General features: G+C 44.4%; 4 protein-coding genes, 2 long non-coding RNA genes, 1 other non-coding gene and 1 pseudogene across 10 annotated transcripts in view; 5 read left to right on the top strand and 3 right to left on the bottom strand.

Annotated features, from left to right (window-relative positions):
* Positions 1 to 21,287: 21,287 nt before the first annotated feature.
* On the bottom strand, positions 21,288 to 54,962 carry LOC126933065 (cytochrome P450 27C1). 2 transcript variants are annotated; one of them, XM_050752557.1, is made up of 9 exons: positions 54,681 to 54,962; positions 42,021 to 42,211; positions 39,177 to 39,376; positions 36,946 to 37,155; positions 34,855 to 35,018; positions 30,781 to 30,947; positions 29,242 to 29,320; positions 28,547 to 28,750; positions 22,109 to 22,265 (listed from the first exon to the last, which is right to left on the bottom strand). In XM_050752557.1, exons 1-9 carry the CDS (start codon positions 54,960 to 54,962, stop codon positions 22,149 to 22,151), a joined length of 1,614 nt encoding a protein of 537 aa, XP_050608514.1. In that variant the 3' UTR covers positions 22,109 to 22,148. The 2 variants fall into 2 exon arrangements, with proteins under 2 accessions (XP_050608515.1, XP_050608514.1); XM_050752558.1 differs by lacking the exon at positions 42,021 to 42,211 and having other exon boundaries at positions 21,288 to 22,265; positions 54,681 to 54,764.
* Positions 54,963 to 63,635: 8,673 nt separating this feature from the next.
* LOC126932409 (WW domain-binding protein 11-like) lies at positions 63,636 to 86,459 on the top strand (annotated as a pseudogene).
* Positions 86,460 to 93,337: 6,878 nt separating this feature from the next.
* ERCC3 (ERCC excision repair 3, TFIIH core complex helicase subunit) lies at positions 93,338 to 238,661 on the bottom strand. 2 transcript variants are annotated; one of them, XM_050752530.1, is made up of 16 exons: positions 238,658 to 238,661; positions 130,426 to 130,528; positions 129,882 to 130,087; positions 128,994 to 129,230; positions 126,742 to 126,791; positions 126,180 to 126,315; positions 125,829 to 125,993; positions 125,183 to 125,387; positions 123,232 to 123,546; positions 117,115 to 117,299; positions 115,525 to 115,727; positions 108,832 to 108,928; positions 107,219 to 107,336; positions 97,390 to 97,508; positions 95,345 to 95,497; positions 93,338 to 93,791 (listed from the first exon to the last, which is right to left on the bottom strand). In XM_050752530.1, the coding sequence occupies exons 2-16, from the start codon at positions 130,451 to 130,453 to the stop codon at positions 93,660 to 93,662; spliced, it is 2,349 nt and encodes a 782-aa protein (XP_050608487.1). In that variant the 5' UTR covers positions 130,454 to 130,528; positions 238,658 to 238,661; the 3' UTR covers positions 93,338 to 93,659. The 2 variants fall into 2 exon arrangements, 1 of the variants encoding a protein (XP_050608487.1); XR_007718410.1 differs by lacking the exons at positions 93,338 to 93,791; positions 95,345 to 95,497; positions 238,658 to 238,661 and adding an exon at positions 104,754 to 104,855 and having other exon boundaries at positions 97,422 to 97,508; positions 130,426 to 130,512.
* Positions 134,822 to 223,937, bottom strand: MAP3K2 (mitogen-activated protein kinase kinase kinase 2). Of its 2 annotated transcripts, XM_050752532.1 has the most exons (17): positions 223,413 to 223,937; positions 178,896 to 178,957; positions 175,298 to 175,416; positions 174,093 to 174,133; positions 172,228 to 172,327; positions 166,712 to 166,825; positions 166,241 to 166,328; positions 163,088 to 163,218; positions 162,097 to 162,176; positions 160,560 to 160,627; positions 160,289 to 160,381; positions 158,232 to 158,438; positions 154,352 to 154,500; positions 153,819 to 153,950; positions 150,934 to 151,063; positions 144,661 to 144,838; positions 134,822 to 143,877 (listed from the first exon to the last, which is right to left on the bottom strand). In XM_050752532.1, exons 2-17 carry the CDS (start codon positions 178,900 to 178,902, stop codon positions 143,652 to 143,654), a joined length of 1,863 nt encoding a protein of 620 aa, XP_050608489.1. In that variant the 5' UTR covers positions 178,903 to 178,957; positions 223,413 to 223,937; the 3' UTR covers positions 134,822 to 143,651. The 2 variants fall into 2 exon arrangements, with proteins under 2 accessions (XP_050608489.1, XP_050608488.1); XM_050752531.1 differs by lacking the exon at positions 223,413 to 223,937 and having other exon boundaries at positions 178,896 to 181,747.
* Positions 153,071 to 153,176, top strand: LOC126933355 (U6 spliceosomal RNA). Its single transcript, XR_007718577.1, has one exon. It is a non-coding gene; the product is annotated as a U6 spliceosomal RNA (small nuclear RNA).
* Positions 228,886 to 230,280, top strand: LOC126933080 (uncharacterized). Its single transcript, XR_007718417.1, has 3 exons — positions 228,886 to 229,018; positions 229,104 to 229,183; positions 229,667 to 230,280. It is a non-coding gene; the product is annotated as an uncharacterized LOC126933080 (long non-coding RNA).
* A 17,651-nt stretch (positions 238,662 to 256,312) lies between the features above and the next one.
* Positions 256,313 to 266,937, top strand: PROC (protein C, inactivator of coagulation factors Va and VIIIa). Its single transcript, XM_050752559.1, is given in 9 exon segments — positions 256,313 to 256,398; positions 257,806 to 257,892; positions 259,151 to 259,317; positions 260,754 to 260,778; positions 260,871 to 261,024; positions 261,026 to 261,243; positions 264,196 to 264,341; positions 265,215 to 265,332; positions 266,279 to 266,937. Coding segments are annotated over 9 exon segments (1,551 nt in total). The 5' UTR covers positions 256,313 to 256,352; the 3' UTR covers positions 266,869 to 266,937.
* Positions 266,938 to 288,299: 21,362 nt separating this feature from the next.
* The window catches only part of LOC126933079 (uncharacterized), a 404-nt gene continuing 345 nt past the window's right edge, over positions 288,300 to 288,358 (top strand). Inside the window, exon 1 of the long non-coding RNA XR_007718416.1 lies at positions 288,300 to 288,358. This exon is cut by the window's right edge and continues 15 nt beyond it. This is a non-coding gene — a long non-coding RNA (uncharacterized LOC126933079).

The following is a 288,358-nucleotide window of genomic DNA, read 5'->3' on the forward strand; positions in this document are numbered from 1 at the left end:
AAACCCTTAGTGGAGCCCTCCAGGATGGTCTCACACCCTTTGCATGCACACCACGGAGGGGCTGAGTCAGGAGTGTTCTGCGGCCTTTGTGGGCAGGAGGAGGCCTCCGGGGGGCCACAGAAGGAGAGCTGAGGCCAAAGAAGAAAGATCATCACCGGTGTTGACGGCCTACCAATTCTCCTCAGAGGAGCTTCCCAACCTGTGACCCTTCAATGGGTTGGGGCTATGAAAATGCATTGATTCTCTCATTTCTCACGGCAACCGGCCAGGAACCCTAGGCCGTCATCTCAGCCTGCAGCAGCCTGACTGTGTCCCTGGGGTTGTGGGAGGAGGGATTTATTTCTTATCAGAGTCTGTGTTGTCGGATGGAGAGCAAGGTTGGGAAGCACGTTTCACACACTCCCACCTCGATGAGATCTGGCTTGGTTCCAAGTGGAATGTTCCCGTGTTCTCGGCAGTCTGTGGACAGAAGGGTCCTGGCTGCCTGAGGATTATAGCCATGGACTGTGGGCTATGGAGGGGTCATTGACAGCAAGAGGCTCTCAAGGTACTGGTCCTGGAGGGGCTGTACCAGCAGAAGCAGCTTTTCTGGGGACCCTGCGCCAGACCCAGACCCCGTAGACCGCCTTGAGAGACAGTGAAAAAAGGAACTAGTAATCCGGACCATGAGCCCTGCCCCATCCCTGCCCCACCCCTCTCCTCCCTCAGGTCAAATCCTGAATTTCAAAACCACTGCTTTACAATATATAGTCAGAAATGAGATTGCCAAGTTGTGCAGTATTCACTTAGCCAGTCACTCTGTGTATAGAACGGTCAGTGTTTTTGTACCTGCCTTATTCTTAGTGAGGCTGAGTACCTTCTGTTTAGCAGCCACTACAAATCGACTGTTCATCCTAAAAATTATTCTACCTCTTCTACCTTCTGTGTGACATTATTTTGCAAAAAAATTCATACTGCTGTATAGTCATCATTGTTTTTCCCAACTTTGGATTTTGAAAATGTTCAAATCTACAGAGAAGGTAAAGTGACAGCCTGATGAATGTCCATGCACCTGTCACCTGGTGTCACCCACTGTTAATATCCAGACACATGAGCTTCACCTCGGCCCCTATCTACACACACAGACACACACATTGTTTTCTGAGCCATTCGAGTGTGTCGCCATAGTACTTCATCCTTAAGTACTTCAAGATGCAGCTCTTAAAAACAAGAGTGTTTTCCTACCTAATCACAATGCTGCTCTCACACCTAGAAAAATAACAGTAATTCCACAATATATGATATACCACCCATGTTCTAGTTTTCTCCCCCCAAAAAAATGTCTTACAGGTGTTTTTTCCTACAGATAAGGTAGAGGAAAAAGGAAGGACTCAGTTATGTGGCTGAAGTCTAATGGGCCATTATGTAACATAGTTTTGAGCAAGAGTGACATGTCACACTAACTGAGGTTCAAGGGAGCTACTCTAGGAGACATAAGTGGACAGGAAGGTTAGAGACTGTGTCACTACATAGAGCTTAATCTGATATCCTCGAAATGCTTTCACCCTTTAGGTTTTACAGGGAGGATGGGAGGTAGGAAGCTACTTATTTAATCTAGAACAGTCTTTGCCTTTTGTTTTTCATGACATTGTTTTGTTTTGTTTTGTTTTGTTTTTAATGGAGTCTCACTTTGTCACCAGGCTGGAGTGCAGTGGTGCGATCTCGGCTCACTGCAACCTCTGCTTCCCGGATTCAAGTGATTCTCCTACCTCGGCTTACCGAGTAGCTGGGACTACAGGCATGCGCCACCACGCCCAGTTAATTTTTGTATTTTTAGTAGAGACGGGGTTTCACCATATTGGCCGGGCTGGTCTTGAACTCCTGACCTTGTGATCCACCCACCTCAGCCTCCCAAAGTGCTGGGATGACAGGCGTGAGCCACCGCACCCAGCCTAATATGTTTTTAAAAGACAGGGTCTCCCTCCATTGCCCAGGCTGCAGTGCAATGGTGTGATCCTAGCTCACTGCAGTCTCAAACTCCTGGACCCAGCAATCCTCCTGCCTCAGCCTCCTCAGTAGCCGGGACCCAGTCATGCACCACCACACCCAGCTACAGGCAGTTTAATTGTTACCAGAATGAATGGCTGGGCATGGTGGCTCACGCCCGTAATCCCAGTACTGTGGGAGGCTGAGGCGGGTGGATCACAAAGTCGGGAGTTCGAGACCAGCCTGACCAACATAGTGAAACCCCGTTTCTACTAGCAATACAAAAAACTAGACAGGCATGGTGGCAGGTGTAGCTACTCGGGAGGCTGAGTAGCCTTGAACCTGGGAGGTGGAGGTTGCAGTGAGCTGAGACCAGGCCACTGCACTCCAGCCTGGGCAACAGAGCAAGACTCCTTCTCAAAAAAAAATAAATACATAAAAAATTTTTTTAAAAAAATGTTACCAGAATGCTTCTGTTGTGGACAACCAACCTGAGACCCAGAGGTGGGTGTGTCCAACCTGCTGATTAGTGACACAGCCGGTACTAGGCTCCCACCCTGTTAAGCCACACGGCTTTTAGGTGGTTTATTTTCTCCAGTCACATCACCAATTTTGATCCATAGCCAAAACTATGTTGTCTAATGCAAGGTTAGAAAACCTTTCTGGGCCAGACGTGGTGGCTCACGCCTGTAATCCCTGCACTTTGGGAGGCCGAGGCAGGCGGATCACGTGATCAGGAGATTGAGACCATCCTGGCTAACACGGTGAAACCCCGTCCCTACTAAAAATACAAAAAATTAGCCGGGCATGGTGGCGGGTGCTCATAGTCCCAGCTACTGGGGAGGCTGAGGCAGGAGATTGGCATGAACCCGAGAGGCGGAACTTGCAGTGAGCTGAGATCCGGCCACTGCACTCCAGCCTGGGGGACAGAGCGAGACTCCGTCTCAAAAAAGAAAGAAAGAAAGAAAGAAAACCTTTCTGGTTATTACCACCAATCACTGGTAACATTTATGGAGTACGGGATACACATCATGTTGAGCTTTTGTGCACAATCTCATATCTTCGCAGCAACCCTATGAGGGTGGTTATCATCCCCATTTTACAGAATGGAAAACTGAGGCTCATGATGCGTAAGTGTTACTTACTCTTACTTATCAGAGTCAGGATCCAAACCTGAGTCTTTGAACTCCAAAACCCACATACTTGTTACTAAGATAGGTGAGAAACCCCACTTTGTGCTAGGGTGCCGAGTGGAGAGTTCCGGATGTGCATTTCAAAGAGTGCTGGCCGGGTCCCTGTGCCTCCTGCTGGGAAGGTGGGAAGGTCGCGTCAGAGCATGAGAATGAGCAGTGTTTCATGGATTTGCCTGGAGATACTGAGGATTTGTTTTTGTTTCATCTCAGTTCTCACATATAAACAATACGGGCATATTATCTTCGTCCTTCACGGAGCATTATACTATCTCTGGAGTATTATGAATAATACAGCTGTCAGTGAAATCAAATAAGTGGATAATGGGTAAAGAACTGGGCACTATCCAAGCCTGTAATCCCAGCACTTTGGGAGGCCGAGACGGGCGGATCACGAGGTCAGGAGATCGAGACCATCCTGGCTAACACAGTGAAACCCCGTCTCTACTAAAAAATACAAAAAACTAGCTGGGCGAGGTGGCAGGTGCCTGTAGTCCCAGCTACTCGGGAGGCTGAGGCAGGAGAATGGCGTGAACCCAGGAGGCGGAGCTTGCAGTGAGCTGAGATCCGGCCACTGCACTCCAGCCTGGGCGACAGCGCGAGACTCCCTCTCAAAAAAAAAAAAAAGAACTGGGCACTATCATATATCCTCTCTACGATGGGGTGTTGCCGTTCAATCAATCCCAGCCGTAGTCACCACGTATTGATTACATTTAACCAAAATTCCAGGAATATGTGAACTTCAACTGCATGTTCAAATTAAGATATTTTCTTTTCCCATAGCAGGCTCTGGGCTATAAGATTTTGGAACTGGAATGACAAGGTGACATAATGTCATTTGATAATTAGGCTAACGATACTCTCTATTTAAAAACATACATAATTTAAATGAACGGCATTTAGGACTCTGATGATTGGTCTATTTCTCGTGGATTTTCTGTTGCAGACTGCAACTCACAAAGCCTAAGCATTTGTGGAGTTTGAGTCTGAGGCTGTTTCCAGGATAGTTGCTGAAACAACGAACAACCGCCTTTGTGGTGAGAGACTCCTGGAGTGTAAGTGCTCCTGTCTTACTGCAGGGTTGCCTGGGTGCCTGCTGCTGGGGGGTGACTGTGGTGGGAAGGGCGGCGTGCCCAGCTGCTTGGACATGCCACGTCATCTCTGGGATGACTCTTACAGAACGGTGCAAGGACTTCCGTGTATGTTGCAGGCAGATTCTAATTGGAATTTTAAAATCTCCCAGCCTGAGAGCTGTTTTTACCCTCAATGGAACCGAACAAGTTACCTTGGGGACACACGGGAGGAGCAGCTAATCCATCCTTATGGGCTGTGAAAGGCTTCTCTGAGGAAGTAGCATTGACATTGAAAACTGAAGACTAAACAGGAGCGAGCCAGATGAAGGGGACAGGAGTGAAGACAGACTATTCCTGGCTGAGGAACAGTGAATGCCAAACCAAAGGTGCCTAACCATTCAGCTGTGAGAGAATGTGAGGAAAAGTAGCAAGAGAGGAGGGAGCAGGAAGAGGCTTCAGGTCAGGTTACCGAGGGCCTTCTAAGTCAGCAAGTTCAGAATTTACCGTGAGGGCAGTGGGGATAGCATCAAAGGTCAGGGATCGCATTGCAGAATCCATCTAAATGGCAATGGCTGCAGTGCTTCCATGTGAGAGAAGCCAGAGGGAGTGGAGGAGTGATAGCACCAGATGAGTAGTTCGTCCTGCAGAAAGTAGCCAGCGCAGTTTCCTTCTGCAGAAAGGAGCCAGCACAGCCCCTACTCTGCAGTCCATATGGGGCAGAGAGCATCCCTGTCCAGATCTTGCTGCCCTTGGGAGGCAGAGCGAAGTGTCTGGCCTCCCTGTGCCCATGGTGGCCTGCAGCCATCTCAGGTACCCAAGTTCACAGGCATCTGCCCAAACAGCTGGCAAGGCTGCCCAGGTGGCATCTCTCTTCCCATAGCTGTGCGATAAGCTGATCACCTAGCCGTGAGGTCATGGGTTCATCCTCACATTAAAAGCATGGCTCTTGCCAGGAGGAAATGAGCTGGGTAGGTACCCTGAAAGTTGTCGGCCGCACGTGCCAGGTCGGTGCTATGCTGTGTTGGACTCGTGAAAAATAGCAGAAAGGGCTCTGAATGTAGAGTTGGGGATTGTTGCTCCCGTCTAACAGCACTGATGAACTCCACTCGGGCAGAACCAGCTCACTGAATAAGGGAGGACACCACCCCTCCTATTGTCTTATGCCCAATTTCTGCCTCCAAAGAAAAAAGAAGTAAAAACTAAAAGGCAGAAATGAAATCCACAGGCAGACAGCCCTGCGCCACACCCTGGGCCTGGCAGTTAAAGATCGACAGATCTAATCAGTTACTAATCAGTTACGTTATCTATAGATGACAGACATTGTATGGAAAAGCACTGTGAAAATCCCTGTCCTGTTCTGTTCCATTCTTTCCCGGTCACGTACTCCCTGCTTGCTTAATTGATCACGACCTTCTCACACGGACTCCCTTAGAGTTGTGAACCCTTAAGAGGGATAGGAATTGCTCACTCGGGGAGTTCAGTTTTTTGAGACGTGAGTCTTGCCGATGCTCCTGGCCGAATAAAGCCCTTCCTTCTTTAACTCAGTGTCTGAGGGGTTTTGTCTGTGGCTCGTCCTGCTACACTATCCTCTGACGTGAGATCAACTGTGGCATCTTGATGATGCTGTGGGGAATGGCACCAAGAGATTCTAAAGTGAACGTTAAAATCCCTCTCCTACCACTTGGTTGAAACCCTTTTTTTTTTTTTTTTTTTTTTGAAATGGAGTTTTGCTCTTGCAGCCCAGGCTAGAGCGCAATGGCACGATCTCGGCTCACTGCAATCTCCGCCTCCCGGGTTCAAGCGATTCTCCTGCCTCAGCCTCCCTAGTAGCTGGGATTATAAGCATAGGCCACCATGCCCGGCTAATTTTTGTATTTTTAGTAGAGATGGGGTTTCTCCATATTGGTCAGGCTGGCCTCGAACTCCCGACCTCAGGTCATCCACCTGCCTCAGCCTCCCAAAGTGCTGGGATTACAGGCATAAGCCACCATGCCTGGCCTCAAAACTTTTTTTTTTTTTTTTTTTTTTTTTTGAGATGGAGTCTGGCTCTGTCGCCCAGGCTGGAGTGCAGTGGCCGGATCTCAGCTCACTGCAAGTTCCGCCGCCCGGGTTTACACCATTCTCCTGCCTCAGCCTCCCGAGTAGCTGGGACTACAGGCGCCCGCCACCTCGCCTGGCTAGTTTTTTGTATTTTTTTTTAGTAGAGACGGGGTTTCAACGTGTTAGCCAGGATGGTCTCGATCTCCCGACCTCGTGATCTGCCCATCTCGACCTCCCAAAAAACTTTTTATCTTTTCAAAATAGAGGTCAGTTTCTGCCATACGAAAAAGCACATGATGAAGTTTTTAAAAGCTGGAATGTTCCATTTTCAGGGACACCTCCATATCCAGCAGTAGAAAGACATAACAAAAAAATATGTATACAAAAGTAAGAGTGAAGAACCAATTGCTTAAAAAAAAATTACAGCCCAGCATGGTGGTTCATGTCTGTAATCCCAGCACTTTAGGAGGCCAAGCGGGGAAGATAGCTTCAGTCTAGAAGGTCAAGGCTAGCCTGGGCAATATAGTGAGACCTCGTCTCTAGAAAAAAATAGAAAAAGTGAGCCAGGCATGGTGGCGCACACCTGGGGTCCCAATTACTCGGAGTCTGAGGTGAGAGGATGGCTTGAGCCTGGGAAGTTGAGGCTGCAGTGAGCCAAGATCATGCCACTGCACTCCAGCCTGGATGTCAGAGCCAGACTCTGTCTCAAAAAAAATAAATAAATAAATAAAAAATTATTCAGAAGGAAAATAGCTTTAAAAAAGGAACATATTGCAGTTTTCCGTCTTTAGTATCCATTGCTTCATCAACTCTTCGTTGTTGTTTGGAGGGATGATGGAGTGTTGTAGCTCACTGGTTTCAACGTAGTTTTGGAGGTCCCAGGGCACGCTTTGGAATTGTTCTCGAAAACTAGTATGACCTAAACGTGCACTCCTGTGCACGAAGGGTGCCCACGGGGCTTGCTGTTCCTTTCAAAGGACCAAGCCTCACCATCCACCAAACACGCACTGTGGACACTAACGTGGGGACACTTACTAATGTGGCCCTAAGCTATCTCTTCACCGGTAAGAATTTGCATTTTTTTGGATGACCAGCAAGATGTAACCACACGGTATGCAGTGACTGCCTGTCTGAGAAGAATGAGACTTCCTCAATGTCTATGCTTGTTCAAAACTTGACAGTGAAGTAAAAAGAGGAAAAAAAAGAACAAAAGACAAATGACTGAGTTTCTCACTGGTTCACTGGAATTAGAGTCCCTGAGAGATGGTCCTCCACATCCAGATGAAATCATGCCTGCCCATGTGAATCACCTGGAAAGCACAGCAAAGTAAAGCTCAAGTCATGATGTGAATACAAGCTCGGCCTCGGATTTCCCTCAAAGCAAGGGAAGGAGACTCTCCCACCTGGCTGCCTCATGTTCTCACTCTTGGCAGCCAGGCCTCACTGGGGATTTGTCACGTTCCTAAGCCAAGTACATTTTCCCTTCCATTCTTTTCTTAAAAGAATAATAGCACCAAGAGCAGCACTGAGGTTATGTCAGAGAATGTGCCTGTGTTTAGGAGATGCTGCTGGAGTGTTCAGGGGGAAGTGACACGCTGTCTGCCACTGATTTTCCAACGACTCACACGTGCACACATGCACACACATGCACAAGCACACAGTGTGAGAAAGAAACCAAGCAGAATTGACCAAAAAAATTTCTTTTTGAGACAGATTTTCACTCTCATTGCCCAAGTTGGAGTGCAATGGCATAATCTCAGCTCACCACAACCTCTCCCTCCCGGGTTCAAGTGATTCTCCTTCCTCAGCCTCCCAAGTAACTGCGATTACAGGCATGCGCCACCACACTTGGCTAATTTTGTATTTTTAGTAGAGACGGGGTTTCTCCGTGTTGGTCAGGCTGGTCTCGAACTCCTGACCTCAGGTGATCCTCCCTCCTCGGCCTCCCAAAGTGCCGAGATTGCATGCGTGAGCCACTGCGCCGGGCCGAAGTGACCAAATACTAACAAGTAGTGGCTCCAGGTGAGAGAGAAACAGGTGTTCATTGTACCTATTCTTTCAACTTTTCTGTAGGCTTGCAATTTTTCAAAATTAAGTTTGCAGGGAGAAAACTAGTATGTACAGCTATTACGTATCCACAAAATTTAAAAATTTTAGACTTAAAAAAATGTTAACTAAATATGAACCCCACAGTTCCAGGCATGTCTCCATTCATAGAAGCTGCCTCTGGGGTCCATCCTCCTGTGTCTTCCTGGGCCATCAACCTTCCAGAATCTTCCACAGCTGCAACTTCTGAGAAATCAAAATGTAGGTCATGAGTCAGGGGGTGTCCAAGTCCCCCCTGGCTCCAGCCCCCTCCACATCCCAGCACTATGTGGGAACCTCTCTAGGTAGCTTCCTGGTCACTCTCGAGGGCTCTCTGGACATGGCTGGACATCCCTGGGCTTGGAGAAGGGCTCACAAAGTGTGAATGGACAGTTTGACCCAGCACTGCCTGGGACATCCAGCCAAGCAGTCCCATCTAGTGGGGAGACAGGAGCAGCGAGCACCCCCCGCTCCGTGCCCCCACCAGGGCCCCGGCACCCACCCACTCCCTCCCTTTCCCACCTGGCACTCCCACCAGTCCTGGGTCCTCAGCAGCATGAGAGGCGGCAGGTGGTGTAGAAGACACGCGAGCTCCAGAGGCAGACAGCACACAGTAGGTGTTCCGTAAACACCTGCTGAATGTGTGGACAGCTGGGGTGCAAACCTAGACCTGCGACGACGTATGCTCACGATGGTTTTGAATGAGCTTTTACTATCTCCAAGCCCCTGTTTTCTTATCTAAAAATGGAGGGTAATAACAGCATTTCAGGGAGCTGTGGTGAAGACTGAGAGACAGGAAGAAGGAAAATGTCCCTGGGACATGGCACTCCTCAGCTGTGGTTGTCCGAAACTACAGGCGGTGGGCAAAGGCAGCCGGAGAAGTCCCCAGAGAAGGCTCTTGAGGAAAAGTGTGTGCAAGTCCCTGGGGCAGAGGTGGGGAGGAGGGAAGGTGCGTGCACCCTCTTTTCAAGGACGTGGGGTGAGGAGACAAGATGAACTCAGGGTGGGAAAGAGGAGCCTCCTTTTCGCTTCTGCGCCAAACCCAGGAGAGCTCCACCGAGCTCCCTCTAAGGCAGAGACAACGGGTCTCACTATGCAAGGCGGGGATCCCCCAGGCTGTGGGAGTTGCCAGCGGGTGGGGCCTGCACACGTGGTCTGGGAGCGGTAACCCTGGAGATGTCCTCTAGGCACGTGTGAGGCCTGGCAGGCTCGGCAGGGAGGAGGGCTCAGAGCAGTGAAGTGTAGGGACAATATATTACCAGCAGGCCCAAACCCGTGTCCAGAGGCTGGGAGGGCCGCAGCAATCAGTTACAGAGGGTCTTGCCAACGACTTGCATAAACATGGGAACTGCAGTTGCCAAAACTGTGAACAGCACGATGCAGTCAATCCACGTCTGAGTTAACGAAACCAGGATATTAAAATGATCCAACAGGCGGAAGAACAGGCTAAAACCAGCAAAGATAACATTTGGCAGGGACGAATAGAAAGCCAGAGATTCAGGTCACTAAATGTGGGGTAGGGGAGCAGAAGAGAAGAGCAGGTTCCACGGGAGGAAAGGCAAAGGGTGAATTTTTCTCCAGCAGCTTGGGCTGGGTGGCACCTGGCCAGAGGCTTGTTAGAGTTGGTGATGCTGCCTGTTAGGAAAAGATGAGTCTGGCCTGTCCGAGGCCTGCTCTCGGAGACAGGAATGGGAACACGGGGAGGCAGAGGCTGGGGGAGGGGCAGTGGACGCTGGTTTGTCGCTGTGCAATTGACAGTTTGGCTGGTCCTTGTCCCTAGGTCCTGGGAGGTCGCCTCTAAACCCTAATTATTCATGGTGGATCCTTGAGCCACAGCCCATGGTTTTTGCTAGCAAGGTGACTCAGGATGGGGGCCATCAGGCCAGAAAGACCAATCGTGCGAGGAGAGGGTTGGGGCTTTGAGATGTCAGCCTGACCCGGAGTAAGGGAGAGGGGCTCGAGATGGAGGCCGGTGAGCAGTGACCTAATTAACCACACCTACGTAATGAAACCTGGTGAGAACTCCAGATGTCACAGCTTGGGTGAGTTTCCCCGGGTGACAGCACTCTGCGGACCGTCACCCACGATATGCCGGGAAGACAGTCGTGTCTGGGAAGGACGGAAGCTTCCTGTTTGGGACACTCCCAGGCTTCACTCAGGCATCTCTCCCTTCGGCTGGTTCTGATTTGTATCTTTGTGTTTATAATAAAACTGTAATCCTAAGCATCGTGCTTTCTTGAGTTCCGTGAGTCATTCCAGTAAATTATTCAGTAAATTATCACACCCGGATTCCTCAATATGTAACCACCCAAGGGTGACCTGGGACCAAACTTGTGGCTGGGGTCTGTGGGAAGGCAGTCTTACGGGGCATGTGTCCTTAACCTGTGAGGCGTGGCCCAGATGTCACCGAAACAGTGCTTGCTGATTTCCATCGTGTAAACACTCCTGCCACGACTGTTTCAATGCTCGCTTAAAACAGAATGATCAGCTCCCCCAAGCCAGCGTGGCATGAACCAGCGCCAGCACACGGCCGGGTGGGGGCAGAGCTGAGCGGCTCCAACACAGCTGAAAGGAGGCGGGGACAGAAGCCCCGGGAAGCAGTCAGGAGCATAAGGGAAGAAGCACGGAAAGAAAGGAGCTGCGTCGGAGGAGGCTCAGTCAGCAGAGGCTCTGAGATAGAGACAAGATGTGTAGATGGGAGTGGGGAGGGAAGCCAGCTCAGAGATTAGTGGTGCAAACAGGCCCAACATTCTTCCCATGGGCCAGGCACCACCCCAGGACAACTCCAAGAGGTCAGCATAGTCATCAGCTGGAGAGCCTGGGGCACCGAGGTCCAGCTGCTGGACAAAGTCCTGCTGCTTGTCAGCGAGGAAGCCAGCATTTACACCCAAGCCTGCACACCATGCCACATGTTTCCCCACTGCGACCTGGACTTCATTTCCGCTTCTGTTGCATTTTCCCCAATCTGCGCTCCCTTCTGTAACGGTGCAATCCCTGTTATTAACCCTCATGGGGCACACGATTCCAGTCCTCGCTTCCCTGATGACTTCCTGGCACCACACTAAACTGGGGCTCAGAACTGAAGCCATTTCCCCACCCTTGGATTGAATGCACTGCAATAGGGCTGGGCAGCCACTTTGTGGCAAGCTGCTTCATCCACAGTGTGGGGCAGACACACGAGAAGCACCCTTTACAGAGGCCCAGCCGTGTGCCAGAGGCCGTGTGTCCATGAGCACATCCAATCCTTTTCAAGCAGGATGGCTGTGGCTATCCCTGGTCTTTGAGGGAAGACCTCAGGGCCCTCAAGTGCTTGCCAAAGCCAAGCGCTGGACAGCATGGAGGACTGGACGGACCCAGGCACTGTCTGCCTGCATCGGAAGCCCAGAGGACCCCACGTGTCCTGCTATTCATTTTGGGAGCTTCAGGCAGGGTGAAGGAATGAAGTGTTTGGGGATGCACAGTCCAGCAGCGATATTCAGGACAATAACAAGGGGAGATCGGGGCCTCTGGTTCCAGCAGCCTCCTGTGCCCACAGTGCAGATGCTTGGATGGTGTTCCCGGTGCCCTCTGCATGGCCTCTGGAGGCAGAGCGGCTGGGTGTTGCCTCCTCGGGGAACCCACCCCGTGTGCCTCTGGAATCATCTGTTGATGGAAATGGCTTCCACACCCTGACAGGGTGTTACTTCTCCTCCTGTCTATGTCTGCTAAAAGCCCACACACTTTGTTGCTGTTGCTCTCTTTTTAAAAGCTTGGCTACAAACGAAATACGTTCTGGCCACATTTCCTCTCACTCAGAAGGCAATTTCAGGCTTCCTTGAGGGTCCGTGGAGGGTGCCCACTTGCCATGGCTGCTCCAATCCCACGTATGCCATTCGTGACTCAGACTTGAGGGGACCAGGAGACACTCTGGAAGCGACATGGTGATCCTAGGCTTTCACGAAGGCTGTAATTTAGAAATCCACGTGTGGTGATATGAACACGATTGCCTACCACGTAGCTGACATTTAAAATCCCACGCCGGGTCCCTGGGCTATGGCAGTGGTGTTGCTGCACCGCCCTGAGGCCGACAGGGCTCTCTGGATGGTGTAGCCCTCTCTGCAGAGCCTCCCGATCCACTGTCCACATCCACGCGTTGGCCACAGCAGATCTGGGTCCTTGGCAGAGAGTCTGAGATGAAACAGGCCAGTGAGGTTCTAAGTATAGTTCTATTGGAAAGTGTTTATTATATAAGAGCTAAATTATAAATCAGAGCCTGTATATAAAACAAAGCATTTGGCAGGGACTAAAATGCCTCCTCCTCTGCTGTGTTTCATCCCAAGAGACACACAGTGTGGTGCTTCGGGGCAGGGTCCTCGTGGGCTGCACGGATCCCGGGACCCATCAAGATCACGCCTTTATTTTTTTATTTATTTTTAAATTTTTTTTGAGACAGAGTCTCACAGTGTTGCTCAGGCTGGAGTGCAATGGTGCAGTCTCAGCTCACTGCAATCTCTGCCTCTCAGGTTCAAGCGGTTCTGCTTCAGCTTCCTGAGTAGCTGGGACTACAGGCGCATGCCACCACACCGGGCTAATTTTTATATTTTTAGTAGAGATGGAGTTTCGCCATGTTGGGCAAGATGGTCTTGAACTCCTGACCTCAGATGATCCACCCACCTCGGCCTCCCAAAGTGCTGGGATTACAGGCATGAGCCACCACCCCTGGCCCATCAAGATCATTCCTATCCAAGCTTCATTGCCTAAATCTGTGTTTGTCCCAAAAGGTGTCTCGTGTGAGACACTGGGGTCCCTCTTCCCCTCATTCTTTATACTTCATGATGAAAACTATTAGTGGATTGAGAAAGAGAAACACAGCAGAAGGACCCAAACAAATAAAAAGCCTGAGAATGAAAGATACTAGGAATATTTCTAAACTTAAGGCACAGCTTATGTTTGCAGCTATATGGTAGAAATTTCCCAGTACAAAATTTCCCAGTACAAAACACCTAGACATGCTGGATAAAATCTGTGTCCCTTTAAATGCATATATGAGTCCATTAGAAAAGTAAAAAGACTGAAGGCCAAATATGTTAGAGAGATTGTTATTTTTCTACACTGCCATTTAAAAATCACCATAGTCTTAGTGGCTTAAGATAATGCAAATTTAGTATCTTACAGCTCTGGAGGTCAGACATCTGACGCTGGTCTCACTGGCCTGTATTCCCTAAGGGAAAATCCATTTTCATAGCTTTTTCCACTTCTAGGGGCCACCAACATTCTTTGGCTTGTGGCCCCTTCTTCCATCTTCAGAGTCTGCAGCAGTGCATCTCTGGCCATTCTTCTGTAATCAGATCTCCTCTGACTCTTTTTTTTTTTTTTTGAGACGGAGTCTCGCTCTGTCGCCCCAGGCTGGAGTGCAGTGGTGTGATCTCAGCTCACTGCAAGCTCCGCCTCCTGGGTTTACGCCATTCTCCTGCCTCAGCCTCCTGAGTAGCTGGGACTACAGGCGCCCGCCACCACGCCCGGCTAATTTTTTGTATTTTTAGTAGAGACAGGGTTTCACTGTGTTAGCCAGGATGGTCTCGATCTCCTGACCTCATGATCCACCCACCTCTGCCTCCCAAAGTGCTGGGATTACAGGCATGAGCCACCATGCCCGGCCTCCTCTGACTCTCTTGTGCCTCTTTCTTTCACTTGTATGAACCTTTGTGATGACACTGGGCCCACTCTGATAATCCAGGGCAATCATTCCATCTTAAATAATTACCAATGGTAATTTTATCTGCAATTTACCTGCCATCTAGCATATTCTCAGGTTCTGGAGACTAGGATGTGGGCATCTTTGGGGCAGGGGGCATTACTCTACCTACCACTGAGAAAAAACTGAAAATCATAAAAGTAAGTGGGGCTGACACTTCGGCTGCCTTGGACGGGGAGGCTAGCAGTTTCCAAAGGGCTTGTTTCACTAACCATGAAGGCAAGCAATGTGGCCCAGAGGAGGGGAGTTAGAAACAAGGCCACCCCACAAAGAGGATCATCCAAGGGCTACACTTTCGGAGAATAAATAGAAATCTGTTCATTGGCCAAAAGTGGCCACAAAAGACGGTGTCTGTCTCAGATTGTCTCAAAATGTTCCCATGAGAATGTGCAGCCTCGGGCCTGCCTGAAAGCATTGTCAAGGAATCCCACTGTTGAGAAATAATAAGAAAATAACAGTTCCAAGCTGTTAACACCCCTGGGGTGTCTGGCAAGAGCAAATCCAAAGATCCTTTGAGGAACATACCCCCAGTCTGGGCTGCACATGTTCTACAAGTAAAGTTCCACCAACAGGGACACACGCCCCAAAACCACAAAGCAAATGAGAAACAAGCCATGGGTAGCAACAGTGCAAGCAACAGTGAGCCAAAGAACTCAACTCCTGAGAACTCCAAACAACAGAACACACAGAGGTAGATTATAAAATAAGCATGCTTATAATCATTCAATAAAAGGAGTCAAGGGATGATACAGGAGCAAGACATTGTTAAGATAAGGACCAGGCTTGTTTGAAAATGAACCAAATGGTGTTTATAGAATGGAAAACAACAATTATTGAAATGATGGACATGTTTAGTAGCAGATTAAATATAGCTGAAAAGAACAATAGTGAACTGGAAACTAGATTGAAGAAATTTCCCAGAATGCCACTCAAGAGACACAAATAGGTGAAAAGTTTGAAAGAAAAGATAAGAATCATAGAATGAAGAAAGAAGATCCAGTTTCAGTTCACTAGAAACTCCTGAATGAGTAAATGAAGACAACGGAAAAAAGCAATACTCAAGGAAATAATGGCTGAGAATTTTCCAGAATTGATGAAGGGCATGCATCTTCTAATTCAGGGAGGTTTTTTTATGAGCTGTAAGTAAAATAAATAAAAGTAATGAAATAACAGAACTTCAAGACCAAGAGCAAGGGCAGCAAGAAGGAAATGGTAAATTGCCTACAGAGTGAGAATAGAATGACCTCAGGCTTCTCAATAGCAATAACCAAAGTCTAAAGACAACAGAATAATATCTTCAAAGTGCTGTGAGAAAATAACCACTAACATAGAGTTCTATACTCAACTAAATTATTTTAGAATGAGGGTAACCTCTGACCTCTAGATCTAACTACAAATATGCAGGGAAAACAGGGGATAGAAGAACATGCTAAATGACACCATAGGAACGAGATCAGCAACATTCAGATTCTGGGAAATTCTGCAGGATAAACAATTCAGTTTCTTCAAGAAATAAACTGCAAGAAAAAATTTTAATAGAGACACAGGAAGAGAGAGAGGGAGGGAGAACCTTAAAAGATATTTAAGAGACAAATCAGTCCATCTCAAGGAATAAACATTATTTGAATAGATTCAAACTACTTAAAAATTTATATTTATGAGACTATGAAAATTTGAATGCTGATTGGATATTTGATAATTATAATGCACAGTTGATAAATTTTTAGCTATTTTTATGGTATTATGGGGTTTTTTTTAAAGAATCCATATGTTTTAGAGGTATATATTGAACTCTTAATAAATGTCATGTTGTGTTTTGTGGTGTTTGCTTCAAAATAAACTAGTAGATGGAGATATCAATGAAACTAGATTGGCAATGAGGTGTTAAACATTTTTGAGGTTGGATACATGGTGATTCATTATTCTATTTTTGTGGTTGTTTGAAGTTTTCCTCTGTATCAGTATAATAAAAATAATAGTAGTTATAATAAAAGAAAGTGTTAGTTAGAAAGACTTCTTCCAAGAATATGGGTAAGTAAATGGTGCTATATCAATATCAAGAAATATTGTGAAGAGTTAAAATTAAAGAAGCAGATTCACTTGTAGCAACATGAATAAATCACTTAAAACAATGATGGGGGAGCAACTTTTGGAATGATACAGCATGACACTATTTATATTGCAAAAAAAAATAAAAGTTCAGAACCCTCGGAGAAGTCAAGCCCCGAGACTGAGTCACACTGCCTGTTTGCAATTCTGCTGCTTATAGTATCACTCTCTCTTCATTGTTCTTGTTCTGTAAATGACTAGGAAAAGCCAGTGACCAGACCTCCCATTTCCAGTCACTGATCTTTGGTGGGGAGAGGGTGGGACACAAGGGAGTTGGTGGGAGGGTTTTAGGTTCTGCCCCGGAGGAGCACTTGGAGGGGCCTAGCTCCCAGGCAGAAGTGGCCCCTGGATGCCCAAGGCTGACGGGCAGTCATAAGCTGCCTGGAGAAGAGGCACTGCCTGTTTCTTGGTAAGTCTGGTTGGAGGCTCCTTGTTTAGGAAAACCCCTGAGAAAGAACCCCCAGAAGGGAGGGTCTGTTTTGCATCAGTGTCTGCCCAGGCTGAAGAGGCTCAGGCCAGGTCTCCGAGGCATCAGTCAAGCGGCTCCTGTCCCACCCCAACTCTTCTTCCACCCCCAGCTCCAAACCAGAGGAGCCTGAGAGCCTAGGGTGAGAGTGGGGTAGGGCAAGCCAGGAAACAGAGAGGTCAACAGCACCCAGCCCTGCCGGCATCCAGCCTCTGCCGCCCTGAGCTGAGGGAGGAGAGATGCTCAGCTTTAAGCGAAGATTTTTACACTGGACTGGATGTTTTCGTTATTAAATGAGAGTGTGGCAGTGGCTAAAAGTCACTGGAGAAGTTTTTCTTTCCAGGAAGTGACCTAAGATGTATTGAGGCTGGGCATGGTGGCTCACGCATGTAATCCCAGCACTTTGGGAGGCAAAGGTGGGCGGACTACATGAGATCAGGAGTTCGAGACCAGCCTGGCCAACATGGTAAAAACCCTGTCTCTACTAAAAATACAAAAATTTAGCTGGGCTTGGTGGCACACACCTTTAATTCCAGCTATGTGGGGAGGCTAAGGCAGGAGAATCACTGGAACCCGGGAGACAGAGGCTGCAGTGAGCCAAGATGGTGCTGCTGTGTTCCACCCTGGGCCACAGAATGAGACTCTGTCTCAAAAAAAGAAAAAAAAAAAAAATATTGTAAATGGCCGAAGTCTTCATCGGAGGTGGAGGAGGGAGGGGCTGGAAATGACACACAAGTGTGCAGGGACCCCAAGGGAAAGAGGACACACAGGACAGAGGATGCGCGGCCCAGTGACTGGCGATGCTGGACACACAGGACAGAGGACGTGCAGCCCAGCGACTGGCGATGCTGGCCAGTGGATGCCTGGGGCTGCCAGCTCAGCAGTCCCCATGCTTTTGTCAGAGCACCTGTCCATCCCAGGCCAAGCCCCTCAGGAGAGCCGCAGAAACGTGAGCCAGGAGCTGAGGAGGCCCCAGGTCCTCAGGCAAGGTTCCTGGATGGCCCTGGCTGATGCTTAGCTGGTCTGCTGGTCCTTCTGTTTGACAAATGCCCAGTGTCCCTCTGATTAGTTCCTTTTTACTTTTACCTAAATGGCTCTGCTGTTTCTGTGCTAGTCCCCCACCTTTCTGATGGGCATGCCTGCCTCATCCAGGAAGGGGCTGTGGAGCCGCCTCACGCTGGCATTTGCTTGTGCTGGGCCCTATGGCTCACTCATGACCCCTGGCCAGCTTCCGAGACCTGGCCAGCAGCTGAGCCCTTTCATTTGCCCAGCATTCTTTAAAATGGAGGTTGAAAACCTTCAGGCAGGGAGTGCCCCCATGGGCCCCACCACCGCCCGCTGTCACACCCTGTGGTCTGACCCACTTAAGCCCCTGCTGGGACCACAGGGTCCTGCTTCTCCTTTCCTTCCTGCTGTCTGACTTGTCCTGTCTTTCCTTCTCAGCTGCAAAGGCTACCTGAGCCCCAGCAGGTCCCCCAAACCCTAGCACAACCCATGTACTATTGCAGTGTGTTAAGTCGATCTTTTTTTTTTTTTCTTTGTATTTTTAGCAGAGACGAGGTTTCGCCTCTTTAGCCAGGATGGTCTTGACCTCCTGACCTCGTGATCCACCTGCCTCAGCCACCCAAAGTGCTGGGATTACAGGCGTGAGCCACTGCGCCCAGCCTAAGTCAATCATTTCTAACACTTTTTTTTTTTTTTTTAAGAGATGGGGGTCTCACTTTGTCACCCAGGCTGGAGTACTATGCTGTGATCACGGCTCTCTGCAGCCTCAAGCAACTCTCCCACCTCAACCTCCTCAGTAGCTGGGACTACAGGCATGCATCACATCTGGCTAATTTTTAAATTTTTTTTGTAGAAACAGAGACTCACCTTGTTGCCCAGGGTGCTCTCAAACTCCTAACCTCCAACGATCTTCCCACCTCCACCTCCCCAAGTGGCTCATACCTCCCCACATGGCTCATACCTCCCCAAGTGGCTCATACCACACCCAGCCTCCAACACTATTGAAAGGGAAGGTAGAGCTCTCCGCAGAGCCTAATTTACAATCAGTTGTGCTGGTAATAGTGAATAGTAATGAAAAAGGAATGCATGATGATATTATTGATCAGTCTTTTGTTTCTGAAGGCATCTTTTATTATGGAAATGGTCACACGTACACAAAGTAGAGAGCACAGTGCCATGAGCCTCGCTCACCACCCTGCTCCCACAGTTAGCAGCATCTGCCTAACCTTGGGTCATTTCTTCCTCCCGCAGCCTCCCCACCTCCCCCCACACACATTACCCACCCCCTGCAGCAAGCTGGGTTATTTTAAAGCAAATCCAAGATGCTATAACATTTCAGCCATAAACATTTATATCTTTAAGAGATATCTCCAAGAGATAAGATCTCTTTTTTTAAACGTAACTACCATTATCACACCAAAAAAAATTAACAGTAATTCCCAAATATCATCAAATACACACAGTCAGCGTTCACATTTCCCCAAATTGCTCTCTCTTTTTTCATGGATTGGAAGAATCGATATTTTTGGTTTTTATTTGATTTTTAAAAATTATCTCGTAAATGTCTTTTTAACAAGTGGTTTATTTGAATCTGATTCAAACGAAGTCCAGCATTGTACTTGCTTAATATGTCTCCTATATTGCTTCATCTGTAACAGTTCTTCCCTCCCCTTGGTTTTTTTGTTTTTTGTTTTAGATATGGAGTTTCGCTCTTGTTACCCAGGCTGGAGTGCAGTGGTGTGATCTAAGCTCATCGCAACCTCCGCCACCCAGGTTCAAATGATTCTCCTGCCTCAGCCTCCCAAGTAGCTGGAATTACAGGAGCCTGCCACCATGCCTGGCTAATTTCTGTATTTTTAGTAAAGATGGGGTTTCACCATGTTGGCCAGGCTGGTCTCAAACCCCTGACCTCAGGTTATCCGCCCGCTTTGGCCTCCCAAAGTGCTAGGATTACAGGCATGAGCCACCTCGCTCGGCCCCTCCTCTTGTTTTTTGCCTGTCACATATTTGTTTTGTTGGAAACCCGAGACATTGGTCCTATAAAACTCACTTTATTCTGGATTTTGCTGACTGCATCCCCATGGGGTTTGCTTATTTGTTTGTTTGAGATGGAGTCTTGCTCTGTCACCCAGGCTGGAGTGTAGTGGCGGGTCACGGCTCACTGCAGGCTCAACCTCCCAGACTTAAGCAATCCTCCAGCCTCAGCCTCCCAAATAGCTAGGACTACAGGCATGCACCACCACACGCAGCTAAGTTTTTTGATTTTTAGTAGACAAGATCTCACTATGTTGCCCAAGCTTGTCTCAAACTCCTGGCCTCAAGCAATCCTCCCACCTCAACCTCTCCAAAGTGCTGGAATTACAGGTGTGAGCCACCACGCCCAGCCCCCTATGGAGTTTTGACATCTCCTTGTATACCACGTCTCCTATAAACCAGTAGTGAACCTAGAAACTTGTCCAGCTAAATCTCCATTTCCTTGGCACGGATGCTTCCTGGGTGGCACCCTGCACTTCCTGCTACATCACACCAGGAGGCCCCCATGTCTGGCTCTGGCTGCTTCCCTTCCTGTTCAGTGAGACTGAGCAGCGGGTGCAGGTGCTACCCCCAGCCCACACTTTGCTATTCACCCTGTGCTGATCCCCAGGCAGAGACACTTCACTAGAGGGTCACACTGTGTATATATCCGGGGAATAAGAGGTCACTTCAAATCGCTTATTCTCAATATTTTAAATTTCAGTCTCAAACAGAATGCAATTTCGTCTAGTTTATAAAACTTAATATACATATACTGCCACCTCAAAGTAATCAATCCAACACTTGGCCAGTTAATATGACCTAATTTCACATTTACCTGTACACTTACAGTATCCATACTAGAGTGATTCTGCTATCATGCAGATTTCAACTTTATTATATACTTTAACAAAAATGGTATGTGAAATGGATATTATGTCTATTTACTTAAGGGTTATTTTGGAATGACTTACTAAATGGTAAAAGAAAACCTACATGGCCTATATTAGTAGGAAAGTCATTTTTGGAGAAGGATTATGTAAAAGGACTTACGGAATTGGGAATGAGCTGTTTCAGGCATGACGACAAGGCAAGAGCATCAGGAAATTACGGTGTTTCCTCTTAGCAACCACTGAGCAGCAGGAAAGGCAACAGAACTCAGCAGGACCCAGCACTCCTGGAGCCACGGCTTCCCTGAGAGCCTGGCACAGGCCCACAGCTGGGTCAGGGTTCTCGTGTGGATATTTAAAACAACAGCGTCAAGATAAAACTATTGTCGTATCTGTAGCGTCTCTATTTGTGTATTTATTTTTCCTTGAAATAAAAATGTTCTAAAGTTACATTGTTTTCCATGCTGCCTGTTGTATTACCTCTCACAACTTACGCAACAAAATTTTACGTAGTCATATTTCCAGTTCTTATACGTCTGCTCTACTCCGTATTTCGATTTGGTTAGAAAATCTGATTATTCTTGATTTCACCAGGAGCTTTCTTTTTTATTTCTTCCAAATAAAAACTAATAGTCAACTTCATCAGGCATTATGACTGGAAAATTAAGCACTCGCGGAGAGAAAAGTAAGAATACAGTCATTTTATTTTATTATTTTATTTTTGAGAGAGGGTCTCACTCTCTGCCCGGGCTGAAGTGCAGTGGTGCCATCATAGATAGCTCACTGCAGACTCAACCTCCTGAGCTCAAACGATCCTCCTGCCTCAGTCTCCCGAGTAACTAGGACCATAGGTGTGCACCACCATGCCTGGCTAATTTTTGTATTTTTGGTAGAGACAGGGTTTCACCATGTTGCCCAGGCTGGTCTCGAACTTCTGGCTCACACAATCCTCCCACCTTGACCTCCCAACGTGCTGGGATTACAGGCATGAGCCACCGCACCCAGCCAGCCCTTTTAAGTTTGAGCCCTTTAACAGGATCTAAATCTGGTGCTTAGGATAAAATGTTGCCTCTGGTGCTTTCTTCCCAAAATTACAGTATTACGGAGGCATTCTTAATGTTCCCTCTTCAAATCAGAAACAGTAAGTTGAAATTGCCTTCAACTTACTGTTGATGGCAATTCGAGCCCAGATGCCAGTATTAGAGAACATATATTGAAGAACTGAATATATAAGTAAACCACCATTTCCCTATACAAGTAAATGCATAGGATACTGCCAGTCATTAAATATTGAGTCTAGCACAATGTATGAAGCATAAAAATTCAGTGCCACTGGTTTTTAAACAGCTGTTTCCCCGAGAGAAAGGGCAACTTCTGGCCTGCACCAGTAAAATAGCAACCTTTTTTCATTACTTTGCATAAAGATTTGTAAGTGTCCCAGGACCTGGGAAGCCAGTCTATAACCAGACGGCCCCCAGCGACTTCGCTTTCCTTCTCCACGGTGATCAGCCACACACAGACAGCCACTGTGTGTCGGCGAGCTGGTCTGCTACGTCAGCCCAGGTTTAAAATCCAGGCTTACTTTCGGTTAACGAATCGTACATGGATGGGCCCCCCTGGCGTCAGGAGCCCGTGGGTTTTTGCGTGAACGGCTTTAGTCTGAGAAGATGTTTTGATCTCAAAATGTTGAAGCAACTAAGAAGAGAAAGAGAGAGAAGGGGTCAGAATTGGAACAGCAGAAAATTCTCAGTGCTCCCTGAATGCTTTTACTCTTCCTGTGGCGGCACCGGGCTGCAGAGAGCCCAGGCAAGGAGCACCCACATCCAGCTTTTGGAGGCTACAGAACCTCTGGGTGAGCGGGAAGCCCGCTGTTTGGAAACAGAATTCATGTCCACTGAGCAGCTGTGCAGCCATGGGACAGAGATACAGGCAGATGCTCAGATGACTTAAGTTTCATTTGCCATTTCAAATTCGAACTCTGTTGCTTCCACTGCAGGTCTAGATGAAGAAGGCGTCAAAGGAGCAGGGGGAAATGCAGAACAAAGAGAAATTCCCGGTTTCCTGCTGGTTCTGAATCTGCAGCCACTTCAGACCCGGCCAGAAACAGAGGCGGAGAGAGCTGAATCCTCCAAAAGACTTCATCGTGCTAACATCCTGAATTTAAATATTCTTGGTTCGTACCTTTGATTCCATTTCTCATTTCTACAGTTCAAAAGCAGAACCAGCCCTGCCTCCCAGGATAAAACTGGAACGTACCTACATGGTGAGTTTGAAAGAACACCAAAGTATCCATCACCCTAAAGCGATTATCTCCCCCACCGGCCGGGCAGGGCTTGATGTTCAAAGTCAGCCCTGGGCTTAGGAATACAGGTAACCTGCTCTAAAGACTTCTGTCCACAGACAGGCTCCTGGGGGGAGGGGGCCTTGCTTTCAGCCCATTTGGACAGGGCAGGGGGCAGATGAGCTGGTGACACCATAGTCTCCTACTCCTACTTAAGACCCAGGCAGTCCCCACCCTGCCCTTCCTCTCTCTCCAGTTTTGTCTCCCAGGCAAAGAAGCTGCAGCCAGGATGGGCTAGGGCTCCAGGCTGGAGTACCATGGTGTGATCACGGCTCTCTGCAGCCTCAGCCTCCTGGGCTCAAGTGATCCTCCCACCTTAGCCTCCTCAGTAGCTGGGACTACAGGCATGCATCACATCTGGCTAATTTTTTTACTTTTTTGTAGAAACAGAGACTCGTTTTGTTGCCCAGGTTGCTCCCGAACTCCTAACCTCCAACGATCTTCCCACCTCCGCCTCCCCAAGGGCTGGGATTATAGGTGTGAGCCACCACGCCCGGCCTCTAACACTATTAGAAGGGGACGACGTAGAGCTCTCCGCAGAGCCTAATTTACAATCAGTTGTGCTGGTAATAGTGAATAGTGATGAAAAAGGAAAGAATGATGAGATTGTTGATCTTGGTTCGTACCTTTGATTCCATTTCTCATTTCTATAGTTCAAAAGCAGAAGCAGACCTGCCTCCCAGGGTAAAACTGGAATGTACCTGCACGGTGAGTTTGAAAGAATACCAAAGTATCCATCGCCCTAAAGCGACCATCTCTTTAAGATAATCTCTTTAAGATATCTCTTTTAAGATAATTAAGAGTCAGGCAGGGCACCAGGGCTCAAGGGTCAAGGCTTGCAATGGGGACACAGGCGTAACTCACGCCTTCGTCACTATTAAAGAAATGAGCTGAACAGCATGTCTTCAGGCAGCTCCATCACGTGCTGGCATCTGGGTGAATCAGCCTAAACACCAACCTCTGACCCCTCGCGCTGACCTCTCAGAAACGCCTGCTCATTCCCGTGTGGTAGAGGGAAGACTCACATGTGGGTCTCCTAACATCAAGGCCAACGTGCCACACAGTATTTTTTCTTTTCTGAGTGGTTTGTTTGTTGAAAAAATTAAAACTATGCAGGAGACAAAAGACAAAAAACACTGCTCCCCCTGACCCGCCCCCACCACATCCAGTTTCCAGTTCCGAGGGAGTTGGGGTGGATCTTCCAAACATGCTCCTGTTCCATCAAGTATCTTCCTCCTCATTTTAAGGGAACATATGAATATCACACCATGAAAGCTGTCCCCTTCCTTCCCAGTAGCCTTCAGGCATGTTCCCTGTACTGTTGAGGCGGACGCCATTTATTTGGTTAAGAAAGGCCCCCCTGTTGGGAATTGAACAATGAGAACACATGGACACAGAGAGGGGAACATCACACACCGGGGCCTGTCAGGGGGTGGAGGGAAGAGGAGGGAGAGCATTAGCACAAATACCTAATGCATCGGGGGCTTAAAACCTAGAGGACAGGTTGATGGGTGCAGCAAACCACCATGGCACATGCATACCTATGTAACAAACCTGCACGTTCTGCACATGTATCCCAGAACTTAAAGAAAAATTTTTAAAAAAAGAAAAGAAAAGAAAAGAAAAGAAAGGCCCCACTGTTGCTCCTGTGCTAAGAGACTTTCTTCATTAATTGGGGTTGAGTTTTATCCATTATCTTTTGGGACGCTCGTGTAATTTTTCTCCTTATTGTGGTGAATTCTACTGACAGATTTTCTCTAGGCAGACCATCCTTGCATTCCTGAATACACCTGATGGGTGAAGATGCCTTTCTATTTTATACATTCAGCCTGCCAACTGTTCATTTTGCATATTTTTCATCTTCAATGATTAATCAGTCAGGCTGGCCTGTAGTTTTTATCTTCCATATCATCCTTTCCAGGTTTGAATGTCAAGGTTATGCAAGTCTCACAAAACGAGACTTCCTTTTTCTATTCTCTACTTATATAAGACGATGATTACCTGTTCCCTGAAGTTCTGATAAAACTTGTCAATAATCCTGTCTAGGTTCAGGACATTTTAGGGGTAAATCTTTTTACCACTGACTCATTTCTTTGATCTGTTCTCACTGATTGGATATCTTAGGTCTGTTCTCTTTCATTTGAGTCCATTTGGATGACTTATATTTTTTCTAGCAAATAGTATGCTTTATCTAAGTCTTCAAATTCATTGGCAAAAAACTGTTAGAGGTATTTTCTTGATTAAAAAAAAAATCATCTCCTGCCTATACGGTTGTGCCTCCCTGCTCATTCCTCGCACTATTTGTGCCTTCTCTTTTTTAATCCTTTTTCTTTTTCTTTTTTATTTTCGAGACAGAGTCTTACTCTGTCACCCAGGCTGGAGTGCAGTGGCGTGATCTCGGCTCACTGCAACCTCCGCCTTCTGGGTTCAAGCAATTCTCCTGCCTCAGCCTCCCAAGTAGCTGTGATTACAGGCACCCTCCCCCGGGCCCGGCTAATGTTTGTATTTTTAGTAGAGATGGGATTTCACCATATTGGTCAGGCTGGTCTCGAACTCCTGACCTCATGATCTGCCCACCTCGGCCTCCCAAACTGCTGGGATTACAGGCGTGAGCCATGTGCCTGGCTTTTTTCTTAACAATTAAAAAATCATGGACCAGGCATGCTGGCTCACACCTGTAATCCCAGCACTTTGGGAGGCTGAGGCGGTGGATCACTTGAGGTCAGGAGTTTGAGACCAGCCTGGCCAACATGGTGAAACTCCGTCTCTACTAAAGATATAAAAAATTAGCTGGGCATGGTGGCAGGTGCCTGTAATCCCAGCTACTCCAGAGGCTGAGGCAGGAGAATCGCTTGAACCCAGGAGGCAGAGTTGCAGTGACCCAAGATTGTGCTACTGCACTCCAGCCTGGGCGACAGGGCGAGACTCTGTCAAAAAAAAAAAAAAAATCATGGGCCAGGCACGGTGGCTAACACCTGTAATCCCAGCACCTTGGGAGGCTGAGATGGTGGATCACTGGAGGTCAGGAGTTTGAGACCAGCCTGGCCAACATGGTGAATCCCCATCTCTACTAAAAATACAAAAATTAGCTGGGCATGGTGGCAGGCACCTGTAACCCCAGCTACTCCAGAGGCTGAGGCAGGAGAATCGTTTGAACCCAGGAGGCAGAGTTGCAGTGACCCAAGATTGCGCTACTGCACTCCAGCCTGGGCGACAGGGCGAGACTCCGTCAAAAAAAAAAAAAATCATGGAGTTTGAGACCAGCCTGGCCAACATGGTGAGTCCCCATCTCTACTAAAAATACAAAAATTAGCTGGGCATGGTGATGGGCACCTATAATCTCAGCTACTCCAGAGGCTGAGGCAGGAGAATTGCATGAACCCAGGAGGTGGAGGTTGCGGTGAGCCGATTGCGCCACTGCACTCCAGCCTGATGACAGAGCAATACTCAAAAAAACAAACAAACAAACAAACAAAAAACCCATGATGCTCCCTTTCTATACTTGCCCAGGTAGAAATGAGGGCTTTTTAAGCAAAAGCTTTAGCAGGTATATCCATATGTTAACAGCAGCAAACAAGACCCCATCACGAGCTCCAAACACCATTTCACCGCTGGCCTCTTGCTCAGGTGTCTACCCTGGTTCTTCAGGCAGCCAGAGCTTGGAGGTAACAAGCCTTCCCTCCCAACTCACCGATGCCCTTTTGGAGGGCGCAGTGGCTGCAGGAGGCACAGCAGCATTTTAGGGAGCCGAGACCTTCCTGAAAACACTCCCCACAGCAGACTTAGTGCGGGGCTCAGAGGATGAGAATAGCTTCCACTTCTTGGGCACAGACTCTGTGCGTGGACTGTTTTTCCTCCTCACACACCTATCAGGCAGGGGTTTGGCCCCTTTTGTAAATGAACTGTGACAGGCTCAGTTCAGGTGGCTGAGAAAACTGCCAAGGTCCCGGAGCCAGCAAGTGGCAGAACTGAGGGTGAAGCCGGTTTGCCCTGAGCTCCCCTATACACCGAGCTGCCGCTCACATGCTTCCAGGGACAGGGGCAGGGGCCACATCCACAGCAAGGTGGGATGGCCACTTGGTCCCCCCAGCCCCACCCCAGCAGAGCCTTGTGAGCCACCTGTGCCTCCAGAACCAGCTCTGAGCCAGTGGGGGTTCTCCCCACACCTCGTTCTGTGCCTCCTCTCTGGGCAGTAGACCCTTACCTTCTCCAGCTCCGGTGCCCACCCTAAGCCTGACCATCGAGAATCCCTCTCCCCCTCCTCCAGTCAACCAGGCTTCCCTGGTCCCTTACTGTCCCTTCTGCCCAACTCTGGGCTCCCAGTGAGCCGGGAGGAGGCACCTGTATGACTTGTAGGGAAAAAGTCGAGACACCTGGATCCCACCCTGCACCTGCCACTGTGGGACTTGGCAACTGGCTGTTGCTCTCTAAGCCTCGGTTTCCTCATCAGTAAAATGGGGAGATGAGGTCACCAGGCACTCCCCACGTTCTCCCAATGCTCAGGCAACGATGGAGCCCCCAAACCTCGGGCCAGGGTTTCCCGTCGCTGAAAACAGTCTTCTCCAACTTGCAGCAGAGGCTAACGGGTGGAATTTTCTCCGCCATTGACTTTTCTTTTATAAAATCTCCTTCAGGTGTTACTTAGTTCCTGCTACAGCCTGAACCCAGATACGGTGAAAACCCAGAATTACGTATCTTCACGTGTGAGGTGTTCTCTAACGACACCCAGGGCTTCTGATGTTTCGCAACCTAAGAAGCTCGAGAACCAGTGCTCCGTGTAAATGGTTGGCTCGGTTAAACAAAGGAGACCAGCAAGAGGGCCACTGTGCCTTTCCCGGGGGGCCTGCTGCTGAGGGTGCCTGAGACGCCAGCTCCTAACTGCAGACCCGGCCACTAGAGGTGGAGGTGGGGTCCCCAAACCCCATAGGGCCTCGCGTAGACCTCCAGCGTTTCTCAGATTGTAGCCATGCACCACACCACCGTCATCGGCGGCAGCAGTGGATGCCCCACCCCTAACCCACCAAACCCGCGACTCTGCAGGCGGGGCTAGGAGTCTGCCTTGTAAGGCCCTCCCTGCTGGCTTTATGCTCCCTAGCGTTTGAAGACCACTCATTTGACCCCCGCTCCCCTCTCTCCCAACCTGCTGTGTGATGGCAGGAGAGCTGGGCTCTGGGCCCCCGACACCCCCAGTGACACACACCCCATCCAAATCTTCAGGCTGTGGCCTGTCGTCCACCCACACGATTCCAAGGAAGGAGTGAAGCAAGGCAGGAGGCCATGGGGTTGAAGTGGCTGCCATGGTTGGGGGGCAGGGTGGGCACGGGAGATGGGGAGTCATTTTCAAGGGATTTCATGCAGAGCTCTTGTTTTTGGATAGGGTCTCACTCTGTCGCCCACGCTGGAGTGCTGTGGTGTGATCAAGGGTCACTGCAGCCTTGAACTCCTAGGTTCAAGTGAGCCTCCCGCCTCAGCCTCCTGAGTAGCTGGGACCACAGGCGTGAGCCACAATGCCTGACAGCTCTTGCTCTTAAGTTTCCAAAACCGTGTTTTCTTTTTAACCTGGAAGTCTTTATCCAGTTGAGCCCAGTAGAAAGAGGCCGAACCCAAAGGCCAACGTTTGGCCTCCACGCCCTACCTGGATCACGACGAGGTGAATCTCCAGTTCTGCGATCCTCCGCCCTATGCAGCTGCGAACCCCATGACCAAAGGGGATGGATCCAAAATTGTCAACTCTGTCTAAGTCTCCTTTCCGCAGCCAGCGCTCAGGCCGGAACTCCTTGGCCCGAGGGAAGTTCTCATCCTGGTACGATGTGGCATAGTGGCAAAGGGCCAGCTGGGTCTGAGGAAATCAGGGATGACACAGAAAGGATAAGGAGCAGAATCACACGAGAGCAGGGCAGGGCCCAGAGCCCTAGCAGGACAGTCTCCCGGGATGCTCCCTCCCGGGGGCCGCCTGGGTCCACTCACACCCAGGATGGCAGCAGCTCCCTCCCTTCCCTCTCCACAGTGCACACCAAATGTCACTGCAACCACTGACAAGAACATCAAGCCCTGCAGACTCTCCGCAGTGACTGGCTACTTCCACACGGCCCGGGGAGCAGGCCAAGGAGCATGGGCGGCCTTGCTGGTAAGCAGTAAGTTTCCAGAACTTTGAGATCACATCATTCCCCTCCTTTCTCCCAACACCCCATCTTCATCTTAAAATACATGCAAAAGAAAAGGAAACCTATTGATCTCTGCTTAGGGACAAAGACTCTCTGAAGGTAGAGGCAGATTCCAATTCAGCCCCAACCCGCAAGGCCTGGCCAACCCCTATGTCCCCAAACTCACGCCTTTCGGAATCAGATACCCGCCAATAACCAGGTCTTCCTGGGTGACCCGGCCGTTCCCTGGCAGCACTGGAAACAGCCTGCAGAAGAGCCAGCGGGGACAGGAACGATGTGGTGACTTTCACAATATTTTATTGAACATTCAGAACCTCAGATATATTCCCATTTCCATTAAAAATTCTTAAAAAGTAACACATGATACTTTTTCAACTGAAACATTTTGCAAGGACCTTCGCGGCTTCTTTGCTGTCTTGCTTTGCCAGCAAGTATTCTGAGGAATGTGGAAAAGATTCCCAAAGCAAAACGTTTGCAAAACACAAAGCCAAGTCTTTCACATGCCATTGTGTTCCCAGAAGGGAAAATTCCAGGTTTCTAATATTTTATGTGACCATGGGACCACTTTATCAAGGAATAGTTCATAGGACTTAAGGCCCCATGAAATGCATTTGGAGAAACGGCATTTCAGCCATCAGGTTATCTCAGAAAACACTGAATAAAACTTTAATTAATAAATACCAAAAACCCCACAGCCAGCTCCTGTTTTGTTTTGTTTTTTTTAATTTTGAGATTGAACAGCATGCTCTATAGGTTGAGGGTCATTATCAAGTCAGCTTTGAAAGAATTCTTTAGTACATACTGCAGAAAACAAGCTTTGCTCTTTGTCACAGCACTTCCTCACAGAGGATGCTGTGTTTTGGGGAAGGGATGTCATCTGTCCCTAATCCCACCTCCTACCCAAACCATCCCCTCAACCCAGGACAGCCCACATCCCTCCGGCTTTCCCCTTTGTCAGGAAAGCCCTGTCTGGGAGCAAATGAGCCTCAGTGGGTGGCTTCTCAACCCAGATGAGGACATTCGCATAAGAACCATGAGGTTTGTACCCAGGTCTGGAAATCAGCAGAACGCCCAAACTGTTTTCCTGACATATCGATCTTGTTTAGTGTTATCTTCAGAGGAACAAAGTCAAAGGCCGTTGACCCAGGCATATGTTGGGAAACCCCCGATAAGCCAATTGGCTAAAGCAGTGACAATATTCAATGACTGCTCCAAAAATCTTTTTTTTTTTAAACAGTCTCGCTCTGTTGCCCAGGCTAGAGTGCAGTGGTGCAATCTCGGCTCTATCACCTGGCTTCAAGTGATTCTCTTGCCCCAGCCTCCCAAGTAGCTGAGACTACAGGCACCCACCCCCACACCTGGCTAATTTTTGTATTTTTAGTAGAGACGCAGTTTCACCATGTTGGCCAGGCTGCTCTTGAACTCCTGACCTCAGGTGATCTGCCTTGGCCTCCCAAAGTGCTGGGATTACAGGTGTGAGCCACTGTGCCCAGCCCAAAGATATTTACAGAGAACAAGGATGATGTCGACCCATAAAACAGAATGGTCTTTCTGCTATTCTGACAAGAGCAGAGGAAAAATAACAGTCACGAACATCCTCATCCTAAACAAGTCAGTCATGGAAGGCAGCTGGAGAACTTGTTATGATAGAGAACCAGGGACGTAAGGGACACAGTTTGTTGATAGATTCTGGCGAGCCTTTTACCTCAGGGTTTCCTTAAGGAGAGCTCTGACCAGCGGGACCTTGGGGACATCAGCTGCAGTTGGAACATGCCTTTCCCCTAAATTCTTGACGATCTCCCGGTACACCGTCTGCTGCACCTCTGGGTGCCTTGCCAGGAGGTACACCGTCCAGGACAAGGTGAAGGACGTCTAAGGAGAGAAAGCGGCAGACACAGGCAGGCAGTGAGTAACACCAGGACCGAAACAGACGCACTGGCAGGTATGAAGTCCCCTGGGAATACACACAGCTGCAAAGTCAAACTCATCCAGTTCCATATAGCACTTAATGTCTTACTGAAATGAAAGACTGTTTCCTTAATTCATGGCAAAAATAATAATAATAATAACCGAACATATTTGGCAAGTGACATGGACTCTATGATTCGTATGCTCCTGTCATGAAAAACCACAGGAAACATGATCCTGGAGCTTTTTTAATCACTGAAGAGCAGTATGTCAGGGACACTGTGGAGCCTGGAGGATCTGCTGGGACTTCGTGTGACCTTCTTTGCAGGGCTTACTCGCTGTGTGCCAGAAAGGGCCTCAGGCTGCCCCCCAGCATCCCCAGGCCCAGGAAGCTGGGCCCAGCCCACTCTGGCTGCCCTAATCTAGATATTGGAGTGCACAGGGGATCACTAGTTAGCCATCGTGTCCTGCCTTCATCAAGGAAGGTCCACACAGAGCAAGTCAATAGCTTGTCTATACAAAGCAGTGTGTCTTTTTTTTTTTTTTTTCAGAGTCTCGCTCTGTTGCTCAGGTTGGAGTGCAGTGGTGCGATCTGGGCTCACTGCAAGCTCCGCCTCCTGGGTTCCCACCATTCTCTTGCCTCAGCCTCCTGAGTAGCTGGGACTACAGGCGCCCGCCACCACGCCCACCCAGCTAATTTTGTATTTTTTAGTAGAGATGCGGTTTCACCGTGTTGGTCAGGCTGGTCTCAGACTCCTGACCTTGTGATCTGCCCACCTCAGCCTCTCAAAGTGCTGGGACTACAGGCGTGAGCCATGGCGCCTGGCCAGCCATGTCATTTTTTATACCTCTCCTCAAACCTTTCTACTTATTGAAAATCATTGTTTTATTCTCGTAGGTCCCAAGATTTTCACTAAAATCAATAGTATCATCTATGGGGCTACATTTCACTCTCTTGTAAACAAGGAAATGCCACAGTATAAAGGCCTTTCTCTTTCACCAAAAAAAAAAAAAAAAAAAAAAAAAAAACCTAATTTAAGCAGGCAATATTGATATCATTTTCTTGTAGAAGATATCACGTGTTTTGGAGGGCAGGCCACTTGTATATATAATAGAATGTGCAAGCTCTTATAAATTATAAAAGATTAGTTAGATGCTTCCTATCAAGGGAATAGAAAATTTCTATTAAAATCACATTTTTACGGAAAAAATGTGGTATATCCATACAATGGAATACTACTCGGTAATAAAAAAGAATGAGTTACTGTTATATGCCACTACATGGATGAATCTGAGTCATTCTTCTGAGTTCAGGAAGCCAGATGCAAAAGACAGCATACCATATGACTCCATTTTCATCAATGTTTAGAAAAATGTGGCAGTGGTTTCATAAATGATTCCATCTGTCAACAATCTGTATTGCATTAGGCAGTTTAAATGGAGTTGACTGTGCATAAATTATGCTGCAATAAAATCATACTAATTTTTAAAAATCAGTATGAAGTTGTAAGAATTTGTCCCCTGGCTTCTATTGCAGGATGCTAAACGGAACAGCTTCCTTCTGAATGCCACCTCATTGTGATGTTCTTAGTTACCACCAGGGGGCAGGAGGCACAAGCTCAGCGACCAGGCCATTCATTCATTTCTTCACCTTTCAAGCGGTGTCTCAATTTGAGCAAATCCACACCATCACATTCACATATTTAATTAGAATCTTCATTGATTGTATCATTTAGTTTGCATTGAATTCATATACTTTTTGTTTTATTGTTGCACAAGATCCAAAAGAATAAGGAGTTTATGCTGTGTGTGTGTTTTTGTTTTGTTTCGTTTTTTGCTTTTACATGCTTAAGTGACATCATAATAATAAGAAGAAAGCTTTAAGGCTTCTTCGTCCCTTTAAGATGGAGGTCTGTGCAGGGAGTGCCTTATTCAAGGCCGGGAAGCACCTGCGCAAAGGAAAAGCTTTCAGATGATGAGCTTGGTTGTTTAGTTTTGCCACCTGTTAATGAAGTCAACGACTCCTACCTTAGAGGAAGCTGTGAGACAGGCAGGGTGTGCATGGAATGCTTTGGAAACAGCGAAGCGTCACACAATCTAAATTCTCACTTTCCACCCGGCCACCAGAAGCACCCCAGCCCGCAGCTTCCCCAGTTTCCGGCCAGAAATTTCATTATCTTCCACCTACTGAAAGCATCAGCCTAGCTCCTCCCCGTTTTGCCACTTCCTTTTACCAAATTTTACAACTGCTCTGCACCTGTACCTACATGGGGATCATTTTCACACATATCCTATTAATTGTATCATATACATGTGTTTTTGAAAGGAACTTGGCTCCTTATCCCCCCTGGACCATGCCACTCCCATCCAGCCAAGAAACCCATGTTAACTACCTAGTGTGTTCCCTCCACGCCCTGCTCTGTGTTCACGCAGCCACGGACAGATGTGCACATGCACACAGCTGGGAGGGGGCGGTGCCGCTGCGTCTTACTCACAGGACACGGTATACCCGCTGGTCTGCCTCTTCCTTTCCCATGGGATAGCCTGTGGGATGCCCCCAGGTTAATGGGCAGTGCTCTGTTCTCATTCTGATATGGACCCTCCCTGGTTCCAGTGTATCATTGATCTGCCACACTACTGGGCTGCATTCACAGGGAATTTGTTGATACACACACACACACACACACACACACACACACACACTCTCTCTCTCTCTCTCTCTCTCTCATCAACCAAACTGCTTAAGTTTACTTTCTTCACACTCTCTTTAGCAGGTTTTGGTTTTGAAGTTATGTTGGCTTTATATAACAAATTGAGGGGTGAATGAAATGAATTCTTGGCTTTATGAAATAAATTCCACGGCCTGGAATATTTCAAATGATAACTAATAAGGTTTTTAATGTCCATACCCTCTTCATTTGTGAAATTATGAAACAATGACAAAATGTTAGGAATGACTTGTAAACTGTAAACATTTATTATAATTTTGTGTGTGTGATGTGGCATTTTGGTTACGCTTTTCACAGAAATCATTATGCACCTTACATTTAATATATAATCATGCATCGTATAGGGATGTTTTGGTCAATGATGGACCCAATATACAACGGTGGTCCCATAAGATTATAATCCCACATTTGTACTGTAGCTTGCCAGTGTTTGAGTATGTTTGGATACACACATACTTACCACTGTGTTCCAGCTGCCCACAGTATTCAGTGCAGTAACATGCTGTACAGTTGTGTAGCCTAGGAGAAATAGGCTCGACCATGCAGCCTAGGTGTCTGGTAGGCTACCATCTAGGTTTGTGTAAATACACTCTAAGATGTTCACGCACTGACAGGACCACCCAACAACGCATTTCTCAGAACAAATCTGCATCATTAAGTGATGCGTGACTACTGACGCAGAGTTTTCTCCTCCTGGAGCCCCTCAGCAGTGCAGCAGGCCTAGTACAAACATGAACAGTGTGCTAAACAAATCTGCCTTAAAAGCAGACAACAGCCAGTCACAGTGGCTCATGCCTGTAATCCCAGCACTTTGGGAGGCCGAGGCAGGTGGGTCACCTGAGGCCAGGCGTTCGAGACAGCCTGGCCAACATGGTGAAACCCCCATTGCTACTAAAAATACAAAAAATTAACTGGGGATGGTGGCAGGCACCTGTAATCCGAGTTACTCTGGAGGCTGAGGCAGGAGAATCACTTGAACCTGAGAGACCGAGTTTGCAGTGAGCCGAGACCGTGCCATTGCACTCCAGCCTGGATACAGTAAAACTCCATCCTCCCCCGCAAAAAAAGTAGACAACGTCTGCGAGATGGTGAGGAAGGGGTTATCGTGTGTTGCTTGCTGAGAACCAGGACCCCAGACTCACCGTGTCGACGCCGGCCAGCAGCATCTCAGTCACGTTGGCATAGATCTCCTGTAGCGTCAGCGCCTGGCTAAGGAAGAGGTATGTGAGGAGTCCCCCGCTCGCCCTCCGGCCTCGGTCCGTGTGGTACTGTATGTCCCTCAACTTGTTGTCAACATGAATTTGGCCTGTTTGAAAACAGTATTTCTTTTGAAAGGAGTTTGGGTTGACAATCATCTTTTCAGTCTCAATGCCCTCTGTCCTCCCAGTAGCTTAACTAAACCAGGGGCAGATGACAGAGGGTGAGGAAACCCAACTTATCTAATGTCAACCTGGGAGTTTCACTCATACACTTGCTTATGTAAATGAATGAAAAGTTAAAAGACAAGCTAAACATATCTTTCTTTTTAAAAATAAGCTGTAGGCCGGGCGCGGTGGCTCAAGCCTGTAATCCCAGCACTTTGGGAGGCCGAGGCAGGCGGATCACAAGGTCAGGAGATCGAGACCACAGTGAAACCCCGTCTCTACTAAAAATACAAAAAAATTAGCCGGGTGCGGTGGCGGGCGCCTGTAGTCCCAGCTACTCAGGAGGCTGAGGCAGGAGAATGGCGGGAACCCAGGAGGCGGAGCTTGCAGTGAGCCGAGATCGCGCCACTGCACTCCAGCCTGGGCAACAGCGTGAGACTCCGTCTCAAAAAAAAAAAATAAATAAAATAAAAAAAAAATAAAAATAAAAATAAAAATAAGCTGTAAGATATTTGCAAATGTTTGCTTTACTAATCCAATAGCCAAATATATTATTTATATAATATAAGTAACAAAAACGCAAACTCTTTTATTTTTATCTACCACATTTTCAGAAGAGAAAATGAATGGAGGGGAAAAGGCCATGCATTATTATCTGGGATGTTACCGTGCAGCACAGACTTCAGGGCTTATATATTCAAATAAATGTTGTTGTTGTTTTTTCCTTAAGACAGAGTCTTGCTCTGTGGCCCAGGCTGGAGTGCAGTGGCATGATCTTGGCTCTCTGCAACCTCTGCCTCCCAGGTTCAAGCAATTCTCCTGCCTCAGCCTCCTGAGTAGCTGGGATTACAGGCACACACCACCACGCCCAGTTAATTTTTGTATTTTTAGTAGAGATGCAGTTTCGCCATGTTGTCCAGGCTGGTCTTGAATTACTAACCTCAGGTGATCCTCCTGCCTCAGCCTCCCAAACTGCTGGGATTACAGGCATGAGCCACTGTGCCCAGCCTAAATATTGATCTTGAAAAGACACCATGAAACACTTTCTTCAGTGTTAGCATTGCTCTAGAACATTGTTCTAAGCATTTTGAAAATAATTTCTTGCTTTCTGGAAATGCTTTTATAGTAAAAATTTTAGTCACATAAGAAAACAAATCTCTTTGTAATCTCACCTTGGATTGGAACAAAAATTGTAACGTTCAAATAAATGTGCATGGGCCTGAAACTCTACAGTTTAAGCACTGACCAATTTACTTGGAGTAAAGACATCATCTTGCATGGACATTTACTTGTACATGTCCCTGCTAGCATGCCTGTTAAAATAAAAATTATTTTAAAATGAAAAACCTGATCAAGTGGCCTGTAGTCACAACCCACATGCTTTTTACTTCTTTGAAAAACAAATCCGTGGCCAGGCACAGTGGCTCACTTGTAATCCCAGCACTTTGGGAGGTCAAGGTGGGTGATCACCTGAGGTCAGGAATTCAAGACCAGCCTGGCCAACATGGTAAAACTCCGGTTCTACTAAAAACACAAAATAATTAGCCAGGCACGGTGGTGGGCGCCTGTAATCCCAGCTACTCGGGAGGCCGAGGTATGATAATCGCTTGAACCTAGGAGGCGGAGGTTGCAGTGAGCCGAGATCACACCACTGCACTCCAGCATGGGCGACAGAGCAAGACTCCATCTCAAAACAAAACAAAACAAAACAAAACAAAAACAAATCCAAAAGTTATGGGTCCAAAAACCAACACATGACTACATCTAGGCATCCCCTGCTATGGTCACCCGTTGTCTGGATGAGAGTTAGACACACGACACGGCAGGTCAACCTGCTTCTGCAAAAGGTGCTCTCAATTCTTCTCTTACTGAATTTGAAGAGTCCATCCCAGGACCTGCAGAATTCCCGCCAGGGCTTTGGGATGAAGGGGCGAAGCCATCTGGGGATGGCGCCTGCATACATGGAGGTCTTGAACATGCTAAACATGAGCTCCAGGGCCTCGATGTATTCCACAGTCAGCTGTGGTATGCTGTTTTCCAGGCAGCCCAAACGACTCTCATAAAGGATGGTGGCCACTCCTAGACAGGAAAGAGAATGTGAAAACCCTCTTCTAGATTATTTACCATACCAACAGGCAATGTTGGGCCATAAATGCAACAACTTTCAAACGTGGTCCAAATGTCCCACATGAGACGTCGTCACTCTGAGGATTCCTCTGCGTCCTGAGCTGCAGGGTGCTGGCATTTAGGGCTGACAGGTGGCGCTGTTGCTGCTTCGTCTAAGGAGCCCCACAGCCCTGGGAGGCACAGGTGAAGCCCTCTGTCCGGCTCCGGAGGAAACTCAAAGACTCCCAGAGTTTCAGCAGCTTGGCTAAGGCTGCAGAGGAGGATCCTGGGACAGACCAGGGGCATGGTCTGAAATGATGAGCCCTAGGGAAGGGACAATCACTGAGCATGTCACTGCTCTCCCCTAACACCCTCCCCTCAGGAAGGAGGTGGCAAACCCCACAGGGCCTCTTCCTGCCCCACATGGCCACTGGGGATCGCCTTCCAGCCACCTGCCCAACTCGAGGAATTGAGAAGTGACTCCTCCTGGCCAAAACAGGAAGCCCAGGCCCGGAGAGCTAAACGCACAGTAGAAGTGGCCTGGATGAATCCGTGTTGGGCAGAGCTGTGAACCGTGTTTACCAATCACTTCTGGGACGATTTTATTATTAATTTTAGAGAAAATTAATATCAGAACTCTGCAAAGCTAACCTGAGTGAAGCTTGAAGTGAGGTAAGCTTTTTTAAAAAAAAGATGAGAAAGCTGATAGAAAGCCCTCCAAGATGCATTCTTTTTTTTTTTTACACAGAAATCACCATGTTAGACCAAGATGCTTTTTTTTTTTTTTTTTTTTTTGAGATGGAGTTTCACTCCTGTCACCCACACTGGAGTACAATTGGACGGTCTCGGCTCACTGCAACCTCTGCCTCTCAGGTTCAAGCAATTCTCCTGCCTCAGCCTCCCAAGTCCCTGGGATTACAGGTGCCCACCACAATGGCCCAGTTAATTTTTGTATTTTTAGTAGAGACAGGGTTTCACCATGTTGGCCAGGCTGGTCTCGAACTCCTGATCTCAGGTGATCCACCCGCCTCAGCCTCCCAAAGTGCTGGGATTACAGGTGTGAGCCACCATGCCCAGCCCCAAGATGCATTCTTAAGTAAAGAGAAAGCATGGTGCAGAACAGTATGTTTGGTGTACAACCATTTATTGTTTAAAAATAGAATATTCACACGCATTTTTCTGTATGTGCATAAACCATCTCTTGACACATACATGAGAGACTAGTGACCTTGCTGCCTTCAGGAAAGAGGGAGACTTTCACTGACCCCCTTTTGGTATTGCTATTTGAACAGGAATGTACCACCCATTCAATATGACTAAAAGCTAGAACGAGTTTGAAGTAGATGCCCTCTCAACTTTACTTCTTTTTAATAGGCTCAAACAAAATGTGTAGTAATTAGGAACATGGCTTCTTGAGTTTAAAAGACCTGAATTTGAAACTAACTTTCTGCCTCTAAAAAGAGGGATGGGGGTGTGGCATTGGGCAAGTTCTTTTTTAAGTCTCAGTTTCAGCTGGGCACGGTGGCTCACGCCTGTAATCCCAGCACTTTGGGAAGCCAAAGCGAGTGAATCACAAGGTCAGGAGTTCGAGAACAGCCTGGCCAACAAGGTGAAACACTGTCTCTACTAAAAATACAAAACATTAGCCAGGCGTGGTGGCAGGTGCCTGTAATCCCAGCTACTCAGGAGGCTAAGGCAAGAGAATCGCTTGAACCCAGGAGGCAGAGGTTGCAGTGAACCAAGACCATGCCATAGCACTCCAGCCCAGGCAACAGAGCAAGACTTTGTCTCAGGAAAAAAAAAAAAAAAAAAAATCTCAGTTTCCTCATTGGTCAACAGTGGTTCACACCAGGTTCACGTAGCACCGTGCAGGTGATACGCATGTATGTCCCAGACTTAGCACACTGCCTGGGACCTAGGTACCAAGATGACATCTGCGGGTTTGGGGCAAGCATCCACTCTTCCTTCCTTCCCACCTGCTGATTCCACCTCACCTTCCATTGAATATTTGAAGAAAAGGTCATTGACATTGGTCACGGTTTCTCCATCTTCTGCCTGGCTCCTGAGGAGGTAGATTCTTTTAATTAAGTCAGCAATAACTTGGTTGACTTCTCCAGAATAAATGGCCACATCTTTCGGTTTCAGAATTCTTTGTCTCAATACGCTTCTCATCTTGAGCCACTGTTCACCTTCCCTAGAAGAATCAAGTGAGTTTCAAATCATCTTACTTACACTGACATTCTGGGAAAGAATTCAAGGAACCTCTAGAAAAATTTTCAGCCATAAAGAATCAACAAGAGCTGCCAAACTGGAATTAAGACAGGAAAAACTTTTTGCTGGGGAGAGAGGAGTTAATAACTGCAGCCCTGGAGCCTGTTAGAGCTTCTTACACTCTTGCCTTTGAAGCAAACTTTAAGGAAAAAACTACCAGTGGTAAGTAATCATCTTTAGTAAAAGTAATACCACTTCCTTTAAAAAATCTTGAAATAGTATTGTAATAAGCAAATGAGACTGCTAATTAGCAAAAGAGAAAAATGGTATATATATATGTATGCATACATATGTATATATAAATGAAGTAAGTATTGATATTAAAAAAGAAAAAGAGGGCCAGGCATGGTGGCTCATGCCTGTAATCCCAGCACTTTGGGAGGCCGAGGTGGGCGGATCACCTGAGGTCAGGGAATCAAGACCAGCCTGGCCAACATGATGAAACCCCATCTCTACTAAAAATACAAAAATTTAGCTGGATGTGGTGGCGGACACCTGTAATCCCAGCTACTTGGGAGGCTGAGGCAGAAGAATCACTTGAACCCGGGAGGCAGAGGTCACGGCGAGCCGAGATCATGCCGTTGCACTCCAGCCTAGGCGACAGAGTGAGACTCCGTCTCAAAAATGAAAGAAAGAAAAGAGAGAGAGAGAGAGAGAAGAAAGAAAGAAAGAAAGAAAGAAAGAAAGAAAGAAAGAAAGAAAGAAAGAAAGAAAGAAAGAAAGAAAAGAAAGAAAGAAAGAGAAAGAAGGGAGGGAGGAAGGGAGGGAGGGAGGGAGGAAGGGAGGGAGGAAGGAAGGAAGGAAGGAAAGGAAGGAAGGAAGGAAGGAGGGAGGGAAGGAAAAAGGAAAGGAAGAGGAGAAGGACAGAAGGAAGGAAAGAGAGAGAAGAAAGAAAGAAAGAAAGAAAGAAAGAAAGAAAGAAAGAAAGAAAGAAAGAAAGAAAGAAAGAGGAAGGAAGAGAAGAAGGAGGAGAAGGGGAAGGAGAAGGAGAGAAGAAAGGAAGGAGAAAGAGAGAGAGAAAGGAAGGAAGGAGGGAAGGAGGGAGGGAGGAAGGAAGGAAAGAGAAAGAAAGAAAGAAAGAAAGAAAGAAAGAAAGAAAGAAAGAAAGAAAGAAAGAAAGAAAGAAAGAAAGAAAGAAAGAAAGAAAGAAAGAAAGAAAGAAAGAAAGAAAGAAAGAAAGAAAGAAAGAAAGAAAGAAAGAAAGAAAGAAAGAAAGAAAGAAAGAAAGAAAGAGAAAGAAAGGAAGGAAGGAAGGAAGGAAGGAAGGAAAGAAAAGAAAGAGAGAAAGAAAGAAAGGGGGAAAGATAGGAAGGAAGGAAGGAAGGAAGGAAAAGAGAGACTGCAGCTTGTTACCAGGGTGTGGGGCCTTGGGGCTCCTGGCTGCACTCGGAGGGCACTCAGGTAGTGGGCCCAGCACAGCCCTCCCAGTGAAGGCAGGACGCTGAAGGAATCCCTGGAGGTCTCAGGAGGGTTCTGCAGTTTCTCAGAGGGTGGTGACAGAACTGAGCCTCAAGTACCCACAAGCGTCACCCACACCTCCACACCTCTGCATGGCTTCCCTCCCACCCGTGCCCTGCTTCCCATTCCCAAGGAGACCGCTTGCACTCAAAGCCTGGCCTCCAGATGGGCTTTGGGGGACCCAAGCTAAGCCAGCCAGGCTCCTGGGCCTGGGCACTGCCCTTCCTTTGCTGTCCACCGTGCTGAGGTCACCAGCACCGCCTCACTCCATCTCAGCCGAAGAGGGGTCCGGGCACCCACACAGGCTCCTGAGCCCGCAGCTAACGGGGCAGACAGCAGAGAGATTCTGCCTCAGCCTTCGGGCCCCTCCCTCTAGGCCTGAACATCCAGGAGGAGCTGTTTAATTATCCCCTCAGGATGGAAATTGAGGGACCCTGGTGACATCCGGTCACGATTCTTACTTATCTTACTTGAGAAATTGGGGGCTGTATTTCTCCCCAATTTGTGTATAAGGACATAGATATGAAAAGAGCTGCAAACGGGAGCCCCACTCCACGGGGATTTGGACCGGGGCATCTGCACCTGGGCCTCCCTGCCTGGCCGCGGGCCATGATCTCTGGGAAGGCACAGAGGTGTTAGTGACGCTGGTTCAAAACGAATAATCACAGTCTGCTGAGCGACAGGAAAATCACCACGTGGCGACCAAGTCTGGAGGTTCTGAGCTCCCCGTCAAAGGGATTTTCCTGAAATAGTGGCTGACCACCTCCTTCCCCAGTGCACAGACAAGGGCGCTGTGAGCTTTGTCTGCCTGGGTTATCACCGAACGGACACCACAAAGCACTGCCTCCGAAGAGCTCTGCCCACCACCGAGCCAGCTTTTCCCCTCCTGGCTCCTGACGGGACAACTTGGCACGGAGGAGGAGCGAGAAAACCCAGCAGGGCTGCTGTGTCTGCGAGATCACACAAGCAGGCTGTCAGATATCAACCCATGGTAGGGGGTGGTTCTGGGCTTTTCTAAGAGCTGGATTTTAGGAACCAGCTTTGGAAGAGGGGGCCTCCCCCTGAGCTCTCCCTCCAGCCCCTGGCTCAGCCCGGGCGCACATACTCACGCCGAGATGAGCCCGGTGGCTCTGCCCCGCAAGTCTCGGTACTCCCGCCAGGATTCCATGTTGGCTCTCTGGGGCGCAGCGCCCTCCGCCCGGAGCACCTGAGCCACCATATCGCGGTCTGCAATAGATACTACAAACTGAGGACCAAAGTGAGACTTGAAGATTTTTCCATATTCCTGTGTGTGCTTCTGCTGCAATACCATGGAGAAATCGAAAAAGGAAAAAATACATAGGTATGACATACCTTTAACAGAAACATCCTTGTGTGCTACAGGAGCAGAAAATTGGGGCAGAGGGAAGTGCTGTCTAATACAGAACTGAATCAGAGCAGTAACTTACATATTGCTGAGATAAACATGTTTTCACACAACCATCTCTTTTTTGTTGTTTTTGTTTGTTTTGTTTGTTTTTAGAGACATGGTCTTGCTCTGTTGCCCAGGCTGGAGTGCAGTGGCATGAACATAGCTCACTGCAGCCTCCAACTCCTGGGCCCTGGCGATCCTCCCACCTTGGCCTCCCAAGTAGCTAGGACTGCAGGTGCACACCTCCACGCCCAGCTAATTTTTTATTTTTTGTAGAGACAGGGATCTCTCAATGTTGCCAGGCTGGTCTCGAACTCTTGGCCTCAAGTGATCCTCCTACCTCAGCCTCCCAAAGTCCTGGGATTACAGGCATGATCATGGAAGTTTTCTTATTCTTTAGAGAAATGTTTTTAAAACTACCTTAGCTGTGTGAAGCAACGAGACAGAAATGTCATTATAAAAGATAAATGTCCAGAGCAAACAGGGCCCTGTCTGCCAGCACCTTCCCATGGGCCCAACAGCTCTACCTAAGCAGTACCAAGCCAACTGTGCAGAGGAAGCCCTCTGTGGACAATCTCTAACGAGCCTCTAAACCGACTCCCAGCAAGAAAATGAAGGGAAAGTCACCTGGATTGGAAAGGAAGAACTCGGGCTATCTCTATTGGCAGAAGACATGATCTCACATATAGAAAATCCTAAGGAACCTACTAAAAAACTACTAGAACTAATAAACAAGTTCAATAGGACACAAAATCAATATACAAAAATCAATTGCATTTCTGTGCACTAGCAGTGAACAATCCAAAATGAAATTTAAAAAGCAATTCAATTTACAATAGCATCAGAAAGAATAAAGTACTTGACCAGCTGCAGTGGCTCATGCCTGTCTGTAATCCCAGCACTTTTGGGAGGCTTAGGTGGGTGGATTGCTTGAGCATAGGAGTTCGAGATCAGGTTGGGCAACATGGCAAAATTCTGTCTGTAAAAAAAATACATGGCTGGGTGCGGAGGCTCATGCCTGTACTCTCAGCACTTTGGGAGGCCAAGACCAGTGGATCACCTGAGGTCAAGAGTTTGAGACCAGCTTAGCTAACATGGTGAAACCCCATCTCTACAAAAAATACGAAAATTAGCCAGGCATCGTGGTGTGTGCCTGTAATCCCAGCTACTCGGGAGGCTGAGGCAGTAGAATCACTTGAACCCAGGAGGCAGAGGTTGCAGTGAGCCACAAGACCACACCATTGCACTCCACCCTGGGTGACAAGAGCAAAACTCTATCTCAAAAAAAAACATATATATACAAAAATTAGTGAGACAGCAGTGTGAGCCTGTAGTCCCAACTGCTCAGGAGGCTGAGGTGGGAGGATCATGTGAGCTCGGGAGGTGGAGGTTGCAGTGAGTGAAGATTGTACCACCGCACTAGGGCCTGGGTGACAGAGCAAGACTGTCACAATAAATAAATAAATAAATAAAATTCTTAGAAATAAATTTAACAGAAGTGTAAAACCTATACTCTGAAAACTACAAAACACTATCTAAAGAAATCTACAAAACATTATTTAAAGAAATCTACACATTATTTAAAGAAATCTACAAAACATTGTTTAAAGAAGTCTGAAAGAAATGGCAAGACATGAAACAAATGGCAAGACATGAAACAAATGGCAAGACATCCCATGTTCATGGATTGGAAGACTTAATACTGTTGAAATAAAAATACACCTCAAAGTGTACATAGATTCAGAGCAATCCCTGTCATAATTCCAGTGCAAAATTTATTTGTAGAAACTGATAAGCTGATTCTGAAATTCATATGAAAATGCAACAGACCCAGAATAGCCTAAACAATCTTGAAAAAAGAAAAAAGCTGGTGGACCCCCATTTTCCTGTTTCAAGACTTAGTACTATGGGAGAGGGGCCAAGATGGCCAACTAGAAGCAGTGATGCTCAGAGGCTCCCAAAAAAAAACCTTAATAAGCATGTGAATCCTTCACTGGTAGCCAGGGTATCCAAGCTCTCTCATCAAAATTGACTAGAAGGCTGGCATAATCCACGGAGAGAAGGAAGAACAGTAGTGCGGTGGCCCACCTGAGATCCACACGGGAAGGGAACCCCCTCCCCACAGCCAAGGGAAGTGGTGAGTGACCAGGCTACCCAGCTGGGGAAACTGTGCTTTTTCCACAGACCTGTGCAACCCACAGATCTGAAGATCCCACTCTCGAACCCATGCCACCGGGGCCAAGTGTCCCAACCCTGGTATGCACAGATTCCTACAGCCTCTCAGCTGGAATCCACTTAAGCCTACTGAACTCCCGAGGGGAGGGGCGACCAGCACTAGCTGCAGCTGCCTGCTGTCTAAGCCATTTGAGCTCCTTGGGGGAGGGGCAGCAGCCTGCACTGGGACTCACAACTGCCTAACAGCCTAAGTTCCCTGGGTTGGGGAAGGGTGGTGCCTATTTCTATAGCTCCAGGCTGCACTTTTCCTTTGCTGGAGCCAGGGAGGTTGAATGGCTTGGTCCCAAGACTTATCCCCACAGCTCAACACACCAGCTGTGGCAGTCGGCAGCTAGAGTGCCTCTTCAAGTCTAACCCTGATCCATCCTTCTCCTCAGTGGTGGGGAATTCCCAACAGGATCTCCAACAATTCCAGCCAAAGGCTCAGGGACAGAACCCTGATCTCCCTGGGCCTGAGCCCCTGGGGGAAGGGGTGGCCACAGTCTCTGTGGACCAGCAGCTTTATCCTCTTCTCCAGGTAGTTCTGAGGAATCCAGGCAGCCCAGACTAGTGGGTTTCCCCCAGCAAAACACACCCTCTCCACTAAGGGGCAAAGTGCTTCATTAAATGGGTCCTGCTCCCCATGCCATCCAGCTAGGTGAGAACCTCCAATAGGGATTGTCAGACACCCTATACAGGAGCAATCCTACTGGCATCAGGTTGGTACCCCTTGAGGTCAGAGGTCCCAGAAGAAGGAACAGACACCCATCATTGCTGCACTCCAGCCTCCTTGAGTGATATCTCCAGGCACAGGAGCGAATCAGATGAATAGGGCCTGAAGCGAACCCCCTGCAAACTGCAGCCTCCCTACAGAAGAGGGACCTGACTATTGAAAGAAAAACAAACAGAAAGCGACAACAACAGCATCGATAACAACAACAACAAAAAGGCCCCCACAAAACCCCCATCCAAGGGTCAGCAGCCTCAAGACTGAAACTAGACAAACTCACGGAGATAAGAAAGAATCAACAAAAAAATGCTGAAAACCCAAAAGACCTCAGTGCCTCTTCTCCTCCAAATAATCACAATGTCTCTCCATCAAGAGCATAGAACTAGATGGAGGATCAGATGGACGAATTGACAGAAGTACGCTTCAGAAGATGGGTACCACATAAACTCCTCAGCAAGTGCAAAAGAACTGAAATCATAACACTCTGACCACAATGCAATGAAATTCGATCTCAGGATTAAGAAACTCACTCAAAAGCACACGATTTCATGGAAATTGAACAACCTGCTCCTGAATGACTCCTAAGTAAATAATGAAATTAAGGCAGAATCAAGAAGCTCTTTGAAACCAATGAGAACAAAGAGACAACGTACCAGAATACCTGGGACACAGCTAAAGCAGTGTTAAGAGGGAAATTTATAGCACTAAATGCCCAAATCAAAAAGCTAGAAAGACCTCAAATTGACACCCTAACATCACAATTAAAAGAGCTAAAGAGGCGAGAGCTAACTAATCCAAAAGCTAGCAGAAGACAAGAAATAACTAAGATCAGAGAAAAATTGAAGGACATAGAGACATGAACTACCCTCCAAAAAAATCAATGAATCTAGGAACCGGTTTTTGGAAAAAATTAACAAAATAGACTACTAGCTAGACTAATAAAGAAGGAAAGAGAGAAGAATCAAATAGACACAATAAAAAAATGATAAAGGGGGTATCACCACTGACCCCACAGAAACACAAACTACCATCAGAGAATACTATAAACACCTCTATGCAAATAAACTAGAAAATCTAGAAGAAATGGTAAGTTCCTGGATGCATACACCCTACCAAGACTAAACCAGGAAGAAATTTAATACCTGAATAGACCAATAGCAAGCTCTGACATTGAGGCATTAATTAATAGTCTACCAACCAAAAAAAGCCCAGGACTAGATGGATTCACAGCTAAATTCTACCAGAAATACAAAGATGAGCTGGTACCGTTCCTTCTGAAACTATTCCAAACAATTGAAAAGGAGGGACTCCTCCCTAACTCATTTTATGAAGCCAGAATCATCTTGATACCAAAACCAGGAAGAGACACAGCAAAAAAAGAAAACTTCAGGCCAATATCCCTGATGAACATCGACGCAAAAGTCTTCAGTAAAATACTGGCAAACCGAATTCAGCAGCACATCAAAAATCTTATCCACCACGATCAAGTCAGCTTCATCCCTGGGATGCAAGGCTGGTTCAACATACACAAATCAATAAACATAATCCATCACGTAAACAGAACCAAGGACAAAAATTACATAATTATCTCAATAGATGCGGAAAAGGCCTTTGATAAAATTCAACATCCCTTCACATTAAAAAATCTCAATAAACTAGGTACTGATGGAACATATCTCAATATAATAAGAGCTACTTATGATAAACCCACAGACAACATCATATTGAATGGACAAAAGCTGGAAGCATTCCCTCTGAAAACTGGTTCAAGACAAGGATGCCCTTTCTTACCACTCCTATTCAACATAGTATTGGAAGTTCTGACCAGGGCAATCAGACAAGAGAAAGAAATAAAGCGTATTCAAATAGGAAGAGAGGAAATCAAGTTATCTCTGTTTGCACATGACATTATTGTATATTTAGAAAACCCCATCATCTCAGCCCAAAAACTTCTTGAGCTGATAAGCAACTTCAGCAAAGTCTCAGTATATAAAATCAATGTGCAAAAATCACAAGCATTCCTTTACACCAACAATAGGCAAGCAGAGAGCCAAATCATGAATGAACTCCCATTCACAATCACTACAAAGAGAATAAAATATCCAGGTATACAACTAACAAGGAATGTGAAGGACTTCTTCAGGGAGAACCACAAATCACTGCTCAAGAAAATAAGAGAGGGCTGGGCGCGGTGGCTCAAGCCTGTAATCCCAGCACTTTGGGAGGCCGAGACAGGCGGATCACGAGGTCAGGAGATCGAGACCATCCTGGCGAACACGGTGAAACCCCGTCTCTACTAAAAAGTACAAAAAACTAGCCGGGCGAGGTGGCGGGCGCCTGTGGTCCCAGCTACTCGGGAGGCTGAGGCAGGAGAATGGCGTAAGCCCTGGAGGCGGAGCTTGCAGTGAGCCGAGATCGCACCACTGCACTCCAGCCCGGGCGACAGAGCGAGACTCCGTCTCAAAAAAAAAAAAAAAAAAAAGAAAAAGAAAATAAGAGAGGACACAAACAAATGGAAAAACATTCTATCCTTATGGAGAGGAAGAATCCATATCGTGAAAATGGCCATACTGCCTAAAGTAATTTATAGATTCAATGCTATTCCCATCAAACCACCACTGACATTCTTCACAGAATTAGAAAAAAATTATTTAAATTTCACAGAATTAGAAAAAAATTCTTTAAATTTCATATGGAATCGAAGACCCCATATAGCCAAGACAATCCTAAGCAAAAAGAACAAAGCTGGAAGCATCATGATACCTGACTTTAAACTATACTACAAGGCTACAGTAACCAAAACAGCATAGTACTGGCACCAAAACAGACATATAGACCAATGGAGCAGAACAGAGACCTCAGAAATAACACCACACGTCTACAACCATCTGCTCTTTGACAAACCTGATGAAAACAAGCAATGGGAAAAGGAACTCCTATTTAGTATATGGTGCTGGGAAAACCGGCTAACCATATGCACAAAACTGAAACTGGACCCCTTCCCTATACCTTATACAAAAATTAACTCAAGATGAATTAAAGACTCAAGTATAAAACACCAAACCATAAAAACCCTAGAAGAAAACCTAGGCAATACCATTCACACATAGGCATCGGCAAAGATTTCATGACAAATACACCAAAAGCAATTGCAACAAAAGCCAAAATGACAACTGGAATCTAATTAAAGAGCTCCTGCACAAAAAAAAAAAAAAAAACTATCATCAGAGTGAACAGGCAACCTACAGAATGGGAGAAGATTTTTGCAATCTACCCATCTGACAAAGGTCTAATAGCTGGAATTTACAAGGAAATTGAACAAATTTACAGGAAGGAAACAAACAGTCCCATCGAAAAGTGGGCAAAGGATATGAACAAACACTACTCAAAAGAAGACGTTTATGTACCCAACAAACATATGAAAAAAAGCTCAACATCACTGATCATCAGAGAAATGCAAATCAAAACCACAATGAGATACCATCTCACACCAGTCAGAATGGTGATTATTAAAAAGTCAGGAAGAGATGCTGGCAAGGCTGTGGAGAAACTGAAACACTTTTACACTGTTGTTGGGAATGTAAATTAGTTCAACCATTGTGGAAGACAGTATGGCAATTCCTCAAGGATCTAGAACCAGAAACACCATTTGACCCAGCAATCCCATTACTGGATATATACCCAAAGGAATATAAATCATTCTACTATAAAAACACATGCACACATATTTTTACAGCAGCACTATTTACAATAGCAAAGATATGGAACCAACCCAAATGCCCATCAATGACAGACTGGATAAAGAAAATGTGGTACCTATACACCATGGAAAGCTATGTAGCCATAAAAAAGAATGAGGTCATGTCCTTTGCAGGGACATGGATGAAGCTGGAAGCCATCATCCTCAGCAAACTAACACAGGAACAGAAAACCAAACACTGCATGTTCTTACTCATAAGAGGGAGTGAATATTGAGAACACAAGAATACAGAGAGGGGAATAACACACAACAGGGCCTGTTGGGGTGGGGGTTGAGGGGAGGAAACTTAGATGGGTCAATAGGTGCAGCAAACCACCATGGTGCGTGTACACCTATGTAACAAACCTGCACTTTCTGCACATGTATCCTTTGTTTCGTTTTGGTTTTTTTTTAGAGGAAATAAAGAAAAAAAAGACTTAGTACAAAGCTACAGTAACCAAGACAGTGCAGTAATGGCATAATCATTGGCTTAGAATTAAGACCCAAATACCTATGGTCAACTGATTTTCATCAAAAGTACCAAGATAATTCAATAGGAAAAGGATTTAATAGTCTCTTAAACAAATGGCACAGGGACAACTGAATAGCCACAAGCAAAGAATCAATTTATACCTTTTTCTCATACCATAGAAAAAATTATCTCAAAGATCTAAATGTAAATGCTAAAACTATAGACTCTTAGAAGAAAACATAAGGGTAAATCTTCATGACCTTGGGTTTGGCATAATGTCTTAAGATATGATCCCTAAAGTACAAGTAACAAAAGAAAAAAATTGATAACTGGACTTCATCAAAATTTAAAACTTTTATGCTTCAAAGAACACTATTAAGAAAGTGAAAACAAGGCCAGGCACGATGGCTCATGCATGTAATCCTAGCACTCTAGGAGGCCAAGGCAGGTGGATTGCTTGAGCCCAGCCTGTGCCACATAGCAAGACCCTGTCTCATTAAAAACTAAAAATAAAATTTTAAAAAAGAAAGCAAAAACAAGCCTTCGGATGGAGAAAATATTTGCAGAGCACATATCTGATAAGCGACTTGTACCTAGAATATATAAAAACTTACAAACCAGTAGAGGAAGGAAGGAAGGGAGGGAGGAAAGAAGGAAGGAAGGAGAGAGAAAAGAATGCAATTAAAAACTGGGCAAAGGATTTCAATGGACATATCTCCAAAGAAGATATACAAATGGTAAATAAGCACATGAAAATATGCTCAACATCATTAGTCATCAGGGAGAGATAGCACTTCACACACACTAGAATGGCCGTAATCAAAAGGACAAGTAATAACAAATATTGACAGGGATGTAGAAAAATCAGAATCCTCTTACAATACTGGTGGGGATGTAAAATGGTGCAGACACTCTGGAAAACAGTCTGGCAGTTCTTCAAAAGGTTAAATGTAGAATTACTATTTGACCCAACAGTTCCACTCCTAGATACATATCCAAGAGAAATGAAAACACATGTCTACACAAAACCTTACACACAAGAGTTCATAGCAGCATTATTCATTATGGCTAAAAGGTGGAAACAATCCAAATGTCTATGAACTGATGAATGGATAAGTAAAATGTGGTATAGTCATACACTGCAAAATTATTTGTCCATAAAAAGAATGAGGTACTGATACATGCTACAACATGGGTTAACCTTAAAAACATTATACTGAAATGTTTAAAGTGAAAGAAACCACCCATAAAATATCACATATTACATGATTCCATTTATATGACATGTCCAGAATAAACCACTCTATAGATACAGAAAGTAGCTTGATGGTTGCCTAAAGCAGGGAGAATAGGAGAGTTGGGGGTGATAGCTGATGGATATGGGATTTCTTTTTGAGGTCGTGAAAATGTTCTACAAGTTGACTGTGGTGATTTTTGCACACTTTAAATGAATGAATTATATGATATGTTAATTATATCTTAAGAAAGCTCTTACCCCCTCCATAAAAAGAAATCACAATAAATGTAAATGGACTAAATTATTCAATTAAAACACAAAGCAATGAGCCTCTAACATGGCTCAGCATAACACAGACAGGGCTGGGCTGGGGAAAGTTACTAAGACTCTCTTGGCCATCAGCCCAGTTTTCTTTTCTTTTCTTTTTTTTTTTTTTTTGAGACGGAGTCTCGCTCTGTCGCCCAGGCTGGAGTGCATGGCCGGATCTCAGCTCACTGCAAGCTCCGCCTCCCAGGTTCACGCCATTCTCCTGCCTCCGCCTCCCAAGTAGCTGGGACTACAGGCGCCTGCCACCTTGCCCGGCTAGTTTTTTGTATTTTTTTTCTTACCACTCCAACTCTCAATCTCAGAAACAGCAGGCCAGGAGCACTGTCATTTCTCTACTCTTTTACTCACTCCTTCTGCAGACCTGAAAATGAAGACACTCAGACTAAACTGGAATGAGTCCATCTTCAAGGGGTCACTTCTGCCTAATAAATAAGTGACCCCCAAAGAGTTCAGGTCTCTAAAGGGGCCCACTGAAGGAATGACTGGTAACAAGAACTACTGGGAAATGGGCCACACCTCAAGCAAATCCAGCTACTGAATTGGGTACAATCAGCACAAGCGAACTGGAGGTAGAAATGATACAGTTTTCATCACTTTCTGGTGGTGGGTCATGGTACTAGTACTGGTGGGCACAGTACTTAGAGTTTGCTTGGATGTTAAGAGCACAGATTCTGGAGTTTGAATCTGGGCTCACAGTTTACTACCTGAATAACCTTTAGAAGTTAGGTCCTACCATGCCTCAGTTTCTTCACCCAAAAAATGGAGAAATAAGTTTCATGTAAGACTTGAAACTGTGCCTGGCACATGAAAAGAATTCTAGAAATACTGATGGTTATTACGTGTTATTATTACAGTTTCATAACACTAAGCTTATTTGACCTTATCATAACCCACGAGAGGAATGGGGATTGCTAATCTCCTTTACAGATGAGAAAACTGAGGTGCAGAGAGAATAAGTGACTAGCCCAAGGCTCCACAGGTGGCTGCAGAGGGCCAGTATTGGAGGGCAGCACTCCTGGTATCAGCCATCCTGCCGTTCTACCACACCCTAAACAGCATCTAGTGACCCAGATTATGATTTCTACTCTGCCAATCACCAGCTGCCTGACCTTAGGCAAGTCGCTTAGGTAACCACCCAGCTTTTTCCGTCTGTAAAATGAGAGGTGAGCTATATAGGTGAATTCTAAGAGCCCTTGTTTAGCTAACATTCTATGATTGCAAGGGGAGCGCAAGTGAACTGGATGTGATGGGTCACAGAACAATGAGCAATCTGGAGAGCGGGAAGAGAGGGTTTTTCTAGAACCATGTGTTCGACATTGGGATTCCTCAGAGGGGCGGCCAGAAGGTGAGAGTTCCCACAAGTACCCTATTTGAGGGTTGGGGTAGTGCCACTTGGAGAGTAAAGGAAAAGAACTTTTCCTTTATTTCCTTTAATCTCCAGGTCCTGTCTGCGAGTGGTGAGAAGGCACCAAGTGAGTCAGTTGTGACTCTCTGCTCTGTGCCCCAGGGCCCTGGGTGTGGTGAAGGAAGCTGTCTGAGCAGCGGGCAGGAGGGGCTGAGCTCAGGGTGAGGGCTGGCGGCAGGGCGGGTGAATGGAAAATACCCATCTGAACTGCCACACATCCTGACTGGGTACAGGCTTTAACAGGGTCCCTCTCAAAGAAACCTGTGCCCATCGAACAAACTCTGGGTGAGGTGTGAGGATAAAAGCAGATGGCAGTAAGGGTGGATAAAAGAAAAATTAAATTACACTTCAGAAAGTAGGTTGTACTGAACCCATCAACAGCAAATAAGAAAACACTTTTGGCCGGGCGCGGTGGCTCAAGCCTGTAATCCCAGCACTTTGGGAGGCCGAGGCGGGTGGATCACGAGGTCAGGAGATCGAGACTATCCTGGCTAACATGGTGAAACCCCGTCTCTACTAAAAATACAAAAAACTAGCCGGGCGTGGTGGCGGGCGCCTGTAGTCTCAGCTACTTGGGAGGCTGAGGCGGGAGAATGGCGTGAACCCGGGAGGCGGAGCTTGCAGTGAGCCGAGATCACGTCACTGCACTCCAGCCTGGGAGACACAGCGAGACTCCGTCTCAAAAAAAAAAAAAAGAAAACACTTTTTACTGTATTTGAAAGTTGCCATCCTGATATCTTATCAGATTCTACATAGAAGATCATTTTTGAGCCCTCTAAGCATTGGGGTGGGGGCGGGGGTTTGGAATTGTGTAGGGTTGGTGTGGCGGACTTGAGGAGGGACGATTGGGACTTCCCGGCATTAAAATTAAATTAAATTTTAATTCCTGGCAGAACTAAAATTGCTCCACGCGCGTCGGTTTTTCCGTTAATGAGGTGTGGGGCCTCTCCGTCACGTTCATTGACTGAATGGCTGATGGAACGAAGGAATGACTGAAACGAACTCTGGACAGAAGGACAGGGCTGGGTGGGAGCAGAAGGGGGCGTTCTCGGAAGACGCCAAAAGCCCCCATCCCAGAAATAACAGCGAGTGCTGGGCCGGGCACCCGGGGAGGCGGGTGATGGGCAAAGGCATCGGAAGGCGCCGCCGCGACTCGGGTTCCCTGCCCCCGCCACGAAGGGCGCCACGGAGGTGGGCGTGGGAAGGGCAGCACTCAGGCTCCGGGTGGGAAGCGCGCGGAATTCGCCGGCCCGAACGCCCGGGCGGGTGGCTGGGACCCCTGGGTTCTTCCCGCGTCCCTGCCTCCCGTCCCGGCGCGAACTCCAGGTGTCGACCCCAACTCCGGCTTAGAGTCTACGGAACCCCGAGCTCCGTCCCCTCTCCCCCCGCCTTTACAAAACACAAAAAGGACTAGAAATGAATACAACACAGTCTCGGCTACCGAAGGACACCGAGCTCCGCAGAGCCCAGCGCTCCCCGCGGGCCGGCCCCGGGCCGCAGCCTCCTCCGCCCCGGCTCCGGGGGTCCCGCCCGCGCTCCACTCCCCGGCCCCGGCGGCGTCCAACAGGCGCCCGCTGCCCCTCCCCAAGTCTCCCGCTCCGGGTCCTCAGCTCTGGTGCCCTCCCCGCAGTCCCATTCCTGGTTTCCCTCCGCGGCGCCCCCTCCCCAGGTTCCCCAACCAGGCAACCCCGGCCTGGGTCCCTCCCCGGGACCCGTCCCTGGAGACACTGCCCGCCGCCTCTCGGGCTACCACTCGCCGAAACCCCATCCCTGACTCCCCTCCCCGCAACCTCCTCCCTAGGGATCCCTGCTGGGGCCCCTCCAGGGGACCCCTCCCGGCCGCCACCTCCCGAGACACCCATTCCCCCTGCCTCTTCCCAGCCGTTCCTTTCTGGCCCCGTTCCTGAGCTCCCTCTGCCTGCTGCCCCTCTCCGGGGTCCCCGTCTCGGAGACCCCTCCCCAACGCCCCCGCCCCGCTCCCGGTTCCTGCCTCCTCCACCCCGGATCGCCTTCCCGGCGTCCTCTCCTCAGCGCCCCTTCCTGCGAGCCTTAACCGGACAACCCCAGTCCAGTTCCCCCCACCCACCGCGGCGCCCCGTGCCCGGGGAGCCCTGCCCGCCGCCCCTCCCTGGGACTCCCTCACCCGGCTCCCCTCCCTGGCGCCCTCCCGCCCGCGCCGTCAGCCCTCTGGGCAGCAGCCCCGGCTGGCTCCCTCCCGGCTCGGCGAGCGCTACCTGGATCTCGTGGATGCGGCTGAAGCCGTCCCTGTAGAAGAACTCCGCCAGGTTGGCGAGGGTCCGCGGCCCCGGCATGGCGGCGAGGCTCCGGGGACCCTCGGCCCGGCCCCCAGCCGGTGGCGCCCCCGGCCGCCCCGCGCCTTTGTCCTCGGCCCGCGCCCCAGCCGGGAGCCGTGCGCCTGCGGGTTGGGGCCGCCGCGGGGCCGCGCCACCCAGGAGCCCACCCCGCTCGGGCGCCGGCCGCAGCCCGGCTCTCAGGATCCGCGCCAGCAGGGCCATGGCGCTCGTCTGCATCGGCTTGTTTGAGCAACTCTGTTTCGGGGGCTGCCCTTTGGGTTGCTGTTTCCTGCGTCTTAACTTGTCGGAGCAATGCTTCTCCGCACTCCTGCTGCCTGGGCATCAGTTTACACAGACCCTTATTAAAGGCTCCGTCCCCTGGGGCTGGGGAAAAGGCTGTGATTAGACTGCAAGAGAATGAGGCTATTATTTATTATTTCTTCACATCATATTAATTCACACTTCAGCGTTGCTTGAAACCACCAAGTTTTAAGGTCAACCCCACTTCCAACCATGGCCAAAGAAAGAAAAGCCTACCGGGGTTTTTTAAATTATGACCGTCCTTCGAAATGACTACTGAAGGTATACTAAATAAATCTTTGGTCTTTTTGGCATTTTAGAAGCAGTTCTTTATGGTTTCAACTTAAATCATTGTAACTCAGCGTTCAAAGGGGGGAACAAACGTGAGACGATTTTGCACGTAGTTCCTACCGTTGTAAAATGACCACATTATTATCTTGCCACAAGCTTTCATAAAGACAATCACGGTCGTTTACGATGGCTCTCCCTGGGCTCATCGCTTTTATTCCGCACACCATGGGAAGCAGTGAGGACTAGGTGAGGGTGAGCGACTTTGAGCATGGGGCGTTTGTCTGGTCCCTCACAAGGACGGGTCCTGTTGCACAAGGCTTGGAGAAGAGAAGCCACCTCCATGCCGAGGAGAGGAGAGGAGTCCGTCATCCTAGATTCAGAGCCCAGTGCCTCGGTGCACAAAGCGGCCCGCACAGGGAGGGACAGAGCATGGGAAAGGCCAGAGGGGTGCCATGTGGTTTCAAGGAAGGGAACTTTTTCCTAGTCAGTAAACTGCTCACTGAGTTAACATTATTTGAAGATTTCATACAGTTTGTACTCATGTATCTAAACTTAAAAAATAAGATTTTTTTTAAGTTTAAGTTTACAAAGTATTGTTACTAAGCTTTTTTTTTTTTTTTTTTTTTTTTTTTTTTTTTTTTTTTTTTTTTTTTTTTGAGACAGAGTCTCACTCTGTCGCCCATGGCGCGATCTCGGCTCAGCAACCTCCGCCCCCAGGGTTCTAGTGATTCTCTTACCTCAGCCTCCCGAGTAGCTGGGATTACAGACGCCAGGCCAGCATTTTTTTTTTTTTTTTTTTTTTTTTAAAGAGCAAAGAGGGAGACCGGGGCGGTGGCTCACGCCTGTAATCCCAGACTTTGAGAAGCCTCGGTGGGCGGATCACCTGAGGTCCGGAGTTCGAGACCAGCCTGGCCAAGATGGTGAAACCCCATCTCTACTAAAAATATAAAAAATTAGCCAGGCATGGGGGCACGCGCCTGTAATCCCAGCTATTCGTGAGGCTGAGGTAGGAGAATCGTTTGAACCACAGGAAGTGGAGGTTGCAGTGAGCTGATCTCGCCATTGCACTCCAGCCTGGGTGACAGCAAGACTCTGTCTCAACACCACCACCACCACCAAAAAAATAAAAATAAAAAAGAGCAGAGAGGGGTCTGGCTGTGCTGCCCAGGCTGGAGTGCAGTGGCTATACACAGGCACTATCACTGGGCACTACACCTTCCAATTCCTGGGGTCAAGCCGTCTCCAACCTCAGCCTCCCAAGGAGCTGGGAGTACCGACACGTGCCACCATGCTCAGATAAAAAATATTTTATTTTATTTTTTTAGACACTGGGGCTCACTATGTTGCCCAGGCTGCCCTTGAACTCCTGGGCTCAAGCGATCTTCCCCCTAAGGAAATGGCATTACAGGCGCAGGCCACCGCACTCAGCCAAATATTTTATTTTTAATGAGTAGTTTATACCTTTACAACTCTGTAAAATCTACATTGCATTTGAATAATTGAAGTATCATGTAAGTGAAGCAAAGAAGGCTATAGTTACTCAACTTACAGAATTTGATTAATAACACCAGGTGCTGTGGCTCATGCCTGTAATCCCAACAATTTTGGAGGCCACAGCAGGAGGATTGCTTCAGCCCAGGAGTTCAAGACCAGCCTGGGCAACATAGCAAGACCTGGATACTACAAAAAAAAAAAAAAAAAATTAGCTGGGTGTGGTGGTGTGTGCCTATAGTCCCAGCTACTCAGGAGGCTGAGGCAGGAGGATTGCTTGAGCCCAGAAAGTCAAGACTTCAGTGAGCCATTATCATGCCACTGCACTCCAGCCTGGGCAACAGAGCAAGACCCTGTCTCTAAAAAAAAGAAAATAATTTGATTAATAAGTACTCAGCAATTCTTATTTATTTATTTATTTATTTTGAGATGGAGTCTGGCTCTGTTGCTCAGGCGGGAGTACAGCGGAGCAATCTTGGCTCACTGCAAGCTCCGCCTCCTGGGTTCAGGCCATTCTCCTGCCTCAGCCTCCTGAGTAGCTGGGACTACAGGCGCCGCCACCAGGTCCGGCTAATTTTTTGTATTTTTAGTAGAGACGGGGTTTTACCGTGTTAGCCAGGATGCTCTCGATCTCCTGACCTCATGATCTGCCTGCCTCGACCTCTCAAAGTGTTGGGACTACAGCGGTGAGCCACCGCGCCGGGCCCTAGCAACTCTTACTTATAAGGCATGATAGCTGCAAAGTACTCAGAGTAAGACCTTGAACCCGCCTTTAGGAGGCCATAACCTATTTGAAGAATAAAACAGGTACACAAATACAAGCCAGATTACTCTAAGTGTCACAAAACAAGTACTGAATATGATTGGAATTTGTGACAAGAAGCGATCCCATCTACTTATGGAGTAGGATGGAGCAGTGCAAAAGAAAGGCCTCCTGAAGGAAGTAGCATTCAGGCAGGGATTGAGAAAGGGCCCGTTTAGAAGGCAGAAGTGGGTGGCCAGGCGGCTAGCCAGCAGAGGCTGAAGACGGGCACAGTCGCCTTGCTCTAGGAGAGTCTTTTAAAGTTTTGCAGAGGGCTACTGGTCCTTAAGAAATCATTAAAGGACCACGTATGTAGAAGTCAATTCAGTCCATTCTGGACGTGAAACTATTCAATATAGATAAACAATGATTTTAGGTTGTTAAACAATCATATATTAAGCTGTTCAATATAGATAAATATAGATTTTAAAGGCAGCTGGCTCTCTATGAAGGCTAATTAAGGAAAAGACTGCAGTAAAGAAAGGAAGGAAGAAGAGAAGGAAGAATACAGAGAAAGACAGGGTGAAGATTTAAACACACATGGAGACAGGCTTCTCTGGAGCTCCCTGCAGCTCCCCCACTCCCCTGTGTCTTAGGATATCATCTCTGCTGATATCTAAAGCTAGTTTCCATAATTAAATAAATAAACAAATATATCAGTTCTTGAAATTTGCCTCGAGCTCTAATGATATTAAGCGAAAATCTTTTTTTTTTTTTAATTATACTTTAAGTTCCGGGATACATGTGCAGAATGTGCAGGTTTATTACGTAGGTATACATGTGCCATGGTTGTTTGCCGCACCCATCAACCCATCATCTAGGTTTTAAGCCTCCAATGCATTAGGTATTTGTCCTAATGCTCTCACTCCACTTGCCCCCCAACTCCCAACAGGCCCCGGTGTGTGATGCTCCCCTTCCTGTGTCCATGTGTTCTCATTGTTTAACTCCCACTTATGAGTGAGAACATGCAGTGTTTAGTTTTCTGTTCCTGTGTTAGTTTGCTGAGAATGATGGTGTCCAGCATTATCCATGTCCCTGCAAAGGACATGAACTCATTCTTTTTTATGGCTGCATTGTATTCCATGATGTGTAAGTGTCACATTTTCTTTATCCACCACGTCTATCATTGATGGGTATTTGGGTTGGTTCCAAGTCTTTGCTATTGTAAATAGTACTGCAATAAATATATGTGCGCATGTGTCTTTATGGTAGAAGGGTTTATAATCCTTTAAGCCAAAGGCTATTTTGGAGTCTCAGTGCATTGGTATAAGTGATCAGTCTGAAACTCGGCAATAGAGCAGTATGCTGCTTTCTTATTACTGTTTTGTAGGTAATTATTATTAGTGGAAAACATATATGAACGTAGAAATAGAATAAATAATCCTGATTGGAAGAATTTCTTTCACTCTAATATGTATACATAATATTACGCTGGTTTCTGAGTTTTCTATAAAAATATTGCCTTTATAATAAAAATAAATAATAATAAAAGTAATAATAAAAAAATAATAAAATAAACAATAAAAGTAAATGATTGTCATAGTTGTGAGGGATTCAATATGGGGGGAATGAAGGATCGAATGTTTTAAGAAATCTTAAATATAAGTCAAAAATAACTGAAAAACTACTTTTCCAAAATAGGAAAACACTGTCCATTTATTTGTTCCTTTCCCTTCCGGTGAGCAAGAAAAACAGAAGTGAGATTCTGACCAGAGGGCACCACTTGTCCCTGTCTGACCTTCAACCGGGAGATTTGTACAGGTGTGTTCCTGCAAGAAAACCAGCTTGTTAGCAGTAATAGAGAAGCAACGAGCTTCTCCCAACCACAGCCAACAATAGCCAACGACAACAGCAAAATAGGAAAATGGGTTGCCCTCGAAAAGGTAAATAAACTCCATACACAATAAATGACCGTCTGTGGAAGTAAAACGGAGAGACGTCTGTAACGCCTCCCAGAACTCCAATCCAGATGACCACGGATAACTCTCTAGCATGCGGAACAGAGATGTCAGGGCTGTTAGGTAAGCAGAGAGTAATGCAGAGTATATATTCCTGGAAGAGAACAGGGATAGTCAAACTGGATCTCAGAAAAGGGAGCTGCTGTACAAGACGTTCTAGGAAGCAAGCCTCTGAATTCTGAAACCCAGACCTGCTGGTCACAGTGGGACAGGGATGATCTTCCCAGCTTCCCTGCGGTCTGCATGAAATTCTCTCACCCACACCAGCTTCCTGTGCTCCAATTCCATGCCGCTGACTGGCTTCCACTTAAGAATTAATGGGTAAAAAGGAAAAAGACTTAGTAGTATGATCTTGTTGCTTCCCCAGAGTCATCAATAAAAAGGCAGAACGGAAAGAAAACAAAACAAAGTTATACCAGGAGACAGAACCGGGAGATCTCAGATCATCTTCTCTGTGACTCGGGTGTTGCTTCTGAAGCCATGATAATCCTGGTCACTGGAGGCAGAAAATTAACATTTCTTCCTACAAAGGCTGTGGGCATTTTCCAGTGGGATTTGTCAGCCAGCAAAGACTTAGCAGTTTTTTCACTGCCAAAAAGCGCTAACTTTTCATGATGAAAAACTATCATTGTCATTGACCAGCTTTATGAAATGTTGGTTTACATTTTAATCATCTGTTGAGTATCAGGCACTATCCTGGGCATCTGGGAATCCATTTGGTCCTCACAGCTACCCTATGACCTGGGCACATTATCCTCCTTCACCAATGAAGAAGCAAGTTAAAGAGACGTTCCCAAAAGAGTTAAGTTAGGAGCAAAGTTAATACTTGAACCCAAATCTGCTTCCAGGGTTTTTATGCCTTTCACTATACCTGCTTTGCATGTAAGTGAGGAGAATTTGGAGTGGGCGCTGAGTAGGGGCGGTGCTGCACGGCACTCACTGTTTCTGAGATGCTATGATGGGACAGATAACTGAGAATGAGACACTGGTGAATTCTGAAAGGAAGGTGTGCATCAGCAAAGGCCGCAGGGGAAGAGTGGAGGTTTGCTCACTCACCTTTATTTGGAAAGCCTTCCTCCCACATTCCCTAGCAATGCTAGGCAGTCCCAGGGGTTTGGATGGGGCTGGCTGCCCGTGGCCCCTGACCCAGGGGTTGGGGACATTGTTGGGAGCAGAGTCCTCCATGGGACTTCTGCTAGAGCAATCAGTGCAGACATGCTCTTGTTTGTGGAGTGCAATCTGAAGGCCCCTGGAAGCTTGGGACTGCAGGCAGCTATCTGTCCAGAGACCACCTGATCGAGAAACCTCTGACACCCTCATGGGAGACGCCTGCCATCCAGCTGTGCCTGGAGGAGATCTACCACCCGCTCTGTAACTTTCAGTTTTGTGAATCAGCACATTCATTCTCTGTCTCTCTCTCTCCAAAGTGGCATTTAGCTTGATGGCTCAGGGCGTGGTCCTCAATCTTGCAGATTCAGATTCAGTTCTGGGACAGCCTCACTAAATTGCCCTTTTCCAGCCTATTTCCTCCCTGTTGACATTGGCAGGGTGCCTGGCAAGCCCAGCCCAGGCTCTTGTCTGTGATAGGTCTGTCACCCTTTAACTCTTTCCCAGGCTTCCCTTGTTTACATAACATGTTTCCAGCCAGAGGGGACAGCCGTAAACATCTTGAGGGCTGGGGTGGCGTCTGACTCATGGCTGGATTCCCCAAGCCAATGCAGAGCAGGAACCTAGTGACACTCAAACACGTTTAAGAGTAAATTTCTGTTTGAGTCACCAAAATAAAGAAATCCAGTCCCCAGTACCAAGAGAAATAAACCACAAAACACTTTGCCGAATGGAAACTTGTTCTGCAATGGTAAAGCATGACTTTAACTTTAGCCAAATTACTTCCCAGGGGTTAAACTGATTCATGATCTCACTGTCCACTGAAAAAAAACTCTTCTTAGTCTGTCTGAGCCGTTGTAATATAGACTAGGTGACTTGTACACAGCAGACATCTATTTATCCCGGGTCTGGAGGCTGCGCATCTGAGAACGGTACCGACATGGTTGCGTTCTGGTGCGTGCTCCCTTCCAGGCTGCAGACAGCTGTCTTCTCACTGTGTCCTCACATGGTGGGAGGGCAAGTGAGCTTTCTGAGCCTTTTTAATAAGGGCACTAATCCTACTCATGAGGGCACCACCCTCATGACCTAATCACCTCCTAAAGGACCCACCTCCTCATACCATCATCTTGGGAGTTAGGATTTTAACCAATTACATTTGGGGGACACAAACATTCAGACCACAGCAGTTGTGGTGCAGACTTTTCCAAGGCCTAGTGCCTCCTTCTGTCATCGTGCAGGTGCAGCCCGGAGCGGCAGGAGCTGTGGCCTGGCCCCTGTCCTGAGGAGCTCCCACTGGCTAGCCCCCCATTCCAGGTGGACCCTGATGCTTCACACAAGGTGCACGCACAGGACACGGGCACTTCATGGAGCAACGGACTTTTGTGTTAAAAAAAAATGAATTCCCTTGTAACAAATAGTGCACAGAGGCTTTTGTAGATTAAATAATTTGTAGTTTTCTTATAATTATGGCTTCTAAATTACCTAAAATCATTCATTCAAGGCTTGATTTTAATTCTGTCTTGAGAGTGTCAACTCTTTGACTTGAGACGCTGTAGGATGGGGTTTCATCTTGGGATTCTTTTCTTGGATATGTCATTTAAATTCTGATACTTATATTCCCTATTTGAAAACACATGATCAATGGCAATACCAATACCTGATTTGTGTGCAATACTTATAATTTACAACATGCATTATTTTAACGTACATTCTTTTCATGTAACCCTCTCAGCAACCCTTTGACGAGGCAAGTCAGAGACTAATTACTAGAGATTATTCAAGCGACTTGCTCCAAGTCATACAGTAGGCAGGCAGCCAAGATGACGAGTTTTCCCAACTCCTAGTCCCACGCTCTTTCCTCTCCCCTTACGTGTTCTGATAGAAATCAAACTTAGATTTGAAAATATCTTATTGATGTATTTCAACACCCCAGAATTTGTTGAGACTGGAATCAATTTGCTGTGATCTGTGATTGTTGAGTTCTTTGTATGTGGAGGATACCAAGGTAAATTGACTAGAATGTGAGCTTGCCCACCCAGACACCAGTTCCCATATCCTTTGTCTAGTGGTATAATTTCAAGTTCACTCTTTTTGGCGTACAGTTTTATGAGTTGTGAAAAACATATTCAGTTGTGTATCCACCACTACAGCCAAGATATAGAACAGTTCCATTACCTCAAAAAATTTTTTCAGGCCAGGCGAGGTGGCTCACGCCTGTAATCCCAGCACTTTAGGAGACCAAGCTGGGCAGATCACAAGGTCAGGAGATCGAGACCATCCTGGCTAACACGGTGAAACCATGTCTCTACTAAAAATACAAAAAATTAGCCAGGCGTGGTGGCAGGTGCCTGTGGTCCCAGCTACTTGGGAGGCTGAGGCAGGAGAATGGTGTGAACCCGGGAGGCGGAGCTTGCAGTGAGCTGAGATGGCGCCACTGCACTCCAACCTGGGTGACAGAGCGAGACTCCATCTCAAAAAAAAAAAAATTTCATACTTTTTTGTCGTCAACCCCAGCTAGGCCCCTATAGTTTTGCCTTTCCCAAAGTATCTTATGCATGGAATCATCAGGAGACAACCTCCTGAATCAGGCTTCTGGCTCTTAGCATAATGCATTTGGGATTTACCATGTTATTTCATTTATCAGGATCTTGTCCCTTTTCATTGCTGAGTAGTATTTCATTATAGGAATGTACTCTCATTTGTGGATCATTCTGATCAACTCAGGACACTTGGATTGCTTCCAGTCTTGGCAACGATGAATAAAGTCCCTCTAAGTATTTATGTACAGGTTTTTGCATCACTAAAATACCTAGGAGTGAGAATGCTGGACTCATAGTACATTTTTATTCCCTCAACGCTTTCCTGCCCCGTTTAGGACTGATTTCATCATGTTTTGATCCCATCTTAGTCAACTAACGTGTCAGCCTTCAGCCCACAAGAGGCTACATGGCTTCCTGGCAAGGCGAGAGAAGACTGATTTCAGAACAGGGCGTGCACATTCCGGCTTCTAAGCCCTGCAGTCCCGTTCCTCGTTACTCAAGTAATGTCTGGTGTCTTCTCTGCCTGTTTAATGACTCCCATTACTGGGGCAGGTCAAGCTCCACTCCTTCAGGGAAGCTCCTCCTGGCCACCTCACAGCACCGCACATGCCCTCTCTTTCCAAATCACTTTGCGTCAGTCTTCTGCCATCCCACCTTGTGACATCTTTGAGACTGGTGTCTGTGTTTTTCTGCATTCAACCTTGAGGGTTTTGTAGGTACAGGGTTGGGATCCCCGTTGCATAGATGTGAAAATTGAGTCCAGAGAAGCTAAGTGACTAAGAGAAGGTAGCATTTGCTGATCACCCACTACCATATGCCATCAGGCCTCCCATTAACAGTCCATAGTCCCCTCTTCTTTAGATGCGAACACTGATTCTCAGAGAGGTGTAGTTATTTGCCCAAGTCACACAGCTGGGCACTGAAAGCTGATTTTATTTGGCTTCAAAGTTAGATCTGTCTGTGGCATATCTGGACTTCAAACACCCTGTAGCATGAGGCTGTAGTGCACTCGGCTTTAGAACAGAGAGGGGCCTGTCCTCCCACACGCTCCAGGCTGCACCACCTTTTGGTTTTTAGGCTAACTCCTGACCTGGGCCCTCCCCACCTTCCAGGGCAGAGAGCGTACCAGGCTGACTGACGGTCTAGGCAAGAACATGGGGTGCCCAGGGATGACCATTGTGCTGGATATGGGAGCCAGGGTTCTGCCATCCCTGACTGCTATGGTCTGAATATATCCCTCCAAATTCATGCATTGGAAACTTAATCCCCAGTGCAGCAGTATTGGGAGGTGGGGCTTAATGGGAGGTGTTTAGATCATGAGGCTTCAGCCTCATGAATGAATTAATACTGCTATGAAAAAAGGGTTTGTAGGCCAGGTGCAGTGGCTTACGCCAGTAATTCCAGCACTTTGGCAGGCCAAAGCAGAAGGGTGTCTTGATGCCAGGAATTCTAGACCATCCTGGGCAACACAGTGAGACCTCATTAAAAAAAAATTAGCCCAGCATGGTGGCACATGCCTGTAGTCCCAGCTACTCGGGAGGCTGAGGCAGGAGGATTGCTTCAGCCCAGGAGTTTGAGGCTGCAGTGAACCGTGATTGTGCCATTACACTTCAGCCTGGGCAACAGAGCAAGACCCCGTCTCTAAAAGTAAAAATAAAGTTTGAAAAATAATTTGTGGGAGTGGTTTCACCTCTTCTGCCTTCCACCCTGTGAGGACGCAGAAAGAAGGCCCTCCTCTGAGGCTGGTGCCTTAATCTCGGACTTCCCAGCCTCTAGAACTGTGAGAAGGTAAATTTCTGTTCCTTAAAAAAATGACTCAGTCTGGCCTGGGGCGATGGCTCACGCCTGTAATCCCAGCACTTTGGGAGGCTGAGGCGGGTGGATCACGAGGTCAGGAGATCAAGACTGTCCTGACTATCATGGTGAAACCCCGTCTCTACTAAAAATACAAAAAAAAAAAAATTAGCCGGGCTTGGTGGCGGGCGCCTGTAGTTCCAGCTACTCGGGAGGCTGAGGCAGGAGAATGACGTGAACCCGGGAGGCGGAGCTTGCAGTGAGCGGAGATCGCGCCACTGCACTCCAGCCTGGGCGACAGAGCGAGACTCCGTCTCAAAAAAAAAATGACTCAGTCTTTGATGTCCTGTTATAGCAGCACAAACAGACTAAGCTAGTGCCCTTTCCCTTCCCAAGTGCCCAGGGACAGGCTTCCAGAGGAGCCTAGCAGCAACCTGGGAGCCCCGGGGTTTGCAGTGTTGGGTGCTCCCAGGACAGCTGTGTCTGCAGGAAATTGGAGGAGGATAAAATATTCTGGCTTACTTTCTATTCAGTCACCTTCTACGGCTCAGGCCTTTTATATCTACCATTGCATTCTTTTACCTATAATCTTTGTAAAGACCACAGTCCCCCACCTAGAAGTGAGACTCAAAATCAATATCTCTCCATAAAATCACCTTGACTCTACAGCAGCCTGACATCTTTGTTAGGCCAGTGGGAAAAGCTACATAGGTTTCCACCATCCACGAAAGTCTTCTCAGCCTTAGGCTGGGCCCTGAAGATAGGGAGTTAGGTGCTGAAATGTGCATAGATGAAGGTAAGCCACCAGCAGGGTGAGCCAGATCCACTAACAACTCAACTGGCCTCCTTTGAACTATGAAACGAAAAGTGTTATAATAATAACTATCATTTATTGTGCATTTACGATATACCAGGCATTATGCAAAACACTACAGTTTGTCAATTAATTCTCATAAAAGTCCTATGAGGCAAACGTTCCTATTTTATGTTTTGTAGATGGAGAAAAATAACACAGAGGCTCATTAGCCTGACCATGGCCCCGGTCAATAAGCAGTACAGTCAAACTTCAAACCCAGGTCTCGGGCTCCAAGCCTAGACATTTAGCAAACACTGTGTACTCACAGCTAAGCTTTCATACCAGAGCACTGGGGGCAATGTATGGGGAATAAATGGTCTCTTCAAAAATACCCTAGCATTCTGTGATGCAATATAGTGTGACTGAAAAAAACAGTAGTGTAGGAATTGGAAGACTGGATCTTAGTTTGTGGCAGGGCTGTACCTTACTATATGACCTTGGGGAAATCACCCAAACTCCTTTTGCCTCCATTTCCTATTTGATTTCTCCATTATAAGGTCAGAGCACAAGGAAGATCCGAAGAACATACCTAAATTCCAAAATGAAATCTGAACATCTCTCTGAGAAAACCTTCTTTTTTTTTTTTTTTTTTTGAGTCGGAGTCTCACTCTGTCACCCAGGCTGGAGTGCAGTGGCATGAACTCAGCTCACTGCAAGCTCCGCCTCCCGGGTTCAAGCGATTCTCCTGCCTCAGCCTCCCGAGTAGCTGGGACTACAGGCGTGTGCCACCTCGCCCGGCTAATTTTTGTATTTTTAGTAGGACGGGGTTTCACCATATTGGCCAGGCTGGTCTCGAACTCCTGACCTCATGATCCGCCCACCTCAGCCTCCCAAAGTGGTGGGATTACAGGTGTGAGCCACCGTGCCCAGCTGAAAACCTTCTTTAAGATGAGAAACTTGTGAGGCAGTAGAACATCTCATCATTAATAAAGATTGACTGTGGAAATATTTTAAGAAAAAAAAAATTCCAGATAAGAAACTGGAAGGAGTAAAAGATCATTTGTTTACACCCAACACATGACTTTCCTAGCAAGTACTCCTACCCGGGACAACCCCACACTCCGTGGAAGAGGCAGAAACACAGACAAGAGTGTGCCTCAAATGGCTCCGAATGCTGCCGGCATCCGGCAAGTGCTGCTGCTGACAAAAGAGCAAAGAGATGGGCTACAGGGTAGGCCAACCACTGTCTTGGAGCAGGGGTCCTGGTGGGAGGTGGGCACATTACTGGGATGGATGACTTCCAACAGCACCTGTAATACGGAGAAGCTCTGCCCTTTCAGCACTGAGCCCTCACTGTTCCCCATTTCTTCCTGGGCTCTCTCCTTGCTGGCCACTTCCAGGCAGAGGGGGAAAGCACCAAGAGCTTTTGAAAACCACACAATAGGTTCAAACCCTGAGCTTCTCAGTTACCAGCTATTGGGCTGGATACTTTAGTCGACCTCTCTGAGCCGCAGTCTCCTTGTGTGGCCCATGGAGATGGTAACAATTGAATGCTGGTAGAGGGCGCCCATAGACCCACAGAGTCATATTTCATGATGAAGGACTGAAGGCTTCCCCCAAGGCCAGGTGCAAGACAGGCACCTCTGCTGTTGCCATTTCTATGCAACATTGTACTGGGATCCTAGCCAGGGCGAGTACAACAGCAAAAGAAATAAAAGAAATTAGTGTTGAAAAGGAAGAATTAAAACTTCAGTTTTGCAAACAACGTCATCTTGTATGTATAAAATTGTAAGAACCACCCACAAACACACATAAAATGCTGTTAGAGCCAATAAACAAGTTCAGCAAAGCTGCAGGACACACGGTCGGTAAACAATGTTGGTTGTATTTCCACACACTAACAATGAACAATCTGCAAATGAAATGAAGAAAATAACTTCACTTACAATAGCATCAAAAAATAAATAAAACACTTAAGAATAAATTTAACAAAAGAAGTACAAGACTTAGGCTTTGAAAGCCATGAAACATTGCTGAAAGAAATATTTTAAGACCTGCATTAATGGAAAGATATCTCATTTAATACATGAATTGGGAGACCTAATCTTATTAATCTTACTAATGCTCCTCAAATTGATATACTCATTCAATGTAATCCCTATCACAATTCCAGCTGCCCTTTTTGCAGTAATTGGCAATTTGATTCTAAAATATGTGTGGCAATCTAAGGGACCCAGAATAGCCAAAAACATCCTTGAAAAGGAAGAACAAAGTTGAAGGACTCATACGTCCTCATTTCAAAATTTTGCATCATAGCTACAATTCTCCAGATGATGTGGTACTGGCATACAGATAGACATCTACATCAGAGAAATAGAATTGAGAGTCCAGAATAACCCCATAGATCTATGATCAATTTCATTTATTTATTTATTTACTTTTTAGAGATGAGGTCTTGCTATGTTGACGAGGGTCATCTCGAACTCCTAGCCTCAAGCGATCCTCCCATCTTGGCCTCCCAAAGTGCTGGGATTACAGGTGTAAGCCATAACACCTGGCCCAATTTCATTTTTGACAAAGATGCCAACATAGTTAAATGGAGAAAGAATAGTCTTTTCAACAAATGGTACTGGGACGACTGGATATCCACACGCAAAAGAATGAGGTTGGGCTTCTACCTCATACTATATATAAAAATTAACTCAAAATAGACCAAAGGCCTAAATGTAAGAGACAAAACTATAAAATCCTTAGAAGAAAATGTAAGACTAAATGTTTGTGACCTTGGCTTACACAATGGTTTCTTACAAAACACTTAATGCACATACAAGAAAAGAAAGGCTAGGTAGGCGCAGTGGCTCACGCCTGTCATCCCAACAATTTGGGAGACCAAGGCGAGTGGATCACTTGAGGTCAGGAGTTCGAGACCAGTCTGGCCAACATGGCGAAACGCTGTCTCTACTAAAAATACAAAAATTAGCCAGGTGTGGTGGCGGGTGCCTGTAATCCCAGCTACTGGAGAGGCTGAGGCACGAGAATTGCTTGAACCCAGGTGGCAGATGTTGCAGTGAGCTGAGATCGCACCACTGCACTCCAGCCTGGAAGACAGAGCAAGACTGTCTCAAAAAAAAAAAAAAAAAAAAAAAAAAAAAAAAAAAGGAAAGAAAGAAAAGAAAAAGTAGATAAATTGGAGCTCACTACAATTTAAAACTTTTGTGCTTCTGGGCCGGGTGCCGTGCTTCATGCCTGTAATCCCAGCACTTTGGGAGGCCGAGGCTGGTGGATCACGAGGTCGGGAGTTCAAGACCAAATTGGCCAACATAGTGAAACCTTGTCTCCACTAAAAAAATACGAAAAATTAGCAGGGCATGGTGGCGCGTGTCTGTAATCCCAACTACTCAGGAGGCTGAGGCAGGAGAATCATTTGAACACGGGAGGTGGAGGTTGCAGTAAGCAGAGATCGTGCCATGGCACTCCAGCCAGGGTGACAGTGCGAGACTCTGTCTAAGAAAGAAAGAGAAAAAGAGAGAGGGAGATAGGAAGGAAGGAAGACAGGAAGGAAGGAAGGAAGGAAGGAAGGAAGGAAGGAAGGAAGGAAGGAAGGAAGGAAGGAAGGAAGGAAGGAAGGAAGGAAGGAAGGAAGGAAGGAAGGAAGGAAGGAGAGAGAGAGAGAAAGAAAGAAAGAAGAATGAAAGAAAGAGAAAGAAGGAAAAAGAAAGAAAGAAAGAAAGAAAGAAAGAAAGAAAGAAAGAGAGAGAGAGAGAGAGAGAGAGAAAGAAAGAAAGAAAGAAAGAAAGAAAGAAAGAAAGAAAGAAAGAAAGAAAGAAAGAAAGAAAGAAAGAAAGAAAGAAAGAAAGAAAGAAAGAAAGAAAGAAAAGAAAGAAAGAAAAAAAGCCAACCAGACTTCCAGTTTTCAGTCTGGCGTGTAAAAAGTTCGGGATTCATCATTCCTACCCTAACAACAAGAAAGAAGCTTGACAAGCTGAAAATCAACCGCTCTTCTTCGATAGGTCATAGGGTAAATTACTGTCTTATAAATTGGAGAGACAGTGGCAGATACAGAGAATCATGACTTGATTCACTACTTGAGTGGAAGCTCAAGAGCAGAAACCTTTATGGGAACCGTACCAGGGTAGGAAAACTGAAAGTGCAATGGCTGAATTGCTGGAGGCTCTGTTTGGACTGCTTGAGAGTTAAAAACTCCAGGGAGTCCAGTCTTAGGAGGGCCCCAACACTTTTCTGAGTTTTATCTCCAGAAGACTTACCAGGTCATCAAGGTGAAGAGAAAAATCCCCTCATATTTCTGTCAGTGGGGAAGGTGAAATAAGCCAGGGGATTCTATTCTTAATAAGGCCTGCCCTCTAGAGAAATTATTTTACCAGAACTTAACTGAGGTTTTACTAATGCTAATTGTCCTGGGGAAAGGGAAATATCCTAGTCTAGTCCTTTCTAGCTATCCTGTCCCAACAAAGGGGGAGAAATGAGAAGTACTTGTGAAGGTCACAGCACAGGAACACAGGCTCATTAAAAGACTGAGACTTAATCAAAGAACTAGAGAAGGTTTCCTCTGCCCCCACATCTTACCAGCACATCAACAGGGCTTCTGTGCAACAGAGGAGACAAAACTAACATTAGAGGAACATTTAATACCTCTGATACAGCTACATCAAATAGTCAAAACAGCTTAACTCTTTGTCAAATACACATAAAGCATCCTACCAAAGGCCTATTTACCTAGGTTCTTTTTCTTAGTACCTAATGTCTGGCTTCCAACAAAAAATTACAAAGCATCTTCTAAGACAAAAAATGTTTTAAAGAAACAAGGTAAGCATCAAAACAAGATTCAGATATGGCAAAGATGTTGGGATTATCAGACTGTGAATTTAAAAGCACTATAATTAATATGCTAAGAGCTCTAATAGAAAAAATGAACCATACTCAATAAGAGATGGATACTGCAAGCATAGCAATGAAAACAATAAGGAAGAATCAAAAGGAAAGAAATGCTAGAAATAAAGAACACTGTAATGGAAATAATGCCTTTGATGGGCTTTTAAATAGACTGGACACATGGCAGGGTGCAGTGGCTCATGCCAGTAATCCCAGCACTTTGGGAGGCTGTGGAAGCCAGATTACCGGAGGTCAGGATTTTGATACCAGCCTGGCCAACATGCTGAAACCCCGCCTCTACCAAAAATACAAATATAAGCTGGACATGGTGGCACATGCCTGTAATCCCAGCTACTCAGTAAGCTGAGGCAGGAGAATCGCTTGAACCTGGGAGGCAGAGGTTGCAGTGAACCGAGATCACGTTATTGCACTCCAGCCTGGGTGACAGAGCAAGATTCCATCTCAAAATAAATAAATAAATAAATAAATAAATAAATAAATAAATAAAACTGGACACAGCCAAAGAAAGAATCAGTGAGCTTGAAGATATGTCAATAGAAACTTCTAAAACTAAATGGTAAGAGAAAAAATAATTTTAAAAAGTAGAACAGAGCATCCAATAACTGTGGGACAATTTTAAACTGTGTAACATATGCATAATGAATATGAAAACAATAAAAAAGGAACAGAAAAAATATTTGAAGTAATAATGACTGAGAATTTTCCAAAACGAATGACAGACACCAAACCCCAGATTCAGGAAGCTCAGGAAATCAAACAGGATAAATACCAAAAAAGTTTACTCCTAGATATAGCATATTCAAACCACAGAAAATCAAAGACAAAGAGACAATTTTTAATTAAGTCAAAGAGAAAAAAACACTGTACCTATGAAGGAGCAAGTATAATAATTAATCATACTTCTCTTCATAGGCCATTCAAGTAAGAAGAGCTTGGAGCAAAATATTTTAAGTGTTGACAGAAACAACAACAACCACTGCCACCAGAATTCTCTACCCAGAAATATTATCCTTGAAAAGTAAAAGAGAAATAAAGACTTTCACAGGCAAACAAAATTGAGAAACTTGTCACCAATTGACATACCTTGCAAGAAATGTTGAAACTCTTTAGAAAGAAAGAAAATACTATACATCAGTGATATGGTTAGGCTTTGTGTCCCCACCCAAATCTTATCTTGAATTGTAAGCCCCATTATCTCCACATGTCAAGGGAGAGACCAGGTGGAGATAAATGAATCATGGGGGCAGTTTCCCCCATGCTATTCTCATGATACTTAGTGAATTCTCATGAGATCTGATAGTTTTATAAGGGGTTCTTCCCTCTTTGCTCGGCACTTCTCCTTCCTACCTCCTTGTGAAGAAGGCACCTTGCTTCGCCTTTGCCTTCTGCCACGACTGTAAGTTTCCTGAAGCCTCCCCAACCGTGCTGAACTGTGGGTCAATTAAACCTCTTTCCTTTATAAATTACCCAGTCTTAGGCAGTTCTTTACAGCAGTATAAAAGCAGACTAATACAGTAAATTGTTACCAGAAGTGGGGTGCTACTATAAAGATACCAAAAATATGGAAGCAACTTTGGAATTGGGTAACAGGCAGAGGTTGGAACAGTTAAGAGGGCTCAGAAGATGACAAGAGGATGTGGGAAACTTTAAAACTTCCTAGAGACTTACTAAATAGCTTTGACTAAAATGCTGATAGTGATATGGACAATGAAGTCCAGCCTGAGGTGGTCTCAGATGGAGATAAGGAACTTGTTGGGAACTAAAATAGAGGTGACTCTTGCTATGCTTTCGTGAAGAGACTGGTGGCATTTTGCCCCTGGCCTAGAGATCTGTGGAATTTTGAACTTGAGAGGGATGATTTAAGGTGTCCAATGGAAGAAATTTCTAAGCAGCAAAGCATTCAAGAGGTAACCTGGGTGCTTTTAAAAGTGTTTGGTTTTATGCATTCCCAAAGAGATGGTTTGGAATTGGAACTTAATGTTTAAAAGGGAAGCAGAGCGTAAACGTTTGGACAATTTGCAGACTGATGATGCAATAGAAAAGAAAAGCCCATTTTCTGAAGAGAAATTCAAACCGGCTTCAGAAGTATGCATAAGTGACAAGGAGCCAAATGTTAATCGCCAAGACAGTGGGGAAAATGTCTCCAGGACATGTCAGAGGTCTTCACAGCAGACCCTCCCATCACAGGCCTAGAGGCCTAGGAGGAAAAAATGGTTTCATGGGCTGGGCCCAGAGCCTTGCTGCTTTATGCACCCCTGGGACTTTGTGCCCTGCATCCCAGCTGTGGCTAAAAGGGGCCAAGGCACAGCTTGGGCCATGGCTTCAGAGGATGCAAGCCCTAGGCCTTGGTGGCTTACATGTGTTGTTGGGCCTGCAGGTGCACAGAAGTCAAGAACTGAGGTTTGGGGCCAGGCACAGTGGTTTATTCCTATAATCCCAGCACTTTGGGAGGCCAAGGGGGGTGGATCACATGAGGTCAAAAGTTCGAGACCAACCTGGCAAACACAGTGATACCCCATCTCTACTAAAAATACAAAAATTAGCTGGGTGTGGTGGTGTGTGCCTGTAGTCCCAGCTACTTTGTGGGCTGAGATGGGAGAATCACTTGAACCTGGGAAGTGGAGGTTGCAGTGAGCCAAGATTGCACCACTGCACTCCAGCCTGGGCAACAGAGTGAGACTCTGTCTCAAAAACAAAAACAAAATTGAGGTTTGGAAGCCTCTACCTAAATTTTAGAGGATGTATTGAAATGCCTGGATGACCAGGTAGAAGTTTGCTGCAGGGGCAAGGCCTTCATAGAGAACCTCTGCTAGGGTAGTGCAAAAGGGAAATATAGGGTCAGACCCCTGACAGATTCCCCACTGGGGCACTGCCTAATGGAGCTGTGAGAAGAGGGCCACCATCCTCCAGACCCCAGAATGGTAGGTGCACTGACAGCTTGCACCACGTACCCAGAAAAGCCACAGACACTCCATGCCAGCCCAAGAAAGCAGCTGGGAAGAGGCCTGTTGCATCAGCATGACCTGGATGTGAGACATGGAGTCAAAGGAGGACATTTCAGAGCCTTAAGGTTTGACTGCCCTGCTGGATTTCAGACCCGCATGGGGCCTATAGTCCCTTTGTGTTGGTCAAAAGGAAAGTATAATGGGTATACTTACCCAATGCCTGTACCCACATTATGTCTATGAAGTACCTAATTTGCTTTTGACTTTACAGGCTCATAAGCAGAAGGGACTTCCCTTGTCTCAGATGAGACTTTGAAGTTGGACTTTTGGGTTAATCCTAGAATGAATGAAGACTTTGGAGGACTGTTTGGAAGGCATGATTGGCTTTGAAATGTGAAAGGGACATGAGATTTGGGAGGGGCCAGGGGTTTTTGCCCCTCCTGATATGATTAAGCTTTCTGTCCCCTCCACTCAAATCTCATAGTGAATTGTAATCCCCATAATCCCTACATGTCAAAGGAGAGACCAGGTGGAGATAATTGAATCATGGGAGCTGTTTCCCCCATGTCGTTCTCAAGATAACGAGTGAGCTCTCATGAGATCTGATGGTTTTATAATGGGTTCTTCCCCCTTTGCTTGGCACTTCTACTTCCTGCCGCCTTGTGAAGAAGTTGCCTTGCTTCCCTCTTTGCCATCTGCCATGATTATAAGTTTCCTGATGCCTACCCAGCCGTGCTGAACTGTGAGTCAATTAAACCTCTTTCCTTTATAAATTACCCAGTGTTTGGCACTTCTTTATAGCAGTATGAAAATGGACTAATACAATCAGATACTCAGATCTACATAAATAATGAGTATTACAGAAGGAACATATGAAGATAAGGTAAAATCTCTTATATTTCTTATTCTTAATTGATCTAACATAACAGTTTGCTCAAAACAAAAAGCAACAGAGTAGCCAATGATTGTAGCTTATGGATAAGTGAAATTAATGACAGCAATGTCATAAGATATGAAAGAAAAGAATTATGAATATTCAGTGGTTAGGTACTTGCACTACCTGTGAAGGGGTAGAGTATTATTTGAAAGACGATTTGGATTCATTGTAAATGTGTGTTGCAATCTCAAGGGCAGCCACTAAAAAGGCAAACAAAAAAACATAATTTGGCCAGGTGTGGTGGCTTATGCTTGCAATTCCAGCATTTTGGGAGGCCAAGGTAGGCAGATCACTTGAGGTCAGGAGTTCGAGACCAGCCTGACCATCGTGGTGAAACCCTGTCTCTACTAAAAATGCAAAAATTAGCCAGGCATGGTGCAGCACCTGTAATCGCAGCTACTTGGCAGGCTGAGGCAGGAGAATTGCTTGAGCCCAGGAAGGAGAGGTTGTAGTGAGACAAGATTGTGCCGCTACAGCCTAGATGATAGAGCAAGACTCTGTCTCAAAAAGGAAAGTATAATTTATATGCTAAGAGAGGAGAGAAAATGGAATTATATAATACTCAATTAAAACCAGAGAAGGAGCTGGGGGTGGTAGCAACACCTGTAATCCCAGCACTTTGGGAGAACAAGGCAGGAGGATCACTTGAGGCCAAGAGTTTGAGACCAGCCTGAGCTCATTCAACAAAGTGAGACCCTATCTCTACAAAAAATTAAAAAGCCACACATGCACACACATACAAACACACACACACACACACACACAGCAGAGAGAGAGAGAGAGAGAGAGAGAGAAGTCAGGAAAAGAGTGGAACAACAACAAAAAGAAAGAACAGGGCCAACAAATAGAAAATAGTAACAAATTATATTAGTCTGTTCTCCTGCTGCTATAGGACATATCCAGAACTGGTTAATTTATGAAGGAAAGAGGCTTAATTGGCTCATAGTTCTGCAGGGCTGGGGAGGCCTCAGGAAACTTACAATCATGGCAGAAGGGAAAGCAAACACATCCTTCTTCACATGGCAGGAGGAAGGAGAAGTGCAGAGCAAAGTGGGGGAAGTCCCTTATAAAATCATCAGATCTCATGAGAACTCACTCACTATCACAGGACCAGCATGGAGGTAACTTCCCCATGATTCAATTACCTCCCACTGGGTCCCTCCCATGACACATGGGGTTATGGGAGCTAGAGTTCAAGATGAGATTTGGGTGGGGACACAGCCAAATCATATCATTCTGTCCCTGGCTCTTCCCAAATCCCATGTCCTCACATTTCAAAACACAATAATGCCCGCCCAACTGTCCCCTTAAGTCTTAGCTCATCCCAGCATTAACCCAAAAGTCCAAGTCCAAAGTCTCATCTGAGACAAGACAAATCCCTTCTGCTTCTGAGCCTAAATTGAAAGCAAGTTAGTTGCTTCCTAGGTACAATGGGGATACAGGCAATGGGTAAATACACTTGTACCAAATGGGAGAAATTGGCCAATACATAGGGGCCACAGGCCCCATGCAAATCCGAAATCCAATAGGGCTGTCATTAAACCTTAAAGTTCCAAAATGATCTTCTTTGACTCCAAGTTTCACATCCAGCTCATGCTGATGCAAGTGGTGGGCTCCTGTCTCCTTGGGCAACTCTGTCCCCAGGATTTTGCAGGGTGCAGTCTCCCTTCCAGCTGCCTTCAGGGGCTGGTGTTGAGTGTCTGCAGCTTTTCCAAACACAGAGTGCAAGCTGTCAGTGGATCTACCATTCTGGGTTCTGGAGTATGGTAGCACTCTTCTCACAGTTCGACTAGGCAGTGCCCCAGTGGGGACTCTGTGTGGGGGCTCTGACCCCACATTTCCCTTCCACACTCTCCTAGCAGAGGTTCTCCATGAGGGCTCTGCCCTGCAGCAAACTTCTGACTGGACATCCAGGTGTTTCCATACATTCTCACAAATCTAGGCAGAGGTTCCTGTATTAGTCTGTTTTTATGCTGCTGATAAAGACATACCACAGACTGGGTAATTTATAGAGAAAAAAGGTTTAATGGACTCACAGTTCCACGTGGCTGGGGCGGCCTCACAATAGTGGCAGAAGGCAAAAGGCACCGCCTTACATGGTGGTGGCAAGGGAGAAGATGACAGCCAAGAGAAAAGGGAAACTCTTTATGAAACCATCAGATCTAGTGAGACTTATTCACTAACACGAGAACATTATGGGGGAAACTGCCCCCATGATTCAATTATCTCCCTCTGGGTACCTCCCATAACATGTGGAAATTATGAGAGCTACATTTCAAGATGAGATTTGGGTGGGAACACAGCCAAACTATATCAGTTCCCAAACCTCAATTCTTGACTTCTGTGTACCCACAGGCTCATCACCATGTGGAAGCTGCCAAGGCTTGCGGTTTGCACCCTTTGAAGCCACAGACCAAGCTGTACCTTCCCCCCTTTTAGCCATGGGGATGCAGGGCACCAAGTCCCAAGACTGCACAAAGCAGCAAGACCTTGGGCCCGGCCCATGAAACCATTTTTTTTCCTCCTTGATCTCCAGGTCTGATGGAAGGGGCTGCTATGAATACCTCTGACATGCCCTTGAGACATTTTCCCCATTGTCTTGGTGATTAACATTTGACTCGTTGTTATTTATGCAAATATCTGCAGCCAGCTTGAATTTCTCCCCAGAAAATGCATTTTTCTTTTCTATTGCATCATTGGATAGCAAATTTTCCAATCTTTTATGTTCTGTTTCCTGTTGAATGCTTTGCTGCTTAGAAATTTATTCTGCCAGATACTCTAAATCATTTCTCTCAAGTTCAAAGTTCCACAGATCTCTAGGGCAGGGCCAAAATGCTGCCAGTCTCTTTGCATAGCAAGATTGACCTTTACTCCAGTTCCCAACAAGTTTTTCATCTCCATCTGAGATCACCTCAGCCTGAACTTCATTGTCCATATCATTATCAGCATTTTAGTCAAAGCCATTCAACAAGTGTCTAAGGAGTTCCAAACTTTCCCACATTTTTCTGTCTTCTTCTGAGCCCTCCAAACTGTTCCAATCTCTGCCTGTTACCCAGTTCCAAAGTTTCCACATTTTCAGGTATCTTTATAGCAGCATCCCACTCCTGGTACAAATTTATTGTATTAGTTTGTTCTCATGCTGCTATAAGGACATACCTGAGACTAAGTAATTTCTGAAGGAGAGAGATTTAATTGACTGATAGTTCCACAGGGTTGGGGAGGCCTCAGGAAACTTACAATCATGGTGGAAGGGGAAGCAATCATGTCCTTCTTCACATGGCAGCAGGAAGGAGAAGTGTAGAGTGAAGGCGGGGAAGCCCCTTTTAACACCATCATATCTTGCGAGAACTCACTCACAATGACAAGGACAACATGGAGGTAACCGCCACCATGATTCAATTACCTCCCACCAGATCCCTCACACAACATATGGAGATTATGGCAACTACAGCTCAATATGAGATCTGGAAGGGGACACAAAGCCAAACCATATCACAAAGGTAGTAAGATATTAATAGAACCATGTAAGTAATCATAGTAGGCCAGGCATGGTGGCTCATGCCTGAAAACCAGCACTTTGAGAGACCAAGGCAGGTGGATTGTTCGAGCTCAGGAGTTTGAGACCAGCCTGGGCAACAGGGTGTCTCTACAAAAAATACAAAAAAACTAGCTGGTGTTAGTTTGCATGGTGGTGCATGCCTGTAGTCCCAGCTACTTCAGAGGCTGAGGTAGGAGGATTGCTTGAGCCCGGGAGATTGAGGCTGCAGTGAGCCGAGACTGTGCCACTACACTCCAGCCTGGGTGATAGAGTGAGACCTTGTCTCAAAAAATCATCATCATCATCATCATGTTCAACATTAATAATAAGTAATGAAAGCAGAAATTAATGAGATAAAGAATTTTAAAATAATAGATCCAATTAAAATCTATAATTTGGGGGGAAAATAACAAAATAGACAAATTACGACCTATATTTACTCAAGAAAAAGTACAAATGCACAAAATAAGAAATATCAAATGGGGAAATAACCATTGAAACAGAAGATATTTTTCGGCCGGGCGCAGTGGCTCAAGCCTGTAATCCCAGCACTTTGGGAGGCCGAGACGGGTGGATCACGAAGTCAGGAGATCGAGACCATCCTGGCGAACACAGTGAAACCCCGTCTCTACTAAAACTACAAAAAACTAGCCGGGCGGGGTGGCGGCGCCTGTAGTCCCAGCTACTCGGGAGGCTGAGGCAGGAGAATGGCGTAAACCCGGGAGGCAGAGCTTGCAGTGAGCTGAGATTCGGCCACTGCACTCCAGCCTGGGCGACAGAGCGAGACTCCGTCTCAAAAAAAAAAAAAAAAAAAAAAGAAACAGAAGATATTTTTCAAAACCTAAGGGACTACTTTTCAGACCTCTGTGAAAAATACTGACGATCTATATGAGGTGGATAACCTTAAGGGAAATAGAATGTATTAAAACAGAATGACCCCATTTAGAGACAGTTTAAACAGACTAATTGACTTGGAAGAAACAGAGATAATTATCAAGGTACTTCCACATTAAAAAAAAAAAAAAGAAAGAAACCCTCTTGGTTTCACAAGTTTATTCTGCCAAACCTTCAAAGACCAGGCAGTTACAGTACTTCCCAAGTTTTTCCAGATCACTGGGAATGAAGGAACATTCCTGAACTGTTTTTATAAAATAAGTATAGCATTAACACCTAAACTTGACAAAAACAGCAAAAAAAGAAATCTACAGATACCACTTATGAATATTGATGCAAAAGTTCTAAATAAAACACTACTTAACAGAATACAACACCACACTATGAAAATGATACAACGTAATGAAGTGGGATTTATTCCTGGAATACACACTGACTTGACTAAATATTAATAAGTGAACTAACACACTGTATTTACAGATCTAAGGAGAAAGATCTTATGTTTATTTCCACAGATGCTTTTAAAAAGCCTTTTCAAATTCCTTACCTACTCCCGTTTAAAAAAACTCAAGAGTGTGTAATTTTTTGTTTTTTAGTAGAGAGAGGGTTTCACCTTGTTGCCCAGGCTGGTCTGGACCTACTGGACTCAAGTGATCCACCTGCCTCAGCCTCCCAAAATCCTGGTGTTACAGGTGTGAGCCACACCCCCTCTCTACTAAAAAAAATATATAAATAAAAAATAAAAATTAGCCAGGACTACAGAAGGTGTGCACCTATAGTCCCAGCTACTCAGGAGGTGGAGGCTGCAGTGAGCCATGACTGTGCCAATCACTCTAGCCTGGGTGACAGAGTGAGATCTTGTCTCAAGAAAATGAAAAAGAAAATAAAATTTTAAAACTCAAGAAATGGCTGGGAATGGTGGCTCATGCCTGTAATCCCAGCACTTTGAGAGGCCAAGGCGGGTGGATCACTTGAGGTCAGGAGGTCAAAACCAGCCTGGCCAACATGGCGAAACCCAGTCTCTACTAAAAATATAAAAATTAGTCAGGTGTGGTGGAGCGCACCTGTGGTCCCAGCTACTCTGGAGGCTGAGGCAGGAGAAGAGCTCGAACCTGGGAGGCGGAGGTTGTAGTGAGCCAAGATGGCACCACTGCACTCCAGCCTGGGTGACAGAGTGAGACTGTCTCAAAAAAATAAAAATAAAAATAAAACCCTCAAGAAAATAGGAAGTTATATTAGAATATTTTTAGAGACAGGGTCTCACTCCGTTGCCGAGGCTGGAGTGCAGTGCTGTCAGCATAGCTCACCGAAATCTCCAGATCCTGGGTTTAAGCAATCCTCCCACTTAGGCCTCTCGAGTAAATGGGACTACAGACACACACCACCACACTCAGTAATTTTATTTTTAATGTTTTTGTAGAGACAGGGTCTCACTATGTGGCCCAGGCTACTCTTAAAATTCTGGCATCAAGCGATCTTTCCACCATGACCTCCAAAAGTGCTGGTATTACAGGCATGAGCCACCGCACTTGACCTATCCTTTATTAACATGTAAATACACATATGTGCGCTTTCATACACACACATTCCCACCCCCACACATACACTTTTAGTGAAAAAGCCACCAACGCTTTAATGGGGAAGCCCCAGAAACTTTCCACTAAGATCGAGAACAAGATGAATTCTCCCACCATCTCCACTACTAATCAACATTACACTAGAGATATAAGCTCCATGCAATTAGACAAGAAGAATCAGTAAGATGCATGAGATTTGAAAAAGTAAAACTATATCTAGCAGAGGATATGAGTGTACTTACAAAACAAAACCCTAGAATATCAATAAAACTAACAATTTAATAAGGTAAAATTATCATATAGAACTTGATAGCCTTCATATACACAAATGAAAACCAGTTAGAGTATATAATGGCACAGAAAATGCCATTTATATGGCGACAAAGAAGATAAAGTATTTAGGAATAAGTACTAATAGGAAATGTACACAGTCCACATGAAGAAAACCTTAAAAACATGAAAATGTTCTTGAACAAATTGAAAGACATTTGTTGTTCTTAGAATGACTCAACGTAACAAAAACGTCAGGTCTCCCTAAGTTAACTTATAACTTTAATGTAATCCCAATAAAAAACACCAACAAGCTTTTTGAAAAAATGGAACTAGACAAGTTGATACTAAACTTCATGTGGAAAAATAAACATGTAATTTAAGAATAGCCAGGAAATCACTAAAAAGGAAAAGCAAGGAAGGTGACTAGCCCAATCAGACGCTGGAGCATACTATAAAACCTCTATAATTAAAACAATGTAGTACTAGCACTTGAACAGGTACGCAAGCCTATTATAGTTTGCCAAGTCTGTCGCAGAAAAACCAGAAATAATTTAAAATACATGTGGAACTTTAGTGTATGATAAAGGTAGCAACTCAAATCACTAGGGCAAAAATGCACTTTCAAATAAATGATGCTGGGACAATTGGTTTGCCATTTGGGGGAAAAGATGAAATTGAGCTCCACTTCATCACAGCTATTGAAAAATAAACTCCAGATGATCAGGGATCTAAATGGAAAATACATCCCCACACGTATTAGGAGAAAACGAGGTGAATTTCTCTTTAAGAGGGAAATTCATATAGGAAAAGACATTCTAATTATGACTCAAAATCCAGATTCACTAAATGCACTAAAAACATTGATAAAACTGATTAAATTAAAACAAAAAACAAGGGTTTTTGGCAGAGCAAATATCACCATAAGCAAAGTAAAAAGACAGCCAGCACACTGGGAGAAAATATTTACAATATATATTACCCCTGAAAGCCAATGGAGAGGCTGGGTACTGTGGCTCACACCTGTAGTACTCAGCACTCTGGGAGGCTGAGGCAGGTGGATCTCTTGAGCCCAGGAGTTCAAGATCAGCCTGGGCAACGTGATGAGAACTTGTCTCTACAAAAAATATATATATATAAAAATAATTAGCCAGGCATGGTGGCACACATCTGTGGTTCAAGCTACGTGGGAGGCTGCTGTGGGAGGATCGCCTGAGCCCAGGAGGTGGAGGCTGCAGTGAGCTGTGATAGCGCCACTGCACTCCAGTCTTGGTGACAGAGTGAGACCCTGTCTCAAAATAAACACATAAATGAATAAAGGTTTATTTTTAAACATTTTTATTTACTTATATTTTGTTTTTCATTTTTAGAGATGAGGGTCTTGCTATGTTGCCCAGGCTGGAGTCCTATGGCTATTCACAGGTGCCATCTCACCATCTTTGAGCACTACAGCCTCAAACTCCTGACCCAGGCAATCCTCCCATCTCCCAGGTAGCTGAGACCACAGACATGTGCCACTGCGCTCAGCTTAGAATTTTTTAACCAGATAGAAAAAAATGGCAAAAGATAAGAATGGGGAATTTATACACACACACACACACATACACACACGTATGAAAGATTTCTCAATCTAATTCATAAAAGAAATGTTGGCTGGGGGCGGTGTCTCAAGCCTGTAATCCCAGCACTTTGGGAGACCGAGACGGACGGATCACGAGGTCAGGAGATCGAGACCATCCTGGCTAACCCGGTGAAACCCCGTCTCTACTAAAAAATACAAAAAACTAGCCGGGCGAGGTGGCGGCGCCTGTAGTCCCAGCTACTCGGGAGGCTGAGGCAGGAGAATGGCGTGAACCCGGGAGGCGGAGCTTGCAGTGAGCTGAGATCGCGCCACTGCACTCCAGCCTGGGCGACAGAGCGAGACTCCGTCTCAAAAAAAAAAAAAGAAAAAAAGAAATGTCAATTAAAACTACACTAAAATACCATTTCTCATCTATCATATTTTTCTTTTATTTTGTTTTTTAAGACAGAGACTCACTCTGTCACCCAGGCCAGAGTACAGCGGTGCGATCATGGTTGTGCCACAACACCCTGCTAACGTTTTGTATTTTGTAGAGATGAGGTTTAACTATGTTGCCCAGGCTGGTCTGGAATTCCTCAAGTGATCCACTCGCCTTAGCTGCACAGTGCTAGGATTGTAGGCTTGAGCCACCACACCCAACCAATATCTTCAGAATTTAAAAAATATAACAATACATTCTGATGGTAATGCAGTGGATAGACAAGCCTCTCATGCATGGCTAGGGGACATGTGAATAAGTACAACCCTGTAAAGAGTAATGTGGCAGCATTTCACAAAATCGCATATGCGGGAAAGGGGCGAGGTTTCAAGATGGCAGTGGCTGAGGAGTTGGTTGACCAAGAGGCCCTTACAAAGTGAAAGTTCAGGAGGCCGGGCGCGGTGGCTCAAGCCTGTAATCCCAGCACTTTGGGAGGCCGAGACGGGCGGATCACGAGGTCAGGAGATCGAGACCATCCTGGCTAACACGGTGAAACCCCGTCTCTACTAAAAAATACAAAAAACTAGCCGGGCGAGGTGGCGGGCGCCTGTAGTCCCAGCTACTCGGGAGGCTGAGGCAGGAGAATGGCGTGAACCCGGGAGGCGGAGCTTGCAGTGAGCTGAGATCTGGTCACTGCGCTCCAGCCTGGGCGAGAGAGTAAGACTCCGTCTCAAAAAAAAAAAAAAAAACAATGTGAAAGTTCAAGGCCAGGAGTCGCCACCTCCCACTTCTCGCAGTCCTGGGAGCGTAGCAGAAGTCTGTCTTTTCTTTCTTTTCTTTCTTTCTTTCTTTCTCTCTCGCTGGCTTGCTTGCTTGCTTGCTTGCTTGCTTGCTTGCTTGCTTTCCTTCCTTCCTTCCTTCTTTCTTCCTTCTTTCCTTCCCTTCCTTCCTTCTTTCCTTTCTTTCTTTCCTTCTTTCTTTCTTTCCTTCTTTCTTTCTTTCTTTCTTCTTTCTTTCTTTTCTTTCTTTTTTTAAAAAATGAACAGTAAACCATACAAATTGCCCACATAGGATGGAGACCTACATCATCCACCAAGAGTGGAAAATATATGAACCCCACAGACCGAGTCCAAAAGGAATCCCAGAAGAAAATTAAAGAACAAAAAACAGCACATGATGGTTCGAGCTGCAGTGCTTGTTGTTGTTGTTGTTGTTTGGTTTGGTTTTGGTAATTTTGAGATGGAGTTTTTTGCTCTTGTCACCCAGGCTGGAGTGCAGTGGCTCACTGCAACGTCCACCTCCAGTAGCTGGGATTACAGGCATGCACCACCACACCTGGTTAATTTTTGTATTTTTAGTAGAGATGAGGTTTCACCATGTTGGCCAGGCTGGTCTCGAACTCCTGACCTCATGTGATCTGCCCACTTTGGCCTCCCAAAGTGCTGGGATTATAGGCGTGAGCCACCGTGCCCGGCCAGAGCTGCGGTTTTTAAAATGAAGGATCCCAAACGGATTATCTGGGGCATGGATAAATTGGATGAAATGGAGTTGAACCGGCTGCAACAGCCACAATTAAATGAGCAAGTACTGAAAAACAAGCTTAAAAAACTGTGTGAAACCTTTGAACATATTTTCCAACTCTATGAAAAAGAAAATCCAGGTATTTGCAAGGACTTGAGAAAGCTAGAAGTAGAGTATGAACAGAAGAGGGCTCAACTTAGCCAACATGTTGATGCCGTCGAGAATGCTCAGCATGTAGAAGTGGAGAGCGTTCCTTTGAAAGATACGCCGCATGCTCCTTCCAACATTTCGATCCAGGACATTCCACTCCCTGGTCCCAGCCACTCTCCATCCTTAAGAGAACTGCAGCCTGTGGACCTCCATATCCTGGGTCCAACTCGGGCAGTTTCTATCCTTCCTCTTCTTGGGCATAACGTTTCACGTTTGCCCCTTGGCAGAAAGCCGCCTGGCCCTCCCCCAGCCCACCTCCTCCTCAAGTCGTGCACATGTATAGCCGTAAAGTGGGTTTGCCCTGGATCTTCCCCCTCGTAGGTGAGATGAAGAAGACGTGTTATATAGTCCTGAACTTGCCCGGCAAGGTCATGATGATGCTGTTTCTAGCACCAGTGAAGATGATGGCCCTTCTGAGGACAAGGACCAACATAAGCATGGTAACAATACTGATGATGGTGACACCAACAGATCAGATGGAGAAAGTGGGGGGATGAATTGTGCACCGTGATGATGGTGAGAGAGACAGCAGTGAAGAAAAGAACTCAGGTCTGAGTATACAGTTCGCAGATATGCCTGGAAATGCAAGAAAAAGAAGAACGTGAAGGAGTTAACTCTTCTTCAAGCCATGATGCTTCCTATGGCAGGTCAAGAAATTCCTGAGGAGGGACCAGAAGTAGAGGAATTTTCAGTGGACGATGACGGAGATGATTCTGATAACTCTGAATCAGAAAAACAATCACGAGAACAGCATAAAGAAGAATGTCACTCTGATGGCACATCCACTGCTTCTTCACAGCGGCAGGCTCCGCCCCAGTCTGTTCCTCCGTCTCAGATACAAATACATCCCATGCCAGGACCACCATCTCTTGGACACCACCTGCTCCACCATTACGGCCTCCTGGGCCACCTCCTCCATTCCTGAGATCACCTGGAATGCCAGGATTCCGAGGGCCTTTACCCAGCTTTTACCTCCAGGACCAACACTAGCCCAACCCTCTGGCCCTCCCCCAGGTCCACCTCCAGGTCTGCCTCCTGGTCCCCCTCCTAGGGGACTCCCACCAAAAGTACCTCCCCCCGCACCTCTGGGTGTTCCTCCACCTCGTCCTGGCATGATGCGCCCACCTTTGGTGCCTCGGCTTGGACCTGCCCCCTCTGGGCTTTTCCCACCAGCTCCCTGGCCAAACCCTGGGGTTTCAAGTGCTCCACCCAACTTGATTCAGCGGCCCAAGACAGATGATATGAGTGCAGCCACCATTGAGAAGAAGCCACAGCAGCCATCAGTGTCAAGCCACAGATCACTAATCCCAAGGCAGAGATTACTCAATTTGTGCCCACTGCACTGAGAGTACGTCGGGAGAATAAAGGGGCTACTGCTGCCCTCCAGAGAAAGTCAGAGGGGCCAGGTGTGGTGGCTCATGCCTGGAATCTCAACACTTTGGGAGGCCAAGGTGGGGGGATCACTTGAGGTCAGGAGTTTGAGATCAATCTGGCCAACATGGCAAAACCCCGTCTCTACTAAAAGTACAAAAATTAGCCAGGCATGGTGATGCACACCTGTAATCCCAGCTACTCAGGAGGCTGAGGCAGGAGAATGGCTTGAACCCAGAAGGTGGAGGTTGCAGTGAGCCAAGATTGCAACACTGCACTGCAGCCTGGGCAACAGAGTGAGACTTTGTCTCAAAAAAAAAAAAAAAAAAAAAGGAAGTGAGAGGATGATTCTGCTGTACCTCTTTCCAAAACAGCACCCAAATCTGGTCCTTCGGTTCCTGTCTCAGTACAAACTAAGGATGATGTCTGAGAGGCTTTCATGAAAGAGATGCAAGGGCTACTGTGACAGCTTCTGATGCCCGAACAGGCTTCTGTTCACAACAGTGGCCCGTGGAGAAAGAGGCTCCTATTAACCTTAGATGAAAGAACTGCTTCCATTGTCAGGGTGTTTTCTAATTTCAGTTCAAGGAATATCCTAAAATGCAGCCTTGTTCAGAATTCACTGCACAGAAAAGGGTATTTCATTCAGAATAGATCGGTTGTTGAAGCCATGCTGCTAAGATCCATTCCCTTTCACACCACGATTTTCACCGTTTCTTTCCCTCTCCAGTTCTTTGGACATTTGTGATCTGGGGATCTTTGTTACTTAATTGTTTTGACTCTCTTCTTGTGTGCTATGGGCATTGGAGTAGAGATTTCTGAAAAACCAGTTTACTTCATCTTGCCTTTTGTGTTTCAGTTATTTTTAATATTTTCCTGTAAGTATTTTGTAATATTTTACTTAGAGTGAAATAGATCCCAATGTAATTTCCTAATACAAAGCAGGATATGTGGGAAGAAAATGTACAATTCTTTGATTAAAATTATTTCCCACTGAACTAAACTTTGATTCATGTGAAAAATAAATAAATGTTCTACACCAAGAAAAAAAAAAGCTACATATGCATTCACCATTTTTGTTTTGTTTATTTTGTTTTTTTGTTTTGAGACGGAGTTTTGTTCTTGTTGCCCAGGCTGGAGTGCAGTGGCATGATCTGAGCTCACTGCAACCTCTGCCTCCCAGGTTCAAGTGATTCTCCTGCCTCAGCCTCCTGAGTAGCTGGGATTACAGGCACCCGCCACCATGCCTGGCTAATTTTTTGTATTTTTAGTAGAGACGGGGTTTCACTATGTTGGCCAGGCTGGTCTCGAACTCCTGATCTCAGGTGATCCACCTGCCTCGGCCTCCCAAGTGCTGAGATTACAGGCGTGAGGCACTACATCTGGACTGCTGGGGTTTTTTTTTGTTTATTTGTTTGTTTTATTTTGTTTTAAGATGGAGTCTTGCTCTGTTGTCCAGGATGGAGTGCAATGGCAAGATCTTGGCTCACTGCAACCTCTGCCTCCTGGGCTCAAGGGATTCTCCTGCCTCAGCCTCCCAAGTAGCTGGGACTACAGGCATGTGCTTGGCTAAGTTTTGTATTTTTAGTAGAGATGGGGTTTCACCATGTTGGCCAGGCTGGTTTGGAACTCCTGACCTCAAGTGATCCTCCTGCCTCGGTCTCCCAAAGTGCTGGGATTATAGGCATGAGCCACTGAGCCTGTCCCTGCATTTACCTTTGAATCAGCAATCCTACTTTTAGGAATTCACCCTGAAGATATACTTCCAACAATAAGAAAACCCATTTGCACAAGGTTTATTATTGAAGCATTGTTTGCAATTGCAGAATAATTTAAACAACTTAAATGCCACACATCTAACAGTGCTTAAATGAACTATGGTACATTCGCACAATGGACTACTATGAGGTTGTAAAGAATGAGGAAGACCTCAATGAATTGATACAATTTCCAGAATTTATTAAGTTAAAGAAAGACAAAGTGCAAAAGATTATCTACAGTATAATATCTATTGTGTAAGAAAGAAGAAAAAATAAGAAAGAAGGAAAAATAAGAAAATACGCATATATCTGCTCATTTCAGCTAAAAAGAAACACAGGCAAGATAAACCAGAAACTGAAATTAGATACCTACAGGGAATGTCAAGAAAGGGATGAAAACCACAAAGGAAACAGGGATAAGAGAAAGGCACTTTCCTAAATATAACTTTTTGTGTAGTCTAGACTTTGGAATCATGTTAGTGTTTTACATGCTCAAAACAGAAAAATAAATAAAATCGGCCTGGCGCGGTGGCTCACACCTGTAATCCCAGCACTTTGGGAGGCCGAGGTGGGAGGATCACGAGGTCAGGAGATAGAGACCAGCCTGGCCAACGTGGTGAATTCCCGTCTCTACTAAAAATACAAAAATTAGCTGGGCATGGTGGTGCATGCCTGTAATCCCTTCTACTTGGGAAGCTGAGGTAGGAGAATTGCTTGAACCTGGGAGTCGGAGGTTGCAGTGAGCTGAGATTGCACCACTACACGCCAGCCTGGTGAGAGAGCAAGACTCCATCTCAAATAAATAAATAAATAATCAACAAGGATAAGGACAATCTTATATAAATGAAAGTTTGATACAAAAAGCTGCCAAATGAATGAAACTGATCATGAAATGAATGACATAACCACACTGAAGGACGGTTGGGGAAAAACACAAGCAACACAAGATTAAGACCCTGTGCCCTCAGGTTACAAACCCAAACGTCCCTAACAAACAATTAACTCGAATTAAAATTAGAGTTAAATGAAAATTAGAGTCATCTAATCAGAACTCGAATTAAAATTAAAATCTAATTTTCACAGAGGCATAAATTAACAGGTCTGAAATGACTTTCGTACATTCTGCAAGGGAGCAAGTAAGAAAATATTTAATATATTGTGTAAAATGGGAGTCAGTTTTCTCATTGTCAAAGACGGAAGTTGTGAACATAAAATACAGGATAAAATAAACCCTGTGGGCTGGACACAGTGGCTCACGTCTGTAATCCCAGCACTTTGGGAGGACAAGGCGGGTGGATCACTTGAGCTCAGGAGTTCGAGATCAGCCTGGCCAACACAGTGAAACCCCCACCTCTACTCAAAGTACAAAAAATTAGCTGGTCGTGGTGGTGGGCACCTGTAATCCCAGCTACTCAGGAGGCTGAGGCAGGAGAATCACTTGAACCCGGGAGGCAGAGGTTGCAGTGAGCTGAGATTACACCATTGCACTCCAGCCTGGGCAACAAGAGCGAAACTCCATCTCAAAATAAATAAACAAACCCTGTGTAGAAATTTTAGTGTGAACTCCTGGGGGTAGATAGAAAGATACTGTTGGAATGGATATAGCTGAAGGAGGATGTGTAGGTGTGTGTATACAAACTTATATAATGCTACTGCTATCACAGATCAAGTTCTCAATAATATTTTTCTAGGCTCTGTATTCCATTCCACTGGTATATTTTTCTGTGCCTACTGCACTGTCCTTATAAATTCTCTTTGATATTTTTATTTCTTTATTCTTTGACATTTATTTTACCATTAGTCTGTAAGTTTTCATGACAAATCTGGTTAAGGATTTGATTTAAAATTTGTTAAACTGGCCAGGTGCTGTGGCTCATGTTTGTAATCCCAGCACTTTGGGAAGCCAAGGCAGGAGGATCACTTGAGCCCAACCCATCAGGGTTACATGACAGGCGAGTCCGTGGGCTCAAGCGTGCACCTCAGACGGGGCTGCTCATGCTGTGCAACGTAGTAAGACCCTGTCTCTACAAAAAATTAAAAAAAAAATTAGCTGGGTATGATGGCACATGCCTGTAGTCCCAGCTACTGGGTTGGACTGGGGTGCTGAGGCAGGAGACTCGCTTGAGCCCAGGAGGCCAAAGCTGAAGTGAGCTTTGATTGTGCCACTGAACTCTGGCCTGCGTGACAGAGTGAGACCCTGTTTCAAAAAAAGATTACATTAATAGGCTAATACAGGCAGAATTGACATATTTCATAAGATAATCCCTAAGCATTGCATATTTTTTATGCTATTGGAAATAGTATTTTTTGTTTCAACTTCCAAATGTTTATCGCTGAGTATACAAATAGATTTCTTTTTTTTTTTTTTTTTTTGAGACGGAGTTTTGCTCTTGTCGCCCAGGCTGGAGTGCAGTAGTGCAATCTCAGTTTACTGCAACCTCCACCTCCTGGGTTCAAGAGATTCTTCCACATTAGCCTCCTGAGTAGCTGGGATTACAGGGGCTCACCACCACACCCAGCGATTTTTTTTGTATTTTTAGTAGAGATGAGGTTTCACCACGTTGGCCAAGCTGGTCTCAAACTCCTGACCTTAGGTGATCTACCTGCCTCGGCCTCTCAAAGTGCTGGGATTACAGGCGTGGTGAGCCACCACGCCCGGCCAATTGCATTTTTTAATATACCAATATTGTATTCTGCAGTTTGTATTCACCCTTCCTCCACCCTTTTGCTCTATCTGGTGGTCCCTTGATGGATATATGAGGCCCACCCACGTTGGTGGGGGTGGATCTGCTTTACTCAATCTACAGCTTCAAATGCTCCTCGTTCCTGGAAACACCCCTACAGACACACCCAAAAATGCTTAACCAGTGAGAGGTCATCCCTTAACTCAGCTGACACCTAAAATTAACCACTACCTTTTCCAAATATTTGAGGGTTTCCCACTCTTTTTCTATTGATTTTTAACTTAATCGCACTGTGGGCACAGATTACGGCTTGTATGGCTTAAATACTTTCCAATATATTAGGACTTGTAGGACCTGACATGGATTCTATCTTGGCAAGTGATGTGTGTATTTGAAAAGAATGCTTACACTGCTGTTACTCGGCAGAATATTCTGTAAACGTCAATTAGGTCAAGTTGGTTAATAGTATTGTTCAAGTCTTCTGTATCTTCACTGATTTTAGCTGAATTATTCTAGAAATTTACAGAAAAATTTCCTAGAACTGAGTTTAGCATGACTGCATGACTGAGAAACGATATATAAAAACTGATATATAAAAATGAATTGTATTTTTGTGTATTACCAATGACATTTGGACATTTAGATAAAAACTTGTTACATGACGTCAAATAAAAAATCTGGAGCTTAAGTTCACAGAACAGACAATGTCAAGAAAAATAAGAAGAAAAAATCTGGACTTGGTAAAGGGAGACTATTTGAAAGGATGGTTGCAAAGTGGTGGGGAGGGGCGTACTACTGCAGCAGGGAGAATGCACTGAACATAAGATCTGTTTGTCTCAGGGTTAGGCAAAGGGGTTTTCTTTTATAGGGAGGGAAAGTAAGTAAAAGAAGTGGGATGAAGGGGAGTGGCATGGTGGGACAGCAGATCCAATCAGTGACTTACCCTGAGTCCAGTCTATTCTCTCCAGGGGTGGAAGGGAGGGTGAGCCAAAGTTCAGGGGTCCGGGGGTAGAAGAGAATCTAAACCAAAGTCTGGTTCACAAGCATTTTGTTCCCATTGATCACTGGGGACAAGCAGTTTAGCTAATTTATGAGGCAAAGAATGGGAATTTGGAAGGCCTGTGTCTGGCCTCGACTGGGGTCTTCAAGGGTAGCATTCATGAGTCATACCGGGAAGGATGGTTCTCTGCAGTAAACTATTTTCCAGAACACCAAGGACAAGGGACTCCTTTAAATGTGTCTGTTTCCTAGGATCACAGGGTTCAGGTAAAATTCAACATTGTCAATAGACAAGAAAACGGGGGCCAGAAATGTGAAAATACAGGAAGTGCTCAGTATTGAGGATCTCAAGTGTAAAGGTATGACAGGAGGCGAGACTGAAAAGAGTAATGGTTACAGCCAGGTTTGAACATTTGAGTGCCAACCCATCAGGGTTACATGACAGGCGAGTCTGTGGGCTCAAGCGTGCACCTCAGACGGGGCTGCTCAGGCCCTCTCCTCCTAGTGAGGGCCCTGGTACTGGTTCCTGGGGTTTGCCCTGATAAGAGTGGCTAGATGCCTGGCAGCACCAGCTGCTGACTAGACTATGAGAGTGTTTGTCACCAAAAGGTCAGCTCAGAGAGGCAGAATGTGGGGCGGGTGGCTCTTGCTTCAAAGCCCCCTGATGAAAGAGGTATTAGGTTGGTGCAAAGGTAATTCTGTTTCTGCCATTAAAAGTAATGGTGGCCGGATGCAGTGGCTCACGCCTGTAATCCCAGCATTTTGGGAGTCCGAGGCAGGCGGATCACAAGGTCAGGAGTTTGAGACCAGCCTGGCCAATATGGTGAAATGCTGTCTCTACTAAAAACACAAAAAGTTAGCTGGGTATGGTGGCGGGTGCCTGTGGTCCCAGCTGCTTGGGAGGCTGAGGCAGGAGAATCGCTTGAACCTGGGAGGCAGAGGTTGCAGTGAGCCGAAATCGCACCACTGCACTCCAGCCTGGGCAACAAAGCGAGACTCTGTCTCAAAAAAAAAAAAAAAAAAAAGTAATGGCAAAAGCCGCAGTTACCTTTGCACCAACCTAATACTTTCTTCTCCTCAGACAGTCTGTGGCTGCATCACAGACAGCAGCCCAGCTGTGCTGGAGCTGAGTACAGGAAGCTGCTGCCGAGCTGTGGGGATGGGCAGGGACTCCACTCGGAAGCCTTATGTAGCCAGGGTTTCAACACTCCCTCCCCAAGTGTGAGCGCTGATTCCTGTTCGAGGGAGTGAGCCTCCTCCTCAGAATCACAAGTCTTTCTGCAAGGCAGATATGCCTCATGGGTGTCTACCTTTCAAGGAGCAATCCTGCCTGGACTGTCTTTTCCTCAACACCTTTGCTTTCATACCAGGAACAGAAGACAAAAGCCCAAAGCCATTAAAAACAAAGTAGCAATTAAAACACCCAAGGGCACTAAACTATTAGAAGAGGAATCTAGCCCCTCAGCAATATCTAAAAACGTACTTTGAGGGAGAAACAAGTCACTCTTTCAGAGAAGATGAGCCACCAGGAGCCAATCTGGAAGGCCTTCATGATGTAGGTGTCTACCTTGGACAAGGTTGCAGGAACAGCTGTAACGACCACAACAGCAGGAAGCTGTGCGGTTGCAGCCCCAGTCTGAATCCACCAGGCTAAGCTGTGCACAGGGACCACAGTCAACTGCCCAGGCTCTTTCCTCCAGCTGGATCACCCTCCCCGTTCCCCAGGTATTTCCTGCTGACGCTTCTTCTATCTCAAGGTACATCTCCCTGGTAGCTCCCTGGGGAGGGGCTCCATCTTACTCATCTGTGCTGGCTACAAAGTAGGGGCCTTGATGGAGGCTGGTCATCCAGACATAACCCATGCCCAGGACGAAGCATAAAAATACTTGTACAATGAAGAGTGGTTCAATGGTCCATTCTGTTTATTCAGAACAGTAAGATAAATACACCTTAAATATTAAAATTTTTTATATACAGAAATGACCCCACTCCCCAAAAAGTTTGAAAAAATATTGTCTCCTCCTAGATGATAAAGGCAAGAGGAGACAATAAACCCTAGATGACCCATGAAGGCAGAGCCAAGCCCTTGAGGCAGTTTCCTCAGCACAGTTTGGCCAACGCTGGAGGGAAGGTCAAGGAGGTCGAAGGAAAACGTTACGCTGAAAATCCCTTTCCAACGAGGGTGCCAAGCGCCGGTCTTGAACGAAGTACCCCGCCTCAGCATCATTTCCTGAAGCGCTTGAAGAGAGGGTGCACATGTTTGCTGGGCGCCTTGCTCCGTGATGAGTGGTACTCCATGTACACAGTGTCGTCGGCCCCGGACATAGAGCTCATGGTGCCAAAGCGCCGAGATGCCTGCCGGGAACAGCCCATGTTAGTCTCCAGGAGAAAAGACACTCCTTTTATAATATTTATGATCACAGCAAATTTTATAAGATGTACATAAATTTAATACATCATTTTAAATAATGTTTACAGATCGCTCGCTTACTGTGTCTCAGGCATTGTTCTAAGCATTTGACATGCATTATCTCCTCTAATCCTCAAAACTATTATAATCCACACCTTAAAGAAGAGGAAACTGAGACACAGAGAGATTAAGTAACCTCGCCAAGATCACACCGCTCTTAAGGAGATGGGGCTTGAACCCAGGTAGCCGGGCTTCAGACTGTTCTTAACCATAAGGCACACTGCCTCACTTAACAACAGCTTCTGAACAATTTTTTTTTTTTAAGAGAGAAACAGGGTCTCCATATGTTGACCATGTTGGTCTCAAACTCCTGGACTCAACTGATCCTCCCGCCTCGGCCTCCCAAAGTGCTGGGATTACAGACATGAGCCACTGTGCCTGTTCTGAACAGAATTTTTTAACAGTTAGGGCAGAAGTCCCTTAAAATCTCCTGAGACACCACCATGAGGCTTTGAATCAAGTGGAAGGACAGAAAGCTCTGGGCTTGACTCTTGGCTGCACCTGTCCCTGAGTAACCCTGGGGCAAGGAATTCGTGTCTGCACCTCACCTCAATGACCTCACCTGTAAAATGGGGATAACCATATCCATCCTGACATTTCTATCCTGTGAGGAGAAAGAACCAGGCACCTCCTCACAACCAGTGAGAGCAGTGAGAGCACGCTCCTGGGTTCCCATGGAGAGAGCTCCCTAGTCGGGGAGAAAAGCCTTAGGCTCAAGGGAGGACGGCCCCTCCGCAGGGACAGCTGCTTCCTCGGTCCAGCAGTTGCTCACCTTCCGGCTCTAATGGCAACTGAATTTCAAACGCACCTGACTGAAGTGCACTTCTCCCCTTGGAGCCTGATAATTCTCCATAATGCTCTCACTAATTAGACCATATATTTGCTTGTTCTACAGCAGGCAAATTTGTAGAATAAATGAAAGGTTGAGTATTTTCACAGAACTCTACATTTTTCAAAGTTAAGTATTGAAGCTACCAGAAGAGTTGACCTCAGAGCTGTCTTAGGGGCTAGAGGGCTCAGCTTTACCACTGAGGAGGACCCAGAGGAGAACTGTGTGCCCACGACCAGGAATGGCAGCCCTGGGTGGGGAACTACATGCCCTGGCCTATCACGCTCCCTCCAGTCGCCACCAAGGTGAGCTGGGGTCACCTGCTTGCCATCCTGGGCTTCAACATCAAGATCTAACGAATACTCGTGTGAGTAAAGCAGGAGACCAGTCACAGCCACTGCGAGCTCAGCTGTATGCAACAGGACCAGGGGCACACACCAAAAGGGCAACAAGGGTTGTTTCTATTCATCTCTTCCGTGTTTTCCAACATTTCCAAAGAAATCCCATGGGCCCATCCAGGGGCCCACAGACTACATGTCTGTGTCTGTGTCTACAAACGCTGCCCTGTGGGAGCACTGACACCTGGACCCTCCTCACCCATTTACTCACCTGGCTGGATCTGGAGCCAAACTCCCCAGCCACCACCTCCTCCTCGGCATCCAGGTCAGTGGCTGCCAGGACCTTCTGTAAGAGCTGCTGCTGCTCTTCTTTTGTCGAAAACGCCAAGTCTTCCTCCTCCATGCCAGCAAGCTTCGTGATCACCTGCAAAGCCCAAGCCAGCAGACATGCTCCCTTCTGCTCTCTCTCCCCAACCCTCCTCTGTCTTCTCCTGGGTCCACCTGCTCTGTTCACTTCCCTCCCCAAGCCCAGCCACCGTGGTGGCCAACAATGGAGAGCTTCTCCCTAGAATTCCAGAGACCAGCATCAGGAGCCGCTTTTAACACGGAGCTTGACTAATGATCTCAAGACCAGAGGGACATAGGAATTTCAGAGAAATCTGCCCCCAACACATAGCATCTAAATGATCATGTATGGAAGATCAACAGGAAGAATCTTAGTGACTTTAAAAGGCTCCTTCGGGCAGCCTTCACATCTTGGAGCAGGCAAAGGAGGAAGGGACAAGAGACTGGAAGGCACATGCTGTGGCCCTTTAAGAAGGTCCCTGGCATCTGCTGTGCCCAGCAACTGGGGCTTCCAGCAGGAATGAGCACATGAAAATGAAAACGATAGGATATCAGGAAGATATTTACAGGACTTCTCTGAAACAGTAAGAACAGCACGGTGGAGACTGGGTTTCATTTCTCTGGGGATAACTTACTACAAGGGCTCCCTATCCCCGCAGAAAACTGGGTTGATTCTGTAAAGGGAACTCTCCTTCCCTCCAATTCTCATAACGTTAATTAAAGGAAAATTCCTAGAAGTAAGGATCTGAGTCCTTCTGGGCAGGGATCCAGAGTATAGACGATGTGCACGTCTGCCCAGGGCCCAACCCCTCCAGGTCATGACTCGGGGAACTCCAACGACTGCTCCTCAACAGGCAGCACCGAAGACACAGCTCCAACCAACACAAACTACTAAGGTACGGTATTGTGCCTTTTTGTCGAGGTCACCTTTCAAAGAATTCAGAGCAGCTCCTTCTGACTTGGTGCTCCTCTGACCCTCACAGCTCGGCAGGAATCAGGAGGTAGGAATGCTATTACCAGCAGGGATTTTCAGGGATGGATAAAACGGTCACAATGCAAATCCTCCAAAAAACTGGGCTCAAAACCCGAGCATCTTGTCCTTTAGGCCAGCATGAGGTCTGAAAAGTGTCCCTGCCTCTAGCTAAAAGAGGGGAGGCGAGACAACCCCGTCCTCCTAAGGCCAATAATGGGAATTCTCACCAATGCATAAAGAGACACATTAAAAATGTATCTAAAAGGCAGCCTGGATTGCAGTCTTTTGCAATCAAGAACCTGGGAGTCTGATGTTCTAGGGATGTACTTTTAGTGGACCATAGGGGTAATTTAATTCCCCTACTTCTAGAACCCTCCATCTATCCCCAAAATATAAAGCCCTTCTGGACACCAAATACTGACATAAAAATAATATTTGTGTAACAGGAAAGAAAGCAAATGCCTCAGCCAATGAAAGTCAGCCAAAGCTTTAGAATTTCCCAATTATTAAAATACCTGATTCGTAGTACAGGGATGGCTCTGGTGTCTGGGAGGCAAACTGAGGCACACTAAGGCCTGGAGCTTACCAGCTGATGAAAGGAAGGGCTCTCCTAGCTACCTGGATTGGCATCCCTGAGAAAGCAACCCTGCGGGGCTCAGACTCACACAGTGCTGGCCATAGTGCCGTGGCTCAGACTCACACAGTGCTGGCCATAGTGCCGTGGCTCAGACTCACACAGTGCTGGCCATAGTGCCGTGGCTCAGACTCACACAGTGCTGGCCACAGTGCCGTGGCACCTCAGTCCTGCCAGGACGGCACGCTTCCCGCCAACAGCTGCCCTCAGTGATTCATGCAGAGATAAAGGGAGTTTGAGGCAAGGCCTCTAATCCCCGAATGCTTGGTGCCTGCCTGCTGACAGTGGTCCTCACTTCTCCTGGAGGCCAGGGTACCAAGAAGGCCTTGGTCCTAGTCTAACCAGAGGCCAAATGGATATGTACCTTGAAGCTATAACCTTGATCTACCAAGAATCTCTGCCGCTTGGTTGAGTAAGCCATTTCCTGTGTGTCCTGGGATACCAGTGAGTAGAAAAAGGCATTGTACTCCTCTGCAACCATCCCTGCGGGAAAAAATGAGAAAAGGAAAGAAAGAAGACAACGTTAGCCATTAGAATGCCAAGAGCTCAGGGTCCCAGGTTCAAAAGCAAGCACTGCAGTGGAAAAGCCCCGCACTTGGGGTTACCACCTGAACTTGGCATGGGATTGCATCAAAATTTAGAAGTCTTTTATGCTTCCAAGGACACCATCAAGAAAGTGAAAAAACAATCCACAGAACAAAAAAATATGTGGAAAGCATGTATCTGATAAGGGATTTGTATCTAGGTTATATAAAAAGCTATTGAAACTCAACAAAACAAATTAATTATAAAATGGGCAAAGAATATGAACAGATTATTTCTCCAAAAACAATATAACAATAGCCAATAAGCACAGGAAAAGATGCTCCACACCATCAATCACCACGGAAATGCAACTCAAAACCAAAACGAGATTATCACCTCACCCCTACGAGGGTGGCTAGAATCAAAAAAGCAGATAACGGCCACTGTTGTCAAGGATGTGGAAAAACTAGGACCCTCATGCATTGCTGCTGAGAACGCAAATGATGCTTTGGAAAACAGTCTGGCAGTTCATCAAAATGTTAAACACAATGTTATAACCACGTGACCTGGCAATTCCACTTCCAGGCATAAATCCAAGAGAAATGAAACTAGATCCACACAAACATTTGTACATGAATTTCACAGCAGAATTCTTCTAAGAGCCAAAAAGTGGAAACAGTGCAAAAGGCCATCAACAGATGTGTGGATAAATAAAATGTGGTATGTCCATGGAATCGAATATTATTTAGCAATAAAAAAGAATGAAATACTGACAGATGCTACAATATGGATAATTTTTTGAAAACATTATGCTGCCGGGTGTGGTGGCTCAGACGTGTAATCCTAGCACGTTGGGAGGCCGAGGTGGGCGTGGATCACTCGAGATCAGGAGTTTGAGACCAGCCTGGCCAACATGGTGAAACTGTCTCTACTAAAAATATAAAAATCAGCCAGGCATGGTGGCTCATGCCTATAATTCCAGCTACGTGGGAGGCTGAGGCAGGAGAATCCCTTGAACCTGTGAGGCAGTGGTTGCAGTGAGCCAAGTACTCCAGCCTGGGCAACAGAGCGAGATTCCATCTCAAAAAAAAAAAAAAAGAAAGAAAGAAAGAAAGGAAGGAAAAAAAAAGAAAACATTATGCTAAGTGAAAAGAAACCAGTCACAGAAGGCCCCAAATGGTTTGATTCCATTTACATGAAATGTCCAGAAAAGGCCTACAGACATGAAAGTAGATTAGGGGCTGCCTAGGGCTGGGGGTAGGGAACAAGAGGAAATTAGGAGTGGCTGTACATGGATGAGGGTTTCTTTTGGGAGCTCATGAGAATATTCTAAACATGAATTGTGGTGATAGTTGCACAACTTTGTGAACATGGTATTTCCTAGGTTTTCTTCGAGGATCCTTACAGTTTGAGGTCTTACATTTACGTCTTTAATCCATTATGAGTTGATTTTTGTATGTGGTGATAGGCAGGGGTCCAGTTTCATCCTTTTGCATACAGTTAGTCAGTTTCCCCAGCACCATTTATTGAATAAGGAGAACCTTCCCCACTGCATATTTTTGCCAAGTTTGTTGAATTGGCAAAAATATGCAGTGGGGAGGGTACTCCTTATACTTAGTTGGCTGCAAGTACATGACATTATTTCTGGGCTCTCTATTCTGTTCCATTGGTCTATGTGTCTGTTCTGTACCAGGACCATGCTGTTTTGGTTACTGCAAGCCCTATAGCATAGTTTGAAGCTGGATACTGTGAGGCCTTTGGCTTTGTTCCTTTTGCTTAGGCTTGCTTTGGCTATTCAGGTGCTTTTGTGGTTCCAAATGAATTTTATAAGTTTTTTTCTAATTCTGTGAAAAATGATGTTGGCAATTTGATAGAATAGTGTTGAATCTGTAGATTGTATTGGGCAGCTTGGCAATTTTAATGACATTGTTTCTTCTAATCCTCGAGCATAGAATGTTTTTCCATTTGTTTCTGTCACCTATGAGTTATTTCAGGAGTGTTCTGTAGTTATTCCTAGGTTTTGTCTTTTGTTTTTACAGCTATTATAAATTGGATTGTGTTCTTGATTTAGCTCTCAGCTTGAATGTTACTGGTGTATAGAAATGCTACTGATTTTTGTACACTGATTTTGAATTCTAAAACCTTACTCAGTTGCCTATCAGGTCTAGGAGCCTTTTGGTGGAGTCTTTAGGGTTTTCTAGGTATAGAATCATCTCATTAGGAAGACAGATAATTTAACTTCCTTTTTTCCTATCTGGATGCCTTTTATTTCTTTATCTTGCTAGAGTGGTCTGGGTAGAATTTTTAGTACTATGTTGAATAGGAGTGGTGAGGGCGGGCTCTGTCTTGTTCCAGTTCTTTTTTTTGGGGGGGACGGAGTCTCGCTCTATCGCCCAGACTGGAGTGCAGTGGCGTGATCTTGGCTCACTGCAAGCTCTGCCTCCCGGGTTCATGCCATTCTCCTGCCTCAGCCTCCCGAGTAGCTGGGACTACAGGCACCCACCACCATGCCCAGCTAATTCTTTGTATTTTTAGTAGGGATGGGGTTTCACCATGTTAGCCAGGATGGTCTCGATCTCATGACCTCGTGATCCACCCGCCTCGGCCTCCCACAGTGCTCGGCTGTCTTGTTCCAGTTCTTTTTTTTTTTTTTTTTTTTTTTTTTTTTTTTTTGAGACGGAGTCTCGCTCTGTCACCCAGGCTGGAGTGCAGTGGCCGGATCTCAGCTCACTGCAAGCTCCGCCTCCCGGGTTCACGCCATTCTCATGCCTCAGCCTCCCGAGTAGCTGGGACTACAGGCGCCTGCCACCTCGCCGGCTAAGTTTTTGTATTTTTAGTAGAGACGGGGTTTCACTGTGTTACCCAGGATGGTCTCGATCTCCTGACCTCGTGATCCACCCGTCTCGGCCTCCCAAAGTGCTGGGATTACAGGCTTGAGCCACCGCGCCCGGCCTTGTTCCAGTTCTTAAAGGGAAAGCTTCCAGCTTTTGTTTGTTTAGTATGATGTTGGCTGTAAGTTTGTCATAGATGGCTTTTATTATTGTGAGATATGTTCCTTCAATGCCATTTGTTGAGGGTTTTTATCATGAAGGAATATTGAATTTTATCAAAAGCTTTTTCTAGGCCAGGCACGGTGGCTCACGCCTTTAATCCCAGCACTTTGGGAGGCTGAGGTGGGTGGATCACCTGAGGTCAGGCCTTCTAAACCAGCACTGCCAACATCGCAAAACCCTGTCTCTACTAAAAATACAAAACTAGCTGGGCATGGTGGTGCATGCCTGTAGTCCCAGCTACTTGGAAGGCTGAGGCAGGAGAATAGTTTCAATCTGGGAGGTGGAGGTTGCAGTGAGCCAAGATTGCACCATTGCACCACTCCAGCCTGGGCAACAAGAGCGAGACACCGCCTCAAAAAAAACAAAACAAAACAAAACAAAAAACCCCCCAAAAAAACCACCTTTTCCTGTGTCTATTAGGATGATTATATGCTTTTCATTTTTAATTGTTTATGTATGTGGTGAATCACATTTATTGATTTCCACATGTTGAACCAACCTTGCATTCCAGAAATAAAGCCTATTTGTGGTGAATTAACTTTTTGATATGCCACTGGATTTGCTTTGTCAGCATTCTGTTACAGATTTTTGCACCTATGTTCATCAGGAATACTGGCCTGTAGTTTTATTTGTTCATTGTGTCTTTGCCAGATTTTGGTACCAGGATGATACTGGTTTCATAGTATGAGTTAGGGAGAAGTCCTTCAATTTTTTTGAATAGTTTCAGTAGAACTGCATACATCTGGTTCAGGACTTTTTTAGTTGGTAGATTTTTTTTTTTTTTTTTTGAGGTGGAGTCTCACTCTGTTGCCCAGGCTGGAGTGCAGTGGCACCATCTCAGATCACTGCAACCTCTACTTCCTGGGTTTAAGCAATTCTCCTGCCTCAGCCTCCCACGTGGCTGGGATTACAGGCACACACCACCAAACCCAGCTAGTTTTGTATTTTCAGTAGAGACGAGGTTTCACTATGTTGGTCAGGCTGGTCTGGAACTCCTGACCTCAGGTGATCCACTCGCCTCAGTCTCCCAAAGTGCTGGGATTACAGGCGTGAGTTGCTGCACCTGGCCTTATTTATCTTTTCAAAGAATCAGCTTTTTGTTTCACTGACCCTTTGTATTGTTTTTGGGTCTGAATTTGATTTAGTTCTGCTCTTAGTTATTTCTTTTCTTCGGCTAGTTTGGGGGGTTAGCTTTTTTAAAGTTTTTCTAGTTCCTTCAGGTGAAATGTCAAATTAATTTGAGATCTTTCTATCTTCTCGATGTAGGTGTTCATTGCTATAAACTTTCCTAACATTACCTTTGCTGTACCCCAGATATTTGGTATGTTGTATCTGTTTTCATTTGTTTCAAATAATTTTTGATTCCTGCCTTAATTTGTTTATCCAAAAGTCATTCAGGAGCAAGTTGTTTAGTTTCCATGTAATTGTGTGGGTTTTTTTTTTTTTCTTTTTTCTTTTTAGAGATGGGGTCTCTCTATGTTGCCCAGAATGGTCTTGAACTCCTGAGTTCAAATCATCCTCCCACTTTGGCCTCCCAAAGTGCTGGGATTACAGGCATGCACCACTGTGCCTGGCCAATTGTGTGGTTTTGAGAGTTCCTCCTGGTACTGATTTCTACTTTTATTCCACTGTGATCCAAGAATATGCTTGGTATGATTTTGACTTTTTTGAATTTATTGAGACTTTAATAAAGTCGAGCCTAAAGTCTCACATTGCTTTGTGGCCAAACACATGATCAACCTTTTTTTTTGTTTGTTTGTTTTTAAATTGTGACAGAGTCCTGCTCTGTTGCCCAGGCTGGAGTGCAGTGGCATGATGTCAGTTCACTGCAACCTCTGCCTCCCGGCTTCAAGCCAGTTCTCCTGCCTCAGCCTCCTGAGTAGCTGGGACTACAGGCGCACGCTGCCACACCTGGCTAATTTTTGTATTTTAGTAGAGATGGAGTTTCACCGTGCTGCCCAGGCTGGTTGCAAACTCCTGAGCTCAAGCAATCTGCCGGCCTCAGCCTCCCAAAGTGCTGGGATTACAGGTGTGAGCCACTGCACCCGGCCCATGTGATCAATCTTAAGAGTATATTCTGGGGACAGATGAGAATATATATTCTGGGGTTGTTGGGTAGAGTATTATGTAGATGCCTATTAGATCCAATTGTTCAAGTCCAGAATTTGTCAGTTTTCTGCCTCTATAATCTGTCTAATGCTGTCAGTGGGGTGTCAAAATCTCCTACCACTATTGCGTGGCTGTCTAAGCCTTTTCCTAGCTCTAGAAGTACTTGTTTTATGAATCTGGGTGCTCCAATGTTGGGTGCATATATATTCAGGACAGTTAAGTCTTCTTGTTGAATTGAACCATTTATCATCGTGTAATAACCTTTTTGTCCTTTTTTAATGTGGTTGGTTTAAAGTCTGTTTTATCTGATGTGAGAATAGTGACCCCCTGCCCCACTCTTTTTTTTCATTTGTGTGACAGATTTTTCTCTATCCCTTTACTTTGAGCCTATGGGTCTTGTTACATGTGAGACAGGTATCTTGAAGACAGCAGAAGGCTGGGTCTTGTTTTTTTTTTTTTTTTGAGACAGAGTCTTGCTCTGTCGCCCAGGCTGGAGCGCAGTGGCCGGATCTCGGCTCACTGCAAGCTCCGCCTCCCGGGTTTTTACGCCATTCTCCTGCCTCAGCCTCCCGAGTAGCTGGGACTACAGGCGCCGCCACCTCGCCCGGCTAGTTTTTTGTATTTTTTAGTAGAGACGGGGTTTCACTGTGTTAGCCAGGATGGTCTCGATCTCCTGACCTCGTGATCCGCCCGTCTCGGCCTCCCAAAGTGCTGGGATTACAGGCTTGAGCCACCGCGCCCGGCACTGGGTCTTGTTTTTAATCCAATCTGCCACTCCATGTCTTTTAGGTAGGGTGTTTAGGTTGTTTACATTCAAGATTAATATTGATACATGAGGCTTTATTCCTATCATGGTGTCATTAGCTGGTTGCTCTGTAGTTTTGATTGTGTAGTTGCTTTACAGGGTCTGTGGGCTATGTGCTTACGTGTATTTCTGTGGTAGCAGGTGTCACCAGTCTTTCATTTCCATGTTTAAAACTCTCAAGCATCTCTTGTAGGGCCAGTCTGGTGGTAACAAATTCTTTTAGCAATTGCTTGTCTGGGAAAGATTTTATTTCTTCTTTGCTTATGAAGCTTAGTTTGGCAGGATATGAAATTCCTGGTTAGGATTTCTTTTCCTTTTTTATTTTTTTCTTAAAGAGACTGGGTCTCATTATGGTTTTTCGGTTTTTGTTTTTTTGTTTTGAGATAGAGTCTTGCTGTTGTTGCCGAGGCTGGAGTGCAATGGCACGATCTCAGCTCACTGAAACCTTTGCCTCTTGGGTTCCAGCAATTCTCCTGCCTCATCCTCCTGAGTAGCTGAGATTATAGGCGCCCGCCACCATGCCTGGCTAATTTTTGCATTTTTAATGGAGACAGGGTTTCACCATGTTGGCCAGGCTGGTCTCGAACTCCTGACCTCAGGTGATCCACCTGCCTCAGCTTCCCAAAGTGCTGGGATTACAGGTGTGAGCCACTGCACCTGGCCTGCTTTTTTTTTTCTTTTAAACAGGGTCTTGTTCTGTTGCCTAAGCTGGAGTGCTGTGGTGGGATATCAGATCACTGCAACCTCTGCCTCCCAGACTAAAGCGATTCTCTTGCCTCAGCCTCCCGAGTGGCTGGGACTACAGGCACACACCACCACACCTGACTAATTGTATTTTTTGTAGAAACAGGGTTTCGTCATGTTGCCCAGACTGGTCTCGAACTCCTGAGTTCAAGCAATCTGCCTACCCTGGCCTCACAAAGTGCTGGAATTACAGGTGTCACCTGCCGTGCCTGGCCAGGATTTCTTTTCGTTTCTTTAAGAATGCTAAAAACAGTCCCCCAGTCTCTTCTGACTTGTAAAGTTTCTGCTGAGAAGTCTGCTGTTAGCATGATGAGTTATATGACCCTTTTCTCTAGCTGTCTTTAAGATTCTTTCTTTTGTATTGACCTTGGAAAGTCTGACAGCTATGTGCTCTGGGGATGATCATCTTGTACAGTAAGAAGATTCATTCTCACCATAGACCTTAGCAACCTTAGCATAAGATTTTTATTCCCTTTCTTAAATAATTTTTACCTTTTCACTTTAAGAAAGCACTTTACAGCTTCTCTTTGGCATATCGGAATTGTTAGCATCATTACACTTGTGCTTTGGGGCCATTAGTAAGATAAGGGTTACCTGAAAACAAGCATTGAGACACAGTGACAGTCCATGACAACTGAGATGGCTACTAAGTGACAAATGGGTGGGGAGAATTTAAGCATGAATATGCTGCACAAAGCAAGAATTCACATCCTGGATGCTACTCAGAATAGGGTGTAATTTAAAGCTTATGAACTGTTTATTTCTGGAATTTTCCGTTTAATATTTTTAGACTACAGTTGACCACGGGTAATTGAATGTGGAAAGGAAAACTGCAGATATGGGGGGACTACTGTTTGAAGAAATTAGGACAGAAAATTTTGTGGCCTGAAAGACTTGATCCTTCAGGAAAATCTGAACATTTCTGCTTTGTAGTTCAAATGTCAGTAGGTTAAGCATACTGCCCTTGAATATAATTGTTTCTCAGTCTTAGAAGAGCTCAGACATGCAAAGACAGGAGCCAAGTGTCTTATGTTAAAGAGTGTTTTGAGTAAGAAAACAATTCTATTCATTTTTTTTTTTTTTTTTTTTTTTTTGAGATAGTCTCGCTCTGTTGCCCAGGTTGGAGTGCAGTGATGTGATCTCGGCTCACTGCAAGCCCCACCTCCCGGGTTCATGCCATTCTCCTGCCTCAGCCTCCCGAGTAGCTGGGACCACAGGCGTCCGCCACCACGCCCGGCTAGTTTTTTGTATTTTTAGTAGAGACGGGGTTTCACCATGTTAGCCAGGATGGTCCCGATCTCCTGACCTCGTGATCCGCCTGCCTCAGCCTCCAAGGATTACAGGCGTGAGCCACCGTGCCCGGCCTTCTATTCACATTTAAAGGAGTTTTTAAGGCTGGGCACAGTGGCTCACACCTGTAATCCTGGCACTTTGGGAGGCCAAGGTGGGTGGATCACTAGAGACAAGCCTGGCCAAAATGGTGAAACCCCACCTTTACTAAAAATACAAAAAAATTAGCTGGACATGGTGGTACATGCCTGTAGTCCCAGCTATTCAGGAGGCTGAGGCAGGTGAATCACACTTGAACCCAGTAGATAGAGGTTGCAGTGAGTCAAGACTGTGCCACTGCACTCCAGCCTGGGTGACAGAATGAGACTGTCTCAATCAATCAATCAATCAATCAAGGAGTTTTCAAATTAGAGTAAGGAATAAGTAATGAATTACGTTCACATTTACTAGCAGATCATATTCCTGTCAGTTTATAAAAGCTACTGTCTCAGCCTCCCAAGTAGCTGGAACCACAGGCACACACCACCACACTCAGCTAGTTTTATTTTTTGTAGAGATGGGGTCCCACTACATTGCCCAAGATGGTCTCAAACTCCTGGGCTCAAGCTGTCCTCCTGCCTTGGCCTCCCAAAGTGCTGGGATTATAGGTGTGAGCCACTGTGTCCAGCCAGTCCACTACATTTTATGATTTATAAGCTCAATCCTCACAGCAGTCTTGGCAAGATAGGATTGTCACCCCCACTTTGGATGGGAAAACCAAGGCTCAGAGGAGCAAATAATTTGCCCAAGGTGACACAGCTGGTCTGGTGCCCGAGTCCATGCTATTTCTAGTCCATGCTATCTGCCTCATCTCCATTTTAAATACAAGCTACTAGATGCTTCTTAAACACATTTGAATGCAGTACAATTCCAACATATGCCCACTAATCTTGTCATTTTCAAACATCCCAGCAGTCCAGATGCCTCCTTGAATAAGCAAATTCCTTGAGGACAGGGACTGTGTCCTTGTCTCAGGATGTGCCCTGGTCCCAGTAAGACAGATATGGCCACCTCTTAGCAAGAGCGTCAGTCCCTGCCATGCCCACAATGACGGTCTGGGCCCTTTTACTGCAGGAAGCAAGCACGGGGGTGCCACACCTCCTTAGGAATGTGGATTTGCACCTCCTCACTCACTGTGCTTGCCCTGCCCCTGCTACAAGCTGCCACCAGGGCAGCACTCTGCACAGGTTTTGAATGATGTGTCCATTGTGTGTCTGCCCAAGCTGCTCCTAGCAAACCTTTCCCTGCCTCCTGTTCAAGTTCCAGAAGCAGCTTCCAGCTCCTCCACTTATACTGCTGGCCCAGCTCTGTTTTCTCCCTTCCACATCTAGCCCATAAGCACTGCCTTGCCCTGGCTCCCTCTTACCATCCACCAACACAGCTGCACAGTGTACAGAGCACATCTGTGTGGATTCCATGCTGCTGTCATGGAAAACACCTGCATATTCACCCCCAAGGCATGAAAAATAATGATGGGCATAAGGAGCTAGGTCTTTGCTTTGGGATCCCCTCCCTCCAGAGTCTATTTAGCCCCAGGGCACATGGCAGCTCTCACCCCTATTGTCTTCCTAACTAAAGTGGTTTAGGAGGAGTGACCTCCTGCAACAGAAGATGAAAGGCCACTTTACCTTTTTTAGCTCGAAGCACCCGCCCTAGCCTTTGGGCTTCCTGACGCCTGGAGCCACCATGGGATGAGATCTGAATGAGGACATTTGCTTCTGGCAGATCAAATGAGGTGTCACCTACCTACAGAAACAAATCAGAAGATTTTTATACATGAGGAAAAAAAAATCAACTCAAACCATCCCTGACCTAGGCCTGCGCAAGTCGGTGCTGACACCCACCCCCATCATCAAGGGACACCAGGAACCAGGACAAAGGCTGCTGCGACACACAGGATCCAAAATTTAAATAAGTTCTGTAGATAATTTTGAAACATAATCACTCTTTTATCCTCTTTGTACCAGGGTCTATCTGATACAGGCAGAGAGGTGAAGCAATAAACCTCAGAAAGGCATCTCAGGGTCTCTAGGACCTTGTATGAGTTCTCCTAAGAGTCATCCCAAACAATTAATCCCAGGCATCAGTGACATTCAGAGTGCTGGGTGCCAGGAGCCCAGAGATGAGAGGGCCCTTCAACAGAGACTGACTTTGAGTCATTCTTTTTTTTGGCTACAGAAATATGTCTCCACAAAACCATCCATACTCTTACCTGGTGGCCACTGACACCAGCAGCACACATGGGATGTGACCTGGGAGGAACAACTGCCCCATATGGGATTCTAACTGTAGGTGGATTCCTCAGCTCTGGGGCTGCAAACATCGAGGTTCCCAGCCACAGACATGAAGGTTTGGTGCTTATGTGCCCAGCCACAATCACGTAAAATCTCATTTCTTTCTTTTTTTTTTTTTTTGAGACGGAGTCTCGCTCTTGTTGCCTAGGCTGGAGTGCAATGGCACAATCTCGGCTCCACTGCAACCTCCACCTCCCGGGTTCAAGCGACTGAACCCTCCTGCCTCAGCCTCCTGAGTAGCTGGGATTACAGGTATCTGCCATCACACCCAGCTAAGTTTTGTATTTTTAGTAGAGACGGGGTTTCTCCATGTTGGCCAGGCTGGTCTCGAACTCCTGACCTCAGGTGATCCACCTGCCTCAGCCTCCCAAAGTGCTGGGATTACACCCATGAGCCACCCCGCCCAGTTGTAAAATCTCATTTATTTTGGGCTTCGGGTCTGTCTTAATCTGAGTGACTATTGTAAACTGTGGGGCTACAGCTTCTGATTTCAGAGTAAACCATCCCTGAGCTGGGCCTGCACAAGTCTGTGCTGACATCCACCACCCATCAAGGAACACCAGGAACCAGCGCAAAGGCTGCCGCGACACACAGGACCTCCAACTTGTAAAGAGAACTTCATCTGAATGCCTACTTTTGCCAGAGTGGGAAATGAAATTTTTTTCCTTTTATAAACAAGGAAATACAACTTAAAACTCCTACATCCCAAAAAGAATTGGAAAAAAACTCAAAGAGCCTTTATAGATTACCCATGATGCATGCAAACCCTCGATCTGCTCCTTCCACTAATGCCAGGCAGTATCCCCTATCCCTGGACACGGTGGAAATGAAAACATACATGAGAAGTTCCTTCAGCAGACGTGAATTCGCTGTCCAGGAATCATAGTGTACCCCCCAGGTCCCCAGAGTGCTAGGGGCCTCACCTCCCCCCCATATGCCACACAAACCTTGGATATGAAGATGGTGTTAATTTTGGGGTTGTGCTTGAAATTCTGGAGAATTTGCATCCTTTCCCCCTGAGACGTAGGTCCATAGATATAGGGTCTAAAGAAGAACAAAGCTGTGTTAGACCAAGAGTCACGCCTCAGTTGTCTTGAAAACACATCAGAGGGAAAAAGGAGCTCAGGCAAGCTATTCTCAAGTAGAAAGCCCTCTGTCATGCAGGAATATCGTTACACCCACAAAAGCGACTGGTCACAGACGCACCCCCGAGCCTTCCCCACTGACTCTAGGTGTAGGCCCACCATTCTCTTCGGGATTCCCTCCTTTCCGTTTTTCATTTTCCTTTTGGACTATGCTTTTTCCTGCTTCAGCATCTCTCACTCTCAGCACAGATTCTATACAAGGAGAATCTCCAGATTTCATGAATCCCAAAGAGAGTGACGAAGAAAGCACTGCTATTTCCAAAAAAAGGCTAGAAGCAACTGTCTGCCAAGACACAAGCATGCTCCAAGAGATGAGCAGAAAGGAGAAAAGTGCCCTTCAGCCATCTTTGTGCTGATTTCCCATAACACTGAGTTTTAAAAACTTCTCTTTAATTTCCAGCCCCCTGCCAGGCGCGGTGGTTCACGCCTGTAATCCCAGCACTTTGGGAAGCCAAGGCGGGTGGATCACCTGAGGTTGGGAGTTCGTGACCAGCCTGACCAACATGGAGAAACACCGTCTCTACTAAAAATACAAAACTAGCTGGGCATGGTGGTGCACGCCTGTAATCCCAGCTACTCGGGAGGCTGAGGCAGGAGAATCACTTGAACCCGGGAGGTGGAGGTTGTGGTGAGCCGAGATCACGCCATTGCACTTCAGCCTGGGCAACAAGAGTGAAAACTCTGTCTCAAAAAAAAAAAAAAGAAAAGAAATTTTCCAGCTCCCTGCCAAAGGGCACAACTCTATCAATGAACTCAATGGTTATCATCCCATAGCGTTGGGAATGTCACACTCCTTCCTTCTGTCTTGGAATGTGACGGTGGACAGTTTTTGTAGCTTCCCAAGAATCATAACAACAGTGATGGTGATGATGACAACAACAAAGACAATGAGGACAAAGTACAGGTAGGCAGGACCTACCAATACCAGGCACCAAGCTGAGTACTACATTTAAGAAAAAAAAAAAAAATCCAGCCAGGCGCAGTGGCTCACACCTGTAATTCCAGCACTTTGGGAGGCCGAGGTGGGTGGATCACCTGAGGTCAGGAGTTCGAGGCCAGCCTGGCCAACATGGTGAGACCCCATCTCTACTAAAAATAAAAAAAACTAGCTGGGTGTGGTGGCATGCACCTATAATCCCAGCTACTCGGGAAGCTGAGGCAGGAGAATCACTTGAACCTGGGAGATGGAGGTTGCAGTGAGCCGAGATCGCACCACTGTACTCCAGCCTGGGCAACACAGTGAGACTACATCTCAAAAAAAAGAAAAGAGAAGAGAAAAGAAAAAATCCAGCCAGTCCTGCCGAGACTCCTAGGCACTGTAAAAGACAGGCTTCATGTTCCCCAGTTTACATGTGGGAAACCAAGGGTGAGGAGCCTGAGCAGGTGGAACCTGGGAGTGGCTGCTCCACTGCCCAGGTCCATTAGCACCCAGAGCAGTGCCTGTTAACGGGTGTGCCTCAGAGAGCAAACCCCTCGCCTGTGGGGAAGCTGGACAGGGTCTGGGGCAGCTGCATACCCAGGCTGATGGCCTCTGGTTAGCCCAGTCACAAGCTGCCCTGCCTGGAGTGTCCCGGCCACCACAGATTTTTATCATTTTCTGTGCATGTCATGAGGTGAAAAAGGTTAGAAGTCCCACTCATCAGAACAGCCTGACTCTTGATACCCAGGGTTTTAGGTGGTTTTCTCCTCCCCCATCACCAGGAAAAACTACTTGCACAGTGGGGAGCCTTCGGTTTCTGAAGGTTCCCCCATACAGATGAAATAGAAGGATAAGCATCCTCCAAGTGGAGAACTTCACATTTACTGAACACTTACAAGCTGCCAGGGACAAGAATCCACTCCCCACCATCAAGGGACACCAGGACCCAGGACACACTGGGTGGCAGTAGCTCCATGTGACCGAAGTACAAAAGGAGTTCAGAGGTAAACAACTTCCCCACATCCAGTCTGTCTGATCCCCAAAACGATGCTCTGCCCATGGCCCCACACTGCCACATAACCCCTAAGTCTCTCTTGCAAAGTGCTTTGGTGATAGCAATGCCTTTCTTATGAAGGCTGGGAGGAGCCAAAAGCTTGAAGAATCCCCACCACAAATGACCTAAGAATGGAGCAATGCCCAGGAGTCACAGGATCACTTTTTTTTTTTTTTTAAAGGATGGGGTCTCACTCTATTGCCCAGGTTGGTCTTGAACTCCTGGGCTCAAGTGACCTTTCCACCTTGGCCCCCAAAGTGCTGGGATTATAGGCGTGGGGCACTGCGCCCAGCCCACAGGATCATTTTATTTTATTTTATTTTATTTTTGAGACAGAGTCTCGCTCTGTCACCCAGGCTGGAGTGCAATGGCACGATATCGGTTCACTGCAAGCTCCGCCTCCCGGGTTCAGGCCATTCTCCTGCCTCAGCCTCCCGAGTAGCTGGGACTACAGGCGCCGCCACCTCGCCTGGCTAATTTTTTGTATTTTTAGTAGACGGGGGTTTCACCATGTTGGCCAGGATGGTCTCGATCTCCTGACCTCGTGATCTGCCCGCCTCGGCCTCCTAAAGTGCTGGGATTACAGGTGTGAGCCACTGCACACAGGATTATTTTAGAAGCGAGAAAACCAAGAAGAAAAAAAACTACTTCATACATTTAAAGGCCAGAGGCACAAAAAAAGGTAAGAAGTACACATTGTAATGATCATTCCAGTACACAGGAGACAGCCACAATCTGCTGCCCTTTGCTGTGCCAGACTGGTTCAGAGTCGACAGTGCCAGGCAAATTCACGTCCCTGCCCAAGCAGATGCTCGGGAGGCTACGGCTAAGGCACCAGCCGCAGGAGTGCTGCAAATGTAGGTGGGGGAGGCCCCTGGAGTGAGGCTCCAGAAGACTCTGGAGGAGCATTGCTGTGGGAGGAAGGATGGGGAGGGAAGATAGTTCTTAAATACGGCACAGTAAATATAGGAACTGTCTCATTGCCCTGCTTAAATTGGCACTAATGTGACAGTACACAAACCCACAAAGAAAACAGAAGAAGAAATAACAGCAGATGAGAGAAGTGGGTAACATTTCAGAAGCTGAAAAGCAGACAGATGCAGGCACAGTACCTGAGCTAACAGACTAGAGAAAGCAGAAGCTGGAGCCGGCAGGAGGGAAGACCGATACAAAACCCGCCACCTCTGTGTCCTCTGCGGCATGCAGGAGGGCTGAGAAACTAGTCACCAGTTGCCTGAGAAGGTGGGGAGGTACACAGGAGGACTGGCAGCATGTGAGTGTGAGGAGCAGTTGGGTCTGGCCAGCAGCAGGGAGGCCACCTCCACTGGTGGGACACTAGAGACTTACCCTCCAGGGATGCCTGGCAGAGCTGAGGGCAAAGGCGAGACTGAATTTAAAGATTCCGCAAGCCCTCCTCTTCCCCTAACACACGGTGGTGCCCGGGAGACTGGAAAATTCCTCACTGAAGAAACCGTCTAGCCCAGGAGAAAAGTCCTAGAGATACTGGCATTGGGCAATCTCCTGAAGAAATAGCCAGGCCCTGCCCAGCCACTCTGGTGAAGTCCACAAGCTGGCAAACCCACTAAGCCATACAGAAAGGCCTGCCAGCTTTTCAGTGACTGACTTTAAACAAGAAAATACAGTCAAGGATTACCAAAACTCAGAACGACTCAAAAGACAGGTAAAAACAAGACAAAAAAATGAAGAAAAGAGACATGGCAGGAAACAGAAGGAAGCTTCAAAAGCTTTCACAGCCTCTGAGAAGACACTATTCACAAACAAAACAAGAACAGTTATCAGGAAAGAACTCTCGGAAATTTAACAAGTCTCAATAGAAGGGTTAGAAGACAAAGGGATAAAGAAGTGGAAAAAAGACACACAGACTGCAGAAGCTCTTCAGAGGATCTAACAGCTGACGAGTCAAGACTCCAAGAAGGGAATACACAGAGAAGGTGATCAACAACAAAAAATAGAAATTCTCAGAACCGAAGGACATGAGTTTCCAGACGGAAAGGATACACTGAGTGCCACAATGAAAGAAAAACATTAAGAATATCACTTTGAAATTTCCAAAAAGGGAGAAGATCCTACCAGTTTTCAAGGGAAGGAAAACACAGCCACCACAGCGACAACACACTGAGGGGCAGCAAAGGGCATCAGACTGCTGAGCGGCTGCACTGGAAGCTCCGAAGTTAGTTCTAGGACCCGGCCAAACTACTGATCGAGTGTAAAGTCAAATAAAGACATCTGCAAACACGTGAAGTCTCCAAAGCTTCCCCTCCTACAGCCCTTCTCTCAGGAACCTACTGGAACATGTGCTCCATCAAAATGAGTCACCAAGAGGGTGGAGACTTGAGGGTGGGAAACGCAACAAAGAGGCCCAGGAAATTCATGGGGTGGTGCAAGGGAAACCCCATGAGAACAGCTGGTGGCATCGCTAGTCCCAGACAGCAAGCAGGTCAGAACAGAGTAGGGGGATGGAGTGCTGGTGGGCATCCCACTGGGGAAACAGAAAAACAGAACTGAGAAATTACCTGACCCTACTGAGTTTATGGTTATGTGAAGAGTTTGGAGAGGAATAATTAAATGTACAGAAAACCAAGCAAAAACAATGACAAGGCAATTATTAACTCCAAGGCAAACAAATATTCACAAAAAAGAAAATGTAGGGCCAGGCATGGTGGCTCATGCCTGTAATCCCAGCACTTTGGAAGGCTGAGGCATACAGATCACGAGGTCAAGAGATCGAGACCATCCTGGCCAATATGGTGAAACCCCGTCTCTACTAAAAATACAAAAATTATCCAGGCCGTGGTGGCGGGTGCCTGTAGTCCCAGCTACTCGGGAAGCTGAGGCAGGAGAATCACTTGAACCCAGGAGGTGGAGGTTGCAGTGAGCCGAGATAGCACCACTGCACTTCAGCCTGGAGAAAGAGCAAGACTCCGTCTCAAAAAAAAAAAAAAAAAAGTAATAGTACTCTACACCTCCGCCTGAACAATGACACTATATGGCTCTCTCTAAACATACTTACACAGTCAAAACAATGTAACAGTGAATATTAACGTAACTCCCAACTTGTGCTATTCCCATATTGGGAGAATGGTAGGAGAGAAAACAGGAGTGGGGAGAGTGGTGTACGTGAGAAAGCTAAACCCTCAACTCCTACAGTAGGAAGTTAATGGGCAATTTCTATAACTGATCATCAAGAAATTACTACATAAGCTATTGCTTAGAAAGATGAAGGTAGGCCAGGTGTGGTGGCTCATGACTGTAATCCCAGCATTTTGGGAGGCCAAGGCAGGAGGACTGCTTGAGCTCAGGAGTTTCAGACCAGCCTGGGCAACATAGCAAAACCCCATCTCTACAAAATATATAAAAATTAGTTGGGTGTGGTGGTACATGCCTGTAGACCCAGCTACTCTGGAGGCTGAGGTAGAAGGACTGATTGAGCCCAGGAGGTCAAGGCTGCCGTGAGCTGTGATTATGCCACTGCACTACAGCCTGGGTGACACAGTGAGACCCTAACTCCAAGAAAAAAAACAAAAAGAAAGAAAGAGAGAAAGAGAGAAAGAAAGAAAGAGCGAAAGAAAAAGAAAGAAAGAAAGAAAGATGAAGGTAAACAACAAAAAAGAGTGGAAAGTGGCTGTCTTCAAGGAATAGAATTGTGGGTGGGAAAACAGAAGCAGGGAATTGCTGTTTTTCATAATAATCTAAATGTTGACTTGGATTAAAAAGTCTTTCTAAATTAAATAAAGGTATAATTTTAGAAACCTGAGAAGCTTAATCTTTCTATGCCTTTGTTTTCCCTTCTATAAAATGGGAACAACATCTTCTATGGCTGAAGTGAGGACTAAGTAAAACATATGTATGGTACACGTAGCACACAGCTTGACCAGTCTCCACAGAGGGCCTGGCCTTCTGCAACACTTACCGCACCTGAAGTCCTGTATCATTGTGGGAGCAAGTGCAGGCCTCTTCCTCCTTACCTGGCAGAGCTTTACAAGAGCCGGGTTTTAAGCAGATATTTGGCTGGAGCTATGGGTTGATGAGGATACTGCATGGGCATTTCTAAGAAGCTCCTTCCAGATGCCAGTCTGTACGTGGGATGCCAGCCCAGCCCGTCTTGCCCTCCCAGCCCCTAGGCCATCCAGTCTGGCATCCTCTCCACCCACAGAGCTCCCACAGTCCAAAGCTCCAAATGCCAACTCCCACCCACATTTGGAGCCCAGATCTTCCAGGGGGCCCCACCCAGCTCAGTCCAAGTCTCTGCTCCCTGTTCTTTGGGCTCCAGTGACCAGCCCCCTTTTCTCTATGCTCTAACCTCTGACTCCAACCACCTACTTCTAAGTCTTCCTTGGTTTACTGAGACCAGGGCCACAGAACAAGATCTTTGGATCCCAAGAGGTTCCTGAGAGGAAAAACAAAAAAACAAAAACAAAAAAACAAAACAACAGCCACCTTCTGCACTCTCAATGGGGAAGAGAAACTGGCCTGGAGGAAGCTCCAAGTTTTCAGTTCTTACTTGTTCAGTCGAATGGCATATTCCTTCAGGGCAAACACATTGTCAGCAAAGACAATAATCTTGTCATTCCTCCTTTCATGAAACTTGATCAGAAACTGGCAAGCTCTAAATTTGTTGGGGTTCATGGTGTACAGCAAGATTCGTTTCTTGGTTTTGATTGCTACATATTCCCGGTAAAATTCAGGAGACATAGGGCACCAAACCTGTGATGCAGTAAGAACCAGGGGTCATTTTACAAGTTTAAACATCACATAATTAAAAACTTTTGAAGACCTTTCTATAGCAGAATTAGCTTTAAAACAAAACCACACCGGGCGCGGTGGCTCAAGCCTCTAATCCCAGCACTTTGGGAGGCCGAGACGGGCGGATCACGAGGTCAGGAGATCGAGACCATCCTGGCTAACACGGTGAAACCCTGTCTCTACTAAAAAATACAAAAAAACTAGCCGGGCGAGGTGGCGGGCGCCTGTAGTCCCAGCTACTCGGGAGGCTGAGGCATGAGAATGGCGTAAACCCGGGAGGCGGAGCTTGCAGTGAGCTGAGGTCCGGCCACGGCACTCCAGCCTGGGCGACAGAGTGAGACTCCATCTCAAAAAAAAAAAAAAACACAAAACCAGTCAAGTGCAGTGGCTCATGCCTATAATGCCAGCACTTTGGGAGGCTGAGGCAGGCAGATCACTTGAGACCAGGAGTTCGAGACCAGCCTGGCCAACATGGAGAAACCCAGTCTCTAGTAAAAATACAAAAATTAGTTGGGTGTGGTGGTGCACATCTGTAATTCCAGCTATGCGGGAGGCTAAGGCAGGAGAACCACTTGCTCAGGAGGCGGAGGCTGCAGTGAGCCAAGATCACACCACTGCACTCCAGCCTGGGTGACAGAGACCCTGTTTAAAAAAAAACAACAACAAACAAACAAAAAAACCAAAACCAATGGTATGTGAATTAGAAATCAATACAACTGAAAATAAACACATGCACAAAACTAAACCCAACCTAATACCTCCTGTTGAACTGGATGCTTTCACATGTCAACCACTTAGAAGATGTGTAAATGCAATCATATCCCAGGAGTTATTTTCACACCAGCTGCGAGTGAGTGAAACCAGCGTCTTAGCCGGTAGCACCAGCAATTCCTCCACACACACAAGTCAGCACTGCTGCTGAGTACTGCCACCTATTTACACACCTCCTAGCAGGGCCAGGAGCATGTCAGTTAGGCCCTTGGGCCCATCAGAGCAAAACCCTTTGCTGCCAGGCTCCCAGGCAGCACTGTGGTATTGGGGGCCTTCATTATTCCCTGTGCCCTGAACGCTAATCCTCACCCACAGAAATCCATGACTGGTAAACCCCGTGGTTAGGAAAAAGAATCATCACAAATTCAGGGGTATGTGAGATATGTGACAAGGCAGAATACATGCAGCAAGTGGGTCTAGTACCACCCACTCACAGGGTGACTGAGGATCCTGCCTGAGGTGGTAGCAGGTAAGCCTAAGTCCTGACCTGTGTCTGCCCACGAGGAATCGATCTGATCACTCCCCAGCCCACGGGAGGAGGCCCTATCCCAGACACCCCCAGCCCAGGCCCAGCTACCTCAGCACACTGGACTTTGGCGATGTAACCATTATTCTGCAGCTCCATCCAGTTGGCTTCGTAGAGCTTAGGCCCAATCAGAAAATTTAAGTCCACAATCTTGTCATCTTCCCGGACGAGGGTTGCAGTCAAACCCAGCTTACAGTGGGCCTGCACGATGGTGAGCACCCTTCGAAACATCTTGGCTGAGGAAACAATGGGAGCGTTCACACGGTCACTTTTCTTTCTTATTTTTTATTTTTTAATATTTTTTGTAGAGATGGGGTTTCATTATGTTGCCCACACTGGTCTTGAACTCCTGGCCTCAAGCAATCCTCCTGGTCTCAAGCAATCCCCCTGCCTTGGCCTCCCAAAGTGCTGGGATTGCAGGCGTGAGCCACTGCACCCAGCCCACACTGTCACTTTTTCAAATGCTCATAGCTGTGCAACTTAACACTGGCTTATGACACCACCTGAGCTAACCCTCGGGTTTCAGGACCACAGAAGCTGGTTCTAGACAAGAATGACTAGGCAAACGCTTCACCATCACTTTTAGATCTGTACAAAAGAAAATGAAAAGGAGAATAAGAGGGTGAAATGAGCTTAAGGAATCTCCAAATTAATGGGCCCAGCATTCCCCTCACAACAGTTATCAGTAGAAGTGCAAATGGCAATTTGAAATACAACCTGCAATACTTACTATGAATACCATTAAGCTCTAAATTATGCAAGGAATTTTTCCCTAAAACTTGTACCCAGGTTACTGAAAAGGCAGTTGGTGATCTAGCGGGAGGAAGAAATGAAAGAAGCCAGCTCTGCTCAGCTTCCCACCGTTTTCCCAGAAACCGGGAAGAAAGGCAAGCCCACGGGAGGGATGAAACTCCAGGCACCGTTCGCCCAAGCACTCCTGCCTGCCTTAGGAAACTCCCCTCTCCAAACTTCACCAGTTCAATCACTTTGGTCAACCAGCAACTTCCTTTTCCTTCCTTTCTTTTGAACATTATAATTCTCTCTGGTTTATCAAATAAAACAAACACGTAAATGGGTATGAGATATTCTTTTTTAAAAAACCTAATTTATGGATTTCCACGGGCTCGCCTTTTAAAAATTCTAATGCTCTGAAGGAAGGTTAAAATGTTGGAATCATGCTTATCTTACAATATAATTGAAAGAGGGCTAATATTTCATTAAAAAATGGACACAAAAATCTAAGGAAAAAGGGGCCTGAATGCACCAAAACACAAAGACGTTCACAGTGAAATAACAGAGGGTTGCCTAACTCTAAGTAAACGTTTAGTTTTTACATCTACATGGTTTGTACACAACACCACATGCAAACACAAACACACAAACACTACACAGAAAACAAAATCAGCTCATGCTTATCTCTAAGGAAAGACTGTGCTGGCTCCAAAATACAGTAGCCAAGAACCGCAGACCAAGCCCCCCATGTTACAGGGAAATGGTAGTCAAGGCAATGGCAACACCAACCCAGTGTGGGCCCCAGGGAGATGACACTAGGAGACATATTGACCCAAGGCAAGGACAAGGCAGGCAGGACTCTGCCTGGACACCCATGACCCCATCACACCCCTCTATTACACTCTCCTACAGCCCTGACAGCTGTCACAGGTGAATACCTCGCAGCGTAATACTCAATACATTTTTACAGACACGCAGCTGTGGAACCACCTAGATCAGGATATGGAGCATCAGGCACCCAGAGGTCTCTCCTCTGACCCCCCCTGTCAATAACTAGCACTCTCCCTCGAGGGAACCACTCCTCTGACTTCTGAGAGGGCTCTGCCTTCTTTCTGAACTTTGCACGAATGAAATCATAGTATGCACTTTTGTGTGTGGCTTGTGTCACTCAACATTATGTCAGGGTTGTCATTTGGCATTTATTTGTGTGGTTACTTGGCTGTCCCTTCCACTTTGTCTCCAGTGCCAAGTACAGTGCCTGAACTTAGTAGGTTCTCAATAAATACCTGGAGAAATAATGAAACAGGCACAGTACCTAGCACACAGGAAGCACTTAATATACACAAGTACCATAATATGAATCTCACATTAATAAAAAGACATAAAAGAGCTCCTTTTGAAAAATCTGTAAAACAGCACAGCAATCTTTATCCTTTGAGATAAATCTCAAAAGACTGATCACTCCACCTAACCCAACACAGCAGACACTGGACAGTCAGGAGACTTATTCTGATTTCCCAGCATTCCCTTATTTAACATTTGCTCTCTGGGACAATGAGCATGGCCGGGCCACTGGGCTTATGGGGCCTATACTCAAAAATCCCTTAGAGCTCGTTGGTTTCACTCCACAACTCGACCAAAGTCTAATTGATCCAGTGAACTAGACGAGAGAGACAAACTCACAGACATACATGAGTGTGAGGTGCACCTTTTTGTACTTGTTCATCAGATAACCCATCCCAAACCTGTGCTGGTGCCCCCTGGAACCTGGGACCCGGGGCTTGGGTTAAAGAAAAACATGAACGTGTACCAAACATACAGTCAGACAGAATGCCTCAAGCCCTGAACACAGCTTCCAACCAAACTGCTACAGACCAATTCCAAACTCCTTTGTGGGTAGTGATTCTCTGTATCATCCATTTTCAATCCTAACAGACCCAATACCTACCCTTCCACCTTTTTTCTTCTGAGTGTTTAAATTCTCACAGTAAAACTGACTTGGGGTGGGGCAGGGGGGCAGTTCTATGCATTTTAACACATTTACGTTTTTATAACCAGCACCACAATCAGGGTACAGATAAAGATAGCACTCCCCAAAATTCCCCTGTGCTCTCCTTTAGAGTCATCCATCTCTGACCCCCCACCTCTGGCAACCACTGATCTGCTGGCCACCACTATACTGTGATTGTTGTATACATGAAATCACACACTATGGAAGCTTTTGAGGCTGACTTCTTTCACTCAGCACCATGCTTTTGAGATTCATCCAGGTTGCAACATGCAGCAAGTTTGTTCTTTTTCACTACTGAGTAGTGTTCCCATGTATGGATGTACCACAGCTTGTTTATCCAGACACACACTGATGAGCACTTGGGTTTGGATATTATGAGTGGAGCTGCCATAAACATTGGTGTACGGATTTTGTGTAAACCTATTTTCATGTATCTAGGATACCCAGGAATGGGACCGATGGGTCATGTGGTAGTTTTATAATACACGGACAAGCTGTTTTCCACAGTGACCACAGACTTCGCAATCCATCCCGCCAGGAATGTGTGACAGTTCAGTTGCTGTGACCTCATCAGCACTGGCACATCAGTATTTTTTATTTTGGCCACTCTAACTGGCATATGGGAGCATCTGTGGTGGGTTTAATCTGCAGTTCCCTGATGACTAATGAGGTTGAAGCTTTTTTCAAATGCTTCTTTGCCATATGTATATCCTTTTTTGGTGAAATGTCTATCAATTTCTTTGGCCCATTTCTTAACCTTTTTGCCACTGACCGAATGCCTAACAGGAAACTCAAATTCGCACATCTAAAGCCCAACTCCCGATAGTCACCTTCCAGACCAGCTCCTTTGATAGCGTTCCCCATCTCAATTAATGCCCACTCTATCCTCCCTTCGTTCAAGTCAAAAATCTTAGTGTCATTCTTGATTTCTCCCTCTGATCCCACATTTGACCTGTCAGTTAAAGCTTCACAACATATCCAGAGTCGGATCACACCTTCGTCCTTACTGGTTCACACTTTTTGTTGGGATTCCACAAACTCAACTCACCGCTTCTGTCTTGCTTCCTTCAGCAGCCAGGGCGATATTTTTACAGTGTAAAGTCAGCTCATGTCATGCTCTGCTCAAATCCCTCGGACGGCTTCACACTAAGAGTACAAGCCAAAGTTCTTGCCGGGACCTACAAGGTCCTGCAAGAGCTGCCCCAATACCGCTATCCTTCCTCAGCCTTGACTACCGTTCCTATGCTCTCCTCTGGCCGCATGGCCATCGTGTGCTGTCTCACGATGCCGAGTGCTTCCCCACAGCAGGACCCACGCCCCGGGCTTCCATCAGAAAGACCGCCGACCCCTCCCTGGCCAGCTGTGAACATCTCCAGGTATCTCCAGAAACCCATCAGGACTGCAGAGCTCTCATTGCACAGAAAGAACCAGATGCTGGGGCCATTTTGACAACCTTTTGAACACTACCTGTGAAAATGCCTCAGATTTCATTTTGTTCATAGTAACCTCTACTTTAGACTTCTTAATCTACCCTAATCTGTTCATCTTTTTTTTTTTTTTTTGAGACAGGGTCTCACACTCTGTCACCCATGCTGGAGTACAGTTGCACAATCATGGTTCACTGCAGCCTCAACCTCCCAGGTTCAAGTGATCCTTCCACCTCAGCCTCCTCAGCAGCTGAGACCACAGGTGCACGTCACCACACTTGGCTAATTAAAAAAGTTTTTTTGTAGAGACATGTCGCACTATGTTACCCAGGCTAATCTTAAACTCCTGGGTTCAAGCAATCCTCCTGCCTTGGCCTACCAAAGTGCTAGACTACAGGTGTCAGCCACCATGACCACCCCAATCTGTTAATCTTAATCTGTTTTTATCAAAACAGATTTGGCCAAAAAACTATACAGCAATAAAAGGAACAAATTACTGATAAATGCTAGGGCACAGATTAACCATTATGTGAAGTGAAGGAAGCCAGACATAAGAAAATATATATTGTATGATTGTGTTTGTATAAATTTTCCATAAAAAGCAAATCTATAGTGACGGAAAGCAGTTCAGTGGTCGTCTGAAGCTAGACAGAGAAACAAAGATTGACTGCAAATGAGTACAAAGGAAATCTAAAACTGGATCAATGGTGGCTGAATGCAATGGCTCACGTCTATAATCCCAGTACTTTGGGAGGCCCAGGCAGGCAGATCACTTGAGGTCTAGAGTTCAATACCAGCCTGGCCAACATGGAGAAACCCTGTCTCTACTGAAAATATAAAATTAGCCGGGTGTGGTGGCGCATGCCTGTAATCCTAGCTACTCGGGAGGCTGAGGCAGGAGAATTGCCTGAACCCGGGAGGCAGAGGTTGCAGTGAGCCGAGTTTGCGGTCCTGCACTCTAGCCTGGCCAACAAGAGCGAAACTCTGTCTCAAATTAAAAAAATTAGCCGGGTGTGGTGGCACACACCTGTAGTCCCAGCTACTTGGGAGGTTGAGGCAGGAGAATTGCTTGAACCCAAGAGGTGGAGGTTGCAGTGAGCCAAGATCACACCACTGCACTCTAGCTTGGAAAACAAAGGGAGACGCCATCTTTAAAAAAAAAAAAAAAAAGAAAAGAAAACTTGGATCATGGTCATGGTTGCACCAGCCCACAAATTTACTAAAACTCATTGGATTATATATTTACAAGGGGTGATTTTATGGTATAAAAATTAAATCAATAGAGCAGCTTTAAAAAAAGGTTTGCCCATGATACTGGGAGAAGTAGGGCTTCTATTACATATTGACTAAGGATCAATATTCCGGGCTTCGAATAAAACACATCGCCCCCATCGCGAGAAGGGTTTTTCAGTGCCCCTAACCCAGGTCTTAGAGGGCCATTAAGACACGGATTAAGCTGAGCAGCACAGGAAAGAGGGAGGGAAGAAAATATCATTTTCTAAATGACTATTGAGCCAGTGATGAAGCAAGCTATGAATGTGAACACTCCTGTCTGCATCCCACTTAAGAATTATTGGCCGGGCGCAGCAGCTCACACCTGTAATCCCAGCACTTTGGGAGGCCGAGGTGGGTGGATCACAAGGTCAGCAGTTCAAGACCAGCCTGGCCAAGATGGTGAAACCCTGTCTCTACAAAAAGTACAAAAATTAGCCTGGAGTGGTGGCAGGCGCCTGTAATCCCCCCTACTTAGGAGGCTGAGGCAGAGAACTGCTTGAACCCAGGAGGTGGAGGTTGCAGTGAGCTGAGATCACGCCACTGCACTCCAGCCTGGGTGACAGAGTGAGACTCTCTCTAAAAAAAAATAATAATTATTATTAAAAGCTTTACCCAGCAAGGTAGCCAGTTGGGGGGGCTACACAGTAGTCCCTCTCCCAACCTAACAACTGGAAATTGGTTTGTCTGTTCAGCACGCGGACAGCTCAGCTCCAGCCTACCTACCTGGTATGGTGTGCACTTCGTCCAGGATCATGAGGCCCCACTCCTGGGTCTTGAGCCACTCCATGACTCGCTCGGCCTCCCAGGACCGTTTGGTGGTGTGGCCCAGCATGGAGTAGGTGCTAATGGCAACGGAGCAGCCGATGGGCTTGTCCTTGGCATCAGAGGTGAACCGGCAGATCTGGCTGTCGTCAATGGTGGACCACATCTTGAACTGGGCTTTCCACTGCTCCACCGAAACGGCCGAGTTGCCCAGCACCAGACAGCGTTTTCTGACAGTGCATGCAGCAGTCACACCAACCAGGGACTTCCCAGCACCTACAAGAAACAAGAGTGCACCCAAGGACAGGTTGAAATGAAGGACAGGGACAGGCAGAATGACTCACAAGTACGGCAATCTAGGAAAATGCCTTGCAATAGTCCACACAGCCGACATCTGTGTGACACACCCTGCTCCAGCCTGTTTTCTTCTTTATAATGAGACATGCTCACTTCACACACACATGTGAGAATTAGCAGGTGCTGGGGCCTACTGTAGCACTTTACATGCATCTCATTTAAATGTTAAAATCTCAAAACAAACTGGTGAAAAGAGAAATGCCTGTTATTGTCATTTTAAAGATAGAAAAACCTGGCTGAGCCACCTTGGCACGGTGGCTCACACCTGTAATCCCAGCACTTTGGGAGGCTGAGGTGGGTGGGTCACTTGAGGTCAGGAATTCAAGACCAGCCTGGCCAACATGGTGAAACCCTATCTTTACTAAAGATACAAAAAATTAGCCAGGCGTGGTGGCGGGCGCCTATAATCCCGGTTACTTGGGAGGCTGAAGCAGGAAAATAGCTTGAACCCAGTAGGCAGAGGTTGTAGTGAGCCGAGATGGCGCCACTGCACTCCAGCCTGGGTGACAGAGCAAGACTCTATATCAAAAAGAAAAAAGACAGACTGAAAAACTAAAGCAGAGGAGTACTTTGCCTTGCCCACAGTCACGGGACAGTGACACTGCTGGGGCCCAGCATGCCTGGCCCACAGAAGGAGGGACTTGGCAAAAGAGCACTATTATTATTACACAGCGAACGGGGCTGAGACTTCAGGGATGCGCTACGTGTGTACAGAGAAGATGAAATTCCAGGAGCTTCTGAGTTTACCACCATCCACCATTTAAAGATCAAGAGAAAAATCAAGCTTTTCCATTAAACAGAGATCCTTCCTTTATTATAAAAATACATTCTGTTGAGTTACCAGGAGTAAATGCAAATAAAAAAAATTGCAAAGTGAAATAAAAAAGAAAAACACCATCAAAAAACCCTTGGAGTTTTGGAAAAAAAAGAACCTCCCCTTCCCTGAAGACCTTGCCTCTGTAAGTCCTCAGTGGGGTCCCAAGGTGAGTCTGCTGTGGCCTCTGGCCAAGAAGCTAGGCTAGGATCTGACATTACTGAGGATAAGTGGTCAAACAGGTGCCCAGGGGGCCACTCCTGCCTTTCCCTGGACTTGCACACCATCCTAGTCATCCAGGAACACCAACGTTTCTGTGCTAGGGCGTCTCCAAATACACAACCCCTAAGGCTGATTCAAGAACAAGAACCTAACGCCACTATGTGCAACAGCCCCTTGCCATTATTACAATCTCACCCCTTATCTGCTCTCATTTTTCTTCACTGCCTCTAGCACCACCCAAGATTGTACACATCTGCTTACCATCTGTCTCTTCCCCAGAAGAATGAGCTCCATGAGGTCAGAAGTGTTGTTCTAGCCACCATAATACTCCCAGTGTCCAGGCCAAGGCCCATGCACAGCAAGCACTCGAATACTTGTCAAGTCATGAATCAGGGAGTCACCTGATCTTGGCTTTTTAGCAAAGTGTGATTTAGTGACATGCGCAGAGAGAAAGCAAGAGGCAGCTGGCAGATCCAGACACAGCAGCCTGGCCACCTTCTTAACTCCAGAACCACCTACCGCAGGGAAGAACAATGACCCCCGAACGTGCACGCCCGTTTCCAAACATCTTTCTCAAGCTCTTCTCCTGATAGGGTCTGAGGACAGCTGTGGGCTTTAGGTCAATGTTGATATCAGGGTTGACAGAATCATTCCGGAAGTCGTATTCTGCCAAGAGAGGGTACTCCAGGTGGATGCAACGTTTCTGGAGTTCCTCAATCATTTCCTGGAAAGTAGGCACAAAAAAGGTTTTAAAATCTTAACTCCAAAGTGTGCTCAAAAACATCACATCTTGTAACAGGTCTAATGGTCAAACAAGTGGCATTCTGTCTAAACTTCTACAGTTTTAGATCTTGCTCAGTTAACAACTGGGATAAAGCACAGAAAAGCAACCCAAACTAATAACACTTTCAGGCACTGTTTCTCACATCTCCTCAGCAACTTGTGAAGACCAGCCTACCAGCCTGAAAAAGAGGACACTGGGACTTTAAATCCATCAAGAGGAATGACGCCATGGCCCACAGATAATGAAAAGTAGAAAGCAATGCAGGGACCAACAGGGATTCCTTTCTTTCACACAGACTACAGGCAGAGTTGACACAGGGCTGGACTAACTTCTAACAGCAACTCAGTGAGGGAACCAGGAGGAAGGTCCATTCACACTAACCTGCTTGACTTCAAAAGATACCGTCTGTGTCTCTTCTTCTTCTTCCTCATCCTTGTCCATTTGCTCATAGAAGTCAAACAGGTCCATGGGGATGTCAGATTTACCCTGTGGATCTGTCACTCGGGAAGTGGAGGGCCCACCACTGCCTTCAGCAGTCTTAGAAATCTGTGAGAGAGGTAGGTGCTGAATGTGCACACATCATTTAATTCTGCTGGTATCAAACAAAGGGTGAAGTTGTAAAGGGTAGAAACCAGCAGGGCTGCCAGGTTGTAAATGCTGGGTAAAAGTCACCTGAGAACTGAAACCCTAAATGCCTGCCCCCACCCAAGGGTAGCCCAGGAGTCCACGTACGGCAGATTTGCTTGTGAAAGTCTCTGTGATGAGCTCAGTGGCCTCCCCTTCAGAGTTCCTTAAGCGGCATTCTCGGATCACCGGGTCCTGGAGAAGATGCTGGATTACATCAGGGTGGGAGCTTTCAACGAAGTATCTGCAAGCAGGAGAGGAAGAAGCAGTCTGCTGACCAGCAGGTACCTCCTCATTCCACTGCTCATTCAATCAGACGGTCTGGAAATACAAGCCTCAAGACTCTCCCCGCAACCCTTCGCCCAATCTGTACTATGAGCTGCTGGCCATGATTTAACATATGAGGGTTGTGGGCAAAGCCCCACTTTGAGGTCAAGTAAGCGGGGGCCTGAGCCCAGCTCCATTGCTAGAGGAAATACAGTGGCCAGTGGACGAGTTTCCAGTCTGGGCCACACCTCTTGTTCCTCTTCTCTTATCTGTGCTTCAGAGGAGTGTGGTATTGGCACAGAGCAGACAGCATAAACATCAGGTCCTTCCCATATCCCTTTATTCCTGCTGGTGCGCAGAGAGTGACCATGACTCGGGACAGGCCTGTCACGGAATCTCTTACCTGTTGTGCTTCAAGACCAGCTTGACTTTTCCATAGCTGACAGTACACAACTGCAAATAGAGATAACACCCAATAGGTAAATGTGCAGCTAACTCAGAACACATTCACTACTGGTCACATCTTACCCCAACCAACCAAGTGAAAAATTCATTTTACTTTAGGACAATCCTAACGGGTTCAGATCTGCCTAAACTGAGCTTTTCCCATTGGCCTCTGCTTTCTGAGAACAAAATCTTCCTCTTGCCTGGCTAATTCTGATGCACATCCATTCAGTTATAAAACGCTGCTTAAAATCTCCTTGCATTCTGCCTTTCCTCTCTATTCCCACAGCCCCCACCCTAGCGTGAAGACCATACCAGTATTACAAAAACTCTTTGCACAGAGTATGTGCACAGTAATTGCTGCTTAAACAAAACGCAAAGCCTCTTCACCAATGCTCCTATTTCCCCAAATAGAATGTAAGCATCTTGATGGCAGAGAATACAGCTTAAATCCTCCCAGGTTCCCAACCACCTTTAGGAAGGAATACAGTAGAGGCTGTGTGGCAACAATAAAAATTTGCCACTGAGGCCAGGCGTAGTGGCTCACGCCTGTAATCCCAGCACTTTGGGAGGCCGAGGCAGGTGGATCACCTGAGGTCAGGAGTTCGAGACCAGCCTGGCCAACATGGTGAAACCCCGTCTCTACCAAAAATATAAAAATTAGCTGGGTGTAGTGGCGGGCGCCTGTAATCCCAGCTACTTGGGAGGCTGAGGCAGGAGAATCGCCTGAGCCCGGGAGGCAGAGGTTGCAGTGAGCCAAGATTGTGCCACTGCTATCCAGCCTGGGCGACAGAGCAAGACTCCGTCTCAAAAAAAAAGAAAAAAAAAATTTGCCAGACTTTAAGTGGCTGCCTGTTCCCGCTGTTGTCCCTGATCCACCAGTGCAGTGTGCCAACACCTACATCCCTGCAGGCAATTCGCAGCCAAGACTGAGCATAGCCACAATGTTGGTACAAGGTCCTCTCCTTGGGCACACTTTCTTTTTTGTTGTTGTTTTGAGGTGGAGTCTTGCTCTGTTGCCCAGGCTGGAGTGCAATGGTGAGATCTCAGCTCACTTCAACCTCTGCCGCCCGGGTTCAAGTGATTGTCTTGCCTCAACCTCCTGAGTAGCTGGGATTACAGGCGCCCACCACCATGCCCAGCTAATTTTTGTTATTTTTAGTAGAGACGGGAATTTCGCCATGTTGGCCAGGCTGGTCTTGAACTCCTGACCTCAGGTGATCCACCTGCCTCGGCCTCCCAAAGTGCTGGAGTTACAGGAGTGAGCCACTGCGCCTGGCCGGGCATACTTTCACATCACAGGAAAAGAGAGCTCTCTCGATGACTCCTGCAGCTTCTCTGGGACTGCTTGCAGTGCCATACTGAATTCCTGCGGTACTCTTCTGCCACTCCAGATCTCAAGGTCTGAATCTGACTCCCTTTGGATCAGCCAAAGGCAATGAAAGCCACTGTCCATCTCTTTTAAATGGCATTCACCCATCTCTCAGAAGAAACCCAGCATGTTCAACTATTAATCACATGGAACCCTCTTTGTTCTGTCAAAAACAACATCTGAAGTTGTTTTTGACTTTCCCTCATGGAACTTGTTGACTGTTGGTCTCTTGCAGATACTTAGCTTTAGACAGACTTTACCACCTGTGTTAGTCAGCTTGGGTTGCCATAACAAAATTCCACAGACTGGGTGGCTTCAATGTTAGAACTGTATCAAGGTACCAGCCGATTCAGTTTCTGGTGATGGCTCTTGTCCATGGACCACCTTCCCATTGTGTACTCACATGACAAGGAGGGCAGGTGAGAGAAAGCATGCTCCAGTGTCTCTTCTTACAAGGACGCTAATCATATCGGACGACCTCATTTAGTCTTAACTACTTTCTTACTCCAATTACATTACCATTGGATATTAGGTTTTGAAGACAGAATCTGAGGGGAACACACCCAATTCCCAAATCTTCCCTGGTTACACTGGGCCTGAATTAGTAGCCCCTCTGTGTTAATACGCATGGCTGGGAGCAGCTCATGAGAAGCGTGGCCTCACCCAGAACACAATGCTGGATCCAGAGTGTAGCGGCTGGGGTAATCGGTCGTTGTGCTCCCCACAGGAAATCTGAATGGCATATTCTCATGGCTGCCACAGGCTGACAATATGGAACAACTATGCCCATTGTTACATTAGCAGGGCAGGTGGAATTGCTGACCTCAGCTGCCACTTGCCTTAATAAACTGCATAATTCCATCAGGGACTCCAGTCTTGCTGAGCTTCCTGAGGTACTCGGTGATGTCACTGGTTTGCAGCCCAACGCTGACGGCTGCATACAAGGAGTAGGCAGTTAGTTTGTACTCATGCACATGGGTTGGTCGGCACACTGGCTCTGCGATAGCCACCAAGAAGTCTTGGGCGTATTTGTAAACTGGAGAGAAGGCTTCCAAGAAGATATGGCCATCAGGAGCCTGAGAGACACCAAAAGGACAAAATGGACAAGGAAACATGAGTTGCAGAGACGACTGGACTCTTGCCCGTATCATTATCAAGAAAGAATAAGCTGCCCAATACCACAGATATTCTTGCAAGCACTCCTTCAGACAACCGTGGGGCCTGTTACTTTAATCAGATACAGAAGAGCAAAGAAAAATAGAAGAAAATGTTTCCAAAGTCAACAGCTGTTTCCCACTATTCTGCACACAGAAAGCCCATCTTACTGGCTATCCTCAAGTTACCTTTCGGCTAAATTTCAACTAAATGTAGAACATTAATTATTTTAAGTAGAGCAAAAGCGTGCTACCGAACATGTCTTCCATTATTTGGGGAAACAAACTGTTACATGATAAATGCTATTGATTCGGCAGATGAAAGGATTTACTGCATGGGGTAGGGCGGGGAAGCAGTGAGAGTAAACCGAGGGGTTAGAGCCGGAGGAAGCCCAGGCCTGGCCGGCACACGTGTGCGCAACTGCTGGGCCGTTCCACCGAGTGGATGAAAGCTCTCTCCCGGCCGATTCTAGGGGCGGTAGCCTGAATGTCAGTTTTGACTCTGAGAATGCCCAAGATTTAGCCGCCGCTCCGCACACTCCCGGGCCCTGCCCAAGCTAAGGGCATGCTTACCACCCAGAGGGGCCTGGAGGTGTGGTCGTCCTTCAGCGGCATCTGCAGCCTGTAGTCCTTGGCTCCATATTCATCCACTTTGGTGCCGGACTCATCCACCTGCTTCCCCGCCGCCGAGGGAACCGCTTCCTGAGGGTCGTTCCCAGGGGCGTCCTCTTCATCATCCTCTTCATCCTCATAGTGCCGCTTCCTGGATTTCTTCTTGTCTGCAAGATACCAACATACAAATAAGCCCAGCAGGAGTCTCGGGTTCCCTCCGCACCGCTGGGCAGCATTTCACCTGTGCCGCCGCCGCAAACTCCTAGCTAAGAGCCACCAGCATCCCACGGGCGTTGCGCCCCTCACCCGCCTCCCCCAGGCCGAGTTCGCTGGGCTGCGCCCAGGTCCAGCATCTCTCCCGCCCAAAGGCCTGTCCCGACGGGGTGCGCGCGGGAGGGCCGGCAGGGTCGGCCGGCGCGGAGAAGCCGAGAGCAGCTCCGAGGCAGAGCGCAGGGCAGGGCCGGCGAGCGCAGTCGTGGCTGAGCGTGCCCGCGCCACGTCTCACCGCGGTCCGCCCGGTCTCTTTTGCCCATGGCAGCTACAGCAGCAGAGAAGGCCCAAGCTCCCGCAGCAACGCCGCGGCATCCACTGTCGGGGACTTCCGGCTCAATCCGGAAGCTCCTTGTAGTCCACACAGGACGTCCCGCCTCTGGGCGCCGTGATGGCGGGGGCTGGAAGAGCGGGGAGCTGGCGGCCACAGGCGTCGCTCGTTTCTTTACAACTGAAGGAAAATACTGTGTGTTGAGCACCTGCGTAGTGCGCGAATGAAAGGCCTTATCCTCCCGGAACTTAAATTTTAATGAAGCGATGTGGGCAATAAAGAAATTTGATAGAGACAGAAAGAGAGAGAAAGAGAATATGACCTAAGTCCATGGGTAAGGAAGAATTTTTTTTTTTTTTTAATTAAAAAAAATTTTGGCTGAGTACGGTGGCTCATTCCTGTAATTCCAGCACTTTGGGAGGGTGAAGTGGGTGGCTCACTTGAGATCAGGAGTTCAAGGCCAGCCTGGCCAACATGGTGAAACCCCATCTCTACGAAAAAAAAAAAAAAAAAAGTAGCCAGGCATGTGGCACACGCCTGTAGTCTAAGCTACTTGGGAGGCTGAGGTGGGAGAATCACTTGAACCCAGGAGTTAAAGGCTGCCTTGAGCTGAGATTGCACCACTGCACTCCAGCCTGGGCAACATTTTTTTTTTTTTTTTTTTTTTTTTTTTTTTGAGACGGAGTCTCGCTCTATTGCCCAGGCTGGAGTGCAGTGGCACGATCTCGGCTCACTGCAAGCTCTGCCTCCCGGGTTCATGCCATTCTCCTGGCTCAGCCTAAATAGAGCAGGTTACCCTCAATAATGCGGGTTGGCCTCATCCAAATCAGTTGAAGGCCTTAAGAGCAAAGACAGGTTTCTCAAGGAAAAAGGAATTTTGCCTCCAGACTGCAACATAGAAAGTTCTGAGTTTCCAGCCTTTGGACTCAAGACTACAACATCAACTCTTCCTGAATTCCCAACTTGCCAGCCCCCACAATTGCGATTCTTTAAAAATAAATGTCTCTCGCTCATTTGCTCAGTGGGCCTCTTGGTTCTGTTTCTCTGGAGAACGTAACACAGATTTTTGGTATGGAAAATATGGTACTGCTGTAACAAATACCTAACAATGGGAAAGTGGTTTTCGAATTGGGTAATTGATAGAGGCTGAAAGAATTTTGAGGCGCATGATAGAAAAGCCTCTATTGTCTTGATGAGCCTTGGTAGAAATACGGACATTAAAGGTGATTCTGGTGATGGCTCGATGGAAAGGAGAAATACGTTATTGAAACTGGAAGCAAGTGATAGAGAACTTGCCTGAATTGTATTCTGTTGGGTGGAAAGTAGAGCTTGTAAGTGATAAGCTAGGACATTTTAACCATTTTCTACGTAATGGTTAAAAGTGAGGCCTGGGCCGGGCGCGGTGGCTCATTCCTGTAATCCCAGCACTTTGGGAGTCCGAGGTGGAGGATCATGAGGTTAGGAGTTCAATACCAGCCTGGCCAATATGATGAATCCCCGTCTCTACTAAAAATACAAAAATTAGCTGGGCATGATGTCGCGCACGCCTGTAGTCTCAGCTGCTCAGGGGGCCAAGGCAGGAGAATCTCTTGAACCCAGGAGGCAGAGGTGGCACTGAGCAGAGATCATGCCACTGCACTCCAGCCTGGGCAACAGAGTAAGACTCCATCTCAAAAAAAAAAAAAAGGCCTGCTTTCTCTTTACTGCTTATAATGAAATGTGAGAAGAGATACACTGAAGGTGGAATTGTTCAACAAAAGAAACCAGAACTTGAAGATTTGGATCATTCTTAGCGTACTCACATTGTTTAAAAAAAAGAGAGAGAGAGAAAGTATGCTCTGGAGAAACACTAAGGATGTGGACAACCATTTATTTGCAAGAGATTAGGTGCGTGGCTTATAGACCCAATCACCCATCTCCACAGAAACCTGGACAGTTTTGACTGGGGTACATAGATGGGATGAAATGAAGGAAGGCTGTTGGACTTCCAGGATTCCACAGGTAGGAAAAGGATTGGCAGGGGCAGTTCAGAGGCCAGTGAGCCTGCTTCCGCCACCATGCGACTGAAGGGGACAGGCTTGGGTTTGAACCCACTGCCACCACCTCCTCAGTTCTGAGGGTGTAGGACTGCAGCCCCAGTGGGTCCTGAGGAACAGAGCATCAAGCCATTGAGGATTATTCTCAAGCCTTAAAATCCTATAACTTACTGCTGTCATGGGTTCATAGATAGAAAGGAAATTTGCCCCACCGGGAAACCTTACCCAGCCTCAATTGATTTGGATGATTTCAGTGATAAGATTTGAACTGGTATTTAGATGATATTGGACTTGGAGTTGATGCTGGAATGGCTGACTCTTGTTGACGTCGAGATGGGGTGAATATACTTTGCATGTGGGAAGGATATGAAGTTTTAGGGGCCAGAGGACAGACTATGGGTTGAATTGTGTCCCCCACCCCTCAAAAAGTTATTTTTTGTTTTTGAGACAAGGTCTTGCTGTTGCCCAGACTGGAGTGCAGTGGTGCAATCTGGGCTCACTGCAGCCTCGACCTCCTGGGCTCAAGTGATCCTCCCTCCTAGCCTCCCAAGTAGCTGGGACTACAGGCATGCCACCATGCCTGGCTCTTTGTATTTTTTTTTTGTACAGATGGGGTTTCGCCATGTTGCCCAGGCTGGTCTTGAACTGCTGGACTTAAGCTGTCCATTGCCTTGGCCCCCCAAGTGCTGATATTAGAGGCGTGAGCCACTGCACCTGACCCAAAAAGGTATTTTGAAGTCCTAACCCCTACTACCTCTTAATATGGCCTTATTTGGAAACAGGGTCTTTATAGAGGTAATCAAGTTAAAAATCAGGTCATTAGGGTGGGCCTTAATCCAGTAACTGGTCCCCTTATAAAAAGGGGAGCACACACATTTGTGTCGATAGACACACAAAGAGCACCACGTGCTGATGGAAGCAGAGATTGGAGTTATGCTGCCACAGACCAAGGGATGCTATCAGAAGTCGGAAGAGGCAGCTGGACGACACAACGCCGTGGAGCACATGTAGTCCAAGCTACTCGGGAGGCTGAGGTGGGAGCCCAGAAGTTTGAAGCCAGCCTGCGCAACATAGTGAGACCCAATTTCTAAACTATAAAAAATAAGTTGGAAGAGGCAAGGAAGGACTCCTTTATGGGTTTCAGGAGCATGGTCCTACTCACACCTTGATTTCAGACTTCTAGCCTCCATAACTGTGAGACAATAAATGTTTTATTACAAGCCACCCAATTTGTGGTACTTTGTTACAATAGCCCCTATTGTTGGACATTTAGAGTTTCAAGTTTGGAATTTATAGATGCAACTTACAACCTTCACAGTCTATTTCCAAAGGTTAATTCCTAGATATTAATTGCTGGATCAGAGGATATACAAGATTCTGAAGTTTAAGACAGGGTCTGGTTCTGTCATGAAGACTGCAGCACAGTGGTGCGATCTCAGCTCACTGCAACCTCTCCCCCAGGCTGAAGCGACCTGCCCACCTCAGCCTCCTGGGTAGCTGGGACCACAGGCATGCACCACCACACCTGGATGATCTTTGTAGTATTTGTAGAAACGGGGTTTTACCATGTTGCCCGGGCTGGTCTCAAATTCCTGAGCTCAAGCGGTCCGCCTACCTCGGCCTCCCAAAGTGCTGGGATCACCATACCCGGTCTATTCTGAGGTTTCTGATTCTGATTTTGAGATTTCAATTCTGAGGTTGTGTTAAATTGCCCTCTATAGCAAAGTGTTAAATTATCTCCACCGGGCGCGGTGGCTCACGCCTGTAATCCCAGCACTTTGGGAGGCCCAGGCAGACGGATCACGAGGTCAGGAGATGGAGACCATCCTAGCTAATATGGTGAAACCCCGTGCCTACTAAACATACAAAAACTTAGCTGGACGTGGTGGCGGGCACCTGTAGTCCCAGCTACTCGGGAGGCTGAGGCAGGAGAATGGCGGGAACCTGGGAGGCAGAGCTTGCAGTGAGCTGAGATGGCGCGACTGCACTCCAGCCTGGGCAACAGAGCAATACTCTGTCTCAAATAAATAAATAAATAAATAATCTCCAACACCATGTGAGAGACCGTTCCTTAAACTCAGTAGGTTTGATAGTAGGGTTTGTGTTTGTTTTTAATCATCATTAGTTCTGATTTAGGAAATCAAGATGTCCAGCCAAAGATATACTACAAGTTGGGTAGAACATTATAGACTTAGATACTGGAAAGATTTAGTTTCATTGTTTTTAGATTTGTCTGTGCTTGGTCTCCTAGAGGGTGCTCAACTCAAGCAAGGAGGGAATAACTGTAAATAAAATGTGTCCAAGAATAGATCTGGAAAAACCAATCACAGTGGAAATAAATATTAGCTTTATTAACACTCAAAGTGCCATTCATTTATATTCATTCCGTAAGTCCAGAAGGTTACTTAGAGTAAGCCTTTGCACCACAATCTTTCAAAAAAATGAACATGTAAGAAAAAGCAATTTTCATTGTGCTAATTATTGCAGGCCTTCATGCATGTAAACCTAAACAAAATGTGTGCCAACGATATACAAATTTCCATATAAACAAAGTCATTGATCACTAACAAAATATAAACATGGTTTCTTTTATATTAGATTTTTTAAAAAAAGCTATTTACCAGCAAGAAAAAACAAGTACCTAGAAATTATAAAACTCAGAAATAGTATACATTTTTACAAGCACAATTTTGAATGACAACACAAAATCAAAATGTGCATGAAATGTGGCACGTACCACACTATATCTGGCTTCTGCTAGGTTTTCCTAATCACACCGGTTCCTTTTAACATCATAAACTTAGTGACATTCGACTTCAACAGTGGACTTTATTCCTAACATGAGTAATTTTACATGGTACCGCATATTTAAAACAAAGTTTTCTTTAATACAACATTGTCTGATTGGAAATTTCATTTCCAATTCTTTTTCTGCCGGTTACTTAAAACACACAGTACAATATAAAGACACAACGAATGTTTGGACATTTCAAAACCAATTTATAGTCAATTACAAAGAATCACAATATGCCAATATACTGTTTTATAAACCCAGTCTGACCTTGCCCAGTGATAGAAAAACTAAAAGTTGAAATATTTTGGGGTAGAATACAGGAAATATTCAAAGACAACAGTAGGACAGGCCAACAGCAACTGGAGATAGAAAAATCTTGACATCTCGAGACAATTTAGTTTCTCACATTTTTCCATAGCTCTGAGAATTCAAAGGCCATTTTTAGCGGTGTGTTTTTGCTACTGCTTAAAACCTATTTTTCCCTTAATTTGCATTTCACAGAATTCTCTTAAAGAGAATTTAATGCTTTTTCTTGCAAGAGTATTTTAATTGGGCTCTAAGTATGATTTGCATTCAATTCTGAAAATACAAATACATTTTGAATGGTTAAAAACAAAATTTTAAAAATACTTTTGATCAGCCAGCTGAAAATATATTCATATAGTAAATAATCTCTCAGAAAGCTTTTATATATATTTAATTATCACAACTAAATAGTACCCTTATAAAACAAGTTCATAAAAATGTAGAAATGAAATGAAAGTAAGAACTTACTGGGATATATACATGTGCCTACAGACAGAAAAAAAATCTCCACACAAACATACATCCCCTGCTACACAGAGCATACTTTCAACTTAGTAATGGATTATAATACATTATAAAATTTTCTAATTTCTATTAATGTTGAACTCCTGAGTTCTTCAACAAAGAACCATAGATAAGTATAGTCTGTAAAAGCAAAAAGGTCCATTTAAGTCAGTAATAGCAGTGCAGTAACTGATGGCTACATCTTGAAAGAAGTTAAAACATAAAGACACAGACAGTAGTTCAATGCACGCATTCATGATGCTCATACACTCATCAACAATTATTGGTCAGAGTAGTAAATCAGTGTATAAATTAAACATTTCCAAAAATGTGCAAAAATGTCAATCTTAATAGGAAAAAAACCCTTTGTACATAATTATAAACTGCCCAGCATTCAACTGAGATTAGAAACATTTACAGAGAGAAACCAATAGGTTAAATATAGAGATTTTAATGGCTACATTTAAAAATGTACATTATTATGTCAAAGGGTAAATTTACAAATTGATAATCATAGTTTGCAACAACTCAAAGTTTATTCTCAAATTTATCCAAGTTTACTTTTATTTACAATGAATAAAAAGAACCATGTGAAATGTAAGAGATGTCAGACATTAAAAGTATTTTTGGTATTAACTCTTATAATATTTCAGAATTCAGGGTAGCAAAATTTTAAAACCAATAACAATAGAAAAAATGTAAACCATTTACTAATTAAGATTGCATTAAAACAACTGTTGGTTTTTAAAGAAGTATTTTTATCCTTAGACACTGTACTTTCAATTGAATAGCGTGTATTGCAAGAGTTTGGCACACTTCCTTTTGCCCATAAGCCTCTCCAGCTCAGATGTTTCAACTAATCCTCTCTTCTTATTCCAGATGGAAAAAATTCTTTGGAAAAGTAAGAATACATCAAATCCATTTTGTATCTATCTAATAGAGTTTCAGATGTAATTTTGTTACTTCTCTCCTCCAAGTAAAGCTAATGCTAAAATCATCACTAGTTACATATGCTTTCAAAAAATAAATTCTAAAAGAATATTTAAAAATAAGTGAACTTAAAAGTGCTTTTTGGTATGGTCATGAATTTTACTGTTCTCAACTGCATTAAGGGATTCAGAAATTATTTGGGGACAAGTCCTGCACATATAGTAGAAGCAGACACTTCCTTCTGTTCCAAAATGTCTATGGCACAAAGCAGACATCAGTCCGGAACTTACTTTTCCTCACAGCTTTGCTGAAATGCCCCTCAAGTCAAACCCAAGTTCATAAATGTCAAGACTCTAGGAAGAAAGTACGCCACCAACCTGAGGCATCAGACGTTAATGTCTGTCTATGTGCACTGGTGGTCAAGTGACATTAACAAGACTGGCACATGTACAAGCTTAAATTCATGTCTACATAGTTCCTCAAAAGTGGAAGTAACTTCTGCATGTCTAAATGCAAACACTGATCACCTGTCCTTTTCCTTGAAGGATATACCAGAATACAAACTCTACTAGTATCTGCTTTATAATTTTTACACTATTAGCTTACAAGTGGACAGAAGTAACAGTGCTAATTATTTTGGCTATGTGTACAGGGAATATAAAAGCTTTGGTTTAAAGTGATTCTGATAATACAGATTGTGTTACAAACAAGAAGTCATCAGGCAGAAGGAACAATGGTACCGATTTAATGCCTTTGCTGTTATTAACAAAAATACCATATGACTGTCAATTAAAATGCACAATTATAAAAAATATGAAGAATTCTATGAGACTGTATACAGGCAACAGATAAAATGTGTTCTTTTCTTTACTGTAGCTATGACTCCTCCCTCATCTTTCTGAAGCTCAACCTTGAATGCTTACATGACCATTGAAAAAAGAATCTCTAGGCTCCCCCAAGAGCTCATGTCCATCAACAGCTCTGGAAGGTGAGTATGGGGAGATGGGAGGCCAGTACTTCCCACACCTACCATGGGATCCCGTCCAAACCATGGCAGAAGTCAAAGCCAAGCCAAAGACAACTATGAAGCAGGAACAACTGCTTCATAGCATGCTTCCCCTAGCCAACCAAAAAGAGGTATAAGAGAATTTCCTTGTGAATACTTGGTAAGCTAAGGAAGCTTATTTTGATAATATTTGGCAGAATTTCAGCTCCAAAAAGTTCAGGAAGAACTATGTAAAATCAATTACTTTCTATTTAAGAATTATATATAAGATTATTATACATATACACAAATTGAGTTTTAATCTACTTTTAGCAACCAAGAGTATGGCAATTTATAATCAATATCATTATTATACAATCATTTATACTAGCTACTTGTGGAAAATGTACTGGTGTTCCTACCCAAGGATGACTACACTCACTGTATGTCATCAGTAGGTCATACATTTGAGTTGTTCTTCCAAAACCAGAAACTGAGCTAAATCAAACACTCATACCTTTCCCCTTCTTCCTTCCTACCCCTGCCTCCAACTCACCACCATACACACACACACACACACACACACACACACACAGGCGCACATGCACACACTTCACAGAAAAGTAACTTAGACTATTAGCGAAAATGTTAGCTAAGCATTAAGGACTAGAATCTGCTATCCCTGGATTTCCTACTCACTGTCCTGTCTCATTGCCTTAACATTTGTAAACCATGTGAATGACTTCCTTAGGGCAAAAACAAGTACTGTAACTCTACCATGAAAATCATAACTGAACAATAATAATACACCAAGAACTTGGACAGTGCCAATGTGACTGAAAATCAAGTATTCAACCCAGAAAACATTTACATGTCTCTTTAGAACGAGAATACCTCTTTCTACGCTTATTGGGAATTCATGTCTAGTGGAAGCTGCACCGTGTCTATCACAGACAAATCCTAATGTTTCTCTCCTAACATTTATTATTTATTTAAAAAAAAGGAGGTAGAAAAGGGTAGGAGGAGGCAGGCATTAAGAAACATTTAAGGACCAATACACAGTCTAAGGCCAAATGAACTTGTGAAGCCTACTGATTTTGGAAAAAATCTTCATTTTGGTGGGTAACTTGAATTATTAATATAAAATAAAATTAAGGCATACAGAGAAAAGGCACTACTAAAAATTAACAATTGGATTGCTTTTCATTAACATTTAACCAATCTTAAAATTCAAATAAATATGAACATTACATTTGTAAAACAAAGGCCAAACTTAGTAATAAAACAATATGATCTCAAGAAACTGTCCTGATCTTAGTATAAATAACACTGTTGACAGAGTTCGATTTCTATCAAATGTTTTGGGTATTTTCACAATTTAGACCAAAATAAAGTATGTTTTCTTTAAAAGAGACACTGGGAGAAAAAAACGAACAAAAAAACACTATTATGGAATAAATGCTCCCCATCACCGGAACTGTTGAGTAGAGGCTGGGTTTTGCAGTAAGAGGGGGTCCTGAGAGAGATGCTATGTGACCTGGTTGGGGAGGTGATCCCTCCAGTTTGGGGACACTTTTACTCTAATCCCTGTTGTCAATGACATTTCAGTTTATAACAGCCAATGATTACCTAAAATTGCTTTTCCCTTACTTAATAAAAAATAACATTTTAAAACATCACTGCTGAACTTTCAGAGTTAGCGTATGCCATAAAGTAAGTAACTGCTTGCCCATGTTCCTCCTAGATTGTGACCTCCTTAATAAGGATGTTAATTTAGTACCTGACATAGTAAGTTACAATTATTGAATAAACAAATGAAGAAGATTCGTTCTATTAAAAAAGACAGATTTGTATATTTAATTGACACCAGGTGATTTTATATCAAGCTATCAGTTCCCAGACTCCAAATAAAATCACTGGCACAGAACCTTGCCATAGACCAAGGAGTCTACATCTAGCTTGGTCATCCTGCTAAACTATTCACATCTGATTTTATTTTCTAAGTGATTTCACATATCTTGTAACAGCTCCATCAGAAATACTACAGAGCAGATCTGACATATATAAGAACTGGAGTAGCAGAAACTTAATGGAAAGAAATAGTTTCATCTTTTTAATGCAGTTTCTATTGGGAATAAGGTAAAGACTCTCAAGTGAAAGCCAATTCAATTTACTCTGAAATTAAGGTTTAAAATTTTCTTTTATAGTTCAGCAAATGCATTAATATTTTAATTCCTTATATATATTATGTAAGGGTAACTGTGCCTTTTAAAACTTTCTAAGGCAATAGTAATTTTTTTAAGTTAGAAAGATGTTTTGTAAACAAGGAAAAGTGCTGAAAATTTTCAAGATATTCATACTGAAATTTTCAGTCTGTATAATTTTAAATACATTTTAAATAATTACCAACCCATCAAAATTTCCTAGTCATTATAATAGTTTTTAACCCTTTTATTCAATACAACACTTTGCAATGTAAAAGATCTTATATTTGGTCCAAGCCTAAGTTATGCCACTTTGAATCTCTCAAGGCCTTAAGTAGAAAGATATTTCCTGAAAAGCACATATAAGACTGCTAGTGAATCTTCTCCAGCACCAAAAAGTCTGCCACTGTCAAAGCAGAATGCATTTTAAAGGCACAAAGTCAGCAGTCTGACCATTTTCCAGCGTCAGCAAAGAAGCATTACAGTATAGAAGAATCAATTGTGCATTTAAGAAACAAAACACATGTAGAGTTATCTTAAAAAGTTCAAATTGCATTTGTTGATCCATACCATTATTAGAAAGAAGGAAAAAAAAAAAACGGAGTGTTATATTTAACTTCCCCAATGAAGCTGTTTCCTTTCAAAACTTTCTTTCTTAAATTTACTTTTGGTCTTCCATACCCTCCGCCCCCACACCTTCAAGCTTTTTTGTTCTAGTAGTTTTTATATATATTAACTTTTATTGTGGTTTTTGGTACCTTCACAACTTGTTTGAAATAAATTCACATCATATTTTATATAATAACTCTGTAAACTACTTGTCTATTTTTAAGTCTTTACATAAAGAACATTACTTTCCCATAGCTAATAATATTTGTTTTATACAGCAAAGGCCTTCCGCAGCAGTGTTAAAGTAGTAGTTTCTTTTCAGGTGCCTTTATTTTCTATAGCATTTAGAAAAGAAAACAGAGACTGAGAAAAAACAGTTTTGCTCTGGGTTCTACAGTCTCACTGGATTTCTCGCTAAAGAGCATGTCTTATATTCTGCACTGCTGGTTACCCTGACAGACCAAAAATGAGCCAAAGGAAAAGCACAACTACACAAGACAGATATGAAGGAAAAGCCCACTGGTCCAGAGACCATGATCTTGCTCAAGTAGAAAAGATGCCCTCATTCATAAAAGATAAAGAAATTATAATAGATCCACACACTTGGGGATTGTTTCTAGAACAAGATTTGGCAGTTGCTTTACCAAGGCAGGGGCACCTCATTCTTGTTCTTCCCTGCAAACTGCTTCAATTTTAAGAGTATGAGAGAAGCATTGACAACTAATTTTGTGCTTTGACTTCTTAGACTAGCTAGTGGAATTTCAAATATTCCTACAGGGAATGCTAGGTAGGACCTTGGCACAGTAAACCAAGACCTACCTAACTTCAGAAACAAAGTATCTTAAAAGAGTCCCTAAATAAGCACACCTTTTGGCAGAAAATAAGAATACCTGAGTCCCTTATGAATCCCATGAAAGGGATTTTGGGGCCTCCAGGAAGACTATTGTTTTCTAGACCTTTAAAAATAAAGTACTTAGCACTTGCTTTAACATGCTGAAAAAAACTGCAAGTGGCCAAATTACTGATATCTTCATGTTTTATAGTAGCACAATTCTATTAAGAGATAGTGGGGCCTTTCCCAGCTGTCTTGTTCCATTTAATAATGTCCTTGCTCTTAGTACATACATTGTACTAGAAATACCTGGCAGCTTTTTAACCTTCCCATTAGTAGTTAAAACTTTGTTTTGATAAGTTGTTTTTTTTTTTGCCCAAAATTATGAATTTTAAGGAAAGAATATATAGAGATGGCTAAGTTCAAAAGGCTCGGTGTTCCAATTCAGTTTGTTCCTAAAAGGAAGAGTTACCTAGGTGGGTGCAATATGCAGCTGGTAAAGTGATTGCTATTTGCTGCTTGTTGAGATCATTCGCCCTTGACTTAAGCAGCAGTAGCTGATCTTGTAAAATCCTCAATTTGCATTACATCACTTTCTCTTTGAAATTTCCTTTCCTTTCTTGCATTTACTGCTTTGTAAATAGCTGTTTTCAGTTTGTAACTGGGACTGATCTTTACATCAGGGTTTCTCAACCTCAGCACTTCTGACATTTTGGGCAGGGTAATTCTTTGAGGGGTGAGGTTGCTTTCCTTGTGTATTACAGTCTATTTAGCAGCATCCCTGGCCTCTCCCAATTCATGCCACTAGTATCCTTCCAGTTGTGACAACCAAAAATGTCTCTAAGAATTGCCAAATGCCTAGTGAAATTATCCTCGCTCCACTTTTGGCAACCACTGTTTCACATGATACCTGTTTTTTTGGAGGTGCTTTAGTATTCTGTGATCCTAAGAACAAAGGTTTCATCTCCCGACATAACACATAAATATTACTAATTGAACTCTTCATTCCTAAGGAATGTTATCTATGGGGAATCAGGAGCTAGAAACAGAAGATGGTATACATGATTTTGATTATTTCTCCATTCCTTTAATTTTGGGACGTCCCCCTCAAGTAAAACAAGTTTAAAATACACTAAACACCGAATTTTTTTCATTATTTCTACTGACTGGCAAATGTGGTCTCTTCTACTGCTCACACATTTGATAAGAGCGATCTCCTTTTGTCTTTTATTTCGATTTGCTCACGACTTGACTTTAAAATAAAAGGTTTTCCGTGTGTGTGTGTGTGTCTGTGTGTTTAAGCAGAAAGCTATCCCTCAAGTTTACAGATTCCAGTAACATGGATCTATTATAGTGTATTTGCTTATTATACTGGTTAGGATTAACAAATAAACATACCTCTCAGAGATGCGTATCTTCTATCAAGACTCCTACTGAGCAAAAAGGTTGGTAGACAGAGGTTAGGATCTAAAGAATACAGATATAAGAAGAAACCTATATTCTTTAAGTTGAGTACCTACCCTAAAGTTTAGGGCTCAACCCCACAAATGAGGATATATTTTAAATACTATCACTAAAAACTACAAATTATACATTATTTTCTTCTCCTTGTTTTCCATGTCTTCCCATCGCCACTGATATGTCAGTGATAGAGGGAATGACTCTACAATCTTTAGGTATTCCAAATGATTTGTTTGTACTAAAAAGAGTGACTATGTACTAAAGTGCTTTATCTCTCTGAACCACATCAGTACATTATAAAAATTAAAAAAAAAAGTTTCAAGTTCTTGTAAGGGAAAAAAAGATTAAATATAAAAAATTTAGGTTATTATTATTAAACAAATTTAACCAAGAATCAAGAGAAATACTTTCCCTCTTGTCTTTTTTTCTCCCCCATCTCTCTTTTTTTATAAAAAAGAAAAGTGCAGTCAGAGAGAAGGTGAATGAATAGATGGGAGCTAGGTAGAGGCACAGGAGAGGTTACTGGCTGCTAGTGATAATGCACAAACATGTGCCTTAAGAGTTCATCAGCTGAAGGTCTCAGTTTGGCCTCTACAAAAATCCGTTTGAGGAAATCTCGAGTATAGTCTGAGACATGAGGTGGCAGCTTTGGGTTTGTTGGCTGAGTGGCAATTTTAAAGATGGCAGCCATTGCTTCAAATTCAGCCCAAGGCGGCTTTTCAGTTAGCATTTCTACCACAGTACATGCAACGCTCCTGAAAAGAAACAAAAAGAAATACATTACACAAACAATAACATGAAAGAAAGCCAGTTAGCTAGAAAATGAGAAACAGGCATTAAGTCCATGTATATTTAAATATGACTTAACTTCAAATTCAAAGCTTCATTAAAAAGTTCTAATTTTGTAAAACTGTAATTTAAACATAAAAATCAATTTAAAACAACAATTTAATGACTATCACTTAATTCAAATGGTTGGGCAAAGAACATTATTCATCTTATTTTTGTTTTACGTAATTTCTAACCTGACATTAAAAATAATTTTTGTCTTTATCTTACAAAGAATATAAGCATTGGAAATCAATGGCCTTCCGGTGCCTAAAATGAACGTCTGTTAAAGTCTTTTCTGGGTGGGAAGCAGAAAATGGTCATTTCATGGTCTAACTTAAAATTATAAAAGAATTAAAGATTAAATGAATTATAAGACACTGACAACAAAGATGAAGTACTTTTAAAGGTCTTTAGACAAACAAACTAACTATTTATTTACTTCTGTAATAGCAAAAAGCTTTTTAATGCTGAGGTTTGCTCACGACAAAATCCTTCCTAAAGAATGGAGGACAGGTTCAAGGATTCTAAATATTTAATCAATTATAAGCCTCAATAAGGCATAATTAATACAGTGTTAATCTTTGCAATTCTTACATCCTATTTTGGAAGTACAAAAGATCATTTACATGTGCCTCAGTAATTCAATCCCAGGTGGAAATACATAAGGCGGCAGATGGTTTTCAAGCAAACTTCACATCAAAACCTACCAGATGTCCGCTTTTCTTCCATAGCCTTCTCCACTGATGACTTCAGGGCTCATCCAGTATGGTGTGCCCGTGACAGACTTCATTCCTGTCCCTGAGAGACAGATGGTCTGAAGCCGTTTGCTGGCCCCAAAATCTCCTAGTTTGACATTGCCTGTTGAATCTCTCAGGATATTTGCCCCTAAAAACAAGAAATTGCCTCATTTCATTAATTTATTGGCCATCTGGAATACAGTATAAAAGAACAATGGCACAGAATTACTTCATAGACTCTTCTATTTGTCCCCAAAGTTAGGCTGCTTTTCATCTTCTGGCAGTAGCTGGCATAATGCTAGTCACATAGGTGGTGCTCATTAAGGATTTGCTGCAAGAACACTACATTTTTAGGTCAGCTGTGTGTTTAGGACCTAGGACATTTCTACTGAAAAGGACTGGTGCAGGTTGGAGGTGAGGGTGAGGAGGAGGAGAAAGGCGAAAAGGGCTAAGAATGAAGCTCAGTGAAGGACCAAGAACGCCCCCAGTTTCTCTGTCATAAAGCAGGAAGCCCATGGCTGAAACTTATTTCCCTGAGAAGCCAGCCTTTTCTCAGAAACTTCCTTAGGGTGCTTCATAATCAAAAGCATTTTCCCCCTCTATTACTTAAATTTAGTTACCTTGTATTTTAGAGTTTTCTTAATATTGAATCTTGCTTTATATTAATTTTACATCTCAATTTTTAATATTTTAAATGTCTGATAGGCAAGCTTTGAGCTTTTCATTTAAAATTTCATTAGCTTTTATAATAAACTTTTTAGATAGCTTCAGATTTACAGAATTATTACAAAGATAGTATAGAGAGTTCCCATATAACCCCACACCCAGTTTCTCTATTACTAATAGTATGGTACATTTGCCACAATTAATAAACCAATACTGAAATATTATTAACCAAGTTCATACTTTGCTTAGATTTCCTCAGTTTTTCCCTAATACCCTTTTTCTGGATCCAGGATCCTAACCAGGATCCCACGCCATACTTAGTCATCATGTCCCCTCAGGCTCCTCTTAGGGGGGATACTTTCTCAAATTTTCCTTGTTTTTGATGACACGTGTTTTTCTGAGGTGTACTGGGGTCAGGTTTTCCCTAATTGAGGGACCAGTAGAATGTCCCTCAATTAGGATTTGTCCCATGTTCTCATAATGGGGGCTGTAAGTTTTTTGGGGGAAGACCACAGGTAAACTGCCATTCTCATCATACGATATTAAAGGCACATACTGTCAACACCATTGTTGATGCTGACCTTGATCACCTGGCTTGAGATAGTGTTTGTCAGGTTCTCCACTGTGAAGTCATTGTCCCCCACCCTTTCCATACTTTGGAAGAAATTTGCCACACACAGCCCACAGTTAAGGAGTAAAGAGTTATGCTCCAGGCTGAGTAGCTACATAAATTTGGAGTTATGCTGCAGAAGAGATTTGTCTCCCCTCTCCCACATATTTATTAAATCATTCATTTACATCACTATGAACATGGATATTTGTTTTATACACTGGGTTATAATCCAGTAATGCTTTATTCTCCTGCTATTTATCAGTTTCAGCCACTGGAGCTTCTTTCCACTGGCTCTGTGTCCCTTTGCCATACCCCCATCATTGTATTCTTGCTTTTGTTTTTGAGCACTTTCTTGCTTTCTGGCACTGGAAGATGCTCCAGGCTCATCTTGTATATTTCCTGCACCAGTCCTAAAATCAGCCATTTCTCAAGGAGGCCTAGTTCCTTTCAGTGGAGAATAGTATTAAAAAACAAGATCATCGGCCAGGTGCAGTGGCACACACATGTAATCCTAGCACTTTGGGAGGCAAAGGCGGGTGGATCGCATGAGCTCAGGAATTCGAGGTCAGCCTAAGCAACGTGGTGAAACCCCATCTCTACAAAAAATACAAAAAAATTAGCTGGGCATGGTAGTGTGAGCCTGTAGTCCCAGCTACTTGGGGGCTGAGGCTGAAGGATCACTTGAGCCCAGAGAGCTGAGGCTGCAGTGAACTGAGTTCATGCCACTGCACTCCCGCCTGGGTGATAAAGTGAGACTCTGTCTCAAAAAAAACAAAAACAAAAAACCAGAACAAAACAAAACAAAAAACCAAGCTATGGACACTAGGCTAATTTGTTTTTTATTCTCTATTTTCACTCTTACCATTTTAAAAACTCTATTTTTTCTGGGATTATAAATCTAGTTTCTGTCTTTTATAAATCATTTCGCTTCTCATTTTTCTCCACATAACCTTCATTACTTTGGACCTTCTCATTTTTAACTTTTTCTTTACCTATTCTTAAATAAGCCATTTATTTTATTATCTAATTTTAATTATTTTAATTTTAAAATTTTACTTCATTTCTTATTTTTAAGTCTTCCATAACCTTAATCATATTTTATATTACAAAGATATTCATTTTCTTGGTTCTCTTACCCTTTTCTGAAAAAATGATCTCTAAGGAGGAGAGTGAATAGTGGAGAAAAGCTACTTTACAGACTGGAGAGGATAAAGAGACCCCACCCCTATCATGGGGCTTCCGTACCTGTCTTTCTGTTCTCCCAGCAAATTCCCCAGTCTAGTCAATGATGGTTCCCTAAAGCCTCTCTCCAGAGGATAGTCCAGAGTTCATTCTCTGCACACCTTAAGTGTAAACATGCCATGACATTAGTGATCTTCTAAAAGAGCACTGTCTAACATTTCCTACCATCCAATACTTTAAGAAAGACTGTCAAAAAAGCCACCATCTCTAGAATACTTAACCAGTGGAAGGACAACAAAGCCCATTTTTTACTGGCTACAAGCAGGGCTCTGATTGGGGAAGGAACAGTCCAAGGCAGGTCACAGACAGGGGAAGCTGTCTCTGGGGAGGAATCACCAATGTTGAACCAATGCTTACCCAGAAGAAGGGCTAAAGAGAAAATGGGTAGCCAGGCTCCAGCATAAGTTTCTAAAAACTTATTTTGGATGTGTCAAAAGTAAGTTATTAAGGAGACTTTTCAGACATACACAAAGGTAGAGCAGCATGCTCAGCCACCACCCAGCCTCAACATCCATCTGGATGACCCTGCCCCAGCCATACTGCCAACCACTCCTCCTCCCCTCTCTAGGATTTGAAGCACATTCAAGATGTCATGATAAACAAATGGTTCAGTACATATCTTTCAAAGATAAGGACTCTTATCACACCCAAGAGGATGAACAATAACTTCTTAATATTATCAAATATATAGTCGGTATTTAATTTGTTACATTAAAAAAACTAGAATCCAAATGAAGTCCATATATTGAGAGTCACTGATAAATCTTCTAAGTCTTTCCTAAAGTTCCCTCCAATCTCCTTTTCTTTTTTCTTTGCAACTTATGAAGAAACTAAGTTGTCTGCCTATAGCTTTCTCATGGTCTAGATTTTGCTGACTGCATCCCAAAGAATCATTTTAACACGCTCATCTGTCCTATATGTATATTACATAATTCCGTAACCGAATTTGGAGGCTTGATCAGATTCAGGTTCAATTTCTGGGGAACTGAGGAACAAAACTAGATAGATAATGTTGTATTCTAGACAATCTCTATTTAAGTGATATCAGCAGCCATTAATGTTTAATGCCAATATCTGTTCATTATTCTTTCTTCGCTTCTTAGCCAAAATACTTCTATGAAGATAAATTTCCTTTCATCCATTATTTGGTCTTCAGTGGTCTAGTTTGTAATACAAATACAACAAAAACAAAGGCAGAAGAGAGCAACTAGTTTTTGAAATAGTGAGTTGGTTCCCTAGCAACATAATCAATTCATTTTCATCCTAGGTTTCATTATGACTTCATGGGTCTAAACTGAAAACCAATCATCTTCCTTTTCTGTTACGATTTAAAAGTTGCTCATGGAAATTTGAGAAATACAGAAAAAGTATATAGGAGCCTGGCAACATAGCAATACCCTATCTCTACAAAAAAAAAAAAAGAAAAAATTTTTATTAACTGGGCATGGTGGTGTGTGCCTGTAGTCTCAGCTACTCGGGAGGCTGAGGTGAGAGGATTGGCTTGAACTCAACAGGTTGAAGCTTCAGTGAGCCATGATAGCACCACTTCACTCTAACCTGGGTGGCAGAGGGAGACCCTGACTCAAAAAAACCAAACAAACAAAGGCAGGGCGCGGTGGCTCACACCTGTAATCCCAGCACTTTGGAAGGCCAAGGCGGGCGGATCACCTGAGGTCGTGAGTTTGAGACCAGCCTGACCAACATGGAGAAACCCCATCTCTACTAAAAATACAAAATGAGCCGGGTGTGATGGCACATGCCAGTAATCCCAGCTACTAGCGAGGCTGAGGCAAGAGAATCGCTTGAACCCGGGGTGAGGGCGGAGGTTGCAGTGAGCCGAGATTGCACCACTGCACTCCAGCCCTGGGCAACGAGAGCGAAACTCCATCTAATTAAAAAAAAAAAAAAAGACCATCACTCATCCTGCCACTTGATGATAACCACCATCAATCATATGGAAATCTTCCTTCTAGGTCATACTTGAATTTTACAAACTTAAGATCATATTGCACACATCCAATTTTATATTTTATTTATTCTCTTATCAATACATTTGCCCTGTGCTTTAAAATCAGCTTACTTCCAACCTCCTCATTTGACCAGGATGGCTCCTCACTTCTGGCAAAGTTTGAAGAAGATCCACTCAGTGGGTAGCTCCGTCAGCTCCTTTGCCTTGCCTCATTGTGAGGGCTAACGAGAAGCTGGCTTGAATGGACATTATTCATAACTGAATAACCTCTCTATGAGGTTCTTTAAGCTATCAGGTTTCATACTTAACGACTGAGGTCTGCCTAAGATGTGTAGATCATGAGCAATGTACCCATCTTTTCAGACTTACTCTAAGTCCCATTCTAGCATATGTGATCTGGCTTAGGCATTCTGCATTCGACTCCATCACCAGAACTGGTTAGGAATGTTCTCGTTGCTCTGAATATGGCCATAATTAGGATGTGCCACACCTCAAAGGGGAAGTGAAAGCCTGGGAGCTCATCAGAGTCCCCAGCAAGATCAATGAATAGTATCTTTATACACGCAAATACAAATGTGTACACATACATATTTACAGTAATGCATTGCTTAATGATAGGGATGCATTCCGAAAAATGCATTGTTAGGCAATTTTGTCATTATGCAAACATCATAGAGTGTTTTTACACAAACCTAAATGGTATAGCCTACTACACACCTAGTCTATATGGTATAGCCACTGTTGTATATCTGGTCCATAATGACGTGGAAACATCATTATGTGGCACATTACTTTTTATTAACAAATGGGATCTCACTACATTAGGCTGGACTTGAACTCCTGGGTTCAAGCGATCCTCTTGCCTCAGCCTCCCAGGTAGCTGGGACTACAGTCATGCACCATCATGCCGCTATTCATTATTTTTGATCGATTTATAAAGTGATGTCTAAATTTGGGGCTACCACCTACCTTTACAGGACCAAACTTCCAGGTGTGTTTTGTAGTATAGATTTTGAAGCATTCTTAAATTGTACTTATCCCCACCACTTGCTTTTGTGTGACTTCACGCATCTACCTACATCCTTTATCCCTGAAAACGGTTGAGTTTTTGAGTTTTAATGTCAGTTTGACATAGTTGGAGTTCATCAGAGCTCAGTTTGGGGTTCTTTTCTCCCCCTCTTCCTTCTTTCCCAAGCTAGTGACATCCATTCCTCCTAGCTCAAATTTGATCTCAAGATAAAGTATGTCATCATAGCTAACTTTTAAGAGCTTTTTAGGTATCAGGCACTACTTTAAGCATATTGCATGCATTAACTCATTTACTCCTTTAGAGAATCCTATGAGCTGGATACTGTTATCTCCATCATTTAAGAAAGAGGAACTGAGAGACTGAGTAACTTGTCCAAGGTCACACAGTGTGGATAAAGCCCGAATCTGAATCAGGCCACCTGGCAGCAGGGCTCCTACTCTTGGCCAGCCTGTCCTAATGCCTATGTAATATGTATGAAACATGATCTCACTTGTATGGTCTCTTAAACTTTACTGATTCTGTGAGCCCCCACAGTAGAGCTACCCATTTGGGGAGACAGGACTGGTGTGATAAAACACTGATGCAGTTCACAAGAAAGCAAGAGAACTGTTTCCCTGTTTCAGAGATAGATGAATTAATGTTAAATGTCTTATCCACATCACTTGTTTCATTCACATTCACAAAGAACTGTCTATTTAAAATAGAAAATACCTCATTACTTACCTTTGATATCTCTATGGACAATCATATTACTATGCAAATAATGGACACCCTCCAGAATCTGACGGGTGTATTTCCTAGTCACATTCTCAGTAAGAGCGCCATATGCTTTTAATTGGTCCTTAATTGAACCCTAGGAGAAAACAACAACAACAACTACTGTATATGGTTTGAAATGAAAACTGCTATTAAATCTTTATTGGTAAAGAGGCCAGGAATTCTCATCTCACTTGTCTAAGCATGTCCTACTTGAATTTTATTTATTTTGTTCTTATTCTGTTTTTAAAGTATTTTATTGACATCTGCTGATTTTCTCAGGAAAAGGAATGGGTATAACTAGAAAGAACATATATGACATTTTAAAGTTTTTTCTTTATATAAGAAAAAACTCAACACTCAAGTTCGAAACATGAGAACATACACAAAAGGAGAACTTCAGATTTTCTCAAGTGTTTTTTAGGGCAGGATAAGGTGCCATCTCTGAGAAAGCTGAATCAGTCTGAAGTGAGGCATAGGTATTTGAATTTTGAAAAAGCTTCCCTAGTGATTCCAATGTACAAGTTTGATTAATCATCCCTTTAAAAGACAGAAATAAAATGCTTCCTGAGGGACAAATCTCTTTTTTGACAGGAAAATACATCCGAATGTTTCTGCCTTTCCTTGAATTTTGGTAAACGGTGTACTCTGTCACATGAAAGTAAATCCTTGGATTTTACAGATTTAACCATTTGTCCTTTCCACTGTTTATGAGCCATCCTTGGAGGGAGAGCATTTTGCAATTCTGTGGACCCAAACTTGTAAATCACACATATGGAAAGGAGCAAGGGTGCCCAGTCAACTACTGACACCTACAGTTCAGCACAGCTTGTTTGTTCAGTCTACTGTGTCTCTACCTGTAGGATTATACAGAAGAGGCCAGGCACAGTAGTTTATGCCTGTAATCCCAGCACTTTGGGAGGCTGAGGAAGGCAGATCACCTGAGGTCAGGAGTTCAAGACCAGCCTGGCCAACAGGGTGAAACCCCATGTCTATTAAAAATACAAAAATTACACAGGTATCGGCCGGGCATGGTGACTCATGCTTGTAATCCCATCACTTTGGGAGGCTGAGGCGGGTGGATCACCTGAGGTCAGGAGTTCAAGACCAGCCTGGCCAACACGGTGAAACCCCGTCTCTACTAAAAATACAAAAAATTAGCTGGGCGTGGTGGCGGATGCCTGTAACCCAGCTACTCAGGAGGCTGAGGCAGGAGAAATGATTTAATTCGGGAGGCAGAGGTTAAAGTGAGCCGAGATCGCACCACTACACTCCAGCCTAGGCAACAAAGCGAGACTCCATCTCAAAAAATAAAAATTATGGCCGGGAGCAGTGGCTCATGCCTGTAATCCCAGCACTTTGGGAGGCTGAAGCGGGTGCATCACCTGAGGTCAGCAGTTTGAGACCAGCCTGGCCAACACAGTGAAACCCCGTCTCTACTAAAAATACAAAAATTAGCTGGGTGTGCTGGTGTGCACCTGTAATCCCAGCTACACGGGAGGCTGAGGCAGGAGAATTACTTGAACCGGGAGGCAGAGGTTGCAGTGAGCTGAGAGCATGCCATTGCCCAGCCTGGGCAACAAGAGCGAAACTCCATCTCAAAAATAAATAAATAAAATAAAAATTATGGAAATACATGTATTTTTAAATGAGTAAACATATCAATCACCACCTTGAAAATCATTAATACTAGATGTACTCTATTAAAAAATAAAATATACATAATGACAGATGTCACAAATCACATTTTATAACTCCTAATGAAATTATAGACTCTAGTGATGACTATCAGTGCTAAAAACAGTAGGTGGATAGTTGAAAAGGAACGGGCTATTCATATGTGCCACTGCTATATCTCTTATTACTTTCTGGTCTGCAGGAAAAAACAAAACTTTACAGTGCAGGAATCAATATGTCAATCACCCTCATCTAATGATTGGTCTTTGCATTGCTACAGTGGAATAACCAGAATAACCAGAAACTGGCTCCTGATAGGATGCATAGCTTCATCTATGATGTATCAAATTTGAATGTGAATCTAATTTAGACCTTAGATCTAACTTGATAATAAATAAAGGGATAAAAGAACAAATTAAAATCCACATGCTGATTTCGGCAGCACATACACTAAAATTAGAATGATACAGAGAAGATTAGCACAGCCCCTGCGCAAGGATGACATGGAAATTTGTGAAGCATTCCATATAACTAAAAATATAAAAAATTTAAAACAAAAAAACAAAATCCACAAGAATGCAATTAGAGAAATCCATGAGAGTTTTTTGGGTTTTTTTTTTTGCAAATTCTTCCAGATCCTGAGAGTGAAGACTCTTAACAGGCTATCTTCCTCTCTTTGTCAAATCTGTATCATGTACAAACTGACTGCTCTAGATAGTAATCCTAGCACTTTGGGAGGCCAAGGCAGAAGAATCACTGAGTTTGAAACCAGCCTAGGTAGCAGAGTGAGACCTTGCCTCTCTTTCTAAGAATTATAAAAAATTGTTTAAAAAGAGATAATTAAGGAGCATAACAATTAAATGTAATGTATCATCCTAGACTGGAACTTGGTGTGAATATATCAGCTATAATGGGCATTTTAGGGCATTTAAGGAAATCTCAAGATAGACTGCTAAGATGTCTGTAACCTACTTTAGAATACTTTAGCATTAATGAGTTAAAAAATACAAAGACAGATGAAGAGGACAGAAAATATAACCCAGCTCTAATTTAAAACTCTTTCAAAATGTCTTTAACTAGGGTTAACATTTTATAATCTACGGTTTTTTTGTCTTTCTTTTATTAACTGTAATTTTAAATGGAATGTGCATTTTCAAAAAGATGTACTAACTTACCCCTGGCATATATTCCATAAATATGGAAAGTGTTTTTTCCTGGGGATCCCTCAAACAGCCATAATACTGAACAATTCGCTCATGCAGCAAGTTTTTCAGCAACTGAATTTCACATTCAAGTGCGTTTACTTCCTGAAAGAGAGAATTCATTGTTAAGTCTTCAACAATGTCAGTAAAAGCAAAAAATTCTAACTTCATGGACCATCAAGGTGATTTCATTCTGAAAATTTTAGTTCCCAGTAACAAATATCTGAAAGTCTCTAACCGATAACTTTTTAAACAGTCCTTGATGATATGCCAAAGCAACACTGAATCAGATTAATATTATAACTGAAGTACTAAAAAAGAAAAATACATATTGAAAAGTAGATAAATATATCTAATCTGTTTTACAAATAATTTATACTAAAGAAAACTGTACTTTTTAGTAAAAATGCTTCTTATTTAGAATGTAAGGGGCTTAATGTTAAAAGAATAATAATAAATAAAATTTCTTATAATGTGACAAAGTAAATGTGTGCAGTGATTTTTACCTTGCTGGTCTCAGGACTATCAGGATCAAACTGAACTTGCTTAACAGCCAATTCTCTTCCTGTATCAACATCATAACAGAGGTAGACCCTTCCAAAGGCTCCTTGGCCAAGCAGTTTGCCCAATCTCCAGTTGGTTGGAGCCCGAGGTGCTGAAAAAGAACACGTTCTTAAAGTGAAATATCAAACAGCACACAAATGGTTAATAACTAAATGAACATACTGCATTAGTGACATCCTCCATTGAATGTGCTTGGATATAAGGGAAAATTATGATTATCCAAATTCACATAGGTACCGCCTTTCAAAATTTTCTCTTTCATCCGTTTTCTACAAATCCTAAACCAAAAAAAGATTCATATCCCAAGAGTCATTTTGTTCTGAAATTGTTTTCCTAATTACACGTGACAGCATCTTTCTTTCACTCAATCTAAGATGCCAAAGACTGTAAGATGCACCATTTCTAATCTTCACTGCAGTAATATTTGTACTTAGTTTTTCAGCCTCCACCTACAATGTAGAAAGCTGGAAAAAGTATCAATCCCATACAAACAAGAGAAATCTGGGTAATCTACAAAATTTAACTTTTATTGAACACATATCAAAAAGCTAAGATTGCAGGGCAACCAACTAACCTGAAATCGAAGGAAAAAGTGGCATCTCCAAGGAGAGACAGAACAGAAGCACTGACTCACTTATGGCAAAGCACAGAGAAAGACCCACACCAGCAGGGAATAATTCACCTCCATTTTAAACAAATGTGGGCTGGCATGAGAGTATTGAACCCTTGGGAGATCCAGACACAGGTGAGCTCACACCTGCTCAAAGTCTTTTCTGTGGACCTCTACCATGCACTCACAGGGGCAGGAGACACCAGGGAAAGCCTCCCTTGGTAGTCAAGGCCTGGAGAAGGGGAATGGCCCACTGTTGTGGGAAATGCAGAAAGCCCTTCCACACCCCTCTCCCCTAAGAAACAAGAGCCTTCAGCTGCTGGAGAAAGCAGAAAACCCTGCCACCCCTGCGTTACAGGGAAAGACCTCCTGAGACTAGGGGAGTGAGAAAGAAAGAAAACAAACAAACAAACTCTACCCCTGACAGAGAAGCTGGAAACCTTCTGTGACCCTGACCATTAGAGCACTCCTACTCCTGGAAGATGGGTAAGCCCATCTCTGAGAACGGAGGAGATAAAGCCTGCCTAAGACTGAAGCTGGATAGGACAACACAGAACCTTCTATTCTGCCTCCCCATCCTAGGCTTGCAAGTAGCAGCAATCCACTACTGAGAGCACAAGGCCATAGAGAGATCCTCCCTCTCTGAGAAGTAGGCACAAAAGGAAGGTCAAGGCCGGGTGCAGTGACCCACACCTGTAATCCCAGCACTTTGGGAGGCCAAGGCAGGTGGATTACCTGAGGTCAGGAGTTCAAGACCAGCCTGGCCAATGTGGCAAAACCCCATTTCTACTAAAAAAAAAAAAAAAAAAAAAAAAAAAAAAAAAAAAAAAAAAAAAGCCAGGTGTGGTGGCGGACACCTGTAATTGCAGCTACTTGGGAGGCTGATGCAGGAGAATCGCTTGAACCCAGGAGGGGGAGGTTGCAGTGAGCCAGTATCGCGCCCCTGCACTCCAACCTGGGCAACTCCATCTCAAAAACAAACAAACAAACAAACAAACAAACAAACAACGCTGATGGAGCAGGACGGCTGAGAAAATCCCTTTAGGAAACCAGTACAAAGTAATTCAAAGAATTTAAAGTCAGTGGTGCATAGGGACCACGGCAACAACAAAATCCAAACCCAGCTCAACTCCTGACTAGACTGACTCAGCTTCTCATAGTTATGGCCTAGCAGAAGAAGAGCTATGCCTATTTCCAGGCATACATTCTATTCACCTCCTCCTTTATCCTATACATGATATCTGGCATTCACTGTAAAATGATGGCATAAAAAAGCAACCCTTCCAAAGAAAATCAAGAGAGAAAGCAATTAATACAACCAGACTCAGAAGGTTCAGACGGGAAATTTAAAATAACTTGACTAACATGTTAAAGGTTCTAATGGAAAAGGTAGACAACATGCATGAACAGATGGTGAACAGAGCAATGGAAACTACAGGAATGAGTCACATGAAAATGCATGAAATAAAGAACAATGACAGAAATTAAGAATTCCTTCAACAGGATCATAAATAGATGCAACAAGGCTGAGGAAAGAATCAGTGAACCTGAAAATAGATCAATGGGGCCAGAGAGAGGGGGCGGGGAGGGAGAGATAGAGAGTGTGTGTGTGTGGGAGAGGGAGAAAAAACAGAGGTATGAGACAGTATCAAATAGTCTAGTGTACAGGTAATAGGAATCCCAAAAGAAAAAGGAAGAATGAGACAGAAAAAATACTTGGAGAGGTAACAACTGAGAACTTTTCACAAACTATAAATATAATAAACTGAAAGAACACCAGCTGGGAACCCTACACAAATATACCTAGACACATCTTATTCACACTGTAGAAAATCAAAGACAAAATCTTGAAAGCAGCTGGGACAGCTGCGGGGGAAGAAAGCATATTACATATGGAGGAACAAAGATAAGAATTATAGCAGATTTCTCTTCAGGAAGTATATACGCCAGAAGACAATGGGACAATAGCTTTAAAGTGCTAGAAAGGCCAGGTGCAGTGGCTCACACTGTAATTCCAGCACTTTGGGAGGTTGTGGCAGGTGGATCAGCTTAAGCCCAAGAGTTCAAGACCAGCCTGGGCAACACAGCAAAACCCTGTCTCCACAAAAAATACAAAAATTATCTGGGCATGGTGGTGCATGCCTGTAATGCCAGATACTTGAGAGTCTGAGGTGGGAGAATTGCTTGAGCCCAGGAGGCAGAGGTTGCAATGAGTTGAGATTGCACCACGGCCTGAGTGACAGAGTGAGATCCTGTCACAAAAATGAAGGAGAAATACAGACTTTTTTCAAACAAACAAAAGCTGAATGAACTTACTACCAGCAAGTCTATTTTACAAGAAAGGTTAAAATGCAGTTTTTCAGGCAGAAGGAATTTGATACCCAACAGATCTTGGATCTGTCTTTGTTTATATAGATTTTGGATCTATACAAAGATCTATAAAAATGAATATACTGAAAATATATATAAAAGACATTTTTCTCTTATTTTTAATCACTTCAAAAGATAGCTGTCTAAAGCAAAAATAACAGCAATATAGCATGGGGTCAATATGGATAGAAAAGTAAACTATGATACACTAGCACAAAAAAGGAATTCAGAGTATGTAAATAGTGCTGTAACAAACATCTTCGAGCATGAATCTTTGTATACACTGATTACATAATAAGGTCTAAATGCTTTGCAATCCGGCCTGAGTTACCACTGTAGGCCTATTCCCACTATTTCAAGTAAGATACCCCCACATCAGCCAAAAATTGAACTATTCACCATTTTTAGATGATGTTATGGCCTCTTGCACATTATCTCCTCAGCTGGTGATTTCTACTCACATTTAAATGCTATACAATTATTTCTCCATATATCAGCTACCCCATTAGATTATGTCTTAAGAGATTATGTTTGAAATCTCAGTGGTAGGCATTCAACCTCAGTGGCAGGCATTCAACAAGGATATGTGAAATGAATGGATAAAAAATGACTAGTTGGTAATAGTTTTCCTAATACAAGTGAAGAACAGAATTATCTAAGGTAATTAACAGTGATACCATGCTTATACCTGACATTCCAACTACCTTTAGAAACACCATTATTACCTTTTTTGAGTAGTTCATCTGACCCCAAAAACTCACTTAGGATTTATTCCTTTTAATACTATAAAATTCTGCAAAGGTTCTGCTCTACATTTCACTATGCCAAGTTCTATTACTTACAACGGCTGGGTGGGCTGATGTCCATTACGGTCAAAGTAGGATTGTCTATGTCACTTCCCCTTCTTCTTATTCGACTATCATCATACTCTGGGGTAAAGATACTGCTTCCACTACTGGTGCTTAAGGAGTGATCAGTAGGACTGAAACTCACAGGAGACCGGAAGCTGGTCCCCTGGGTCCTTCTAGCTCTTGGAAAAGTTTTACGACCTACAAAATGAAAAGAGAATGACCTTATACCTTTTATTAATATGCTGTACTTTTAAAGTATTTAAAATTTGTACCGTAGAGAATAGAAATTTGTCCTGTGACTAGGCTAAGAAACTGAAATAGCAATGATTGGGTGGGAAAAAATAAACAGAACCTGAATATGAATTCAAATAATCTCTTATGATAAAACATGTATGAGTGTGCTCACACACACATACACACACAAATCATAAAAAGGAACCTCCTCGCTTCTGGAGAAAAAGGAGAAAAAAAATTTACTCTCATTTCCAATAATGATTTTAAGATCTAAAACAAAGATTCAAAAGTTCATAGGTAGTAATTTCTTTCTTTTCTTTTTGAGACGGAGTTTCACTCTTGTTGCCCAGGCTGGAATGCAGTGGTACAATCTTGGCTCACTGCAACCTCCACCTCCCAGGTTCAAGTGATTCTCCTGTCTCAGCCTCCCAAGTAGCTGGGATTACAGGCGCCCACCACCATGCCCAGCTAATTTTTCATATTTTCAGTAGAGACAGGGTTTCATCATGTTGGCCAGGCCGGTCTCGAACTCCTGACCTCAGGTGATCCACCCACCTCGGCCTCCCAAAGTGCTGGGATTACAGGCATGAGCCACCGCACCTGGCAAGTAATTTTTTTTCTTAAAGGGATGATGTAAGTATCAATCTCATCATCAAGGAGTAATTTTCTAATATCATTTAAAAATTACTTCTTTTGGATGGGTGCAGTGGCTCATGCCTGTAATTCCAGCAATTTGGGAGGCAAAGGCAGGCAGATCACCTGAGCCCAGGAGTTTGAGACCAGTCTGGGCAACATGGCGAAACCCCATCTCTACTAAAAATATAAAAATTAGGCTGGGCACAGTGGCTCACGCCTGTAATCCTAGCACTCTGGGAGGCCGAGGCGGGTGAATCACTGAAGATCAGGAGTTTTGAGACCAGCCTGGCCAACATGGCAAAACCCCGTCTAGATTAAAAATACAAAAATTAGCCAGGTGTGGTGGCGGGCACCTGTAATCCCAGCTACTTGGGAGGCTGAGGCAAGAGAATCCCTTCAACCCAGGAGGCAGAGGCTGCAGTGAGCTGAGATCGTACCACTGCACTCTGGCCTGGGAGAAAGAGCAAGACTCCACCTCAAAAAAAAAAAAAAAATTAGCCAGGCATGGTGGCATGCACCTATAATCCCAGCTACTTGGGAGGCTGAGGCAGGAGAATCGCTTGAACCCAGGAGGTGGAGGGTGCAGTGAGCAGAGATCATGCCACTGCACTCCAGCCTGGGTGACAGAGTGAGACTCTGTCTAGGGGGAAAAAAAAAAAAAAGAAAATTACTCCATTTTGGCCAGGTGCAGTGGCTCACACCTGTAATCCCAGCACTTTGGGAGGCTGAGGCAGGAGGACTGCTTGAGCCCAAGACTTTAAGACCAGCCTGGGCAACATGGTGGGACACTCTCTGCACAAAAAAAAATTTTTAATTAGCTGGGTGTGATGGCAAATGCCTGTAATGGCACACATCTGAACTCAGGAAGCCAAGGCAGGAAGACCACTTGAGCCCAGGAATTTGAAGTTACAGTGAGCTAAGATCATGCCGCAGCACTCCTGCCTGGGCAGCAAAACTTTGGCTCTTAAAACAAAAAAGTATTCCTTTTCTTTAAGGTACAGCCAAGTCTTATAAGTTGACATAAAGCCAAAATGCCCATTATATTTTTGTTATAACACAATTTCCTCATATTTTTCTAATGGTATTACACAAATATGAGGTTTAAAAAAATTTTTTTTTATTTATTTTCGTTGTTGAGAGTTTTAACTGTTCTTGTGGTCTAATTGCCAGAAACTTACCATCATTATACTCTTGATGATGATATGAAACATGATACCTTCTTGGATATGTTCCTCCTTTTCCAAATTTCTCAAAGATAGGGTTATCATAGTCTGTTAAGACATATGAGATGGTTATCTTTTATTTTAAAAAATAGTTAAATATTTCTAATGATGAAAAGCACATTTATACATTTTTATTTGACTTTTCAAAAATCTCCCCTCTCCTTCCCAGCCAAAACATTATCCAATGACATAAACATTTAAACATTTAGAATTTATAAAGTCTAACCTGAAAATTCCTGATGATTATCTGGGTAGCTCTGTGCCCTAGGCATTCGTGATTTTGGATAGCTCTCTCTATAAAGAAAAAAATGTCACATTAAGTTTACAGTAAGTACGTAAGACATTAAAAAAAATCTTTAAGCAATATCTATATCTGTACCTCTCTGTATGGGTGTGTGTAAAGGAGCTCACTTTGAAAGGTTACCGTAACTAAAAAAGAAAAACTACACTAACTTGGTACATGTAGGCAAAGAGCCTGGCTTTAAAAATTAACCTTACAGTACAGTGGAAGAATGATGTATTTTGGAATCATAGGTGTTTCTAAGCACTGTGTTTCAATCCAAGCTCTGCCACTTAACTATGTAACCTTGGCAAATCACCCTTCTGCATCAACAAAAAAGATAATTTCCAACTAATCAAGTGTATACAAGTAAGGTGTCCAGGATAGTTTTTTGCAAATGATGAGTACTCAAATATATAGCTTTCTCATTACTACTTCCGTGAATTTCTTAAATGTCTACCTTGAGGTAGACATTGACACATACAGAAATTTCATATACATGGACAAAAGAAACTTAAATGTGCATTCCCATACAATATTAGTTATTTTTTCAGAATTTGCTTTCATAAAGCAATTCCAGAGAGGATTACCAAGAATACTGTCCTACTGAGACCAGAAGGGGGAGCACTTGTAACAAAAAATTCACATTTTGCAACTTCATCCTTCTCATATTCCTGAACAGCTTTTTCACAAAAGTACTTAAATGTTTGCCTACACGTACCAACATGGCACAGTGGGCTACAATTACCAATAATTTAAATTATTTCTAATCTGGTGCCAGAATGAACATAATCCTGAACAGGTGAAATAACTTAGGAAATCTCCAAAAACAAACATATTAATGTAAAAGTTGATAGCATTTTCACACACACAGTTTTAAAAGTAAATGTACATAAATTCTAAATTTGATTTGCCTTCAAACACACAATTTTGACATGCAGGAATATTCAAACTATTATAATCAGGTATCATTTTTAATAACAAAGATACTGAATTCCATGAGGTAAAGGGATTTATACACACTGCAAAAATTAATCTGCCATCAGTATATACAAGTACCAATTATATTCCTCTGAATGTAGCACAAAAAAGTTACTGATAATTCAACATGCTATGAATATTTACCCATATCTATTAAAAAAGAAAAACTACTATAAACTGAGCATGGTGGTTCATGTGTGTAATCCCAGCGCTTTAGGAGGCCAAGGCAGGAGGTTTGCTTGAGCCCAGGAGTTCGAGATCAGCCTGGGTAACAAAGTGAAACCCCCATCTCTACAAATAATACAAACAACTTAGCCAGATGTGGTATTAATAGCAAATGCCTTTGGTCCTAGCTCCTCAGGGGTCGGAGGTGGGAGGACTGATAGAGCCCAGGAGGTCAAGGCTGCAGTAAGCTGCATTCAAGCCACTGCACTCCAGCCTGGGTGACAGCAAAACTCTGTCTCAAATAAACAAACCATCCCAAAACTACGATAAATATTACCCATCCAAAGGACTATCAAGTGATGGACAACTTCCTGAGCCAGAATTTTCAGGGCTGCTTAAAGATAACGGATCCAGCATCTAGGAAAAAAAAGCAGTTCCACCATGATTCAATTAGATATAACCAAAAGTTGCTTATTAAAAAAAACCTTCCTTAATGAGACATACTTCATGTAACATAAAATTCACCCATTTAAAGTATACAAGTCAAGGCTTTTAGAATACTGAGAGCTGTGCAACCCTCACTCACCACAATTTTAGAATAATTCCATACTCAATAGTGGTCACTCTCCAGAGTTACTCATTTTCAAATGTCCCTTGTAAGCAAGCCACGACTTCAAAATTTCCTAAGAGAAAAATATTCTTTCTCTATAGACTATTGACTAAATAATTAAAAGCTACAACATTTCACACTATTTTGCTTACTGAAAACTGAACAATGGCCCCACCGAAACTGAGACTAATGACACTATGACTGTTACATTATTAGAAAATGTGAACTACTATAATAGTGTGAACATATAATGCAATGCAATGTTAAGGGAATAATAGCAACTCCATGAAAACATTTTAATACTATAAAACTGAAGTATTTTTTAAATGTTTCCGAAAGTTTACAAACCTCAGTTTCGTGAAGTTAAATATTTGTAGTTTCATTCGATCTTTCAAATGTTTAAAAAAAAAACAATCTGGCTATTAATTCCAGGATTACAAAGCAAATGCATTATCATTCACTCACTCTCATTCATTCACTTACTGAGCAATAAAAAACCAGCTGTATTCCAGCTTTCTTTACACAGGCACAAGTACATTAACGGGCATTTTCCTATATTTTTTCTATTTTGTTCAGTTAAGAAGATATGTAATTAGAGAAGAGATAACACACACACACACACACACACACACACACACACCCCCAGTTACCTGCCAGATCACACTGACCCTGACAACATCTCTTTAAATTAAATTTAAAAACTCAAACTTTTGCTTACTTGGTCCATGCTCTCTGGAATGAATTCTCCTTCACTGTTGATACTAGTGAATGACCCATTTCGGGCAACCTGGTGTAATTCATCTGGAATGTATCCTGGGGGAGGAGAACTTCTATCTCTACTAGTAGGACCTCAAGGAAGAAAAATAATGTAATTTATAATTATAGGCAAGGGAATCAAGTTTTGTTTTAAATAGGCTATATTTCTGAATTATATCAATAATACTTTCAGCAAAAGAAAATTCAGTTTTTATTAAAACTTGTCAGAACATTCATTTGTAAAACTTCAAATGGTTTTATAACCTTTGTAAATTCCCACCCTATCATAATTATTAACCTCACCATAATATTACATTTATACTCACTAGGTAGTATCGTATTCTGACTGCTAATGGAATGATAATACAATATAGATTTCCGGCATTAAGACAGTTTAAGTAATCACATTTCTTATGAGACAATAACCCACTTTATTTTACTTGGTTCTGTGGAAATGATGCTATATTTATTAGTACAGTGTCTCACCTTTCCTCATAGTTTTTTGAAATTAAACTATAAGACAGATATGGGGAAGTTATGTGAGCATTTAAGTTCTGGTCCAATTTAAAGCAAAAAAGGTTTCAGCTTCATGTAAAGGAGTCATTGTGAGTATATGCAAGCATTTGTTAGTGAGACAGGGAGAAAGAAGAGAGCAAAATGATTACCAAGACATGTGCATAAAAGAGAATACTGTCTACACTTGTCTGTAAAATGATTAGGAGCTCAATTTGAGTCAGGATTGATTTAGGCATCATAACAACCGTAGCCACAATAATATTGGTCCCTAATATTTTTATTCCTTCCATATCCCCGTGCTTACAAAAGAAGATCAATATAGTCAATTACCAAAAGGAGATAGAACTAAAAAAAAAAAAAAAAAAAAAAGGCTATGAAAATTTTGTCTCCCTATTTGACAACCCATTTTTCACAGTAATGCATATGCCAATGCACTCTTGGTTGAGACCTGTTTATCAGCAAACACTCCTAACCTAAAGGAGTTTTTCCTCTATCTCCCTTTTATAAAAACAATTAAAGAAAACAACTGCCAACATATAAGAAAAATAATGGTCATATCTAGCAAAGCCATTCAAAGTTTAAAGCAGTGCCAATAAAAGACCACTAATTCTATACTTCACGATTTCCAGTTTCTTCTTATGCTGGCACTGACGTCAAGAATATTTATTAGAATAAGATTGAGGTATTCAGTGTAATTTTAATTCAAAATATATTTAAAATGTCAATTTAATTAGTGCATTTAGCTTGCTCTGTCTAATGCAACTAAAGTGAATTAGAGCTGGGCACTGTGGCTCACGCCTGTAATCCCAGCACTTTGGGAGGCCGAGGTGGACAGATCACATGAGCTCAGGAGTTCGAGACTAGCCTGGCCAACATGCTGAAACTCCATCTCTACTAAAAATATAAAAATGAGCCAGGCATGGTGGCAGGTGCCTGTAATCTTAGTTATAAAGTGAATTAGCAATTTTTTAATAAAATGACAAGTACCATAATGTGATAAGAAATGGAGATAAAGAAAGAAATGTACAATGAACATCTGAGCTTTGTACAATGTACAAATGTACAATGAGCTTTCTAGTTTGAAAAGTAAAATGTACAAGTGTTCTCTCAATTTAATGCTACAACAATCCCATGACTTAAAGAAGAAGACACATTTACTGGTCTCAGGTTCATCAGAGAGCTGGAATTTGAATTTGGCTATTTCAAATGTTCTTTCACCAAATTTTAAAACTGTATCAAAATACATCTGAACGAAAAGGACAAGCCATTTGTATTTTGCTTGTGTATCACCTCTGCTGCTCGCATTTCTGCATTCCTGAAACCCAAAGTAGGACTTATGTAAGACAGACACTTAGAAGAAAATGGTCATAAAATAGCTTCTTCTGGGGACCAAAAGAGAACACGAATAATGTCTATTTTTTCGGTGGTTCACAGGCCAATTCAATTTTTTCTTTGATTATCAACAATCCTCTTCTGTTACCAATCTCTTTCAGATTCCCAACCACATTTATTTTGACCCACTCTCCTGCGTCCTCCTATTCATCTGTTTTTCCTCCTCTTTAACTTTTCTCTTTTAAATCCGCCCCTCATACGTGTTTTCATGCCATCTTTAATGGCCATACTCACTGCCCTATCTGTAAGAACATTTATACCAATGGTTTTTTGAAACAATGTAATGCTTTTATCAAATAAAAATGTAGATTATCAATGTTTTATACGAATTGAAGAACAGAAAGAATGGGGAGTTCAGAGTATCTATGTCCAACTCATGTTGCAAAAATAAAGCCGCCTTAAAAACACAGCATGCAAAATCTTTATTTCTTTATATCATAATCTTAACAATAAATGGCAAATGAAAACAAATAATAATAAAGTAATAATAAAGCATAATATAAAAATTCTTAGTATCTTTATTTTGACAGCATTCTTGGCAATCACTAAAACCTTAGAGAAAGGCTTGTGAATTTACAGTCTATTAATTTTAATATATTATAATTACTTCCTTTAATTTTTTTCCTCCATTCTATTTGTATGATTAAAATTTTTTTTTTTTTGAGATGGCGTCTCGCTTTGTCACCACGCTGGAGTGCAATGGCACAATCTCAGTTCACTGCAACCTCCACCTCCTGGGTTCAAGCAATCCTCTTGCCTCAGCCTCCTGAGTAGCTGGGACTACAGGCATGTGCCACCATGCCCAGCTAATTTTTGTAATTTTAGTAGAGATGGGGTTTCACCATGTTGGCCAGGATGGTCTTGATCTCTTGACCTTGTGATCTGCCCGCCTTGGCCTCCCAAAGTGCTGGGATTACAGGCATGAGCTACCGCACCCAGCCTAAAACCTCTTTAAAGTTTTATTTGAATTTGTTGACATTAAAATACCCTGAATATATAAACAAAGAATTTAAATTGGAGATAACTAATCCTGTAAACTTGAATTTCCAAGGGACATCAAATAAATAATGTATTTAACTTAAATTACAGGAAGTACAGAAACAGGATATTAGTTATCAGGAATATGTTTAGGTGCTGCACTACATTAAAGGATGGAGAAGAAATTGAGAAATCATTCATTTCGTAATTCAGACACCAGCTTTCTTACCTATTATAGAAAGCCGTTTTTTCCTCTCTGCTCCAAATACTGTATTATCCAAATCTTCTAGTGATGGCAATGGTTCTAAATTAGTAGCCTACAAAGGAGGAAAGACAGTTAATGCTATTCTTCCTCCTTGGGGCTTTAAACAGAATCCTCTCCCCTACCAAGTACAAACCATTTTATATAGTTTGTGAGCCTTAATCAAATCTTCTCTTTGAAATTTTAATTCTAACATAATTCTTTCTAAGTTGTCAGTTTCTATTAGCTTCATATGTACAACATATTATAGTTATGTATAACTATGACTGTGGTTTTGAGGAGCAAGGATATTAATGTATAGTAATTAAAGGATGTAAGTTTACATTTGATCATAATGAAAATATTGCAATGATTATAGAATATAATTATGTTTCATATATTAACTTTTACAAGCCTAAGTCCTATAATTCTTACTGAAAAAAATATCCCAAGTCATACCTGTGTACTTCCATTTATTACAAGTAATATCTTGAGGCTCTTCATATGAATACTACGATCCAGCAGTTCCACAGCTTTGTCCAAGTCATCTTGAGTAGTTAATGGAATTACCAACTAAAAACAAACATAAGGAATCATGCAGCTATCTCACCAGGTCAAGTCTTCCACGAGCATCTCCACTACTAAGGAATTACAAATGTCCAAATGCCTTGCTCTGTGATTTGTTCCTATGATGAAAGTCTGAATGTGTACGTGTTGATTGTTTTGCCCTCCTCATTCTACCACCACTAAAATCTTAGAATGAACATAGATGTTTTTAAATTTGTCTTTATTAATCATTACATTATTTTAGAAAATAACATTTAAAGATTAATTTTCTAGGATATTTCCATAATGTTGCTAAATTTAAGTTATAGTATGTTTGCCCCCAAAAAGCATGAAGGAGTACAGACAAAGACCATATGAAATAAAGGTACTACTTTTCTTCTGTATAGATGAAACTCAGTTCTTTTTTCAATAGTAACCACAAATTTGTACTCTCAGCTGGTGTGCTCTTCAACATACCAACATCCTGAGTACCTGCCATGGAGGACAGCTGCCATGGAGGGGTACTGCTAGTAACATATCTGCAATCTACGGCCCACCTAGAGTTCTTCTCTCTGAGCCTGGTGACCTGACCACTATGCACTAAAACAAATAAGCTAATGAGTTAACTATTCCATAGTAAACCCTCAATGTGGAATCTGCTTTCATTAGTCTTCTCATGCAGCAGATGTTATAGAGGACAAAAGCACCTAAGAGGTCTATGAGAAAAAGCATAATTCATACAATTTAAGAAAATAAAAATACCTTTTTTTTTTAAAAAAAAGTCAATTTAGTAACTTAAGAAGACTGTCAAGAACGTCAAAGTATACTCCATTTCATTGAAAGAGGAACAGAATAAAAACAAGTGAACATATTCTGCACTAGTTAACCTGCTCTACTTAGCACAATACACGAGCCATTCAAATGCAAGGCTGAGTTAATTTGGAGTCTCTAAAGTACAAATTCTTTGAGGACAAGGACCCCCATACCAGCAGTGAGCAAAGAGCAGACAACCTGGTAAATGCTGTTTAATAAATATCACAGTGGTAAAAGCTCAATCTGAATCCAACCCACTAGCTGGTATGGTGTGTGTTCATTCTGCAGACTTCTTTATGAAAAAAGTCCTTGAGGTTTTTGATTTTTTGTTTTGAGATGGAGTCTCACTGTCACTCAGGCTGGAGTACAGTGGCAATCTCAGCTCACTGCAACCTGACTCCTGGGTTCAAGTGATTCTCCAGCCTCAGCCTCCCCAGTAGCTGGGTTTACAGGCATGCACCACCACGTGTGGCTAATTTTTGTATTTTTAGTGGAGACAGGGTTTCACCATGTTGGCCAGGCTGGTCTCAAACTCCTGACCTCAAATGATCTGCCCACCTGGGCCTTCTCAAGTGCTGGGATTACAGGCGTGAGCCACCGTGCCCAGCCAAAAAAGTCCTTGTTATAAGAAACGCTGCCAGACACAAAAATAAAGAAGGATTCATGTGAATTCCCTCAGACAATCTGCTTGCACTTACTTACTCTGTTCTTAAAATATAATCCCAATTTCTGTTTGTAGCTAATTTTGTATTACTGTAAGTGACCAACTAACTGGGCTCTTTTTGCTCTATGAGAATTTTTTTCTAATAAAATACAATTATCAACTGTTTGGTATCATAGAACAAGCTTGATCTACTGATCTACTTAAATACATTTCTATTTCCCACCAATTATGAAACATATTGGTATATCTTGCTTCTATCTTCAATAGTCTATTACTTTTTAAGCACTGGAAAACATTTTAAAGCAATAATAATGACTGTTCTGCCGAGTTTTCATTTGAGGGGAAAATCTGAATACTTACTTTTACTATACATTTATAACTGGATTGTTTACTTCTCCAAGATACTGCTACTTTTGGGGGAAAAAAACACTAAATCAAATGACAGAAAAAAAAAAATGAACATAAATGATTCTGCTCTTCTTCAGTCTGCTGCTGTAAAATGTGAACATTCTGGAGGAGTGCCTGGTGCAGCAGCTTAGGCACTGCCTACAGACCTAATGTGATCCTGCCTGTGTTCTAAGGTTACCTATTACAAACTGTAAAATGAGGATTAAGAGTCAAGAACACAAGTCCCAGGTTATCTACACTATACTAAATAAATCAGAGAATGTTTTCTTGCTTGGTGAATTCATTTCAGTCTCATTCATGAAATCTAACACCCTCTGGTCTATTTTTGATAAATCAGTTGTTTGTTGACATAAATCCTTTCTAGAAAGGAAACTTAAAATTGAGTTTGAGAACCATTAAATAGAACTGAAATCTGAAAGAACTGAATTATCTTCCTGACTTTACACAGTGAAGTATCAAGATAGCCATTAAAAGGTTCTCTAGGCTGGATGCAGTGGCTCACACCTGTAATCGCAGCACTTTAGGAGGCTGAGGTATGCGGATTGCTTGAGCCCAGGAGTTTGAGACCAGCCTGGGCAACATGGTGAAACCACATCTCAACAAAATATACAAAAATTAACAAGGTATTGTAGTGCATGCCTGTAATCTCAGCTACTTAGGAGGCTGAGGGGGGAGGACTGATTGAGCTGGGGAGGTCAAGGCTGCAGTGAGCCATGACTGTGCCACCGTACTCCAGCCTGGGTGACGGGGAGATGCTGTCTCAAAAAACAAAAACAAAAAAATTTTTTTTCCTGCTCTACTCATCTAAAATGGAAGTGATCTTAGAAAATCCTTACTTGGCTAGAACACCTCCACATTCAACCCCCATGACACTGACACACACACACACACACCCCCTGAACACCTCCACACCCAACCCTCATAACACACACACACGCACCCCCACACACACCTTATTAAAGAGAAGCCAAACTAACAAATCCAAACAACCCCAGCTTATATTTCTGCTTAAATTTCCTTAAAGTTTCAATTCTAGCCAACTGGAAGTTTATAGAGTAATAGTTCATTCTGAACAGAGAAATTAATATTACACTAGAAAAAAATATTTATAGAAGTGGAATGACACGCAGTATAAATGAATTTTTTGCTTGTCCAAATGTCCACAAAACTAGTAAGATCTTCCTACCCCCAGTGTCCAAGATGATGCATTTGGCTTGGGACAATATGTCAAGATATGAGACAGGACACGGCTCACTCACAGAATCTCAGGGTTGCAAAAAATCTTAAATGTAATCTTATCCTAATGCCACCTCTACCACATTCCTGCCAAGAGGCCACCAAAATATAATGGTAGAACCACTCACAGAAATCCTTCAGAAAGCATGAGAAAAATAAACTAAAAATGGAGCAATTTTCCAACTTTTAGAAAATGGGAAAGGGTTCTTAAAAATACAGATCAGGCCAGGCACAGCGGCTCACGCCTGTAATCCCAGCACTTTGGGAGGCCCAGGCAGGTGGATCGCTTGAGCTCAGGAGTTTGAGACCAGCCTGGGCAACATGGTGAAACCCTGTCTCTACCAAAATACAAAAATTATCCGGGCGCAGTGGTGCCCACCTGTGGTCCCAGCTACTCAGGAGGCTGAGGTAGGAGTATCGCTTGAGCCCTGGGAGGCAAAGGTTGCAGTGAGGTGATATCGGGCCACCGCACTCCAACCTGGGTGACAGAGTGAAACCTTGTCTCAAAAAAAAAAAAAAAAAATAATAATAATAATAATAATAATAGTAAGTTAGCTTGATGTCAATCCTCAAGAAAACCCCAGAAAAAATTACATAGCAAACTGGGAAAAGTCATTAAAAAAAAAACAAAAACAAAAACAGCAGTTCTTACAAGCTGGCACAGGTATAATATGGACAAATCATTTCATGCTAACCTCATTGTTCTTGATAGACCTACTAGGCTAGTAGATAAAGACAATACTGTAGTCTTAATGTATCTTGGCATTTGAAAGTTTTCCATAATACAATTTTAGAAAAAAGAAAAAAAGATATGTCTAGGTTCCCCTGTAATCATCCTATGGGATAATGACACAAGTTCAAGACATTTTTTAAAAAATTATTCTTTTTTGTTCAGACAACTCTGTCACACAGGCTGGAGTGCAGTGGCGCAACTCTAGCTCACTGTACCCTCAAATTCCTGGGCTCAAGCTATCCTTCCACCTCAGATCCCCCTGCCTCAGCCTCCCGAACAGCTGGGACTACAGGTGTATGCCATCACACTCAGATAATTTTACTATTTTGTAGAGATGGGGTCTTGCGATGTTGCCCAGGTTAGTCTTGAACTCCTGGCCTCAGGTGATCCTCCTGCCTTGGCCTCCCCAAGTGCTGGGATTATAGGCATGAACCTCTGTGCTCTGCCCTTTATTCTTCATCACAATACTTTATGCATTTCTTTTTTTTTTTTTTTTTTTGAGACAGAGTCTTGCTCTGTCACCAGGCTGGAGTGCAGTGACGCGATCTCAGCTCACTGCAACCTCTGCCTCCCGGGTTCAAGCAATTCTCCTGCCTTAGTCTCCCAAAGAGCTGGGATTACAGGCGTGCGTCACCATGCCTGGCTAATTTTTGTATTTTTAGTAGAGATGGGGTTTTACCATGTTGGCCAGGATGGTCTCGATCTCTTGACCTCGTGATCCGCCCGCCTCGGCCTCCCGAAGTACTGGGATTACAGGTGTGAGCAACCATGCCTGGCCTACTTTATGCATTTCTTTCAAAGAACTTCATGTATTGAAATAGCTCATTTATTAATGGCTTGCTTGTACCACAAGTCTATAAGGTCTACTCCATCAGGCGCTGCAACTTATAAATTATAGCATGATGCCTGAAAAATTAATAAATGCTTTCTGAATATAAAAACCAAATTCACCTAATTACTAACCATAATACAATTATTAACTAAATTGTCCTATAAATTTTAAGATCACAAGATCCTGATATCTCACAGAATCCTAAGAACTAAAAGAAACTTCAAAGATCATTGAATCCAATCCTAAGGGGATTAAAAAGGGGCATCTCCACAACACAGAGCTCCTCATTGCTAAAGCAAGCCCCTTAAGATCATATGTACTGATTCCGAAACATAATAATCTAATTGAGCCCTGAGCAACACTAAAACAATCCTTTAACTCAATTGTTTAACTACCAAAGCTCTGTCATCTGTAGCCAAGTAGAGTATGACAGGAAAACACAGTTCATCAATAAAGTACATAGAATAAAAACAAAACCATAAATAAGCAGCAAAATTCCAATACATGTATTTTCCCCTATAATATGCCCTCATTCAATTATTTTGCATAGTAGCACCCTCTATTATTTTCCACAATGAAAAAAATCCATTTTAGTCAGTTAAAATTTACTTAGGTTTTATTCTTCTGACATACCATATATTTATCAATCCCTAAATAAAAACACAAGTCTTAAAAGCGGTCTCTTAAACGAACACATTACTTTTCAAGATAAGATCTACTAAAGTTAAACTGTATGTGTTTACCTCATTATTGGTATAATGTAGATCCATAGACTGTCCAAAGGCAATTTTAGCTTTAGATCTCAGATCTTCCAGTTTAACTGGTCTGGGGAACTGAAGGATTCTATATAAACACAATTTTAAGATTTTATTTTCTTAGGCAACGTTAAATAATAAACTTGCAACAGTTATCTCCTTTTAGAGAGATACAAAATTAACTTAAAATTATGTAAATATTCACTTTAAACACTACAACAGCACATTTTTTATCACAGGCACAAATTTTCAACCCAAAATTCAAAAACTCTGAAGTCTGTTTTATCCTAATACAAATTTTAAAAAAGAAATTCTCAAATTTTCTGCAGTTTTTAATTTGCACTGAAACTACCATATGAATGTTAAACAGCAATGCAAAATGTTTATTGAGGAAAGTGATTAAACTTAACTATGTGACATCTTTATGACAGAATGAAATGAAACTGTTAAAAAGAATAAAGTTGTTCTCCAGGGATTCAAATTTTGATTTCTGTATCCTTATCAACTCATTATTTTGGGGTACATGTATCATGTAGGCATACTTCCAAAATAAATATTTTAAAAAGATTAAAATTCTAGTGTTTTCTTTCTATTTCCCAAAGGATTGGCCTGTGCTGCCCCTTGAGAGCATGCACCTAAAGCTTGAAGACCACCAATACCACACTATAAGACCCGTAAGGAAAGAGGCTATGTCTGCTTTGCTCCCTTTATTCCTCTAGGGCCTAGCATATATATACTAAGTACTCAACAAATAATGCTGAATGAATGAAAAAATTGGGAAAATATCCATAAATAGGAAAATAGATTGGAGAGTTCCATGGTTTATCTGATATATTCCAGTTTTAAACATTTCTATGTAAAATATGCTTATATGATTTGTGAGCCACTTTAAAATCCTTAAAACTGTTAGGCTTTTCACTACATTATTTCATGAGACACTACTAGCAGATATGAAATTCCATCGTCAGGCCAGGCACAGTGGCTCATGCCTGCAATCCCAGCACTTTGGGAGGCCGAGGCAGGGGGATCATCTGAGGTTGGGAGTTCAAGACCAGCCTGGCCAATATGGTGAAACCCCATCTCGACTAAAAAATACAAAAATTAGTCGGGCATAGTGGCAGTCGCCTGTAATCCCAGTTACTCGGGAGGCTGAGGCAGGAGAATCGCTTGAACCCAGGAGGTGGAGGTTGCAGTGAGCCAAAATCACGCCATTGCGCTCCAGCCTGGGCAACAGAGTAAGACCCCATCTCAAAAAAAAAAAAAAAAAAAATTCCATCAGCCTTAACTCCTATTAGGTCTTGTCAGCAATTTTGTTGCCAACTACCATCCTATAATTTGTGCACTGAGATACGGATACCAAGTAGAAGGCTAGGTTTACATCTCTGCTAAATAATTTACAGCCACTAGTCCAATTCACTTTCCTCAACATCGCTAATGACATACATGTCATAGCACTGAGGTCTCTTGAGAATAATCAGAATTGTGAGTGTTAAGCTCACATATATAAATGCTATATAGTATCTGCGGGATGAAACAATTACAAGGAAAAATATACTTAATTTCCCTCAAGTAAAAATAAAAGGAAATGACAATATTTAAAGTCTGTATTAAGCAGTGATCTTACTTATCTCTGAAAATTGCAAACACATTAATCATTTCTAATGTTTGGCCTGAATTTTGACATATGTTATCTATCTTAAGTCTAAACACATTACACATTCCCAAGGAGTACTCTATTCTCAATTTGTAAACCATGAAACTTCATTCAAATCTGAAAAGAACCTTTCAACAGCTTAATTAGAATACACATTTGATTAAATCAATTAATTAACATGTAATGTTTCTTTCCTTACCTTTTTTCTCCCCTATGTTCAAATTTGACTCGGACATCATTCTGTAATGAAATGACAATTGAGTCTTTCAGAGATCAGACAAATCATTCAGAGATTAGATAAAACTCCTACAATTTCTAAATCATATTGTTTTTTAGCCATTCATTTAAAATAGACCAGACGAGGAAGGAAGTTTGAATTTCTGTACCAGCTCCAAACAATTGATAGTGTCTGCTAAAAAGTTGAGAATTATGTTGCTGAATCTGGGCTCAACAGGAAAGAACACCAAGATCTACTAGTGAAGGTACAAGGAGTATGAGACATTTGCTGATCCTGTTATGGGAAATACAGAATATTATATTTTTGTATGTCATGCTGAGTATCCCAAACTAATCTGATTTATCAAAATCAAAATCATCCTCATTTCTAAAAATCCAGAGTAGACTATTTGAAGAACAAAACAAAACAAAAAACAATTTGCTTAAGTGTTTGAAAAATGGATGAAATGTCAGCTTTGGAAAACAGTTACCACATTAAATGAAATGCTACCTTATTTTTTCTGGGAAGGGGTCAACCTTGGCTGCAGAATGCTACCATTCTTTATGAACGCATACTTTACAAAATTTTTTTTTAACTTTTAAGTTCAGGGGTACATGAGCACATTTCTTATACAGGTAAACTCATGTCATGGGGGGTTGTTTGTACACATTAGTCACCCAGGTATTAAGCCTAGTACCCATTAGTTATTGTTCCTGATCCTCCCCCTCCTCCCGCCCTCCACCCTCCAGTAGGACCCAGTGTCTACTGCTCCCCTCTATGTCTCCATGTGTTCTCATTATTTACCTTCCACTTATAAGTGAGAATATGTGGTATTTGGTTTTCTGTTCCTGCATTAGTTTGCTAAGGATAATTGCCTCCAGTTCCATCCATGTTCCCGAAAGGACATGATCTCGTTCTTTTTTATGGCCACATAGAATTCCATGGTGTATATGTACCACATTTCCTCTATCCAGTTTACCACTGATGGGCATTGAGATTGATTGCATGTCTTTGCTATTGTTAACAGATGAACACACACTCTTATGGGAAAATGTATAACAAACACTAACAAAATACTTGATTCGAAAGTGTAAAAGCTAAACACATTAAACAAGTCCTCCATAAGATTAGTGTATTAAAGGAAAGTAATTCATATAAAAACAAAATATACTTATTAAAATAAACACCTGTTTTTTTGGTGATGAAGATTTTGCTTTCCTGGTTTCCTGCAAGGATAATGCTGGTCGACTGGCCTTATGAAGGACAGCCAAATCTTGCATGATTGAGTTCAAAGCTTGCTGATCATCTAGGTAATTTTGAAATAAAACACATATATAGAATTGTAATTGTGACATATATATCAACATGTATAGACATCACACAAAATTTATAATAAAATTTAAAGTAGAGAATGTATTAATTTCATACAAAAATTCATCTAAAACATTTTTAATGCCTATCCTTTTGGTAAAATAAAATTGCAATAGACTCAAGCTCTACCATTAGTCCACACATGTGACACTAATAGACAAGATGAAGTCATTCTGATTCTTCCACTGATTTAATATCCTAGAATAAGGTCAAAACTGCTCTGTTAAAACGAATTCTTTTCTATGTCTCCTAAACAAAACATCAAGATATCTAAAATCTTTTAAAAAGTAGAGGAAAAAAAATAAACAACTTTGTATAAATATCATTACTTAGCACTTATGTTCAAAGTACAGACTTAATTTTGGAAGGTGTTTTTTTTTTTTTCTTTCTTTCATCAATACTTAAGAGTCAGCAACAAAGAAAAGCTTCACCTGTGAATACTGGCCTACTGTATTTGGAAATGCTCTTTCAAACTTCTTCACCATAAGGTTTGACAAGACTAAAAACAGACTATCTAAAGATCATGGTCAGTAACAATGTTAAGAAAATTCCTTTCTTTAGAAAAAGTACCAAGTCCATAAAACTGAGAGAAAGGATCATGAACATGAACATGAACTTTTAGACTCTTCTAAATATACCAATTGTTTCTTTCTGAGACTAAAAGCACGTGCCTGCCAGTAATGCCAATTATAAGCTCTCTGGAAGACGTCAGGGACAACTTAATTTATTTTCACTAGTAAATCAATTCTACTAACGATAATCACAAATGGTAAATAAAGGAATCAAGAGACTTTACAGTTTATATTTTAAAATGTAACCATTTTGGTGAGCAGTAACTTATGTTCTTGGAGTAGTAAAAAAACATGCCATATCCTACAAAGGGAATCACTAAAAATATTCTGACAATTCAATAGCCCTAATAGTCTCTCAAACACACAAATAGCTGACTTCTGTAATTTACTAATTTTTAGTAACATTTCATATATTCTATTTTGTAGTGAAATTATTTGCATATTAAAATTTAAAAGTAATAGTTATAAGGTTTTATTATTGGTTTAATTTATTAATTTTCCAGGTTAAGAGAAAATTTTATAATTCTTCACCAAGTATTTTTTATAAAATAAAGTTTTATCATAATGTTAGTTTAGCCAAATAGGTAACCAAGCCACAGACAGGTACAATATAATCACAATAGATGCACCCATCAATAAGCTCAGAACGATCTCAACTGGAATAAAAGCATTTGATGTGACCTTCTTTAAGAAGGTTAAATCCTTGGCCAGGCGCAATGGCTCACGCCTGTAATCCCAGCACTTTGGGAGGCCGAGGGGGGCAGATCACAAGGTCAGGAGTTCAAGACCAGCCTGGCCGATATGGTGAAATCCTACTTTTAGTCTCTACTAAAAATACAAAAATTAGCCGGGCATGGTGGCGGGCACCTGTAGTGTTCAAGTTCAAGTTCAATCACTTGAACCCAGAAGGCGGAGGTTGCAGTGAGCTGAGATCATGCCACTGCACTCCACCCTGGGCAACAGAGTGAGAATCCGTCCCAAAAAAAAAAAAAAAAAAAAAAAAAAAAGTAAATCCTTAATTCTACACTAGGGACAGAAGAACTCTAATTCTTTTTTTATTTTTTTTTTGTAGAGATGGAGTCTCACTATATTGCCCAGGCTGGTCTTGAACTCCTGGGCTCAAGTGATCCTCCCACCTTGGCCTCCCAAAGTGGTAACTCTAATTCTTTATCTATGTTGTTCTAATTTTTATTAGAAGAAACCTAAACATTTGAATTTAAACAATTTTATATGCTTAATATTACAATGTCAAAAGCCTTGGGGAGGGCCTTTGGCTAAAATTGATTATCACATTTATATATACTTATTTCTTTTTTCTTTTTCTTTTTTTTTTTTTTTTTTTGAGACGGAGTCTCACTCTGTCGCCCAGGCTGGGGTGCAGTGGCGTGATCTCGGCTCACTGCAAGCTCCGCCTCCTAGGTTCATGCCATTCTCCTGCCTCAGCCTCCCGAGTAGCTGGGACTCCAGGCGCCCACCACCATGCCCAGCTAATTTTTTGTATTTTTAGTAGAGACGCGGTTTCACTTATGTACTTATGGGTAAGTACAATGGGTTTCTGACACATGTTGGAAGGACATTCAATTGAGCATAAAACCAAAAAATATTTGGAAAATAATTTTTTCAAAAATCTTTTATCAGAAATGTTGAATTAAATACCTTATATGCTTATTCATGATATTTGAAAAATAAGTAACAGAAGAACATCCTCAATCAAAAATTCAAACATCTGTCATGGTGTTCTGTGACTACCTTTATACATGTTTTTAAGCAATGATTGTTGCTCTTCTATAGAGCAGTATTATTTGAGGCTGACAAAAATAAATTTGATCGATACACAGAGTACAAGTGACAGCAGCCAAAATGAAAAGTTGAGAAAGGAGTTCAGTAAAAGTACATCCAATTTGGAGCTGAAAGTAAGGCTAACTAGAGTAGAGAATTTGGGCTCCAAGAGGGCGCTGATACTCATGACTACAGAAGAGGAAGTGGAAGGAAAAATTTTAAAGTAGGAAGGTGAAGTCTAAGCTTACAAACTTGCTACAATGACACACAGTGAAAGTGTCCTAGCCCCCACTTTCATCACATGGGCAAATATAAGTTCTTCATGGGGGGGTGTGTGTGTGTGTGTGTGTGTGTGTGTGTGTATTTGTTTTGTTAAGCAAGAAGTAGAAAATGTGTGATAAAGGCAAACTCTGGCAAGTAAATGTCAGAATTAAATCCCAGGATCAGTCTAAGTTTCAAAATTCAGCATCCAACTACTCAGTCCCATTTTTCTTGATTTAGGATAGGGTAGGCCATTCATGACTCCATCTCCTTCTAGTGCCTTCCTGTCTAATCCCTGCCTCATGCTGGAACCCTTAACACAAAAGAGAAAAGGAAAAAACAAAAAGGAGGTAAAGAGGAAAACAAAATGATACGTAAACTGAACATACACAATCCATTCCCATACTTTAGTCTCTTTAAACTAATATTATACCACAATATACGACCAAGAGTTGTATAACATATCATCCCTGAGCACCAATGATTTGCTGCTCTATGAATCATAAAATAAAATCTTATGATTCCTCTCTTGCCATCAGACTTTAAGCAAATCACAACACATCTTAACAGTTTATTTTGAATGTCCCTACTGTGTTATGCATAAAATGATCACTCTAAAACTATAGCAACACAAAAAGTACTTTAATTAAGTCTATTAAGTAAATATAAAACATTTCATAAATCTGCTATATCATAAAATTTATTTATAAAAAGGTTTATAATAGCACATAAGAGAGACAGTTTTTTCACTTCCATTCTATCCTTTAATTATAGCTGAAATATGCTTTTAGTTTGAACTCACCCATCATGGCAAACAGCTCAACAATTTGAAAATCAGGAAAATGGTTCTCCCATCAGCATTGCCTTAGAAGATAAAACAGATTAACATATTAATAAAAAGAAACAGAAAATGAGCCACGAAAAGAAAAAAAAAAGTATAAATAATACTAATGAGAAATATACAATATGAATACTTTACACATTTTGCTGGGGGGAGGTGTTTTATATTGAAGGTTGATCACGTAGGCACCCCCTTGCCTAACACATAGCAAAATTCCAGACTCCCAGAAGAAAAGCAGGTATTCAGCATAAACCATAGTGTCTGTACAAACCATTATCAGTTAGAGGCAGGAACCCTCCTGAAATCCAAGTTCTCAGGTGTCAGCCAAAGACTGACTCCTAAGCAGGCCTTCTAAAAATAAGCAATCAGGCCCGCTACATTAACTCTTTTTCTATATAAGCAGCAATAGGAAACTAATATATTGGTTTAAAAAGAAAAAACCTACATAAAGCAATCACTATAACTGTGTTGCTGGGTATACAATACATAATAATATAATTCATATAATATTAACAGTACACAGGAAAGGGAAAGGATAGAGTTACATAAAAGAAAGGTGTTTATGGCCAGGCGCAGTGGCTCACACCCCCAGCACTTTGGGAGGCCTAGGCAGGCGGACTGCTTGAGCCCAGGAGTTCGAGACCAGCCTGTCCAACACGGCGAAAACCCACCTTTACAAAAAATAAAAAAATTAGCCAGGTGCAGTAGTGCATGCCTGCAGTCCTAGCTACTTGGGAGGCTGAGGTGGGAGGATCACTTGGGCCTGGGAGGTTGAGGTTGCAGTGAGCTGTGGCACTCTAGTCTGGGCAATACAGTCAGACTGCCTAAAAAAAAAAAAAAAAAATTCTTAAAAAAAAAAAAAACTGTTTGTATACCATTGCAATTAAGTTGATATTAACTCAAACTATGTTATTACAAGATGTTAACTGTAATTCCCAGGTCAACTAGAAAATAAGATGAAAAATATACGATGAGTGCCAACATGATACTATGAATGGAAAATTCCACAAACCTGACCTCATGTGGTATGTCACAGTCAAAAGGCAGACGCACAACTCACAGTTTATTCAGCATCCCCCAGGAGAAAAAAGACCTTCCCAGCCCCTTCCATTGCAATATTATCTTTTCCATGCATGCCCAAATTCCCCCATGCAAGAGGCCTACAAGGGTAATAAAATAGAAACTTTGTTTCAGACACAAAATTACTTAAGATATTGTTGGCTAGTGCAGTGGCTCACACTTATAATACTAGCAATTTGGGGGAGCCAAGGTGGGAGGATCACGTGAGCCCAGGAGTTTGAGACCAGCTTGGGCAACACAGGGAGACTCCCATTTCTACAAAAAAAAAAAAAAAAAAAGAATTAGAAAAAAAAGCCAGGTGTGGTGGTGCATGCCTATAGTTCCCGGTAATTGGAAGGCTAAAAGTGGGAGGACTGCTTGAGCCAGGGAGGTCAAGGCTGCAGTGAACTATGACTGTACCACTGCACTCCAGCCTGTGTGACACAGCGAGACCCTGTCTCAAAAACAATTTAAAAATTACATAAAATTACCTTTAGCTATATGAGTAAGATATATATGAAACACAAGAATTTCATGTTTAGACTTGGGTCCCAATCCCAAGATACCTCACTATGTATATGCAAATATTACAAAATATGAAAAAATCCAAAAAACTTCTGGTCCCAAACATTTTGACCCAAATATGTTGCCAACAACAGACACGCTTTTCTTTCTCTCTCTCTCTCTCTTTCTTTCTCTCTCTTTCTCTCTTTCTTCTTTTGGCAGGGTCTTGCTCTCTTTCCCAGGCTGAGGTGCACTGGCATGATCACAGCTCACTGCAGCCTTGATCTGCCAGGTTCCAGCAATCCTCCCACCTCAGCACCCCCGATTACATAGGACCACAGGTGCACACTATCACACCCAGCTGATTTTTTTAAAAAGATTTGTACAGATTACCTAGGCTGGTCTCGAGCTCGTGGGCTAAACTGATCCTCCCAGTTTGGCCTCCCTAAGTGCTGAGACTATGAACCACAATGCCTGGTCCACACTTTAAATCCAAAGACAAAATAGGTTGACAGTAAAAGGATAGAAAAAGATATACTATGCAAACAGTAGTCAAAACAGACCTGCAGTGGCTATACCACTATCAGGCAAAACAGATTATGACACAAAAATTGTTGTGACAAAGGGCATTTTATAATAAAAGATAGCCAATACATCAAAAAGATATAGCAATTATAAACTTATATGCACCTAACAACAGAGTCGCAAAATACACAAAACAAAAAAGTATAAAATTCAAGGAAGAAACACACAATTCAAAAATAAAAGTTGGAGATTTCAATGCCCTGCTATTCAATAACGGATAAAATAAGTAGACAGAAAATCAATGAGGAAATACAAGACTTGTACAACACTATAAAACTACTAGGCTTAACAGACACCTACAGAAAAATCAACCTCAAAACAGCAGAATATACATTCTTCTCAAATACATATCGAACATTTCTAAGACAGACCAAATAATAGGTAATAAAACAAATCTCAGTAACTATATGGACTGAAATCACAAAGTGTGTTTCCTGACAACAATGCAATGAAATCAGAAATTGGTAACATAAGGAAATCTGGAAAATTCACAAATATGTGAAAATTAAAAAATATACTCAAAAATAATCAGTGGGTCAACAGAAGGCATAAGGAAAATTAGAAAATACTTTGAGATAAATGAAAATGAAAACACAACAAACCAAAACTTACTGGATGCATCGAAAGATAAAATTTATAACTGTAAATATTTATATTGACAAACCAGAAAGATGTCAAATCAATAACCTAACCTTTGACCTTAAAACACTAGAAGATGATGAACAATTTAAATCTGAAACAAGCTAAAGGAATAGGGAGTAGAAAATAAAAACACCATTGAAATTTAAAAAAATCAATAAAACAAAAATTGGCCCTTTGGAAAGATCAACAAAACTAATAAACTTTTAGCTAATCAAAAGCAGCAGCAGCAAAACACAAATAATCAAATTCAAGAATTAAAAAGGGAGCATTACACCAACCTTTCAGAAATAAAAAGGATAAGGGAATACTATTAACAATTGTACATCAACAAATTAGATGACTTAGATGACACAGACAAATTCCTAAAAAGAAACTACCAAAACTGACTCATCAAGAAGAAATTAAGAATTTGAACAGACCTATAAAAAGACTAAACGAGAAATGAAAAATTTCTCACAAATAAAAGCCCTGGACCAGATCGCTTCAAACATTTACAGAATTTACAAAAACGGTTCCAAAAAAAAAAAAAGGAACACTTTCCAATTCATTGTAAAGCCAGTATTACTCCAATACCAAAACCAGACAAAGCTATCACAAGATGAGAAAACTAAAGATCAGTATCTCACAAATAGATGCAAAAATCTCAATAAAATACTAGCAAACCTAACCGAGAACATTAAAAAACAAATTATATAACATGCACATTTGGGATATATCCAACAAAATCAAGGTTGGTTCAGCATCTAAAATCCATCTCACTGTGTTTGCCCAGGCTGGTTTCAAACTCCTGGGCTCAAGCAATCCTCCCGCCTCGGCCTCTCAAAGTGTTGGGATTACACGTGTGAGCCACCCAGCCTGGCCTCGAGAAAGTGCTCCATTCCTCATGCCAATCAGTCCCATTTCAAGGGCAAGCACTATATTACCTCAGTTTTTAGGACTTTTAATCAAGACAAATATAAGACTAAATTTTAAACAGCTGAGAAGAAAACATCTAGTCTAAATATCTTATTTTAAAATCTGAGGGCCAAAAAGATAATATAACTTATAAAGTTGGACAAAGCTAAGACTTGAATACCTGTTTCTTATTTCTTACTCAGGTAAACTTTCCATAATACCGTATTACTCCAATTTACCTTTTGAGGAAACAGTGAGCTGGAATAGGAAATTCTCTGACCATACATATGCACATAGAGAAAGTCACAAACTGGTTGCGGAAGTTTTATCTAGTATATTCTCTTTCAATAAAAATTTAAATTCTCAACCAAATTTTTCAGGTGATTTTGTTTTGTTTTTTGAGACACGGTCTTGCACTGTCACCCAGGCTGATGTGCAGTGGTACTATCACGGCTCACTGCAGCCTCAACCTCCCGGGCTTAAGCAATTCTTCCACCTCAGCCTATAGTGTTTGCTACCATGCCCAGCTAATTTCTGTAGAGATGGAGTTTTGCCTTGCTGCCCAGATGTCTGTAAGTACCAATCCCCAATGGATGGCAGAAGAACCAGAATATGGCTGAGATATAGCTGATTTAGAGGAGGTAATTGCAAAATGAGCCTAAAACATCTCACTGAACCAGAAAGAAAGTACATAAAGACTATGGGGACATGTCAAAAGGCCACAGGCACAGCTTGAAAGGGATTCCACTAACCAAATATGGGACAATTTGAACATCAAAATAAAAATGTTGGATTACGGGCCCACTGAATTAAAAAAAAATGTAACAGTGAAGTTGGGCACAATAGCTGTAATCTCAGCTACTTAGGAGACTGAGGCAAGAGGATCACTTCAGCCCTGGAGTTTGTAGCCCACCAGGACAACATAGCAAGATCCCATCTCCTGAAACAACCAAAAAAAAAAAAAAAAAAAAAAAGAAAACCGTGAGTCCATAAAAACAAAGATAAACAAATAAATCAACAATGGGAGGAAGAGAAAGCTTTTTCTTATGGTAGAATGTCAACTAATGAATGTAATAAAATTAGAAAGACCACCATTCAGCAATCAATAGAAATAATCAAGTAATAATTCAACCAAGAAAAATCAACGAATGCTAAAACTAGTGGATGAAAAGTGTGATGAGGAATGAGTTACTTAGTTTTAACATACCTCCAAAAAATAATCATTTCCACACATTTTTCAAAGGAAAAAAAAAGAGTACCTTTTTTAGTGTAGAAACCCAGCAGACAAAAAAAGCAAAAAAAAAAAGCTTAGTCAAGTGATCCACGTTAAGATCATCAGTAACAAGGCCGGGCGCGGTGGCTCAAGCCTGTAATCCCAGCACTTTGGGAGGCCGAGACGGGTGGATCACAAGGTCAGGAGATCGAGACCACAGTGAAACCCCGTCTCTACTAAAAATACAAAAAATTAGCCGGGCGCGGTGGCGGGCGCCTGTAGTCCCAGCTACTCAGGAGGCTGAGGCAGGAGAATGGCGGGAACCCGGGAGGCGGAGCTTGCAGTGAGCCGAGATCGCGCCACTGCACTCCAGCCTGGGCAACAGCGTGAGACTCCGTCTCAAAAAAAAAAAAAAAAAAAAAAAAAAAAGATCATCAGTAACAGGCAAATTAAAATCATGTACCTAACTGGCCTGACTTCCTCAATTTTTAAAAATTAAAAAAAAGTGCCACCTGGTAAGATACACTGAGAATACCACATCACCTCTGTGATATTGCTGCCAAAAACTGATAACCTGAATTGATTCATAGGGAAGCATTAGACAAATACCAATTGAGGAACAGTCTAAGAATTAACTGCTCTGTAAACCTCAAAACTGTCGAGATCATGAACGTCAAGGAAACGTTACGGCTGTTCTGGATTGAAATGCATCAAAAAGACACAACAACTAAATGCAAATTATAATCCTGATTGAATTATTTTCCTAAAATGAGCATTATTGGGACTACTGGCAAAACTTGAATGGTTTCTGTGGATTAGATGATACAATTCTATCAGGGTTAACCTCCTGATTTTGACAGTTGGATTCTGGATATGTAGGAAAATGTCCTTATTGATAGCAATTACAAACTAAAATGTTCAGGGGTGATGGAGTCTCATGTTAGCAAGTTACTCTGAAATAATCAAAACAAATTTCTTTATACTTGTTTTGCAACTTCTGGAACTTAAAATTATTTCAGAAGAAAAAAATTTAAAAAACAATATATTTTTAAAAATTCTATTCTTCTCTAGTCTTCTCTATCAAGAAGCATCTCTATTTTTCCAATTGCTCAAAACAAAAATTTTGGGATAGCTTGGATTCCTCCCATGCTCTCACCTTATATTCCAATCCACCAGCAAATCCCATTAGCTTTTCCTTAAAATATGTATCACTACTCCAAGCCATAATCATCTCTTGCATGGATTACTGAAATAGTTTCATATCTGATCAACTTGATTTTACTCCAAACTCTAATATAACTCATTTTCCATACAGCAATAAGGATTATCCTTTTAAAAAGTAAGAGAATGTTAATGCTCTGTGTCAGAAAGTACTGGTAGTTTCTTGCAACACTTTGAATAAATTCCAAAGTCCCTGCCATGGCTTACTTCATATAATTTTGACTTCCCTACTTCTTGTTTTTTTATTTTCTTTTTTGAGACAGGGTCTTGCTTTGTCACCCAGGCTGGAATGCAGTGGCACAATCACGGCTCACTGCAGCCTTGACCTCCTGGGCTCAAGTGATACTCCCACCTCAGCCTCCCAAGTGCTGGTACTATAGTTACCCACCACCATAGACAGCTCATTTTTGTATTTTCTGTAGAGACAGGGTTTTGCTATGTTGCCCAGGCTGGTCTTGAACTTTTGGGCTCAAGCAATCCACCTGCCTTGGCCTCCTAAAGTGCTGGGATTACAGGCGTGAGCCACCATGCCCAGCCAACTTCCCTACTTCTTGATGTTATATTCTACTACAGTAAAGGTTATACTACAGAACACTGCTGCTTCCACCAAGACTAACACAATGGATGATGCCATCCCCACCACTGCAAAAAACAACCAACAACAACAGCAAAAAAGAAGGCTGTTTAAATACTGGTAGGCTAAAAACATAAATATCCATTACAGCTTCCATGGCAATGCACTCTCACGATTCTCCATTCTCCACCCCACTCCCCACATCTCACCTGAGTGGGCTTCAGAATCTCTTTTTCCTTGCCTGGCTAGTAAATGCTTGGGCCATTTGAAGTTTCATTCTTGCACTACTGCTCTTTTCATTCTATTGAGTCTGTTGAAGAAACATCACCTATAAACTAACCCTCAAATCTGTATCTCCAATCTAGACAGAGCTAAGCTTCAAATTCCCAATTACATAAAACTATTTGTTAGATATTTTAATCCTTGGCCACATGCTTAGGATGGCAAAGCAGTAAGTTAAAATAGAGTACATGATGACTACCTCAAGTCTTCAGAATGATTATAAGATAAAAGCAAATCCCTCATTTGGTAACCCCTTGGATTTATTACACATAGCCAAATATACTTCCTGATTTAGTGAGATAATTGAGGTAAGGATCTGGCAAGGACTCTCTGATTTTGTCTCTTTCACATACAAATTTCATTATGATTGTCAGACTGTCAGACTGGAAAACCTCAAAATTCACAGGACACTGGGTAGTGTACTCACAAAGGTGTGGTCTCAAAAGTAGAAAAAATTTATGCTAAACTAAATGCTGCTCTGGTTCTACCTAATGAAACTTAAGAGCAAGATGCAAAGGATCTGTTTCCAAGTAATTCAGCTGCCTCCCAAAACATGTAAGAATGCAAAAATGTTCAGTGCCCAACAAGGTAGAATTCATAATACATGGTATTGAATCAAAAAGTACCACATATGAAGAGAGGCAGGAAAATGTGAGCCAGTCAACTAATAATAACAGACCCAGATAAGACACAAATGAGAGAATCAGTACAACTGTCACAGCTATATTCCATATGTTCAGGCAGATAGACAGAAGATGTTAAGTACAGGCATGAAAGATGTTTTTTAAATGAAATTTTTACAGATAAAAAAATACAATGCCTAAGATGAAAATTACACTGAATGAAATAAACAACAGTAAATCAGATATTGGAGAACAAAGATTAGTAAACACAATAATAAAAATGACAAAAAATCAAACAAATAAACAACTACAAAAAAATGAACAGAGCCTAAGTGGGCATTAAGACAAGCTGAAAGGAGCCCAATATACATTCAGCTGAAGTCCCCAAATGACAGCAGGGTAAGATAGAATATATACTTGAAGAAATGCCATAACTGTTTGAAATTTGACAGAAACTATAAACTCAAAGATCCAAAACTCTCTATGAACCCAAGGCACAAAAAACTTGAAACACACTTTACCAAGGTGCATCACAAACTGCTGAAAAGACAATAGCAACAGGATGACAGCAGACTTTCTCATCAGGAGTAATGCAAGCCAGAAGACAGAAAACATCATCATTAAAGGTATACCTCAGAGATACTGCAGGTTCAGTTACAGATGATGGCAATAAGCAAACATCATGATAAAGTGAATTTTTTTGTTTCCCAATGCGTATAAAAGTTATGTTTACAATAATGTGCAGTCTATTAAGTGTGCAATGGCATTATGTCTAAAAAAACCAATGTACATACCTTAATTAAAAATTACTTATTGCTAAAAGAATGCTAAAGAACATCTGAGCCTTCAGAGTTGTAATCTTTCTGCCACTGGAGGGCCTCCATGTTGATGGCTCCTGACTGATAAGGGTAGTGGTGGTTGCTGAAGGTTGGGGTGACTAAGGCAATTTCTTAAAATAAGACAACAGTGAAGTTTGCTGTGTTAATTGACTCTTCTTTTCATGAAAGATTTTGTTCTAGCATTCGATGCTGTTTGACAACATTTTACCCACCACAGAACTTTTTTCAAAATTGGAATCAATCCTCCCAAACCCTTTATCAACTGAGTTGCTTATTGCTGCTTTACCAACTAAGTTTATGTAACATTCTAAATCTTTTGTTGTCATTTCAACAATGTTCACAGCATCTTCACCAGGAGTAGATTCCACCTCAAGAAGTCACTTTGTTTGCTTACCCATAAGTAGCAACTTCGCATGCACTCCAGTTTTATGAGATTGCAGCAATTCAGTCACATCTTCAGGCTCCACTTGTAATTCTAGCTCTTTTTCTGTTTCTGCCAAATCTGTAGCTCCTCCCTCCACTGAGGTCTTGAACCCCTTCAAAGTTGTCCATGAGGGCTGAAATGAGCTTCTTTCAAACTCCTGTTAATGATAATTTTTTGACCTCCTCCCATGAATCACCAATGTTCTTAATGGCACCTAGAATGATGAATCCTTTCCAGAAGGTTTCTGTTGCAGGAAGTCGGTCCTGAACAGAGGGACCGGCTGAAGTCGCGGCAGAAGAACATAAATTGTGAAGATTTCATGGACATTTATTAGTTCTCCAAATTAATACTTATATAATTTCTTACGCCTGTCTTTACCGTAATCTCTGAACATAAATTGTGAAGATTTCATGGACACTTATCACTTCCCCAATCAATACCCCTGTGATTTCCTATGCCTGTCTTTAATCTCTTAACCCCGTCATCTTCTTCGTAAGCTGAGGAGGATATATGTCGCCTCAGGACCCTGTGATGATTGTGTCAACTGCACAAATCATTTGTAGAGCATGTGTGTTTGAACAATATGAAATCTGGACATCTTGAAAAACCAGGATAACAGCAATGTTCAGGGAACACCAGAGATAAGACTTCTGGCCACCGGTGAGCCGGACGGAACAGAGCCATATTTCTCCTCTTTCAAAAGCAAATAGGAGAAATATCGCTGAATTCTTTTTCTCTGCAAGAAACATCCCTGAGAAAGAAAATGAGCCCTGAGGGTAGGCCTATAAACGGCCCCTTTAGAAGCATGCATCTTTTATGGTCCAAGCCAAAGGGATGAAATAAGCCCTGGTCTCCTGTAGGCTCCTGGGTGTTATTAGGATGAGGAAATTCCCACCTAATAAATTTTGGTCAGACAGGTTATCTGCTCTCAAACCCTGTTTCCTGATAAGATGTTATCAACAACAATGCATGCCCGAAACTTCATTAGCAATTTTTAATTTCGCCTCATCCAGTGGTCCTGTGATCTCACCCTGCCTCCATTTATTTGGTTTGTGATATTTTATTGATTTGTGAAGTATGTGATCTCTGTGATCAACACCCTTTTGAAAATCGCTAATAAAAACTTGCTGGTTTTACGGCTCGAGGAACATCACGGATCCTGCCGACATGTGATGTCTCCCCCGACACCTAGCTTTAAATTTCTCTGTCTTGTGCTCTTTCCCTTTATTTCTCAAACCAGCCGAGACACTTAGCAAATAGAAAGAACCCACAGAACCACTGGGATCGGGTTCTCCTGATAGGTTTTCAGTTTACTTTTTTCCGATAGATCAGAAGAATCTGATCACTGTCTAGGGCAGCTATAGCCTTACAAAATGCATTTCTTTTTCTTTTTTTAGTTTCGCAGTGCATATAAAGTTATGTTTACAATATACTGTAGTCTATTAAGTGTGCAATGGCATTATGTCTAAAAAATGTATAAACCTTAATTTTAAAATTATTTATTGCTAAAAAAAAATGCTACAGAACATGTGAGCCTGGCTGAGGCTAATTTTTTATTAGTCTAACTTTTTATTTTTAGTTTTAAAGACAGCATATCACTGTTGCTCAGGCTGGTTGCAAACTCTTGGCCTCAGGTGATCCTCCCACTTTGGCCTCTCAAAGTGTTGGGATTACAGGCGTGTCATTTTTCAATCATGGTGTTGGGAAAATTGGACTATCACGTGCAGAAGAATGAAACTGAGTCATTATGTCTCACCGTATACAAAACTTAACTCCAGATGGATTAAGAACCTAAATGTGGCCGGGCACGGTGGCTCACGCCTGTAATCCCAGCACTCTGGGAGGCCCAGGCGGGTGGATCATGAGGTCAGGAGATCGAGACCATCCTGGTGAACACGGTGAAACCCCCGTCTCTACTAAAAATACAAAAAAAATTTGCCGGGCGTGCTGGCGGGCGCCTGTAGTCCCAGTTTCTCAGGAGCCTGAGGCAGGAGAATGGCATGAACACGGGAGGCAGCGGAGCTTGCAGTGAGCTGAGATCGCGCCACCGCACTCCAGCCTGGGCGACAGAGTGAGACTCCATCTCGGGGGGAAAAAAGAAAAAGAACCTAAATGTAAGATGTGAAATTATCAAATTACTAAAAGAAAACCTAGGGAAAATTCTTTTGGACATTGGTCTAGGCAAATAATTTGTGACTAAAACCTCAAAAGCACAGGCAACAAAAACAAAAATAGACGAATGGGACTCAGTTGAACTAAAAAGCTTCTACACAAAAGAAATAATCGACATAGTAAATAGACAATGTACAGAGTGGGGAAAAATATTTGCAAACTACACATCCAATGGGGACTAATATCCAGAATCCACAAGGAATTCAGAAAACTTCACACACACACAAATAATAATCCCATTAAAACATGGGCAAAGGACATGAACAGACATTTTTCAAAAGAAGTCTGACAAAAGAATGGCAAGATCTTTAACTAAAAGACTAGAAAAGAATGCTAAGAGAAATCAAAGACCTATAAATTGAACAAAATGCCATGTTCATGGATCAGAAGACTCAGTGTTGTTACAATGGTAATTCACTCCATATTGATAAACAGATTCAATGAAATCTCAAATAATCCTGGCAGGCAATACTGTGAAAACTGAAAAGCTGATTGTAAAATTTACATTGACAGTCTGGGCAACATAGCAAGAACCCCTATCGACAAAAAAATTAAAATTAAAAAATATACTGATATTGAAATCAATATTTTGTACATGACAACATAGTGGCATGTTCCTGTAGTCCCAACTACTCAGGAAGCTGAAGCAGGAGGATCCCTGAGCCCAGGAGTTCGAGGCTGCAGTGAGCAAAGATCGCGCCACTGCACTCCAGGGTGGGTGAGGGAGGGAGACCCTCTTGAATATAGAAGAATAGAACAGGACAGAATAAGAAATGTGAAGGACCTAGAAATTCTAAAACAAGTTTGAAAAAGAAGAAAGATAACTTAAATTATGTAACTTCAAGACTTGTTATAAAGCTATAAAAATCAAGACAGTGTGTTATTGGTATACAGGTAGATAAATGGTTAATGAAACAGATTATCTAGAAACAGACCCATATATATATGGCCAGTTAATTTTTTTAAAGGACTAAGGCTATTCAATGGGGAAAGGATCTTTTCTATACATTGTGGTACAACAGCTCAATAACTCAGCTCTTACCTCATCACATACAAAAACTAACTCAGAATAGATCATGAACCTACATATAAGGGCTAAAACTATAAAACTTGTAGAAAAAAATATGATGACCTTGACTTTGGCAAAGATTTCTTTGCATTTTTTAATGGTGTCTTTCGAAGAGCAAAAAGTACAGTACTTATCTTAAAAGAATAAAATGCATTGAACTTCAAAAATTAAAAATGTTTACCCTTCAAAAAATACCATTAAAAAAATAAAAACATAAGCCACAGACTAGGAGAAAATATGTACTAAACACACACCTGACAAAATATTTGTATCTAGAATGTGTAAAGTACTCTTACAACCCAACAAAAAAAGACAAACAAACAAACATAACAGTAGGACACACACTTCACCAAAAAGACATAAGGATGGCAAATGAAGCCATGCTCAGTAAGATAAGATGCTCAATATCATAAGTCATCATGAAAATGCAAATCAAAACCACAAGATTACAAAAGACTAGCCATCCAAAGTGTTGGCAGTGATACCGTGCAACTAAAATGCTCAGGCACTACTGTTGAGAATGTCAAATGGTACAACCGCTTTGGAAAACAGTTTGGCAGTTTCTTACAAAACTAAACGTACTCTTACCATATGAACTAGTAATCATGCTTGATATTTACCAAAATGAGTAAAAAACTTGTATGTACACAAAAACCTGTGCATGAGTTTTATTAGCAGCTTTATTCATAATTGCCAAAACTTGGAAACAAGATGTCCTTAAGAAAGTGAGCAGATAAAGTGTGGTATATCCATATGACAGAATATTAAGAACTATCAAGTCACAGAAAAGACATAAAGGAATCTTTAATGCTTATTACTAAGTGAAAGAATCCAATCTGAGGCTGGGCACAGTAGCTTACACCTGTAATCCCAGCATTTTGGGAGGCCAAGGCAGGCAGATCACCAGCCTGGCCAATACGGCAAAACCTGTCTTTACTAAAAATACAAAAATTAGTTGGGCATGGTGGTGCATGCTTGTAGTTCCAGCTACTTGGGTGGCTGAGGCAGGAGAATCACCTGAACCTGGGAAGCAGAGGTTGCAGTGAGCCAAGATTCCACCACTGCACTCCAGCCTGTCTTTAAAAAAAAAAAAAAAGAAAAAAAAGAAAGTCTACGTACTATTGATTCCAACTATGTAACACTTCAGAAAAGGCAAAACTATGGAGACAGTAAAAAGATCAGTGGCTGCCAGGCATTCAGGAGGAGGGGAGCAGGGATGAACAGGTGGACCACAGAGGATTTTTTAGGGCAGTGAAATCCTTCTGTATGATATTGTAATAGCAGATATACATCATTATACTTCATCTGTCAAAACCCACAGAAGGTACAACAGAGTTAATTATAATGTAAGCTATGGACTTTAGTTTACAATAATGCCTCATTATTGGCTCATCACCAATTAACAAATGTATGACACTCATGCAAGATGTTAATAACAGGGGAAACTAGGAGGGGAGTTACAAGGATGACAGTATATATGGGAACTCCCTACTTTCCACTCAATTTTTCTATAAACCTAAAACTGCTCAAAAAAATAAACTTCCCTTCTTTTCACTTTCAAAAAGAGAAAGAAACAAAACTAGACTTGAAAAGACTGGTCATCTGAAGTGTTGGCAAGGATGTTGTACAACTAAAACATCATACACTGCTTGGTGAGAGTGTCAAGTGGTACAATCACTTTAGAAATGTTTGGCAATTTTTTTACAAAGGTAAACATACACCTACTGACATGGTTTAAATCTGTGTCTCCACCGAAATCTCATGTTGAAATGTAAGCCCCAATATGCTGCAGCCTGGTGAGAGGTGGTTTCTAATGGTTTAGCACCATCCCTTCTAGTGCTGTTCTCCTGAGAGTGTTCTTGAGATCTGGGTAAGTAAGGGGCACCACCTCGCCTCTCGCTTCCTCCCGCTCTGGCCATGTGACGTGCTGGCTCCCCCTTCACCTTCCACCATGATTTTGGTTTCCTGAGGCCTCCTCAGAAGCTGAGCAGATGCCAAAATCATGCTTCCTATAAAGCCTGCAGAAACTGTGAGCCAATTAAACCTCTTTTCTTTACAAATTATCTAGTCGCAGGTATTTCTTTACAGCAGTGTGAAAATGGACTGATACACCTACCATATGACTCACCCATTCAATGCCTAGGTATTTACTCAAGAAAAATGAAAGCGTACGTCCACATGAATATACTAGTACACAAATATTCTTAGCAGATTTATTTGTAATAGCACAAAAGTGGAAAGCCAAATGTCCATCACCAGGTAAATGGTTAAAGAAATTGTGGTACAGCCATAAGTGGAATAAATAATATTCAGTAATAAACAGAAATAAACTATTGATACACGCAATAATATGGATGAATCTCAAAAATAATTATGCTGAAAGAAGCCAGACTCTTCCCCACTTCAAAAACAGTACACATATACACTGCATGACCCCATTTATATACAATTCTAGAAAAGACAAACTAATTTATGGTGACAGAAAGCAGACCACTGATGTAAAAAAAAAAAAAAAAAATAGATCATTGGTTATCTAGGAACAATGGATAGAGGCAACATAGTGATTAATTACAAAACAGACTGAACAAACTTTCAGAGATGATGAATATGTTCACTATCTTAACTACCAAAACTAGAGGTGACAGTTTGACAGTTATATACACATGTCAAAATTTACTATAATTATATACTTCAGATGTGCAGTTTATTGTATGTTAATTATCTCAATCAAGTTATTTTTTAAAATGATTCTTTAATGCTACTACCTCTGCAACTCTGATCATTGATTTTAGGCCAATTTATGAATCATACCACAAATCTCATTACCCTGCAGACATCTTTGCTTTTGATTTTTAAAAACAGTATTACTTAAACTGGTGATTCCTTTATTTTCCAGACTGTAAATGAACTGACTTTTAAAAAAATGAAGTCAAATCTGTCATCATTGGTTACATATATCCTAATTGCAAGTATTCAAAAGTTCTGAAGATAATTTCAAAGAAGTATTTCCCACATAACACTGGTCACCTCTGAGAAACACTGGGTGGCTGCAGGTAAAAGGAAGAAAGGAGAGGGTTCTGAGACCTTTCACTGTGTATCTTTTCAAACATTTTGAACTTTGTACCTTATTATTTACTCAAAACCTTATAAAATTCAAATCTAGGCCGGGCGCAGTGGCTCAAGCCTGTAATCCCAGCACTCTGGGAGGCCAAGGTGGGCGGATCACAAGGTCAGGAGATCGAGACCATCCTGGCTAACATGGTAAAACCCCATCTCTACTAAAAATACAAAAAATTAGCTGGGCAAGGTGGCAGGCACCTGTAGTCCCAGCTACTCAGGAGGCTGAGGCAGGAGAATCTCTTGAACCCGGGAGGCAGAGGTTGGGAGATTGCACCACTGCACTCCAGCCTGGGCGACAGACAGAGCGAGACTCCGTCTCAAAAAAAACCCAAAAATCAAATTTAAAGGGAATTTTAAAAGTGTTCTCCCAACATTTTAAAGTAATATAAGAGCCACAATATAGAGCCTCCTAGAATGAATAAAGGAAATAATACTTCCATAGATGCAATAAATTTGGTTAAGTTTTAATAACTTAATAGCCATACCACATATGTAATCTCAAATTGGTTGAATGATCACACTCCACATAAAGTGGCAGTCATTTGTAAACAGGCCTGCACATCCTCAGAAAGGCAGAGAAAAATCTAATTTTCATCTAGTGGTCCCTGTGGTCCTAGTAATTATCACATTTGGGATGTATTTGCTTCCTTTCTCTTATCAAGTTTTAAAAGGTTTTTTAGTTGATAAAATGTTTTATCATTTCTTGCATATTTCAAAAGACTGTGTAGTTTATCTGGCAAATAAATTTGAGTTTTTAATATTTCCTTAGGACACAAAGTATTGTTGCAGAATGTTTTAGAGTCACACAGGGACCTGGGTTCAAAACTGAGTGGTAGTTACAGGTGACTCTCAGCTATTACAAACCCATGTCCTTGTTTGTGAAATGAAGATAGAAGAGACTATCTGACAGGTTTGCTTTAAGTGCTGAATAAGATAATATCTAACACCTAACACAAACACCTGACATCTTATTTAACAGATGTCAGCTTTCTTCTCTTCCTCCAAACAGTCGGTGTTAAAGGCAATATTCAACTCTAAGCAGCAGACTGATTTTTCTCCTTTTTAAGGTATTACACAGACAACATATTTGTAATTTTTAACAGATCCCTTCTTACTCATCCATACTTTCTCTCTCAGTGGGTCACGTTACCTACAAAAATAAAGACAGCAAGGAGAGCTCAGACGTTGGAACCAAACTGCTTGGGACTGAAATCAGCATTTGCCACTTACCAGGTGTGTGACCTCAGGCAAATGACTTAATCTTTCTTTGCCTTGATTTCCTTACTTGTAATACAGAGATTTATGGCATAACAGCATCTCAAGATTGCTATGGAAGTTAAACGTTTAAGTTAATGTAAAGTGCTTAGAAAGAGGCCGGCATATAGTAGTAATTATGCAAATGTTTGTTAAACAAAATTGAGTTGATACACACTTAGGGGTTTCTGCCACCCCACTTAGTTCCCAATACTGAGAATGCAGGGGAATTTGTTTTAAATGCTTACAAATGTTCACACATCTTAATGTTTTCTATATTAGATTATTTTAAAGAGGAAAGAAGGTAGCTCTTAGAACAAATTCAGACTTAAAAAAAATTCTCAAATCTGTACCCTAACTGTTGTCCCTGATACTGTTATCAGGCACTAGAAAAAAAGCAACAACCCATAATTGGTTTACCAAAACATCACTCAACTGTTTATGGACGGTAATTAGCAATAAGGCTCTCAGTACCACATTTCCGCTGTAAAAACTGAGACAACTGTATCTACTTTATCTGATTGTTACAAACATTGAATATTATTTGTAAAGCAATTAGAACAATACCAGAGCAGGGTGAACATTTAAAAAACAGCTAACATTCATTAAGTTCACGAGTTAAGCCCAATTCTGGGCAGAATCCACTTCTACACACTATAGTTGGCCCTTCGTATCTGTACATTCCGCATGTGTGGATTCAACCAACTGGAGATCGAAAACAAATTTAATTTAAAATAATGCAACAATAAAAAAACAAAAAGTGCAGTGTAACAATCATTTACACAGCACTTACACTGTGTTACGTATTACAAGTAATCAAGAGACAATTTAAAATATACAGAAGGATGTGTGTAGACTGCATTCAAATACTACTCCATTTTATATGAGAGATGTTGAGCATCTGGGGATTCTGGTATCTGTGGGAGTCGAGGTTCTGGAACCAATCCCCCACAGATACCAAGGGACAACTGTATTACACTGCCTCTCATTGTTTGTTTATTTTTTTCAATCAACATTTAACATATGCTTACTGTGTGCCAATATGCTTTCCTCACCAATCTTGATTCTAAAAATGACAAAATGCTAATAACATCCTCTAAAAATTAGAAACCCTTCCAAAGCAAGCAGAATTTGCACCTTAATATTGTATTAATATAATAAAACCATGACCAAGGCTTCAGTCAAAATCAGTTCATATTGAACAAAATATTCATATTTTGCTGATGGGAGTTTAACACTTTCTATTGCAAAATTCCCCAATGATATCAAACATAGTACTCCTCAGTCAGAATTCTGAAGTCAGCACATGTTGCCCGAACCTCAAACTCCAACACAAAAACCCAAGACTAGCCAATTCTCTTCAAATCAATTCCTGTAATCCCCTTCATTCTATGCTTTGTAAAAACATTACTTGTGTAGCTGGCTGTCTCCTTATACAGGACGATCCTTAAGGACAGGAAACATTACCTTTTAAAAATGTATTTACTTACTTATTTTAGAGACACAGTCTCTGTCACCTAACCTGGCTCAAGCAATCCTCCTACCTCAGCCTCCTGAGTAGCTAGGACCACAGGCACATGCCACCATGCCTGGCTAATTTTTCAATTTTTAGTAGAGATGGGGTCTGGCTGTTTCTCAGGCTGGTCTTGAGCCCCTGGCCTCAAGTGATCCTCCTGCCTCAGTCTCCAAGGTACTGGGATTATATGCATGAGCCACCGAGCCCAGTCGGAAACATTATTTAGGTATCTTTCTATCTCCCACAGCACCTAACAGTACTTTGCACATAGTTAGCCTATTACCAAACATCTTAAATAAATCGCAAATTTGACTATCCTTACAACCATAACATAACATAGCACACATATGTTTCAGTCAATCTAACCTACCTGCTTTTCTCAAACGACTTGCTATTAATAGACCCCCTTCCTGGTCCTCGATTTCTGCTCATCCGTTGAATACCTATCTCCCCCTCCTCTTTAGTAAATCTTACTACTAATTTGCATCTCAAAACAATTTACCCAGGAAACCATTCGGATAACCAAAAGCAGCAAATAGACAATCAAAAAAAGCAAAGAGTAGGAGTCAATAGGTTCTGAGCTATACTAGGAAGTGTTCCATGGGCCTTATTGATAGCTACTTTTTGTCTCTGGGCTGTCTGAAATGCTTCCTTCTTTTCTACTTGTCCAAACCATCTTTTAAGGGCCCAGCTTAAGCCCTCCCTGTCCTCTTCACCTGGTCATCTTTCCATGTATAAATGACAATGGAAAAGAATTATCATCCGTGGACCGTCTGTCGATGTGCTAGGCATTTCGTATACATTACCACCTGGCTACACTGGAATGACAGCACTTGCCATCTCTCCACTCATCACACAGTCACCTTTCTGAAAGGATATTACCTCACAGAAGAGTTTCCTAACTATTCCATACTTTTACATGTGCTCTCTGCCACTAGACTACAATAACCTCAAATACAGGAACTATGTCTTCTACTTTATTCTGCTCTCCTCTTCTCTTTTCCCTCCATCTTTCCCTCATCTTTAAAAATATACCCTTCATATTTCTTAATCTCTTCTCATTACCACTGCAATGACTACTAATAAAAGCTACTATTGACCAGGCACAGTGGCTCAGGCCTGTAATCCCAGCACTTTGGGAGGCCAAGGCGGGTGGATCACCTGACGTCAGGAGTTTGAGACCAGCCTGGCCAACATGGCGAAACCCTGTCTCTACTAAAAATATAAAAAAAATTAGCCAGGCTTGGTGGCACGTGTCTGTAATCGCTGCTACTTGGGAGGCTGAGGCTTGAGCCCAGGAGGCAGAGGTTGCAGTGAGCTGAGATCGTGCCATTGCACTCCAGCCTGGATGACAAAGTGAGACTCCACCTCAAAAAAAAAAAAAAAAAAAAAGCTACTAATTTATAATGACTTGCACTGAGCAGACACTTTAAGTGTTTTACAAACATTTCATTTAATCCTTACAACAATCCCATAAGGTAGCTATGATTTCCCTGTTTCACAGAGGAGGAAGCGGGCTTAGGGAGCTTAAGCAACTTGCTCTCTCGCATTTCTATGAGCCTTGATCTATAAAACATCACTGTGGACTTTCACAACTTTAACATCCCCCCTGTGGTTTTTTTCATCCTTAACTGCTGTGACAGTTTATACTGTGTCAACCTGGTTACGTCCAACTACGTTTCCCAGAATCCTCTTTCCATAGGGTAGGTGGCCCAAACAGCAAAAGACTTTCTGAAGAGTATGGTTAGAGCTGCAGTTGCCAGCAGACTGTGCCATGTCTCAGCTATCCTCTGCTCTGTATACAGCTCCTCTTCTTGAGTGCCAACCCTGCTGACCAAACAGCAACCCCCAGGTTCACCACCAGAAGCTTGACTGAGGACCACAAAAGAGGCAGCTATGCAGAGGTGACAACTCTCCACAGATTTTTCACCAGCTCCACTGTGTGGTCCCACTCCAGCAGCGGGGCATACCTGGCTTCTCAGAGTCACCTGTAAACGCTGAGTTGACCACTGCACAACTGCTTCAGAGAGGCTGAATAGTAGCTATTCTCTGACCCTCCCTACAGACTCTGACTTCTGGAGTTTCTCCCACAGCTGTATGAAGTCCTATTCCTTTCCTAAATCCCTTATTCCATAATATCATAGTAGCTCTGCTTTCTTGATTGAGTCCTTAAATGATGCAAGTAATCAAGCTTCCTCCCAATCTACTGACCAAGAAATCTCTGCAGCTTTCCCTCTGAGATCTTCCTGCATACATAACAAAATCTACATCACTTGGTCTCCAATTTGATTGCTTCCAAAAAAACCTTATTTTTATCAGTTCTGCACTCTTCTTCTTTGCTTCCAAGGAACAAGTAACCCTCATTCCAAAAAAGCTGTATCTCACTACTTGATCCTCACATTTGGAAAGAGCGCGATTTAATGGAGAGAATACTAGAGTGGGTATCAGATTAACAAACGTCAATACCAATTTTTAACTAAGAACAAGATTAGCTAAAAACACTCCAGGGTTAGCCAGGTGTGGTCGTGTATGCCTGCAGCCCCAGCTACTCAGGAGGCTGAGGTGGGAGGATCCCTTGAGCCCTGGAGTTTGAGTCCAGCCTGGGCAACATAAAAAGACCCCATCTCTGAAAAAAAAACCAACAAAACAAAACAAAAAGAATACTCAGAGGATATGTGTATGCCTTAGTTAGAGATGTGAAGATGGAGAAAGGAGGAAAAAGAAATAAAAAATTCTGAGAAGAAAAACATTTGCTGATGAAAAATATAGTTCGTCCCAAATGTGTTTTCCCCCCATTGGAAGTAAGGAAGCTGCACTTTTTTATGTAATCATTTTGGGCTTATCCAAATGTCTCCTTGAATTATTTTTCAGTTGCTACTGGGCATAAAGGAAGACCGTACGTACAATTTTTCCAATACTTCTTTTTCTTCTCCAAAAAGATCTTCACCCCACTCCCTACCTTTGTAGCTAAAGTATTTCCAAAAATGTATTTTCTTAGTCTTGGTTCTCCATTCGTAACATGAGAGTAATTCTGTTCTCTGTTATTTTCTAGGGCTCGATGCTTACTGTTCTGGAGTTCACGACGAAGCTGTCCCACAGGTGATTCTGATTTCTATCTTATTCACTCTTTCAACAAGTATTTACTGAGAGCCTACTATAAATCAAGCACAGGTCAGTGCAAACCATCTGGCTATAAAATACCTTTAAGTAAGAGATCTCATTCGGATCAACTAATCACATTGAACAGAGCTACTTAATTAACTTCCTTCCAAATGCTGTCCTGTAACAAATGTTCTCCAGACTGCCATGTTAACAACCTTCTAAGCAAGAAAACGTTTAAGTCTCTTCTGCCTCTTTACCATTTTCTGGTAAGTTGTGAACCTCACAGAATCACAGGCTAGACAGGTCCTTAAGAGGCAACAAATCCGAGGGTAGCGTCACTTTTAAGATATTACTAACTTTGCAAAGGAGTTAACAGGTTACTTTAAAATGCCTAAACTAATCAGAATATACATTAAAACCATCATATGAAACATAATATTGATCTATCTCTCCTTAAACTGAATCAGGAAACATTCGGTCTCATTTCCTTATCACATTAAAAAAGAAAAACAAAATACTTTGGATTAAAACTCCAGGCGGAGTACTGGGGCTCACACCCATAATCCCAGCACTCTGGGAGGCTGAAGCAGGCATATTACCTGAGGTCAGGAGTTTGAGACCAGCCTGGCCAACACGGTGAAACCCCATCTCCACTAAAAATGCAAAAATTAGCCAGGCGTGGTGGCACATGCCTGTAATCCCAGCTACTTGGGAGGTTGAGGCACGAGAATGGCTTGAACACAGGAGGCAGAGGTTGTGGTGAGCCAAGATCACACCACTGCACTCCAGCTGGGTGACAGAGTGAGACTCTGTCCCAAAACAAAACAAAACTTCCATGATACCATTAAAATGTAACAAAGCCAGTCAAACTTACAGTGATTAGAAACTCTCAAATAATGATAATGAAACACGTCTAAACACGTCTAAGTCACAAATCTAAAATAAAATATGACTTAGGAGCATCCAACTACAGTCATCCCTCAGTATCCACAGGGGACTTGTCCCAGGACCCCAAAGATATCAAAATCTGCAAATGCTCAAGTCCCTCATATAAAATGGCAAGTACTGGCCAGGCATGATGGTTCACGCCTGTAATCCCAGCACTTTGGGAGGCCAAGGCCAGTGGATCACTTGAGGTCAGGAGTTTGAGGCCAGCCTGGCCAACATGGTGAAGCCCTGTCTCTACTACAAATAGGAAAATTAACCTGGTGTGATAGTGTGTACCTGTAGTCCCAGCTACTTGGGAGGCTGAGGCACAAGAATCACTTGAACCCAGGAGGCAGAGGTTGCAGTGAGCCAAGATCACACCACTGCACTCCAGCCTGAGTGACAGAACAAGACCCTGTCTCAAAAAAATAAAAATAAAAAGGCAGCCGGGCGTGGTGGCTCACGTCTGTAATCCCAGCACTTTGGGAGGCTGAAGCGGGTGGATCACGAGGTCTGGAGTTTGAGAGCATCCTGGCCAACATGGTGAAACCCCGTCTCTAGTAAAAATACAAAAAATTAGCTGGACATAGTGGTGGGCGCCTGTAAGCCCCAGATACTCAGGAGGCTGAGGCAGGAGAATCACTTGAACCAAGGAGGCGGAGGTTGCAGCAAGCCCAGATCGCACCACTACACTCCAGCCTGGCGACAGAGTGAGACTCCATCTCAAAAAGAAAAATAAATGAATAAATAAATATAAATAAAAAGGCAAAGTATTTACATATAAACTATGCACATCCTCTCATATACTTTAAATCATCTCTAGATTATTTTTAATACCTAATACAATATAACTGCTACGTAAATAGTTGTTATAAGGTATTTTTTAAATTTTTTTTTTTTTTTTTTAAATTTTTGAGACGGGGTCTTGCGATGTTGCCCAGGTTGGCCTCGACCTCCTGGGCTTAAACAAACCTCCCACCGCAGCCTCCAAAGTAGCTGGCACTACAGGCGTTTGCCACTGCACCTGGTTTGTTGAATTATGACTAGTATTATTATTCTCAAATATTTTATTTATTTTTTTTTTTATTTTTTGGGGACAGAGTCTCGCTCTGTCACCCAGGTTGGAGTGCAGTGGTGGGATCTCGGCTCACTGCAACCTCCAACTCCCTGGTTCATGCGATTCTCCTGCCTCAGCCTCCCGAGCAACTGGGATTACAGGCACACACCACCACGCTCAGCTGATTTTTTTGTATTTTTAGTAGAGACAGGGTTTCACCATCTTGGCCAGGCTGGTCTTGAACTCCTGACCTTGTGATCCACCCACCTTGGCCTCCCAAAGTGCTGGGACTACAGGTGTGAGCCACCACACCCAGCCATTCTCAAATATTTTCTATCTGTGGTTGGTTGAATCCACACATGCAGCACTTGCAGATACAGAGGACTGACTGTATTATTACAAAATAGCAAAGAAACAAGTAAAAACTGACTTCATCTTAGATTGGAGATCTCTTCCGAAAAACTAACAAGAAATAGTACTGACTCACATTTTTCCCACTGGCTTCCACTTAATGATTTTCAAAATAAATTTTCAAAAACTTTTTCGGCCAGGCGCGGTGGCTCACGCCTGTAATCCCAGCACTCTGGGAGGCCGAGGCGGGCGAATCACGAGGTCAGGAGATCGAGACCATCCTGGCTAACACGGTGAAACCCCGTCTTTACTAAAAAAATACAAAAAATTAGCCAGGCGTGGTGGTGGGCGCCTGTAGTCCCAGCTACTCGGGAGGCTGAGGCAGGAGAATGGCGAGAACCCGGGAGGCGGTGCTTGCAGTGAGCCAAGATCGTGCCACTGCACTCCAGCCTGGGCAACAGATCAAGACTGTCTCAAAAAAACAAAACAAAACAAAATAAACTTTTCCACAAAAAACACTGTCTCCGTGGGAAGGCTGTTCAAAAATACTTGTTTTTATCCTTCTGGGCATATGGAAAGATTGAATTTCCCCATCCTGTTTATATCCCAAGTACAGTCAAGAGTCTTCCTTTGGCCAGAGCTGGTGGGTGGAAGTGGTGAATGTTTCTAGGTAAAAGCTTTAAAAGCCAGAGTGTAGTCTGATATGGTCTCTTTGCCCTCGGAACTAATTTAATACCAGTAATGTTCGGTATAGGAGATCAGTCAGGGTGGTGGGAAAAATTGTAGAAAGATGCAAACCTTCTTAGAAGGCACCTTCCAAAAAGATTCGCCTGAAGGCAGCCAGATTCTCTTACCCGGTGCCCGAAAGTTTAGGTTAGATAACAAGGGGATGTAAAGAAACCGATCTAGATAAGTTAGTTTACTTAGACTGAGGAACCTGGCCTTTAATCATCTGCATGCAGACTACTGGAGGGGTGGGGGGGCGGCCTGACCATGTGAATTCCCCACAAGTGTGTTGACACAAGACCTTTGTCATTACATCTACACTGAATAAATGCCCACAGCACCGGCTTGTCAGGGCCTCAGTCGCTGACTCTTTATAGCACCTCCTCAGTGTCTGTGGGTGGCCCAGTCCCTTAGCCCGCTCTTTCACTGGATTCCTGTGTCTGAGTGCATTTGTTCATCCATCATTCAGCGAGGGTCTGCGGGTCGGACCCGGCAGGTGGCGCCGTGTGAGGAATGCTGCAACAGATCACAACAGAACCCTTGTAAAGGGAGGTGAAAAAACTACACAGTCAGTAAGTCATTGTTGCCTGCTCGGAATTTCCAAGTTCGAGGGAATTGTTCAGGCTAGGGTTTCATCAAGGGACAACAGTTACCAGCTCAACAGAAACAGTATATAAAAGTAGTGAAACAGCTGCTTAAGGCTAGTGGAGCCTGGGTTTCACAGGCTCAATTAAGGGACCTAATGCAAACTGTTGTGCCCCATAACCCATGGTTCCTGGAAGAAGGTATGATAGCCGTAGAGTTCTAGGAACAAGTGGGGAGAAATTTCTGAACATCATGCACAAGGACAACAGGTCCCAGTAACACTATGGGCTTTAGTTAGGGCAGCTCTGGCCCCGTTATATACTGACGAGCCTAAAAAGGGGAGGGAGGAAGAACCATCACCTACTTTACTGTCTCCTTATCCCTCAGCCCCGCTATCACCGGGCCAAAATAACAAAGAGGAAACGGAGGTTTTCCTGAGCCCCCTCCTCCGATAAACTGGAAAAAAACACAAGGGATATGCTACAGCTAGGGGACCCTGTCTTAAGCAAGCAGCATTAGAAGGGGAGCTCTTAGCCTTCCCGGTAATACAAGAACGACAAGGCAATCAGGTACATGAACCCATTTCTTTTAACACTTATAAAAAGCTAAGAAAAAGCATTAAAGAAAACAGAGCCACTAGCCCATTTCCTTACGAAAGGAATGATTGAAGCCTTGGCAGACAACTTCCATATGACCGCACGGGACTGGTCAGTGTTAGCTAAAACAATTTTGGACCCCAGCCAGTACCTCCTCTGGAGGGCAGAATACAATGAGTTGTGTGAACAACAAGCCAACCAGAATCAGGTGGCCGGGCAAGACATAATAGCTGCTCTGCTCCAGGGGAGGGATCCCCATGTCAATGTACAAACAACAACTAACTTTTGATCCCCAAGCCTATGCACAAATGTCTCTGTGTGCTCTTGGGGCTTGGGACAGAACTCCCAAAAGCAGAGTTCAACAGGGATCTTTTATAAATATTTGACAAGGGCCTCAGGAGCCATTTACTGACTGTATCAATCGTTTAACCCAGGCAAATTAAGAGACAAATCAGTCACGCCCAGGCCTCTGATAACTTATTGTTACAACTGGCTTATGAAAACACTAATGTGGATCGCCAACAAGCAATGCAGGCAATCAGGAAAGGCAGCCACAGTCAGGGAACTTACATGAGCATGTCAACTGGTGGGGACTGAAACACACAAAGCCAAAATATTGGCTATGGCATTAAGGCCTCCTGAAGTGAAAAGGGAGGGAAACCCAAATTGTTTTCTATGCGGAGAGCCAGGTCATATGAAGAGGGAATGCCCCAATAATAGAGACCAGGGTAACTCAGGAAAAGAACCTCTTTCTATATGCCCCTGATGTAAAAAGGGGAAACACTGGGCGAATCAATGCAGGTCCAAATTTGATAAAAACGACAACCCGTAAGTAACCAGGAGGGAAACTTCCTAAGGGGCTGACCCCAGGCCCCGCTGCAAACTGGGGCAATGCCGGCGGCTTTCCTCGGTCAGAGAGAAAGCCCACAGTCCTCTCTCTCAGAGCAGCCACCACTGGGAGCAGTGGTGGAGTGGGACTGGACTTACTCTGCCCCGATGAATTAGTGCTAAAAGAAGGAAAAGGCCCTAAAAGGTTTGCAACCGGGATCTGGGGCCCACTGCCTCTGGGAACTGTGGGATTAGTTCTAGGGCAATCCAGCCTATCCAGTAAAGGAATTAATGTGCTCACCAGGGTAACTGACAGTGATTATCAAGGTGAGATATTAGTTACGATGGAATATAAAGGTCTGCATATTCTTCCCCCCTGGATCAAAGACAGCTCTGTTACTGCTTTTACCATACTGGGTCCCCAATGCCCACAGAAAGAAAGGGGGATAGCGACGTTTTATACTAGCATCAATTAATCACTAACCAGAAACCCATGATCACCTTAAAAATTGGAAATAAGAACTGTACTGGACACAGGGGTGGATATTTCAATCATTAGTGATCAAAACTAGCCAGAAACTTGGCCTTGAGTCACTCAGAAACAAAAAATTGTTGGCATCAGGGAAGCGCACACAGCCAAGCAGAGCACGTGCCCCGAACCTGTTGCGATTCAGAGGGAAGAAAGGCAGTTATACAACCTTTACTCATGCCCATCCCTGTTAATCTTTGGGGACAGGATCTATTAGCCCAATGGGGGGTGTCACTCTGCAGACCTCTTTCTAATAATGGCCACAGTTATTCCTCCCCTACCCTTGAAGTGGCTCTCTCAAAATCCTATTTATGTAGAACAGTGACTTTTAAAGGGAGAGAAATTACAAAGAGCCCATGAATTAGTTGAGGAGCAATTAAAAACCAGCCATATAGAACCGTCAAACAGCCCTCGGAATTCGCCCATTTTCTTCACTCCCAAAAGGTCTGGTAAATGGAGACTTCTGCATGACTTATGTGCTATAAATGCTAATTTGCAACCTATGGGGCCCCTTCAGCAGGGGCTCCCCTCCCCCACGGCTATTCGAGATTGGCCTGTAATCGGTACTGACTTAAAAGACTGCTTTTATATTATTCCCCTAGCAGAATAGGACAGTGGAAAATTTGCATTTACAATACTAGCAATCAATAATGAAAGGCCAGCTCACTGATTTCAATGGAAAGTGCTTCCCCAAAGACTGCTGAAGAGTCCTACCATGTGTCAGTATCACCTAAATCAGGATTTCTCCCCAGTAGAAAAGAATTTCCTAATTGCAACATTACTCATTTTATGGATGATACTTTACTAGCAGCCCCAACAGAGCCAGTGCTTTTAAGGTTATATACCTCTGTAGTAAAGAATACACAGTTAAGAGGTTTAATTATAGCACCTGAAAAAGCACAGATGTCTTCTTGGAAATACCTTGGATACACATTAACTTCTCAGTAAGACCTCAAAAGCTTAAATTAGATACTACCAACTTACACATCTTAAATGATTATCAGAAATCACTAGGTGATATTAACTGGCTTCGCCCCACCTTAGGCATAACTACTGATAAGTTACAAAACTTATTTTCTATCTTAAAAGGCAATGCTGCCCTAGACTCTCCTAGGTATTTAATTCCTATAGCACAAAGGGAAATTGAAGAAGTAGCGCAAGCTCTCTCTCAAAGGCAGTTAGATCGCATAGATCCACGATATTCACTTCAGCTGTTTGTTTTTCCCACTAAACACTCCCCTACAGGGTTAACAGGACAGATGGGCCCAAAGCTATACTTTATAGAATGGGTTTTTTGCTCACATACCAGGACAAAAACACTCTCTCCCTATATCCAGTTAGTCAGTAAAGTCATCTATTCAGGCCTCAGATGATGCAATCAGTTGCTAGGTTATGACCCTGATATCATCAGGACTCCTTTAAGTAAAACGCAATTTGAAGCAGTACTGCCCTTATCTATGGACCTGCAAATAGCACTCTCTGATTACACAGGCCATATAGGGCATACCCTTCCTGCTGACAAACTCCTTCAGTTCTTATCTCCTACTTCTGTGGTTTTGCCTACTAAAAAGTTCAATCCCCCATACCTAATGCTTTAACACTGTTTACTGATGGCTCTGGTAAACATGGAAACGGGCTGTCTGGAGGAGACCGCGTAATTCCTTCACTCATTCTGGATTTACTAGCACTCAGAGAGCTGAGGTTGGAGCTTTAATATTAGCCTTAGAAACGTTTTTCGCTCAGCCCATCGATATTGTTAGTGACTCTGCTTACTGTTTTTTGTGGAACCTTGAGACAGCCCTCATTAAGTCCACTCTGGAGCCCACCCTGTGTGCACTTTTTCTACAACTTCAGCAATTGATAGATCAACGTATACATCTTATTTTTATTACACACATTTGGGTCCACAGCTCACTGCCTGGCCCACTGGCTTATGGCAATGATCAAGCAGACCTACAGGTTATGACATCACTGCTTGACCAAGCCATCCAATTGAATCAATTTTTCCACCAATCTAAACAATTTCAACTTACCCAGAGACTAGCTAAACAAATTATCCTACAATGCCCATAGTGCCAGTTCACAGGCACATCCCCTCCTTCAACAGGTGTTAACCCTAGAGGACTAGAACCTCATCAGTTATGATAAACAGATGTTACACACGTCCCTGAATTTGGAAAACTTAGACATGTACATGTATCCACTGATACCAATTCTCATTTAATTAGCACTCATGCTCTTCCTGGAGAGTCCACCTGATATGTCATGAAACATCTTCTTTTAACTTTTGCATTTATGGGACGGCCCACAAAAATTAAAACTGATAACGGTCTGGCTTATGCCAGCTCACATTTCAACAATTTTGACACACATGGAACATCCAACAGTCCACAGGCATGCCATATAACCCCCAAGGATAGGCCATAGTAGAACGTACCCAATCCACCCTTAAAAATATGCTCAGAAAACAGAAAAGGGGGAATATGAGTAAGGACCCTGCAACACTACTAGCACAAGCCATATTTACCCTTAATTTTTTAAACTTAAATAAATTTCAATCAAAGTGTTTAAAAGCACTTTGCTAAAACCTCTCAAGAAATAAAACCTGCAGTTTTATGAAAAGACGTAAACAGTAATGTATGCTGTGTTCCAAATGAATTGTTAACGTCAGGGAGGGGATATGCTTGTGTTCACACCCCCTCAGGTCCTCTTTGGATTCCAGCACAACGCATCAAACCATACCATGGCGTGGCTAGGACCCAACACGGTACCAGAAATAAAGAAAACAACCCTACAGGACCCATAGCCCCAGACAATGAGGCTTCCTCGGACAACACAGGCCCCAGACAGGATGCTGAAGAAGACAAGGCAGAAGACTGAGTGAATCCTACTCTGGACACAGACACCATTCACTCCGGATAATCTGTTCCTTGCTATGCTTTATTAATTTTTTCTTTTTTTTTTTTTTTTTTTGAGACAGAGTCTCACTTTGTCACCAAGCTGGAGTGCAGTGGTGCAATCTGGGCTCAGCTCACTGCAACCTCTGCCTCCCAGGTTCAAGTGATTCTCCTGCCTCAGCCTTCCAAGTAGCTGGGACCACAGGCGTGTGCCACCATACCCAGCTAATTTTTGTACTTTTAGTAGAGACGGGGGTTTCACCATGTTAGCCAGGATGGTCTCAAACTCTTGACCTTGTGATCCACCCACCTCAGCCTCCCAAAGTGCTGGGATTAATTTTCTCATTCTGACTGCAACCAGTACCTGCTATACTCTATTGAGCTCATCTTCTAAATCCACCTTTCTTCTGCCCTTTTACGTAGACAAACACACCCCCTTCCCAGCTTCTAACAACTGGCCTGCTTGGCTGAGAGAGATTAACATACCACCAGTGGGGTTCCTTAGTAACAGCACACAATGAACTTAAGTGCCAAGTAACACTACAGGTCATTCCTTGATTGGAAAAAAAAATGTTGCTAATTATACTCGTTTGTTTTATGTGATTTACTAATTCTAGGATGCAAAGCCGGAATATGAGCAGTTACCACCATGCCTGACAAACCTGCTGCACACATCTGTACTCTCCTATCAACAAAATCTGATGCTAAAAACAGAAAAGGTAGAGATGTAGGAGATTGGTCAGGGTGGTGGGAAAAATTATAGAAAGATGAAAACCTTCTTGGAAGGCCAGAAGGTTTTACAAAAGCTTTGGAAAAAGATTTGGCTGAAGGCAGCCAGATTCTCTTATCTGGTGCCTGAAAGTTTAGGTTAGGTAACAAGGGAATGTAAAGAAACTGATCTGGATAAGTTTACTCAGACCTTGGAACCTGGCCTTTAGTCCTCCGCGCGCAGGACTGCTGGGGCGGGAGGGGGTGGGGCGTGACCATGTGACCTGCCCACAAGTGTGCTGACTCAAGGCCTTTGTCATTAAATCTATACTGAATAAATGCCTGCAGGGCCGGCTTATCAGGGCCGCAGCTGCTGACTCTTTACAGCACCCTCCTGGGTGTCTGCGGGCGCCCAGTCCCCTAGCCCACGCTTTCACGGGATTCCTGTGTCTGAGTGCATTTGTGCATCTGTCATTCAGCCAGGGTCTGCAGGCTGGACCCGGCAGTTCCGTACAGTGGCTGCTCCCACGTGAGGTCCTAAAGTGGGACCCAAAGTAAGCATGACAAAAATGTTGAGCTGAGCTGCCAGCTGACCCTCAATGAATACATGATATGAGCAAAACAAACACCTTTTGTTGTTTTAAGCCACTGAGATATTGGGGGTTTTGTTCATAGCCTACTCAGAATAATAGTCTACAACTAGTTAAAAATCATGCTGATGCTGTGCACGGTGGCTTCCGCCTATAATCCCAGTACTTTGGGAGTCTCAGACAGGAGGATTGCATGAGCCCAGGAGTTCAAGACCAGCCTGAGCAATACAGAGATCCTGCCTCTACAAAACTTTAAAAATTAGTCAGGTATAATCGTGTGCCTGTAGTCCCAGCTACTCAGGAAGCTGAGGTGCGAGGATTGCTTGAGCCTGGGAGGTCGAGGCTGCAGTGAGCAGTGATCCTGACACTGCACTCCAGCCTGAATGATACAGCAAGATCCTGTCTCAAAAAAAAAAAAGAAAGAAAGAAATCAAAACATACCATGGAAATATGGTATAAAAATACCCAATGTTCACTCTATTCATTTCAAGAAATTAAAATAAATCCTTTAACTATGGACATTAAACTCTCCCATATTACTTTTCCTAGAGATCAGAAAAATGAACCTACTTCCCATAAAATGTATTTAAAATAGATGAGTTTATTGTCATCCCACTGAAAAGCATATGTAATACAAATAAAGAAATAATTCCAGTTTACCCAAAAATTTACCAGAACTCTGACTTAGCAATTATAAAAGACGTAGGCAATTATAAAAGCTATTTAGAATAGCATCTAAATTTGAGTGGTTTTTTTTTTTTAAACTACATTGGCTCTATCCCCAGAAGATTCCAGTGCACACATTCATCACAGAGAATATATATATTCCAGGGCATATATTTATCATAGAGAATGATGAATATAACGAGAATATGAGCAATGTGGAAGCAGCAGGAATATCAGGAATCTTTGCTGTAACTGGAAGAGCCACACAAAATCCCAACTGCACTCACTATGTGACTCTGAGTCTTACCTGTAAAATCAGGAAAATGTGATATACCATAATTATTAAGAAGTTTAAAAATGTAACGTAAATTTTCTGGCACGTAGTAGACAATCAAATATTACCTCTGCTTCCTAAGATACAGTTTGAAATTTGTAGAAAATTGTATGATAGCTTCAATGCCAGAAGACTTGTCTTTATAAAACAGGAAGAGAAAGCCAAACAGGAGACTAGGCTGAGATGCAAAACAAAGACAACATGAAAAAGGAAACGGATGAGATCTAGGACTGCCAAGATAATGCAGATTCAACTGGCAGAGGCTGCAGTGAGCTGAGAACACACCACTGCCTTCCAGCCTGGACAACAGAGACAGAGCTTGTCTCAAAACAAACAAACAACAACCATAAAAACTGTGAGACAAAAAATATTTTTAATAGATACTGGAGGGTATAAAGAACTACTGATGTGGCTACAGAGGTCAAACCTAAGAAGCTTTACTAGAATGCAAAGATACTGACAGAAGATGACAAACATGGAAAATGGAGATCTTAAAAAACTACACATCCTCAAGGTACCAGAATACAAAGAAAAACCAAAGGCACAAATTTTAAAAACTTGAAAGAGCTGAAACAAAACTGACATATTATTATTATGTAGTGCTGAATCCTTTTTAAAATATCTGTATAATACTTTCTCAATTACTCAGAGATACTAGAAGGCAAGGCAACAATATTTTCTCTTATCCAACATCCTTAACAAACTAATTTGGCAAATTAACCAACACTCTCCATTCTCTCCAATAAATTACTGAACATTCACCACTAGTTAAGCTTACTTTTTATCAGACCAGTACATTTATGTTCCCATCAACTTACCAAGAATTAGTTATATTTGTTATCATAATTTACAGTTTATAACACATAGTTCGTGATAAAATAACATTAAGTTTAAATACTACATAAATCAGTAAAATTGTAAATATGAAGAGTTGATTCTTTAAAAATGAAGCTGAATTTTAGAAAGACTCAACAGCTAATTACAAAAAAACTGTTAAATCAGGTATAGGTGAATCAACTGTAAAAGGAGGAAAAATCACACGTCTCTAGATGGATCATATACTCAGACTGCTTTACATCTATATGGTTTTGTTTGTTTGTTTGTTTGTTTGTTTTCTGGGTTTTTCTGTTTTTGAGATGGGGTCTCACTCTGTTACCCAGACTGGAAAGCAGTGGCATGATCACTTCTCACTGTAGCCTCGACCTCCCGGGCTCAAGCAATCCTCCCACCTCAGCCTTTTGAGTAGCTGGAACTACCAGTGTGTTTGCTATCATGTCTGCCTAATTTTTTGTTTGTTTGTTTGTTTGTTTGGAGAGACAGGGTTTCCTCATGTTGCCTAGGCTGGTCTCAAACTCCTGGGCTCAAGTGACCCACCCACCTTGGCCTCCCAAAGGGTTGGGAATACAGGCATGAGCCATGGTGCCTGGCCTCTATGTTTTCTTAAAACAAAATAAATATTTAAGGTAGGATGTATCATTTTTATTCCCCTTACATTAATAACTTTTTAAAATTTAATAAATACTACCTCCCAATCACATTAAATAAGAGAGCTTCTTTGTACACCAAAATAGACATAATACATGTGGATTATGAGAGATTTTTACAATAACTGATAATGTATTTGGAACACTTATTATATGCTAGGCATTGTCCTAAACATATTACCTCATTTAAACCTCATTTTAAAACCCTATAAATTAGACACTATTTCCCAATTTTACAGAGAAGTGAGGCTGAGAGAGTGGAACTGAGACTCACACTCAGGTCTAAATCCCAAGCTCATAGTCTCAGCTATTCACTACCTTTATTTTATCTTTTCTATACTTTTAAGTTTTTTCAATACACATTATAAGCACAGTCGGTTAACGTATAAGGTTTGTTAACTTAGTTCAACTGTTGACGACTCTTCAAGGCCTTCTGGAAATACCATCCTCACTCTGGTACATAGCGGGTACTCAATGAATTAAATAGAATAATATAAATGTCAAAGAATGTTTTCATACTGATTGATGAAAGATATATTACAAATCCAATTTTCTCATTGCCCTGATAAAGCAAGAAAAGCAGCATGTTAGGAGCACATATTCTAGAGCCATGCTGCCTGAGTTCAAGTCCTAGCTCCACCACAGACAAGATGTGGGAACCTAAGCAAGTTGCTTATTGTCCCTGTGCTTCAGTTTCCTCATCTGCACTACGGATATAATAACAGTAACTAATTCACTGGGTTGTTGTAGGGATTAAATGAATTAAAATCTTACAAGTATACTGAAATCAGTGCCTAGAACATAGAAAATTACATTTAACTAAAGTAAAACCAGTATCATGTGGGAGAAAAAAAGAAACAAAGGAAACTCAACCAGTAAATTCAAAACAAAACTTCTGTAAATCATCAACGATTTTGGGAGGCATCACCTTTTAAGTAATATTACAGCACTGCAAAAGGAGATCCCTGCTGTCTGCACTGTGCTAGGCACCAGAGTACCAACCAATAAAACGCTGCCTCTGTTCTTGATGAACTAACTTACTACTGAAGGACACAGCGATTATTATAGTGCAGTGTGGCAAGTACAATGGTAGAGGCAAGTGTGCACGGAGTGCTCTAGGAACATTCTCAGTGACAATAAAGGGACCTAATTTGAGAATGATACAAAGAATACTGATAAAATATATTCAACTATTCTTTTGTCATTATTAACTATTAAAGTCTGCACTAAATCACTAACCACACAAATGGAAAAAATTCCAAAGTTTATAAACCTCATAGTGCTTTTTAAGTTTATGGTACTAGGAATCTCAAACAAATAACTGTTGAGCACTTGTAAGAAAAGCAGTATGCTAGTGACAGGGGGAATCTAAAGATGCTATCCCTATCCTCCTATCAGTTGGGAAGGCAAGGCATAAACAACAACAACAAATTAAGAGTTAGGACCTAATCTTAACTCTTTAACCTAAGAGTTAAGTAATAATAAAGGCAGCAATACAAAAGATACTACAAAGCAACTATGTGATTAACTACCAAGAGAAATATAGTCAACCAATGTTCCAAATAAATCCCAGGAATATCCAAGACAAAGACAAAATTAACGTTTCAAATTTGTTAAGTGTGTGTAGATATAGATATATATATAAATATATACACACATCTCACACAACACTTTGAGAATAAGAGGAAAGGTTTTTTTAAGTTCAATTTTGTATTACAATATATTTGATTTACTTATAACTGGCTTCATAAAAATGAGGTTCACTTCTAAATGTAACAAACATACCTCATTAACAGAAATTGTTTACTTATAAATGTTTACTAAAGTGCATACAACAAAAGTTGTATTACTAAAGCAATCACTATGAAATAAGAACATGCAGTAAAGTTTAAAAATTTATCATTCTTTTTTTCCTGATTTTTGATACAGGGTCTTGCTATGTTGCCCAGGATGCCCTCCAACTCCTGGGCTCAAGGGATTCTCCTGCCTCAACCTCCTGAGTAGCTGAGGCATGCACCACACAGCCCAGCTCAAAAATTTATAATTCTTGAACTTCATATAATGGTAAGAATAATCTGATTCTCAATCCAGTGCTCCTCCCATTACATCAGAAAAGAGACAATTTCTCAAAACATATTTTAGTAGATCGACCCTTCCTTTATATTGTATTTCTGGCTATTCTTGTGCAGTAGATGTTGTCTAAGAAAAATTTAAATGCACTTCTTAAGAGTATGGAAGACCAGCATTGAGTTATTCCCATTTTTTTCAAGACGGGTTTCTTATAAAATTCGTAACAAAGGATACTTTGAATTCTTTGTTAAAATCTTTAAAATCCACAAAATCAGATTCTGATTAACCTAGCTGGATATTTTTTAGTTCCTGTGATTTGTTTCCATCTATAGACCAACAAACATTTATTAACACTGAAATTTAAAAGTTAGCCTGACAAGGATCTGCAAAAGATACCACAACTAGAGAACAGGCTAGCAATACAGTGCTAATTTATCATGCCACAGATTACTTGCTGACTGCAGTGATACCTCACCTTACTCCTCTCAACCAAGCAATCAAACTTAGTATCGCAAATAATGGGACTGCACAGTGTACATCTCCTAATGGGAGGCATATAAAATATATTAAATCACTTATTAGGTATTCTTGCCCAAAATGTTTAAATTAAAACTAATCGACCCTTTAAACCTAGTTTACACTTAACAACTAGTATAGAGAGAATACAGGAACAAGCTAAACAATGCTATAAGGGGGGAAAAAATCTGACAAATCGAGAATATGAGTCACTTTATAAGACAACTGTCTTGATCTCTTAAAAAAACTAATTGTCATTTTTAAAGGGGGTAAGAGGTGAGACTACTCTAGATTAGAAGAGATCAAAAAGACTTAACAACAAATGCAATGAATAAACTTTGATGGACTCCTGATTTGGTGGGGATGGGTGCACAAACCACAAATTACAATTCAGTACGAATGAGATGTAAATATGGATATATATTAGAGTATATTAAAGAATTATCACACCTAAACACCTAAGAAAAGTAACAATAATGGTATTTTGGCTATGTAAAAAAATGTCCTTAACTTTAAGGGAGGCATGTGACATATTGAGGGGTAAAATGTCATAATGTCCATAGCTTAGTTTCAAACAGTTCAGTTGGAAATAATATACAAATATATCTCATTTTATTGAGCTTCATTTTATTCTGCTTCATAGTTATTTTTTTAAATATCTGGAAATGTTTATTTCTCCTTTATTTTTTAAATATATAGTTCCAGGGTCTAGAATTCTAGTTTGATAGTTTTTTTCCTTCAGTAGAAGCATACCTTGTTTTATTTCACTTTTCATTGTGCTTCAGATAATAATGTGCTTTCTTGCAAATTGAAAGTTTGTGACACCCTGCATCATCCAAGTCTATTGGTACCATTTTTCAAACAGCACTCTGTGCTCACTTTGTGTATCTGTACCATACTTTGGTAAGTCTTGCAATATTTCAGCCTTTTTCATTGTTATTATATCTGCTACAGTGATCTGTGATCAGTGATTTGTGATGTTACTATTGTAATTGCTTTGGGGCGCCACAAATCATGTCAATGTAAGACAATGAACTGAATAAATGTTGGGTGTGTTCTGACTGCTCCACCATCCAGTCCTCATCCCCCTCTCTTTCCCTCTCCTTGGGTCTCCGTATTTCCTGAAACACAATCATTATTAAATGAAATTAGGCCAATTAATAACCTTACAGTGGCCTCTAAGTGTTCAAGTGAAAGGAAGACTCACACAACTCCCACTTTAAATCAAAAGCGAGAAATGATTAAGATTAGTAGGGAAGGCACGTCAAATGACAGGAAAGCAAAACAGCCTTATTAGCTGACACACACAGTTTTACTAGTCTGGATAGATCAAACTAACCACATTTCCTTATACCAAAGTCCAATCTAGAGCAAGGCCTTAACTCTCTCCAATTCTATGAAAGCTGAGGGAAGTGAGCAAACTGCAGAAGAAAAGTCGGATGCTAGCAGAGGACAGCTCAGGAAGTTAAAGAAAGCCACCTCCATAACATAAAAGTGCATGGTGAAGCAGCAAGTGCTAATGTGGAAGGTGCAGCAAGTTATCCAGAAGATCTAGCTGATGAAGGTGTCTACACTCAACATCAGGTTTTCAGTGGCAACGAAACAGCCTTCTATTGGAAGAAGATGGCATGTGGGACTTTCACAGCTAGAGAAGAGAAATCAACGCCTGGCTTCAAAGCTTCAAAAGATGGCCTGATTGTCTTAAGGGTAATGCAGCTGATGACTTTAAGCTGAACTCAGTGCTCATTTACCAATCTGAAAGTCTTAGGGTCTTTAAAAACTATGCCAAATCTACTCTGCCTGTACTGTGGCAATCAAACAAAACCTGGATGACTGACAGTATATCTGTTTATAGCATGCTTTAATGAATATTTTAAGCCCACTGTTGAGACCTACTGCTCAGAAATAAGGATTCCTTTTGCTTACTGACAGTGCATCTAGTCACCCAAGAGCTCTGATGATGTACAAGACTAATGTTGTCTCCACACCTTCTAACACAACATTCATACTGCAGTCCATGGATGAAGGAGTCACTTCAACTTTCAAGTCTTTGTGTACAAACATGTATCTTAAAGTCCTAAGAACAGTGACATTCCAACAGCCACCCCAGCACACCCACTGTTCTGTTAAAAAATTATATCCGGCTGCGTACAGTATCTCACACCTGTAATCCCAGCACTTTGGGAGGCCGAGGTGGGCAGATCATCTGAGGTCAGGAGTTCAAGACCAGCCTGACCAACATGGTGAAACCCCCATCTCTACTAAAAATACAAAATTAGCTGGGCGTGGTGGCGCATGCCTGTAATTCCAGCTACTCATGAGGCTGAGGAGAACCCAGGAGGCGGAGGTTGCAATGGGCTGAGATTGTGCAATTGCACTCCAGCCTGGGTGACAGAGTGAAACTTCGTCTCAAAAAAGAAAAAAAGAAAAATTATTTCCATTTGTATTTGTATACATTTATTGAGTGCAAGTATAATTTTGTTACATGCATAGATTGTGTAGTGGTGAAGTTAGGGCTTTTAGGGTATCCGTCAGCCAAATAAAGTACATTACACCCATTAAGTAATTTCTCATCATCCACCCACTCCCACCCCACAACTTTTCTGAGTCCCAATTATCTATCATTCCACACTCTATGTCCATGCATACACATCATTTAGCTCCCACTTAGAAGTGAGAATATGAGGTATTTATTTTCCTGTGTCTGATTTGTTTCACATAAGATAATGTCCTCCAGTTCCATCTGTGTTGCTACAAAAGACATGACTGTATTCTTTTTCATGGCTGAATAGTATTCCATTGTGTATATATACCACATTTACTTTATCCAGTCATCTGCCGATAGACAATTAGGTTGATTCCGTATCTTTGCTACTGTGAATAGTGCTGTGATAAACACAGAACTGCAGGTATCTTTTCGAGATAATGATTTCTTTGGCTTTGAGCAGATACCTAGTACTAGGATTGCTGGATGGAATGGTAGTTTTATCTTCAGTTCTTTGAGAACTCACCACACTGTTTTCCCTAGAGGCTAAACTAATTTACATTCCCACCACCAGTGTATTATAGTTCCTTTTTCTCTGCATCCTTGCCAACATCTGTTTTGGTTTTTTTTTTTTTTGTCTTTTTAATAGTAGTCATTCCAATTGGAGTAAGATGATATCTCCGTGTGATTTTAAGTCACATTTCTCTGATTAATAATGTTGAGCATTTTTTCAAGTGCCTATTGGCCATTTGTATTTCTTTTGAAAAACGTCTATTCATGTCCTTTGCTCATGTTTTAATGGGATTATTTACCATTATTTTTTTAATTGTCTGAGTTCCTTGTAAATTCTGGACGTTAGTTCCCATTGGATGTATAGTCTGCAAATATTTTCTCCCACTCTGCAGGCTACTTACTCTGTTCTTTCTTTCACTGTGCAGAAGCTTTTTAGTTCAACTAAGTCCCGTTTGTCTATTTTTGTTTTTGTTGCCTGTGCTTTTGAGGTTTTAGTCACAAATTTTTTGTCTAGACCAATGGCCAGAAGTTTTCCCTAGGCTTTCTTTCAGTAGTTTGATAACTTCACATCTTACATTTAAGTCCTGAATCCATCTGGAGTTGATTTTTGAGACGAAAGGGTTCTGTTTCATTATTCTACATGTGGCGATCGATTTTCCCAGCACCATAATTGAAGGAAGGCATCCTTTCCCCACTCTGTGTTCTTGTCAACTTCGTCAAAGATCAGTTAACTGTAAATATGTGGCTTTATTTCTAGGTTCTCCATTCCGTTCCACCGATGGATGTGGCTGTTTTTCTATCAGTACCATGCTGTTTTGGTTATTACAGGCTTGCAGTATAAGTTGATGTCAGGTAATGTGGTGCCTACAGCTTTGTTCCTTTTGCTTAGGATTGCTTTGGGTATTCGGGCTTTTTGGTTTCACATGAATTTTAGAATTGTTTTTGCTAGTTCTGTGAAGAATGTTTGTTTTGTTTTGTTTTGTTTTTGAGACAGAGACTCACTCCATTGCCCAGGATGAAGTGCAGCAGCACGACTTTGGCTTACTGCAGCCTCCATCTCTTGGGTTCAAGCGATTCTCCTGCCTCAGCCTCCCAAGTAGCTGGGACTACTGCCACCACATCCCACTAATTTTTGTATTTTTAGTACAGACAGGGTTTCACCATGTTGGCCAGGCTGGTCTCGAACTCCTGACCTCAGGTGATCCACCTGCCTTTGCCTCCCAAAGTGCTGGCATTACAGGCATGAGCCACTCCACCCAACTGACATTGGTATTTTGACAGGGATTGCCTTCAATCTGTAGATTGCTTTGGGTAGTGTATTAGGCTATTCTTGCACTGCTCTAAAGAAATACCTCAGGCTGGGTAATTTACAAAGAACAGAGGTTTAATTGGCTCACAGTTCTGCAGGCTGTACAGGAAGCATGATGCTGGCACCTGCTTGGCCTCTGGCGAGGCCTCATGACGTAAGGCAAAGCAGGAGCAAGGACATCACTTGGCAAGAGCAGGAGCAAGAGAGAGAGTGGAGAGATGTCACACATTTTTAAACAACCAGATCTCACATGAACTTGCTCATCATCAAGGGGATGGTGCTAAGCCATTCAGGAGGGACCCACCCCCATGATCCAGTCCCCTCCCACCAGGCCCCACTTCCAACACTGGCGATTGCATTTCAATATGAGATTTGGAGGAGACAAACAACCCATATCAGGTTGTATGGTCATTTTGACAAAACCGATTCTTCCAATCAATGAGCATGGGATGTTTTTCCATTTGTCTGTGTCATCTACAATTTCTTACATCAGGGCTTTGTAGTTCTTATAGAGATCTGTCACCTCCTTGGTTAAATACATTTCTAGGTGGATTTTTTCTTTTTTTGAAGATAGCTTTCTTGATTTGGTTTTCAGTTGGATCATTATTGGTGTATGGAAATGCTATTCATTTTTGTACATTGATTTTGTATTGACACTTTACTGGATTATTTGTCAAATTTAAGAGGTTTTTGGTGGCATCTTTAGGTTTTTCTAAAAATAAGAGAGATCATGTCATCAGGGAATAGGGTATTTTGACTTTTCCAATTTGGATGCTTCCATCAAGTCTCATTAATTTAAGAAATACAGCCAGGCACAATGGCTCATGCCTGTAATCTCAACATTTTGGGAGGCCCAGGTGGGAGGACCATCTGAGGCCAAGACTTTGCAACCAGCCTGAGCAATACAGTGAGATGCTAACTCTAAAAATAAAAATAAAAAATTAGGCTAGCCTGAGCCAGGCTCAGATGTTCTTTCAGCATTTCTTGGCAACGAATAATTTTTAATTAAGGTGTATACATTGCTTTTTTACAATGTCATTGCACACTTAACGACTACAGTATATTGTAAACATAACTTTATATGCACTATGAAACTAAAAAAAGAAAAACAAAAGAAATACATTTTGTAAGGCTGTAACTACCATAGACAGTGATCAGATTCTTCTGATAGATCTGAGCAAAGTAAATTGGAAACCTTCTGGAAAGGATGCATCATTCTAGATGCCATTAAGAAAACTGATGATTCATGGGAGGACGTCAAAATACCAACATTAACAGGAATGTGGAAGAAGCTGATTCCAGCCCTCATGGATGACTTTGAGGGGTTCAAGACTTCAGTGGAGGAACTAACTGCAGATGTGATAGAAACAGCAAGAGAACTACAATTAGAAGTGGAGCTAAAACTTGAATGGATGAAAAGCTGCTTCTTATGGATGAGGAAACGAAGTGGCTTTTTTTTTTTTTTTTTTTTTTGAGACAGGGTCTTGCTCTGTTGCACAGGCTGGTGTGCAGTGTCACAGCTCACTGCAGCCCTGACCTCCCCGACTCCAGCAATCCTCCTGCTTCAGCTTCCCAAATCACCACGCCCGGCCAACCTTTATATTTTTTTTTAATGAGATTTTGCCATGTTGCCGACGCTGCTCTTGAATTCCTTGGTGCAAGCAATCCTCCTGCTTCAGCCTCCCAAACTGCTGGGATTATAATCGTGATCCCGTTACACCTGGACAGAAAGTGGCTTCTTGAGACGGAATCTACTCCTAGTGAAGATGACGTGAATATTATTGAAGTGGCAACAAAGGACTCAGAATATTACAAAAACTTAGTTGATAAAGCAATGATAAGCAACTTAGATAATAGTTGATAAGCAATTAGTTGATAAAGGGTTTGAAACAACTGACTCCAATTTTGAAAAATGTACTATGGTGAGCAAAATGTTATCAAATAGTATCACATGCTAAAGTGAAATCTTTCATGAAAGGAAGAGTCCATCGATGCGGCAAACTTCACTGATGTCTTATTTTAAGAAATTGCCTCAGCCATCCCAAACTTCACCAACCAACCCTTATCAACCACCCTTACTCGTCAGCAGCCATCAACATGGAGGCAAGACCCTCCACCAGCAAAAAGATTACAACTCTCTAAAGGCTCAAATGTTCTTTAGCAATTTTTAGCAATAAATAATTTTTAAATTAAGGTATATACATTTTTTAGACATAATGCCATTGCACACAATAGACTACAATATATTGCAAACATAACTTTATATGCACTGTGAAACTAAAAAATTTATGTGACTCACTTATTTCGCTTTATTGTAGTGGTCTAGAACCAAAGCCACAATCTCTAAGGTATGTCTGTACATGTATTTATAGATAAAGCAAATATGGCAAGATACCAACAAACGTTTTATCTACAGGATCATGATACAAGTGGTTTACTACTACCAGATTTTCTGCATACTCGAAATTGTCTGATAATAAAAAGTGGGAGGTGGGGGGAAACAGCTCCAATTCTATAGGGAAAGAGAAAATCAACCTGAAACCAACGCTGTAAGAAATGCAGAGTATCAAACATGACTTTATTTTAATACAGCACCTATTAGTTTACCCCTTTGGTACCAATAAAGTAAATGAGAAACAAAAGCTCCACCTAAAACATTGCTTAAAAGATTCAATCTCTAATGCAATCCAATTATTTAAGATAAGTCTTTAACAGCTAGTTTCTCAAAACAGGCACATGGATAACCATTCTATAATGATACCAGATACAACATAATTCAATAAGATTCAACATGTTTATATTTTAACCAAACAACAAATCAATCTGTAAACCATCCACGTTAACTTTGTAATTTCACCTTTTCTCCACAGAGATTGCAAGATCACAAATTTTCTTCAACTTGATAATATACTAGGAAAATTACGGACTAGTATAATTGGGCATCAATAGATTTGTTAAACATTTGCAATTATGCACAAAGCTTCAATTACTCAAGGAAATGTATCGACTTTTTTTCAGTACAGAGCTCTGGCTCCTTATTTTTTCCTCTCACCATAGTTTAAAAAAATACAAAACTCATGCTAAAATGAGAATTTTCAGTTAGCTTATAAACACTGATTAGTAGCACTCCATACAAATGAAAAAATAATCACACCATCAAACTTTCTACGATATTAAAATTTGACATCAAACTAAAAAACATTGCATAAGACAACTAACAAATCACTAAATTGCCACATAATCCAGCAACAAATTTTGCAACAAGGAAATCTCAAGCAAATAACCCAACTGTTAGTTCCCTTTGGGCATCAAGGTCAAACTACAAAAGTAAATTTGTAACTTTTCAAGATCTATGCTGTTTTACCAAATGTATTTCTTTTTTGTAAGAGAGTAATTTTTTCTGTCCAGTACTAGTACGCAAAAAGTAAAGGTATCTGAAGCCATCCTTTAAATTTTTTTTTAAGCCAAGAAAATGGTTTGGCAAAAGACATCGAAGATCTTACTTAAGGAAAACTAAACTGCGTCTATGTGTTTAGAATTTGTCCCATTAAAGAAACTGCCCAGTTAGTCTCATTTTCTCAACGTATTTATTTTTGCAAGAAATACTGTCTTCGAACCAAGCCTTCCTGGATTACTAGCTTCATGACCTTGGACAAATGCCTTAATCTCTCTGGGCCTCAAGTTTTCATCTGTAAAATGGGGCGATATACCCACTTCACTGGGCTGGGAAGATGAAGAGAAATAAGACATAACAACTGCCGGGCGCAGACTAAGGGCACCGTAAGTGCTACCTAAATATTCCGTGAAAAGGGGGAAACAACATTACATCAAAAGATTACCACACTGTGACAGTGCAAAGACAAGCACTTTTTCGTTCACTGCATGTACCATTTCTGCTTCATCGCAAGACCAGCTGCAACCTTCCTTCTAAAATCTCTGCAGGGTACGTGTCTGACAGCTAACAGCCCAGCAGCCTATTTCGCGCTGACCTGGGCTTCAGGACGGGATGTAGGGGGCCCAAGGTCCGCCCTCCCTCAGTTAGGCAATCACCCAGCGAAATCTCCGCCCCTGGAGCGGCGCTTAGGCCGCCGCCAGCCCCCTCCCGGCGCCCAGCCCGCGGCCCCCCACACACGCGCGCGCGCGCGCGCGCACACGCACACACACACACACACACACACACGCGCACACGCGCGCGCACGCACACACGCACGTACCGGCAGCTCCGCAGGGACGTAGAGAGCCGCAGGCCCAAGGAGGGGCCGCCCCCGCCGAGCCCGCCCCTCCGCCCCAGCGCGGCCTGTCACCGCGGCCCCCGGTCGGGGGCGGCCGCGGGGCCCCCGGGGGCCGGAGGGGCGCGCGAGGAGTCGGGCGCGGGCCTCGGGGCCAGGCCCGTCCCTCTTTCACATGAAGCCTGGGCCGGGCGGGGTGGCGGGCGCGTCAATCCTCGCGGCCGGCCGGGTCCTCCTGGCGCTCCTCGGTGCTTCTGGCCGCTGCAACCCCGAGGCCCGCGGGGAGTCGGGCAGGAAAGGGGGAAGCCGCGGGCCCGCGTCGCCAGAGACCGGAGAAGAGGCGGGAGTGGCGACTCCGCGGACAGGGGAGCCGAGCTTCCTGGTCGTAGTCTTCGTCGCCGCCGCGGGCCGTGCAATCCCCGAACGCTGCGCCCACCCGCCGCGGCACCCTCGTCAGGCGCCGCCGCTGAGGGCAGGCAGCCCGGCCGCCACTACACACGGACTCGTGACGTCGGGCGTAGCGCGGCGCACGTCACGGCCGCTCGCTCGTGCGCGCGCACCCCTCCGCCCGCCGGTAGCGGAACCCGTCGCGGGCGCGCGCCCGGCTCTGGGGAGTGGGTCGGCGCCTGCGCAGAGGCCCGCCACGCCCACACAGACGCCCGGCCCCCACCGGCCTGACGGCGCGGGGATTCCCAGTCCTGGCTCCGCCCCGGCCTCGGCACCGCCCCATGGCCTCGGGCAGCCTGCGCTGTTCCGTGTGCGCGGCGCATACGTACCTGGGTTGTCTCGATCCCAGACATCCGAGTAGATCCCGTGAAAAGTCTCCCACGTGGGTTGCGGACGGGGCCCAAGGGTAGCAGGGGTAGCAGAGGCAGTGACGGACTGAGTCTGTGGCAGGTCGTTTGCAAAGAGAAAAGCCATCTGCCTCTTAATTTATGGCTCAAGTTTCAGAATTTTATTCCCAAGGGACTTTAGAAATTACTTCAGGCTTGCCACCTAACCTTAAACCACCCCCTTGGAGACCGGCTAAGTGTTATTTGTGTTTTCTGTTTAGTTTTTATCACCATCGATACTTGGTTGTAACAATGGTTGTGTACATTGGTTGGCCCAGCAAGTATTACTTCTCCAGCTTAACAGATGTGGAAACTTCAGCCCAGAGACATGAGTTGACACCCCACCCCCAAAGCTAGAGTCTAAAACCCTTTCCTTCGCTCCTCATCGCCCACAGGATAAAATGCAAATTAATCAGACTAGCGGTGAGGCCCTCCGTGGTGTGCCTAACCGGCATCCCGAGGTTTTCACCCTACTTTGATCCAGAAAGCATCTTTCCGCCCCTTCTCTTCTCCCTTCCTTAAATACCCCTTACAACTTCCTGTACCATTCCTCCCTGTTTAGCTTCTACTTGGTTTCTTGGTACATGCTGGATCCACCCCTTTCATGCCTATTCCAGACCATATTTCCACTGCAGCATTTGAGATGAGAGAGATGGGAATGGGACTCACCGACCCAGAGGTAAGGAGCTATCCCAACTTGGGTTGATGGTCAAGGGAGCTGGCACTTGTGCGGCAGAGACTGAGGGAGAAACTGTTGTGCAGTGTCAAACTATCTCTGGGCTTCCTCCAGGAATATTACAGATTCATTAACAGAGGTGTCAAAGGCACAGGAACAAGGATGTGCACCTCAGAAACACAGAGCTCAGTGGAAAATCAGTTTGCTTCTATTTGTTTAAAAAATGGAGGACTTTTATGCATAAATCTAAGACCTTCTTGAATCTAACATTCAAAGATCCGTATGCCACAGAAAGGAGGGTCTCAGAATGCCTGAGGATAGTATTTAAATCTGAAACATCGATATTGTTCGCCACAGTTATAGGGTCACCACAAACCAAGCATTCAATAAAAACGTGTTTGTTTACTAAGTAATCCAGAGATAAATTTTTTCCCCTCATAGTTCTGCTCATTTCTCCACTTCCTTCCCTCATTTACCACCCCTGGGGACTTCATTCACCTCTGGGTTCCTCAGAAACATCCCATGCGTATAGTTATAATAGCTATTCTTTCTTTTTTGCCATTCTCTTTTATATTGGTGACTTTTCCTCTTGCTTAGATGTTAAATCTCTGACATCTTTGGTTGTTTTAGTATATATGATTACAAATTAGTGATCTTGGGATTTTTTTCTTGATGAAACCATCATTCAATGAATATTTTTTCACCTTCCTACTCTGTACCTGAGATTACAGTGATAAAATTATATAGTCCCCACTGCCCAGGAACTCAGAATCCTGTGAGGAAGGCAGACAGGTAAATGGAAAATGATAACACACTGTGACCTGCATCATGGGAGGGATGTGTATCAGGTGCCACAGCGGCAAGAGGAAGATGTCACAGGTGTGCCTGGGGAAGTGAGAGATGACTTCAGAGAGGAGATGTGGCGTGTTCCTTTTCTGTTGCTGCATAACAACAAACCGCCACAGACTTAGTGACTTAAAACAGTGTCAGTTTATTAGCTCCCAGTTATATGGATCAGAAGTTTGCACAGGGGCAAGGTTGAGTTCTCTACTCAGGGTATATTGCAAGGCTGAAATCAAAGTATCAGCTGGGCTGACTTCTTGCAAAGATCTTCCAAGCTCGTTCTTCTTTTAGGCACAATTCAGTTTTCTGTGGTTGTAGGATTGACATCCCCATTTCCTGAGCCTGCCTACAGTTCCGGAGGTCACCTGCATTCCTTCCATCCTTCCACATGACCCCTTCCATCCTGAAAGCCAGCGACAGAGACCTTCTTGCGTGCCAAACATCCTCCTACATCAGATCTCTGTCTAACTTCCTCTTTTGCTCCCAGCCAGAGAAAACTCTCTGCTTTTATTTTTATTTTATTTTATTTATTTTATTTTTTTGAGATAGGGTCTCACTCTGTCGCCCAGGCTGGAGTGCAGTGGTGCAATCTCGGCTCACTGCAATCTCCATCTCCCAGGTTCAAGAAATTCTCCTGCCTCAGCCTCCTGAGTAGCTGGGATTACAGGCGTGCGCCACCACGCCGGCTAAGTTTTGTATTTTTAGTAGAGATGAGTTTTTACCATGTCGGTCAGGCTGGTCTCGAACCCCTGACCTCGTGATCCACCCACCTTGGCCTCCCAAAGTGCTGGGATTACAGGCGTGAGCCACCGCACCCAGCTTTGAAAGAGTGCATGTGATTAGATCAGGCACACTGACAATCTGTTCTTAACATCAACATTGTCACATAACATAGCCTGATCATAGGTGTATAATTCGTTATATTCACAGTACTGAGGGTTATGCAGGCTATGTACACCACCCGTCACGGATCTGCAGGGACATCTTAGAATCTTGCTGGCCACATATCGTGCCATGGCTGGCAACTGAAACTTGAATGGGGGTAGTTAATTGCTGGAAGAAATAAGGATGGAGGAGTCTGCATTCCAGGCAGAGGGAATCCTGTGTGTCCAAGCTTGGAATTATGAGGGAACATGCCCTGCCTAGGAATGGCAAGAGTTGCTGGCCACTGGGTTTTGGGAGAAATGCAGGCAGGGGTGAAGCTAGAGAAGGAAGAGAGCTGCCAGGAGATTGGGAAGGAAGGATAGTAGAGCGGGCCAAACTGCTAGGAAGGGAGATAAAGGTCTAAAGGTCTGAACCACAGCTGTGGCCATGAAAATGATATGAGTACTGTTCGTTGGGATTCATTCAACTGCAATGAACAAGACACCTGGCCCAAAACAGCTTAAACCGTGAGATTAATTTTATCACATAACAAAAATCCAGTAGAGGGGTCCAAGGTTGGTTAGGGCTGTGAACAGGCATATTGAGAATCCAAAGATGGCCATCTCAGCTCCAAACATCATGACTTCCTACACAGAAAAGAAGGGGGAACCGTCCCTCTGTTTCTTTCCCTCACTCTTTTTTAAAATAAATTTTTTGTTTTAGAATGTTGACGAAAGAGTCAAACTCTGTAATTGAAGAGATTTGTTCTGAGCCAAGTATGAGTGACCATGGCCTGTGATACAGCCCTCGGGAGATCCTGAGAACATGTGCCCAAGATAGCCAGATTACAGCTTGGTTTTATACATTTTGGGGAGACATAAAGCACCAAGCAATACATGTAAGGTGTACATTGGTTCAGAAAGTCAGGACAACTGGAAGTGGGGACTTCCAAGTCATAGATGGATTCAAAGATTTTCTGATTGGCAATTGGTTGAAAGAGTTACTATCAATAGAAGATAATGTCTGGGTTATGGTAAGGGGTTGTGGAGACTGAGGTTTTGTCATGTGGATGAAGCCTCCCGATAGCAGGCTTCAGAAAGAATAGATCGTATGTGTTTCTTATCGGACTTAAAGAGTCTGTTCTATCAGGAATTCCAAAAGGGAAGAGGGTAGAATGAGGCATGTCCGGCTACCCCTTTCCATCACAGCCTGAAGTAGTTTTTTCAGGTTAACATTGGAGTGCCCTTGGCCAAGAGGAAGGATCTATTCAGGTGGTTGGGGGGCCTTAGAATTTTATTTTTTGTTTACAAGAACAGTTTTAGATTTAAAGAAAAAGTGAGACGATAGTACAGAGACTTCTATACCCACATTCAGCGTTCATATTCTCCTATTGATATGGTTTGGCTTTGTATCATCACCCAAATCTCATGTCAAATTGTAATTCCCAGTGTTGGAGGAGGGGCCTTGGTGGAGGTGATTGCCTCATGGGGTGGATTTCCCCCTTGCTCTTCTTGTGATAGCAAGTGAATTCTCACAAGATCTGGTTGTTTAAAAGTGTGTAGCCCTTCCCCCTTTGATGTTTCTCTCTCCTACTCTGCCACGGTAAGATGTGCCTGCTTCCCCTTTACTTTCTACCATGATTTAAGTTTCCTGAGGCCTCCCAGCCTTGCTTTCTGTACAGCCTGTGTAACTGTGAGTCAATTAAACCTCTTTTCTTCATAAATTACGCAGTCTCAGGTAGTTCTTCATAGCAGTGTGAGAACAGACTAATACACCGCTTATTGTGAACTTGTATTAGTATAGTACATTTGTCATAACTAGTGAACCAATATTGATGCATTATGATTAACTGAAGTCCATACTTTATTTAGATGTCCTCAGTTTTCTCCTAATGCCCTTTTTCTGTTCCAGGATCTCATCCAGGAGACCACACTATGCTTAGTCATCATGTCTCCTTAGGCTTCTCTTGGCTGTGAGTTCCCCTTGTTTTTGATGGCCTTAACAGTGCTGAGGAGTACTGGTTAGGTGTTTGGTAGAATAGTCTTCAATTGTGAATCATCTAATGTTTTTCTTATGATGACACTGAGGTTATGAGTTCTGGGGAAGGAGACCACTGAAGTAAAGTGCCATCTTTATCACATCCTATCAAAGGGAGTCCATTGTCTTAGTCCATTTTGTGCCACTATAACAAAATACCACAGACTGGGTAATGTGTAATGAACAGAAATTTATTTCTCACAGTTCTGAAGCCTGGGAAGTCCAAGATCGAGGGACTGACGTCTGGCAAGAACCTTCTTGCTGTGTCATCCTGGGGGGGAAGGGCAAAGAAAAGATGAGAGAAAGAGGAAGAAGAGTCAAACTCATCCTGTTATAAGGTACCCATTCCCTAGATAATGACATTAATCCATTCATGAGGGCTCTGCCCTCGTAACTTAATCATAACTTCAATACCTCTTAAAGGTCCCACCTCCTAACACTGTTGCATTGGGGATCAACTTTCCAAAACATGACCTTTGGGGGACATATTCAAACCATAGCAGGTATGTACTGTCAGTATGATTTATGACTTGGTGTTGAGCTTGATCACCTGCCTGACACAGTGTTTGTCAGGTTTCTTCCCCGTAAAGCTACTCTCTATTCACCTCTTTCCATACTATACTCTTTGCAAGGAAGTCACTATGCCCAGCCCACACCTAAGGAGTGGGGAGCTATGCTCCACCTCCTTGAGTTCAAAGTATCTGCACAAATTACTAGAAATTCTTCTGCATGTGAGATTTGTCTCTTCTCCCCTGTTTACTTATTATGTAATCTTTTATTTATATTAATATAGACTTGTGGGTATATATTTTATGCTCTGGGTTATAATCTAATACTAACATTACTTATTTTGTTGCTCTAATTATTCTGGGTTTGGCCATTGGGAGCACTTTGATTTGTCTCCTGTGTCCCTTCGATACACCTCATTATGTTTTTTGTGTGTGTGTGTTTTTGTTTGTTTGTTCATTTGTTTTTTTACATTTCAGCACTTCTTTGCTTTCTGGCACTGCCAGCACTCCAAGATCATCTTGAATATTTCCTGTCCCAGTCTAAAATCAGCCATTTTTCCAAAGGACCTTGGTTTCTTTTGTTGCAGAATGGTGTTAGAGACCAGTATCTGGTGCTGGGTGTGCAAAGGATTCTCTTTTCATTATGGATAGTATTTCCCATCAGCCTCCCAGCAGACTACTCATTTTGTTTTTGCAGCAATGTCTGCTAACTGTGCCCCCAAGTTTATTCTCCTCTTCCCATTGTAATCAAATTTTATCTGAGCATATAGGACTCCTATAATAAAGAGTTCATTCCCTAGCTCCCTTGCAACTAAATGTGACCAGGTGACTAAGTACTGGCAAAAGGGAAGTCAACTGAAGTGTGTCCATCCAGAGACCTTCATTGAGAGTCCCTTTCTTAAGAGACTACTGCTTTTACGTCTTTCCTTGTCCCTTCCTCCCACACTGGAGTACTTGCAGGCCATCTTGGAGAGTCAGGACATGGGGCCATACACAGGAATGGTGGCTCTGGGAGCAGAATCCCCTCCCTAATCTGGACCACAGGGCTGTGTACTTTCTCATGGGAGGTGTAAATGACTGTCCCGGTAGCTGAGCCGACTGCTAATAGTATTTTGTTGGCTGAGAATTGGGTCACATGGCTATGACATAGAAGTCAGGATCACCATGATGGGTTCAGCCCACCCGAGGTCCACCTGGGGCTGGGCACACTGCCTGGCTATATCTAAGCAGAAGCCGGGTTAGGTTACAAGGGAGCTGAGAGATGGATGGTTGTTGCCTAGCAGCCAACTGTGTTGGCCCTGAGAAGCTCGTGGAGAGGCAAGACTTGGGGGACCAGAGTAGATTGTAGGGCCTACCCCATATGTAAATGATCTTCCAAAAATCTATTATGATTATCCCCAGGGCCACTTCACTGTTACAAGAAGCAGAACATTAGTAAATCTGATTTTTAAAAGTTCACAGTGCTGCCACAGCCAAACAAAAGTTATTTCTGGGATTTCTGCGTATGGAATGCCCACAAAATTTTCTAAGTGTGGAAAGAGGCAATGTGACAAGGTTTCTAACAGACAGTTGTCTTGAATTCTCTGTAATCTTGATCAGCTCTAATTCTTTTATCCATCAGTTGCTAGTACATTAACTTCTTACTTTAACATTATGTTTGTTATATATTTTCCATTGGTATATATATTTATAATAGAAAATATGGAAAACACAAGAAAAAGAAAAAACTCATTCCTTCTATAGTTCTCTTTCTATTCAGTTTTTCTCTAGTCATAAATCTTTCTTGTGCTGGTATTTTTTTATTTTTAGATACATTTTTAAATAGTTCTTAGGTATGAATAGTTGTGATCTGTCCTATACATGCAATTTTGTATCTTACTCTTTTCACTTAACATGGCATAAGTAGTTTCTTTCTTCTTTTTTTTTTTTTTTTTTTTTTTTTGAGACAGGGTGTCACTTTGTCACCCAGCCTGGAGTACAATAGCATCATCTCAGCTCACTGCAACCTTCACCTCACAGGTTCAAATGATTCTGTCACCTTAGCCTCCCAGGTAGCTGGGATTACAGGTGTGTGCCACCATGCCTGGCTAATTTTTGTGGGTTTTGTTGTTGTTGTTTGAGATGGAATCTCGCTCTGTCACCTAGGCTGGAGTGCAATGGTGTGATCTCAGCTCACTGCAACCTCCACCTCCCAGGTTCAAGCAATTTTCCTGCCTCGGCCTCCTGAGTAGCTGGGATACAGGTGCATGCCAGCACACCCGACTGATTTTTTTTGTATTTTAGTAGAGACGGGGTTTCACCATGTTGGCCAGGCTGATCTCAAACTCCTGACCTCAAGTGATCCACCCACCTCAGCCTCCCAGAGTGCTGGGATTACAGGCGTGGGCCACCGCACCCAGCTAACATAAGTAGTTTCACTTATTTTCTCTTATACTTACAAACATAATTTTCAGTATCTGGAAGTATATTTAAAAATTTAACTTTATTCTAGTTTTTTTAATGAAAGATGTTCATGCAACTATGGACATAGTGCTCTTGATAACTTCTTGGCTGCTGGAAAACGCAATGGCGAGAGAGTGGTTTTTGCCCTTAGTGCTTGAGGTAGAGTGAGCGAGCCCACCGGAGTACCTGTGCTAACTTCAACTCTGAGACGTGAAACTCACACACTTGCCACGGAATGGCTGTCCCTTTCTTGTTCCTTTAGCACTTGTCACAGCTGAACCTAATTTTGCTCACTTTACCAATACAATGCAAAGGAATGTTATGGATTGCTGTTGGGGGAGAGCTTCTATGTAAGAAAAGGACCCAACGGTCCTTCAATCACGTGAGCTATCTGAGTTAGTGCATTCTGAGTGATTATAGTAGAAGATAGGCTTTTAAAACATCAGATTTCTCAGGCAACAAAAACAAAAATAGACAAATGGAACTTAGTAAAACTAAAAAGCTTTTGCACAGCAAAGGAAACAACAGGATGAACAGACCACCTGTTGAATGGGAAAAAATATTTGCAAACTATTCATCCAACAAGGGGCTAATATCCAGAATATACAAGGAACTTGAACAATTCAATAGCAAAAAAATGAATAATCCCATTAAAAAGTGGGCAAGAAACGTAAATAAATAGACATTTCTCATAAGAAGACATATAAATAAATGGCCAATGGTATAAAAAAAAATGCTCAGCATCACTAATCATCCGGAAAAATGCACCAAAACCACAGTAAGTTCTGTATCAAAACAGGTCCATTTAAAAAAATGTTTAAATACAGTGAAATATCATCTTACCTATTATCATGTCTCTTGTTTAAAAGTCAAAAAATAACATGCTGGCCAGGATGTGGGGAAAAGGAAACTCTTTTTTTTCTTTTCTTTTTTTTTTTTTCTCAGATGGAGTCTCGCTCTGTTGCCAGGCTGGAGTGCAGTGGTGCAATCTCGGCTCACTGCAACCTCTGTCTCCCTAGTTCAAGCGATTCTCCTGCCTCAGCCTCCCGAGTAGCTGGGATTACAGGCACACTGTAATCCCACGCCCAGCTAATTTTTGTAATTTTAGTAGAGACGGGGTTTCACCATGTTGGCCAGGATGGTCTCAATCTCCTGACCTCGTGATCCACCCACCTCAGCCTCCCAAAGTGCTGGGATTACAGGCGTAAGCCACTGCATCCAGCCGGAAAAGGAAACTCTTATACACTGTTGGTAGGAATGTAAATTAGTACAGCCACTATGGAAAACAGTATGGAGATTTCTCAAAAGACTCAAAATAGGACTACCATATGATCCAGCAATCTCACTACTATAATCTCACTACTGGGTATTTATCCAAAATAAAGGAGATCAGTATATCAAAGGGATAGCTGCATTCCCATGTTTATTGCAGCACTATTCACAATAGCCAAGATATGGGATCACCCAAGTGTTCATCAACAGTTGAATGAGTAAAGAAAATGTGGTATATATACACAATGCAATACTATGAAGCCACTGAAAAGAATGAAATCTTGTTATTTGTAGCAACGTAGATGATCATTATGTTACGTGAAATACTCGAGGCACAGAAGGAAAAATATTATATGTTCTCATATGTGGAGCTAAAACATTTGATCACGTGGAGGTAGAGAGTAGAATGATAGTTACCAGAGGCTGGGAAGGGTGAGCGGTGAGGAGGAGGAGGAAAGAAAGAGAGCTTGGTTAATGGGTACAAACATACAATTAAATAGAAGGAATAAGTCCTGGTGTTTGATAGCACAGTAGGGTGACTATAATTAACAATAATATATATTTTGGAATGGTTAGAATAAAAGATTTGAAAAGTTTCTAACATAAAGAAACGATAAATGTTCCAAGCGGTAGATATCCTAAATACCCTGATTTAGTCATTGCACATTGTATGCATGTATCAAAATATCACATGTACCTGATAAATATATACAATTATTATGTATCCTCTGGGCACAGTGGCTCGTGCCTGTAATTCCAGCACTTTGGGAGGCCAAGGCGGGCGGATTGCTTAAGCTATAGAGTTGGAGACCAGCCTGGGCAACATGGTAAAACCCTGTCTCTACAAAAAAAAAAAAAAAAGCTTGGGCCTGGGAGGCAGAGGTTGCAGTGAGCTGTGATTGTGCCACTGTACTCCAGTCTGGGCGCCAAAGTGAGACTCTCAAAATAAAAAAAATTACTATTTATTGATAAATTTTTAAAAAAAATATACCACATAGCTAACAAGGATAACCCATTTTTCAGAAGTTGGCTATTTGCTGGGAGCCTACTTAATGTTCTTCAGCACTGCAGCATCCCCCTGACGGTCTGATGGTCTACTCCTTACTTCCAGTGTCTTTGTCTTGACAGCAAGAGGAGAATTGTCTGTTTCTTCCCCTCCTCCTGTTTAATTATCTTACTGTTTTCCTGTAATTTTCAATTCACATATAAGGAAAAAGCGGCAGAGAAAGGTCAGGTGGCTGTCACCAGACCCCAAGGACACTAAATGGAGCAGCCAGAGAGGACCTCAGAGCCACCTGACAGGCTCTCCCTCACTCTGTTCCATGGTACCTCCCAAATGCCCATCCCAGAGCCCCTCCCCATTGCCTAATGCACCAGGGCACCACTCCCTGTCTTGCCAACTTCAGCTGCCCCTCCCAGCATCTGGGCCTCTGCCTCCAAGATCCGCCTTGCCATCCTTGACACCACAGGCTGCCTTCATCCAAGCCCTCCGAGCCCCTCTCTGGGCGGTTTGGAGGATGCTAAACCCTCTCAGTGCACCATCCAGGGGGTCCACATTGCAGAAATGAGTGAGGAGGTAGTTATCGTCATCCTCACAGCTCAGCATACGCCTCGACCCAGTGCAATGTAGGTTCTTCCCCAACTGCTTCCTGCAAGTCAAGTCACAAAGGTTGGCTTTGGTTCTTCACCATGGGCTAGCCTGGCCGAAGCTCAGCTGCGCAGAGTCTGTCCTGAGAAGCAGCAATGCCGCTGTCCCCGGGCCCTCCAGACTGCCAAGGCTGCTCAGTTTGAGAAAGCAGGCTCCCTGTGGCCTCACGCTGCCGGCTGGGCCAGGCAGCTCTGGCCGGGCTGCACTGTGAAGAACGCGAGAGTCGGCAGAGACCTGTGCCTGCGCTTCTCAGCCTGAGTGTCTGGAAGACAGAAAAAGGCATCCTGCTCCCAAGATTATGGTGGAGGCTTGCAGGGTGACACACACGAAAGCCACTGGAGATATACGGCACTTGTTCCCACCCATTGCCCACAACAGGCCCAAGACTGCCTCAGCCCCGGTGGACCCCAGAGCCAGCAGGCTCTTCAGAATGCAGGGCGCCAGACACCATTGGAAGGCGTGGTTCTTTTCAGAGAACCGGACTCTGAGACTGTGGCCTCCCACTATGAGTCACCACCTCTGATTCCTGAAGTCCCCTCCAGGCATTGGCTGTCTCCCAAGCCAGCCAGCTGATCAGCCTTGAGGACAGCAGAGTGTCTGCCAGGAGAGATCTGTGAAGTTTCCCATCACTGTGGCAGTCCACCTTGTGGAGGCCCTGAGGCCACCCTTCTCCATGTGTCCCCACACTGTCCCTGATGTTCCCACCATCCTGGAAAACCAGCCTCCCAGGTCCTCTGTCATGGAAGTAACTCACAGCAAGGCAAAAAGAGCTGAAAGATTTATAAATGTGTAAAATTTACAAAAGTCTTTCTTTCTTTTTTTTTTTTTTTTTTTTTTTTTTGAGGCAGAGTATCACTCTGATGCCCAGGTGGAGTGCAGTGGCACAATTTTGGCTCACTGCAACCTCCACCTCCCGGGTTCAAGCGATTCTCCTGCCTCAGTCTCCCAAGTAGCTGGGATTACAGGTGCCTGCCACCACACCCGGCTAATTTTTGTATTTTTAGTAGCGACAGAGTTTTGCCATGTTGGCCAGGCTGGTCTCGAACTCCTGACCTCAGGTGATCTGCCTGCCTCGGCCTCCCAGAGTGCTGGGATTACAGGCATGAGTCACCCTGCCCAGCCTACAAAGGTGTTTCTGAGTAGAGAAACCACTGCCTGGTTGGACTGACTGCCCAGTTCCACCACCCTGTGGGCCCATGAGTGAGTTCGCTGCGCTTGTTATAGACATCCTACCACCAGCAGCCTGATTTTGCTGAGTCCGTAGCTTACAAGTTCAATCTCATGGCCCCGCCTTTCACCTCACTTGCTGCCTTAAAAACCTGCAGACTGAGGTGGCCTAGAAGCTGTGACATCCCAGTACCCAGAAGTTCATCTCACACCCTGATCTTGGTTTCTAAATGTCATTCTCTACTAAAAGGTACCAAGGCTGGTACAGGAGAAGAGCAGGAGCTTGGAATATCTTATACATGAGAGTAAGGAAGTGCTCAGAGAATCACAGGAGCATGTTAAAAGGACATAGAAGTCAGTTTAATGAGACTGCTTTTGGCCAAAGTTGGAACACATCAAACATTAAAACAATGATGGTAATGGATTAGATTCCGTAGAATAAAATCCTTGAGGATATAGTGATGTAAACGTAACTGAGGAAGAAGGAAAAGCTCTCCCTAACAGAATAATACAACTAGCAAATGGGAAAGGAATGGAGTTAGGAATTCATGGTGGGTATTCAGACTAGCGGGTGAAAGCTTGATGAATCAGATTCTTAGTCTCAATGTCCCTCCTTTCAGTTTAGTAATTATAGTGGAGTAATCGTGACTTTCCAGTGGAGAAACCTGGCCAACACCACCTTCACAAAACTAACAAAATCCTTGCAGACCTGCAGCTTAAGTTCCCAGAAGTCAGCTGCTGAAATGCCTTCAAAGAGTGACCTCTCAGCGTGCGGTGCTTACAACTTGGGCTCAGTGTCAGTCTGTTTCTGCAAGCTACAAACCTGAATGCAGTGGAATTCAGCCCATATGTGGTAATTTATCTACCAGTCAAGGACTTTTGACTCCAAAAATTACCTCTTTTGTACAAGTGACCACCTGGTGTACAGCTCAGACATGGCTTTGAATTTTTGCCATGCTGTGTGAGCTCAGGCAAGCTGCTTCACCTCTCTGAGCTTCAGTCTTTTATCTATAAAATGGGAATGATAACAATATCTTAATTAATGAAACAGCAATTCCAGTGTTAGGTATTTCCTCAGGAGAAATGAAAACATGTCCACACAAATAATTGTACATGTATGTTTCTACATGCTTTATTCATGATAGTCATAAACAGCCTAAATATTCATCAACTGGTTAGCAAAGAAAGGAACAAACCACTGATGACATGAACGAATTTCAGAAGTATTGTGCTCAGTGAAAGAAGCCAGACAAAAATTAACATCTTACATAAATTTCATTTATACGAAATTCTAATAAAGGCAAAACATATAGCCAGGGGCCAAGAGTGGAGGATGGTCTGCAAAGAGGCAAGAACTTCCTGGGTTGATGGGAATACTCTGTGTCATGAACATCGTGACCTGGGCAGGACAACTGTGCAGACAGCAGGCCCAGCCAGGGAGCAAGCTGGCAAGGCGTTCTGCAGCTAAGGTGAGTACCAGGTGACGCAAGGTGGAATAAGAAAAGTGCCCTTTGGAGGAGTCACTTATGAGGGGAATGGGGAGCAGGGCAGCAGGCCCCGTCTGCTGCTGGGAACCGGGCGCACTCCCGCCAGTCGCAGGAGCTGGGTCCGCCCACCCCTTCTGATCCAGTGTCCGGCCGTCATGCCCCCTCCACCGCCCTCGCCTAGCCCCCGCGGGTGGTAAACGTCCAGTCCAGCAGCGTGCCCCTGCTTCCTTCCACACCCCTGGCCTGCCCAGCGCAGCTACGCCCAGCCCGCGTCCGTCCATCCAAGACCGTCCTCGTGAAGGCAGTGCCCTGGCACGCAGGGCTGGGAGCCCTTAGCTGAGGATCGAGCTGACTGCACCAGGAGACGCTGGGAGGAAGGCCGAGGGGCGCAGAGGAGAGGCAAGGAAAAGACAGCAGCCCAAGAATCAGGCCTCCCTGTTACAGCAGGAGTCGCATCTATTTATATATGTTATGTCTTATTGCTCGGCAACCAGCTCTCGGCCCGGGCGTGGGCAGGGAGGAGGGGGTCTCCTGGTGCAGCGGCTTGGCGTGACTCATCCGCCGCGCACTCTGGCCTCCGGGCCTAGGTTAACAGACTCCCGGGTTTCACGCTGGGCCCAGGCGGCCAGGCCCTCCCTGCTGAGGAATCTGGGTTGGGGCAGTGCCAGCTCCCTGCTTCTCACCTGGCCCCAGAAGGGGTAGCGGGAGGAGTGTGGGTTCATAGAGGCAGGTGGACCACCTCTTGGCTCCTGGCTCTGCCACCTGTCCACTGTGTAGCCCTGGACGAGTCACAGCCTCTGACATCAGCCTGCTTATACTGTAAAAGGAGAGTGTGAGATCATGTTGGAGGAGACTGTACAGTGAAATCTAAATGCATTTTAACTCTTCACACACCCTCTCCCATGCATTTGACAGTGAGGAAACTGCAGCCCAGGGCAAAGTTGACTGATTTCCCAAAGTCAACTAATTTGTATTCGGAGGAGGCAGGATTTGAACCAGGGACTCTGTGGTTTAGAGCCCTGTGTATCTTATCACTGTAACGCCTACCTCATGCCCACAAAATGCCTACCCATCCAAGGGGTGCAGAACTTGTAGGTTCCTGGGCTCACCCAGTGGATTCTCTAGAGTCAGCCCCTCCAAGGATGGGGGAGTACAGTATTCTGTCTGGTGTCAGGGTCGTGTGTCTCGTCAGAAAAGCCCTGCCCTGGATGGTCTCAGGAATGAGGTACAGCTGTCTGCCCACCTCAGCCTGCCTCCCCTTGCCCTCAGCCATTCACTTGAGACGCTAACCCCATTATATACCTGAGTCACCTAATAGGGTGTCTTCCAAGCACTGCACAGTGTCCGATTTTGACTACCAGCTTTCTTATGGCTACAGAAATCCCTTGTTTGAGTCAGTGTGGTGGATCCAGATCTGGCCATGTCACTCCTCCACTCACAGCATTTCAATGGCCCCCCTTGCTCACAGGGCTAAATTTAAACTCCAGTATGTGGCAAGCACACAAGGGCCTCCATCATGGCCTCTGCATCTCCAGCCCTCCTTGTCATTGTCATCAGCCACTCTTCTCCAGCCCCCAAATTCTCAGGAGCTCCTTGGACCCTCCCATCCTGCAGGCCTCCATACCAAGCTCTCCTAAGACCCTCCTGGCCTTACCAGGCTGGCATAAGCCTTCCTTCTCCAACAGTGGCACAGCACTGTGCCAGCAGGTTCTCAGAGCTTATTACAACTCGGGGAGGCAGGTCCCACCCCCATTTTATGGGGAAGGAAACTGAAGCTCAGGAAGGTAACCTTCCAAAGGTCACGTTCCCGATTGCCTCAGCACCTCCCCTGCCCACCCTGTGCACATCTCCATTACTGCCGGGTCCTGCCCAGGCGGTGGCTGTTTGTATGTCTGTCTCTCTGGGAGACTGATGCCCCTTCGCCTTGCATGCCTGCTCTCCACCTACTACTATCTAAGGACATTTGCTGAGTAAGTGGATGAATGAACAGATTATGGACAAAACATTTATTTTACAGAGCTTAAGGCCTCCATAATAAGGAATTTGGGGCTTTTGAATAAAGGCAGGAAATCTCTGGTTTAAGACCCGTAGGCTAATTTCATCCAGCTCTTGACACTTAAATAGAAAGTCTACCCTTCTTATTCAGACCCATTTCTCTCCATAGCTATAAAAATGTGGCGCTGTTTGGCAGGCCCTTAGTAAACGCATCCTGAAAAGCTGCAGCCTTTGAGCACTCACTCCCCTTTTTAGGGCCTCACTTTCCCATTTGCATAATAAGAGTATGGCAAACTAGCAGGAAGTAACCTGCATAAAATAGACAATTGAATGTGTCGCACATAACAAGAGTGAATACTGTGCCATAAAATTTTGAATGTATGTCTGTATGGTAGGTCATGGTATAAAATAGACTTTTTCTTTGCTGTGGGTGGCAATCAGGAGAGTTTGAAAGCCCCAGCCTAAGATGGTCTCTGCAGCCTCCGCCCCCCCCCCCCCCCCCCCCCCGGCTCTGAGCCTTAAGGATGTCATGATTGGGATTTGGAGTGCAGCTGGATCCCTGCACAAAGGCCCAACACACCAGTGAGTGTGGCGCAGTGAGAGCCCATGTTATTTGACAGTCCATCTGCATCTGTTCCACTGTTCTTCAGTTTGAGAAAAGGAAACAAAAATTGTACACATGGTCAAAAAAATAGAAAAGTAGACCTTTTCTGCTTTTATTATTATAATTTTTAAAGTATTAATAATAGATGCCCATGATTTTTTAAAAGTAAAAATTTTTCCTCTCCCTCCCAACTGCAGCCTCCAGGTGTACACCCTAGAGGCAAGCTCTGCCAGTGCTGAATCCACAGGCTGTGCTCCCCACAGGGGCTCCCAGCCAAGGACTGAGCGGCCAAGCTGCCCTCCCTCTCAGAGTCTGTCTGTCCCTCTGCCCCTCGCCTGGGCCCTGCAGTCCGACCGCTCCTTCCCACACTGTCCCGCCTGTCAGCACAGTTCTGCATTTTCATTTGATCAAGTTAAATCTGACTAGTGCCCAGATCTCACTTTCTCAATACCATCCTCCAGCAAAACAAGTCAGGGCTCTTAGAGAAACAGTTGATTCCATGGCTGGGACAGGGAGAGTACCAGATGAGCCTGGAGCACCTTGTGCCAGAATGTAAGGAAGGGATCAAGGACTGATGGGGCATGTCCAAGGACATAGGAGCACATAGGAGTCAACTAAGGAGATCCCAATATCGGGTACAGATCCCAGATCTGGTACAATTTGAGTAAAAATAATTGCAATGAATTATAACCCATAGAATAAGAGAAATATCCAAGAGTTCATACAGATACAAAAATAATGGAATAAATACACATGGGGGAAAGAGTTTTTTACAGTAGAATTCCAATTAATAAATATAGAAAGAGCGATGTACAAAGAAAATCACCATTTGCTAAAAACTGTGGTAATAACTGTGGCAGCCAGCAATCATCAACCGATGCTAAAATTAGTAGGCAAAAATATGATGAGAAACAGGATATTTACATACTCATAAAGCATCTCCCCCACAGGATATTTATTAATTACAAAGGGAAAATAGCAACTTTCCAGTGGAGAAACTTCAGAGAGATGCCACTTTAACCAAGTGATCAGAGCTACCATGACCAGTCATGAGATGTATCATCACCCCTCCCCTGACAGAGGGTCCTGAGAGGCGCACAGCATCACTTCAATGGCATTTGTGCCAAAAAAATGCATATCCTCAATCTAATACTGAGAAAACATCAGACAAATCCAAAGCGAGAAATGTCCTGTAAAATAGCTGGCCAGTGTCACAGCGACAAGGAAAGATGAGGGAACTGCCCCAAATGGGAGGAGACAAGTGCCATGTTGGATTCTTTTTTTTTTTTTTTTTTTGAGACGGAGTCTCGCTGTGTCACCCAGGCTGGAGTGCAGTGGCCGGATCTCAGCTCACTGCAAGCTCCGCCTCCTGGGTTTACGCCATTCTCCTGCCTCAGCCTCCCGAGTAGCTGGGACTACAGGCGCCCGCCACCTCGCCCGGCTAGTTTTTTTGTATTTTTTAGTAGAGACGGGGTTTCACCGTGTTAGCCAGGATGGTCTCGATCTCCTGACCTTGTGATCCGCCCGTCTCGGCCTCCCAAAGTGCTGGGATTACAGGCTTGAGTCACCGTGCCCGGCCGCCATGTTGGATTCTGAATGAGATCCTGGACTGGAAACAGGACACCAGTGGAACCCAGGGGCAATGGCAGGGAGAGATGCAGGACCCAGCTGGGACATCTGCTTTCGGGAATCTGCTTTCGTCCCCAGCGGTAATCCGAGATGCACCCCTCTGCCAGCCACAGCAGTATGTGATTAGATGCAATGGAGGCTTCAGGATCAGAATGATCCAGCAACCTGGCTCTGTTTCTCTCTGATTTCTTTAACTACACCATCTTCTGGGGCTGTCTTTGTTATCAGGCTGCCTTCTTCCTGATGGCCAAATGGTTCTAGAAGTTTCAGATCCCATGCCTGCTTGCCACTCTGGAGGAGACTGGGGGCTCCTGTGGTAGTTCTCTCCTTAAAGATAAGGAGCACGTTTCTTCCCCAGAAGTCTCCAAACTTACCTTCATATTCCACTGGGCTGAATTTGATGTACGAGCCCATTCCTGAAGTAAATCTTGGGCCAGGAAATGCTATGCGCAGGTTGGCAAATACAATGAGATCACTCTCTGAAAAATCAGCGTCCACAACCCCCACTCAGGAGCTGCGGGCAAGGGGCTGAGCAAAGGCCGGCTTTCCCTGAAGCATGTGTGGACAGGCAGATACCTGAACAAAACTGGGGTGCTGTTAGGAAGGAAGGGGAGAATGGAAGCTGGGCGGGCAACAGCGTCCACAACTCCAAGCAGTGTTCTCTCCTGTAATAATTGCCTTCCCTGATGGAGTTTCCTGCGGAGCCAGGAGCATGCCTGCAGCAGGCACGGACTTTCTGGTTTTCCCGATGGCTGTATTTCTTACTCCCAGTGAGCCAAAGGGCACTTTCTCCTTTATACAGCAGGCTCTCAAGAGTTGATTTAGAACAAGCCAGACCAAATGTGGGGGCTCAGGCAATGTCAGGTTTCTCTGTCCTGGAGAGAGGGATTCACAGTGGCAACCACCAGCTAGGAGATTTTTCAGGTCCCATGTCCTAGAGGAGGTTCCTCCAGGGCCTTCCAAGCCCAAATAGTCCCAAAGGCCGACTTCATTAACCACCTACACCCAACACGTAAGTAAGCTGATTTGTGCTGCTTCGTATTGTTCTCCAACTACATTAGAATCTTCTCCAGGCCAGAGTCCAAGTCCCATCTTAATTACTCTTGGTTTTTGGTATATCTCCCCCAAAAGACCTTACATGCTCTGGGAGATAGGGACTGAAGAGGTGTTGAGAGGTAACTGCATACCTCTCACTTCTCAGGAACTGCCAGTTCCCTGGGCAGAGCCAGGACCTGGGACAGACCTGCCTGCTGATGAGATGGCTCCAGATCATTTGCAGGCCAGATTTGGTGCTGTGGACAATGTCAGAGGGGACAGTCTGCAGGACAGCAAACAGCTTTCAACAATTTTGACATGATCAATCGGTGAGACTACTCAGAAGACTGTGTTAGAATTCCGAATTGGGGCCGGGCAAAGTGGCTCATGCCTGTAATCCCAGCACTTTGGGTGGCCAAGGCAGGTGGATTGCTTGAACCTGAGAGTTCGAGACCAGCCTGGGCAACATGGAGAAACCCTATGTCTACTAAAAATAGAAAAATCAGCTGGGTATGGTGGTGTGCGCCACTCAGGAGGCTGAAGTGGGAGGACCACCTGAGCCTGGGATTCAGAGGTTGCAGTGAGCTGAGATTGTGCCACTGCACACCAGCCTGGGCCACAGAGTGAGACCCTTCCTCAAAAAAAAAAAAAAGAAAAGAAAAGAAAAGAAAAAGAAAAGAATTTGAACTGGGTACTAGGCATAGTACCTGAGTGATTAAATAATCTGCACAACAAACCCCCATGATACAAGTTTACCTATATAACAAACCTGCACATGCACCCTGAACCTAAAATAAAAGTTTACCAAAAAAAGAAAGAAAAAGAAAAGAAAAGAAAAAAAAATTTCAAGACCTAGGATCAGAAATCAGCTCCTTGGCCAGGCGTAGTGGCTCATGCTTGACCAAGGCAGGAGGATTGCTTGAGCCCAGGAATTTGAGACCAGCCTGCGACTTCGTCTTAGAAAAAAATTATATATAAATTAAAGCATTCTGAGGCTTCATCCACTCCTCACTCCTCAGAGAAGTATTGAAGCTAGCTAGAGATTTCTGCAGGGTGTGGAATGGGGAGAACGGCAGCGTGACTGTGTGTCACATTTGTTTCTGACACCTTTTGGTAGGTTTGAAATGCTTTTAAATAAACATTTTTAAGTAATATATGTGACAAAAATTCAACCAGCAGCGAAGTAGAGTGAAAAGTCCTCCTCTCATCCCTAGTGCCCTCTCACCCCAGGTAATCCCAGTTACCAGGATTCAGTGCACATCCAAACACAAACAACACAAACAAACACAAACCGTGGTGTGTTTCTTGCCCATGGAGGCTCTGTCTCGGATCCATGGGAATCAGTGGGAGTTGTGGGTCCCAGCTCTTTGGGAGGCTGAGGCAGGAGGATCGCTTGAGCCCAGGAGTTTTTTGAGACCAGCTTGAACAACATAGTGAGACCCCATCTCTACAAAAAAATTTAAAAATTAGCCAGGTGTGGTGGTCCACGCCTGTAGTCCCAGCTACTTGGGAGGCTGAGGCAGGAGGATCACTTGTGCCCGGGACGTTGAGGCTGCAGTGAGCCGTGTTCGCGCCACTGCACTCCAGCTTGGGTGACAAAGCAAGACTCTGTCTCAAAAAAAGTAGTCATGGAAGCTGAGAGCAGGAAGCCTCTGGCCAGCAGGTGAGCAGGCCCTTTCCTGCTGCTGTGCATTGTATTTAAAAGAGAAAAGACAGACATGCCTGATACCTTCAAAGGTGTTCTTCACACAGCAGGTTGCAACCTATTAATAGATCCTAAAATCAGTTTAGTGTTTCATCACTGTCATCATCAAAAACCACCACCACCACCAACAAAAAAAACCCAGAATAGAGAGTGTAAAGAGTGCATCCCTGCAGTCCTGTATAGAGAGAAATACGGTTTTGTGGAACTTGGTTGCGATGTAAAATGTACTTCTTAAGAGAAATACAGGGCTGAGGTTTTTGACATAAAGTTTGAACAGGACCACCTTAAGCCACAGTGTAGACTTTCCATAGGCCAAAACCTGGATCACCAAGACAGTGTGCCCGGGCTGCAGGCCACACTCCTGGGAGCCTCAGGTAACCTTGTGCAGGCCTGACTTCGAGACACTCTGAGGATGAGCTAGTTCCTGGGTAGCCTCCCCTCCCCCTCTCCCCGCGTGCCCTCCCTCCCTCTTTCTGCTCCTCTCTCTCCTCATCCCCTCTCGGAGTTGCTGCCTCCTCCTCCCCCCCCCAACCCTCCGAGTTGCCTGCCCCGCCCCCTCCTCCTCCCCCGGCCCCGCTCCGCGTCCGTCCCGCCTTCCGCCTCCTTGTCTCCCCCTCTCCCCGTCCGCGCCGTCGGCGTCCCTCCCGGGCCCAGACGCGGCGCGGTCAGGGGGCGCTGACTCAGGCTGAGTCAGCTGCAGGCGCGCCGCCAGGCGACGCAGCGGGCGGGTGGCCGGGCGCCGGCGGGCTCGCAGCCGGGCCGCTGGCAACGGTGCTGGCGGAGGTGGGGGCGTGGCGCGGGATGGGCCGCGCGGGCCCTGCTGTGGCACCGCCCGGCAGCAGCCGCCCCGCCGCTGGGGCGCCCTGGAGGCTCGGCCCTCCGTGGGGCCGTAACACCGGCGCAGCGGGGCGCGGTGGCCTCGCCAGAAGCTGAGCCTGGGAGGACGGCGGCCCCGGGTAAAGGACGGTGCCCTGGAAACGCGGGTCTCCCGGGAGCAGGGGACAGGAGGGAGACCCCGGCTCTCCCAGGCCTGCTGCCCCGGGGCCTTCAGACTGCCAGACTCTCCCCGCCAGCGGCCTGGAGGGGGACGCGCAGACCCCAGCTGGGAGGGGGCGCTGGCTACGTAGATCCGTTTGGGCCGCCTGCCTGGAAAGGTCCAGGTCCGGGCCTCCCCTCCTCTTCACACTGCCCCGGAACTCCAACTGCCCTCACCCTCGCCCCCACCACCACCGCCCCCACCACCACCGCCCCCACCACCACCGCCCCCACCACCACCGCCCCCACCACCACCGCCCCCACCACCACCGCCCCCACCACCACCGCCCCCAGCTCCTCCTGGGCGCCTGCGGTCCAGCTGAGGCCCGCCTCCTCCAGGAAGGTTTCCTGGAGAGCCTGTCCTGGGTTAGGCCCGCCCAGGCCCACCTGGGGCGACTTATTTAATGTCACCTTCCGCCTTGCTCTCTGGTTTTTTTGTGTGTATCTGGCTTCACCACCAAACTGAGCCCCTTGCGGGCAGCGACCGGGTCTTAGGTCTTAGTTGGCCCTTAAGCTTTAGGGCTTAGAGAAGACCCAGGCGGACAGGAGATGGGACGTGTATTCAACGACACACTTTAGAGATCCATCCCGGAACACAGCCATACCAGATCAAAAAAAAATCAACATAATATAGTATGTTAAAAATTACTGTAGGCCGGGCGCAGTGGCACACGCCTGTAATCCCAGCACTTTAGGAGGCTGACGCGGGAGGATCACTTGAGCTCAGGAGTTTGAGACCAGCCTGGGCAACCAATATAGTGAGACTCCGTCTGTACAAAAATGAAAAAAAATAGCCGAGCGTGGTGGCTTGCACCTGTAGTCCCAGCTACCTGGGGAGGCTGAGGAGGGAGGACCCTTTGAGCCCAACAGGTCCAGGCTGCAGTGAGCTGTGATGGTGCTACTGCACTCCAGCCTGTAAGACAAGGGGAGACCCTGTCTCTAAAAAATAAAAACTAAATAGTATACACATATGGTGCTTATTTGAAATATACATATTGTGTGTTTTTTACCTTTCTTCTATATAAATGCTATTATTTAAAGAAAACAACAATATGATTAGTTCACAGTGGCTATTAGTAATAATAGGACTAATAACAAATAACATGTGTGAGAAAAATACAAAAATAGTTTTATAATGTTTCTTCCTGTCTGGTGATTTAGCAATTTATTTTAACTCATTATTAGATACTTAAATTTTGTACCAAAATACATAAATGTAAGACTTTAAAAATGGTGAATATAATAGGAGTATTTAAAAAGATATTACTAATATTTAATCAAAAATAACAATGACGGGCTGGGCGTGGTGGCTCATGCCTGTAATCCTAGCACTTTGGGAGGCCGAGGCGAGCCGATCACTTGAGATCAGGAGTTTGAGACCAGCCTGGCCAACATGGTGAAACCCTGTCTCTACTAAAAAAACAAAAATTAGTCTCCCGTGGTGGCACCCGCCTGTAGTCCCAGCTACTCAGCAGGCTGAGGCAAGAGGACTGCTTGAACCTGGGAGGTGGAGGTTGCAGTGAGCCAAGATCACGCCACTGCACTCCAGCCTGGGCAAGAGTGAGACTCCATCTACCAAAAAAAAAAAAAAGAAGCCGGGCGCGGTGGCTCAAGCCTGTAATCCCAGCACTTTGGGAGGCCGAGACGGGCGGATCACGAGGTCAGGAGATCGAGACCATCCTGGCTAACATGGTGAAACCCTGTCTCTACTAAAAAATACAAAAAACTAGCCAGGCGAGGTGGCGGGTGCCTGTAGTCCCAGCTACTCGGAGGCTGAGGCAGGAGAATGGCCTAAACGCGGGAGGCGGAGCTTGCAGTGAGCTGAGATCTGGCCACTGCACTCCAGCCTGGGAGACAGAGCAAGACTCCGTCTCAAAAAAAAAAAGAAAGAAAGAAATTTTGGTCCTACGATACAGTAGGATATTTTGACTCTTGATTTCCTTGCCTGCAGCCTTTAGTAGGAAGTTCTTCCTTGATGTAGTGATGAAACTGAACATAGTTAAATGGAAAATCCTTTGACTTGTAGCTCTGCTCTTAGAGAGTCCACAGTACACTGACTCCTGAGGTCAGTCCAGTGTGAAGGCCTCAAGCTGTTATCTCAACAAAAGCGTTTGAGAATGAAATACTTAGGATTGTACCTACCAGCAACAGCAGGGTTTTAGATTTGTAGGGGTTCGTTTCCAGCTGTCCAAAGATGTCCATTCACTTTGCATCTGCAGGCTGGTTTAGGTAAACCAGCAGTTTGTCATCTTTTGCATCTATCATGTAGGATATCCATGGCTAAGATATCCATCCTTTTTGAACTGTTTTTTTTTTTTTTTTTTTTTTTTTTTTGAGATGGAGTCTTACTCTGTTGCTCTGACTGGTGTACAGTGGTGCAATCTCAGCTCACTACAACCTCAACCTCTCAGGTTCAAGTGATCCTCCGGCCTCAGCCTCCCAAGTAGCTGGGAGTACAGGCGTGCGCCACCACGCCGGCTAATTTTTGTATTTTTAGTAGAGATGGGGTTCACCATGTTGGCCAGGTTGGTCTCAACCTCCTGACCTTAGGTGATCCGCCCACCTCGGTCTCCCAAAGTGCTGGCGTGAGCAACCATGCCCGGCCCTTTTTGAACATTTCTGAGCACACTGGATGTCATTGGAAGTTAAACCTCTCTGTCTCTCTCCCTATCTGCCTGTGTCTCTCTCAGGAAAAATAGTTTTAAAGCACAGAGATACTTTGAACTTGTGAAGTTGAAGTTGAATTCCAAATAAGTTACAGTTTTAGTAAAGAAGTGAGGAAGTCTTGTTTAAATTGGCTGTCCTTTTCTGGTGACATTTTGGTTTCGTTTCCAAAAAATGAGTCATTTTTCATTATTTGAGCTTTGTCACTACCTACCTGTAACATCGACAACTCAGAGTTCATGCTTTTCCACAGCCCTTATGGGCTCCTCAAAGATCATCAGGCAGTTTTGGAGGAACAACTTATAAATTTCAGTTTGACTGTTTAACCATAATCTTTTTCTCTATTTTCATTCTTAATATATTTCCAAATTAGACAAGGACATTCTTCTTGTCCCATGCTTTGAAAATATGGTTGTATAGCAGGCTGCCTTTTTACCCTGGCAACAGTGACAGCCCTCGTGTAGGCACATGTCCAAAGGGGGCCATCTCCTTCCATTTCTGGAATGTGAAAAATCTCATTAAGTGCTTTTTCATGCTTTGAGGGAACTGAAAAGCACATCAAAGCTTTCATTTGGAAAGCATCAATATCGCAGGGAAGCAAACTCCACCCCCTTTTACTGCTGTGTACAAAGTGTGCGGGACACTTAGTGGCTAACATTTTTAACTTTTCTTTGGTCAAGAGTTCATAGACTGCATGGAATTTGCAAAAAATTTACATTTGCACCGTCTGCCAAATAGGCAGATGGGCAAAGTCATGTTTGTATTTGGACAAGATAGCATCAACATTCTTTTTTTTTTTTCTGCAGGTGGATTAAAATCTTCATAGAAATAAAAAGGATGATTTGAAACTCCTTTTTTTCCAATCAAAGTGTTTACAAGTTAGGAGAACTGTTTTTCATTGCGATGATTGGATGCAGCACTTGGTTACTGTAGAAAGCATGACTGTTGGTGGAGTCTGGCAGAATCCACTGCATGTTGTCAAGGGCCAGTACAGCTGCCATCAACACTTCTCCCTTTGTTCCCCCACATGATAGTTGAGTTACAGCCTGTGAATGAGGAAATGTGCCTCTGCTCAGTTTCAAAAAACAATCAAAGGAGCAGCACAATCACACAAATTCATTTTTGTAGTATGCCCTAGCTAATTCAGCAGCCACTATTTTCAATTGGTATCTTTTGGGGAGACAAAAACCTTTTTGGTTAATTTGGACATACTTGCCTGTCTCACCAGGGACTTGTGAGGCAGTCTGTACAGTCCCTTCTTCCACCATGCCCAACCCCGAATTCTCTCTGCTTGTGCAGTATCCCTTGTTTTGATTCTTTACCTCCCTCATCCAGTTGTCTGTGTCACTCCACCTGTCATTGAAATAACAAGGCCATTTGGGTCACGTTGGCATTGATATTGCAACACCATTTCCTCATTTTCATCACCTGAGTGCTTAAGAAAACATGGCCCCAGTATTCACCATGCTAAAATTAAACTAGCAGTGCCTCAGTACAAAGCACAACAATTAATCCACAGGCAAAGTGGATGGTCACATTCAAGATTACAGTGTGCTTAAGTTACATCACAAGGAGTGACATAATAATGGATGATCCTCTGTGGTGTACTGCAAATCATGGTTATTGTCCTCAGCAACAGAGACTAAGGAAGGTGATGTGTCCATTTGGCACTAAAACCCATGTTGCCTTCAGCCTCTGTTTCTGGGGTTGCCATGTGGGTTTTGTACCTTTCCCCTAATGTATCAATAACTGAAAACCTCAACTTTTCTCTTCCCAAGGGAGAGTTTACTTTTAACTTTTTGGCTTCTTCTTTAGGACTTTTAGTGTTAAAAATGGTACAATCCCAGACCATTGGGATAGTTGATCATCTTACCATGTTTATAGAATCAGGAAATAATGTCTCAATTTAAAAAGTCAATTATATTTATAAATACTAGCAACAAACAATTATAAGTTCAAATTTTTAAAATGCCACTTACAGTAACATTTTTAAAACATGAAATAAGTAGGGATGAATTTAACAAAATATGTTCAAGACCTATACCTGAAAACAAACATTGGAGAGAGAAATTAACAAAGAGGTAAATAAATGTAGAGAAATACCATGCTAATAGATCAGAACACTCACTATTAAGATGTCTTTTATTCCTAAATTGTTCTATAGATTCAACTCAATCCAAATCAAAATTCCACCAGGCATTTTTTTTTTAGAAATTGAGAAATTGGTTCTAAAATTTATATAGAAGTAGAGGCCGGGCGCGGTGGCTCAAGCCTGTAATCCCAGCACTTTGGGAGGCTGAGACGGGCGGATCACGAGGTCAGGAGATCGAGACCATCCTGGCTGACACAGTGAAACCCCGTCTCTACTAAAAAATACAAAAAAACTAGCCAGGCGAGGTGGCGGGAACCTGTAGTCCCAGCTACTCGGGAGGCTGAGGCAGGAGAATGGCGTGAACCCGGGAGGCGGAGCTTGCAGTGAGCCAAGATCACGCCACTGCACTCCAGCCTGGGCAGCAGAGCGAGACTCTGTCTCAAAAAAAAAAAATAAAAAATAAAAATAAAAAAAATAAAATTTATATAGAAGTAGAAAGGACATAGAATAGCCAAAACAATTTTGAAAAATAAGAACAAAGTTGGAGGACTTACACTACTTGATTTCATGACTTACTTGAATCTTGGGTTTTTTTTGTTTTTTTTGTTTTTTGTTTTTTTGTTTTTTTTTTTGAGACGGAGTCTTGCTCTGTCGCCCAGGCTGGGGTGCAGTGGCCAGATCTCAGCTCACTGCAAGCTCCACCTCCCGGGTTTACGCCATTCTCCTGCCTCAGCCTCCTGAGTAGCTGGGATTACAGGCGCCCGCCACCTCGCCCAGCTAGTTTTTTGTATTTTTTAGTAGAGATGGGGTTTCACCGTGTTAGCCAGGATGGTCTCAATCTCCTGACCTCGTGATCCACCCGTCTCGGCCTCCCAAAGTGCTGGGATTACAGGCTTGAGCCACCGCGCCCGGCCAACTTACTTGAACTTTGTAATAGCAATTAAGACATTATAATGTTGGCATAAGAATGAAAGATAGATTAACAGAACAAAATAGGGTCCACAAGTAGATGTATGCATATGTGGTCAATTGATTTCAACAAAGCACCAAAGCAATTCAGTGGGAGAAAGGATAGTGATTGCAAGAAATGGGACTGTGACAACTAGATCTCCATATATTTTAAAGAATGATTCTTGGCCCCTACCTCACACCATATACCAAAATTAACAAATTCAAAAAGGGGCAGAGATATAAATGTAAGAGTGAAAACCATAAATCTTCTAGAAGAAAACATAAGAGAAAGCCTTCGTGACCTTGAATGAGGCAGTGTTCTTTGGTAGGACACAAAAACAAGAACCATAAAAGAAAATGTTGATAATTGGACTTCATCAAAATTACAAACATCTGTTCATTAAAAGACACTGTTAAGTATAAAAGACAAGTCACAGACTGGGAGGAAATTTTTGCAACATACTTAGCTGACAAAGGGCTTGTTACTAGGATACATACAAGTTCTAAAAACTCAATTTAAAAAACCCTCAAAAACAAAGAAACAAAAAACAGCCCAAAGATTTAAACAGGCACTTCACCAAAGAAGATATAAATAGCAAATTAGCACAGGAAAAGATGCTCAAAATCATCAGAGAAGAGGGAAATGAAAATTAAAGCTACAATGAGATACCACTACACATCTATTAAGAAGGCTAAAAATTAAAATTAAAAAACAACTGACAACACCAAATGCTGGTGAGGATGCAGAGTCACAGGAACACTCAGATATTGCTTGGTGGGAATGCAAAATGCCACCACCACTCTGGAAAAGTTTGACTTTATTTTCTTTTTTCCCAAAAGTAAACATGTACTCACCACATGACTCAGCAATCTCATTCCTAGATATTACCCAAGAGAAATGAAAACATATGCCCACACAAGGACCTGTACATAAATGTTCTAGCAGCTTCATCTAATGATAGCCAAGAACTGGCAAATGGATAACAGATTGTGGTACATCTATATAATGGAGACCAGTCAGCAATAAAAAGAAATAAAGTACTGATATAGACATCCACACTGAATGAATCTCAAAAGCTTTATACTGAGTGAAAGAAGGCAGTCTTAAAAAGCTATGTACTGGCTGGGCACGGTGGCTCACGCCTATAATCCCAGCACTTTGGGAGGCTGAGGTGGGCGGATCACTTGAGGTCAGGAATTCAAGACCAGCCTGGCCAACATGGTGAAACTAAAAAATACAAAAAGTTTAGCCGGGTGTAGTGGCATGTGCCTGTAATTCCAGCTACTCAGGAGGCTGAGGCAGGAGAATCGCTTGAACCCAGGAGGTGGAGATTGCAGTGAGCCGAGATCACACCAGTGCACTCCAGCCTGGGCGACAGAGTAAGACTCCAACTCTCAAAAAAAAAAAAAAAAAAAAAAAAAAAAGATATGTACTGTGTATGATTCCCTTTATATGCTATTCTGGAAAATGCAGATTATAGAGATGAAATCCAATCAGTGGTTACCAAGAGTTGGGGTGGAACACGGAATTTCTGAGGGTGATGAAAATGTCCTATATTGATGTGGTGGTGGCTGCACTATAACATACATTTGTCAAAACAAGCAGAACTGTACATTTTTAAAGTGTGAGTTTCCCTGTATGTAAATTATACTACAATAACCTGACAACAACAAAAAGAGAGAGACAATGGACTGCATCCATCCAACACCACTTCTTACCAAGGAGCTCCCGGGAGCCTCTCTAGTGTCTCCCCTCCCTGCCCTGCTTGGGATGGGCTGAGCAGCACAGCGTCCCTGCAGAAAGAATGGAGAATGGGCAGTGCCCACACAGGGGGGTGGCATGGGGTGAGAAGGAACCTTAGTCCAGTCAGTCCTGACCACCAGCCCATCTCTCATCACTATTCAGCAGAGGGAACTCAAGTTGAGTTACTGGCACCTATCGGCAGAGCCAGGGCCAAACACAAGGGGTGGGGAGTGTCGTACAGATTACGGCTGCCTGAATGATCGGCCCTGATCTGTACAACAGATCTGTGCAGTCTGAGCTTCCACACGGCAGCAGCTGTCCTTGACCCCTTCCCCTCCTAGTCGGCCCCTCCCTGACCTTCCCAGGCCTGTGGGAAGGGCAACGCGCGTTATCACCTGGCTTTGATCCCCACAAAGCTCCGTGTGGTACCTGACTTTTCTCTCCAGGATATTTGGGGAGCTGAGAGAGGAAATTATTGTGGAGTGATCAACTGTTAAGTCCCAGGCCACGTTCGCTTTGTATAAAATACTTAAAAATAAGACCAGGCACAGTGGCTCCCGCTGTAATCTCAGCACTTTGGGAGGCTGAGGAGGGAGGATTACTTGAGGTCAGGAGTTCTAGAGGAACACAGCAAGACCTCCTCTCTCCTAAAAATTTTTTAAAATTAGCTGAGCGTGGCGGCACGGGCCTGTGATCCCAGCTACTGAGGAGGCTGAAACCGAAGAATCGCTTGAGCCCAGGAAGTCTAGGCTGCAGAGAGCTGTGATCCCGCCACTGTACTCCAGCCTGGGTGACAGAGCCAGAGTGACCCTGTCTCAAAGAAGTTTTTTTAATTAAAAAAGTAATAAACTATTTAACGTGACCCTTATAACAGTCACCTGAGATGGACACTGACCCCGTTTTACAAATGTGGACATTGAGACGCAGGGAAGTTAAATCCCCCTGTCAGAAAAAGGCTAGCGGAGGTTTACGGCCGTGTGAACCTGACTTCAGAGCTGAAGTCTTTGGAACACCATTAGTTGTGGCTGGCCTTGCCCCACATGCATTTGGTTCTTAATCCTTTGCTTGGGTCTTCATCTAGGCAGCGAATTCCTCAGCCACAGATGTCCCTCTGCTGTCTAACACACAGCAAGCTTGCTGCCCAAAGTCCTGCTCTGGCTTCCTGGGTGCAGCTGACCGCGTTCGGGCCCACGTGGGGCGGCTCACACCTGGCAAGTCAAGCGGGTGAGGCCGCGCCTGTGAAGGGCGCCTGGTTTCTCCGCAGGAGCGGGGTGGCGCGGCGCCGCCGGCTGGAACCCGGGGTAACTGCAGAGACCATTGGGATCACAGGAATGGCTGGCGGCAGGACCGACCCTCTCTCGAGGAGGTGACGGGGTTTCCTGCGCTGCAGGCCGAAGAGGAGTCCGTGACGCAGCCCTTGGTGCAGAGCCCCCGTCGGCCGACAGGCGTGCAGAGCTCTGCAGAGGACCCTCCCGCCCTCTGGGCAGCCTCCCAAGCCGTGGCACCCCCAACCCCCAGCACTGGGCACCTGGGAGCACTGCAGCCGTCCTGGCTCGTACCGGTGCCCGTGCTTTGGGCATCTGGGCTGGTTTGGACATGGGTGCCCGGGCAGAGTCCATTATGCAGGTCAGAATCAGTGTGTGGAGCCTGCATAGACTTGCCCTGGAGCGGCTGCCTGTGCTGGGGTGGGGAGGAGTGGAGGGCGAGAAGTCGGTGGGGAAGGGAAGCGGCGCCAAAAGAATACCCACAACATCTTGCGCCTGGAAGGCAAAGCGGACGGCAGTGATCCCTGCAGACTTGCGGGGGCGACGCCTGGAGCAAGAACGGGGACATACAAGCTGGTGCCTTGTGTGGTTGTGTATGGGGTCTTCATGCTTCCTGCCTGAGTTCCCAGGAGCTTGTCTCTGCTTCTCTAGGCAGCTACCACAGCCTGTCACAAACAGCTCCTGGCTCTCCACTTCTCATAGTCTCAATTCCAAAATCCATTGCCTCACCCTGCACCTCCTCTCCACCTCCACCTCCTCTCCACCTCCGCCCCTCCCAGCACCTCCCAGCTGCTTGTGTTCTGTGTCTGCCAATTCTCTCCCGGCCTGGGGTGGGGCGGGAGGGGGGGGCTTTCCTCCTGTCTGTCCTTTGATGTCCAGCTGAAGTGTCACCTCCTACAGGCAGCCTCCCCTGGCTATGCCAGTTTGTACTGATTGCCCTGTCCTCTGAATTCTGTAAGCATTTCCCTTGTGTACCTGCCCCTGCGCCCTGCAAGGTGGGCCTGGCTTGTGAGAGTTTTACTAGGAGGGCCTGGTACCACCACAGCCCAGCATGGTGTGGTGCCTCAGCAGGAGGCATCTGGTTACAATCAACCCAAGCTGTTCCAGCCAATTTGAAGAAACTTCAGGAGGAAGAGGGTTTTAGGAGGGCATGGGCACCCTCCTGCACCTGAAGCCAGGAAGTGCCACCAATCAGGAGGCAGGGGCCTCTTTCCGCTGCTCCCTGGGGCTCTCCAGGTGTACGCAGCCTCAGCCTCCCTCTGCACACCTGCGTCTTTCTTCTCATCAGCTTCCTCTGCTTTAAGCGTAAACATGGATGCCCAGGATCTGGTCTCAATCTTCCGAGTCTGGTGCCTACAGTGCACTGACGGTGTGAGACCCTACTCCTGGAGGATGGGGGACAGAATCCGATCGATCCCCTGGGTTGATGACTTCCCTGTGCAATCAACGGAAGCCAGCAAGGCAGGGTCACACGCCCCGTTTAGAGGTGCAGACTTTGAGGACGAATGTGGGCAAGTCTTCCCAGGAACAGGTGGGGCAGGGAGGAAAGGGGGGCATCTCTGGTGCAGCCTGGTTCGGAGCAGGAAGACACTTAGTAAATGCTGATGGACTGCAGGACAAAGGCAAAGGTGCTGAGCTGGACCCTTTGTTTCTGCCCTTCTCCCTTCTGGCACCCCAGCCAGGAAATTGCTGCAGCCTTCTGGAATCCCGTTCGTTTTTCATACTGGTTCACAAAAGGGACCAAATGGAAGCAGCAAGACCTGGGTTTAAATTAAATCTGTCAACTACCAGCTCAGTGAATCTGGGCGAGTAACGCAAGACTTGAGTGTCCTTACCTGAAAAGTAGAGGTTAGAGGGATGCTACGTGCAGTTGTGTGTGTGAGGGGAGGGGTGGTGGGGGGACTCGTGAGCAATGAAAGGTGAGGGGGGAGCCCTGTGCCCAGCACCATGCACTGGGGACCCTAAAAGGAGCATCTTCTCATGGTTTTACATATCAGAAATTGGGATGGCATGTCACTGGGACAGTGTCTTTTTTTCTTGTATGGTGGCACATAAATAGGTGCTTCTTATAATTAATGGCATCTTAGAGTTGATGAAATATGGAATATTACCTGTTGTGCTGATCTTGGGCAAACTACAATATCTCTGGGTAAAAATGTCCCCATCTGAAAAACCAGGGACAACGTTCCTCCCACGGCCAGCCACTATGGGGCTAAAATGAGACCACATCTGTCAAGGGTTTTGCCCTCACCTCCCTCCCTGCTGGACGGCATCCTTGGTGGGCAGAGGTGGGCTTCGGGTAGACCAAGCCGTGCTGAGCTAGGACCAGGAGTGCTAGTGCCACTGTTTGTCTGCGGAGAGGGAGGCCTCAGTGCTGAGGGCCAAGCAAATATTTGTGGTTATGGATTAACTCGAACTCCAGGCTGTCATGGCGGCAGGACGGCGAACTTGCGGCATCTCCACGACCCGCCCCTGTGAGTCCCCCTCCAGGCAGGTCTATGAGGGGTGTGGAGGGAGGGCTGCCCCCCGGGAGAAGAGAGCTAGGTGGTGATGAGGGCTGAATCCTCCAGCCAGGGTGTTCAACAAGCCTGAGCTTGGGGTAAAAGGACACAAGGCCCTCCACAGGCCAGGCCTGGCAGCCATAGTCCCAGGTCCCTTTGCCATGCGCCTCCCTCCTTCCAGGCCGAGGGTCTCCAGGGCCCAGGGCCATTCCGACAGACAGTTTGCCGCCCAGGAACCTCCATTCTCCCCGCCCCACTTCCACCTTTGGGGGTGTCGGATTTGAACAAATCTCAGAAGCAGCCTCAGAGGGGGTCAGCCAGAATGGCGAGCAGGGTCCGGCAGGGTGTGCAGGGGGCCAGGTGGCCTATCCACTGGGGAGGGCTCCTTGCTCTCTGGCCACCAGGGCTATCTCTGTGGCCTTGTGGGGCACCGGGTCGTCTGGGGCAGGGGTTGAGGTTCCAGGCCTAAAACCACACAGTCCTGGCCTTGAGTCCTGGCTCTGAGAGTAACACACGGATGTAAACACGGACGCCCAGGACCTGGCCTCAATCTTCCGAGTCTGGTGCCTACAGTGTACTGACGGTGTGAGACCCTATTCCTGGAGAATGAGGGACAGAATCTGATCAATCCCCTGGGTTGGTGACTTTCCTGTGCAATCAATGGAAGCCAGTGAGGGTTGGATTTTTAATAAACCACTTAACTCCTCCGAGTCTCAGTTTCCCCCTTTATGAAATGGCATTGACAGCATTAATGGCTACCTCTTGGGTGGTTGTGAACCTTAACTGATGTCATATCTCATGTTTACTGAGCATGAGCTGTGTGTAAAGCCTGTTTAAGTCTTACAACACACTTTAAGGCAGAAATACAACACGTTATTCCATCCATTTTACAAATGAGGAAACTGAGGCATGGAGCAGTTAAGCATCTTGCCCAACATTGCCCTCCAGTAAGTGCTGGAGGTAGAAATTGCACCGTGCAGTCTGGCTTCATGGCCTGCCCTCTGAATCCTGTAAAAGTTGTTTGAAGGACACCATGAGTGTCCAATCAACGTTAGCTAATATTCTCAGCCCAGTCATCAGACTGGTAGAGGCAGCCACCCCACTGTCCCTAAAGAGGGCACAAACATCCTGGCGCCCTCTCCACTGCATTTTGGAGCTGCTTTCTGGGCAGGCAGTGTGACCTCAGCCCCACGTAGAGCGGGCGGCCGAGGCCTTCTGAGGGTGACTATGTGTCTAACGAACGAGGACCCTCAATCCCAGCTTCCGCCCTGACAGCCGGCACACAGGGACAGCCCTTTCCTTCCGCTTCCACCTGGGGGCGCAGGCAGAGCAGCAGCGGGGGTGGGCACTGCCCGGAGCTCAGAAGTCCTCCTCAGACAGGTGCCAGCACCTCCGGAATGTGGCAGCTCACAGGCCTTCTGCTGTTCGTGGCCACCTGGGGAATTTCCAGCACACCAGCTCCTCTCGGTAAGGCCACCCCACCCCTACCCCAGGACCCTTGTGGCCTCTACAAGGCCCTGGTGGGCATCTGCCCAGGCCTTCACGGCTTCCACCATCTCTCTGAGCCCTGGGTGAGGTGAGGGGCAGATGGGAATGGCAGGAATTGACTGACAAGTCCCAGGTAGGCCAGCTGCCAGAGTGCCATACAGGGGCGGCCAGGGCAGGTACACGTGATGGCAGGGAGCCCTGCGATGACCTCCTAAAGCTCCCTCCTCCGCACCAGGATGGTCACAGAGTCCCCTGGGCCTTCCCTCTCCACCAACTGTGAAGACCCCAGGCCCAGGCTACCACCCACACTGTCCAGCACAGCCTGTCCTACGCACATGCACACCGGCCTCAAGGCTGCGCTGCCCCAACCCCTTTCCCCGTCTCCACAGCCAACGGGAGGAGGCCGTGATTCTCAGGGAGGTCTGCAGGACACATGGGGCCCTAGAGCCACACCAGGCTGTTGGTTTCATTTGTGCCTTTGTTGAGCTGCTTGTCTGCCTGGGACCCGCACCCCCACCCTCTCCCGCGGTGTCCTCAGCTCAGGCATACCCTTCTCTATGATACCTTTCCCTCCATCCCCTCTTGCTCACACCCCCAACTTGATCCTTCCCTCCTGACTGTGCCCTGCACCCAAGACAAACACTTCGCGGAGCCCAGGGGACACTTGGGGACCCTCCCTGGGTGACAGGTCTGTCTATCCTCCAGGTGTCCCTGCTCAAGGGGAGGAGCATGGGGAATACTTGGTCGGGGGAGGAGAGGAAGACGGAGGGGATGTGTCAAGATGGGGCTGCATATGGTGTACTGAGGGAACAGTGAGATGATTTAAGTTGGCAGCCTTTACAGCAGTAGCCAGGGCTTGAGTGCTGATCTCTGGGCCAGGGACTGTATTGGATATTTTACATGACGGTCTTATCCCCATGTTTTTGGATGAGTAAATTGAACCTTAGAAAGGTAAAGACGCTGGCTCAAGGTCACACAGAGGTCGGGGTGGGGTTCACAGGGAGGCCTATCCATCTCAGAGCAAGGCTTCATCCTCCAACTGCCATCTGCTTCCTGGGGAGGAAAAGAGCACAGAAGCCCTGGGCAGAGCCATGACCTAGAATTAGAATGAGTCTTGAGGGGGCCGAAGACAAGACCTTCCCAGGCTCTCCCAGCTCTGCTTCCTCAGACCTTCTCATGGCCCTAGCCCCCCTTAGGCCCCTCCACCAAGGTGAGCTCCCCCTCCCTCCAAAACCAGACTCAGTGTTCTCCAGCAGCGAGCGTGCCCACCAGGTGCTGCGGATCCGCAAACGCGCCAACTCCTTCCTGGAGGAGCTCCGTCCCAGCAGCCTGGAGCGGGAGTGCGTAGAGGAGATCTGTGACTTCGAGGAGGCCAAGGAAATTTTCCAAAATGTGGATGACACAGTAAGGCCACCATGGGTCCAGAGGATGAGGCTCAGGGGTGAGCTGGTGACCAGCAGGGGCCAGGAGGAGCAGGTGGGGACTCAATGCTGAGGCCCTCTTGGGAGTTGTCGGGGTGGCTGAGTGGAGCGATTAGGATACTGGTCCTACGGTGTTGGCCAGGCACATGTGACCGCAAGAAACAGAATTCAGGAAGAAGCTCCAGGAAAGAGTGTGGGGCAACCCTAGGCGGTGACTCCCACCAACCACAGTGCAGGTGGTTCAGTCCACCCTCCGGCCACCACTGAGTGCCTCCCTGTCCCGTCTCACAAAGAGGGGACCCAAAGGCCATCCTGCTTCCACCCATGCCTCTGCTGATCAGGGTGTGTGTAACCAAGACACTTCTGTCCACATAAAATCGCTCACTCTGTGCCTCACATCAAAGGGAGAAAATCTGATTGCTCAGGGGGTCAGAAGACAGGGTCTGTGTCCTATTTGTCTAAGGGTCAGAGTCCTTTGGAGCCCCCCGAGTCCTGTGGAGGTGGCCCTAGGTAGCAGGGTGAGCTTGGTAGCAGGGCTGGCTCCCCGAGACAAGGCTCAGACCCGCTCTGTCCCTGGGGATCGCTTCAGCCACTAGGACCTGAAAGTTGTGCATGACCTGGGCCCCCTTCCAAGGCATTCAGGGATGCTTTCCAGTGGAGGCTTTCAAGGCAGGAGACCCTCTGGCCTGCACCCTCTTGCCCTCAGCCTCCACCTCCTTGATTGGACCCCCATCTGCTCCCCTCCATCCCCACCACCTCTTTCCCCAATGGCCTCCCTGGCAGACACCACAGTGATTTTCTGCAGGCACATATCTGATCACATCAAGTCCCCACCGTGCTCCCACCTCACCCATGGTCTCTCAGCCCCAGCAGGCCTTGGCTAGCCTCCCTGGTGGAGCAGGCAATCAGGCACAGGCCCTGGGTCTCAGCGTGGGGTGGGTGGTCCCAGACCAGCAGCACCAGCGGCAGTAGCAACCCTGGTGCCTGGTTAGGAACGCAGACCCTCTGCCCCCATCCCCCCAACTCTGAAGAACACTGGCTTAGGGAAAGGCGAGATGCTCAGGGGTCCCCCAAAGCCCTCGGGCAGAGGGAGTGAGGGGGCTGGAAGGAGGCCCAGTGACTTGGCGAGGGATTCGGGTCCCTTGCGTTGGCAGAGGCTGCTGTGGGAGCGGACAGTCGTGAGGGCAGCGCTGCCGCTGCACGGGGAGAGGGTGTTGCTCCAGGGACGTGGGATGGAGGCTGGGCGGGGGAGGGGCAGGGAGCACCAGCTCCTAGCAGGCCGAGGACCATCGGGCGTCGATCCCTGTTTGTCTGGAAGCCCTCCCCTCCCCTGCCCGCTCACCGCTGCCCTGCCCCACCCGGGCGCGCCCCCTCCGCACACCGGCTGCAGGCGCCTCACGCTGCCCGCTCTCTCTGCAGCTGGCCTTCTGGTCCAAGCACGTCGGTGAGTGCGTTCTAGATCCCCGGCTGGACTACCGGCGCCCGCGCCACTCGGGGTCTCTGGCCGCTGACCCCCTACCCCGCCTTGTGTCGCAGACGGTGACCAGTGCTTGGTCTTGCCCTTGGAGCACCCGTGCAGCAGCCTGTGCTGCGGGCACGGCACGTGCATCGATGGCATCGGCAGCTTCAGCTGCGACTGCCGCAGCGGCTGGGAGGGCCGCTTCTGCCAGCGCGGTGAGGGGGAGAGGGGGTGCGGGCGGGCGGTGGGGCGGGGCTGGGCCGGGTGGGGGGCGCGGCGCCAGCGCCAGCTGCCCGCGCCCTGCCCTGCCCGCAGAGGTGAGCTTCCTCAACTGCTCGCTGGACAACGGCGGCTGCACACACTACTGCCTAGAGGAGGTGGGCTGGCGGCGCTGCAGCTGTGCGCCCGGTTACAAGCTGGGGGACGACCTCCTGCAGTGCCAGCCCGCAGGTGAGAGGCCCCCGTTACATCGCCCAGGAATCACGCCGGGTGCCCGCGCGCGGGGTGGGCAGGCCCCCTGACGGGGCGCGGCGCGGGGGGCTCAGGAGGCTTCTAGAGAGGGAGCGAGGAACAGAGAGTTGAGCCTTGGGGCAGCGGCAGACGCACCCCAACACCGGGGCCGCTGTTAGCGCAGCTGGCCCTGGAGCGGAGCGCGCCCTCCGCTTTCCCAGCTTCGTTTCTTCCTGGAGCCCCCGCCTTCCTCCGGGCGCCCCTGCGCACCTGGGGCCACCTCCCGGAGCGCGAGCCCAGGGGTGGCTCCGCTCCCCAGTGTGAGCGGATCTGGGGCCAGGCCTGCAGCGTCCTCCTCCACGTAGCCTTGGCTGCGTTTATTTTCTCTGACGTTTTCCGGCGTGCATCGCATTTCCCTCTCTACCCGCTTGCTTCCTTGAGGAGGGAACGGAACCCTGATTCTGCTTTCTTTTATATTTTCCTTTTTATGCATTTTAATCAAATTTGTATCTGTACGAAACTTTAAAAATCAGAGTTTTACAACTCTTACATTTCAGCATGCTGTTCCTTGGCGTGGGTCATTTTTTCATTCATTTTCATTAAAAGGTGGACCCTTTTAATGCGGAAATTCCTGTCTTCTACCTCTAGGGACACTTGTTACTTATTTCTTCTATAATCTCCCCTTTAGTTCCTCTGTTTTCTCTTTCTGGACCTCCCATTATTCAGACCTCTTTCCTCTAGTTTTATTGTCTCTTCTATTTCCCATCTCTTTGACTTTGTGTTTTCTTTCAGGGAACTTTCTTTTTTAATTTTTTTTTTTTTTTTTTTTTTTTGAGATGGAGTTTCACTCTGGTTGTCCAGGCTGGAGTGCAATGGTGCGATCTCGGCTCACCGCAACCTCTGCCTCCCAGGTTCAAGCGATTCTCCTGCCTCAGCCTCCCGAGTAGCTGGGATTACAGACATGCACCACCACGCCCAGCTAATTTTGTATTTTTAATAGAACGGGGTTTCTCCATGTTGGTCAAGCTGGTCTTGAACTCCTGACCTCAGGTGATCTGCCCGCCTTGGCCTCCCAAAGTGCTCAGATTACAGGCCTGCCAACCCGGCGCACGAGTTCCCTCCCCAGACTCTTTCAGGGAACTTTCTAAACTTTATAATTCAATTCTTCTGCAGAAAAAAATTTTTGGCCAGGCTCAGTAGCTCAGACCTCTAATTCCAGCACTTTGAGAGGCTGAGGTGTGAGGATTGCTTGAGCTTGGGAGTTTGAGACCAGCCTAGGCAACACAGTGAGAACCTCTCTCTATTTTTTTAAAAAGTAAAAAAAAGATTTAAAATTTTAACTTTGTATTTTGAAATAATTAGAGATTTCCAGGAAGCTGCAAAGAAATGCCCGGTGGGCCTGTTGGCAGATTGTGAGGGCTTTCCTTTTTTTTTTTTTTTTTTTTTTTTTTGAGTTGGAGTCTCGCTGTGTCGCCCGGGCTGGAGTGCAGTGGCCAGATCTCAGCTCACTGCAAGCTCCGCCTCCCGGGTTTACGTCATTCTCCTGCCTCCGCCTCCCGAGTAGCTGGGACTACAGGCGCCCGCCACCTCGCCCGGCTAGTCTTTTGTATTTCTTAGTAGAGACGAGGTTTCACCGTGTTAGCCAGGATGGTCTTGATCTCCTGACCTCATGATCCGCCCGTCTCGGCCTCCCAAAGTGCTGGGATTACAGGCTTAAGCCTCCGCGCCCGGCCGAGGGCTTTCCTTTTAGGCTGCTTTCCAAGAGGATTCCTCCAAGCTCTCGAAGGATGGAGGATGCTCACCCATGCTGTTTGGCCCCTCGGAGCAGGGTGGGGCAGGGGAGCTGGCGCCTGTGCAGGCTGTGAACATTTGCGTGACTCCCTGTGGTCAGCCAAGAGCCGCACTCCTTCCTGAGGAGAGGCCTGGAGTGCCTAGTCAGAGTTACTGGTTCACCTTCTGCAGGCAGGGAGAGGGGAGTCAAGCCAGTGAGGAGGGCTCTCAATTTCTCTTACAAACTCTCAACATGCCCTCCCACCTGCACTGCCTTCCTGGCAGCCCCACAGCCTCCTGTGGTTCTCCTCAGCCCATCATGGGCTGAGATTTTTGCTTTCCAGTCTGCCAAGTCAGTGACTGCATCCATCTCTCTGCTGTCAGCTTCTGGAGTCGTGTTGCTGTTGTGTCCTCTCCATTCTCTTGTCAGTATGCAGCTCCCGCGCTGACGGCGTCCCATTGCCCCTTTAAGTCTAGATATCTGGACTTGGCATTCAAGGCCCATTTTGAGCAGAGTCGGGCCTACCTTCCAGCCCTCAGTTCTCCATGGTGTATGCACTCTCTTCTTGGCAGGGAGGCTTCACAAACATGCCCAGCCTACTGTAAGGGCTCTCCAAGAATGGTCACCTCCTTCTCCCTATAATTCCTTTCCTCTGTGAGGAGCTCGGCAGCATCCCAGCATAAAGCCTTACTAATCCCAGGGACCACCCCCAACAGCCCCGGGGTACAATGAGCCTTCAAGAATTTTAGCCACCTATGTAAGGAGACACAGCCAGTGGGTGATGCTGCCTGACCTGACTCTTGCCATTGGGCAGTAATGTTTGTTGACTGACTGACTGACTGACTGACTGGAGGGGGTTTGTAGTTTGTATCTCAGGGATCACCCCCAACAGCCCTGGGGTACAATGAGCCTTCAAGAAGTTTAACCACCTATCTAAGGACACACAGCCGGCGGGTGATGCTGCCTGGTCTGACTTGCCATTCAGTGGCACTGTTTGTTGACTGACTGACTGACTGACTGGAGGGGTTTATAGCCAATGTTAATGGAGTGGTCTAGGTGTCATTGGTTCCTTGAACCCTGCACTGTGGCAAAGTGGCCTGCAGGCAGGAGGAGGACCAAGACAGGAGGGCAATCTCGGGAGGAGTGCCTCACAGGCCCCTCACCGCCTCTGCCTGCCTCAGTGAAGTTCCCTTGCGGGAGGCCATGGAGGCGGATAGAGAAGAAGCGCAGTCACCTGAAACGACGAGACACAGAAGACCAAGAAGACCAAGTAGATCCGCGGCTCATTGATGGGAAGATGACGAGGCGGGGAGACAGCCCCTGGCAGGTGGGAGGCGAGGCAGCACTGGCTGCTCACGCACTGGGTCCGGGGTCACTAAGCCCATCCTGGCAGCTGTGCAGGGACCGGGAGGGAAGCACTGCAGTTGCTTGCAGGGGATGATAAAGGTGGGGGATGCTTCAGGGAAAGATGGACACAACCTGAGGGGAGAGGAGCGGCCAGGGCGGGTGAGGGGAGGGGCATGGAGGAGTCTGCAGGAGGGAGGGTTACTGTTTCTAAAAGGAGTTGGAAAGACGCTGCTGTGCTGGTGGGATTTTAGGCAGAAGCTCTGCTGATGGGAGAGGGCTGGAGGAAGGGCTGGAGGAAGGGCTGGGCCTGGGTACACCTCCAGCCTCCACATGGGAACTGACACTAACTGGGTTCCCCTCTCTGCCAGGCATGGGGGAGATGGAAACCAACAAATGGGGGTATTGGCCCTGGGAACTCAGACTCTGCGAGGGTCAGGACCCCCAAGACCAGGCAGCCCGGCGGGACCAGAGCCAGGACGGCCCTGCGAGACAGGGGCTGAGGGAGGCCCAAGGGGAACATCCAGGCAACCTGGGGGCCACAAAGTCTTCCTGGAAGACACACAAAGCCTGGCCAAGCCTCTCAGGATGCGAGGAGCTTGCTGGGCGATGTTGGGTGTGGCTCAGGGTGACTGGAACAGTATGAACGGTACAGGAACAGCATGGGCAAAGTCAGGAAGACACCCTGGGACAGGCTAACTCTGTAAAACGGGCAAAAATAGAAAATACCAGAAAGGGCCTAAGCCTGTGCCCATGTGACCAGGGAACCCAGGAAAGTGCATATGAGACCCAGGTGCCCTGGACTGGAGGCTGTCAGGAGGCAGCCCTGTGACGTCATCACCCCACCCCATTCCAGGTGGTCCTGCTGGACTCAAAGAAGAAGCTGGCCTGCGGGGCAGTGCTCATCCACCCGTCCTGGGTGCTGACAGCGGCCCACTGCATGGAGGAGTCCAAGAAGCTCCTTGTCAGGCTTGGTATGGGCTGGAGCCAGGCAGGAGGGGCTGCCAGAGGCCTGGGTAGGGGGACCAGGCAGGCTGTCCAGATTTGGGGGACCCCGCTCCCCAGGTGCTTAAGCAAGAGGCTTCTTGAGCTCCACAGAAGGTGTTTGGGGGGAAGAGGCCTAGGTGCCCCCACCCTGCCCACCCCTGTGACAGCTGGTATTTTGCAGTAGGGGGTTCTCTGGTGCCTAGCGTCTGCCAAAGCCACAGGCTGCTTCCCTAGCAGGCTGGGGGCACCTATGCATTGGCCCTGATCTATGGCAGTTTCTTCGGTGGGGGGAGGGGTCTGGCTCAACTCTTTATGCCAAAAAGAAGAAAAAGCATATTGAGAAAGACCAAATTCACATTTCCTACAGCATAATCTATGGCCAGTGGCCCCCCCGTGGGGCTTGGCTTAGAATTCCCAGGTGCTCTTCCCCAGGAACCATCGGTCTGGACTGAGAGGACCTTCTCTCCCAGGTGGGACCCGGCCCTGTCCTCCCTGGCAGTGCCGTGTTCTGGGGGTCCTCCTCTCTGGGTCTCACTGCCCCCGGGGTCTCTCCAGCTACCTTTGCTCCACGTTCCTTTGTGGCTCTGGTCTGTGTCCGCGGTTTCCAGGGGCCTCGGGCTTCCCTGCTGCCCATTCCTTCTCTGGTCTCACGGCTCCATGACTCCGGAAAACGGACCAGCCTCCTGCCACTTTGGGATTGACATCCGTTGGCCACTCCTTCTGGCAGGAATAGTCACCGTTGATAGGGATCCATGGCATAGACAGGTGGCTCCCCGACAGCACCTGGGACGTGTGGGTGCAGAGTCTCCGGGTGGACCTTCTTCAGGCCCTCTGCCCAGGCCTGCATGGGCACAGCAGTGGGTGGGCCTCAGGAAAGTGCCGCTGGGGAGAGGTTCCCCGCAGCCCGTTGTGACCGGGCCCTCTGCCCTGCAGGAGAGTATGACCTGCGGCGCTGGGAGAAGTGGGAGCTGGACCTGGACATCGAGGAGGTCTTCATCCACCCCAACTACACCAAGAGCACCACTGACAATGACATCGCGCTGCTGCGCCTGGCCCAGCCCGCCACCCTCTCGCAGACCATCGTGCCCATCTGTCTCCCGGACAGCGGCCTTGCAGAGCGCGAGCTCACTCAGGCCGGCCAGGAGACCCTCGTGACGGGCTGGGGCTACCACAGCAGCCGAGAGAAGGAGGCCAAGAGAAACCGCACCTTCATCCTCAACTTCATCAAGATTCCCGTGGTCCCGCGCAATGAGTGCAGCGAGGTCATGAGCAACATGGTGTCTGAGAACATGCTGTGTGCGGGCATCCTTGGGGACCGGCAGGACGCCTGCGAGGGCGACAGTGGGGGGCCCATGGTCGCCTCCTTCCATGGCACCTGGTTCCTGGTGGGCCTGGTGAGCTGGGGTGAGGGCTGTGGGCTCCTTCACAACTACGGCGTTTACACCAAAGTCAGCCGCTACCTGGACTGGATCCACGGGCACATCAGAGACAAGGAAGCCCTCGCCAAGAGCCGGGCACCTTAGCAACCCTCCCTGCAGGGCTGGGCTTTTGCATGGCGATGGATGCGACATTAAAGGGTCATGTAACAAGCATACCGCCTGCTGTTCTGTCTGTCCTTCCATCCCTCTTCTGGGCGCTTCTGGAGGGAAGTACCATTTATTGAGCACCTATTGTATATCACATGCCTTATAAATAGAATCTTAACTCCCAGAGCAACTCTGTGGGTTGGGGGGAGGAGCAGATCCAAGTTTAGCAGGGTCTAAAGCTGTGTGTGTTGTGGGGGATACTCTGTTTATGAAAAAGAACAAAAAACACAACCACAAAGCCACTAGAGCCTTTCACAGGGCTTTGGGAAGAGCCTGTGCAAGCCGGGGATGCTGAAGGGGAGGCTTGACCAGCTTTCCAGCAAGCCCAGCTAGGAGGTAGATACGTTTAGCTCATATCACAGAGGAGGAAACTGAGGGGTCTGAAAGGTTTACATGGTGGAGCCAGGATTTAAATCTAGGTCTGACTCCAAAACCCAGGTGCTTTTTTCTGTTCTCCACTGTCCTGGAGGACAGCGGTTTCCACGGTGCTCGGTGCGGAGGCCACCATTAGCTCTGTGGGGAAGCAGCCGGAGACCCAGGAAGTGTTGGTTCAGCCCAGAATGAGCGCACAGTGTCGCGGGGGGAAGCTGTTTCAGAACAATGTTACACCATCACGAACAGCAGCAAGAAAGAGGCTCTGGCTTAACCTGGCCTCATGGGCCTAATTGGATGAGACAGAAATAAGTCAAGGATGCTCTGATTTGAAATCATGAAGTACCTGATGAAAATGAATGGTGGTGAGATAAAGCTGAGAAAATTCATCTAAAGCCCACAATCAGCCTAGCTCTCTGTGTGGTCTCAGGCAAGTCTCTTCTCCTCTCTGGGTGTGACGGTTAATTTTAGGTGTCGATTTGACCGGATGAAGAGACACCCAGATGGCTGGCGAAGCACGATGTCTGGGTGTGTCTGTGAGACGTTCTGGAGGAGATGGGTCACTGAGTGGACGGACTGTGTGGGGAAGATCCGCCCTCAGTGTGGGCGGGCACGACCTAATCAGCTGGGGACCCAGATGGAATAAAAAGGCAGAGGACGGGTGAATTCTCTGTCTCTCCTGGAGCTGGGACACCCTTCTCCTGCCCTTGGACATCAGTTCCAGGTTCTCAGGCCTTTGGACTCTGAGACTTACATCAGTGGCCCTCCAGATTCTCGGGCCATTAGCCCTGTACTGAGGATCCCGCCATCAGCTTCCCTGGTTCTGAGGCCTTGAGACCTGGACTGAGCCAGGCCGGCTTCCCTTCTCAGCTTGCAGGTCTGCCATGGGACTCCTCAGCCTCGATGACCACAGAAGCCAAATCCTTAGTGAGCCCCTTCTCATCTATCTGTATCTATATACACATCCTATTAGTTCTGTCTCTGGAGAACCCTGACTAACCCAGGGGATATCAGTAAACTGAAGGGATTGGATGAGAGCAGTGGTTCTACACCCTGGCTGCATATTTGCATCTCCTGGGGAGCCTTTTTTTTTTTTTTTTTTTTTTTTTTTTTGAGATGGAGTCTCACTCTGTCTTCCAGGCTGGAGTGCAATGGCACGATCTTGGCTCACTGCAACCTCCGCCTCCCAGGTTCCAGTGGTTCTCCAGCCTCAGCCTCCTGAGTAGCTGGGATTACAGGTGCACACTAGTAGAGATGGGGTTTCACCATGTTGACCAGGCTGGTCTCGAACTCCTGACTGACCTCATGATCCACCTGCCTCGGCCTCCCAAAATGCTGGGATTACAGGCGTGAGCCACCATGCCCGGCCCTGGAGAGCTTTTAAAAACACTGATGTCCAGTCCCCGCCCCCAGAAATGCTAATTTAACTGATTGGGCCGGGGGAGTAGGGACCCAGACATTGATATTTTTACAACTCTCCATTTCAGTTTAATGTGTTCACTGGGGTTGAAAACGACTGGGCTAGGCCGGGTGCTGTGGCTCATACTGGTAATCCTGGCGCTTTGGGAACCGCAGGCAGGAGGATCGCTTGAGCCCAGGAGTTCGAGGCCAGCCTGGGCAACATAGGGAGAACTTGTCTCTATTTAAAATAATAATAAATCAATAAAAATTGACCAAATGGTCTTTAAGGGCCTTTCTTCTCAGGTAAACTCTAGTTCTAAGACTCTCCAAGTTAACGAGGATAAAGCCAGTTATCTGAGAAAGCAGTTGCGGCCAGACCAGAGGGGACACCAGGATCCACAGAGTTAGTTATCTGTGTGTGGCCACAAGAAAAGAGACCTGCCCGAGCTGGGGCCTGCGGGATTCTCCTCCTTACTGACCTGGGGGAGGAAGAGGTGGGGCTGCCTGGAAATGGGAGCAATCCGTGCCCGGGGCTGGAAGCAACTGCCAAATGGCACAGGGCCAGTGCCTACCACAGTCTCAGTGGAGGTGACGGACTGAGAGAATGACAGAGGGCTGGAAGGCTTCGCCTCTGCTGAAGATTGCCGGGTGAGCTGCTGTCAGGACAGTGACCCTGCATGGCCTAGACACCTCTGGCACCGACCTGCTGCCTGGGGAAACTGGGGAAATTAGAAAAGCAAACAAACATTTCAAGTCTTGGAAATGGCCCTGAGGGCAAGCAAAACAAGAACAAAAACACAACTTTTAAACCAACAGAAGAAAACTGGATGTGCCCAACAGAAAGCAAAGGAGAGAATGAAAATAAGCAAGAAGCACGTAGACATCAACTGCATTTCTCTACACGAACACGAACATGTGGAAACCCAGGTTCAAAGCACACCACCACCCCAGTCACTTTAAGGGAAGAAAGTACTTCGATATACTTTTAGCACAACATGTACCAGGTTAAGGGAAGAAAGTACTTCGATATACTTTTAGCACAACATGTACCAGGTCTGTGTGACAAAATTTACAAAACGCCGGGAATGTCCATTCTCCCAAAACTGATCTACAGATGTAATGTAATTCCTATCCAAATCCCAGTGTGTCTTTTTGTGGACATAAACAAGGTACTATATGTGTGTGTATGTGTGTAAAGGACCTCAGATGACTAGAACGTTTTGGAAAAAAGACGTAGGAGAAATCACTGTAGCCGGCGTCATGGCTTGTTGAAAAGGTCCAGTCATCAAGACTACGTGGTGCTCATGGAGGAAGAGACACACGGATGGAGCGAAACGGAGACACTGGAGCGAGACCCACACAGCTACAGCCTTTTGATTTTTAATAAAGATATAAAAGCAATTCAGTGGAGGAAGGAGAGGCCATTCAACAAAGGGTGCTGGCACAGTGGGGCCTCAATAGGCAAAAAAGTGAACCTCAGCCTATATCTCTCACCTCATACAAAAATTAACTCAGCACTGAACTTAGGCCGGGCGCAGTGGCTCACGCCTATAATCCCAGCACTTTGGGAGGCTGAGGCAAGTGGATCCCCTGAGGTCAGGAGTTTGAGACCAGCCTGGCCAACATGAAGAAACCCTATCTCTACTAAAAATACAAAAATTAGCTGGGCATGGTGGCACACACCTGTAATCCCAGCTACTCAGGAGGCTGAGGCAGGAGAATTGCTTGAACCCAGGAGGCGGAGGTTGCAGTGAGCTAAGATGGTGCCACTGCATTCTAGCCTGGGCGACAGAGTGGGACTCCATCTCAAAAAGAAAAAAAGAAAAAAGAGAGAATGGAACTTAGGTGTAATATAAAACTGTGAAACAAAACAAAAGAAAGTACAGTTGATGGAAACTGAAATAAGATGAAAATAACAACAATAAATGTAATTAGGTCAAGCTTAGCAATTAAAAAGATAAATCTAAGAATTAAAAATCCAATGAGAAAATATATTGATTTGAGACAACTTAAAAAGCACCAAAAGACTGAAAATAAAGAACGCTAGAAATACCACGTAACTTTGAATGAAAAGAAAGCTAAGATAGTGATTCTAGTAACTAATACAATGGAAATTAAGAAAAAAATACCATAAAGAACGATGGACATTATATACAGAAAAACTCACATGTAAAGATCTAATTATTATAAAACAATATGTGCCCCTGCAACGTAACCTCCACATACTGCACACAGTGTGACATTTGACAGAAGGGAGGAATAAACAACTTTTACTTGTATTTGGAGAGTTTTTAAAAAAAATTCTCTTATAAACCAATAAATCAAACAGATTTTTAAAAAGTGGATATGTAGATGATCTGAACAGTAAAATTAACAAGCTTGAGCGATTCTTTTTTTGTGTGTGACAGAGTCTTGCTCTGTCGCCCAGGGTGGACTACAGTGGTGCAATCTTGGCTCACTGCAATCTCTTCCTCCTGGGTTCAAGCAATTCTCCTGCCTCAGCCTCCTGAGTAGCTGGGACTACAGGTGCCCACCACCATGCCTGGCTAGTTTTTGTATTTTTAGTAGAGATGGAGTCTCGTCATGTTTGTCAGGCTGGTCTTGAATTCCAACCTCAGGTAATCCACCCACCTCGGCCTCCCAAAGTACTTGGATTACAGGCGTGAGCCACGGTGCCCGGCCGAGCAATTCTTTTTGAGCACACCAGGAACATTTACAAAACTATACTGGACCATGAAGAAAGCCTCAATAAATTCCAAGGGATCAATATAATACAGAACATGTCCTCTAGCTAAAAGACAATAAAAGTAGAAATTTCTGATGAAAAACTTTAAAAATGCCATGTTTGCAAACTAATTAATGTATTAGCAGGCAATCATAAGATAAATTAAGAAATTGTAAGAATTGAATGTTAATTTGTGTTTCACAGCTACAGCAACACCAGAAGGGAAATTAAATATACTTATCTAGGCTGGGCGCGGTGTCTCATGCCTGTAATCCCAGCACTTTGGGAGCCCAAGATAGGTGGGTCACCTGAGGTCAGGAGTTCAAGACTAACCTGGCCAACATGGTGAAATTCCATCTCTACTAAAAATACAAAACTTAGCTGGGCATACTGGTGGGCGCCTGTAATCCCAGCTACTTGGGAGGCTGAGGCAGGAGGATCACTGAAACCCGGGGAGTGGATGTTGTGGTGAGTTCACATTGCGCCATTGCCCTCCAGCCTGGGCAACAAGAACGAACCTCCGTCTCAAAATAAATAAGCAAATATTCTTATCCAGAAACAAAAAGTGAAAAGCAAATACATGTTATTCAGGGTTCTCCAGGGAAATGAGACTGACTGGATAGAGAGAGAGATTTATTTCAAATAAACGGCTCACGTAATTGTGAAGGCTGGTAAGTGTAAAATCTGCAGGGTGGGCCTGCAGGCTGGAAACTTAGGGAACACTCACAGTGCGAGTCTGAGGGCAGTGTGCTGGCAGAATTCCTTCTTTCTTGGGTAGAGTCAGCCTTTATTAAGACCTTCAACGGGCCGGGCGCGGTGGCTTAAGCCTGTAATCCCAGCACTTTGGGAGGCCAAGACGGGCGGATCACGAGGTCAGGAGATCGAGACCATCCTGGCTAACATGGTGAAACCCCGTCTCTACTACAAATACAAAAAAAAACTAGCCGGGCGAGGTGGCGGGCGCCTGTAGTCCCAGCTACTCGGGAGGCTGAGGCAGGAGAATGGCGTAAACCTGGGAGGCGGAGCTTGCAGTGAGCTGAGATCCGGCCACTGCACTCCAGCCTGGGCGACAGAGCTAGACTCCGTCTCAAAAAAAAAAAAAAAAAAAAAAAAAAAGACCTTCAACGGATTGGATGCAGCCCACCTGCATTATGGAGGACGATCTGCTTTACTCAAAGTCCACTGGTTGAAGTGTTACTCTCATCCAAAAAAACACCTGCCCAGAAAACATTTGAAATGATGTTTGACCAAATAGATGGACACTGTGGCCTAGCCAAGATGACACATAAAATTAACCATCATGAAGGGTCACGGGTTGAATTGTGTCCTCCCAAAATTCATACGCTGAAGCCCCAACCTCCAAAAACTCAGAATGTGACCTTATTTGGAAATGGGGTTGCTGAGGATGTAATTAGTTAAGACAAGGTCAATACAAAGTTAGCTGGGTGTGGTGGTGCGTGCCTGTAGTCCCAGCTACTTGGGAGGCTGAGGCAGGAGAATCGCTTGAACTCAGGAGATGGAGGTTGCAGCGAGCCGAGATCGAGCCACTGCACTCCAGCCTGGGCGACGGGGCGAGACACTGTCTAAAAAATAAATAAATACATACATACATACATAAATAAAAAGACAAGGTCATTCTGGAATAGGGTGGACCCCTAAAATGAACGGTATTCTTATGAAAAGGAGAAATTGGGGCACAGACGTGAACGGAGGGAAGACAATGTGAACACACGGGGAGAACACCACATGAAGATGAAGGCGGAGGTCAGGGCCACCTGTCTCCAAGCCAAGGGCTCCCAAGACAGTCCACAACCTCCAGAAGCTGGGAAAGCAGCCTTGACCAACTTCCCCCTTGCAGCCCTCAGAAGGCAGCAACCCTGCTGACACCTCAGTCTTGAACTTCTAGCGTCCAAAACTGTGAAACAATGGATTTCTGTTATTTAGGCCACCCAGTCTGTGGTACTTTATTACAACAGCCCTTGCAATCTAATACAGCAGGTGAAATGAAATCCTTACTTAAGAAGCTGGAAAAATACCAGATGCAGGATCGCACCTGTAATCACAGCACTTTGGGAGGCTGAGGAGGGAGGACCACTTGAGCTCAGGAGTCCAACACCAGCCTGGGTGACAAAGTGACCTTCTCTCTACAAAAAATCAAAAGGTTAGCCAGGCATGGTGGCAAATACCTATGGTCCCAGCTACTCAGGAGGCTGAGGCAGGAGGATCTCTTGAGCCCAGGAGGTTGAGGCTGCAGTGAGTTGTGAGTGTGCCAGTGCGCTCCAGCTGGGGCAACAGAGTGAGACCCTGTTTCGATAATTACATACATACATACATACGAAACTGGGAAGAGAGCAAGTGACATAAAAACCTTACTTAAGAAGCTGGAAAGAGAGTAACATAAACCCAAAGAAACAAGAAGGAGGGAAATATAAAGATAAGGAGGCAGAAATCAGTGTAAGAAAGATGCAAATGATGAAATGAACACAAGAAATAACATCAAAAGCAGAGCTTCGAAAAGACTGAGAGGCAGATCTGTGAAAAATGCAGATTAGAAAGAGTGACAGGGGCGTAGAAATGATGCTACTATAAGCTAATACATTTGAAAGCCTGGGTGAAATACACACGTTCCTGAACAAATATAAAATACTAACACTGGTGCAAGAAGAAAACTGCAGTGCTGGTAAAAGCCATTCCACTCCCCCTCAAAAGCCTCTGTCTCATGCTGCTTTGTGTGTGAGTTCTGTCAGAGTTTTAAAGAACAGTTAGTTCCCATCTTAAACAAGTTTCCTCCCCAAATGGAAAAAGAACAAAACCCACCCAACTCATTTTATGACATTTTGTGCCACACAGCCAGGCTAGAACTTCTGTATCTCCTGGAGGGGAGCGCCCACGTCCCTCAGCTCCTGAGTGTGGAAAGCTCTGTCCTCTGGCTCTGGGAAAACGGCTGTCTCCAGACAGACTGGGGTGCAGGCAGCTCCTTGCAAGGTCAGCAGGGAGAGCATGCCCCATCTGCCCCTGTCTTTTGAAACATCCCTTTTCCCCATATTGATTGATTCAATGACTGATTGAGACAGAGTCACACTCTGTCACCCAGGCTGGACGGAGTGCAGTGGCAAGATCTCAGCTCGCTGCAACCTCCGCCTTCCTGGTCCAAGTGATTCTCCTGCCTCAGCCTCCCGAGTAGCTGGGGTTACAGGCACTCGCCACAACGCCCAGCTAATTTTTGTATTTTTAGTAGAGACACGGTTTCACCATGTTGGCCAGGCTAGTCTTGAACTCCTGACCTCATGTGATCCACCACCTCGGCCTCCTAAAGTGCTGGGATTACAGGCATGAGCCACTGCGCCTGGCTCCCCATCTTTGATTTGTACATGTTTTCTATTTTTGTAGATTTAGGGGTGTGAGTATAGATTTCTTGCATGGATGTATTACGCAGTGGTGGAGTCTGGGCTTCTAGTGGAGCCATCACCCAAACAGTGAGCACTGTCCCCAAATAGGTGATTTTCAACCCTCGACCCTTCCCTTCCACCTTTTGCAGTCTCCCATGTCTAGGATTCCACTCTGTATGTCCATGACAACACCCATCTTTAGAGTGCACGGCTGAGGCCACAGCCGAGGAGGAGACACCCTCCCCCAGGGGGCACATGCTGGGCCTTCTGGAGGCAGATGAGGGAGAGTCTCTTGGGAGGCTGCAGGTCTGGCGTGCGTGGGGGTGTGTCACAAAGGAGGTGAGCAGTGTCGAGGACAGGCTGGGTTAAGCGCTTATCCACTGACTGTATCTATCGAGTGCCACCTCTGGGCCCAGAGCTGAGCCCAGACAGGCGCGTGGGTCAGACAAGGTCCAGGGACACACAAATTGTACAAGAGAAGCTTTCTACAAACTTGCTTTGACAGTGCCTTTCCATTGACAAAAATAAAAGGACTTGAAAAGAAATGTAAGACTCAGTGGGCTGAAGAGTGATCTCTTATTACCGCAACATTTGAGAGCTGATGGCAGATGGCAGCCTGGCTGCAGAGAAGGTACCCAGGCCCTGGGCTCAGTGGCCCTTCCCCGGCTGGCGCCCCCAGCCTTGCTGCCTGGCCCTCCTGCACCTTCTTTTCCTTGTTTAAGAACTGGGCTCGGCCAGGTGCTGTGGCTCAAGCCTGTAATCCCAGCACTTTGGGAGGCCGAGACGCGTGGATCATGAGGTCAGGAGATTGAGACAATCCTGGCTAACCCGGTGAAACCCCGTCTCTACTAAAAAATACAAAAAAAAACTAGCCGGGCGTGGTGGCGGGCGCCTGTAGTCCTAGCTACTCGGGAGGCTGAGGCAGGAGAATGGCGTAAACCTGGGAGGTGCAGCTTGCAGTGAGCTGAGATCCGGCCACTGCACTCCAGCCTGGGCGACAGAGCGAGACTCTGTCTCAAAAAAAAAAAAAAAAAAAAGAACTGGGCTCATCCCCCTCTATCCCCAGTGGTGGTGGGGATGAAAGGAAGGCCAACCCCTGCAAGGCTTGGTGCCTGGAACTAGCCCTGGGTAGATGCTCTCTCCCCTTCTTCCTGAGCCCTTCGTGCAGAGCCCAGGACCTGATGGTCACAATTGCTGAATCTCTTTGGAGAAGGGAGAGATCAGTGCAGGCTAAAGCCATTGGTGAGAGTGGAAGAATTCAGTTCTCCAGCGGAAGGCGGCAATGTGCAGAGAGCCCTGTGATGGGGCTGCTGGAGCCGAGGCCTGGGGGTTCAGTTCCCTGAGAAGCCCCCACCGGCTTAGCCTAGGGGATGAGCTATGGGAAGGATAGATGAGAAACTGCTAACTAAACAAGGCCAGAAGCACCAGGGCAAGCTGGGGGAGACCGTCGAGGTGGTGGAAGGAACGGCAGGCTAAGCCTCAGGGGAGGCCAAGAGAGGCTGAGCAGGGAGCCAGGTCCTAGGAAAGAGGCGGTACCCAGCTCTAGGGCCATGTCTGGGGGGCTGTGGGTGGAGGGCTGGGGCACCAGGCCATATTGAGAACCTTCACTGCAGGCCCACGCGAGGCACCTGACCCACGGTGACTGAGGGCTTCACAGAGCAACCGAGGGAGGAACTGCGGACTCCATTACGATGAAGGGAAAAGGGCCTCTGGGGGGCTCCGTACGTCACTGCTATTGGAGGAGTCTGGGTCGGAATGCAGCAGGCTCCAAAGTCCCTGCGGTGTCCCATGGGACGTGGAGCCAGGTGGCGGGTTGGGGAGAAGACTGGTGCGTGGTTGGGCAGTGGCAGGACCTAGGCTCTGTCAATATTTGGGGTGGGTCAATCATTAGCCAACCTCAGCCTTGTTCCCCGCCAGGTTCCCCAGGTAGGTTCTGGGCTAGGCCCGGCCCTGCTGGGGGCTCCACACGGCTTGGCCCAGATTAGATGAGTGGGGTGGGCAGCCGCTGGTCTCTCCACTCAGGAGACTCCCCGCCCGCAGGCCTGAGCAAGCAAACACTTAGAGCACTGCACAGTTGAAAAAATGAGTTTTAAAACCATCTGTCAAGAAAAAAGATGTCAAAGTAGTCATTACGGGAAAAGTCAGACTTTTGATGGACTTCATTGCACTTATTCTGTGGCTATTATTTTAATTTTAAATTATGTATGTGGGGGAGAGGAGCACACCATAATCTTTCTAGTGCCCCGAGGCTCTTAAACCAGGCTGTGTTCACCTAGGCCTGTGTCCATGGGTGGGGGACTGCTCTAGGCCCTTTATATGCCTTGTTTGATTTAATCCTGTAAGCAATTTTTTTTTTTTTTTTCTGAGACAGAGTCTCACTCTGTTGCCCAGGCTGGAGTGCAGTGGTGTGATCCCGGCTCGCTGCAACCTCTGCCTCCCAGGTTCAAGCGATTCTCGTGCCTCAGCCCCCTGAGTAGCTGGGACTACAGGCATGCACCATCATGCCCAGCTAATTTTTGTCTTTTTAGTAGAGATGGGGTTTTGTCATGTTGGCCAGACTGTCTCTAACTCCTGGCCTCAAGTGATCTGCCTGCTTCGGCCTCCCAGAGCGCTGGGATTACCGGTGTGAGCCACCATGCTGGGCCCTCTAAGTGATCTGAAGAGATACATGTTCTTGCCCTCCCATTTTAGCCCCCAGTGTAACTGGCTCAGAGATGTACACAGCAAGTACAGACAGAATGGGGATGTGCCCCCAAATCTGCCTGACTCCAGGCGGGGTCCCTTTAGTTAACATTAGTCCTGGAGAGACCTCAGTGGAGTGAGGAACTGGGCAGGAGTCTAGCGGGGCTGAGGGGCAAGGGTTCTGGCAGAGGTTGGGGCTGAGCGGGGTGGGCCATGGGCCAGCAGGGTCTTATGGCTGGCTGTAGATGGGGTTCTGGGTCTATTATCAGGGTGGTAGACGAGGGAGGGAGAACAGCTCTCTGGAATTAGGTATGTGTCCTGTAGCATGGGCTCTGGGCCACCTGGCTCCAGAGATGCTATGCTGTTTTGGGGGGTGTCACCTCACCCCACAATTGGCCTCACATTCATCAATTGTCCCTCATTTGGGCAAGAAAACCCAGGTCACACACGAGTTGGTGGGAGAGCTAGGGCTAAAACCAGGTCCCCTGGCTTGGTGTCCAGTGTTCTTTCCTGTACATCTGTCCCACCACCCTGTACAATAAGTGTGAGGGCCACAGTGTGGACCCTGAGGCCCCAGGAGCCTTTAGCAGGCCACAGCACACACACATGCTAAAAAAAAGTTATATATGCATGTGGTAAAAAAAATCAAATAGGACAGAGGACTTCATGTGAGTGGTTGTACTTGGCCATCCCATCCCTCCTTACCTTTACTCTTTTTGCTCTCTGTATGCTATAATTTGAATACTTTCTATTATCTTTCTTCAAGTTCATTAATTCTGTCTTCTTGTGTGTCCAAACGCTGTGAAACTTAGCCAATCAGTTAATAATTTCAGATGCTAAACCTTTCAATTCTAGAATGTCCACTCGATTCCTCTCTACAGATTCCATTTCTCTGTAAAAATTCTCCATCTTCTCACCTATTTTCCCCATTTTTCTTCTATCTTCTTTAATATATTGCTATAGTTATTATCTTATCCAATATTTGGATCATCTGTGGGTCTATGTCTATTGGCTTTTTTTCTCTTGACTATTGATTCTATTTTCCTTTTATTTGCCTGTTTTGTAATTTCCACAGTATGTAGAAGACTATAAAGGACCTATAGCAACCAAATATTATATTATTTTCTTGTCAGGAAAGTCTGCCCTTTCAGGTTTAATTAACAACAAAACTGGGATGAAGCTGGGCTGCAGCTTTAGTTATAATCAGTCCATATCAGGTTTCAAAGGCTTGATGGGACAGCCTGAGTGCCTGGTAAGTCTGTCTTGTCAATCCCAAAGATGTAGGAGTCATTCTTCCCTTTGGCAGTTTTAAACTCTGCTCCTTAGTTCCCTGTCCCCTGCTGCTTCCAAATTTGGCAGATGCCTTGAGAAGGAGACTGGCAGTTTGTTCAAGACAGTCCCCCTTCCTGGGGAGGACTTTGCTTCCCAAATATCCAAGACTAAAGGAGATTAGGCTCTAGTTTAAAAACTCCCTAGTATCCTGCGAAGCTTCCAGATGCAGCGAATCAGCAAATGAACTGGGGGAAGGAGGGTGGCATGGCTGCCACACCTTAAAAAAATTAACAGATTTTAGGCCGGGCGTGGTGGCTCACGCCTGTAATCCCAGCACTTTGGGAGGCTGAGGCATGTGAATCACTTGAGGTCAGGAGCTCAAGACCAGCCTGGCCAACATGGTGAAACCCCGTCTCTACTAAAAATACAAAAATCAGCTGGGTGTGGTGGCATACTCCTGTAATCCCAGCTACTCGGGAGGCTGAGGCAGGAGAATCACTCGAACCCAGGAGGCGGAGGCTGCAGTGAGCCAAGATTGCACCACTGCACTCCAGCCTGGGCAACAGAGCGAGACTCCATCTCAAAAAACAAAACAAAAAATTAACATATTAACATATTTTATTTTTCAGAGCAGTTTTAGGTTTATAGAAAAGTGAATAGGTGGCTGGGCACAGTGGCTCACGTCTATAATCCCAGCACTTTGAGAGGCCGAGGTGGGTGAATCACGAGGTCAGGAGTTTGAGATCAGCCTGGCCAACATGGTAAAAATCCTGTCTCTACTGAAAATACAAAAAATTAGGTGGGCGTAGTTGGGGGCGCCTGTAATCACAGCTACTCGGGAGGCTGAGGCAGAAGAATCGCTTGAACCCAGAGGTGGAGGTTGCAGTGAGCCGAGTTCGCACCACTGCACTCCAGCCTGGGTGACAGAATGAGAATTCATTTAAAAAAAAAAGAAAGAAAAAGTGAGAGGAAGGTACAGAGAGTTCCCATGTGCCTTCCTAACCCCAACAGAGTTTCTCCTATTATTAACATCTTGTATTAGTGTGGTACCTTTGTTATAAGTGACGAGACAGTATTGATATATTATTAACTACAATCCATAGTTTACATCAGAGCCCACTCTGTGTTGCCCATTGTATAGGTCTTGACAAACGTATGACATGTATCCACTATCACAGCATCAGAAAGGATAATTTCACTGTCCTAAAATATCTTGTTCTCTCCACCTATTTATCCCTCCCTTCCTTCCTGCCTCCACCCCAATCCCTGGCAACCTCTGACCTTTTTTTTTTTTTTTTTTTTTGAGATGGAGTCTCGCTCTGTCACCCAGGCTGGAGTGCAGTGGCACAATCTCGACTCCCTGCAACCTCTGCTTTCTGGGTTCAAGCAATTCTCTGCCTCAGCCTCCCGAGTAGCTGGGATTACAGGTGCCCACCATCATGCCCAGCATTTTTGTATTTTTAGTAGAGATGAGGTTTCACCATTTTGGCCAAGCTGGTCTTGAACTCCTGACCTTGTGATCCACCGTCTCAGCCTCCCAAAGTGCTGGGATTATAGGCATGAGCCATTGCGCCTGGCCTGATCTTTTTACTGTCTCCATAGTTTTGCCTTTTCCAGAATGTCATGCAGTTGGAATCACACAATAGGTAGCCTTTTCAGATTGGCTTCTCTCACTTGGCAATGAGCATTTAAGGTTCTTTCATGTCTTTTAGTGGCTTGATAGCTCATTTCTTTTTATTGTGGAATAAAATTCCATTGTTTTGATGTACCCCAGTTTATTTATTCAACTACCGAAGGACATCTTAGTTGCTCGCAACTTGTGGCAATATGAATAAAGCTGCTCTAAATATCTGTGTGGGCGCAGGTTCTTATATTAACACAAGTTTTCAACTCATTTGGATACAAACCAAGGAGTATGATTGCCACATTTTATGGTACAAGCATGTGTAGCTCTTTTGTTTTTGTAAAGATGGGGTTTTGTTATGCTACCCCAGAGGGTCTTGAACTCCTAGCTCAAGTGATCCTCCTGCCTCAGCCTCCCAAAGCACTGGGATTAAAGGTGGGAGCCACCACGCCTGGCCTATGTTTACTTTGGTAAGAAACCACCTTCCAAAGTGGCTGTGTTCTATTTTGCATTCCCACCAGCAATGAATGAGAGATCGTGTTGCTCCCCATCCTTGCCCAAATTTGATGTGGTCGGTGTTTTAGATTTTTGTCATTCTAATAGGTGTTAGTGGCATCTCATTGTTTTAATTTGTAATTTCCTAGTGACAGCTGATGTTGGATATCTTTTCATATGTTTATTTGCCATCTGTATATCTTATTTGATGAGATGTCTGTTCAGATATTTTGCCTCTTTTAAATTTTGGATTTTATGTCTTCTTACTGTTGAGTTGTAAGATTTTGTGTGTGTATCTATATGTTTTGGATGCCCATCCAAATATATAGGTATTTTGCAAAGATTTTCTCCCAGTCTATGGCATGTCTTTTCATTTTTCAAACAGTATCTTTTGCAGAGCATGTGTTTTTAATTTTAATGAAGTCCAGCTTATCAATATTTTCTTCCATAGACTGTGCCTTTGGTATTGTATCTAAAAAGTCACTCCCAAATCCAAAGTCATCTAGATTTTCTCCTATATTTTCTAGAAGTTATAGTTTTGCATTTTTCCTTTAGGTCTATGATCCATTTTGAGTTAATTTTTGTAACAGGTGTAAGGTCTGTGTATGGATTTTTTTTTTTTTTTTTTGAGACAAGGTCTGGCTCTGTCCCCCAGGCTAGAGTGGAGTGGAGTGGTGTGCTCTCAGCTCACTGCAACCTCTGGGCTCAAGCCATCCTCCCACCTAAGCCTCCTGAATAGCTGGGACTATGGGTGCATACCACTATGCCCAGCTAATTTTTGTAGAGAAGAGGTTTTGGCATGTTGCCCAGGCTGCTCTCGAACTCGTGAACTCAAGCGATCCGCCCTCCTCGGCCTCCTGAAGTGCTGAGATTACAGGTGTGAGCCACCATACCCAGCATGGATTCATTTTTGCATGTGGATATCCAGCGGTTCTAGTACTATTTGTTGAAATGACTGTCCTTTCTCCATTGAATTGCTTTCGCTCCTTTGACAAAGATCAGCAAACTTTATTTGTGTGGGTCTATTTCTGGGCTCTCTTTTCTATTTGTCAGTTCTTTCACCAATACCACACTGTTTTAATTACTGTAGCTTTATAGTAAGGCTTGACGTCAGTATCAGTTCTTCAATTTGTTCTTTTCCTTCAATATTGTGTTGGCTATCCTGGCGCCTTTGCCTTTTCATATAAACTTTAGAATTGCTGGACGCAGTGGCTCACGCCTGTAATCCCAGCACCTTGGGAGGCTGAAATGGGCTGATCACTTGAGGCCAGAGTTTGAGACCAGCATGGCCAACACAGCAAAACTCGTCTCTACTAAAAATACAGAAAGCCAGGTGTGGTGGTGTGCACCTGTAATTCCAGCTACTCAGGAGGCTGAGGCCGGAGAATGGCTTGAACCTGGAAGGCAGAGGTTGCAGTGAGCTGAGCTCGCCCCACTGCACTCCAGCCTGGGTGACTTCATAAATAAGACTCTGTCTCAAAAAATAAAAAGTAAACTTTAGAATCAGTTTTCCAATATCTATAAAATAACTTGCTCGGATTTGGGGGTTACATGGAACCAATCAAATTGCAGAAGAAACGTTTTGACAACACTGAGTCAAGATCTCTGTGATGGGATGGATATCTCCCCATTTATTCAGATATTTGATTTCTTTCATTAAAGTGTTGTCGTTTTCCTCATATAGATCTTTTACTTATTTTGTTCGATGTATACCTAAGTATTTCATTTTGGGGGGTGCTAATGTAATGGTATTATGTTTTTATTTATTTTTTTCTTTTTGAGATGGAGTTTTGCTCTTGTTGCCCAGGCTGGAGTGCAATGGCACAATCTCAGCTCACCACTATCTCTGCCTCCTGGGTTCGAGCAATTCTCCTGCCTCAGCCTCCCGAGTAGCTGGGATTACAGGCATGTGCTACCACGCCCGGCTAATTTTGTATTTTTAGTAGAGATGGGGTTTCTCCATGTTGGTCAGGCTGGTCTTGAACTCCTGACCTCAGGTGATCCGCCCACCTTGGCCTCCCAAAGTGCTGGGATTACAGGCGTGAGCCACTGAATAAAAGCTATTGCATACTCCACATAGAAAAGATCTAGCTGAGGCCGAGCGCAGTGGCTCAAAGTGCTGGGATTACAGGTGTGAGCCACTGTGCCTGGCCTATGTTTTATTTCAAATTTGACTTGTTTATTGTTGGTACATAAGAAAGCAATTGACTTTTGCATATTAACCTTGTGAGCAATATTGCAAGATTGCAAGCTGACTATAATAACTTATTCATTTCAGGAGGTTTTTGTTTTTAATTCTTCAGGATTTTCTACGTAGACAATCACATTATCTGTGAACAAAAACAGTTTTAGCTCTTCCTTCTCAATCTGTATGCCTTTCATTTCCTTTTCTTGTCTTAGTGTATTAACTAGCACTTCCAGTGCAATTCCGAATAGTAGTTCTGAGAAAGGTCATCCTTACCTTGTTCCTGATCTTGGTGGGAAAACATCTAGTATCTCACAATTAAGTATGATGTTCACTGTAGGGTTTTTGTAGATGTTCTTTATTCAAATTGAAGTTCAGAGAACTATACCTAGTTCTCTGAGAGTTTCTATTATAAATGGGTGTTGGATTTTGTCAAACGCTGCTTTGCATTTATTGATATGATCATGTGGGTTTTCTTCTTTAGCCTGTTGATATAATGGATTACATTAATTGATTTTCAAATGTTGAACCAGACTTGCATATCTGGAATCAATCCTATTTGGTCATGGTATATAATTGCCCTTATGCATTATGCACTGTTGGATTTGATTTGCATATATATATGTGTGTGTATGTATATATATAAATGTGTATATGTATATATACATATTTTTTTTTTAGATGGCCTCTCTGTCGCCCAGGCTGGAGTGCAGTGGTGTGATCTCAGCTCATTGCATCCTCCACCTCCCAAGTTTCAAGCAATTCTGCTTCAGCCTTCCAAGTAGCTGGGATTACAGGCGCAGACCACCACACCCAGATTTTGTGTGCATGTGTGTATATTTTTAGTAGAGACAGTGTTTCACCATGTTGGCCAGGCTGGTCTCAACCTCCTGACCTCAAGCAATCCGCCTGCCTAGGCCTCCCAAAGTGCTGGGATGACAGGCGTGAGCCACAGCACTCAGCTTGATTCACTAATATTTTATTGATGATTTTTGCATCTACGTTCATGAGAGGTTATCAGTCTGCAGTTTCCCATTCTTGTAATGTCTTTATCTGCTTTTGGTATTAGGCTAATGCTATCTTCATAAAATGAGTTCAGAAGTATTCCTTCTGCTTCTTTTTTCTGGAAGACGTGTTTGTTGTTGTTGTTGTTGCTTTTTGAGATGGAGTCTCACTCTGTCACCCATCCTGGAGTGCAATGACACAATCTCAGCTCACTGTAACCTCCACCTCCTGGGTTCAAGGGATTCTCCTGCCTCAGCCTCCTGAGTAGTGGGATTACAGGCGCCCACCACCATGCCTGGCTAGCTTTTTTTTTTTTTTTTTTTTTTGAGAGGGAGTCTTGCTCTGTGGCCCAGGCTGGAATGCAGTGGTGCGATCTCGGCTCACTGCAAGCTCCACCTCCCAGGTTCATGCCATTCTCCTGCTTCAGCCTCCCAAGTAGCTGGGACTACAGGCACCCACCACCATGCCCAGCTAATGTATTTTAGTAGACACAGGGTTTCACCGTGTTAGCCAGGATGGTCTCGATCTCCTGATCCTGTGATCTGCCCACCTTGGCCTCCCAAAGTGCTGGGATTACAGGTGTGAGCCACCACGCCCAGTCCTAGTTTTTGTATTTTTTAGTAGAGATGGGGTTTCACCATGTTGGCCAGGCTGGTCTTAAACCCCTGACCTCAGGTGATCTTCCTGCCTTGGCCTCCCAAAGTGCTGGGATTATAGGTGTGAGCCACCATGCCCAGCCTTGGAAGAAGTTTTAAGATAATTTGTATAAATTATTCCTTAAATATTTAGTAAAATTCTCCAGTGAACCCATCTGGTCTGGTGCTATCCATTTTGAAATGTTATTATTTTAAAAAATTATATATTGAAAATTATAGTTGTAGATGCTATTATTGATTCAATTTATTTTAGTTATAGGCCTATTCAGATGACATATTTTTCCTTATGTGAGTTTTGTACGACTGTGCCTTTCAGGAGATTGTCCAGTTTAATGTACGTTGTCAAATTTGCAGGCATGGAGGTGTTGAGAATATTTTTCTTTTTTTTTTGAGAGCCTCTTGTCTCAACAAGAGCACTCACTCAACAGAGCCTCTTGCTCTGTTGCCCAGAATGGGGAGCAGTGGCCCCATTTCAGCTCACTGTAACCCCTGCCTCCCAGGTTTAAGCAATTCTCCTGTCTCAGCCTCCCAAGTAGCTGGGACTACAGGCGCACACCACCATACCCGGCTAATTTTTTGTATTTTTAGTAGAGATGGGGTTTCACCATGTTGGCTAGGTTGGTCTCGAATTCTTGAGCTCAGGTGATCTGCCTGCCTCCACCTCCCAAAGTGTGGAATTACAGCCGTGAGCCACCGCACCCAGCCAGCATATTCACTATCCTTCAATGTCTTTGGAATCAGTAGTGATGATTTCTTTTTCACTTCTGATATTAGTGATTTGGGTCTTCTCTTTTTTTTTCGTAGTTAACCTGGATAGAGTTTTATCCCTTTTGTGAACCTTTTTAAGAACTAGCTTTTGGTTTTGTTGATTTTTCTCTATTGATTTCCTGTTTTCAATTTCAGCGATTTCTCCTCTAATTTTTATTATCTTTTTCTCCTCCCTACTTTGGGTTTACTTTGCTCTTCTTTATCTAGTTTTCTAAAGTGGAAGCTTAGATTACTGATTTTAGATATTTCTCATTTTCTAATATACGTATTCAGTGATCTAAATTTCACCCCACAAATTTCGATAAGTTGTATTTTCATTTTCATTTAGTTGAAAATACTTTAAAATTTACCTTGAGACTTCTTCTTGTCCCAACATGTCATAAGTGTGTTGCCTAATCTCCAAATATTTTGGGGTTTTCTAGTTCTCTGTTACTGATTTATAGTTGAATTCCATTGTGGTCTGAGAGCATATTTTGTATAATTTCTGTTCTTTTAAATTTATTAAGGTGCATTTCGTGGCTGAGAATGTGGCCTATCCTGGTGAGTGAGAGCTCCACGTGAGCTTGAGAATGTGTATTCTGCTGTCATTGGACGAAGTAGTCTATAGATGTCAATTAGATCCAGCTGACTGATGACGCTGTTGAGTTCAACTATGTCTTTGCTAGTTTTCTGCCAGTTGGATCTGTTAAATAGAGGGGTACTGAAGTCTCCAACATAAAAATGAGTTTATTTCTCCCTGCAGTTCTATCAGCTCTTGCCTCATCTTGGGACACTGTGTTGCTAGGTGCACACACTTTAAACACTGTTATATCATCTTTGAGAACTGACCCCTTTAGGGCTATGCAATGCTCCTCTTCATCCCTGATAACATTCCTTGCTCTGAGGAAGTCTACTTTGCCTGAAATTAACACAGCCACTCCAGCTGTCTTTTGAGTAGCGTTAACATAGTACACTATCTCCATCCCTTTACTTGTAATCTATTTCTTTATATTTAAAGTATATTTCTTCCATTTCTATTCATTGCCCTTGATTTGCTTTGTTCTTTCTAGCCTTTTCAGGTTGTGTGTGCGTGTGCGTGTTTTGCTTTCTCTGGTTTTAATCGAGCATTTTATATTATTCCCTTTTTACTCCTCTCTTATCATATACATTATACTTGTGGGGCTTTTTAATGTGCGTGGTTTCCCTTGAGTTTGTAGTAAATATTTACATCTAATTCAAGTCTTCTTTCATAAAACACTTTACCACTTCATGGGTACTGCAAATACCTTATGAAAAAGTATTTTCGATTCCTCCCTTCCATCTTTATAACACTGCTGTCGTTCATTTCATTTATCCATAAGCTCTAATTACTACTATTAACCGAAAAAAAACTTTACCTGTTAGATCAGTTAAAAAGAGAAAGCTAAATTTTTATTTTGCCTTCATTTATTTTTTCTCTAACACTCTTGCTTTCTTTATGTAGATCTGAGTTTCTGACCTACATAATTTCCCTTTCTCTCTGAAGAATTTAACACTTCTTGCAAGGCAGGTCTACTGGTGACAAATTCTCTCAATTTTTGATTGTCTGATAAAGTCTTTACTTCTCCTTCACTTAAAAAAAAAATCCTTGATTGTATTTCTAGTATCTCCTTCACTTTTGAAGGATAATTTGGTGAATAAAGAATTCTAGGTTGATGGGGTTTTTTTTCTTTCAATGCTTTAAATCCCATAAACCACTCTCTTCTTGGGTGTAGTCTCTGATGTGAAGCATGATGTAATTCTTACCATGGTTCCTCTACAAATAAGATGTTTTTCCCCTCTGGCTTCTTTCTATATTCTTCCCATGTCTTTGATTTTTGCAGTTTGAATATGATATTCTTAGGTGTAGATTTTTGGGGGTATTCATCCTGCTTGTTGTTCTCTAGGCTTCCTTCATCTGTGGTTTGGTGTCTGTCATTAATTTTGGAAAGTTCCGTCATTACTTCAAGTATTTCTTCTGTTTCTTTCTTCTCTGTGTGGTATTCCCATTATGCGTACATTATCCTTTTATATCTTTGGTATTTGTCCCACAGTTCTTGAATATTCCATTCCATCTTTTCCATTATTTCTTCCTCTCTGCATTTCAGTTTTGGGAGTTTCTATTGACATTCCTTGAAGCTCACTGATTCATTCCTTGGCTATGTCCCATGTATTGATGACTCCACTAAAAGCATTCTTCACTCCAGTTATAGTGTTTTATTTATTTATATTTCTAGCATTCCGTTTTGCTTCTTTCCTTCTTTCTTTTTTATAGAAACAAGGTCTCACTATGTCGCCCAGACTGGTCTCGAACTCCTGGGCTCAAGCGATCCTCCTCAGCCTCCTAAAGTGCTGGGATTACAGACGTGAGCCACCGCACCTGGCCTGTTTGATTCTTTCTTAGGTGTTTCCATCTCTCTACTAACATTACTTCTCTGTTCTTGCATGTTAGCCACTTTTCTTATTAGAGTCCTTAGCATATTAATCAATTATTTTAAATTTTCTGGTAATTCAAGCGTCTCTGCCATATCTGAGTCTTATTCTGATGTTTGTTCTGTCTGTTCAAAGTGTGTTTGTCTCTTAGTATATATGAAACATGATGTGTTGGGCAAAAGAAACTGAGGTAAACAAGCCTTTTGTGAGGCTTTCTGTACTTAATTCTCCTTCACTTAAAAAAACAAACTTGATTGTATTTCCAGTATCTCCTTCACTTTTGGAAGGATAATTTGGTGAATACGGAATTCTTTCTGGCTTGGAGTTGGCCTGTGTTTACCGTTGGCTCTAGCTGTAGGTGTCAGAGGGGCTGTGTTTACCGTTGACTGTAGCTGTAGGAGTCAGAAGGGCTGTGTTTACCGT

Source organism: Macaca thibetana, chromosome 12, assembly GCF_024542745.1.
Source record: "Macaca thibetana thibetana isolate TM-01 chromosome 12, ASM2454274v1, whole genome shotgun sequence".
Lineage (NCBI taxonomy): Eukaryota > Metazoa > Chordata > Mammalia > Primates > Cercopithecidae > Macaca > Macaca thibetana.

Bases quoted from the DNA above. Each gene is read 5' to 3' on its own strand.
- LOC126933065 (XM_050752557.1), bottom strand. From the start codon at position 54,962: ATGGCCCTGCTGGCGCGGATCCTGAGAGCCGGGCTGCGGCCGGCGCCC. The intron at 42,212-54,680 runs GTAGCGCTCGCC...ATGGTATTGCAG, and splicing joins GCCGCATCCACGAGATCCAG to CAGAAGCACACACAGGAATA. The intron at 22,266-28,546 runs GTAGGGCGTGGA...TTCTCTTCTTAG, and splicing joins TTCACCTCGTCGTGATCCAG to TTGCTTCAACATTTTGAGAT.
- ERCC3 (XM_050752530.1), bottom strand. From the start codon at position 130,453: ATGGGCAAAAGAGACCGGGCGGACCGCG. The intron at 130,088-130,425 runs GTGAGACGTGGC...GGTATCTTGCAG, and splicing joins AAGAGACCGGGCGGACCGCG to ACAAGAAGAAATCCAGGAAG. The intron at 93,792-95,344 runs GTGAGTAAATGG...TGTTCCCGGCAG, and splicing joins TTGGCTCCAGATCCAGCCAG to GCATCTCGGCGCTTTGGCAC.
- MAP3K2 (XM_050752532.1), bottom strand. The intron at 174,134-175,297 runs GTGTTTATTTTA...ATTTCATTACAG, and splicing joins CTTCATCACCAAAAAAACAG to AATGATGTCCGAGTCAAATT. The intron at 163,219-166,240 runs GTAAGAAAGCTG...TTCTTCCTTGAG, and splicing joins AAAACGGCTTTCTATAATAG to GTCCTACTAGTAGAGATAGA.